This window comes from Pinus tabuliformis, chromosome 7 (genome assembly GCF_031772625.1).
Source record: "Pinus tabuliformis cultivar Carrire ecotype Pingquan chromosome 7, CPIR1, whole genome shotgun sequence".
NCBI classification, from domain to species: Eukaryota; Viridiplantae; Streptophyta; class Pinopsida; order Pinales; family Pinaceae; genus Pinus; species Pinus tabuliformis.
Window position 1 is genome coordinate 1,546,052,201 of NC_142293.1, and position 288,358 is coordinate 1,546,340,558.

Genomic DNA, 288,358 nt, shown 5'->3' on the forward strand with positions numbered 1-288,358 from the left:
TGGTATTTCTTAGTGGCTTTGTTCAGCTCTCTATAATCCACAAAGATCCACCACTTTCCATTCTTTTTTTGGACCAAAACTAGAGGGGATACCCACTCACTATCTGAGATGGGGTATATGAACCTTGCATCCAACAACTTTTGCAACTCTTCCTTTACTATGTATTTGAGGGTTGGGTTCATTCTCCTCTGAGGTTGGTGCATAGGTTTTCATCCCTCCTTGATGTATATGTGATGAGTACACACCGAAGGATGCACCCCTTTCATTTCTTTATAGCTCCAAGAAAAGGCATCTAAGTGCTCTCTTAGCATTTTGCACAACTTCTCTTCTTGGTTGGCTGAGAGAGGGGTTAAGTTTCAAGGTTATATATGGACGAAATTCTACTATTTTGACATCTGTGGGACTTGGTTCCACTAGGAAAAAATCACTCCAAGGATTACCCTCAGATTCCTTCATAAGCTCATCAAGAGGGATGACATTGGGGGATTGGTTCTATAGGATTTGTTCAATGAGGTCATCTTCATCGGGTTTCCCCCCTCCTATAACAATATCTAGGGTACATATTGGATGGGATGTTGTATGATACACTTCATCTTCCTCCTCTTCTTCTAACCATATGGGTAAGTCATGCTCAATGGATGGCTGAGAAGGAGGGTATAATACCAACTGTTTGGACAAATGCCCATTCTTAATGGTCATGTTCCCAGCTGTGCCACTTATGTAAGCATCAGTAGTGGCTAGTCATGGTATTCCAAGGATGAGAGGATTACCATTGGATTTTGTCTTGGGTTGGAAAACTAGGAAGTCAGTAGGATACTCCCAGGAGTCAATAGATACCACTACATCCTCAATAACTCCCTCAGGAGCCAATGTGGACCTATTTGCAAGTTGCAGCACTGTGGTGGTCTTTCTCAAGGATCCTTGGAGGTTTAGCTTGAGCATGGCTTCTTTAGTCATCAAATTATTGGCAACCCCAAGATCAATCAAGGTGTGAGGAAAAATGATGCCATCAATGTGCACATCTACCACATGACTTCCAGGATCTAGATATTTTGGGAAAATCACTCTCCCCATATTTAGATTGGATAATTTACCAATAACATTGATGGTAGGGGCATCTCTCTTTCTCCTCCCATGATGTTTGAAGAATTTCTCTTTTATAAGCTTATTGTATATGAGAAGATCCTTGATAGCTTGGAGGAGTGGAATTTTAACACACAAGTTCTTCAATTCTCCCAAAATTCCAATCTCTTATGGGGTGTGCTAGTTAGGATGGATCAATCTCTCAGGAAAAGGAGGTGCATTTACTTGAGGGTTACTCTCTTCCTTTTCCTGTTCAAGCTCCTCGAGTGGAGATGGAGGTTGGTTATCTAGAATCACTCTTCCAAACATGAGGTTGATTTCTTGAATCTCCATAGCCTAGGCAGGGTAATATGTCTCTCCACTATAGACTTATTGTGCTTGATTTTTCTTTGGATTCGGATTGGGTTGAGCATGCATCTGAGGTTTCTTGGGTGGAGCAAGATGAATGAGTTGTGGTTGAGATGGACATGGAGGTAGTAAAGGAGGAGGTTGGTTGAGTTGAGGCCTCCACCCTTGTGATGGGTTATTCTACTAAGGATTTGTAGAAGCATATGGCTAAAATATTTGATTGACAAGTTGGGGAGAATACTGAGGTACATAAGGCCCAGGAGAAGGTGTGGACCATGATGGATGACTGGAAGAGTACCTAGGTGGTAGGGGTTCATTCTGGTTGGGATGATAATAAGAGTAGGATGTACCTTGCATGCCCTGTTGGTATGGCCGAGGGCCTTGAGGCATCCTTTGATTGATGAAACCGATTTGTTCAACCCTACCTTCTTCCCCTTGGTATACAACTTTCAATCCAGGAAAAGGACACTTATTTGTGGCATGGTTTTCCTCACATACTGAGGAAACCTCTATAACATTTAATGGGCATTAATGTTTGGGGTGCCTTCTAGTGAATTTAGGGGAAAATATAACTAAGGCCCTCTCTACTTCCTCTTGCCTCGTCTTGATCGACATGGTGTCCATTTGAAAAGCAAAGATATGCAGTATTTCACTTTTAAATTCCTCCAACATGTTCCCAATTTCATTCTTGATGGATGTTGTGGAGGGAGAGGAACTGACCAAAGCTTGATTATCCCTACCCTTCTTCCTAGCAGCCCTAGAATGGTTTTTGAATATTGTCTTGATGTCTTCATAGGGTAGCTGATAGATGTCTCCCCTAGACAACATGTTGAGGGTTTCCAGTATGTCCTCCCTGATTCCTTTGAGAAGGACTAACTTGAGTGATTCAGGATCAAGGGTTCATATGGCCCTCCTATAACTGAGATGGAATATTTTCTCATAGTCTTCTAGGGATTCATCAGGTCCAAGAGTTATTCTAAAGATTTCCTATTTGGTGTTTTTGGACCTACAATAGTCCATATACATGTTGTTAAAAGATTGTTGCATTTGAGCTGAGGTAGTGATGTTATCCCCATGTAGACCCATGAACCAGCGCAAGGTTGCATCCTTAAGGGTGGATGGGAACAACTTCAACTTTGGTCATCAGAAGTATAGTCATAAGTCCTACAGAAAACAAAAAACTCAAACATGAAAGTATCAAGTTCCTCTGAGGTTAATCCATGGAAGTGAGGAAGGGAAAAAGGACTTATATTCTTCATCCCAACATCTCGATTAGTTTCTTTGATGGGTAAAACCTCCTCATTCATGTTTTCAGCCATAGTGTGGCTATGTGGAATGGGTTACTCTTCTTCCCCAATAGGTTCTTCAAATGTCTCTAGTTTTTCAGCTAAGGGGTCTTCTAACTCCCCTATAGTTAGAAAGGGAAGTTGACAGTCAACGAAGAAGACTGAAGGTTGACTGTTTGATGGTGTGGGGGTATTTGGCAAGACTTTTCAAAGAGTGTCTCTACTTCTATGAGGCATGAATTTTTTTTTCTTTTTTATGTGATTTTTTAATAATTAAATGCAAAACAGAAAGAAAATCATAAATAAAATCTACCTAGACACCTCCTCGACAATGGAGAAAAAAAGTGGTGAGCCCTGGTATTGCACCAAGAGTGTTGCAACTTCTAGAGGCTCTTCAACTTTACTTATCAACTCGAGCTTCATACAAACTTCAAGGTGATAGTTCTATATACATAGAAGATGAATTCTACTCATGCCACCCTCAACTAGGTCACTTGATCATTAGGGCTCCAAGAACATTCCTCTACTGAAATTAAAGGAGATTAACTACTAAAAGAAGAATGTAAAATCTAGTCCTAGTGCAGAGAAAGTAAATGCTTTTCAACTTTAACTTGTAAATGTTAATGATTCCATTCATGAAAAACACAAGAATTATGTTAACTGCAGAAAGGAAACTACTCTAATTTGCAATAAATCATCTAGCTATCAAGTTTTCTTGAAAACAGAAGATCATCCTACCAATTCACAACTCAATAATGCATTCATTGTTTATCTAATTTACACTTGCAGATTAAGTAAGGTCGAAATTTCCAAATTTGGAATGAAAGAACTAATGTTATTCACTCTTGCCTAGGTGGTACTTCTAATAATGGAATCCAAGTTAAGGGGTCAACCTACTCCTAAAAAAAGTTATGCTATCATTACAGGTCAAAATAGGTTGTTATAGGATGTTGCTACAAGATTCTTGTAATGCTATAGGAAGACCTAGAATGCTACAGGAAGTTGTCTGAGAGGGTTTGGAGGGTAAGGATGATGGGATGAAATGATGGCAAGCCGAATGAAGGTTTTGGGGAATGTAGAGAAGGTGACCAACACCCCTAGCCAAGCCCAACACTTCAGGAAGGCCAGATTTTGGCTAAGAGGGCTGCTTACATTGATCAAAACATAGAGATAAAGAACATGGGTTGGAATTCATCAAAAGAAAATGGAAAATTCCTAGGTGGAGCTGGTGAAAATATTCCTTACCTAAAGATCCAATAGCCCTGAAACATCACATGCACCTATTCCTCTTTTCATTTTCAAAATACTACAGTTAATGGTGGAAACGATGATTTAAATTTGTAAATTATCTAACTAATGGTAAGAACTTGATCTATGCAAGAACTACTTCCTAAGCTACAATAATCATATGTGAAGCAAGATATCAAATGCAAACCTTTCCAAGAAATCATAAACAAATATCTAACAAATTATAAGAACTTGATCTATGCAATGAATTACCTTCTAAGCTACAACAATCACATGTGAAGTAAGATACAAAATGTAAACTTTTCCAAGAAATCACATAATGTTTTTGGGCTATGATGGTGGAGTCGTCTAATCATGCTCCCATGAGAGAGGTGAGATAAGGATCATAGTCACAGACTTTTTGATCAATTATACTCTACTGAACTGCATCAACTAATCAACATTCTAGGCTAAAATAAATATAAATAAACTCTACTGAACTACAACAACTAATCAACATTCTAGGCTAAAAGAAATATGAATAAACTCTAATGAACTGCAACAACTAATCAACATTCTAGGCAAAGAAAAATAGAAATACACAAGAGGGACCTAGGCTGCTAGGGTTGGGTCCAAACCAAAGAGCTTCAACCTTTTGAACTAAATAAGTGATGGATCAAGATAAAACTTCTCATTATCATTCCATAAATGTCAAATACATCATCAAAATAGCAGTCACAAGTGCTTCATCTCAATGGCCTCTTAGCTACAATAAAGTTTTGAATACTAATGAGTTCCTTATCATTTAAGACACATTAGGCCACATGACATAGCAACACATCTTTTACTCCTCCCACTAAGCATAATATAATAAAATTTGTAGATAAATGTGAGAAAAATATAATTTAATAAGTTGGAGGATGCCATTGTGACCCTTATGATATACCTATTTATGAGCCTCATCACTTGCATCATGGGTTTCATGAGAAAGATATTTTATTTTAGTATAGGCTCCCATTGAAATCCCTGAGAAATTTTGTCATCTAGTAATAAAAGTATAAAGAGTGATTGTTATGTAATGAAGACATGTTACACATTGTAAAGAGTCACACTTGTCTATGTAAATTCATCCTCCATGACCTTGTCACTAGCCCTCTTCAATTCGGCCTCCAATGAAGGAAGAAAATCAAGAGATGATGTCATCCCTCCTCCAAGAGATCATGTCAGCCTAACTGCCATAGAAAAATACCGATATATACTAGTTCTCGGCCTTATTTTAAGGCAAGAAAGTTCGATCAAGTAAGTCTACAAAGAAGTGTGAAAATCATACTAGAGAGAGCATCTATCTCAGTGAAGAAAAAGGGAAGGAGAGAAAAGTTAGTTTAAGGAAGCTGAGAAGAGGAAGAAGAAGAAGTAGTGTCAAAAAGGAGTCTAGTGAATTGGTCTTGGGAGGACTCTGGTGTCAAGGGTCATTTTCATTATCTTGATGTTCATCAATTGAAGATCTATAAGAAGAATTTCGTTTGGTTTTTCCTCTCAAAGAGTGAGAAGTTTTGGCCCTAGCTGACAAGCCTATATATTATGGCTCTTGTCTCTCTATTTGTTAATCATATGGAAATTTTCTTGATGAGAAGAACATAATAATAATTACAATAAATATAAGATAATAATCAAGAAGCAAAAGTCTATCACAAGAAATTATCATAAGTAGAGAAATCACCTAACCACTAATGCCTTAGATTTCTCAACATGGTATCAGAGTTAAGGTGCCAAAGTCAAGAAGGGGCATCTAATCAAGAAGACACACAAAGATAAATTTTTCAAGGAAGGATCAAAGCGAGACAAAAGAATACCAAGCAAGAGATCAAGATCTTCATCTTACCAAAACCTTAGATCAAATAAATCCACTTCAACAAAAATTCTTGGAATCATCATCAAGGAGGAAGCAGAAAGAAAGACTAAAACCCTAGTAGCATCTTTGAAATAATCATTCATCCATCATCTAAGGAGTGGAATCTTTCTAAAGACTAAAGAAGGATTAGATCGAAAGGTGTTGTCATAAAAAGGGCAATCTTCTCTTTATTAAAGCAAAGACTTCACATGGAAAAAGATCATCCAAAGGAAGGAAATTCTTATCTTAAAAGAATCATCTCGGAAGCATCAAGTTCCTCACCACAAAATAAATCTAGTTGAATATTCTATCTTCACAAGTAAGTACATTTTCTCTTATAATCTAGTCAAATGACTTCATGTTTCAAGGAAAGTCAAAAGCTAGTTGGGATATCAAACTTCCTTGCATGGAAAGGGAGGATAGACATACTCCTCAAAGTATATGAAGTCATCAATCATGTCCATGCAAATATCTCCAAGCCATCTGAATATCAAGATCTATTTGAATACATGGAAAAATATCTTAAGGCTCAAAATATTCTTAAGGAATCTATCAAATATTCCCTAATTCCTCATATAGCTGAGATCGAGACATCAAAATATATATATGATAAGATGATAGAATTATTCTCTAAAAGTACAATAAGAAAGATCATATCACTTAGATCTGATCTATATAAATTGAAGGTATCAAAGGATGAAGGGATATCTTCATGCCTTTCAAAAGAATCTCAAATAAAAACTCAATTGCAAGATCTAGGAGAGATGGTATCTGATAAGGAAATGATCTCCATCATTCTAAATGCACTAACTGATGAAAAAGGTAACCTCGTGTCCAGTAAAGAAGAGGAAGCTATCCCATTGAAAAGTTTATGGAATATATGCAAGATAGAAGAAAATGGGTTGAAGGGACAATATGATGAAGAACCTAGAAAAAGGAGTCAAACAATTACTAAAGGAAAAAGAAAGTTCGATAAATTTGGTCCTCAGAAGAAAAAGAAGAAAATGGCTAAGGCTTAGTGCTATAGATGTCAAGAATATGGGCACTATAAGAGATATTGTCCTCAAAGGGACAATAAAAAAGCAATCAATAAGAAGCCCATATTACCAAAGAAGTGTAAGAACCTAAAACAAATAAACTTAAGAAGGAGGAAGTGAGAGATATTTATTATTACTAAGATGATCTCCTTCAAATATTATTCTATTATGTAAAGTATAGGTAGGAATATTTGTAAATAATATAATATGCATCATGTTAGAGAATGAAATCATGGTAGAAGCATTAAGAACTCATGATATAGGTAACATGTAAAATGTTTGGGAAAAAAATCTATAGCTATATAGGGTATAGCTCTTGTAAACCTCATTGAAAGATACTTATGGAGAAGGAAGAAGACATCTAGGGCAAGGCTCATCATACATCTGAATAATAGGATATGTTGGATCCTCTAGATTCTATGCTGGAATCTTCATTATAAGGCTCACCAATCATGAGGAAAGACAAATGGAATTCATAGGATGATGACATGATGACATAACAAGGAAGTAAGTTAATATAATAAGGCTCCTTCATTTAGAGGAAGTTGGTTTATAAAGTCTGAGGAAAGATGAGGTATGTATGCTGATAGGTGATATGGTTACAGACATCATGAATCAATTTTATATCTTAAGAAGCATGATCAGAGAAAGGATCTTCTGCTAGGATGCAGGAATGCATAGATCACATATTTACTAGATTAAATCAACATAATATGTCCTCATATGAAAAATGAAATAATTGGCTACAATTAAGGAACTCTTATTGGAATATCGTGGGAATGAAATATGTGAAGAAAGAAACAAAGGGATCATGGAATGAGAAACAATGGTAAAGGTAGACAACATCCAAGAGACCAAGCAGATTCAAATATGATATCTCCCAGAAAGATAAGAAGACTCTGATAGAAGTCTAGAAAAGATAGATACCCTTGACAACACATATTTTTAGGAGATGTGTGAACATGTACGCTAAATGTTGATGCCTATAAGAAGATGTCATGGTGAAAAACCTTCACAAAGGTAATTATCATTTCATTGTTCATTACTTATTTATAGTATATGTATGGGCCTATGTAGGATTACCAAAGGGAAGAACTATGGATATCTTCCAAGATGTATGGAAGACCCTTCCAAAGAAGAAAGCATGATGAAGGTAGCATAACATTAAGCAATGCCAGATGTAGACTAATGCTCACTTTATGATGAGAGGGATGAAGAAATGACTAACCCACAGATGAAATTGATGGATGGTTTGTGCCCTATGAAGAAGTCCCCAAAATAAGAAGACTCCTTGACAAAGAAGTTACATGATATCGAAGGAAGGTGTTCCTTTAGCAACTAGTTATCCCATCATCTCCACTTGTGGAGCTTCTGTAGGTCCCTAATTAAGAGGGAGCCTGGAAATAAGTTTCTTACTTGAAATAAACTTGGAAATTACTAAGCCAAGAGGGATCATATGTACATTCCTTTTGTAGGAATAAGTAAATTTGTCCTCCCTAATTGAGAGGGAGAGATAGACACATTATTCTTGTCTTCACTTAGGAAGACAAAATAGAGGGTTGGGTAATCATTTGGAATCTAATACTCTTTTGAGGATGAGATAGGGCATCCAATATAAGAGGGAGGAGTCATAGAGGACTAATATTCTTTAAGGGTTGGGGGGACCAAGGTAAGAATAGTCCTTAGGGAGCACACCTTGAGAACCTGAGTGGGGTATGTTCCGAGAGAGACAATGAGCTCAGATCTTGTGGAGAGATAGAGTTTTTAGTCAAGGAATAGCTATATAAAAATGTTGGATAATATGATACTAAACAAATGGGTTACCAATCTGATTCTTCTTATGAGAAATTCTACAGATTGAGAATGACCAAGTACCATTATGAATACCTCCATAGTTAAGAGGGAGTGTTGTAAAGTGTAACTAGGTTTGGTCTTCATAATGACATGTAATTATGATTTTATGTAACATATTTAAAGAAGAAAAATAAAATTATTGTAATTCTTGCATCATGGGTTTCATGAGCAAGAGATTTATTTTAGTATAGGCTCCCATTGACAGCCCTTGGGAATTTTGTCATCTAGTCATAAAAGTATAAAGAGGCATTGTCATGTAATGAAGACATGTTACACATTGTAAAAAGTCACACATGTCTATTTCATGTCATCCTCCAAGACCTTGTCACTATTCCTCTTCAATTCAGCCTACAATGAAGGAAGAAAATAAAGAGATGATGTCAGCCCTCCTCCAAGAGATCATGTTGGCGTAACTTCCATAAACAAAACACCTATATATACTATTGCTCAACCTTATTTGAAGGCAAGAAAGTTCAATAAATCAAGTCTATAAAGAAGTGCGAAAAACATACTATAGAGAGCATTTATCTTAGCGAAGCAAAAGGGAAGGAGAGTAAAGTTAGTTTGTGAACTATTTTGGGTAATATATCCTCCCACATGCAAAGGCAAAAGATACGAAGCTTCCAGAAGAAGGTGGAATTCTTGCAGTTACATAAAAGGTGATCTTATTTGGGTAGAAGATCTCTCTAGAAGGAGATGAGTAGAAGTGAAATACATCTCTCTCTTGATACTGAGATTCACAAGGAGACCTAGATTCTCATGGAAGCCGAGAAGAGGAAGATTGAGATTCTGAAGGAAGCTCAAAAGAGGAAGAAGAATAAGCAATGTCAAAAAGGAGGTTGGTGAATTGGTCTTGGGAGGACTCTAGTATCAAGGGTCATTGTGATGGTATTGGTGTTCGTCATTTGAAGATCTATAAGAAGAATTTAGTTTTGCTTTTCCTCCCAAAGAGTAAGAGGTTTTGACCCTGGCTGACAAGCCTATATATTGTGTCTCTTGTCTCTCTATTTGTTCATGATATGGTAATTGTCTTGATGAGAAGAACATAATAATAATTACAAGAAAGAGAAGATCATAATCAAGAATCAAAAGTCTATCAAAATTAATTATCATAAGTAGAGAAATCACCTAACCATTGATGCCCTAGATTTCTCAATGCTTGGTTGCATCGAGGGAAAAATATAGCTAGTGCCCTTTTTTCTTCCTCTTGCTTCCTCTTAATTTTCATAGTATCTATATGTAAGGCAAAAGTGTGCAACATCTCACTCTTAAAGTCTTCCATCATACTCCTTCTCTCTTGTTTGATGGTCTAGGTGGAGGCAGAAGAGTTGACCAGGCCTTGAATCAACCTAGCTCTCTTCCTTGCATCCCTAGAGTGATTCTTGAATATTGTCTTGATGTCATCATAGATAAGCTAAATATATCTCCACTAGAAAACATATTGAGGGTCTCCATTACATCCTCCCTAGTCCCTAAGAGGAGTACAAGCTTTAGTGATGAAGGTCAAGGATATAGTTAGCCCTTCTATAGTTAAGTTGAAACCTTTCCTCATAATATTGTAAGGACTCATCTAGTCCTAAGGTCATCCTAAAGATCTCCTCTTTGATCTCATTAGTCCTACAATAATCCCTATACTTCTCATTAAATTCGTGTTGCATTTGAGCCCATGTATTGATGCTTCCTCTAGGTAGGCTAATAAACTAGCGCAAGGCTACATCCTTTAGGGTGGAGGTAAACAACTTAAACTTTTGTTCATCAAAGGTATATTCATAGGTCCTAAAAAATAAAAAATAAATCTAACATGAATGTGTCAGAGTCCTCAGAGGCTAGGCCATGGAAATGTGGAAGAGCAGCGGGGTTTATATTCTTAATCTTGGTCTCCTTGTTGGCCTCTTGGATATGAAAGAACTCATTCTACCTATTTTCAACCATGTTGTGGATAGGTTATATAGGTTCTTCCTACCCAATGGGCTCTTAAAAAATTTCAAGTTGCTCACTTAGAGGATTTTGTCTCCCTCTTGGTTAAAGTGGAAAGTTCATAGTCACCAAAGAAGAGTGATGGTTGACTGCGTAAAGGGGTGGGGTTTTTTGGTAGAAATTTCCCTTGATTATCCCTACTCCTATGAGGCATCAAAGACTATGTGCTTTTTTTCTCTTTCTTTTATTTTTTTTTATTTTTTTTTTCAAATCAAACAATGTTGATGCAAAACAATGTAAATATGGAAAATAAAGGCAACTTCTAGGTAGAAACAAATCCTACTTGAATGGACACCTTCTCAACAATGGTGCAAGAAAGTGATGAGCCCCAATATTGCAATAAGAGTGCTACAACTCCCAAGGCTACCATCTTTAATTATCAATCCAGGGTTCATACAAACTTAAGAGGTGAGAGCAATATATGCATAGTAGGTTAAGTTATACTCATGCCACCTTCAAGCAATGGACTAGATCAAGGCATATAGAGACCACTTTACAAGCTGACTCAAGAAAGGAAATTGCATAAGCAGAGAGTTCTATCCTAATTGCAGAAATGGAAATATTATTCTACTTGCAAAAAGGAATGAGAATGCTACTTGTTTAATTACAAATGCTAACCCTAGTTGCAAGAATGTAAAAAAACTATATTACTTGCAGGAATGGAGACACTAATCTATTTGTAGAATGTAAGCTCTATGCTACTTGCAAGAATGTAAACACTAGTCTAATTGCAAAATATGAAAAGTTGCATTGAAAAGGAAATTAGCTTATGCAATAACAATGCTTGTAATTGAAACCCTAAAAGAAGCATAAATTCAAGAAAACATGCCTAATCTACTTTTCATTGATAAATCACCCCTTAATCATTGTGTTCAAAGAAACTTAGCTTTATTAACAGAGTTCATTGAATATTTCATAAGAAAATCATCATTATTATTCAAATTTCGAAATTTTTCCTCTAACCCTAATTGCATAAGCGTGTTGCAGTAAATAAAGGGAGGTCTAAATTGGTCTTTGGTCCAAATCAGTCAAGGTTTCAAAGCCTAATGGTCATTATTCAAGCCTAAGAGACAAAAATAAAGCTTTCAGAGAAAATTTGGCTGAGTTTATGTGATTTTATAGGATGCTACAATATTGCTACAAGATTGCCCTGTTTTGCTACATGATTGTCCCGTTTTGCTACAGGATTGGATCCGAGAGCATTATGAGGGTGTAAAAGGTTATATAATGGTGGGAAAGGGGATATGGAGGTATATGAAGGTTGTATGAATATTTTTCCAAGCCTAGCACCTCTCAAAGGCCCATCTTGCACAAAAAAAAATGCACACAGTGTCCTTCAATGACCTAGAAAATTCGGTGGAAGAGTTTTCAGGGCATTGTAAGATGAGGGAGAGGCTAATGATGATACAAGGAATGTAGGATGAATTTACCAACCCTGCAAGCCAGTAGTAGTACCTGCAAACCAAACAAACAATCCTCTTTGCAACTTGAAAAGAGTGCCAAACTAATGATCAAATTGCAGCAAAATGTACTAAATCAGAAAGGATGAGTTGAATTTTATGAAACTAAGTGGAAAGAAGGATGAGTTGAATTTTATTGCATCAAAATAAATATCACTTGTAGCATGCATCTAACCTACATCCATGAAATATTAAAGAGAAATGTGATTTAACTCCTAAGTATGCAAGATTTTGGCTTGCTAATGCATATTCTTCAACCACACTTCCCACAAGAGAGGTGGTAACTAGACCTACACCAACAACTTTTGCAAGTAAATTTCTATCAAGTAAGACAAGAGATGTTGCTAATCAAAGGAAATGCATGAATAAAATACACAAAGAGATATTAGAGCCTCTAGGTTGGGCCCCAACCTGGTAAGGGGACTCAACCCTCTTAAATGAACTCAAATGAAAGATAAAAGTAAGCTTTTCATTGACATAAAACATAGTTCAAATACATCATGGAATTAAAATGACAATCTCAAGCTTCCTAGCTCTCAATAGCTCATTTTTTCTTTAAAAGTGTGAATCCTATTGAGCCTTTGGGCTTGTTTATTTATACAAAAATGTATGAGGGGCAGTCTCCTTGGAAAGAGGATTTCTTCCCTCAAAAATTTTGAAAAAAATGGATCTAGCTCCCTTAGATCCTCAAAATTCCCTGAGTGCATCGGTTGCTAGTAGATCCTTGAGCTGTAGGTGAGTGATGTTCGGGATCATGTCACATTGCAGGTGAGTAAATGCAGGGGACAAGATTCCTACATCTCCTCTAATCATCTATTGTATCTCTTCTACATTCAGTAGTCAATAAAGGGAACCCTTTTCCATTACTTTGTTGATGCGTTTTCTTCATCGAGCATTATTCATGTCTTTCTTTCTTATTTTTTAGTTTAGGTTTGTGTATGCATTTTTTTCACTACTTACAGTGCCTTGTTTACCAATGTTTTTCCACTCACAACAATCAATTTCTTGTATTTTCCTTGTAATCAGCAACCAAATCCAAGGATGGTGTATTTGGTACTCCATAGCAATAAACACACCATTAAAATATGGTCACTCCACTAGTTTCATTTCTTTGATCTAATAGTTGTTTTTTCAGGACCTTCTCTCTACATCTTCACTCCATTGTGCTTCTATCACCTCATTGGAAAATTTTCAAGACCTCTTGGACCTGTTTTTAGCTGAGAAGCTTGACTTTTCAATTTTTTCCATTGGTCACATGACTTTTGTCACAAACAAATGTGCGGTCTGTGCTCCTATGCATAGGAAACTCGCACATTTTATAGAGAGCAAAAAAACCATTGAAATTTTTCTTTCCTAGGTGATTGGCAAACTTTAGTGAATTTCCTTCATCTCTGCATATTTTTTCCAGTTAGTTCAGATTACTTAGCTTCTTTATTAATCATCATTAGTAGATTAATTACATAATCTTTACTTTTGATTTTCATTACTCACATAGCTTAATTAAGAGGAAAATTGAGTGGCCACAATCCACATCTTTTTCAATTTGTTTTTCTATTTTTCACAATACACATAGCTTAATTAGTAAAGAAGTGGCCCATAATACACACATCTTGTTTACTACCCAAAGCATTTTTTTTACTTCATTAGTTTTGGAACCAGGACTCGGGTGTTACTAAAAAAAGTAAGTAGCCCCTTCTTCCCTTACTTCTTTTAGACAATCATGGGCCTACATATGAAATATTTCTTAAAACACTTGGTTTTTTCCATCTCCCTTTAGGCACACATAGTGTAATAGGAAGGAAGTAAGTGGCCCACTATCCACATATTATTTATTTTCATGCAAGGAACAATCAAAACTTAGTGTAAGTAGAGGATATTGTAAAGGATCATTGCATATCCACATCTTCTCACACTTTGTATGTTCACTCTACCACTTGCACACACATTACACTTCACACACTAAGCTTCTCTAAACTTTGTATAAATGGCATCCAGTTTCAAGAGTTTTTGTACTTAGTTTATTTTAGCTTACATTTTCACACCATAAGTGAAGAAATAATCCTAAAAAGCAACCCTAACTTGAACCAACTAAATTTCCCCATAGGGGCCATAAAAGGATTTATAGTTCATGTTAGGACCATTGGGGTAGGCATCCCATAAGCCTCCATGGTCATGTTACATTCTTGAAACGTAGAAGTTGACTTCTTAGGGTGCCTAAAATCCTTCATCATCTCAAAGAAAAGACTACTTGAGCACATCAGGGACCCTATTCAGAGGGGGTTCAACTTAGGTCTAGTGTGTGTGGTATTATACGAGGCTACCCAACCTATATAATGCTTGATACTAGTAACCAATTACTAAGAAGCTAAAGACTCGATTTCTCACATAGGATGAAGGTATCTTAGTGGCCAATATTAGGGCATCCTTTCACTATATGTGTAGATGTAGGAAGCACTAGAGCCTCATTTCGTTACCTTGGTTGATTCTTTTGGTTGATGGAAGTGTCACTAGTTCTTCCAAGATGTAGCCTTAGTACCTATCATAAAATATATCTCTGCAAGGCCCAGTTACTTTGAGAGTGGTAAGGACAAATATGTCTTCATAGGATCTTTTATCATACACAGAAATGAACAAAAACCATTTTTTCTTGTTTGATTGATCACATAACATAGCTTAAAAGGAATGTGCCCACTTATTTTTCGCTTTTCTTTATGCATGTGAATTTTCATTGATACATATCCCTTCCATAAATCGCCAAAAGTGACACACACTTGATAGCAAACCCCCCCCCATTACTGGAAGGTGTGGCTGGTCTCTCACCGTTTAGATGCAGAAGACATCATGCACCCCTGTTATAGCATCATCCTTTAGTGGTGCAACTTTGATTTGGACCCCTCACCATCAAATTACTCCTTTTACCACTCCTCAGGGGACTCCACAAGCTACCTCTTTTGGGAGCCCAGACACCATGGCTCTAGAAAGTACACGCGGTTCCCACCAGGGTAACCCCTCTCACACTTCCCCACAGGGAACTCCTCTACACGTTGTTCTTCAAAATCATTTTGCGATGGAAAACAATAACCAAGTCTTGTTTCTAGCTTCCTTAAATATTCCATATTGATGTGAGTTAACCAATGACCCCATTACACATGGTCAGAATGGCCCACCCATTCCTACAAAGTTGCCTTTGGATATCCCAAAATTCAAAGGTAAATAAGGGGAAGACCCAGGAAACCATTTTATGAATCTTCACCTTTGGTGTTCATCCAAAAAAATCACTGATGACTTGATTTTACTACGACCATTTCAATGCACCCTCACAGGGCTAGTAGAGAAATGGTACATAAGAGAGACCTCAGGTTCCCACGCAAACTTTGACTCTCTTGCCATGGCTTTTCTCACATTTTTCCAACTCCCAATCTACCAAGACTCAAGATTGAAGCTTTTGACCTATTTCAAGCAAACATCAACCAGACATATTTCAGACCATATCCATGAATGGTGGAAACTTCATAGCTTGTGAAAGGATCATATAGACAAAAGAATCCTCCTTGACTTATTTTTGAGATCCCTCACCTCAAAAATATAAAAGGATGTTGCTTCCACATATCCAAAAAAAGAGGAACATGATATCTGCAAATCTCAATAATTTGAACTCATATACACACAATTTGGGTACCTCTACATGTCCTCCCAGATGCCCCTCATATCTCGTATTTTAGACTAGAGTTACCATGAGCATCAAGTGTTGCAGATCGTTTTATCATAATCCTAGTCCATAATCAACCTAGAAAAACTTATCATCAATCTAGAAATGCATATGGTGGCCAAACTACTTACCAACCATTTGGTCCTTCACCTATAGCATGACCACCATCCAACGTGGGATATTTTCCTAAACAACCTGCACCTATGTAGAATGTTTCTATGCACGTCAACCAATACCCTCCCACGTAGGGTGGCCAATACCCTCCCATGTAGGGTGGTCAATTCCCTCCCCCACAAGGAATTCAGTACCCTCCTAGAGCCGTTGAAGAGGTTTCCACTTCCCAGAGAACATACACCAACCTAGGATAGGGGAATCCTTATTTCCCCTTTCCAACACCCCAAAATAATAACCCATCATTTAAAACTAATACTAGGATTAGTTTCATGAAACCTTATTTCCCCCAACAACATCAGTCATTTGAATAGCTGAATGCAAAAAATCCACCTAATGCCACTAAGAAGAAAGGAAAGAATAAGCAGAAAGGGAAACTTGGATAGGGGGGAAATAACCAGCAACAACCTCTATAGGCACTAGCTAGGGGAAACCCCAACTGGAATCAAAACTAAAGTCAAACCAATAATAACCCACAAAATAAAAACAAGAACACTAGTCTACAGACTAACCATGCTTGTGCTATTTTCGAAGAATATGGCCATTATACCCATCATTTCCCTCAACTCCCTGAGTTGAAGAGGATAAAAGATACTAGGAGGCAAGGGGGGGAACCAAAAACCTGCAATAATGTAGAATCCCTTCCCCCACCAAGGAGTGGTAAATACCCAACATGAACCCTCCCAGCAATAGTATCAAAATCCTCCTAGAGGAAGTTCCCAAAATACCTCAAATCACGACATTTACATGGCAGGGGAAGAAGTTCTCTTACAAATGCGAAACCTAGATTACGAAATTCCACTAGAAACCAACTCATCCACGATGACCACTACAACACCTGCAACACCTTTGATGATTCCCTAAACCCTCATAGAAACCATCCAAGGAATGGTCAAGTGGCCTCTGCGTTGAGAAAGACATAACTCAAAGGCTACTCACAACTACAACATAGTTGAGGACATAGAATATCCATCATCTATGTCAACATTAGAAGTTTTACAAACGTGCTAAACCTAATGGAAAGGCCTACTTTCCGTGTTAGGCAGAATCGACCCTGTCGATTCTTGTTTGATGGCTTTCAATTTGGATATTGTTGCCCCATATATTCTATCGATAGTCATCTTCCAAATTCTAGTCATGATCCAAAAAATTAGCATTCATCATTGAATAGTTGATGAAGGAACACCCACATGTATCATGTCCGAAATAGTTTGACAGAAACTGGGATCTCCTTAGCTCAAAGCATCATACATCACCCTCATATCATACAATGGACGCCCCTATGCTCTCATAGGCCTATTCCAATATGTTCCGGTGACTCTCACCAGTAAAACTATGCTCATTGAATTGATCACGACCTTTTCTAAACATAGACCAAGGATATTCAAGTCATCAACACTCCTCAGTACATATCCTAGAGATCCACCTTTGTTTTAGGCCACTCCTATAGCCCAAGAATCCCTGTTGTGTAATATGAGTTCATCAAGCATCCCTCAAAATGAGGAACCAATTCTAGAAACCCTCGATGTTGCAACTACTGATTCTACATTCCTACCCTATCTATCACCCAAACATGCTTCTTATACCCACCACCTGGTTTTATCTCACACGAAGTCATGGAAACACTTATGTTGTCAAATATGGCTCTCACGATACCTATCTAGTATCTATCCCCCTAGGCCATTTTAGAAAACTCAAGTCTTACCTCGATGGACATCATTCTTGTAACCACTTCTCAGGAAACCACCTCAAAATTAGCTATGTCTACGTCAACACTAGTAGCCGGAAACAAGAGGGATAAGAAAAAATAAAGAAGGTGGAAGCCTCAAAATATTCCTCATCCAGGGTACCTCCACCCTGTGCTTTGTGTGAAGTAGTTGGGCACCCTACCAACTTGTGTCTCGAGTTAGAGGAGTTGAAAGATCTTTTGCATGCCCCAAAAATTCCAGTATCTACAGCTCGGCCTATAGGAGAGAATGCCATGCCAACACATAATAAGGCATTGCACACTAACCATGCATGTTCCATATGCGTGGAGTATGAAAATTATACCCATCACTATCCCAAAATCCATCAGTACCAATATTCATTAGGTGCACTTGCTCAAGCCAATACAGTGGCTCCATCACTTCCTACCACGTTAGTGGTGGATGATGGATCAAAAACCATCTTTTGTGTGTTCAAGGAAGAAGAACCACACACAGTTCATCCATTCCCCAATAGCCATTCTATCTCCTAGCCGAGGTTAGCCTCTAGAAGAATGGTGAAATAGCCTTAGGAAGTATTTCCAAAACCTCCCCTCACATTTTCCTTAAGCGATAGACCCAACCCCCTAATAAATTAATGTCAAGAATTGAGAAAGATTAGAGATTTATTTCTCTTGTTGGTCCATATTCCTAGACAAGATAGCTCAAATCAAGATAGATGCTCGCACAATCATTTTCACATTTGTTCCCAAGAACATCATACATGGAATTTCCAATACCTTCCAGGTTTTCGAGCAGAAAGAGAAGCATTTTGGAAAACTAGCATCGAGAGCACACATCCTTCTACTAGTGTCGATACTAATATCTAGAGGTGGCCTGCACCCTAGAGTGATCCATCTCATGACATCCAGCAAGCATCACATCTCACAATGTAAGAGCTACTGATACCCATACCATTTACTACATCAGCACAAATCTTGTGTGCAATATATGTACCAGCGACTCATAGTTCTAAGACATGTCCAATGTTACAAAAATTTGGATAGCCTAGGATACAACATCCTCCAACTCACCAAATCCTGAACATAATCCTCCCATGGATGAAGATGCATTGGCTCCTAGGACACCAAAATTATCATGGGAACCTTCTCCAACTCACCATCAACTCGCCATTATGGAGATTCTCCCTCCACCTAGTGATGACGACACACAACATCATATACAATTCATTTCCTCTACCATAGTAAACCTGATTCGTGATGTCTGCTCAACATTTCTTGCAATCGAGATAGCTAAACCCACCACAATGGTGATACGACTACCAATTGTACACACTCATCCAATATACACATTTCCAAATTCACTAGGTTCTACGATATCTACTGTTAGTGTCAGTCTTTCCAGCCTTCCTCCAGTGATCAAATATGCTCTTACAAAGTGGTCTCAGAGTGTCAAGGTCAAATTTTGTCATTTCAAAGAGTCTTCAAGCAAAATTTGGTCACTAGACATTAGGTCTAGGGTTTGCTTTCACTCTTTTCAAAATTGCCCAAATTCCAATCCATGTCATCATTCTGCTGAGTCTATCATCTTTCATAGGGTTCTCATTATCATGTCAGTGTCTAAAGAGTCATTTTACACCTTGTTCATGCTTCAGTTGCGCCTAGGTAAGGTCATTTCCCTCTCCTAGGGTTTTGAAGGCAATTTCTCTTGGATGGTCAAATCATCGGCAAAAATTGTATCCTGATGTTCATACACCTTCCCCTATGCTTAAAGTACCTTATTAAATGCTTCCCATCCCTTAGATCCGCCAAATTCCTCATTTTTGCACAAACCCTAGTTTCTTGCTACAACCTGGCAATTTTCTAGGCTAGGCCTGTGTTTTGCCCTTTTGCACCCCTTCCCCTAACTTGATCTCCATGATTCCACTTTCCCCTGCTTCCTAACATCCCTCCCTACTTTCAAAAATTTCCCCAAGAATTTAGAAGCCCCTTATCCCCTTCATTTCGCTTCATTTCGACAAAATCTCTTGTTCCACACATCGGGGTAGGTTTTACTCAAATGATGTTTCTGAGCAATAAAATTTGAATTTTGGAAAACTGAGAGAGGTTTTTGTCCACAACATGCCAAAGAAGAAAAACCTCCTTCACTTTTTTCATAGGTGTCATGGTTTTAGAGAAATGTCAAAATTACAATCACCAGATCCAAGGAGGTTGGCCAAGGCACTAAAAACGACGGAAAAGGCCCAATCCACTCCAAATTTTGGCCAAAGCCTCTTTGAATAAGCATGGTACTTGATTGGGGACTCCTAGCCCAAATTTCAAGAAATTTGGAGAAAATTTTGTCAATTGTGAATTTTTTGTGCCAAACACAGGTTTTTGCCCTCAACGTGTAGCGCGTCGCGCGCTACCCTGAAGATGGGCAAGTCCATTTCTCAAAAACTCAGCATTTTTGGATTTTTCATGACAAATTACACTTGCTCAGCAATGGACAAGACATTTCATCAGGTTTTGAGCCCTCAGAAGGTCAAAAAACATGCAAAAAATGACTTTCTGCCACTTTTTGGACACACAGGAAGCAGTCTTGGGAGATTGCAATTTTGGAGGGGCAAATGACCACCAAATTGAGAAATTCCACTTGGGTTGGAAAGTATACATCCATACCTTTCCAACAAGCCTACTTGTCCCTCATTTGGATGCCAGTAAGTGGCTAAAAAGTTGGCTCAAAGGCGCGGTACGCGTTCAGGATTGGGGCGCTACGCATCAGCACATTTTCTCAATTTTTCATCTACAGCTCAGGAATTCGCCCAGCTTTGACCAGTTTTGACTTGTGATGGGATTTTTCACCCTTATTGATGTAATTTCATGTTGACATGACACTTATTTACCTATTCCTAAAGATTCATTCATAAAATAGCAAACATTTAATGAATGAATTGGTTTCCTAGCTTATAGAGGCAAGTTCTTTTGACCGCCTAGATTATAGTGCTTTGTTTAGAATTGGTTGAAACGGCTCCTAGGATGATGAGCTCGACCCCTAGAGGCAAGGGAAGAGGTTGGCTTGCCTATATTATGTATTTTCTCAATCATTTTCAGGGGTTGAAGAGGTTGGACTCTTGAGGGATAAGCTTCTATTGTATTACACTTTGTATCTCTGCAATTTTGGCAAAGGAAAGACCAGGGTTTTGCAGCACTATTTGGGATTCCTGTGGTTATTTGTGTTGGTGCTGTGCTTCTCTCATGTACTTGTAAGATTTTTTATGTGTATCAATTTCCTATATCTCTTTTCTGCACATTAAGTAAATGAAGTGTTAAGGTAGAATTCATAATTTATATGCTCTGCCTTTAAGTTTGCTTAATATCTATGTTTTCTTCTGTCTAAAGAGAACTCTCGATGGTTTCTTGCTCTCTTTAGCTCCTCACCGGTCATTCCTATCCATTCACTTAAATCAAAGGCATCAAGACAATCTCCTACCTTGCCCCAAAAATACCTCTGCAAAAGCTATGTCTCATCCCCGCACCCAAAATCGCTCTCCCCCTGTTTTCCACCAAAACCCTAAAAATTTGAAATCAAACCTTCTCAATCAGTTTACTAGCCTAAAATCAGTGTTCTTTATTGGTCATCTCTGCCCTTTGAAGACCTTTTGCCGAGATAGACCCAGAGAGAGCCCTCTCCTGCCCCGTAGGGCTAGCTACGAGGCTAAGTGGTTTGATGTTGCCTTGGATTTTGTCCTTTTCAGCTTGAGGCCAGATTCAAGCACTAACATATTGGTGACCATACTGGGGAAGAACAAATGGTTTACTTGTTGATGTCATTTGTTTTATAAGCTACAGACGGAGCCTGAAGTTATGCCAGGTAGCCTTCGAAACGCTTTTTCTTTGCATTAGCGGAAGTAGATAAACGCTGCTTCAGTCAATCTCCGGTCTAGCTTGTAAACGTGACATCTAACTTGTTAATTACCCCAGTACATGTATTAAGGGTAGATCTGATTGTTGATGGTGAACAACGATCATGCACTTGAAAGGCTGAAATCATTCACCTGGCGACTCTAAATCATTTTTGAGATCAGATCCAAAGACTCCACTGGAGGATGATCCCGACCAGCAAAAACATGAAAGGACAACATGGACAGATCAGGTATTCAAGTTGGAATTTCATCCAAGACATTTTGTTCTTTGTCATAAATTATTTCTTCTCCTTTCCCAAGAATGTCAAGAAGACTTTGCAAAGTATACTGTATTTGAGAAGAGATCCTCGGCCTGCAGTTGATTCTTTCCCTTTGCAGATTGTGAATACCAAAGATTTGCATAACTTTGAGCTTGATCAAGACCTTTCTTCTAAATTTTGTGATGACCATCTTCAAATTGATGAAACTCAAGAGACCAAGACTGATTCTATACCTGCTGTACATACCCATACACCTTGTAAAATTCCAGATCGGTATAAACCTCTTGTTTTACCTTTTGTTCTTCATGCTTTCCCCAAAAACTATGATCTATACTTGCCGAGGTTCGATGGTGAAAGTAAGAATGTCAACGCTGAGCAACATGTGCAGAATTTTGGGAATTTTCTAGATCTTTTTGAAGTTGATGATGAAGATGTTAGTATTTGGCTTTTTGCTCTTTCTTTGCAAGCCAAAGTGAAGAGTTGGTTCAAAGCCCTGCCTGATGCGAGCATCTCAGATTTCCAGCAGTTTATCAAAGTTTTTCTCGACAGGTGGATGATCGGACATAACCTTTTCTTGATTGTAGAAGAGTATAACCAGCTGAAAAGACTACTAGGGGAGACAGTACAACAGTTTTCAGCCAGATTTAATCAAGTTTATTATTCAATGCCAGTTGAGATAAGGCCTACTCCTAGATCTGCTCTCTTTCACTATTCGGGTGCCTTTGATCTGGAAATGGAGTTTCAGCTGAGAGAAAGGAATATTGCAACCCTTCACGAGATGCAAAACAGTGCAGTAAATGTAGAGGCTCATCTGCTGATCCGAAGGGAAAGGTTGAAAGAAGAAGAGATTAAAAACATAGATTCGGAAGAATCAACATCTCTAGAGGTGAAGCTTGACATTTTGGTAAGTGCAGTGGAAACGATGATGGACAGGATCACCACAAGGAATGATTATGATGTTCAAGCTCATGGCTCGTTGATTGAAAAGGAAAAAGTTGTTGATCCAAAACATCTTCTTTCTTATCCTAGTTGTCATAGATCTGATAATGATTGTTTTGTAGATCACCTTGGAGAAGAGAGATCTGTTGATATGACATGTATGCTTGATGATGTCTTTTATACTGATGATTTGCCTCAGTTTGATTAGTATGATGATGATTATGTTCTCCAAACAGAAGCTAATCTTGCAGACAAATCAGTAGCTAGTTTGTGGGAGGAAGAGGTTCACTTACAGTAGCTCGAGTACAATGATCAAATGATGCATATCAGCTATGACATTGACGAGGAAAGTGCAGCACAGTTTGAAGTAAGTGAAGGATCTTTTCCCTTTTGTTTTGAATCGTTTCAGTTCATCAGAGATAACTACCATGCAATCAGAAATCAAATGTCAACAAGTCTTGATTTGAATCATCTTGAGAGCAATGAAAATTTTGTTCAAGATTTCTCATATTCAGATTTGCAACCCCCGAAAGCCATTGATTGTCAAGTTGCAGCTGAAGACTTGGAAGTGGACACACATGATTTAATGATTCAAGGTGACTCCATACCATTTTGTTTTGAATCATGTCAGTTTTTGAAGGGTAGATTGCATAATAAATCCTCAAATGAACAGCCTATAACAAATCAGCAATCTCTTAGTGTTAATGTTGAGGATGAGACAGATAACAAAATTCTTGAGCAGCCTGTACCATCAGATTTGTAGCCACCAAATGAAATTGAAGGGCATATTACAAATGAAGCTGTGGAAGACGAAATACATGATTTGATGATGCAGGAAGATTCTATACCCTTTTGTTTTGAAGCATTTCAGTTTATAAGGCATAATCTTCGTAAAATCTCTCAAGAAAAAGATGAACAGCTAGAAGGATGTCATACATTTTCAATGGATACATTACAACAATCTTTTCAAGTTTTTCATGATCCAATAGCTGATGTTTTGGATGAGGTTTGCAATCAAAGTCTTTCTCCATTGACTACAGGTGAGCTTGAAACATGTGCTGATATGAATTTGATCTGACAGCCGGTTTCTTTCTCATTTTCAGCAGGGGTCTCATCACAAGGCTCAGATCAAAGTTTGCATTTATGGTATGAGGAAAAGAGAAGTAATCCATTGGATGAGCTAAGTTCCAGTGTGCATGAACTTCAAGATCCTTATGCAGTGTTTTTGGAGGCGGATAGAGCATCCATATCATTCAACGGATCTGTTTCTAAGTTGTCATGGGAGTTTCCTTTCAGTAGTTCTCTCTTGTTGTTCACAAGTGAGCACTTGCGGAGAATTCGAACAGCAGATGGAATACTTACTTGGTTGCATTGGTTGTTTCATTTCACTTGATCAGGTGATGAATGAAACTATTAGAGTAGGTTGTGATGAATAAGCTCCCCTTTGAGAATCGTTTCCAGTTTGTCGGTTGTGTTTAAGTATTGAGTCAGTTTTTAGTTGAGTGAGAGTCAATTTGTGTTGTCAAGTCATCAGTTTTCAGTCATGTATTTCAGCTTGAGTTTTTGACTCCATTGCCCAATGGATAAGGCACTGGTCTGCTCTCCCAAAGATCTGCCGTTCTTGGAACCTTCAAGGAGATACCATCCCCATTGGAGCCAATGTTAGTGTCAGTATTTCCAGCCTTCCTCCAGTGATCAAATATGCTCTTACAAAGTGGTCTCAGAGTGTCAAGGTCAAATTTTGTCATTTCAAAGAGTCTTCAAGCAAAATTTGGTCACTAGACATTAGGTCTAGGGTTTGCTTTCACTCTTTTCAAAATTGCCCAAATGCCAATCCATGTCATCATTCTGCTGAGTCTATCATCTTTCATAGGGTTCTCATTATCATGTCAGTGTCTAAAGAGTCATTTTACACCTTTTTCATGCTTCAGTTGCGCCTAGGTAAGGTCATTTCCCTCTCCTAGGGTTTTGAAGGAAATTTCTCTTGGACGGTCAAATCATCGGCAAAACTTGTATCCTGATGTTCATACACCTTCCCCTATCCTTAAAGTACCTTATTAAATGCTTCCCATCCCTTAGATCCGCCAAATTCCTCATTTTTGCACAAACCCTAGTTTCTTGCTACAACCTGGCAATTTTCTAGGCTAGGCCTGTGTTTTGCCCTTTTGGACCCCTTCCCCTAACTTGATCTCCACAATTCCACTTTCCCCTACTTCCTAACATCCCTCCCTACTTTCAAAAATTTCCCCAAGAATTTAGAAGCCCCTTATCCCCTTCATTTCGCTTCATTTCGACAAAATCTCTTGTTCCACACATCGGGGTAGGTTTTACTAAAATGATTTTTCTGAGCAATCAAAGATGAATTTTGGAAAACTGAGAGAGTTTTTGGTCCACAACATGCCAAATAAGAAAAACCTCCTTCACTTTTTGCACAGGTGTCATGGTTTTAGAGAAATGTCAAAATTACAATCGCCAGATCCAAGGAGGTTGGCCAAGGCACTAAAAACGACGGAAAAGGCCCAACCCACTCCAAATTTTGGCCAAAGCCTCTTTGGCTGAGCATGGTACTTGATTGGGGACTCGCAGCCCAAATTTCAAGAAATTTCGAGAAAATTTTGTCAATTGTGAATTTTTTGTGCCAAACACAGGTTTTTGCCCTCAACGCGTAGCGCGCCGCGCGCTACCCTAAAGATGGGCAAGTCCATTTCTCAAAAACTCAGCATTTTTGGATTTTTCATGAAAAATTACACTTTCTCAGCAATGGAAAAGACATTTCATCAGGTTTTGAGCCCTCAGAAGGTAAAAAAACATGCAAAAAATGACTTTCTGCCACTTTTTGGACACACAGGAAGCAGTCTTGGGATATTGCAATTTTGGAGGGGCAAATGACCACCAAATTGAGAAATGCCACTTGGGTTGGAAAGTAGACATCCAGAAATTTCCAACAAGCCTACTTTCGCCTCATTTGGATGCCAGGAAGTGCCTCCAAAGTTGGCTCACAGGCGCGCTACGCGTTCAGGATTGGGGCGCTACGCATCAGCACATTTTCTCAATTTTTCATCTACAGCTCAGGAATTCGCCCAGCTTTGACCAATTTTGACTTTTGATGGGATTTTTCACCCTCATTGATGTAATTGATGTAATTTCATGTTGACATGACACTTATTTACCTATTCTAGAAGATTCATTCATAAAATAGCAAACATTTAATGAATGAATTGGTTTCCTAGCTTATAGAGGCAAGTTGTTTTGACTGCCTAGATTATAGTGCTTTGTTTAGAATTGGTTGAAACAGCTCCTAGGATGATGAGCTCGACCCCTAGAGGCAAGGGAAGAGGTTGGCTTGCCTATATTATGTATTTTCTCAATCATTTTCAGGGGTTGGAGAGGTTGGACTCTTGAGGGATAAGCTTCTATTGTATTACACTTTGTATCTCTGCAATTTTGGCAAAGGAAAGACCAGGGTTTTGCAGCACTATTTGGGATTCCTGTGGTTATTTGTGTTGGTGCTGTGCTTCTCTCATGTACTTGTAAGATTTTTTATGTGTATCAATTTCTTATTTCTCTTTTCTGCACATTAAGTAAATGAAGTGTTAAGGTAGAATTCATAATTTATATGCTTTGCCTTTAAGTTTGCTTAATATCTATGTTTTCTTCTGTCTAAAGAGAACTCTCGATGGTTTCTTGCTCTCTTTAGCTCCTCACTGGTCATTCCTATCCATTCACTTAAATCAAAGGCATCAAGACAATCTCCTACCTTGCCCCAAAAAGACCTCTGCAAAAGCTGTGTCTCATCCCCGCACCCAAAATTGCTCTCCCCCTGTTTTCCACCAAAACCCTAAAAATCTGAAATCAAACCTTCTCAATCACTTTACTAGCCTAAAATCAGTGTTCTTTATTGGTCATCTCTGCCCTTTGAAGACCTTTTGCCGAGATAGACCTGGAGAGAGCCCTCTCCTGCCCCATAGGGCTAGCTACGAGGCTAAGTGGTTTGATGTTGCCTTGGATTTTGTCCTTTTCAGCCTGAGGCCAGATTCAAGCACTAACATCTACCACCTAATCATTTTCTTGTTTGTCTACCAGCACAATTAGGTCTCAATCCCATCCTCACGACCTTGCACAACCCATTTCACCATTAGATAATATTTTTCACTTAGATGAAGATATTCTAGAGGCCATGATGGAACCAGAATGTCCATGGGATGCCATGCATCATTGTTCTTTATTTCTACCTGAAAAAAGTGTTTTCACCTATTGATGCACCAAGTCATGATATTTGCACAATATAATCAAAAGACTTCCTGCCACCAAGATAGGTAGATTGGTTTAAAAATACCATCCCAACACTAGATGAATTTGAGGAAGGGAATATGTCTAATATCTCACCTACGGTCAAGGTAGATATTTCCACCAAGCCTGGCATAGTTGAAGAAATCTCACTGGGGGTAGCATGCTCCCCAGATGAGGTGGCCTCATACAAAGCCCTTTTTCAAGAATATAGGGACATCTTTGCATGGTCCTACTCAGAGATGCTAGCCATTAGTCCTATTATCATGGAGAACCATATTGACACATGTCCTCATGCATACCCTGTTAGGCAAAAGTAGTGTCAGCTCCATCCTTCTAAGGCAGAAGTGATCAAAAACTAAATTGATAAGATCCATAAAGTTAGTTTCATTTAACCTCCCACTTACACATCTTGGATTTATAACCCTGTACCCGTCCTAAAACAATAGGGCACCATACAAGTTTTTACTTATTTCAGATATATGAACAAAGCATGTCCCAAATAAAATTACCCTACACACTTCATTGACCAAGTCGTCGATGCATGTTACAGTCATGAGGCTCTATCCTTCATGGATGGATTCTGAGGGTATAACCAGATTCAGATATGCCATACTAATCATTTTAAAACAATTTTCACAACCCCATGGGGCACATTCACATATCAATTCATGCCCTTCGGCCTTAAAAATGCTGGTGCCACTTTTCAGCGAGCCCTGAACTATATCTTACACAATTTGGTTCATCTTATACTAGCCCATATGGGTGACCTCACGATACAACCCAAAAGTGCTCAAACCATTTGGAAGATCTTTGCATAGTATTCTAGAGACATTGACAATACAACCTACACTTGAACCCTGTCAAGTGTGTCTTTTGCATTAACATAGGAAGATTACTGGGATTCATTTTTTCCCAACAAGGTATTGGAGTCAACCCTCTGAAGGTCCAAGACATCTAGGAAATACCACGTCAAAAAACTTTAAAGCAATTGCAAATATTGCAGGGTAAGGTCAATTTCTTACGCCGCTTTGTCACTGACTATGTCACTTGTGCACGCGGCTTCTTGCACCTTGTTCATTAGGACATCCCCTTCCATTGGGATGAACAAGCACAAAAATAATTCAAAGCCCTCAAAGATACATTATCTCAAGCTCCATTGATTAGCCCTCCTGACCACACCAAGGATTATACCCTTTACTTATTAGCATTTGAAGTAGCTATAGTGGGGGTATTATTCCAAAAATGACAAAATGATAGATAACACATTATTTATTACATTAGAAAGAACCTCTCTGTGCCTGCCTTAAAGTATGAGCCAAAAAAACTTATAACCCTATCCCTTGTACACTCAATACAAAATCTTGGTCATTATATCATCTTATGGACCACTACCATAATCACAAATATTAATCCCATGAGATATTTTCTCACTCGTCGTATGATGAACAACAAATACACCCATTGGATTGTTTTTTTGCAAGAGTTAGACCTGCAGTTTGCTTCCCCTAAAAGAAAGAAGGCTCTTATCCTTGCAGAGTTCATCACAAATCTCATTTTAGAGTCCCAAGGGTCCCCCATCAATGATTCTTTCCTTGATGTACATTTGTTCCTCATATATACAGATGACTTATACTATGATGACATCCTACTCTTTCTTCGAACGTAGAAGTTCAACCCTCATTTTAGTCAGGACGATCGAAGGCACATTCATCATCAATCCCCACGTTACCTCCTTATAGGGGACATCCTCTATCATTAATGCATCAACACCATTCATCGCCAATGTCTTACTCTAGAGCAAGATAAGTAGGTCTTAAATGACTATCATAGCAGAGCCTGCAGTGGCCACCTATCCAGGATGGCCACTACCCAAAAGATCCCTCGTGTCGGTTACTTTTGGCCCACCTTGTTTCATGACTATATTCAAGCAGTCAAGCAATGAGAGTGTTGCTAGTGATACGATCGTAACGCACGAGCTCCACCAACTCCCCTACACTCATTCATTGTCATAGGAACTTTTTCCAAATCGGGCATAGATTTCATGACCTACAACCCTTAGTCTTAAACTAGCCATAAGTACATTGTGCTCACCATCGACTACTTTACAAAATGGGTAGAAGCCATGCCCACTTATAATAACTCTACAGAAACCACTTCTCGAATTTTCTTTAACCATGTCATAACATGGTTCAATGTTCCCTAGGCATTGGTCTCAGATCATGGAAAACACTTTGAGAATGAGATATTCTAGGAACTATCCCAGCACCTTGGCTTTTCTCACAATTTTTCTTCCACATACTACCCTCAATCCAACATCCAGGTTAAAGTTGTCAACAAAGTTCTCAAAATAATGTTACACCGTATAGTGAACAACCACAAAACCAATTGGAATCAAATGGTTTTTTTAGCCTTATGGGCGTATCGCAAAATCATTTAAGTGTCCATTGGTTTCACACCCTTTCAATTAGTATACAGGGTGGAAGTAGTTATCTCCATTGAGTGTGAGATCTATGCCTTACACTCATCCGTCAAACTCCTCTCTAATACCTCACCTTTAGAACAAAGTCTAGTACAACTAGAACACATTGATGAAAATCAACAGGAATATCTCCAGCATAATGAAGCCCACAAAAAGAGGACCAAAGCCTCCTTTGATCACATTTTCACCCCTCGTTCATTCACATAAGGGGGATTTAGTCCTTCGCTACGATGGATGGTACCATACATTGTTAAACATTTTCTCTTGAAAGGGGCATACATTTTAGCAGAGCCTAATGGGACTTTCCTAAAAATCCCGTCAATAGGCTCTACCTTAAAAATTTCTATCCATAACATTCAAAATAACCCTAGAATGGAAATGTATGCACCATGAATTATTTTTATGATGATGTTGGGAACAGGATCCCCCAAGGACAGTTTTGGGGCTAAAACCCCATGTTTTGGGTTGCATTTTGTAATAAAGTTGTAAAGACTCCGCATTTTGTGCTCACAGAGTGTGGAGGTGTCATGAGTCATAAAGGGTTTTCCACCCTTATTTTGTAAAGTAAAGTCGATTGTAAAAGATCTACCCATGGTCTGCATACCATGGGATTGTATAAAAAGATCTAAGCAAGTAAGCTCTAAGTAGTTTGGAAAAAGTCATAGATAGTTTGGTAGAAGTAAGAATTCTTGAGCGATAAGGAGAGAAGTCTAACTTTCAGGTCTTAGTGTAGGTAGAGGCTTTACAACTGAGTGTGCAAAGGCCTAGGGTGGAAGTTCGCAGCTGAGTGCACAGACCCTTGCAACTGTGTGCGAAGGGAAGATAGAGTCTGTAATCATCTGAAGATATCAATAAAGAGAAGTATTCTACAAATTCTATGTCTTTGTTTCTTGTTAATGCATCTTGTCATATTTTGTATGAATTTTATTTATAATGCTCATGTGATGCATGAATGTATGTAATTACGTTGGATAATTGAATGAAAATAAGGATATATGTTTATGGGGCGCTAACTGTGATTGTTTAATAAGATAAGTAAGACACTTAAGCTAGATTGAGAATCTACACAATACGCTACCCTAACAGTGTGAAAATACCTAAACCATAGGTTAGGGCTACACGAAGGCCAATCATACCCCTTCACGGAGGTACTAAAGGCCGAAATAAAGGGCTAGACAGACAGAGCCTTAGAACTTAATGACCTGCGTGAAAGCAGGAATAGAAGGAATAAACTGACAGCACGACCATCTCAGGGTGCAGAAACTTGGTTCCATCATCCCCCATACTACTTTGGGTGAGGCTTCGGTCCATGCTCCGCGGGCTGATGCCGAAAGGGCCAGTAGTGTAGGGATTTGTTTGGCTAACTAATGTTGAACCTAGGTTAGGCCCAACCAAGCCAACAAATGGTTTCATTGCTACGACTAGAATCTGCATAAGAGATGTGTGATGTCATATCATTGGAATCCAAATAAGAAAGAGATCAGAGACTGGTTGGATAGGAAGATCCATGAATTCACGATGCAGGAGAACATAAATCCATGACTAACAAAGGAATAGTGGCTGGATAGGTACATATACATAGAGATCCATGAGATCTTTTTTTGTTCCTTTTCGGTTGAGTTATACGAGTGGATCATGAAGCTAGTGGATAGCCAAGGAAGGTGGAGACTTGACGGTCCTATTGTTTAGACCCCAGAGTTAGTACAGAGATTGGAAGCATCTGAGGATAAGATCGCCCGTGCTATCGAAGGAGGATTTGTGACTGAATTCGCAATCAATACCTCAGTCAACTACAACGAGGTGGAGAGGAGCTTTTTCAAGGGTCCGTGAGGTAAGTACTTGAAGTATTTGAATACCTGGATTTAAATGTTATTGTGTAAAAAACAGGTTATGTAGCTACCTTGACGTTTGGAGCTACGCGAAGTGGAAAAACTTATAGGAGTGAAGGAAGAAAGGGTCCTGAATATAGTCCATTGATTTCACCTCCATTTGGTGATGAAGAGGGAGTAGCATAGGCCTCTTCGCAAAGTGATATACAGTTAATAAGACAAGGATTCCCGCGACTGCCACCTCCACCCACACCACCTTCAACTTCACCACCATCACCTGCAACTTCACACGTACCACCTCCACCTCCACCACAATTCAGCATGGCAAATTCAGTGAAGCTGCCTTTGTTTAAAGGCTTGGGAAAGTAGGACCCAGACCAGTTTTGGTTCGTTGTGAAAGCTGTCTGGGAAGCTCAAGGCATTACAGATGATCACATGAAGAAGGAAACACTGGTTAGTGCTTTGCAAGATCACGCACTAACCTGGTACATTAAATAATCTAATGATAACCCAAACGCCAGAGTGGTAGACATCTAGACCGTGTTGAATAAAGAGTTCGGTAGGCCTAAATCCGAGGCACAATTGATTGTGGGGTTTAAAGAAATTGTGATGAAACCAGGCGAGAGACCTTGGGAATTAGATCAAAGGTTGAAGTGTAAAATCCGTGAAGCTAATATGAACTTAATAAATGGACAACACCGCGAATGGTTCGTGGCATCACTCCTGCCACACCTAAGGGTTGCGTTGTCATAACAAAAGATAACAACTCAGGCAGAGGCCTTGGAGATTGCAATGAGACTGCATGAAACACCAACGTAGGATTTGAATGTGGGGATTTAATAGATCCATGCGCAGTTGCAAAATCTTTGTATTGAACTGCAAAGCTTGAAGCAGGACAAGACAGTTCGACTAGAGGTGCACGAAGAGGTGTGGTGCCTAAAATGCAAGGGTTAGGGGCATGAAAAAGACCATTGTCTGGCCTTTGTGAACTATATTATAGGAGGAGAACTGATGCCTTTGAGGTCGGAGGCCCAAGCAGGACCAAGCACGGGGCCTACATTGTGGTGCGCTATATGTCAGGTAGCAGGAAAACATATGACAGATAACTGCCATTTTCTACAGAAGTTTGTACAAACACCATAGCAACTATTCTGCAACTTCTGTAGGTTGGTAGGGCATGATGAGCACAACTGCAGAAGTTATGAATTGATGATGGATAGAACACCCGCCTATAGGGTTCAGGCAAAAACGCGGCCCCCTGACCAGAGCGCAGGGATGGTGCGAACAGGGTTTTAAGGGCGTGGACGAGGCCGAGGTGGAGGATGAGCTAATAGAGGTCGAGGACAACTAATCTACTACAATTATGGAGGACTAGGACACTATGCCCGTGATTACACTAACTCAATGTGTCTATCGTGCAAATATTTCACTCTATTTTATCATGAGACGGAGGACTATGCTATGTTGATAGTAAGGATATGTGACAAAGGGGCACTACCACCTCAGCCGACTTAGAACTTGCAAATGATGAGGTTTGAGCCTTGGGAAGAGCATCCAAATGTGAATATAGTGCTCTGAAGTGGAATTGCAATAGGAGATGATAAGGGGAAATAGCCCGAAGATAGCACATGGGTTCGCAAAGCTCCAGTGAAGGACGTTGGCTTTGATTTGGAGCGCGCACGTGAAACATTCATGGAAGTGAAGAAGAGCTTCGCTAAGGCCTCCACCTCAGGGAGCAAGGATAAACCTGATCAAGAAATGGACCCTTCTATCCTTAAAACCTTCCTAGAAACCTGCATGAAGTTGCTGCGCGATAGCAAGGCTGTGAAGGGATTACAGGAGCTTATAAATAGATGCGTTAGAAACACTTCAGGTGAACCGCATGTGGTATGAAATAAGCATAAAACAAGAACATGAAAAGAGATGAGGCTAACTGCATAGATAGGAGAGTACAAAATGGATCAAGTTATTTTGGATCTGGGGTCAGACGCAAACGTCCTACCAAATCAGACTTGGGAATGGATGGGAAGACCTAAACTACAGTGGTTTTTCGATTCAGTTAAGGATGGAAAATCATCATAAGATCATCCCCATGGGGTGGCTGCAAGGGGTGACTGTAGATATTGAAGGTGCAAATGCGTTGGCTGACTTTGAGGTAATAGAAATTGTGGATGACAGCAACCCCTCTCCTGTGCTCCTTGGAATTGATTGGGCTATTGATATGAATAGGGTAATCAACTTAAAGAAGCAAAAGATGATATTTGAAAAGAAATCACTCTGCGTAATAGTACCCTTAGATCCTGCTGAAGGATCGCACTATACTGAACTAGTCTGTGATTATGAGAGCTATGACAATTTGGATTGTATCTATAAGACAACACCGTGAGACCAATATTGGGTGAATCCAACAATGGATGGACGAATTAAATGGGACTGCGACAGTTCCTGCACCTCAGACTCTGATGAAGGATTAGAGCGCTGGTAGAATCAGTTACATGAAGTAACCACGCTAAGTTGTAACATGATGACCCAGTCGCTACGTTGTGTGTCGTCAAAGATAAGAGATCTGCCCACTTATGATGGCTTGAATGATGCAGATATCTTTTTGGATGCATTTGAGATGGAGGTACCTGAAAAGCAGCACTTCTAGGCTTTGGACTGGGTACTGTGTGTTATGCCCGCAAGGTGGGGGGGTACACACAAGGGTAGCTTTGAGGATTGGCGTGAATGTAGGAGGATGATGAGAACATGGTTTGGGAGGCCGAAGGTATGAAGGATAGAAAAGTATGATTGGAAGGATGATCCACGCGTGCACTTGGCCAAATGGGATGAGGCTTATGGAGCAAAGCCCCAACCTGAATGGGTGCACTTGTTCTATCACACCCTAGATGTCATCCCGATGAATTGGTACTTAGAAACAGAGCTCCGCCATGGTATAGGTGAATGGGATATTTTGCACGAAGGATTCATAATGACATTCAACTTTGAAGATGGGTTTGAATGTATTGATGAAGTGCTACAAGAAGTGAAAGCAATGATCTTTAGGATACCACAGGATCCTTTGGACCTGATTCAACCCAATTAGACCACTCAGCTGAGTCACACACTAGAATGCTATAACATAACCACTGAAGAAGAAGATGAGGATCCGTGAAAGATTAATGTCCCTGCAATAGAAGGTCACCGTGAGGTTGAAGGACCACAAATTGAGAATCCTGATATAACTGCGCCACTAAAAACGAAACAGGTGGATATTGGTACGTAGGCGAAGCCCAAATTCACGAAGATTGGATATTACTGAGATGAGGTGATGGTGGATAAAGTCGTTGAATTGCTCCGCGAATACCAGGATTTGTTCCCTACAAAGTTTACATATCTAAAAGGGATAATCTGGGACCTGGGTTTTATGAAGATCATGTCGAAGCCCGACGTGAAGCCAGTTAAGCAAAGACCTTACCATCTCAATTTGAAGTATAAGGAGAAGCTCCTCTTAGAGCTAGACGAGATGCTCGCAGCAGGCATCATTGAGCCCGTAGAAGAATCTAATTGGGTAAGCCCAATGGTGGTACAAGAAAAGAAGCAGAAGGATGAAATAACGATATGCGTAGATCTCAGGAAGTTGAATGACACTTGTGTACATGATCCTTTCCCGACTCTGTTCAGTGATGAGGTGTTGGACAATGTAGGTGGACAGGAAGCATATTCCTTCACTAATGGGTTCTCTGGGTACCATTAGATCAAAATCACGTTGGAGGATAAGAGCAAGACCACCTTCGCAACTGAGTGGGGATGTTTTCAATACACTGTAATGCATTTTGGATTGAAGAATGTGCCTAAAATTTTCTCATGTGTAGTCATTGTCACGTTTAAGGAATTTATTCACAAGTTCTTGGAAGTATACTTTGATGATTGGACTGTGTTTGGGCTAGTGAAGCATCATGTGGCAAGCTTGCACCTAATGCTGGATACCTATCGAAGATACCAAATCGCACTCAATCTGAAGAAGTGCCTATTTTGTGTCCCTTTTGGGACCCTGTTGGGTCATGTGGTTTGTAGACAGGGACTAATGGTAGATCCCACGAAGATCGCAGTGATACTTAACCGAGAAGCACCGAGGAGTGTGAAATAGTTGCCCGCTACCCTAGGGCATACTAGATATTATAGAAAGTTCATCAAAGGTTATGCCCAGATCACCGTGCCTATGGAGAAGTTGTTGAAAAAGGATGTCACATTCTGCTGGAACGAGAACCATAAGAAAATCTTGGATGTATTGAAGCAAAATATGGTCACCATGCCAATTTTAGTCTTCCCAGAATGGAAGAAGGAGTTTCATGTACATGTTGACGTGTCATGCATAGCGCTAGGAGAAGTATTAACACATGATGGTGGAGGAGACTTGGACCATCCTATAGTGTTCACAAGTAGAAGGTTATCCAAGGTGGAGAAGAACTATTCTAGCATCAAGCGCAAAGGGTTAGCCATGGCATACGCCCTCCAGAAGTTTAGACACTACTTGCTGGGTGGCCATTTTAAGATGTATACAGATCATTCGACACTGAAATACCTGGTCGATAAGCCTGTGTTGGGGGGGAGAATCTGCATGTGGTTGTTATTATTCCAGGAGTATGATTTTGAAGTTATTGTGAAACCTCAACGACTGAACACGACACCAGACCATTTTTCACGCATCCAAATAGGGGAAGATCCCACTAATTTGGAAGAAGGATTTCTTGACGTACATATATTTGTAGTGCGCATCACAGATATTCATTTTGAGGACATTATGCAAGGAGAGCAACTGCGCAAAATATTCTATGTGCAGGGTTGTGATGGCCAACCCTACATTAGGATTCAAAAGCATACTGCAAAGCATGTGATGTGTATCAAAGGACTGGCAAGCCATCATGGAGGGATGAGCTGCCTCTGAATCCACAAATGATGTTACAACCCTTTGAGAAATGGGCGATAGATTTTGTGGGACCCATTCATCCCCAAGGGAAGAAGACGAGAGCGAGGTACATTATCATCAAGATGAAGTATTTGACTCGATGGGCGGAGGCACAACCTTTGAAGGATTTCACAGGCGTGACTGTTGTGAAGTTCCTCTTTGAGTATGTATTGACACAATTTGGGTGTCCAAAGATTTTGATGAGTGATCATGGTACGCACTTCCTAAATGAGACGATCAGCGTGCTGATGGAGAAATTTTAGGTATATCACCAAAAGAGCACGCCTTATGACCTGCAGGCTAATGGGTTGGTGGAAGCAATCAATAAAGTGCTACAGAATGCACTGACCAAGGTTTGCAATGCTCAGCGAAGTGATTGGGACCTGCGCATACCCACAGTACTATGGGCCTATCGGACGGCATGGAAGAAGTTGACTAGACAAACACCCTTTATGCTTGTATATGGTGTTGAAGTAGTTGACTAGACAAACACCCTCTAGGATTGTATATGGTGTTGAAGTAGTGATGCCCATGGAATACATTGTGCCTAGTCTATGCATAGCGACACTCACAGGTATGATAGATAGCAGAGCCCTAGAAAAGAGGCTTTCACAGCTGGCTAAGCTTAAGGAAGAAAGATTTCTAGTTGGATTTCACCAACAGGTCCAAAAGAAGTGAAAAAAATCATGACATGATCAGCACATTAAGCTATGCACATTTAAGGTAAATGACCTGGTTTTGTTATATGAAAGCAAGTTTAATAAATTTCCAGGGAAATTCAGAATGCACTAGTTAGGGCCCTATGTCATTAAAGAGATTACCGATGGAGGAGCGGTACAGTTGGTCAAATTGAATGGAGATCCCTTCCCAAGAAAGGTGAATGGCAGTCGCTTGAAGCCATACACCGGTGGTCCGACCATGTGACTATATGAAGGTAGCACAGTCTTAGTGCTCCAGGCAGCTAAAAGGAGGCATGGGACTATAAACTACACTACCTGAGTTGGGGAGCTATGCTACCCAGGGAGAAATCGCGCAAGTCGGCTGGAAAGTGACCCTTAAAGTCCTTGTTCATGATTTGACTGTAGAAATGTGGCCAAATGGAGCGGGCGGCTGACATTTAAGATGAAATTTATGGGTCAGGTCCTTGAAAATATGCTGCCAATATAGCATTAATGAACCGAATTTGGGAGGAACAATTGGATTTGATTCAAAATTCCCTATAAATTACCAGTGGCTACCCAGCGAAAAACACTTGGCATTTTGAGAATTGAGTTGTTGAGCTCTTAGGCACACATGAATCGAGAATTCTTCGAGGCCCTGATAGCGAGTCTAGCATTTGACAACTTATCAGAGATATCACGAGAATCGCTGATGAGTGCTATATCGACACCTGCCATAACCATGGACCCAAAGCAGTAACGACTGAGGAGGATATGCCAGAAGTGGTTAGCAACGCAGAAGTAGTTGCTCCAAAGTTTGCCGAAGTATTAGCGGAAGTCCCCAAATCACCAAGGACACTAAGACCAAAGCCCACCCCAACCAAGGAGAGCACAAAGGAAAATAAGGGCAAGCAGCCTGCAATACCGATGCGTGCGTCACCAAGAAGAAACCCACCGAAGGACAAGCCCACCACACAAGAGAAGGGAAAAGCCATCAATCTAGAGCTGGAGGAGGAAGAAATCGAAGAAATCCCAATGGATGATGAGGATGTGGGAATAGACATGGAGGAATTTGAAGCCCAGGGTTCTGACCCTATCACTCGGTTGCTTGAGTAAGTCCCTTCGTGCAAGGGCGACGCCAAGGTACCAAAAGATATTGACGAGAGCAAGGTCCCCTTTCAAACCCCTCTGTTGCCGAATGAAATTGTTTGTGAAGGACCGCACTTGGGGTGGGTTCCTCTGTTAAAGCTCAAATACTGGGACTTGGTCGACCATGAGAAGTTCCCACACCTGGCGACCGAGCAGCTAATGTGCCGCGTCATCGATACAACCACCGAAATGACCGCATTGGAGTTGTGGAGGTGGCTTAGAGGAGTAGACAAGGCTAGCCTACTCAACATGCTATGGGTGCCGCACTACAACTGCACCCTGATTACAGTCTTGGTCATCAAGCAGCTACTATTCTTGGTGCATGATGGGTGTCTATGGTTTGTGGAGCCAATACCCATTAATGAAATTGTTTGTGAAGGACCGCACTTGGGGTGGGTTCCTCTGTTAAAGCTCAAATACTAGGACTTGGTCGACCATGAGAAGTTCCCACACCTGGCGACCGAGCAGTTGATGTGCCGCATCATCGATACAACCACCAAAATGACCGCATTGGAGTCGTGGAGGTGGCTTAGAGGAGTAGACAAGGCTAGCCTACTCAACATGCTATGGGTGCCGCACTACAACTGCACCCTGATTACAGTCTTGGTCATCAAGCAGCTACTATTCTTGGTGCATGATGGGTGTCTATGGTTGGTGGAGCCAATACCCATTAATGAAAAATTGATCCACAGGATCATGCAGTTTCCCTACACAGGAGAAAACTCGGCCATGATATTTGGCGGAAAAGGTGGTGAGTAGGCCCTCACAGGGGCCATGAAAGAGAAGTTTAAGCTGGTAAAGAAGCCATGTGGATATGCCATATCCAACATCTATGACCCTGCTATAAAGGTGGCTATGCAGATTTTAGTAGGGAAAGTGATGAGGAAGTGTCTTGCTGATGAGGTGTCGGTGCCTGTCATCGCGCTAGCAGCCCAATGCGCCAAAGGAGTCCAGTTCAATTGGTCGGACTATCTTCACAGAGAGTTCCTAACAAACTGTCATGAAGCACAGGACCTCACCAAGGCATTCCACTACACGTGGCTCTTGCTATTTATTGTGCTAGTAGCACGGGAGCTACTAGAGGACAGCCAATTCCCTTCTATCGTGCGAGATCTACCAGAGGCAACGAAGTACACTTCGTTGTGGGCAACCAAGGATGTGCAACGAATCAAGGACATCAAGATCTTTTGGATCTTGATGGAGATGAACATCCGTATGGACATCAATCAAAAGCCATGGTTGTCGCCTACGGTGTTTTCCAACCTACAAGGCTACGCAGAATTTAAAGAAGATTTTCACCATGTGTCCATCAGGGTGCAGAAGGACCCTGTGTAGAAATGGTATGACTTGCCATACCTAGAAATAGATAATGCCATTGATGCAGTACTTGATCGATGGCTAACCGAATGGCACACCATAGCAGACTTGGCAGTGGGAGGGAGCAAGTCCACCATGCAGAGAAAGAAGGAGGCCGCTGACAAGGCCTAGGTGGAGCGTGATGCCACTCAGCAGACATAGAAGCACGCAGGAGGAACCGAGCGGGACTCTGACAAAGGCACGAGGTCTCCTTCACCTCACATAGAGGAAGAGACAGATGAGCAGACTGAGCAGCATGATGCGGAACCACAGGTGACGTCCACCTACACCAAGCGTCCAAGGGAGCAAGAGAAAGGAGGGTCAAGGAAGAAATCTAAGGCTACTAAGACATCGCTAGACCCAATCACCCTCACAGAGGGAAATTTGCATGACATTGGTGACACAGTGTGGGATCTCACCGCAGAGGCCCTACAACAGTTTGAGCAGAAGAAACAACTAGTATTGGGGGCTATCCAGACATGTCTATAGGAGTTGTAGACCCGCACGTCACAGGCTGGCACGATGTCTACCAACCTTGCTATCGACACTTCATAAGCTGCCGAGATGCTGTGCACGAAGGCCTCTAGCATGATAGTGCTGACTAATGGATCACTGACCACGGAGAATGAAACTGACAGGCCCATTGTCAGCTCCCTAAAGGGAGTAGGGTTGAATCTGGAAGCACTCCCTGGTGAAGCAATCCACCTCTTGCAGGATAGAGTGATTGTAGAGTTGAGGGCCCGTGAGCACTGTTCCCTACAGGTGATCAGTGAGCAATGCATTAACAATGAGTAGATGGCACTACAGCGAGACTCTGTCATTGCTATCATGACCGAGGTGACCAACCAAAATAAGCATATAATGCAGGTCATTGAGAAGGCATGCCGCATGGTCCCAAAGTTGGCCATTCCTGAGGAAGCACCAGTTGAGGTGCATGTTTGCAAGCTGGCTATAGGGGTGCGTGACACTCAGAAAGAAATGGAAAGTGTTCAGTTGGATTTGAACCTACCAATCACCGAATTTTAGTTGAAGACCCAACCATCAACCCCGCCAGAAGTAAGGAGCAACGTGCAACCGCTGTCACAGAGGCAATAGCGGCGGTTGACAGTGCAGTAGCAAACTGCACACATCTTTTTGAGTAGTCGTTCGAGGTCCTGACAAGCTTGTAGGAGGACCCTAATGTACAACAAATAGAGATAGAATCACATGAACTATAGCACCACTATGATTAGGTCAAACATACAATGCGAACTGTCACGCTCACATAGAGATTGGTGAAGCTGCAAGAGGTCAAGGAGATGAAAGAACAGGTGGATGCAATGTAGAGAAAGCAAGCAGTGCTGAAGGCACGACTGAAGCCCTGGTTGGATGAGGCTTACACCATGACAACCTCTATTGAAGGAAAGCTTGCGACTCTACAAGAAACTTAGCAAAAGCTTCAGGCTGACAGTTCAGGAGCAGTGACCAAGCAAATGGTGGAAGACGCGAAGCAGGCGGCCGCACAATGCACTGCCAAGGTTGCGGTCATAAGGGTCGAGCTGGGAGGTCTTTGCACTAAGATCTCTATGCCTGCTGAGTGACTCGAGGGTGAGTCATGATGTTTGTGTTGGGGGCATGTTGGGAACGGGATCCCCCAAGGACAGTTTTAGGGCTAAAAGCCCATGTTTTGGGTCAAATTTTGTAATAAAGTTGTGAAGACTCCACATTTTGTGGTCGCGGAGGTGTCATGAGTCATAAAGGTTTGTTCGTCCTTATTTTTTAAAGTAAAATTGGATTGTATAAAAAGAGCTAAGCAAGTAAGCTCTAAGTAGTTCATAAAAAGTCATAAATAGTTTGTTAGAAGTAAGAAGTCTTGAGAGATAAGGAGAGAAGTCTAAGATTCATGTCTTAGTGCAGGTAGAGGCTCTACAGCTGAGTGCACAGAGGCCTAGGGTGGAAGTCCGCAGCTGAGTGAGCGAACCCCTACATCTGTGTGTGTAGGGTGGATAGAGTCTATAATCATCTGACGATATCAATAAAGGGATGTATTCTACAAATTCTATGTCTTTGTTTCGTGTTAATGCATCTTGTCATATTGTGTATGAATTTCATTTATAATGCTTATGTGATGTGTGAATGTATGTAATTACGTTGGATAATTGAACATAAATAAGGATATTTGTTTAAGTGGCGTTAACTATGATTGTTTAATAAGATAAGTAATACACTTAAGTTAGATTGGGAATCTACATGATACACTGCCCTAGCAGTGCAAAAGTACCTGAATCGCAGGTTAGGGTTGTGCAAAGGCTGGAATAAAGGGCTAGACAGACATAGCCCTAAAACTTAACAACCTGCGCGAAAGCAGGAATAGATGGAATAAACCGACAACACGACCATCTCAAGGTGTGGAAACTTGGTTCTAGCATCCCCCCATACTACTTTGGGTGAGACTTCGGTCTGCACTCCATAGGCTAATTCTGGAAGGGCCAGTAGTGTAGGGATTTGTTTGGCTAACTAACGTTGAACATGGGTCAGGCCCCACCAAACCAACAGATGATCACCTCATCACAGATGTATACAAAAATCAATCTCTCATCATGTGTCGTGGATGGATCATTTGCTAGCCTAACATATCGGGTTCTCTAATGGTGTGTCTTGATGGTTGCGAAAACGCAGTACAGTGGGTTGGGCCATATATTCTCCTAACCTGACACCCTTCCACCAGATTGGGCTTTGCATCGGGTTAACCACCAATAATCAAGCTAAATACAACGTTGTCATAGGCCTCTTGACCAATACCTCCCACCTAGCTATCAGTCACCTGCATGTGTTCCTTGATTCCTATCTTGTTGTATCGTAGTTGAATAGAACCTTCAGGGTGCATAACCCTTGACTTTCTCGAAAATACGTGCATGCACAAAGGTTATCTCATGGTTTTGATCATATCACATTTTCACATATACTAAGAAATCATAATCATGTAGTAGACTGCATAGATAATCAAATCGTAGCCTAGAATGTATCACATATACATCATCATTGAGATACATAAATCATGAACATCATATCCATCAAGTAAATGAAAAATTACATCACATTTATAAAAGAATATCATATAAGATGCATCATGAGAGATGTTAGAGTCGATCTTTACGTCCCTCCGTCAGAGATCATTTCTCTTTATTGCATTTCATTTTTAGGTGTCTCGCTCGTTTCACTCAGTTGCATTCCGCTAAGGGCATGCCATAATCTGAAGGAAGGGTTTGGTCATTCATCACCCCTCATGCTTTGCACTGCTGGCTTAGGTCTGTTCATCAAAATCAAGTTTTCGTGTCTTTTGATCAGTAAGAGTTATTTTCAGTCACTAAGTCTAGGGTTTCACAAATTGTGTCTTCACAATGTCCAATAAAGCCAGCAAGCCAAAGGGAGGTTCTTAAAAATTTGTCATTCAAATATTTTCATCATCATATGGATGGATTATGACTCTTCTTCAAAACTCTGTTTTGAAGAAAAATCGACATTTCGTTTTTGTAAATTTTTAAAAAAGTTTTTCCAGTTGTTTAATTCTTTAGACGCAGCCCTGGTCGCCTTTGCCAAATTCTATGTTAGTTATCCCTGCAAAAAATAACCGAAAGATTCATCATTCAAGCTAAAATTAAAGAGGAAACAAAAAGATAGAGTTTGTATTACTTGTGAAAAAGTGCCAAAGTGTAAACATTACAAAAATGGGTTTGAGAAAAGAAAAATCAAAATCCATGGCTATATGAGAGATTTTCCATTTTGAGAAATTCATTTGCATGCCAAGAAGCAAAGAGTAAACTATTCAAAGCAAGTTTGGTGCATAAGAGTGAAATTGGGTGAAGTCGGGTCAGCGCGGCACATAGAGCAGGTGGCGCAGTGCACTGGAGAGGCGCGGCGCACTGGGAGGAGAAACCCAGTGTAAATTTCCTCAGGCACAGTGCACTGGGATGGCGTGGCGCGTTGGGTATGTGGCGCGACACAAACAATCCAAAGCCCGAAAATGTTTGAAATTTCTCCAAATTGCCATTTATTTGCGTGAATTTTCCAGGTACATTCGACATCTTGATGTTTCATCCATTTTTGTGCTGAGTGATGGTGGTTTATGGATGCTAATGATTGAAACAAAAATCCAAACCCTACTTCAACGTGCCACAAAAGAAATTGCTGTGGTTTCCACAATTCACTGTTTTTCTACCAAAGCCACTCCTCCTTCCCATTCCTCCCTTGTTTTTATCATTCCCTAATTTCCTACCCCCCTAAGCTCATTAATTCCTTCTCCTAAATGCTCTGTCCCAAATTCTCCATTCTCACACCTCAAACCCTACACAACAATTCCTAACCCTATACATCAAATCCAACATCAAATCCCTCAAAACCCTCCTACATTTCTCTAATCCCTTACTACTTTCCATCCTCCTAACAGTCCTTTGTTTCATTTGTTTCCCCTTGGTGGCAGAATTTGAGCACATCACTAAAAGAGCAGTTCAACATAGTTTTCCTACACCTGCATCTTTTTCTCCAAGGCAGTTTGAAAAACAGCAGTCATGACATCTGAGCATTCATTGGATTATGAAATGGAAACGCAAAGTGACTCCACCATGGAGGAACATGCACCCTGGAGGCCTCATAGAGGAGGTAGACATATCAGAGAAGAACCAGTCACCCTCACTGAATTACAGGCCTGCCCTCTTGCCATGTTTTGTTTCCAGCATCAGTCATGCTATGAGTTTTGTCAAAAGGTGGCTAATGTTCAATTTCATCATGAGTTGGCTCGTCTATTTGTGCTGCATTTACATGGAGATCAAGCTACCTTAGCTGGTGTCACCTTCACACTTACACCAGAATCTGTCTCACTAGAAACCAGCATACCAAACATTGGGGAACCATGGACCAAGAGGAAGAAGATTGACCGGCAGCATTATGAGCCATACATTAAAACCGGTTTCTTGAGGCAGCTCAAGAGAGTGTTTCCATTCCGATATCTGAAAGATGAATATGCTCCACTAATGAAATTGATCATGAAGTATTTCAGCTGTGAGGGATGGTTCTCTCGTTTATATGCTTATCACATCAGGTTGCTCATGCATTTCACCAGGGTACAGATGATGAACATTCTGTATTTCGTTTGCTGAAACATAGAGAGGATGACCACCCTTGTGCATCAAAAAACCCCTCAGTAGCAACTTATCAGTGTTTATCATTTTTCTCTTATTAAGATTTTGGTGGTTCATCAGCTTGGATTACAGGGCATCACTTGGGATGATTTCATCTCTCATGACTTCTTCAGAGCTTCACAGGGATTATCAGAGGTTAAGCATGAGACAGGTGGACCTTCTCATCAGTATGAGCGCCATGAGACCGCTAGTGTGCCGGTATTCATCACATATCAGAGGGGCACTAGACATTTGTTTGCAGCAGCGAAGCGAGTGTTATCTCCACCCGGGGTGGAAGGGGCCTCGCTTCCTCCATCAGCATCACAGGTACAGGACAAAGGCAAGAGGCCAATGCAGGATGAGGGGCCTTCAGGTGAACAAGAGACCGACTTCATTCTCATTCATGATGATGATACAGATATGGGCCCACAAAGTGCCAAACTTAGGGAGATCATCCAGGAGCAGCAAACAGAGATCCAAGCCTTATCCCTTGACTTGGAGAGAGCTAAGTGGACTATGAAATACTTGGAGCAGAGGAACAAACAGCTTGAAGATCAGCAAGCAATCATGGAGTTACAAAACATCCGCGAGAATCGCCAAGCTGCACAAAGGAGAAGAATTGAGCTCACGTCATTGGAGCAAGAGATTAATGAGGATCGAGAGTCTAATCTTGAGAGAATCAACATCCACTTGGAGAGACTACTGGACAAGGCTGATAAGGACCATGCATTTTTGAGACACATGGCTTTCCACTACATGGCACGAAACAAGGTCTGCAAGGCACGAATCAGGAATTTAAAGGCAAAACTAAAGAAGGCAATAAGGAAGCAAAAGAGGCAAAGGGAGCTTGATTGTCTTCAGATATTGGCCGAAGCCTCTTTAGCCCAGCATGACACTTAATGAAGAAGCTCTAGCCCAAATTTCAAGAAATTTGGGGCATTTTTGGCATTTTGACAAATTTTGGCACAAAAAACAGGGTTTTTCTCCCTATGCGTCGCGCCACGTGGCGCGCGCTTTTGCTAGGGAGCTCCAAATTGAAAAAATTTTACATCATTGGATTTTTCATGAAAAATCATGATTTTTGGTGCATGGCCAAAATTTTAGGAAAGTTTTGAGTCCTCGGGAGGTCAAAAACACTCACAAAATGACCTCTCTGCCCCTATTTTGACACACAGGAAGTAGTCCTCGGAGATTGCAGCTTTGGAGGGGAAAATGACATCCAAATTGAGAAATTTCACTTGGGATGGAAATTAGACAAGCAGGGATTTCCAATGAGCTATCTTGGGCTCAATTTGGACTTCAGGAAGTGCCTCAAACTTAGCCTCAAATTGGAGAAACGCATAGAGGATTTGGCACGACGCATAGAGGATTTTTGCTCAATTTTTCGCCTTCCAGCTCAAAAATTCGGCCAGTTTGACTAGTTTTGCTTTTTGATGTAATTGGATAAACATGATGTAATTTTGGCACTTATTTACTTGTTCTAGAGGATTCATTCACTAAAAAGTGAAAATTTAATGAATGAATCAGTTTCCTACCTTATAGAGGCAAGTTGTTTTGATTGCCTAGATTTTAGTGCTTTGTTTAGAATTGGTTGAAACAGCTCCTAGAATGATGAGCTTGACCCCTAGAGGCAAGGGAATGGGTTGGGCTAGTCTACATCATGTAATTCCTATGTCATTTTCAGGGTTGGACACTAGGGATTGCTTTGGCATATCATTGTACATTCTATCTCTGCATTTTTGGCTAAGGAAAGACCAGGGTTTTGCAACACTGTTTGGGATCCATGTGGCTTTATGGTTTGATGGTGTTCTTCTCTAATTAATTGTAATTTCATTGGTGTTATGTGTATCATTTTCCTGTCTCTTCTTCTGAATTTGAACAAATGAGTGATTAAGGTAGAATCCATTAACTGATATGCTCTGCCTTTGAATTTGTTTAAATTTCCATGTTTTCATCTGTTTAAGGAGAATTCTTGAGACTCTCTTGCTCTCCTTAGCTACTCACCAATCTGATCTATCCATTCACTCACTTTAAATCATCAAAACAATTTCCTTCCTTGCCCAAATCAGAACTCTGCAAAAAATGTGCCTCATCCCCGAGCCCAATTTGCCTTTCCCTGCTTCCAGCACAAAACCCCCAAAAACTCAAATCAAACCATTGTACTTCATACCTAGCCTAAAATTAGCTTTTATTTCAATCATCCCGAGCCCCATCGCTTGTATTTTACTGAGATCGACCCGGAGAGAGCCCTCTCCTGTCCTCGTAGGGCTAGCTACGAGGCTGAGCGTGGTTTGATGTGGACCTAGACCCTTGCCTTTCCAGCCTGCGGAAAATCTAGGCTCTAACATAGTGGCGACTCCACTGGGGAAGAAAATGGTTTGCTTGTTAATATAATTTGTTTTATAGCTACAGATGGAGCCTGAAGTTATGCCAAGTAGCCTTCGAAACGCTTTTTCTTTGCATTAGCGGAAGTAGATAAACGCTGCTTCAGTCAATCTCTGGTCTAGCTTGTAAACGTGACATCTAACTTGTTAATTGCCCCAGTATGTGTATCAAGTTCAGATCTGATTGTTGATGGTGGACAACGATCAGACATAAGAAGGCTAAAATCATTCACCTGGCGACTCCATTCACTGAAAAATCCAGAAACCAATGCTTCATGGTAACTCCACTGCAGGAAGATCAGTAGCTTTAAGATTTTCAAGATGGAACGGGTTGCAAGTAGATACACTCCCATGAGACGAGATCACATTCCAGGTTTTCCAAATAAAATTCCCAAGTTAGATTGGCAAAATAATTTGCCTATGTTTGAAGATGATGATAGGAAGGATGTTGCCTTACATTTGGTTAGATTTCACATACATATTCACAAGTTGAAGGTTGATTTTCCTGAAGATTGCTTGATGAAGATATTCACGGCCACTCTTGAAGGTGAAGCCCAATCTTGGTATGAAAGTTTGCCGCCTGCTTGTATTTACTGTTTGAAGGATTTTCATGCCATGTTCTTTGAAAGGTATAAACAATATTATCCATCATTAAATTTAGTTCAGAACTGTTGCAAACATGCTTACAGTTTTATTGAAAGCCTTGAGAAATATTATGAAGATGATGACTTCATGGATGATGAGATCATGGAAGCCTTGTACGAGAATCCATTTCAGCAGCATAAAGAGGATACTTATCAAGATGCACAGGAAAATTTGCAGCAGGATCAAGATCTAAGTACAGTGGAACATTATAAAAGATAAGGTTTTATTTCAGATCTATCCATAGATGAAGAAAACAGTATGCAAGAAAGTCAAGTTTCAATTTCAGAATGTGATCAATTCAAGTCGGCCATTTCAAATCTAGATTCAGATCGTGATGATGTAGACTACCTTGTGTTGAATCCCATGAAGGAGAGCTCTGTTTTTGAGATCATCTGGAATGAAGAAGACAGAGTTGTTGAACAAAGCCTTCATGAGGAGGTAATCCAGTCATTTGATGAAAAACAAGATGAAACCTTTGTTCAAGTAAGTGAAAAATATTCTTTTGATAACTCAGTGATAAATGATAATTTGATTGCCATCTCATATGAAGATGATCAACAATGTTTCCAAATTTTAGAAGATTAGGACTGTCATTCATATTTTTCATGTTTTGAAATGTTATTTCAAGAATACAAAAATCACTTGAGCAAAATAAAACAGAAAGTCTTATCTCCTATATCTGAAGATGAGATAGATCAACTCTTGAAAGGTCAGGTTATAGCCAAAGCTAATGCAGGTCTGTAGTGTGCACATGGTCAAGAAAGTGTTGGTGAAATTTCTTCCACTTTTGAAAATAATGATAGTCTTGAAATTAGCTTTATTGATCAGCAAACAGATAATATTTTCTTTCATGAAGATGATAAGGCTGTCATGTTTGATGATCTTGAAGATTGTTTTCTGTTTAAGAATGACCTAGACCATGAAGTTGAGGAATATGAGCTTGAGTGAGACAATATGCCAGGATTTCTCATGGTCAAGGAACCTACAGCTAACACTCAGATGGCAGAAGCTTATACCTCTCTATGCCTTCCTATCACTCGGCAACCAGTTGTTCTTTCAGATCAGAATGAAGGGAGTACTTGTATTTTTGTTGTTGGATCTCAAGACAAGCTAGTGCTTCAGGATTTTCAAGATCCTTTCGGCATTCTTTTGCAAGCACCTGAGAATATGAATGTTGGCTGGTTCATTATCATAAGCTTTGGTTTCAGTGGTTATTTTGAGTTTCCTACAGGTTCATTGTTCCGCTTGCTCGAGAAAAGTGAGAGCAGAAATTTGGTATGTATCCATTTGATGGATTGGTTACATTGGAAGGCCCACTACACATGATTGTACATATTTCATTAGTTTGTAGGTGGTTGTCATCATGATTTGAAATCTTGATGGACTGCTGCCCTTCAATAAGCTTTGTAAGTTCTTGTTTTAGTTAACTCACTCATGAGTCATTTGTGAGTCAGTTTTCAGTCTTGTTGTTAAGTTAGTTTGTGTCGGTTTTCAGTCATGCATTTTAGCTTGAGTTTTGACTCCATTGCCCAATGGATGAAGGAACTGTCTACTCTCCCAAAGATCTATCGTTATTGGCACCTCCAAGAAGCTACCATCCCCATTGGAGCCAACGTTAGAGTCGGTCTTTACATCCCTCCGTCAGAGACATTTCTCTTTATTGAATTTCATTTTTAGGTGTCTCGCCCATTTCACTCAGTTGCATTCCGCTAGGGGCATGCCATAATCTGACGGAAGGGTTTGGTCATTCATCACCCCTCATGCCTTGCACTGCTGGCTCAGGTCTATTCATCAAAATCAAGTGTTCATGTCTTTTTATCAGCAAGAGTTATTTTCAGTCACTAGGTCTAGGGTTTCACAAATTGTGTCTTCACAATGTCCAATAAAGCTAGCAGGCAAGAGGGAGGTTCTTAAAAATTTGTCATTCAAAGATTTTCATCATCGTATGGATGGATTATGACTCTTCTTCAAAACTCTGTTTTGAAGAAAAGTCGACATTTCATTTTTGTAAATTTTTAAAAAAGTTTTTTCAGTTGTTGAATTCTTCAGACGCAGCCTTGGTCGCCTTTGCCAAATTCTATGTCAGCTATCCCTGCAAAAAATAACTGAAAGATTCATCATTCAAGCTAAAATTAAATAGGAAACAAAAAGACAGAGTTTGTATTACTTGTGAAAAAGAGCCAAAGTGTAAACATTAAAAAAATGGGCTTGAGAAAAGAAAAATCAAAATCCATGGCTATATGAGAGATTTTCCATTTTGAGAAATTCATTTGCATGCCAAGAAGCAAAGAGTAAACTATTAAAAGAAAGTTTGGTGCGTTAGAGTGAAATTGGGTGAAGCCAGGTCGGCGCGCATATAGCAGGTGGTGCGACGCACTGGAGAGGGGTGGCGCACTGGGAGGAGAAACCCAGTGTAAATTTCCTCAGGCGCGACGCACTGGGACGGTGTGGTGCGTTGGGTATGCAACGCGGCGCATACAGTCCAAAGCCCGAAAACATTTGAAATTTCTCCAAATTTCCATTTATTTGCGTGAATTTTCCAGGTAGGGTCGACATCTTGATGTTTTTTAGTGATGGTGGTTTATGGATGCTAATGATTGAAACAAAAATCCAAACCCTACTTCAACGTGCCTCAAAAGAAATTGCTGTGGTTTCCACAATTCACTGTTTTGCTACCAAAGTCACTCCTCCTTCCCATTCCTCCCTTGTTTTTATCATTCCCTAATTTCCTACCCCCCTAAGCTCATTAATTCCTTCTCCTAAATGCTCTGTCCCAAATTCTCCAATCTCACACCTCAAACCCTACACAACAATTCCTAACCCTATACATCAAATCCCTCAAAACCCTCCTACATTTCCCTAATCCCTATAGTCCCAATAGTCCCTAATCCCTTACTACTTTCCCTCCTCCTAACAGTCCTTTGTTTCATTTGTTTCCCCTTGGTGGCAGAATTTGAAAACATCACTAAAAGAGCAGTACAGCACAATTTTCCTACACCTGCATCTTTTTCTCCAAGGCAGTTTGAAAAACAGCAGTCATGACATCTGAGCATTCATCGGATTATGAAATGGAAACCCAAAGTGACTCCCCCATGGAGGAACATGCACCCCTAAGGCCTCATAGAGGAGGTAGACATATCAGAGAAGAACCAGTCACCCTCACTGAATTACAGGCCTGCCCTCTTGCCATGTTTGTTTCCAGCATCAGTCATGCTATGAGTTGGCTCGTCTATTTGTGCTACATTTACATGGATATCAAGCTACCCTAGCTGGTGTCACCTTCACACTTACCCCAGAAACTGTCTCACTAGCAACCGGCATACCAAACATTGGGGAACCATGGACCAAGAGGAAGAAGATTGACTGGTAGCATTATGAGCCATACATTAAAACCGGTTTCTTGAGGCATCTCAAGAGAGTTTTTCCATTCCGATATCTGAAAGATGAATATGCTCCACTAATGAAATCGATCATGAAGTATTTCAGCTATGAGGGATGGTTCTCTCGTTTATATACTTATCACATCAGGTTGCTCATGCATTTCACCAGGGTACAGATGATGAACATTCCATATTTTGTTTGCCGGAACATAAAGAGGATGACCACCCTTGTGCAGCACAAAACCCCTCAGCAACAACTTAATAGTGTTTATCATTTTTCTCTTATTAAGATTTTGGTGGTTCATCAGCTTGGATTACAGGGCATCACTTAGGATGATTTCATCTCTCGTGACTTCTTCAGAGCTTCACAGGGATTATCAGAGGTTAAGCATGAGACAGGTGGACCTTCTCATCAGTATGAGTGCCATGAGACCGCTAGTGTGCCGGTATTCATCACATATTAGAGGGGCACTAGACATTTGTTTGCAGCAGCGAAGCGAGTGTTATCTCCACCCGGGGTGGAAGGGACCTCGCTTCCTCCATCAGCATCACAGGTACAGGACAAAGGCAAGAGGCCAATGCAGGATGAGGGGCCTTCAGGTGAACAAGAGATTGACTTCATTCTCATTCATGATGATGATACAGATACGAGCCCACAAAGTGCCAAACTTAGGGAGATCATCCAAGAGCAGCAAAAAGAGATCCAAACCTTATCCCTTGACTTGGAAAGAGCTAAGTGGACTGTGAAATACTTGGAGCAGAGGAACAAACATCTTGAAGATCAGCAAGCAATCATGGAGTTACAAAACATCTGCGAGAATCGCCAAGCTGCACAAAGGAGAAGAATTGAGCTCACGTCATTGGAGCAAGAGATTAATGAGGATCGGGAGTCTAATCTCGAGAGAATCAACATCCACTTGGAGAGACTGTTGGAAAAGGCTGATAAGGACCATGCATTGCTGAGACACATGGCTTTCCACTACACGGCACGGAACAAGGTCTGCAAGGCACAAATCAGGAATTTAAAGGCAAAACTAAAGAAGGAAATAAGGAAGCAAAAGAGGCAAAGGGAGCTTGATCGTCTTCAGATATTGGCTGAAGCCTCTTTAGCCCAGCATGACACTTAATGAAGAAGCTCCAGCCCAAATTTCAAGAAATTTGGGGCATTTTTGGCATTTTGACAAATTTTGGCACAAAAAACAGGGTTTTCCTCCCTATGCGTCGCGCCACGTGGCGCGCGCTTTTGCTAGGGAGCTCCAAATGGAAAAAATTTACATCATTAGATTTGGCATGAAAAATCATGACTGTTGGTGCATGGCCAAGAAGTTTGGGCAAGTTTTGAGTCCTCAAGAAGTCAAAAACACTCACAAAATGACCTCTCTGCCCCTATTTTGACACACAAGAAGCAGTGCTGGGAGATTGCAGTTTTGGAGGGGAAAATGACATCCAAATTAAAAAAATTCACTTGCGTTGGAAAGTAGACAGGTAGGGATTTCCAATGAGCTATCTTGGGCGCAATTTGGACTCCATGAAGTGCCTCAAAATCAGCCTCAAAGTTGCGCGATGCATAGAGGATTTGGTGCGGCGCATAAAGGATTTTTGCTCAATTTTTCGCCTTCCAGCTCAGAAATTCGGCCAGTTTGACTAGTTTTGCTTTTTGATGTAATTTTTGATCTATATTGATGTAATTGGATAAACATGATGTAATTTTGGCACTTATTTACTTTTTCTAGAGGATTCATTCACTAAAAAGTGAAAATTTAATGAATGAATCAGTTTCCTACCTTACAGAGGCAAGTTGTTTTGATTGCCTAGATTTTAGTGATTTGTTTAGAGTTGGTTGAAACAGCTCCTAGAATGATGAGCTCGACCCCTATAGGCAAGGGAATGGGTTGGGTTAGTCTACATCATGTAATTCCTAAGTCATTTTCAGGGTTGGACACTAGGGATTGCTTTCGCATATCATTGTACATTCTATCTCTGCATTTTTGGCTAAGGAAAGACCAGGGTTTTGCAGCACTGTTTGGGATCCATGTGGCTTTATGTTTTGATGGTGTTCTTCTCTAAGTAATCATAAGTTCATCAGTGTTATGTGTATCATTTTCCTGTCTCTTCTTCTGAATTTGAACAAATGAGTGATTAAGGTAGAATCCATTAACTACTATGCTCTGCCTTTGAATTTGTTTAAATTTCCATGTTTTCATCTATTTAAGGAGAATTCTTGAGACTCTCTTGCTCTCCTTAGCTCCTCACTAGTCTGATCTATCCATTCACTCATTTTAAATCATCAAAATGATTGCCTTCCTTGCCCCAATCAGAACTCTGCACAAATTGTGCCTCATCCCCGAGCGTAATTTGCCTTTCCCTGCTTCCAGCACAAAACCCCCAAAAGTTCAAATCAAACCCTTGTACTTCATACCTAGCCTAAAATTAGCTTTTATTTCAATCATCTCAAGCCCCATCGCTTGTCTTTTGCCAAAATCGACCCAGAGAGAGCCCTCTCCCCTCCTCATAGGGCTAGCTACGAGGCTGACCGTGGTTTGATGTGGACCTAGACCCTTGCCTTTCCAGCCTGCTTCAAATCTAGGCTCTAACAATACATCTATATATATATATATATATATATATATATCAAAAAATGTGTGTCCACAAATACATCGGCTGGCCATCACAAGAAAAATCAAGTCATCAAAAAGGGTAGCATCCTCATAGTGGGTGCTTCCCCTGGTACATGCATAGATCAAAATACATCTAGGGTTGGGGTCCAATGCCCCCATCAACCCCTACAACCCCTGCTCGAGGCCCTCCAACCTCACCCAGTGCTAGAGAAAAAATCGGATGACAAGTCAACACTACCACTAAAATCTGACGAAGAACAGGACACCTCAATCTATCTCGAACCATAGTCCTCTCCATTGTAATCTCATCCAAAATAACCCAAATTTCCTCTAGAATCCCCCAAAGTAGAGTGGTTGCGCAATCCTATGCATCCACAAAAACCCTTACTCATGCCTCCACAACCTTTGTGTGAGCTTCTGTAGCCTCAGCATGCTCCAGGAGTCTCTCCATATCAGTGCGATGAGACAAAACATGTCGCTCTCCCTAGGGGACCCCTATCTCTAAACATCAATGCCTATCCAGACCCTATCTTCTCTCCATCACAGTAGTTGATCCAGGTGGATGTTGGTGGCCACCCACCTATCCCATTTGGACCCCAACAACTGTCTCTTTCATTTTTTCAGTTTCCTTAATTATAGTGCAGTTTACTATTTTTAGCAGTTTTTTGGGTCCTAAACTTCCGGAGCCGTTTTGAGGCCCTAAACGATGCTTTTTTGGGAAATATACCTCCGCGATTTTCTAGGTAAAAAATTGTATTTTTTTTCGTATTCCTCGGAGATATCTTTCCAAAGGGCTATCATGCGAGTCAAACGGAGATCGTATGCCAAAGTTACGACCCCGGGAAGTTGATGTACCAATTTACCCAAACGGGGCCCATAGTTTGGCGTTTCATCTTCTAGGGTTAGGTTTTGGAATGTTAAGGGTTTTCCATTATTTCTCAATAATAAATAGGCCTTCGAGCCTCATTGTAAAGACAGTTCGAAACAGTTCAGAGGCATGTAGCCGACACATCTCTTCTCAGAGATAAGCTACCATCACCCTAGCTGGGTTATTTCTATTTGTAAGCATATTTCAGTATTCTCCATTAATGAAATGAAGTATTATTTCCGCTGCGTCTCTGTTTTTATGGTTATCACATCTCTGTATTTATGGTTATCTCTGTAATCTATTGCGTTCCTGCTTAAATCCGGATCAGTGGCACACTTGCAACACTATCTCCACCCATATAGTGAGGATCATTTCCCATTAGACGAGCTAACAAACACTCGGTAGGTCCCACATCTACAAGAAAACATACATGGTATCAATACGGATGTAAATATGCATCATAAATACTTGTAAATAAACATAATGTGGAACACACAAACACATACCTACCAGGCCACAAGAATCACCTGTGGGTAATCCCATCTCTATATCTCCACAAAAATCCACACCAACATATGGGAACTCCAGTATCACCTGTGGGTTGGACAAAAACCAACCATCCACCGTAGGTGTCCAATAGTGCCCCACCTCACCTCCACCTGCTTGGGGTATCACCGGTGCCCATCGCCTTACCCGAGGATCCCTCATGGGCCTTAACAGTACCGCAAGGACCGGGCGCAACATCACAACCCTCTCATAAAGAATGCTACAATTATCATTGCCATAGCGAAAGCTCTACGTTGCCCCCCTACATACCTATGTGAGCTTTGTAGCCATCCGCCTGTGAAGAAATTTGGCCGAGTCATAGAATATGCCTCCTTGAAGACTCTATAGGAATGCAATATATGGCCCAAAAACTCAGTGTGGTGATTCTGATCCAACCAATCACACTATCATAGCCAATTACGCTAGCTCAACTATGTCCAAAACTGCCTCAATGTGAATACAACCCTCCTTAAACAGGTTGGGTCCATAGTTGTCCCTTTACCATGTAAGCAGGTATGTGTGACTAGGAAGCAGTGGCGTTAGTAGTACCTCACATTGAGGAACTAGTCCTGTCACAAAATAAACATCCACCTTGGTAGTGAATGTCACATCTTGGCCCCGGATATCAAAGGCCTCTTGATCTGGATCCCATCTCGCAATGGAAAACTGCAAGAAGACCTCCTACGATCTAAGCAAGGGGTTTTGAACAAATTCCAGCAACCTCTATTATGTCAGCATTGATCGCATTGGAGCATCACCTACCACCATTATGCAGATATGGTCCCAATCCTTCTTCAACCATGTCATCCCCGTCCTCCCCAAAGTAAGAAGAAATAAAAAATTAGCCTCTTAGGCTTAAAAAATTTCTTTCAGTCAGCTCATGTACTTGTTTCAATAATATGTGTGTGGCTATGCACTTGTTCCTTAAATAGGCATGCATTTCCACACTAATGTTCCCCATACAGTCTCGCAACCACGTGATTGTTAGACCCTTTCTCGTGAGGGCCTTGGCCCCTTTATTGTGTGCTTGTTTCTCGCACAAACGCATGGGCCGTACAATTTTTCCTCAGACAGTTGTGCACTTCGCATGCCTATTTCCACCAAAGCCACAAGGTCCTCAGCACGAAGACCTCGTGGCTTTTCCACCCTCAATCGCGTAATTACAAAACTATTTTACCTTTACCTGTGTGCCCCCACACGATTGTTTCAAAGTTGCACATGCAGCTCTTGGAGTTTTCCCTAAAAAAGGTTCGTATAAGCCATTCTATATGACCTATCTACCCTAAGCTACCAAAATCATGAAGTGTGGGTAGTGACATCTTATCTGGCTATCCTCGCGTGCTACCTGAGTGTACTGGCTGACCACAATGGAAGAAAATAACTTGTGGACCTAGCTTTGTATTCCACGTCAACACATAAAAATTGAGTGGCATATGGTGCATATTTCCATATAAATCATCCTCTTTGTCACCTTCTAGTGTTCCGTTCAGGAGCTTGTGACCTCCTGTCAAAAAACTATCAGTGACGTCAGGAGAGAGACGACGTCATCTTCATCATGGTACCCTCCATTCTATATCAACAACATACTCATGTTTGGGCTCATCTCACATTTCATAGTACCTGTCAGGTGTGCCTTTCCATGTTTATTTATTCATATTGATTAATACATTTAAGTTTACATATGATTTCATCAAGATTATTTCACTTGGAAAATTGGTTGTCAATGTTGAAGGTCTCCCAATAGCTTCTCAGCAAAATCAGTTCCCTAGTGACCATCGTCAGTTAAGGTGTCATTCTCCACTCAGCATGATAGGCTTCCTACAAATATTTGCATATCCTAACATCATTTCTCTGAATTTCATCATAAGTTCCATCATCTCTACCACATTTACCAACGCCTACCAATTACACCTGGTAAACATCCATGCCAGTCAATAGTTCCTCCTATACATGGATCTCCTCATTTTATATATCACCTCACACAATCGAGATCCATGGCCATTCACTCAAACCCGAGAACCATCTCATTTGCATGTCTCTAAGATCAACTTGATTCTCCTCTTCTTTGCTTATTTCTTACCAACCCCACTCTTGGGTCACCTCATTTAGTTTTTGTCATAATAAGTTGAATGTGCCTCTGTATTCTACAATTGGCCCACCATCCCTCCATATGGCATAGCCCATCTACATCACTTCATTCGCCTTATCAACCTTGCACTGACACCAACAAATGGGGCCCCCGCCCTCAGTAAAATACCCTACCTACATCATTACGTAGGTCGTTGTCTTCTTGGGACACTATTGAAGCCCTGAAAATCGGGTCTACAACAAGGGGAATACCCACCCGGTCCAGGCCTTGGTAAGTAGCTCCTTTTCCATTTGGGATGGTGGGTCCGACTGGGGATATGGGACCAGTTTCCCAATTTATGTGTGTGTGTGTTGAGAATTGATATTTCCTTTCTAGTAATTTCTAAGTAAAATGCTTTTATTCTAAATCTAATCTAACAATATGCAAATTGTATTCTAATGAACAGAAATATCTAATTCTAAACTAACCCAGGATTTAATCTTTCAATTATGCGAACTAAAATAATTTCTGCAGCAATTGGTAATAAAGATCATTCAATTGCTATAAGAAAAGAATTCGATAAAGATGAACTGTTTCGTATAAAAAGTTAGCCAAACAGTTGTGAAAAACATATCGCATAATAAGTCATTCAAATATTAAGCACAAATAGAATAGCCATCACCGTACAAAAGTGCCAAATGATAACTCAAGCATTCAGGCGTTCACATATAAGTAACTAAACATGAATATCACTTAAACACAAGCAAAAATCGTTAAGAGATAAAAGTACCATTGATAACAAGTTCTACTCATGAGCTTCAGCAATAATGATCTATCTCTTCTTAGTTCAACATCTACTAAGAGTACAAAAGTGCAATTTTAGTAGTAGATATTAAACACAGACATCAATAAACATTGTTCCATTCATTCATCAAAACCTCCTCTAAGGGTGTAGAAGTGCATGTTCTGAGGAAATGTTTTTGACAAATTTCAGGACCCTTCTCTAAATGCATGAGAAGGGTTGAAATACTATTAGCTAAATCCTAAAAATATTCTATTAAAAAAATATAGGAGGCCATTTAAATGATTGTTTTCATCTAAGGAAAAACTAAAACTAAAACTAAAACTAAAACTAACTCTGAAAATTACTATCTATGTATCTGTTCTCTATGGTCGCAAGCATTTAGCATCGGCTTGAGGAGAGTTGGTTGGCCAACCTCTGACTTTAGTTGTCCTATAAAAACAGAATCGGCAAGCATTGGCGCTATCTTCTCAACAGAGTTAGTGAAGCATTTGAGAGTCATGCATTGAATGTGTGGTTTAACCAAGTACTACCAGTAAGAATCCCAATTCAACTTAGTTAACCTATTGATGGATTCTTCTCTTTCTTCAGCCTTTTGCCTCCAGCTGTTCTGTAAATGTTGTGCATTTGGGAGAAATTTACATACCATTTAAATATATCCCTGATAAATACCACTTTTTTAGAACTCGAGTTTTGTTTTTACCCTTTAGCACTTTTTCCTACAATTTTTCTGACTTTCTAGCGATTGAGCATTCAAAGGCTTTCCTTCTCAAGGGGTTTTGCCTGGTGAGTGCGAATCCTGCATCGAAAACTACCTCCATTTCTTGATCTGGACTTCCCTAGTGCCAGTTTTCACCTCTTGCGTGTTTTGTTAGATGCCTTCAGAATTTGGATTTTCTCCTTCTTTTCCCATTACACTGCTATGTATACCTTTATGTTTTCTACTCCTGCAATTTGCGAAATCAGGAAAGAGTAATGATATGAATAAGGTGACGGGAAAGCTTTAAATGTTTGAAATCATATCAAATATATCACCCTACGTGAACTGACTTCTTGATTAGATTGAAACCTTATGTCATTAATGGTCATCAACTAACTTATTAAATTAACATTAATGTGCATGACTTGACATCGGGTTACAAAAAACCTTTTTAGAACGACGTGCCCTACAAATCTGCAATAATGTGATTTTGCGATTTGTTTCGCAATATCGCTAATACGTTATGTTTCGACATTCATTCATTACCATGCTTTTCTGAGAAATGCGATTTGCAAGACTTGTTATCGCATATCACCAGCTTTGGAACATTTCACCTTAAGTGACATTTGAAGCATATGAAAACTGCGATGCGATGAGTTCCTTCGGTGTGCGATCTCACATCGTGATTTCGCATTTGTAGGAGTTTTCTTATATGATGTCGTTATTTCCTTTTTGCAATGCGAAGCGATGCTTTTTATTAAGAGAAAGATTTTAGTTGAACTCATCATAAACTTAAGTCTTTTTTTTTATTTTTTCATATATTCTCCTAAGTTTATGATAGTAATATCTATTCAAAAAGGAAATATAAGTCCTAATTTATTGTTATTTTCTAGATGAAGGGTCCCCACTTATTTAGTATTGATGTCAAAACTAAAATGAGAAGGGGGGTTGTTGCTGGCCATAACAATTGGTGATTCACTTGGAAGAACCAGTTATCTCTGATTTTCTTTTGAATTTTCTAAACTTCCAAAACAGAAAGGATTTTTTGGAAAATCAAACTTTATTATAGAAAGATAAAGTATATCATGCTTTCAGCTGTTAATGCTAGTTTGTTTCTTCTATGTTAACCTTGATTTTTTACTTCCTAAAGCTAGTCATTGTATCTACATCAGCCACTACTTAGTTTGTAAAGATAAAAACAATGTCTCCTCAGTAAATCAGTTTTAAGTATGCTCATTTGTCATAGGTAGAGCCTCTGCTTCCAGCAGGCATTCATAGCCTCGACAGGGTTACCCGTTACCCAGCAATGATCCTGTATCCTACTTGGAGAAATATACAATTTTCAAAGAGAAATCCATATCCACACTTATTTCTTTTATTTTCTTTTAATTCTTAAAGAACAATGCCTTGGTTTGGTAGCCAAATTATGACAATGCCACTCACTTGATTTATAGCTTTGCTGAACAAGCTAGCTCGTGATGAGACCTCTTATTCTTTAAGTTTAAAGTGTATCATTGGATTATTCCTTGAAGATCGTAATTATCTAGGTAGGGAGGGAGTCATTGGTTCCTTAAGAATAGATCTGGACGACAATTATAGAGTTTTTGGAAAGAGCTTTTCTACAGAGAATCCTTGTTTTTTGTTATAGATGCTTTTCATTGACTGATATAAAACAAATTCCCATTAAAGGTTGTTTTTTTATCAAAATTCACGAAGTTGAAACTAGTGTCATTTCCAAGCTTATAGCCTTTGACTGTAGCTTTCAATAATAATGACCAATTTTCCAAATCAATTCTATTTATACAAGTGAAAAAACAAAATCTAAAAGAAATGCTAGTCCTTTTGATGAATTCCAAATGTAACCATTTACAACTGGTTTTATTATATAAATCAAAGGAAAAACTAATCTACAAAAATAAGAAAATTATCTTCTATGGAAAATATTTTTTTAGGATTTGCCCGTTAACAGGTAAGGATTCTCTTTTCCCTGCTGAATCCTGCAACATAAAGGTGGGTGGACCTATGATTTCCGTAATTTGGAATGGGTCAAGCCACATTTGTTGGAACTTCGTATGTTTGCCTTTTTCTTCGTGAGCCTTATCCCATTTTAAAACTAAATCTCCAATTTGAAAGTCCTTTCTGGATACCATGTTTGAATCAAAAGAAGCTTTTACTAATGCTTGATGATGAGCATGAGTTATTTTAGCCTTTTCTCATTGTTCTTCTAGCTTAAGAATTTGCAGTTGTCTTAGCTGTAAGGATGAAGTTGGTGTTTCGTCAATAAATTGAACTAAGGCCAAAGAGGGAATTGCTAGATGAGTTGGAAGAACCACTTCTTTCCCATAAACCAAATTAAAGGGAGAAGTTCCAATGGAGGCTTTCTATGTTACTTGATCTGCCCATAAAGCATACGTCAAAGCTTTGTGCCAATTCTTATGATTTTAGTAAATGGTTTGCTTAATAATTCTGATTAAATTTTTATTTGTTGATTCAACTAACCCATTCCCCTGTGGGTAATAATTTGCAGAGTATTTGAGTTTAAAACCTCTTTTGAGTGCAAATTCAGTCATAGCATTGCCAGAAAAGTACGATGGATTATCAAACATTAAAGCAGAGGGTAAACCAAACCTAGTGATTATGAACTGATCTATGAAATCGATGATTTGTTCAGCATTAGTTGTCTTAAGAGGAATGGATTCTACCCATTTAGTAAAACAATCTGTAGCTGTAAGGATATACCTATGTTGTTTAGAAGAGTGAGGAATGATCTCACCAATTATATCCAGTCCCCATTGATCAAAGGGTTTATCGATATTGACTGGTTGTAAAGGCAAAGACAGTTTATTTTGTCTTCTAGCATCAATTTGACACACTTGACATTTCCTTACATAGCTGTGAGCATCTTTAAATAGTTTAGGCCAATAGTACCTTGCACGCAAGATCTTATGTGCTGTAGCATCTCCAACATAATTTCCACCTGTTGGTCCATCATGGAGTTCCTGCAACACTTTTTCAGCTTCAGATTTCTCAAGACATTGAAGGAGAACAAAATCATAATTCATGCTAAAGAGTACATCGTTTACATGTTGATATTGCTTAGCCTTCAATCTTAGAGCTCTTTTCTTTGTGTAATCCAGGTTTGAAGGAGCATATCCATTCTTAAGATAAAATATGATATCAGCATATAATGACTCAACATCATTTAGGCTTACCTCATACATTTGTAATTTTAAAGATGGTATTTCAGAAATAAGTGATGCTCCGACCAGCATTTTGCAAAATCCTTGACCTTTTACAATATTTGTTGGTTTAATCTCAGTGTCGTATTCTTGTAAGGCGGTAACCCAATTTTCTCTTTTGTCACCCACATTTCTCTGTACTAAGAGATTTCTTACTACTGGAAACGGTACTATGATCTTTGTATGGGTTTTAAGCAGAAAGGGTCTAAAATGCTTGATCGCTTTCAAAACAGCATATGCTTGTTTTTCTACGTCAGAATAATTTAATTCAGCCCCTTGTAGATTTGAACTGAAAAAGGCAATTGGGGCTTCTGCCTTATCTTGATTTGTTTGACTGAGTATCATGGAGTATGATCTATCAGAGGCAAATGTATATAAAATGAAAGGATTGGAGAAATTTGGAATTGCTAAAGATGGGGCGTTTACAATTGCTTGCTTAATCAGATTGAATGCTTCATATTCCTCTTGGTCCCATTTGAAGATTGAATTCTTTTTAATCATTGCTTGTAAGGGAGATACAATCCTTGAAAAGTCTGGAACAAATATCTTAAAAGAGTTAATTTGGCTAAGGAAGGATTGCATGGCTTTCTTGTTGTGAGGCAAGGGTATTTCAGAAATCTCTTTAATTCTATCGGGACCAATATGGATTCCAGATGTTTACACTATAAATCCAAGAAGTTTTCCTTCACTTAATGCAAAAAAGGACTTTTTTGGATTAAGTGAAATCCCATACCTTTGGCAATGCTGGAAGATTTTCTTTAAGTCTTTGAGATGATTACCACGTTTCTTAGAGTATACAGTTATATCATCCAAGTAGATTACTACTGATTTATTTACTAGTCCCTTAAATGCGATGTCCATGGCCCTTTGAAATGTGGTGCCAACATTGATCAGACTGAAAGGCATCTTTTGATATGCGTAAGTGCCCCATTTGGTTCTGAACGCAGTTTTTAATTGATCGTGGGGATGGACTAAAACATGGTTGTAGCCAAAGAAACAATCCCAAAAGGACATTAATTATGCTCCTGTGACTGCTTGCAAAATTTTCTCCATGGGAGGCAGGGGAAATTATCCTTTTGGCAGGCTTTGTTCAGATTTCGAAAGTCAATGCAAATTCTAATATCTCTGTTTTTCTTTCTGACAGGAACTAAATTAGAAACCCATCTAGAATGTTGAACGGGAAAAATAATTTTGGCTTTCAATAATTTGTTGAGCTCAAACTTAATCTGGCTTTCCAGATTAGGATGGATCTTCCTCAGCTTTTGTTGGATGGGTTTTTCATTGGTTATCATTGGGATAATATGATGGATGATAGAAGTGTCGTAAGTCTTTAAATCATTGTATTTCTAGGCAAAGACACTTTTTTATTGTTTCAAGAGACGAATATAAGCTAATCTTTCTTCTTTGGTTAGGCCAAGACCTAATTTGATATTCTGCGGCTTGGTATCAGTTCCTATATTTACTAATTCATAGTTTAGAGTTGAACTCTGAAGTTTTGAATTGGTAGATCTCTTGAATTGGCCTTTCAAATCATATAGGTCTTCCAACTTGACTACTGATTTTGGCATAGCATTATTAGTGCTTTCTTGTTGTAATTATTCATCATGTTGGTCCTCGTCAATTATCTGATTAGTGTAAGATCCTTTTGATGCGAGGAAGCTTACAATATCAGGATCATCGTTGAAAATTCTCCAATTTGTAACATTGTCAGGAATTGAGGTTCTAAAGATTAATTCGATTGAAAATCTGTCTGGGCTATAGTATTCTGAGGGAATGAGCTTGGAAGCTATGTTTGCCAAAAGGTCAGCACTAGCATTTTGGATTCTAGGAATTGATGAAATATTTAATGCTATAAAATGTGCAGTCAGATCTTGCACTAAAGATTGGTAATGCTTTAAATGACCTCATAGGCAATGTATAGTATTTCGTACCTATCTAATCACAATTTCAGAATCACTGAAGACTTGTAGATACTTGACGTTAATCTGATTGTCTTGTATAATCCTTGGACTAAGGCCTTGTATTATGCAGTGTTATTGGTGCAATCGAATTCGAGTCTAGAAGTTAGCATAGTTTTGTTTCCCTCTGGACTAACTAACATGCATCCTGCTCCTGCTCCATCATTAGACTTTGAACCGTCAAAAAATAACTTCCAAAATAAATATTTATTTATAGTACTATCTATAAAATTAACACATTTATAACTATCTGTTTGGGGAAAGTTTTCTACTTGAGATAAAGTAGAATGTTCTAAGTAAGGTGAAGTATGAACATTAAAGTTTCCTAAGAAAGAATCAACAAAATAGTTGCCAATTATATTGTTTCTGTATGCTACAGGTTCATTCTCTCCTTCCAATTCTCTTACTATGTATTTTTGATGTCTTTCTCACTCAACCTTTATCTGATTTGGTTTACCATTATAAGGGAGCCACATATGTGACCAATCGGTAGCAAAGTATCCATGAAGCTTTTCAGACCAATCCCTACTAAGAATTAAACCATAAAATTTTGGAATGTCTGCAACTAGAATATCAATAACTTGACATACCTTTGGATTCGATGACATCCTTATGGTAACTTATTTTAGTTCACCGATCACTTCAACCTGCGACCGGTCCAGTTGAACTATACGTAATGCAAACTTTTGTGGCTAAACGTTCAACTTTGCACATATTGATTTAGACAGGATATTAGATGAAGCTCCTGAATCTACTAAACAAATATGCAAGTTTTTATTGAAAACTTCGTAAGTAAGAAGAAATGGGGGAGTATGAGACCTGGAACTTCCTCCAATTAAATCTATATCATTTGGATCAACTTTATTAGTCACATTAGTTGGAGGTCTTCCAATTTCGTGGGAATCTTGTGAGATTACAGCTATGGGCTGAGGCGCAACCGATATCGCATGTAATTCTTTCGAAAGGAGCTTTTGTTGATTTTTTAACTTGCTCAATTCACGAAAGGTAATATTAGCCCTAGTCTTCTTCATGTCTTCTATGATATTATACTCCATTTCATCATAAACTATCAATGTTTTGGATGGAGTTGGTGAATCGGATTGGACTGGGCTTGTTTGAGTCGCTTTGGGTGACATTTTTTTACCTGCGACTTTATCCTTAGATATCGAGCTTGCGCTCTTATGTTTAGGAGTTGGTTGTGGAGGATCTAGTTAATTTCTGCTTCTGGTACTAACTGATGATGCCTCTTGATCCTCTTCATCAAGGAGAATGAAGTCCCACATTCCCTGTACTTCTACAACTTCTTCTTCAGTGGGCTCTTCATTGGAAACTTCCTCTTCTTCTTTTTTTGATTCTACATTTGTAATAGCATTGGGAGGTTTTGAATTAGTTGAAAGATTTCTTCTATAAGGTCTGTAAGGATTTTTAGAAGAAGTCTTTGCTACTTGTTTCTTGATATCAACCATCTCGTTAGACATGGTTTTCAAAACTTTCTGTAGTCCTTCTAAATAGAATGGGTCCTTTGGTTGTTTTTTCTTGGGATCTTCTTTGAACGTGACCTTCTTTGACTTATGTTCATCAACAACATTTTTATTTTCTAGGGCTATGATAAGTTTTTCTATTGCTATTGCTTCTTTCATATTCTCAGCCAAAGTTGTTTTGGTAGCCCTACCGACAAAGATTGTTATGTTTCATGGTAATGCTAATATGTACCATCCACCTCTAACTTATTCGCTAGGCTTGGAAGTGGCAGGAATTTTATTCAAAAGTTTGTTGAAACGTGAGTTAAAATATTTGATAGGTTCTCTTATTTCGGTCTTAGGATTCGACAGGTCATTGATCAATGTCATAGTGGACCTATTAGCACCGAACTTAGTCAAGAATTGTTCTTGGAAAATATCCCAACTAGTGATAGATCCGGATGGTAATGAAAAATACCAGGATCCGGCTGCTCCTTGTAAAGTATAAGGAAAGAGTCGGACAACAACATCTTCATTAGTGACTCCATTGAGATTTATAGATAACATGAAGTTGTTGATGTGTTCTTCTGCTAGCATGCCTGCTTCAGGATTAAACTTAGGCAGCCATTTTTCAGGATGGGCCGGTAATTGACTCAAGGGTGCAGGCATTAAAATTCCCCTGGGTTATTCCATGGATTTTGGGCCATCGTTGAACTACTAATAGAAAGAAGTGTAGAAGATGTTCCTTGCGATTGAGAAGATGATGATATTACAATTCCAGGATATTGTGAAGGAGATGTTCAAGTTCTAGTAGTTTGTTGGACAATAATTTGAAGTGGAGGAGTGGATGGTTGACTTCGCAGTGGAGAGTTTGAGATGGATGATGATGATGAAAGAATCTCGCTATTAGAACCTTTAGGTGATTTCCTTGCTCTCTTCCTTTTAGGCAGAGGTAATTCAGTTGGTTCGATACCAAAATTTTCACTTTGTAATCGGGTAAGAGGATGAGAAGGGTTATAATGCGAAGTCACACTACCTTGAGATATTTCAGATTTTTGGGGTGATATAGAAAATCACTGAAGTTTATGGATCAAAGATTCAACTTCAGGAGGTTCAATAGTCGACTTCTCTGGAATGTTTGGGTTTGTGGCAATGGTTGTTGTTTTCTTGACTTCTCACTCAAGATTTAAAGGTTCTAAGTGCGACGGAGAAGTTGGGGGAGATGTTGAGGGCAATTTACTCTTAGAATGGTATTTGGATTTAGATTTACTATCCATTCATAGTTCGGGCCCTCCTTCTAGCACCAAATATGTTGAGGCCCCGAAAATTGGGTCTACAATAAGGGGGATACCCATCCGGTCTAGACCTTGGTAAGCAGCTCCTTTTCTATTTAGGATGGTGGGTTCGACTGGGGATATGGAACCAGTTTCCCAATTTATGTGTGTGTGTTGAGAATTGATATTTCCTTTCTAATAATTTCTAAGTAAAATTATTTTATTCTAAATCTAATCTAACAATATGCAAATTGTATTCTAATGAACAGAAATATCTAATTCTAAACTAACCTGGGATTTAATCTTTCAATTATGCGATCTCAAATAGTTTCTACAACAATTGGTAATAAAGGTCATTCAATTGCTATAAGAAAAGAATTCAATAAAGATGAACTGTTTTGTATAAAAAGTTAGCCGAACAGTTGTGAAAAACATATCGCATAATAAGTCATTCATATATTAAGCACAAATAGAATAGCCATCACTGTACAAAAGTGCTAAATGATAACTCAAGCATTTAGGCGTTCACATATAAATAACTAAACATGAATATCACCTAAACACATAAGCAGAAATCATTAAGCGATAAAAGTACCATTTATAACAAGTTCTACTCATGAGCTTTAGCAATAATGATCTATCTCTTCTTAGTTCAACATCTACTAAGAGTACAAAAGTGCAATTTCAGTAGCAGATATTAAACACAGATATCAATAAACCTTGTTGCATTCATTCATCAGAACCTCCTCTGAGGGTGCAGAAGTGCATGTTCTAAGGAAACGTTTTTGACAAATTTCAGGACCCTTCTCTAAATGCATGAGAAGGGTTGAAATACTATTAGCTAAATCCTAAAAATAGTCTATTACAAAAATATAGGAGGCCGTTTTAATGACCATCCTCATCTAAGGTAAAACTAAAACTAAAACTGAATCTGAAAATTACTATCTATGTATCTATTCTCTGTGGTCGCAAGCATTCAGCATCGGCTTGAGGAGAGTTGGTTGGCCGACCTCCGACTTTAGTTGTCCCGTAAAAATAGAATTGGCAAGCACTAGCGCTATCTTCTCAGTAGAGTTAGTGGGGCATTTGAGAGTCATCCATTGACTGTGTGGTTTAAGCAAGTACTACCAGTAAGAATCCCATTTCAACTTGGTTAACCTATTGATGGATTCTGCTCTTTCTTCAGCCTGTTGCCTCCAGCTATTCTCTAAATGTTGTGCATTTGGGAGAAATTTACATACCATTTAAATATATCCCTGATAAATACCACTGTTTTTAGAACTTGAGTTTTGTTTTTAGCCTTTAGCACTTTTTCCTGCAATTTTTCGGACTTTCTGGTGATTGAGCATTTAGAGGCTTTCCTTCTCAAGGGTTTTTTCTCGGTGAGCATGAATCACGCATCGAAAACTGCCTCTGTTTCTTGATCCAGACTTCCTTGGTGCCATTTTTCACCTCTTGCACGTTTCGTTAGATGCCTTCGGAATTTGGATTTTCTCCTTCTTTTCCCATTACACTGCTACATATACCTTTCTATTTTCCACTCCTGCAATTTACGAAATTAGGAAAGATTAATGATATGAATAAGGTGACGAGAAAGCTTTAAATGTTTGAAATCATATAAAATATGTCACCCTACGTGAACTGACTTCTTGATCAAATCGAAACCTTATGTCATTAATGATCATCAACTAATTTATTAAATTAACATTAATGTGCATGACTTGACATCGGATTACGAAAAACCTTTTTAGAATGACGTGCCCTACAGATCTGCAATAATGCGATTTGCGATTTTCTTCGCAATATCGCAGATCACAATATTTCTAATCCGTTATGTTTCGACATTCATTCATTACCATGCATTTCTACAAAATGCGATTTGTGAGAGTGGTTATCGCATATCGCTAGCTTTGGAACATTTCACCTTAAGTGACATTTGAAGCATATGAAAACTACGATGCAATGAGTTCCTTCGATGTGCGATCTCGCATCGCGATTTCACATTTGTAGGAGTTTTCTTATATGATGTCGTTATTTCCTTTTTGCGATGCGATTTGATGCTTTTTATTAGGAGAAAGATTTTATTCGAACTCATCATAAACTTAAGTCTTTTTTGGATTTTTGTGTATATTCTCCTAAGTTTATGATAGTAAGATTTATTCAAAAAGGAAATATAAGTTCTAATTTATCATTATTTTCTAGATGAAGGGTCCCCACTTATTTAGTATTGATGTCAAAACTAAAATAAGAAGGGGGGTTGTTGCTGGCCACAACAGGCACCCATCTCTGTTTCTGTACATCCCAAACCAATTTAAATTCTTTTGGAAAGTGTACAATTTTTTTTTGGAAAAGGATTCCCATCCATATTTTTGTGTCTTCTACCCGAAGGTAGTCCCTAAGTCGCCCTTGGTTGGATCTCTCTTATATCACCAAAAAATGATCCATATTCATTCATAAGTCAACACGCTAGTTAGAACATGCTCACACCTACCCTAGATGTCCTACCAACTCCAGGGGCATTTTCTCTAGAAGAATTGTTTTGACTACCGCCACTAGCATTACAACTCCAAACTCAGGTAGTTTTCATTAAAGGGAAGTGATTGGTAGCTCTCACCTCATTTATTAGGTGAACCACCACATTAATGAACCAAGGGGATGAAGAGTTACCAAGAAAATCTAAAAATACAAGTTCTAGGAGAGCCAAAAACGAGAAGAAGAAAATCATTGTTATGTTGCCAAAATGCTTCCTAGCAATCAAGAATTCAATTAAGAGATGATTTCATCTTTGATATATCCTTCATACTTCTTTGAGAGAGAGAGGAAGCTTGCAAGGATATCGAGGGAGGGAAATTCCTTGTTGAGGATTTTTAGCACCATTGCTCAAACAATTCTCTCCAAGTGTCTTTTATTCATCTATTGTATCTCTTTTACATTCAGCAGTCAATAAAGGGAATCCTTTTCCATTACTTTGTTGATGTGTTTACTTCATCAAGCATTATTCATGTGTTTATTTCTTAGTTTTTAGTTTATATTTATTTATGCATTTTTTTCACTACTTACAGTGCTATGTTTACCCATGTTTTTCCACTCACAACAACCAATTGCTTATATTTTCCTTGTAGTAAATAACCAACACCAAGGAAGGTGTATTTGGTACTCCATAGCAACAAGCACACCATGACACACTTGGAAAATGCACATTATTTAACTGATTTTGTGTCAGTGGGTCTTTCCCTATATTTAAGGTTGTCAACTAATGTTGCTTCCAATGGGCATAACTTCTCATCTAGGAGGATTTTTTTAGAGTGTGATATACCATTGGAAAGGTATCAATGAGGACTATCCAATCATGTTTTCCATAGGTTCATTAGGGCATCATAACTTCATCCAAAACTCAATAAAATTCAAACTTATTTGACTTTTCTTAACTATCATACTATCGCTTCCTTAGACATTACCTTTGACATCATTGACACTTGTTGCCATCAACGACAACACATTGTGTAACATATCCCATTCTTGACATCACTTGGCAGTCCATGTGACCTAATCATAAAATAATTATTTTCCTACATATGAGTAGCTCAATAAAGTATATGGATATTTGAAACTACAAATCCAAATATTTGAAAATTTAGATATAAAAAATATAGAAAAATAAAAAATCACGATAAATATAAATCTTGGATTGGAATGCCATATAGGATAGAGCATGAGTCACTCAAAGCACACATCAATTGATGAGGTAATTGGCATGTAGATTCCACATAATATATATATATATATGATCTAATATTTTTATTTATTATGATTTTTGGATTTTTCCATATCTTTGATTATACAACTCTAGATTTTTTAAGTATTTAGATACATTGTCAAGTATCTAAATATCTAAAAAAATCTAGAGTTGGATAATCAAAGATATGGAAAAATCCAAAAATCATAATAAATAAATAAATTAGATCTTGATGCCATGCATGATAGTTAAATGGGAATTTACATCAAATAGAGGTAAGCACTACTATATTAAAGTGTCATAGTGGCATAACAAGAGAAATTTGAGATGGCATGATGTGCTCGTAGGTAATAAATTTTAGATATCCAAATATTTGAAGAGGAACTAGATCTAAATATTTTAATAATCATTGGATAAAAAAGCCAAAAAATATGGATAGGAATATCCAAGAATCTAGAAAAATGTAAAAATCACCATAAAAGAAAAACCTAGATTTGGGTAACATTAAGAAAATCTAGGTCAAATGCCACTTGGGATGGAGTGAGTGGATAGGTTTTGTAGAGTGGAAAGAGGAAATCCCTAGATCCAAATACTGAGTGGCTAGTAAAAATTCCAAATACTAGATAAAAGGATATGATTGGGCCATGTAGAAACTAAGAGGCCATGAAGTGGAAGATGATGTCAACAAGGTCATGTTTCAATCAAATGTAGATATGGATGTTGAGTCAACTTGTACATGTCAATCGAAGATAGAGACGACATGAATCAAGATAAGACACATGTATCATAAAGATTACACCTAACGAGGCCATAATTATACATCTATATTCTAAGTTTTTTGAAAAATCATAATTCATTTCTTTTTTATAAATTAAAGAATTAGGAAAAAGACCAGAAAAGAAAACCAAAAATTTGTACATTGAAATTAAAAAATATAACCATATAAGTTATGTCTATTGATGGAACAATTCTTAAGGAAACATATCCATTATGTGTTAGATATGGATATTTGAAGATCCCAATATTTACATTTTATTTATTGATAGAACTATTGTCGGTCAATATGTCCATTACATGAAGTCAAATCATACCAATTTTTATTTAATGAAATAAATATTTTAGCATATTTGAATGAAATTTGGGGTTTCCATTATGTTAGAATGCATACATTATGTAAAATCCCAATTTGTCTCCATGGAAAATTTAAAATTTAATTTGTTTTAGGACTATGCATGAATATTTTTATTTTCTTCTATAGTGATCACTATGATGTAGATATGCCTTGGTATTGTAATCATTGCAATTTTTTTATTTTGTAGTTAATAAAATGATGATACCACGAGTTTGGAAAGGTAAGGGGTTCTAAGTGATTTCTTTATTATTCACAATGCAACATTTCCTTTCCTTTTCTTTTCAATGCAAAATAAAGACAACTTTTGCAAAATTTCAAAATAAACAAGCTTACAATATGATTCAATATGCTACATAATGCAAGTTTCCCTAAATTCAACCAAGAAAAAGAAAAATGCAAGAAACACGCCAAGATGTAATAATCACAAAATTTCCAACAAGATGCAACAAATCCAATTAAGATGAAATGAGTGTTACAGATATGCAATAAGTGCAATACTTTGGAAAATGATATGGAGATTAAGCAAAAGCTACATCACCAATTCAATACAAATGCCAAAAATGCACATATTCAAACCAACGTAGCCCTAATGCACATAAACAAGCACAAGAGGTACTTATGCACTTTCTAATGCAATGGAATGTGAAATGCTTACTAATTTTATTTTTTATTTTCTTTTCAATTCAAATTCAATGAAGTAAATGAAAAAAATAAACTATAACAACAAGCAAGATTTTTTTTTTAAGTTGTGAAACAAACAACTAAAGAAAAATTCAAAAACACAAGTCAAACCAACAACTAGGTAAAAAAAGGATAAAATATAATACCTCACCAATAGATCATTCAAAAATAACTAGAGGCAAAAATGACTAATAGAAGAGCTAGAGCCACTAGAAGTCAAGAAAGAAACCCAACGAAGGAATCAAAACCCTAAGAGCTACCAAAGACCAAAAACCTACATTGCTATAGATGCAACTAGTATAAATAAAGGCAAAAGACAAAAAATGTTCCATTTATAGAATATTTAGCTAAAATATCACATAGAAAAATACCAAATCAAACATAATACTTTCTAAAAAGACCCTAAAAAACTAAAAAAGTGAATATTTTTTTCACCTACATGAAGAATACATGACTATTGCAAAAGGAAAGTGTGTGCATGTGCTACTGTACTTGAACTGACCCACATATTCACATGATAAACTACAAAGAAGGTTGTGTATACCTACTATGAAAAAATAAATAAATAAAATATCCCAAATATGAAATATCAGGCTACACTAGAGACTAACGAAAGCTATAAATGACCGAGAAAAAAGGAAAAAAGACAACATAAATACCCTAGGACTACCAAACATCCCTAGGAGAGAAACTATATGGAATCTCTTCCTAGTGGAGTCACTAGTCTTTTTGATGGAATACTTCCCCTAATGTTAGGGTCGGAAAGCTTAATAGAGTGAATGAAAGAAGCCCAAGAAACATGCCTAAAAATACATGAAATCAAGACAATTAAAGATATACTAGGTAGATGATAAACTTGGTAGTTTGTCAATTGAAGTATATATCAAATCATTTTCCTCTTCCAATGATCTTGATCTACAAACACGTAATTAAAACATATGTAAAACAATATCTGGAAGAAAAATCAAAGCATACATGGATATATAATGTTAGTATAATCGAATTTCAATGCATAAAATGGAAGCAATTCACATGTAACACTAAAATAGGAACATGAATATGAATCTCTTTATTTATTTAGAAGTAGAAATGTTATAGATATCAGTACCTAATTCTTACCACAAACACTACACAAATTTGTCCTCTGAATTCCTCCTACTCAATCCACTGAAAGTATCCTCAGCTAATTTTCAACTCTAAAAGTGATTAAGAAGTGACACAATATAAGAGATATATGAGGAAGACAGGGAAATTATGGTTTTATAATGGGGGTGAAAAGTTTGAAAGAATATGGAGACAAAATTGTATCTAAAGGAATTTTGCTAGAGATTGGCTTCTATATCAGGCAATGGATTTTCTCATCATTAAAGGCATCATTTTCACTGATGTCACATTGCATTGGGTTATATGAAATTTGGAGGAAAAGGAGAGATCTCAAGGTAATCATGGTAGAAATTTCAAATCCTATTTAACTACAACTTTGGAGATATGATTTGAGGAAGTTAGTCTTCCTGAATTCTCATAAGGCATGCTTCAAATAGGTTAGCTTGTCACTTTTTCTATGACTTTCTTTCTAATATGTTTAGAATTGTGAAATTCGGATGAGCCAGAGAAGATATATCTAGGTACCTATGGTAGAATTTTTAGACCCATATTTGAAAAATTGGATATGTGGAATGATGTGAAAATTTGTTCTTGGAAAGAAACCAAAAGCAAAAAATTTTGGGAGAAGTACACTTGGTGAAGGAAGAAGAAGCAGGTAGACCTGGTGAAGGTAGAAGCAACTAAAAAAGCTAGTGAAGATAAAATCAATAAGCATACTTGGTGAAAGAAAAAGAAAAAACTAAAAAAAATTGGGAAGAAGCAAGCAAGTAAGTTGGTTGCTATGAATATCTGTAGCAGTGGGGATTGGTGTCTCATGTAGGTTGGTGTCTATGAATCTTACTGCAAAGGGGATTATTGTCTCATGTAGGTTGGTTCCTATAAAAAAAAAAAGGGGATTGGTGCATCTTGTAGGCTGGTGCCCAGAAAGAAATAGAAGGGATTACTGTCCCATATAGTTTCACGCCTACACAATCATAGACAATATTAATGTCTTTTATAGGTTTTTTGTTGGGATGGGGTCCCTCGGGTCTAATTTTTGTCTAATTTTTGAATAAATTTTGATGTAATATTGTAAAGTCTCCGCATTTTGAAGAGAAGATCACGAATAACACAGAATGTTAAAAGTAAAAGGGGATTTTAGGTAGGTCAAAGCCCTTATTTTTGAAAGGGATGGGTTGTTTTGATTAAGTAATGAGATCCGCCCATGGTTCACGGACCATGGTAATGTAATGTAAATGCTATAAAAGGAAGTCATCTAGGAGTCATTAGGCAGTTCAATTCATGAATGGAATTTTAAGTCTATTTTGTTTGTAATTCTGTATTCTCGCAAAGCGGAAGGCTCCTACATCTGAGTGCATGAAGATCTTGGTAAGTCCGTAGCTGAGTGCACAGGCCCCTGCAGTTATGTGCGAAGGGTCAGAAGAATTGTATTCATTGAATATCGGAAGTAATAAAACCTATTTGAAGTGATGTCGTGTGTTCTTTGTATATTTATATGTTTCTTTTTTTTTTCTCAGTTACAATTTGATTCTCTATAATATTGTTTTAATTGCATCACAAAGGTCCAGATCTACTTTTGTATGATAACTTATGCATGTTAGAACAATTAGGCGAAGCTAATAGATCTAATTAAGTAGAAATCAATTTAAGTCTGTGATTCTGAAGATAAGGGTTCGCGAAGGTCAAATTGGGCCCTAGATTAAAGAAACACCTTGTTGCTACATCACATAGCCTTCTGGATGCAGAAACCTAGTTCTAGCATCCCCCAATACTGCCTCGGGTGAGATTGCGGTCTGCGCTAAGCGGACTGTTGCCGAAAGGGCCGGTAGTGTAGGGTTTTGTTGGTTAGCATAGCTAACTATAAACTTGAGTCCAAGCCCCCTCAAAACAACAAATGGTTCTATTTCCAGGAGTAGGATCTATTTGAGGGATGTGTGATGTGGTGCTCGTGGAGACCAACTAAGAAATAACTCCAAAATTGGGTAGATCAGAATTTGCACGAGCTTGCAACTTAAGAAAATAGGATTCCCCGTTGGTAAAAATATAGGTGGTTATAGATATATATCTACACAGAAGAGCACGAAGTTTTCTTTGCATCATGTAATTTGCAAGATAATAATGCAATTAAAACTTTGTGGTCTTCTGTGTAGTTATATCTCTATAACCATCACTGAATCAGTGATTCAGTGATGAATAAGATATAGATAGTATTTTGGGCAGTTTCATCACTAAATTCACAATTGACACATCTGTATCTTATAGTGAAGTTGAACACCGATTATTTAAGGGTACGAGAGGTAAGTACCTAAAATCACTAAAAACTTGGATTAAAATGTTGTTGTGTGAAAAGGGTGTTATGCCTTTGAATTAATGTTCAAAAGAGGCTAGACGAGATCTACACGAAGTGGAAAAAGGTTCTGAATGATCGTGAGAGATACGTTGAAGGTGAATATAGTACGTTGTTAGGGGATTCTGAAATTGATGAAGAGGGAAAACCTAACATACCTGAAGGTGCATTGCAAACAAAAGGTCAGGGAACTTCTGGGATTCCACATCCACCCACTCCACCTACACCTCCACCACCACCTCATACACCTACTCCTATGCCTTCATCATTCAGTATGGAAAATACAGTGAAAATGCTTGTACTCAAGGGTCAGGGATTTGAGGATCCTGATCATTTTTGGTTCGTAGAAAAATCTATGTGGAATGTGCAACAGATCACTGATGATGACATGAAGAAAGTTCAACTGGTTACAACGCTACAAGATAGAGAACTTACATGGTATAACAAATATAGTACAACTAATCTAAATGCTACATTGGCTTAGAAAAAGACTGCGGCGAACGCAAAAATCACAAGCTCAGTGTGTTACTGAAATAAAAGAGATCAAGGAGATAGTTAATGAGTCTACGTGGATATAGATCAGAGGTTGAAATTCTTACTGAGACAATCTAATCTTCAGATTTCAGAAGAACAACATAGGTGATGGTACATAGCTATGTTATTGCCACACTAAATATTGCCTTTGTCTCAACAGAAGATCGAATCTCAAGCTGAAGCATTAGAGATCGTGATGAAGTTGGAAGCTTTGTCAAACCAGGACACGAATATAGGAGTCCAACAGATCCAGTCAGATTTAGCAATCATGCATATGGAGTTGCATGATCTAATGAAGGGAAAGGAGGTTCAGTCAGGAATATGCCCTTAAGTTTGGTGCACAAAGTGCAAGGTTGTAGACCACTATAAGGATCAGTTCCCTGTGTATCGGGACTATATAGCTACGGGAGGTCCCAACCCATTGAAACCAAAGTCTCCTACTAGATCAAGCACTAGTTCAATTGTCTGGTGTAGTATCTACCAAGTGCCAAGACTAGATCCAACAGACAATTGTTATCTATTGCAAAAGTTTGTACCATCACCAAAGAATCTGTTTTTCAAATTTTGTGAATCAGTTGGCCATGATGAAAGAGATTTCCGAAGCTATGACTTAATGCTAGACAAAACACCAATGTATAGGATGCAAGTTGAAACCAGTGTGTAGAATGATCAAGGCTCACCTACGGCTTGTGGAGGATTCCAAGTATGAGAAAGAGGATGAGGAGGAGGCACTAGAAGAGGTTAGGGCTAGATCATCTGCTACAACTGTGGAGAACTAGGAAATTTTGTGTGTGACTGTCAGAATCCAACCCATCCTTCTTGTCAATATTGTAAGAAATTTGATCATTTTATAGAAGATTGTATTGTATTAATAGCAAAGATGCAGGAAAAGAAGAACCAATAGACAACACAGAAGACAATCCTAGTGTTAATATAGTCACACGAAGTGATATAGCCACTAGTGAAGACAAGGTAGAAGGCAAGCAGCTGGTATCAGATACATGGATTCGCAGGGCTGGTGAGAAGAATGTTGGATTTGACTTACAAAGATAAAAGGAGGCATTTATGGAGGAAAGAAAACATTTTATGGATCCATGTGTTTCTACATATAAAACTCAAATACAAATAGTCCCATGAAAAGAGAAATATGAGGAAATTACTGCGACAGAGGACTCTGATCCCACGATGTTGAAGTCATCTGCAGACATGCATGAAGTTTTTGAGGGATCAGAAGGCAGTTGAAGGACTACAAGAACTGATAGATAATTGCACTAGCAAAGACAAGCTGTTACCAGAACAACGCGTAGTGAATAAGGTGAATCCAAGCAAGAAGAGGAATGGTAGGGAGATGTGGTTGATGATGCAAATTGGTGATTTTGATATGGACCAGGTAATTCTAGACTTAGGATCTTACGCTAATGTACTACCTGTTATCACAAAATCATGCCCCTGATAGGCTGCTGATCAGGAAGACTTTGAGTAACTATTTCAAACCAAACTTTTGGCTGAGGCTTAGCCTCCTCAGCCTGAGAGGGCTCTCTCAAAGGGTTAAAGATTTTGATTAAAGAATAAGATAGATGGCTAACTCTATGGTTTGTGATTGTATATGTTTATAGGTTGAAAGATGAAGGTTGGCTACCATTGGGCTATGGAGTCAAAGTATGTTCAGTATCACAGCAAGATCAGCTTAACATGAAGTCAGGGCATAGAGAGTTTTTATACATCAACAAAACAAAGATACAATGCAAGGAAACACAGTTTATAAATACATGAAGGAAGTTAGAGCATCATTGATGAATTCTAAGTAACATGTATTCATACCACTGCAAGTAAGTGAAAGAGGAAAGCCATGAGACAATAGGACATTAAAAACCCTCTTTGAATCCTGAGTAGTGAAGCCAAAACATTCTACCTAGCATGGAAGTCAAGGCATTATAGAGTTCAAGTGCGGAAATGCAAATATAAAACAGTGAAATACAGTTAGTTTATCTATGAAGGAAGTCAGAGCATCATTGATGAATTCTGAGTATCATAAGTAAACCTCACTGCAATATAAGTATTGGAAGATGCCATCAAAACAAGAACATACAAGAACTCTTCATGAATCTTGAGTTGTTTAAGTAGAAATTCTGCATTAGGTTAAAAATATACACAATCTGCACATAGAGCAGCAATTGAGCCAAAAAGTCTCCAACCCTTTGCTAATTCCACCTCTTGCTCTATATAAAGCATTTACAATTAGGATTCCATCATCCCTCCTCAAGAGAATTCGAATTTGCCATCAGTGACACCTATTCTAACCATAAAACAAACCATTAAATGTATTTGACACCTAACTAGTAGTCCTAGAGACCTAATACAACTAGGAGTGTAACTCCTTATTATGATTACAACAAACTTATCTAAACATTTAAAGCATTCTTTGACACCTAACACTCCATGAGGTCGAATTTGATGAAGCCTCCCACGTGGTCACCCAACTGCTGATGAGAAACCCTAGAAATTAGGGAACATGTTTCCCTGTTTTTAGGGTTAGTTCCTTGAAAATTACAGAGCCTTTATCTCTTCATCCATGACACATTTTACGAAAATGAAGGAGGTTTTTGTAACCCATGTTGTCCAGAACAAAAACCTCTCCTGGTTTTTGAAAATATTTCTCCAGCTGTCCAGAAACTGTCCTTGAAAAACACGTGGCAAACAGGGAAAAATCCGTTTTCTGAAATTAGGGTCTCAATGAAAGCTTCTTATCTCCCAACTGAAAACACATAAGAATAAAGTGAGATAGGTTATTGTAGCTGGACATGTTATGAAGAGAAACCTCCTTCATAATTCCAAGATAGCCTTTCATGTGACCAGAAACTGATTTTGAAAAACACTACTAAAACCAGTAGACAAAGCTTGACTTTCTGCAGTTTCGTAGCGCAAGTTTAACCATAAATTCCTCCCACCTCAGAACGAATTTGAAGAAACTGAAAGAGGTTTTTGTAGTGCAGCATGTTAGGAAGAAAAGCCTCTTTCAGTTTGCAAAATTAAGTTCTCAGCTGCTCAGGAAAGCTTTTAGAAATTGACTAGTAAAAGCAGAAAACAGAGTTTCTTCAGCTGAAACAGACTGCTACAGGGGTTTCGCAGCGCGCTGCGAAAACACTGATTTCGTAGCGCAAAACAGGATTTTTACACTGTCTGCGCTACGAAAACGTGGATTCGTAGCTGGTTTCAAAATTTCTCCTTATCCTCCTCAAAGCTCTGTCTTTCTTCTTGACTGCTGGCTGCCTTGTTTCTGTCATTCTTGTACATTGGTGATGGTTGTACTGATGATGATATTTTCCTTTCTTTTGACATTTTCTCCTTTGAAATTTCTTTAGACAAAACAACTTGGAAGAAAATACCTTGCTTAATTGAGGAGCTGCCTTGCTTGAATTTGATGAAGATTTCTGATCTCCTTTTCCTTTGAAATATTTTCAGTGATAACACTACCAAAGAAGACTTGGGAATGTATGGGAAACATAAATTGCAATGGTCACCAATCCAACTGTGTATGGAAAACCAACAAAAGATAATTTTGATGTGTCGCCTGCATGGAGTGGTTGTAGATACATGTGGTACAAGTACAGGTGCACATGATGTGGACTATTTTCTTACATCAGATGGATTGGTCAGGTTTAGATATGGGATATATGTTTCAATCAAAGTGAGCTTAGGAAGGTGACCTTAAGGGAGTTTCATGTGAAACCATATTCATATCACCAGGTTATCAGAAGACATTGACTACAGTTAAGAAGTTTTATTATTAGTTGAATTTGAAGAGAGATGTAGCAGAGTTTGTGGCTAGGTGCTTGGATTGTCAGCAAGTGAAATTAGAGTGTAAACATCCTAGTGGACTGCTACAACTAATTTTGATTCTAGATTGGAAATAGGAGGTCTTTTACATGGACTTTATCACAAGTTTTCCGAAGAAAATAAGGCAACATGATTCCATCATGGTTGTTGTGGGCATGTTGACAAAGGTTGCGCACTTCATTCCAGTGAAGTCTACATTCTTAGCTGGCGATGTAGCACATGTGTTCATCAAATATGTGGTCATATTTCTCATGTATATTAATTATATTAGTACTACTACTCTTCTCTTAAAGTCTCACTTCTATTTCCCCTTTGGTAGGAGAACCTTGATACAATTTGCCACTGAAAATTGCATAAGGTATAATCACTTGTTCATATGAAAGTACATTTACATTACTCTCTTATGTTGACCATCAAAGGCAAAGAAAATCCCTAAGAAAATGGTAGTTGGGCCTTATTTCTGGAAGGGCTCCTACACCAAATGGTGAGAAGTCTAATTGGGATTTTTCATTGAGGAGGCCCCCTTGCATTTTGGCAGTATCCATCACCGTCAACAATTTCTTACATGCGGGATATTTATATTTTTTTTATCGTCGCACTTCCAATGAATGTTAACTAGTCAAAGTCAAAGATGACAAATAAAAAGAACGTTCACATTGTTTACATCAGAAAACAGATGATATATCAATTTTTCTATAAAAAAATCCATACTAGCAACGTCATGTGCCATCGAAATAAGCATCAAAATAGTGACATTTATTCCAATTTAAAAAAATGAATCCCAATTTCCACTTAAGGGTTCTGAGGATACTCATCCAACAATGTGTCATCACATGACCAATCTAATCGTGGGGCCTTGAATCCCCTCCCCTTATGTCACAATCGGATGTCCATAGCGAGATGTCCACCATTGTTTTTCCCTATTTCATCCAATGATATATATAAAACAAAATCTATGTTCCCTGTGCCATTAATATATAAAACAAAATTGGTTTTTTTCTTTTGAAAAAGACCTTGTAACATTTCAGAATTATTGTATGGAAAAGATATTGCAACATATTTTACATGTGGGATATTTATATTATTATTATCTCAAGACTACCGACAAGTGTTAACTAGTCAAAGTCAGACATGGTTAGTCAAACAAACATTCACATTGTTTGCATCGAAAAGCATATGCCATACTGATTTTTTTGAAAAAATTGTTGTACTGGAAACATCATGTGCCTTTGGAACAGATGTAAAAATATCAACGTCGATGCCAATTTAAAAAAAAATGAATCCCACATTCTACTTCAAGGTTTCGGGTATACTAATTCAACAGCTCATCCTCACTTGACTGATCCAAAAACATGCAGGGCCTTGACTCCCCTCTATTGATGTCATAGGGGGATGTCCCTGTCAAGACATCCATTGTTTCTTTCCCCCATTTCAACTGATGATCTAGATTGTGGAAGGACCTCCCCCCACCCCTATAGACGTCATTGGGGGAGAGGTATGGAAACATTTATAGCGTTCAATTCCTTTCGTAAATCTATGTCATTCATTGATCAATCATCCACCCATGGTCATAGGGTGATACATGGGGTTGATGTTAACCTCATACTAGGTGTAAACATGGGAATGTGTCCAACCTATGACTCAATGTACATGGTCAAATAATTGTTCAGATCATTTGGGTTGGAAGATAGATTCCATATAGATATATCATTGGAATAGCAATTTTGTGTCCATTCAAAGTCAAAATATCGATGAACATGGGAACTTTACCAAAAAAAATGACATTTTTCTTGTAATTTGTGATAGTATGAGCCATATCATCAGACTATGTCATAAAAAATGTGTCCTATATGTAGTAGTGAACATATTGGAACCATGTCAACAATAATTGTCAAACTACTTATTCATCATTTCCTTAGAATTTCATCATTATCTAGAGAAATTATCCTAGAGACCAAAATGGGAAAGATCCATAAGGAATGGGATTTTGGTCAAAGAAAACAAAACTTAAAAGGATTCATGTTAGTGTCAAACCACTGAAATATAAACCATTGTAACCAACCCTTGGAAATGGCCCATAAGAAGGTAACATGCAAGATGGAGTTAAGGTTAGTTGGTTAGAAGAGGAGATCATGTGTTTGTATCAATTCCATCTTTGTTGTGATAGGTGTTACATAGAGAGGCTAGGGCACAACAACATAATGGTTTACCATACTAGACACAGAAATGAGATAAAGATATAATCTGCGTAGTTGAAAAGACACATATATTAGTTACTCTATCAAGAAGACAAAGGCATACCTTATTGTGTTAAGGAAAATTTCATATGTTTCCACTAATGTCACTATTCTAAAAAACCTTTGTTTGTTATTGGCTAGATTTTTTTTGTATACAAACTGAATATATTTACAACTTCTTACCATCCATTATTTATCAATCATGGGACAAAGAGTTTTTCCTAGACTTTGTTGGTGAATGAAATAATATGTTCTAAAGGGATGAAATTAATTATTTTTATTACTAAAAAATGATACCACCTTTCTTTCCCCCAATCCTATTTTCAATTGGAAGAATGCTTCAAAAGGAAAAAAAATAGAAAATGTACTCCAAAATAAGTAAAATAGAGGCCATAATATAAAAACCAAACAATAGAGGAGAAAAACATTCTTCTTACCGATCACCTTTGTTTTTCCTTCTTGAGAATAACTTTGATTTATAATTTGAAACTGGAAGGGAAGAAATCAAATCTAGACAAAGGCCTCTACTATGAGTTCTAACTGCCTCTCTTAACTTGACCAATTTCTGGAATACAAAATAGTTTCATTAAATTTCAAAATCCCTAAATTTTCAAAGTTCAAGCCTTGATTGAAAAAAAAAACAAAAACAAAAAAACAAAACAAAACAAAGAAACAAAATACTGCATTCAAAGCCTAGTTGCTCTCATTTAACAATATTCAGAACTTATGTCTAGTTGCCCTTGTTTCACAATATTCATAAGCTCAAGTTATGAGAGACATTTAAAACAAACATACAAGAATTCCCAACAAATATGTTCCAAGCTATAGTTCTTGGGTAAAAAATGCATAAATGAATTCCCTCTTTATTAAAAGAAAAATATCAATGAAATAATCTTACATACCATGTTGAAATTTAGAAAATGTGCACTTCAAAACACTTAAGAAATTTCACCTAATTTATTTGAGATTTCCTAAATCTATTTCATAGAACTTAAGTTACAACAAATTTGTTTCGGCAATAAATTTGATTCCTAGTTTCTTCTTAGCATGCTAAATCACATAGTGTTGGCTTATTGGGGCCTGACCCAGGTTCGGAAGTGTTTTAGCCAAACAAATCCCACACTACCGACCCTTTCGGCAATAGCCTACAGAGCGTAGACTGAAGCCTCACCCGAGGTAGTGGGGGGGGGGGGGGGGGGATGTGTTGGAACCAGGTTTCTGCACCCTTGGGATGTCTATATGTGGTATGGGGGGTCACGAACCAATATGTGCCCTCACACTACTCTGTACTGCTGTCAGGATTCTACATAGATCCGCACCAATGAAACATATAAATCATAACAGATACATAAACCATAATAAAGCTGGATCTGCAATCTTTCAAAACCAACTTATCTTTATTATAGTCTTTTCTTCAGTACAATCCACTTCTTACCCTGTGCACTCAGCTGCAGGGGTCTGCGCACACAATTGCGAACTCTACTAGGCCTCTGTACACATAGCTACAGAACCTCTATCTTCCTACTAACACCCTCGACTCTGACTTACTGACGCACAGAGAATATTACCTTCACAAACCCATAACACATTAGATCTTCCAAAAAGCTACCCTCTACCCTTAGAGCCTCACTCTATTTATACATTCCCATGGTTCGTGGACCATGGGCAAACTCACTTTCTATTATTTTACATTAGTTTCGGGCGGACAACCCTTTGACTCAACCCATTACATTTCGCGCTCCACGCACTTTGTGGAACTTTTACAATATCATTACCCTAGATTACAGGCTTGAAGCCTAAAAACCCTTACATAGGGCCTCCACTACCCAACAGTCCCCCAACACAATCATCGTAACTCATCCCGAGTCACTCATTGGTGCGGCGATACGCGCTGCCAAGGCTTCGTGGTCCACCATCCCTGTGAGTGACACACTACATTCTACTGCTCCCTCTTTGTCTCCTACAACTCTTCTTCAAGCGTCTACTCCATTGCCTCTACTAATTCGCACAACCGATGATGCTCATTCTACTCTGCTCAATTAACACAGAGCACCCCCTCATAGGATTTTAGCTCAAGTTGGGGTGCTGCATACAAGAACTCTTCGTGCCATAGTAGCAAATCTTCAATTTTTGGTCTACTATACACACTGTCTGCTATAGCTTGTGTTGCATTTTTGCAAGAAAGATGTTGTTGTCTACGAGATCCTAATCTTCAAGGTGCATCAAAGATGAACTGTTAACTGCAATTCCATCATTTGTCTCCATATTCATAGTCTTTCCCTTATCTTTTATGGGTCGCCTGTCAGCCCATGGATTAGGCAGCGACATCCAGACCAGTTCTACTTCGTGTCTAAGAATTTCCGGTACATCTCGTACTGTCGGTGATAAACTCTACGCGGCGCCCATGGCCATCGACACCACACTATCCAGAAGGTTGTGCATCTCCATTAAACATATTACAACCCCCGGGCTTCCTCCTTTAGCATCAATGATCAACAGTTCCATACCGGTGGAAAGGCACAATAGCTTACTTTTCTCGAAACGACAGATCATTTGATGGCTGCCCCCTGTGATTTATAAGCATTTTGAAATTCAAATTCAACTTTTCCCTCCTTTTTTGGTGTTGTAACATTAATCTTGCGGTAGATTGTTCCGGATCTGGCTCGTACTTCATCTCTTAATTACCCGTCGCCCACTCCTTTTCACCATAACTTGGACATCTTGTCATGAATAGTGACAACAACGATCACCTCTTTGCTTTTCCACGCAACAGTGCAACCCCTTGTTCGCAACCGAGACCCTTGTGACATACCAATTCTACATGCACCCTTGTTGTTGCACAGCTCCCACACAGATTTCTTTATTGTCCCGTGCTCTCTTTCAACTGTCTGGAGCGGTGAGACTGTACTCTGATCGGTTAGCCAGGCCGTCGGCCCACCCGTGTAGAGCTTTAGGCAACTGCCATTTACTCGTCTTGGGAAGGGCTCTCCATTAAGCTTGCCAAGCTATACCGCACCTCCATCTGTAACTTCCTTGACTACGTATGGTCCTAACCAATGCATCTAGATTTTTCCAGGGAATTTCTCGAACTTACTGTCATACAGCAATACTAAATTGTTTTCTTTGAATGTGTGCAACTTGATATGGTGGTCATGCCAAGCCTTTTCACGCTGCTTCTATACTTGTTGATGGAATCCCGCTAGAAACTATTCCTCCTCTAGTTCTTCTAGTTGCGCGAGCCTCTCTTCCAATGCTCCATGGTCTGCCATGCCTGTCATCACTGCTATCCGCAAAATGGGTACAATGTATTCCATTGGCATGATAGCTTCGGTGCCGTAGACTAATCGAAAGGGTGTCTGACCCATCAATTTCTTGCAAGTAGTTCAGTATGCCCATAACATAGCAGGTATGCACAAATCCTAGTCATTTCGCTGCGCGTTACAGACCTTAGTCAATGAAGTCTCTAAAATCTTATTGAACGCTTCGACGGTCCCATTTTCTTGTGGATGATACGACATACTTTGCTGATGATATACCTGGAATTCCTTAGTGAGTGTGCTGATAGTTTCATTTAGGAAGTGCATTCCGCAGTCACTCATTATAATTTTTGGGCACCCAAAGCGTGTTAACATATTTTTGAACAAAAATTTCACAACTGTAGCAGTCGTGTAGTGCCTAACTGGCTATGCTTCTGCCCATCGAGTCAAGTATTCTATCGCTATGATGATATAGCGTGCACCCATCTTTCCTTGAGGAGAGATAGGTCCTACAAGGTTGATCACCCATTTTTCAAATGGTTGCAGTGTCGTATGTGGATTGAGTGGCATTTCATCCCTTTGTGATGGTTTCCCGGTCCATTGACACACGTTGCAGGCCCGACAGTACGCTTTTGAGTCTTGATGTAAGGTTGGCCACCATAATCCAGTGCGAAGGATCTTTTGTGTTGTCGCCCTTCCTACATAATGTCCTCCTGCAACCTCACCATGTGCTTCAGCTAGGATCTGTCTCCATTCGAATTCAGGTACATATATTCATCATATTTTTTCATTTCCCATTTTGTAGAGGTGACCCGCAATAACAATAAAGTCCACTGCGTGTATCACCAATTCCTTCTTCTGCTGAACAGAATACCCCTGCGGCGCGGTCCCTGTGGTTAAGAAGTAGATGATATCCTCAAAGTGGCCATCCACAACGTGCACTGCATAAAGATATGCATCAGGTAGTCCTTCTTCTAAGTTTGTGGGCTCTTCACCATTCTCAATTCGGGATAGGTGATCTAGGCATGCGTTTAAGTGCCGCGGCTTCACAATGACTTCGAAATCATATTATTGGAACAGTAAAAACCATCTACAAATGAGCCCCCCCAACAAAGGCTTATTCACTAAGTATTTTAACACGAAATGATCAGTATACATCTTAAAGTGTCCCCCGAGAAGATAGTGGTGGTCTTTCTAGAGTGTGTATACCATTGCCAACCCCCTACGCTTAGTAGTGGAGTAGTTCTTTTTAGCTTTGGACAATCGTCGACTTGCAAATGTGATTGGGTGATCAATTCCTTCCACTTTTTCATGCGTGAGTACAGTACCTAGTGTTAACACCCAGGTTGTTCCCTATGACTCCCAAGGGAATACGGCCGGGGTAACCACTAACCAATCTTTGGATCACAGTTTCTAGCCAAACTGTAATCAGAGAGGGCTCTCTCTTTATGATTTGTCTCTGTTATGATGGTATTTTAGGCTAGCTATTATGCTCAGGTTTTGGTTTATGTTTTGGTTGAAGGATTTCTTTCAGGTCTTATGATATAGTGTTTAGATAGTGAAATACCATTGGGCAATGGAGTCTGGAGTGTGAAATGATTTGATATGCAGGATTGGTGGTGTTCAAACTGCAGGGCCTATTGTGTATCTTTGACAAACAAAATTAGCTTAAATGGTGATGTATGTCAACCAATAGAAAGCAATTAAGAATTTTCTATTAAGTTGGTGAGGTGAAGGTGAACACAATGCACAGGAGCATAACTTGAATTCCTGTGACAAAGGCCACTGTGAAAGGTGTATTCTGAAAGTGCAGCAATTAAGAATTACACTTACCTAGATTACAGCTGAAGAAAACATTCATAAACAACACAGATTGAACTCAAGGTACTCAGTGAATAAATCCTGAAAAGTTATTCTTTTTCCTTGTTGCTTAGTATTGAAAATCAGATAACATATATGGATTTTAACAAAACAACTAATTAACAGAGAGAGTTACAGAGACTTATTGTATGGTGAAATACACAGGAATCCAGCAGTTATCAACAGACACCAGAACGCATTCAACACTTCAGAAATCCGAGAAATTCCATCGCTTTCTTTATTAAACTTCTGAAAGGATTACAGCATAAGAATTTCTTTAGGAGAAATCAACAACAACCCTTGCAAGCTCATGCGAAGGGGACTTTATAGGAATGTTTATACAAAATATCTCAGGCATTGAGTCATCTGAGAGAGAAAATATCTTCATAACTTCGTACAGAAAGTAGAAAAGAAGTTATTACAACTTTGAATGCAGCATAAATGCTCTTTATGTCTGTCAGAGGATAATTTGACCTTTGGAGGTCAGTGAGTCGGTTGAGCCACTTTGCTTTAATGCTGGAGAACACGTCTTTATGCTTGCTGCGCTGTATTTTCTCGGGTTTGCCACCTGTGATTGTGATTGCTGCTGTGGTGACCGAATAGCCCTGCTGAGTTGGCTCAGCCTTTATCTTTCCTTTGTATGCTTATCTACCAAAATTCTGCCTGTGTATGACTACTTATAAACTGGACAAAAATTAACATTTACAGGTTCTGGCTTGATAATATTATCTGTGTCAAATTTTTCCAGACTTCCTGTGTGGGCAATTGGTGCTTCACAATTGCCTCTATGGTTTCATCTGCTTCTGTATACTTAAAGAAATTTGGAGGCACATCAAACAGATGATTGATCTCATTCATAATAAAAAATAGGTTGTCCACCCTATTGTATAAAGTTTCCCCTGATGCTGGCCCTGATTCTGCTGAAGTGCTGGGCTGTCTTGCAATTTGTCCTGCAGCATGGGCATCAACCCTTTTGATGTAGTTTTCAAGGGTAAGCAGTCTTCCTACACTGCTTAATATGCTGGGGAGGCCTCTGTTCTGTAATGCCTGAAATCTGTCCATGAACTTGTTGATTTCAGTCTGCATATCCTGGGTTCTTCTTTCCAGTGTTCCAACCAGGTTTCGTAGTGTCAGGACCCTTTTAACCATTGAGATTGTCTCAGTCCTGTGAGCAATTCCCATGGTGGCCAGTTGAGAGCTTGTCCTGTTATTTAAAATATTTATCATTCTGGTGGCAGCATCAGGCATGTTGCCAAGGCTTGCTCTAGCTCTGTGTATTTCCCTGTTGGCCTTTGTAATGAGTACTGTTTGTTCATCTATAGTCTCAATGTACTGCCACTGATTGGTGATAGACCAACCAATATTGCCCCAAAGGACTGCTTTTAGCTCTGCTGTTACCTTTTCTAGTGTGAGCTCCTTCTCAAGCTCAGTTATCCTCTTCTTTAGAGCTTTTATTTCTCGATCTTTTTCAGCTGCATTCTGTTTGCTCTTATCATATCTCTCATTTATTTTAGCCAAAGATTCTTTGGCTGAATTGAGCTCCAACATTTGAGCTTCCAGGACTTGAATTTCATTTTGGAGCTTCTGCATATCCAGACTATGAGTCTGTTCTGTTGCTGGTGCAGTTGTTGATGTAGTTGGTGCTGTAGGCCCTGTTTGCTGAGGAGGAGGGGCAGTTGTTGGAGCAGCTTCTTCAAGATTGATTATTTCAGGAGGAGGCTGGGAGGTTTGACCCTCTTCTTTTTGTTTTAATGCTGCCTGTAGTGCTGCCTTCGCAGCCTCTGATTCTCCTAGTTTGTCTTGAGTCCGGATTAGCTCCTTGTATAGAGATATCAACAGGGTTGTGGCCTCTTGATCATGCCTTTGCTGGGCCACATCATCTGTTTGAGGGTGGATTGTGGCAGGGAGTTTCATCTTTCTCCTCAATGCTGCCATGTCAGCATCCCTCAACTTCAATATCTCTTGGATCCCTTTGATATCTTTGGGATCATGTCCAATCTCAATGATTATTTCTTCCAAGGACCTTATTCTGTTGTCCTTGGCTTGGGATGATGCCCTCTCTAACTCCAGTTGAGAGGCTGTATTGTTAAGGCTATTTTGTAGCCTATAGTTATCCAAGGTCTGGTCTGCTAGAGAAGCATAGACCATCTCACCCGTTTGCTTGTGCAGTTCTATTTTGTCCATTGGGTGGATATCCTTGGCAAGGACTTCCAAGTTAGTCCTCAAATAATCAGAGGCAGTTTGGGGCTGTACTGCTGTTGGCATGAAATGACTCATGATCATTTTGCCTCCCTGCACATCATATGCAGACATGAGTCTTTGCTGATTGGTGGGAGCCAAGTTTAGCAGATGGTTGTACAGCTGTCTTTTGATGGGCTCATTTCTCATCTTAATATCGATGAACTGTTGTTTAATACTAGGCCCACCTTCCCTTTGCTGCCTGGAGGAACTTACTTCTCCTCCCATTGCCCTATCCTGTTCCTGTTGAAAGGAACTTGCTGATGTTTCCCTGATGGGTGGGACCATACCCAGCGGCTGCCCTATTGGCATCTCTTCCTTTGAAAGAGGATTGATTCTCTGCCTCTTCTCCCCATGAGTTGCTGACGTTGTAAGGGGAGTTTCTCTGTCCCTTTTCCTGCTTGTGTCCTCCTTTTGTGGAGTCTGGAGTGTAGATGCCTCAGCTGAAGTCTCTTGCCTTGGAAGCTCAGTTTGTTCAGTGGATTTAGGGACTTCCACTGTTTGCTTTTGCTGGGCAGGCTGTTCCTGCCTTTGTTCTTTTTGTTGTTGCTGCTCCTCTTGCTGCTGCCCTTCACCCTGTTGCTCCATCTCTTCTTGTTGCTGCACTAGGGTTTCCATTTCCTCTTCGGTCATAGGAGGTGGCTGTTCCACCTGCTTTTCTTTGCCCTTGTTGACTGTCTGTGGAGGATTCATGGCAGCTTGATGATGCTTTGTTGAGGACGAGGCAGCTGCTCCAACTTGTTTTTTGTATGAGAGGGGAACCTGTCCACAAGTTTCTAAGTCAGCTTCCTTTTGAATATTTCTAGCCTCTCTCTCTAGCAGCTCCTCACTAGTAATTTCCTCTTCTAGGGTACCTTCTTCCCAGCTTAATGTATTGGCATACTGCTCAATCTCAGGCTGCCTCACGTGTGAATAGCTGCCCAATTTGTATTTTATCCTCCTGAGGGAGACAAAGTGATTGGGGTCATAGGGTATCCATTCAAAGCTAGTTTGCAGTTTGAGGGCCTCTAGGATATTGTTTGCCTCTTTCCACCCCTCCTCTTTTCTGTTGTATAGGAAAGGGCCCAGCTGGCTCCTTACCTTTAACTGTGACTTCTTGTTCTTGCTTTGAAAGTGGAGGTAGTCGGCATTCCCAAACTGCCTGAAATATTCTAAGGCAAAAAGCCTCATGGGGACATACCTTGGCAACCTAAAAGGCTTCAACTCACAGCCATATATTCTGATGACTGTGTGGTCTTGGTAGAGGTACCAATTACCAATGCTGTAGGTTTTGTTCAGGTGGAGAATTCTCCTCATGTCATCAGTTAACCTTGGAGGAGGAACACCATACAATACTGTCATGGCTGGATGAATGAATAAGTCAATGAACTCAGAGTATGTGTATGGTGATACAGAGGCACAATGAAAGACAGAGGTCCAAAACACAACTGACCTTGGATTTCCCTGGGCATTGACTTGCTTCAAGGGAATAGAGAAGCTGGCTGGCTGATAAAACAAGAATAGGTGGTATATGTATGAAGTATACCTGAACAGTCTTTCCCTCTTCAAATTCATAAGCTGGTCATGGATCTTATCTGCAATGTATGTAGCATAATCATAATGTACAGCTGGGGGCTTACCAGGAGAGAATATAGACAGCATTGCCATTATGATTTGATCCACATCCTCCAGTCCCTTGAACCCTAGGACATAGCTGATCAAATCCACTAACATCCTGCCCAATTCGTTTAAGTACTGATATCCAATAGGAGGAGTTCTGATGGCTTCAGAGCCTGGTTGTACAAACAGCTGGTTGATTTTGATGAGTTGGTCATTTGACAACTTGTTCCCCTTCTTTATCAAGTTCTGCATGTGGAGGGGGGTCAATGGCTTTGCAGTATGGAAGTGCAGCATCTCATTTATACTCTCTGGGGTGATATGGAACAGGACTGAGCTTGTAGGGCTGTGGACAGCTCTTTGGCCTGGGTCATAGCACTCCTGGCATCTGTAGATCAACTCTGGCATAGGATTTACCTGGGGGAGGTTGTAGATGGGCAAGTTTGAGTCCCAAATCCCTAAGATGTCTGCTCCACTAAGGTGCTGGGCTTTCAACTCATTCAGCATCTGAATATTATATTTGGAGCCCAATGGAAACCAGTCTAGCATTTGATAATCCATATCTCCCAGGGCTTTCCATTCTAATTCCTGGTGAGGGGCATTGAGAGGCTTGATGTTCAGTGCAATTGGAGTCTCCATGGTCTATTCAGTTTCTGTCTTGCAGGTGAATTAGTTTCAAGTGAGCAGTACAGCACAAAGGTGAGTTTTTGCAATGCAACTGTGAATTATGGGGAGCAGAGGGTGGAGTGGACACGCAGCAATTGAAATACTGCTCGAATTATAAATAAGACCAATGCCTGGTCTCCCTCTGTCTTCTATGGCAGGTTTTAAGTAACTTGACCAACTGTCTCACGTTTGCGTGAGCAGTTTACAATTTTTGACCAAAACTCGGGAAATGAAGGCTCTGCTGGTGGTTTCAAGGTTGCAATTGTAATTAAAAGTGCTTGCAGAGGAAAGCTATCGGTGAAATAGTGAGTTTCAGTGTACCTTAAGCGTTCTGAGCAATTTACAGTGAATTTCAGGCGTATGGAGGATGAACTATGAGAAATACCTGGCTAACCGCGAACAGAGGTTGTAGCTGTGGGTGGAATTGGTGCTCTGGAGGTCTTCCGGACGTTTCCCGCAGGTGGCGCAGTTCAGGACGTAAAAATAGCATGCAGAGGAAACAGTAGCAAATGAGTGAAAAGTACAAAAAAAACGCGTTTTTTGGCTAAATATGGACTTTTTGCAATTTGGCGCTTTTTCTGTGATGACGTCAGCATGACGTCATAGGGTGGGGTCAGCCTTGGATGACGTCAGCATGACGTCATCGGATGAGGTGGCGGGTTGCCATTGGTCCACGGGGTAATGAGGTGGCGGGCACGTTGGCACAGATGCGGACAAAAGTGTGATGCGGTGGCAGGCAGGGTGATGACGTGGAGATTACGCTGGACCATCAAACCGGGCGGTGAGTGACCTAACGGTTACGGTTTAGCCCTAGCCGCCACGGTTTCTCGGGGCGGTTATGATACGGCCCCTCAATTGTCAGAGATTGCTCCGAGAGCCCTCGATGGGCGACGCGTGGCCGCGCCCTGACGTAACGCAACGTCACTTTCTCGGGCGCTAAACCTCTGTCGCGGGGGCCGCTCCGATATTAATACGGACCGTCGGATCTCTTGGATCTGATCCGACGGTGGACGGGGGAATGATATGATCGGGGGATATGAATGCGGGCGGATACCTTTTTTATTATTTATTTTTGGGAACAGCGCCCGGCGGAGACCTTAGGATATGGGTTTTCATAATGTTCTCAATGTATTTCAAAAAATAAACCAAATGCATGCGCCAACTTTGGTTTAGGCGGTCAAAAGTGGGTTTTTTGGGTCTTTTCGTGATTTGAAAGGGGTTATGGGTAAAAGGGGCTTGTATAGGGTTTTACTTATGCATAATAAGACAGCCCCAATACTTTGGATAAGAGAATGAAATAGGTATTTAGGAATTATTTTGTAAATGAAGTGGGTATAGGCAAAACCAGGTCATTTGTGAGACTTTTTAGCAAATGAAGTTTTTCAAGGGGCCAACTAAATTCAGAGGAGGGGGTTAGGGTTAGGTTCATCAAAGTGACCAGATGCCATTTGATCCCTGACAGAGAACTTATTGGCTATAATGCCAAAAGGAGGGATATTTATACAAATCTTGGGGTTTATACACCATGGTGTTAATACTAGTAGGGGAAAGGTGATATAGGGATTTACATAGTAAAGTTAGAGTTAATATGGATGGGGTAAATGAAGGGGGAAAATACTGAATTTGTTTGTAAAACACTTGGTTTAAAGAGTAGATCAAAATGAAAAGATTTTTACACAAGAAATGTGGCTTTTGAATGAACAAGAACCACCATGAGACCATGATCTTCTTCCATGAATCTCAGCTGATAAGGGGATGTTAGTAATGAAAAGAAAGGGGGAGGGAGGGAGGTTAGTCATGCTCCTTGCTGTAACTTGATGAAGATAAACACTTTGTCAATTGATAGACTTTGCCTTGGTAAGCACAGTTAACATATCTGCAATGGTAAAGATAACCTTTCTGCAACCCCAACTACTTACCCAACTACTTGCCTAGCATTTTTTATTTCTTCTTAGAGGGTGCACTTGGAATTGCAGACCCTTACTTGCCTTTTCTTTTCTTTGGCTTTTCCTTTGTTTTTTCTATCTACTTCTACCCTTATCTCTTCCAAGGTCCCAGATTAAGCTGTTGGGAGCCTTTTCTTCTCTACCTGAACTACTTGTCTACCAAGATTAAACAGTTTGGACAGACTCCTTTCTCTATTCTACAACTGCAAATTTAAACCATGGAATGATCCAGATTAGACTTTTGGACCATCCATCAAAACTTTGAGTCCATACCAAGCTATAAGCACAGATCAGATTCTCTAGGAAATATGTGATTTTTGAGTCATCAAAGCAAAGTATATTTGGACCTTCCATAGCCAATCATGAAATATGAAACCTATTGGTATAGGTATATAACACCTAGCGCGATACATGACGCATCAACATGGACATGAAATTCAATGTCCCATTTTGGGAAAACCAAAATGGGGGTGGAGGCCATTTTTTCCTTGAGAATCTCCAAACTTTTCTTACACTCATCATTCCAACAATATGTAGCATCTTTCTTCAATAATTGTTCCATCGGTGCTGTGATTTGTGCGTAGCCCTTAATAAACTTACGATAGTAGCCAGTGTGTCCCAATGTGGTGCGAAGCTGTTTGACACTACGCGGCGCTTGAAAATTGAGTATGACAGCAACCTTCGCAGGGTCCACCATCAGGCCTTGTCTATAGACCACATGGTTGAGAAAGTTTCTGAAGGGGACAAGGAAAGTGCACTTCTGGAGATTTAGCGCAATCTGGTGCTATCGGAAAGTATCCAGCATCAATTGTAAGCTTGCGACATGTTTCTTGACTAGCCCAAAGACAGTCTAATCATCAAAATAAACTTCCAGAAACTTATGGATGAATTCTTTGAACGCACTACTATGCGTGAAAATATCTCCGGGGCATTCTTTAACCCAAAGGGCATAACCATGTACTGAAAGCATCCCCATTCAGTTGCGAAGGTGGTATTGCTTCTATCCTCAGGTGCAATCTTGATCTGATGGTACCCTGAAAACCCATCTGTAAATGAATACGCTTCCTGTCCACCGACATTCTCCAGAACTTCATTTGTAAATGGCATTGGGAACGGGTCATGAACACAAGCGTCATTCAGTTTCCAGAGATCCACGTAGATTTGAATTTCACCCTTCTGTTTCTTCTCTTGTACTATCATAGGACTCACCCAATCAAATTCTTCCACAGGTTCAATAATTCCTGCTGCCAGCATTTTGTCCAATTCTTCATGGACCTTCTCCTTGTACTTTGGATTTAGACGGTAAGGTCATTGCTTAACTGGCTTCGCATCTGGTTTCAGAGTTATTTTCATCATCCCTAGATCGTCGAGGATCCCTTTTAACTCAGTTATTTTGGTCGGGAATAAGTCTTGATATTCGTGAAGTAACTCAATGACCTTATTCACTGTGGCGTCATCCCAATAATCCCCAAGGGTTGCGTACTTCGGCTCCTCCTTTGTACCAATGTTCACTTGTTTTGTTTTCAGTGGCATGGTGATGTCAGGGTCCTTGATCGCAGGTCCGCGAACCTCACAACTTCCTTTGTCTCTGGAATATTGATGTTTCTGGGATCATCCTTGTCATTTTCCACCTGTACATTATAACATTCTAGGGCCTAGCTCAACTGATGCGCCCACTTTGGCTGCACTATTTCTTCTGGTTCCAGTGGTATTTTGAAAATGGCGGCCTTCACAACTTGTAATGAATCATCAATAGTATCCATCCACTAGTCCTCAAATAAAAACGTTAATAAAAATCCTTCATGCAAGATATCTCGTTCACCTGTACATGTCAGAGTTTTTTTTTCAGTATACCAATTCCTTGGGATGAGATCTAGGGTATCAAAAAATAAGTGTACCCATTCCGGCTGGGGTTCTTCTCCATAGGCCTTGGTCCATCTAGTGAGGTGCATGCGCGGGTCATCACGTCCATCGTATTTCTCAATTATTCATAGTTCCAGCTTCCCAAACCTTATCTGCATCATCCTTCTGCAGCCGCGCCAGTCTTCAAAGGTTCCTTCATGTGTTCCCCACCAACGCGCAAGTGTCGCGTGTAGCACCCATTTTAATGCATCGAACCTCTAGTGCTCCGGTATAGCATTCTCAAACTTGTTCAAGAATTCATCCACCACCGTCAACCCATCATATGTTGGTAGGTCTCGATCCTGAGTCGTTATGCAACACAACGACCTAGTCATCATGTTGCAGTTTAACATTGTTACTCCATTCAACCAATTATGCCATCGCTCGTCTTCCTCATCTAAATCTACAGTGCAGGACTCTGCACACTCCCACGATATTCTTCCTTCTGCACTTGGATTGACCCAATCTTGATCTTGTGTAGTGACCTTGTAGATACAATCCAGTTCATCATCACTTCCTTCGTCACGCACAGGTTCAGTGTAGCGCACTCCTTCAGCCAAGTCTAGCGGAATGACTACGCGGAGTGACTTCTTCTCAAATATCATCTTCTGCTTCTTTAAATTAATGACCGCATTCATATCTATGGCCCAATCTATCCCTAACAACACTGGGTAAGGGCTACTGTCATCCATGATTTCTATTACCTCAAATTCTTTTTGTGTGCTTGCACCTTCTATATCTACTGTGATTCCTTGCAGTCTCCCCATGGGAAAGATCTTTTGTTGGTTCACCATCCACAATTGAATAGGAGACCATTGCAATGTGGACCTATCCATGCATTCCCAAGTCTATTTAGGTAGCATGTTTGCATCCAAGCCTAAGTCCAAAATTATCTGATCCATCTCATAGTCGCTAATATGCGCCGTTAATCGCATTTCCCTTCTGGTGCGCGAAGCATGCTTCCCCAGTTTTCGAACCATGCGACGTTCTCCTGACCCTGTGCACCTAGTTATTAGCTCTTGTAATCCTTTAACCACCTTATCGTCATGAAGCAATTTCATGCATGTCTCTAAAAAGGTAGTTAGCATCGAGGGATCCATTTTCGGCTCGGGTTGATCCTTACTACCTAGGGTAGAGACCTTCGCGAAGCTCTTCCTAGCTTCCATACATGTCTCCTTGCGAGCCCCTACATCTTCCTTGGTTAGTTTCCCCTTATCCTCGCCTATGGCCGCGCCACTTCTGAGAATCATGTTCACGTTGGGGTATTCGTCACATGGCTCAGACATCATCATTTGGATGTTCTACGTCGAGGTAGGTTGAGCGGCCCTTTTCTCATGTATCTGTGCTATCAACGTGGAGAAATCTATCATTTCATAATCTAACTGTTCACAGTAGGGGCACGATATTCTAGTCAGGTTGGTACAATCACATGCATAGTGCCCTGGTCGTCCACAATTATAATAGATTAGATGCTTGTGGCCCCTTCCTGGCCTCATTCCTCCCTGTCCTTGTCCTCATCCCTGGAATCCACCGCGCGCTATTCCTGCAGTTGGATCCTGATCCTGCGCCTCAATCTGCATCCTGTAAGCAGGTGTCCGATCCATCAGCAACTCATAACTTCGGCAATTTCATTTGTCATGGCCCATCGATCTACAAAAATTGTAAAATAGCTACTGGGGGGGTTGTATAAATTTCTGTAACAGATGACAGTTGTCCGTGGTGTGCTTTCCTCCCACCTGACAGATCGCGCACCAGAGCGCGGGCGCTTCACTTGGCCCCACCTGCACCTCTGGTCACAAGGCATTGGTCCCCCCTGACAAATAGTTCGTGAATATCGAGCAATGATCCTTATCGTGGCCCTGGCCTTTACATTTTATGCACCACAGCTCTTCGTGCGCCTCTGACCAGGGCGCCTTATCTTGTTTCAAGCTTTGCATCTCTAAGCATAAGTTTTGTAGTTTCACGTGGATTTGCTAAACTCCCAACCCAGGATCCTGTATTGGAGTCTCATGCAACGTCATCGCTATTTCTAATGCTTCAGCCTGGGTTGAGATCTTCTTCTGTGACAGCGTTGTCCTTAGATGTGGCGTTAAAGACGCCACAAACCACGCGTGGTGCTACACCTCCATTAATGTCATGTTAGCCTCTCGAATCGTACTCTTCAGTCTCTGATCTAGGTCCCAAGGCGTTTCACTAGGTAGCATCACGATCTCCTTGAACCCTATGATCGACTGCATCTCTGATTTCGGCCGGCTAAACTCCTTGTTCAATGCATCCTGGATCTCTGCTATTCTGGCATTGGGGTGATCACTAGAGTGCTTAATATACCAAGTCAGCATGCAATCCTGCAGTGCACTTACCAAGGTAGCCCTTTTAATGTTATCATCTGTAACTCCGTGCGCTTCCCACACTACCCTTACTACGAACCAAAATTGTTTTGGATCTTCGCTTCCTACTCCTTTGAATACAGGCAACTTGATCGCGCTTGCCATGTTAAACTTCTGGTTTGGCGGAGGGTGTGCTAAGGCCAACCACGAACTCATACAACTTTTGATCCAACCAATCTTCAATCCCTTTCTTCGTAGGGTTCCCCTATTCCAACATTAGACACCCCTTAGGTAGATCCCGGTCCTGGCAACAGAACCATTTGTTGGCTTATTGGGGCCTGACCCAGGTTCGAAAGTGTTATAGCCAAACAAATCCCGCACTACCAACCCTTTCGGCAATACCCCACAGAGCGCAGACTGAAGTCTCACCCAAGTAGTATGGGAGGGTGATGGACCCAGGTTTCCACACCCTTGGGATGTCTAGATGTGGTCTAGATGGGTCGCGAACCAATCTGTGCCCTCACGCTACTCTGTATTGTTGTTAGGCTTCCGCATAGATCCACACTGATGAACTTTATTATTAATGAGTTTATTATAGATCAAATCTGATTCTGAATGTCTTTAAGAAAACATTTAACAGTAATAACCAGTGTGCGCAATCATACATAAGCATAAATTCCGAATAGAAACATATAAATCATAATAGATACATAAACCAAAATATAGTTAGATCCGCAATCTTTCAGAACCAACTTATCTTTATTATTGTCTTTGCTTTAGTACAATCCACTTCTTACCCTACGCACTCAGCTACAGGGGTCCGTGCACATAGTTGCAAACTCTACTAGGCCTCTACGCACATAGCTACATAGCCTTTATCCACCTACTAACACCCTCGACTCTGACTTACTGACGCAGAGAGAATATTACCTTCACAAACCCATAACACATCAGATCTTCCAAAAAGCTACCTTCTACCCTTAGAGCCTCGCTCTATTTATACATTCCCATGGTCCGCGAACCATGGGCAGGCCGACTCACTTTCTATTATTTTACATTATTTTCGGGCGGACAACCCTTTGACTCGACCCATTACATTTCACGCTCCACACACTTCGCGGAACTTTTATGATATTATTACCCTAAATTATGGGATTGAAGCCTCAAAACCCTTACGCGGGGCCTCTGCTGCCCAACACATAGCATAGTAGCCAAGTTATCCCAATAAATCAACATATAGAAACAACCCATAAACCACTCGTAAATAATGAGAATGTAAGTCTAATTTTCATATCTGCAACATATATATTTGGACAACAATGGTACACTTCAAATTACAACATAATAAAGATACAATACAAGGTCATAACTCATCCAAGTTATTGCCACTTGTCCTTTCAATACATCCAAGCAAGGACATTCCAATTGCTAAGAAAACCTAGCTAGGGCATCCACATCAACAACAAACCCTAACTAGCACTACCATGGCCTAGAAAGGCATCTCACTAAGCTCTTGTAGCCACACCAAAGGCACTACAACACGCTAGAAGCACATCGCCATGTCCACATTGGTTCTCCCATGTCCATTAGATAAGTCTTCAACTAGATTCCCAAGATTTCCTAGCATTAAGTGCTTCAAGACTTCTCTGTGATTTCATGCCACAAAACCTAGGTCTTGCTCACAATAGGATTGCAGGTCTTGGACTTTAGTAAAATTATCTTATATTATCTTATCAAGAAGTTCAAGATACATGGAAAATTTTTATAAGACATCCTATCAAACCGAGGTTCTCTATTTGAAAATCTAATTATATAGTCTAAGGATGCTAGAAAGTGACTCAATCACAGATAACCTCATTGTACACAAAAATACAAGAGACCAAGTTATTGTTGTGGGCAAAAACCTAGATAACAAGAATCTCGTCTTTATAACCTTTAACAATCTTCTTTGATCTTCTCAAGTATTTATGGGAGTAAAACATCTCAGCTTATGAAATGGATTTATGCCCTTAATATTTGACAAGATAGGAGGATTGGTGTTGTAGGAGGAGTAAATGAATTGACTTACTAATGAAAGTAGCTTCAAACATTGCTTTATAGAAAATCATAAGGGAAAAAGAAGGCAATGTTTTAGCTAGAGAAGAGGTATGAGAACTAAATATAAATCAATTCCAAGCAAGAAATTAAACAATAGGTCATTTCAAATCAGGTAACAACAATGTGTGTTATTATTGTGGAAAACTTGGACACTATGAGGATTGTAAGAAACAAAAAAGTGTGCATTGTCTTATTTAAATCCTAAAGGCATTCAAGAAATTATGCCAAAAAGGAGCATGATAACAATAGTGGTAGCTAAGAATAAAAGATATTACTTTCTTTTTATTATTTCATTAGTTTCTAAAATAAATCTAAGTGGCTTAGTATATAAATTTCAAGGCAAAAAAACATGATATGCAAAAGGGCGTGGTTTGCCTCATCAGATAATAATGAAATCCAATGAAAGAAAAATGCTTTAGGATGATCATGTACACGTAGTAAAAGGCCAAGAAACAACCCTAATAAGGATGTCTAATGAAGGTGTCAAAGGTGTGCATGATGTGTTATAGTTAGTAGACATAAAGAACCTACTATTATTGAGTCAAAATGAAAAGAATGAATTTAATGAATAAAAATCTCTTATATAAAGGACAAGAAACCACTACAACATGGTATCCAAAGGTGTTAAATAATTTTTTCTCTATATATTTATTGTTAAAGAAAAAAGGCAGCTATAGCACCAAAAGTGTGGACTATAAGGGCTCAATCAAGCTCTTAAAGCTTGAGATAAAACAACTGACCACTATAGAGCCAATGGCATTGGAAGACACCCACCATATCCAAAATTATTGGTCAAAATCAGAAGTATGTGTGATAGTGAGCATACTCATATATGTTGATCTGAGCTCTTAGGAGTGGCACAACTGAGAGCAAAGAACCCTTAAAAGAATTCATATTTATTATGTGTGAAATTATACAAGAAGATTGCAAACATGCTCACAACACATATAAAACACAAGATGTTCCTACCTAATTTATATAGTTGTTTTTATTAATACATTACACATGGCATATTCACTACAAAATAAAGAGCATAGACTATAAGAATGGAGATAGTGGAAACTCTGTGCACCACAATCCTATAACAGTTGTGTAGCTAAATCTCATTACAATGAGCACTAATGTTGTCAAACATGCAAATTATCATGAGCATAATCTACCTAGAAGAGCCACTAGTCTTACATTGCTCATAGCTATAGATAAAAAAATTGTTACAATGGTTTTGGAAGTTATGAAAGGGGATGTCATAATGCATGATGGTTCAAATCCTTATCAGAAAATTTAGTTTCTTAACAATGTTGAGTCTAGGGATGAGTCACAATGAAAAAGCTTGATGAAGGTTATACGATTTGAAATGTTGAATTTTCTTGGTCATGTTGCTACACAATCCTACTTGCTGAAGATGAGCCTATTATTGTGGGATCAATTGTAGGTTTTAACCCCGTATAGAAATTTCCTGCATACAAATTCTAAAAACAGAAAATAAACAATGGCGAGAGTATAACACATAAAACAAATAGACACAAAGATTTTCCCCTGGATCCCAAAACAAGGACTACTAGATTGATTTTTCATTATGTTCCTTTCAATTTTACTATACATATATATACATGCCGAAGCATCCATAAACCCCAATCCATTAACCCTAGATTAGAACATAATCATAGTTCACTTGGCTGGATATAAAAAATGCCATCAACAGAAAACCATCGCACCCAAAACCATGTGTGAAATCCATGCACAAAACCATAGGTAGGTTAACCCACCTACTATAGGCTCCAAAAAACATTCCTGGGGTGCTACCTTAGACCCCGTGTAGGGGAGATACCACCCCCTGCATGCCCCCCCTGTGACCCCTCGGCAATTCCCGACACAACGTATAGGGGACGCTTACGTTGCCCTTGTAACCCCCCAGCACATGGGCTAGTCGTGGAAAGAACATGACACAACCCCACATCAATCATGGTCATTTCAGATGCTTGACATCAAGTTCTCTTATCAGTAATGTTTTGACTCACTGACAATATTTCATGGTTGGGTCCTATGGTCTATGTCAATATTTTCTTCAACTCAACCAAACATTACATTCTTGTGTCCTAATCATCCAACCCCCTTAGATAAAATGGGGCCCATTATGGGTTATATAGTCATAAAAGCTACCTCTTCATCTAGTTGAGATTAAACCATTATTTGATCAAGATATTTCCTATCCTTAATATTTTCAAACATGGAATTCTCATTTTATTAAATATCCTTGATCTGTCAAATGTGTCAACTAGAGTTGGGGATAAATGTTTTGAATCCAAATCCATCAACTATGAAATAATCACAAGTTGAAATTACGCTGGACATAATGTTTGAGGAGTTAAAATTGAACAATAGAATCATACCTAAATAAGGTGATACGTCGAGGAAAAATTCATCCTCACATGTTTCTTGAATAATAATATATAGCCCCTAGTGTAGAGTTTTAAGTTTTTGATGTGATCCTTTGAAACACTCATTCTAAAATTAAAGCCAAACTCTACCTATAGTCCTGAAGTAATACATGATGTAGTCTAGATCATTTGGGTTCTTACACTGCTAATATCAAGAAAACATGATAAACTCAATCATTACATGATCCAGGTGGATATTAGTGGCTACCCGCCTATTCCACATGGACCCTCCAGTCAGTTTCATCTTTTTCCTTGTTCATTTCAGCATTCACTATTTTTAGTAGTCTTTCAGGTCCTGAACTTCCAAAGCAGTTTTGACCCCCTAAACGGCGTTTTTTTGGGGTCTACGGTAGGCCTATGGCCATTAGAACTTGGGCCTATGATGAAGCATGTAGTAATTAGAGAGACCTTTCCAACAAGGTATCGTGCGCGCCAAACAGAGATAATATGACCAAGTTACAACCCTCAGAAGTTGGCTACCAAACTAACCCTAATGGTGCCCACAAACTCTTGGTGTTACATCTCCTGTGGTTATGGTTTTGGTTGTTTATGGTTTTCTTATGTTTTCCAATAATAAATAGGCCCTTGAGCCTCATTGTAACATAGTTCAGAGGGATGTAGACACCACATCTCTTCTTAGAGATAAGCTACCATCACCCTAGCTATCTTATTTCCATTCTGTTTGTAAGCATAGTTTAGTATTTTTCTATTAATTAAATGAAGTGTTTTTCTATTGCATCTCTATGTTTATGATTATATCTATAAGTTTTTTTGTTCCTATTTAAGTTCGAATCAATGGTATCAGAGTGGTCTTCTCTTTCTCTATTTTTCTTTGCACGTCCCCAACGACATCAGGGTATAAGGAGTTAGGGCTTGATTTGGTTGAACAATTTTAATACTAGCCTCACAAAACCCGACGACCTCCCATGGTGGAAGAAAAGAAAGACGAGGGGGCAGGAGATCCTTTCAAAATGTTTCTCGAGGAAGCCCTCGAGTGACAGAGGGACGCGATTATGGATAACTTTCCACAGATCCTTCAACAGCTACCCATAGGTGATGCATCTTCATCCAGCAACCACTCTGGAGGCACCACTCCTTTTAAGGTACAAGTTAACTTCGATATTCTCATATTTGAAGGCTTGATAGATGTAAAGATCGTAGATAAATGGTTAAATCTATTCGAAGGATATTTTTCATTTCATGACTTTTCCAATGGGGAAAAGATTAATTTTGCACTTCTTAAAGCCGCCCCACACGTCAAGTATTGGTGGAAAACCTACTGTGAATAAAAGGACAAGAGTGAACCCTCACTGTTTTTGTAGAAATTCCCATGTAGATCACTTGATAATGCAATATACTAAAACAAAATACTTGATATACTTCTACAAAAAATTATGTGGAAGCTTAATCGAATTGAGCAAGATCAATTGAACACATATAACTGATAAGAAGAAATCAATCACACATAACACAGAAGAAATAACCAAGGGAAAGCCTCAGCCTAAAACCCCAACTCTGTATTATCATACAAGTGGAAATATAGTCTGGATTACAAAAAGAATCAGCTCACAAGCTATCCTGCTCTCTCTGCAATCCCTCTGCTACTCATAGACAGTCAAAGGCCTCTCTCAAACCTTCTCCTCTACCCTCCAAGCCTCCTATTTCTTTGCGCAATTTTCCTTGGGGTCTTGTTGTAGCATTTTTTGGTTTTGATAAGATAGAATAAAATAGTCAAAAGAAATAAAAAATATTTTGAAAAAATGTTAAGTTCGGATATGGACATAACAATATTGAATAAAATGTTTTTGAAAATATCTTGATGATGATGCCCATATCAAAGAAAATGTTAAGTTAGATGTCCTAAGAAAATCAAGGCAAAAAGAAAATGTTAGGCTAGAAAGAAAAGAAAACAAATAAACTCTGAAAGTGAGAAAGTCCAAATGTCACTACTATTTTTTTCACAAAATAATGGTTGTGTACAACTTGTCATAAATGCCACAACCAATGACAGTCAAATAGTTTAATCTTGACTGCTTCATGCTTTAAATTTGATGTTATAATTAGAGAATAAAGATCTGGCCAAACTGTTTAATCTTGGCAGATCAGTAGTTAGGTAGAGAATAATAAGGTGCTCATCAGTTTAATCTGAGCCCTTGGATGTTATAAGGTTAGAATTAGATAGTTTGCTTTTTAAAAAATAAAAAGAAAGGAAAATGGTTTGCTAGCTTAAATGCACCCATTAAGTGAAGAAAAAATGATAGGATAAGCAAAGGGTAAGTAGAAGAAAGGTTGCAGAAGTATGATGATTGATTGGACAAAATGTACATTTATCATGTTTTACCATATGTTTCTATGTCCATGAGGCAATTACACAAAGCAAATGAAGGTCTACAAGATCAATTAATTAACTTCCCTCATCCCCATTCATCCCTATATTTACTAATTTCCCCTTCCCACCTTCATATTGTTCATATTCATTCATTTTCCATTAAAATCCCTCTTCCTAAGGTTAAAATCCTTTTTGCCTAGGAAAAGTGAAAACCCCATGTTAAATCCCCTTTTACCCAAAAAAACCACAAAAGAATGTTTAGCCTAAGTATTGATGTATATATGTGAAAAGAAAATAACACACGAAAAGGCATTATACTTAGTATATTTCCCCTTTCCACTCATGTTTCATATTAACGCTAACTTAGAGTATTAAACCCCTAAAACTCCCTTTTCTCATATATTATTAACTCCCTTTACTAAATATCCAGAAACCATAAGTTTTATTATAAAACTATGTATTCCATAACATATCGCAATATTGGCGGACCACAAACTTTTCAACGTGCATGCATTTTCTTCCGATTGCGATATGCGATGCATGATGGACCCATACCTAACGCAATATATTTCATAATTCATTGCCATTTCGCATCTGCCCCTCATCAGAAGTCTCGGCTAAATCATACACCCTCTGCCATTGCGATCTCCGATATGCAATGGGAACCCAGACCCGACACAGTATTATCCATGGTTTATTTTCCAAATAGCATCCGGCTCCTATCGCATTCCTTTGCGATGGCCCTTCCTTTGCTAAAATGCGATTGCAATATGTGATGAACCTGGACCCGACATCATCTATCCGCCCGAATTCATAATTTTTCAAGTCCGCCATACCTTGTTTTTCAAAGGATTTCTTTGTTAAATTGTTTTTATGATTTAAATGAAGAACCAACCTAAACCTCTATTTTAACCATAAAACCCTACTAATCTCAATTTTAACCCATAATAAACCCATACTACCATTATTAATCGTTGGGCCCCTCTATTGCTTTTCCTCTTACCTTCGCGCTGCTCTTTTGCTCCACCACCATCCCATCCAATACATTCAAATCCAATGACCCTCAGCGATTTCGGGTTGGCTATCTATCCAAGCATTACCCACCCGAAAAAGCGGTATTCCACTGACCTCCCCTTGCTACGTGTCAGCCTATAGACTATATCAGGTGACCCCTCCCAAAACCGCCCGCACCTCATAAGTGGTGCGATGAAAACCAAAACCACCTCCCGCTTAATGACAAAATGGCCACTATTCACTTTGCCCCATAATTCAAAAAGTAAATTGTTTTTCCGTTTAAATGTAAAAATCACCATTTTACTTTGTTTCACCCATTTACACAGTGAAACCTCCATAAGCCTCTTTGACCAATAAAACCATTGTTTTAACTTTCGATACACTCTGGACCCCTTCCAATATCCTTTTGAGCTCAATAAAGCCATTGACGACCTCCTCTGCCACCTATGTTTTTCTTAACAATTTTTGTGTTTTGCAGGTAAAAACTCTTGTTCCGGGCTTACAAAGAAAAATCCTTCATACAATTTGAAGACAAATACGAAGATCATATCAAATCACTTTAACCTGTAACATAAAATCTAAAATGATTTACTATTGAAAAACACAGTAAAAACCTGAAATGCACAATAAAGGTAAAAAAGAACACAATAAAGGTTACTCAACAAGGTCAAAGGATATTCATAGAGTTTAAAGAGTATCAGATGAAAGATCAAATAAAGGAATCAACCAGCGTAAACAATACAAACAATCAAATAGCTTAAAGGGAAAAATATCAAACAACAAAGCCATCACAACTTGAATAAAAGGGACAGCAAGAAGCAGTTCGATAGCTGCCCCTATCTTCTTGCATGAAGATCTTTCCTTTCCAAGAATAAATCTTAATCAGTTTCAAGATATTTTCTTAGTTTCATTATTGTATATAACTCTCTTCTCGAGTTGTTAATGGTTCAAGGTTCAAGGTTCATTATTCATTTCTTGTTGAGTCGTAACTGTTCATTCTAATTTGAACTTGGTTGCACCTTTGAAGGAAGATTTTCTAAACACTTGATGTACTCAGTGTTTCTGGAACCTTAATACAAAGCAGAGGACTCTGAATTTGGTTTTACACAGTTTGTGTTATCCTGTGAGTTTTTCCAGTTATCAATCATTTTGTTTTTCTTCATATGCTTATGACTTATAGAGATATCTAGGTAGGAATAATTGTGTCTCAATTTATTCCTATAAACACCTGAAGTGATCATCTATTAAGAGAATGGATTAATGAACTGTCTGTTTAGCTAATCCCCTGTAATTAAAAAATCATCAATATGTTTTGTAAGCTTAAGTATACTGCCTTGAATCTTTGGAACATAGTTTAGAAGGTTTTCATACTTATGATTGTTCTGTTTTACAGTCTGGAAACTGTGATAATCATATTATTTTATGTCTTCTTATCACCATTATTTTGATCTATATTACTGGGTAAAGATTTATAGCAGCCTTTTGCTGAGATATTAATATTATCCAAAAGATTAAGTATTTCAATTCTACATCGGTCTTCATTCATTGGTCTTCCAAAACTAAAACCAAAAACCCCAAAATAATTATTTTAGATGCTCTGGCATTGGTAGCTGACCTACTACTATCTCAGAGGTACAACATCAGACTAGTGTCATTGCCAGGGATTCGAATTTCTTTTAAGTTTCCCTTGGAACAACAATATTCATTAATTATTTTCCTTTAAGGTGATTAAAGGGTTTAGAAAGGTTAAAATCATTCACCTAGGCGACTCCACACTCCCAAGCTGGCACCTTTTAAACATACTAGATCTTGTTTAGAAGCTAACATAATTAGTCCTTTGTCAGATCCTAAAAGGATTCTAAGAAAAGCCAGTTCTAAAAGGGGACACCATCCATCTTCTTCTTCCTCTTCAGTCCTACAATCTGAAGAATTAGAATCATTTGACCCCTATAGTAATATCCCATCTGATCATGATTACTCCATTTATCACCTAGGGTTGTTGAACTTCTAAATAGAGGAGTTGATTTTAAGTCAGCCTACCTTGTTCATTCATTCGAATCTCATCCAATACGCACACCACCACCAAGATCACCTAAAACTGAATCTGATTTGGGTGTTGATCTACCAGAATATAAACCCACAGATTTCATATCACCTACCACCTATCCATTTCCTTCCATTTTTAACCGACTTGAAGCTTCTTCTTCTAAACAACCTAAGGAGACCTTCTCTATATATACCAATCCTCTCTTTGAAACAAAAGAAGGTATTCCTTTACAGGTCCCAAAGTTAGTTATTAAGACTCCTTTGAAGTCTTTCAGGAGATCTCCTCCTCCTTCAACTCCAACTAGTTCATCAAACCCTGAATCACCATCTTCTTCCTCTACTTCTTCTTCATCCACACAAACACCTCATACTCCACCCGGAAAACCTCATACACCTCAAGAACCTCATACACAACCTACTGTCATGGCTTTCTGAACTATTGTACAGGCTAGATATGTTTCCTTAGTCTTACCTAATAACCTTGATGCATTCCCAGCTGGATAATATGGGGGATAATATGGGGTACCAAGGGAGGTACCCAAGGTAATAATGTAATAATGGGATGGGCCATAGTAATAAATAAGGTGGTTAACCCATGTCATGTAAGGGACCACAAGTAGTTAATAATAATGTAAAGGGCCCATGGTATTAGTTGATGGTATGAGGAAACCATGGTAATGATGCATGGTATTGTATGTATGAGGCCTATATAGAGGCTAGAGACTCCACATGGAGAGATATGAAGAGTGAAGTATTATTGTATGAACAGGCATATGGCTTGTGGAGTGTTCTCCTTCCTTAAGGAGTGAATGTATGGTGTTGCCCTACCATAAGGGTTTTGATAATAAAGAAGAATTTCTATCTATTTTGAGATTGTTCTTTCTTGGGTTTGTTTCTGTTATCATATATCTCTTGGATTAGATCTACAGCAATTGGTATCAGAGCACTTTCTTGGGCAAATAGTGGAGAATTTTTTTTTATTTTTGCAGGGTTTCGGGGGCGGCGACTTTGCAGGTCAGATCTGTACGTTTTGGTGCAAGATCTGCAAAATATAATTATAGATCTGTATTCTTTGCGAAAAAATAGCCGATTTCAAAAAAAAAATCGGTTGAATAAGAGTCCGGATGAAGGAAATATCGTTGATTTAAAAATCAGTGGGGTTGCAGACAATTTTCAAGGCAGCGAGTTTGCGGCGCAGATCTAGACGCCTTGGTACAAGATCTGCAAAATATAATTGCAGATCTGGATTCTTTGGGAAAAAATACCCAATTTCAAAAAAAAAATCAGTCGAATCGGAGTCCGGATGAGGGAGATATCGCTGATTTAAAATCAGCTCTTTTTTGCAGAATTTTTGGGTGACGGCGGGAAAGTAGCAGCGCAGATCTGTAATTCCAGTGTCTGAATCAGGATTTCTATCACATGGGCAGATGCAGAATGGTTGCTCCATTTCCAAAAATAGGTTATAATAGAGATTCTGAGCAATATTGACGAAACTGTGACAATTACAAATTTTCTCCAAGTAAGTGAATTTTTTCTTTATGGCGGCCCTAGGTCAGAATTTCAGGGACTTGTATAAATTTGATGGCTCTCATCCAGCCAAATGGCTAGCACAAATGGAGAAATATTTTAGATTGAATTACATCATGGATGATGAGACTCAGTTGGGTGTGGGAATAATGTACTTGGACAATGAAAGACAGCAATGGTGGCAATAGCATCAACGTTGCTATCAAAGGCCCTTGACTTGGGACACATTCACAAAAGATCTTATGGACCACTTTGACCGTAAAGCTAATCTTGTGGATAAGGTCACACAGATAGACACACAGCCTAGCAAAGATTTTATAGAAAAGAAGGAAACCAAGGAACCTAAAGGGTTATTTTCTTCTGGTATCTCCTTATTGCAGGTTCATGGATTGATTCAGAAGGAGAAAGTCATTGTGTCTATAAATCCGAGTTGCAAACAAAATCTCATAAATGTCAACTTGGCAAAAAAATTGCAAATTCCAGCAAAACACGTGGAAAACACACAAGTGGATGGTGAGGATGTTCAAGTGTACAAGGATTTGAAGATTTCTATGGATAAGTATGTGTTGCATGGTGATTTTTATACTTCCGAGATGGATAATAGGGATGTTGTTTTAGGATATCCTTGGATGGAATCCGTGGGTACTATCAATATTAATGTGCAGAAGAAATTCCTGAAGCTATGGTATAAAAAGAAGAAAATTACATTACAGGATATTTCCATCCATAAACAGGTAGAGCACATGGAGGTTGAAGCAGAAGATGTTCAAGGGACTGACATATCAGATGATGAGCCTTTGATGATCGAAAATCAAACACAAACAGAGGCTGCAGAAGAAAAGGTTACAGGTGATGATACATCAGAGGAGGGCTCAGTGGTTGAAGTCATATTGAAAAAGAAGACACCACAACAGGCACCACAACAGGGTGAAGTCAAGCAAAAGCCATCGTGGGTTAAAACTTCAACATATCATCACCCACATCACCCCGCAAGACAACCATCAAGATGGAAACCAAGTAGTCACATGACGGATAGAAAGGAGAGACGATCCACCTACTACACATCAACACAGAAGAGCTGCCACGGTCAACTTCCATCTCAAGCGAGCGAGGCACCAGCGAGATCGAGGGTTCACCTTTCTCTTGGATGGCTAGATGCACGTGCATGGTATCAGTGGACTACTCTTTTGAGTAGATCTTATTATTTGTGTTCTTCCCATGTTTCGGGGACGAAACATGCTTAGGGGGGTGGAATTTTATATACCTAGGGGGATAATATGGGGTACCAAGGGAGGTACCCAAGGTAATAATGTAATAATGGGATGGGCCATAGTAATAAATAAGGTGGTTAACCCATGTCATGTAAGGGACCACAAGTAGTTAATAATAATGTAAAGGGCCCATGGTATTAGTTGATGGTATGAGGAAACCATGGTAATGATGCATGGTATTGTATGTATGAGGCCTATATAGAGGCTAGAGACTCCACATGGAGAGATATGAAGAGTGAAGTATTATTGTATGAACAGGCATATGGCTTGTGGAGTGTTCTCCTTCCTTAAGGAGTGAATGTATGGTGTTGCTCTACCATAAGGGTTTTGATAATAAAGAAGAATTTCTATCTATTTTGATCTTGTTCTTTCTTGGGTTTGTTTCTGTTATCATATATCTCTTGGATTAGATCTACAACACTCTACTTCTTCTTCATCCACACAAACACCTCATACTCCACCCGGAAAACCTCATACACCTCAAGAACCTCATACACCACCTACTGTCATGGCTTTCTGAACTATTGTACAGGCTAGATATGTTGCCTTAGTCTTACCTAATAACCTTGATGCATTCCCAGCTGGATACTTTAAAACCTTCCCAAGTACAATGGAGAAACTGGTCCCTCAGCTGAGGACCATCTTCAAGCTTTCCTAGACTTTGCAGACAACATGAATATTGAACAAGAAAATGTTTATATGAGATTGTTTGTACATTCACTTGAAGGAAATGTGAGTATTTGGTTTAGGAAGTTACCAGCAGCTTCAATTAGAAATTGGGAAGAGCTTACAACCATATTTAAAAATCAATGGGGTGTGAAAAAGGATCCTCTTTACTTCCTCACTAGATTTGAAGAGCTTAAAAGGAACTTCGGTGAACTAGTATCATATTTTATCAAAAGATTCAATAAACTCTATCACAAAATGCTTGTTGATTGTAAGCCCCCTATAGCAGCAGCTAAGTCTAGATTTTATAAAGCTTTTGATGATGACTTTGTTGTTATTCTACGAGAGAGAACTTCAAGAACTCTTGAAGATATGCAAACAAATGCTATAGAAGTAGAAGCAAATAGGGTAGCCTCAACTTCTTTAAAACTTAAGGAAGAAAAGGCCCAAAGAAAACTCAAATCTGTTCAAGAAGCCTCTAGTTCCTCTATGACTAAATCAAAAGATTCAAAAATAGATGAAATAACATCTCTTCCTAGAAACCTATCAAATGGGATTTCAAAGATTAAGACCCAACCTAGAACAATATAACAAACAGTTACTAGACCCCAAAACCAAATTCAAGGTCAGTATAAAAGAAATCCACCACTACAAATTCTTCAGAGACCTAGCAATGATCAACAGGTTCCTACTCCTCTATTGATAGATGACCAACAACCCGATGATAATACTATGACAATTACTGAAGATATTAATAGTATGGATTCTTCTTCCAATCAAATAGCCATCATTCCTCTCTCACAAAAAAATGAGGTTCAAGAAGATCAGGAAGCTTCACAGGTCTCTAAATATCACACTTTCTCTAAATTTTTAATTGCAGAGTTAAACAAGAGGTATGATCTTAGGCCTAGGCCTGGTCCTGGGAGACCTCCAAAGGAAACTCCAATAATTGAATCATGTAGCAAAATTGTTGGAGCTCAAACAACTCTTATTCAGCCCTTATATTAGTCAATTGATACTACCCAAACTAGTAAAAACATTTTGACTACATTTAATGTTGAAAAAGAATTAGAGAGGGTTAAGATCCCAATTCCACTGTTAGAACTTTCTTAAAACCCTGGTTACAAAATCCAAGTCACAAAATGGATACAAAATACCTCGGTTGATGCTAAAGGTGATGTCATCAGTCCGCAAGATGAAAAACCAGCAGTAGTTTTTGGCCCTAGTTCAGACATGATAGATGAGATAGTGCCTCCTTTCTATGTAACTCTTAAAATAAATGACTCCATGTTGTATAACTGTATGCTTGATTCAAGAGCATCACACAAGCTTATGCCAAAATCTATCATGGATCATTTGAAATCGACATAACTAGATCCTACCATGACTTGTACACCTTTGATTCTAAAAAGGTGCCCTGTTTGGGATTGATCAAGGATCTTGTGTTTACTCTTGCCCAAATTCCAGTGAAAATTATAGTAATTGATATTGTTGTCATAGATATCCCTCCCAAGTTTGGAATGCTCCTTTCTAGGTCTTGATGTGCCAAATTAGGGGGAACTCTCTAGATGGATATTTCATATGCTACTATTCCTGTTTATGGAGGAGAGAAATTAAGATTATATAGAGAGGTAAGATTTATACATACTATTTGTAAGATTGACCAGCCAAGGAACCATCCAATTTATGCAATATATCAAGACTTTGGTTGTTTTCAACTCACTTCAAACCAACATAAAACTCAAGTCAAAATTGAAGAGGTAGTTGAAAGTCCTGAACCAAACCAAACTGATATTTGGAAACTGTTTTTTGATGGCTCTTGCACGAAAGATGGAGAAGGACCTGGAGTAGTTTTAATATCACCTGAAAAAGAAAATATAACCCAATCATGTAAATTAGACTTCAAAGTTACAAATAATGTGGCTGAATATGAAGCTTTCCTTTTAGGATTGCAATTAGCCAAAAGCTTAAAAGTTCAAAACTTAAGTGTTTTTACTGATTCAGAACTTATTATTAAGAAAGTAAGAAATGTTTACCAGACCAAGAACCCTAGACTTAGATCTTACCGAAATGAAGTATGGGATTCAGTTGAAAACTTATTTGATGCTTTTAATTTGACTCATATTCCCAGAGATCAGAATATTCATGCAGATGACTTAGCTGTATCTGCTAGCTCTTTTAAAATTCCTGATCACACTGATGTACTCTATCAGATACAAGTCAAATATAGGCCATTTGTCCCAGATAATCTAAAACATTGGCAAATATTCGAAGATGATGAACATTTGAAATCATTTCTGTAGGTAATAGATGATTTTTCATTTCTACAAATTGATGAAGATAGAACTGAAATAAATGAAAATGCAGATGGAAATGATACTTCATATTTTAAAACCCAAATTGCTAATCACAACATTATTCAATTATCTAATAATTTTATTCCAAAAGGAATCGTTCCTTTAGAAAAATTGTTTGATCAAAATGATGTCTTTCGAAACCCTCAGTCCATTTCTTCAGAAGATGACATAGAAGAGATTAACATTGGAACTGATGAAGATATCAAAAACATCAAAATATGTGCATCTCTAGACCCTGAGATCAAAGCTCAATATCTTAAGTTACTGCAAAATTATAAGGATGTTTTTTGTTTGGACTTATGTTGACCTAAGGACCTATGATACATCATTAATACAACATAATATTCCTTTGAAGCCAGAAGAAAAACCTTATCAACAAAAACTTAGAAGGATAAATCCAACCCTTCTACCAACTGTAGAAAGGGAGATTAAGAAAATTCTAGATGCTCAGATCATCCTCCCTCTTAGATATTCTAATTGGGTTGCAAATCTAGTTCCTACTAGAAAGAAAAATGGAGAAATAAGACTCTGTGTGGATTGTAGAAATTTGAACAAGGCATAATTAAAAGATAATTATCCTTTGTCCAAAATGGATCAGTTACTTCAAATGGTTTCAGGAGCACCAAGGCTTTCTATGCTTGATGGTTTTTCAGGTTACAATCAGGTGAATGTTGATACAACAGACAGAGAGAAGACAGCCTTTACTACACCCTGGGGTACATTCATGTACACTAGGATGCCATTTGGCTTAACCAATGCTGGAGAAACACTTCAGAGAGCTATGGACATTGATTTTATGGGTTAGGTAAATAAATTTGTGGTTATTTATCTTAAGGCATAACTATTTTTGCTAAATCTAATTAGAAACATCTAAAGCACTTGATGAAGGTTTTTGATAGGTGTAGAAAATTTGGAATATCATTGAACCCTAAGAAGTCCTTGTTTGTTGTCAAAGAAGGAAAACTATTGGGCCTTATAATTTCAAAGGAGGGAGTAGTAATTCACCCCAAATGAGTATCTGCCATTGAAACATTGGCCTTACCTAGAACAAGAAGGAGATTCAAGCTTTTCTAGGCAAGATTAATTTTCTAAGGAGATTTATTCCAAATTATGCAGAGATTGTAAAAGATATAACTGACATGCTCCGAAAGGACCATGAAGTCAAATGGACTGCCTCTTCTAGGAATGAATTTGAACAAATAAAAAGGGCTATATCTGAAGCTCCCACCTTAGCCAGCCCTGATTATACTAAGCCATTTAGTATTTTCTCTTTTTCCTCTGAAACAACCCTTGCTTTTGTTCTATTACAGAAAAATGAAGATTCCCATGACCAACTGATAGCCTTTTTCAGCAAGGTTATGAGGGATGTTGAGCTTAAGTATGACATCATTGAGAAGCAAGCCTATGCCCTTATTCAAGCCCTAAAATCATTCAGAATGTATGTCTTACATTCAACTATTACTGCTTATGTCCCTAATAGTGCTGTGAAAATTGTCCTAACCCAACCAAACACTGATGGGAAAAGAGGTAGATGGATCACTCAAATTCTGGAGTTTGATCTAACAATCAAGACTACCAAGCTAGTAAAAGGTCAAGGACTAGACAAGCTTCTAGTTGAATCCAACTACAAAGTACTTGGAATCAATTTTATTTAGAAATACAAGGGAAGAATACAAAAGAACCTTTTGTCCTTGCAAAAGGGGAGAATCTACAAGAACCTTCCCTTCATCCTAAAGAAAATAACCCACAAGAACCTTTTCCTTCAGAGCAGATCAATCCTATACACATTGATGAAAAATTCTTGTTGTCAAACTGGTATCAAGATATTGTAAATTTCTTGATCCATTTTGAGTGTCCAGCATAATTCTCTAAAACCCAGTGTAAAACCCTTAAGTTAAAATCAATCAAGTTTTGCATTGTAAATGCAAATTTATACTGAAAGATCCACTGAATATTTTGTTAAAATGTTTAATAGAATCAGAAACTGAAGGAATCATTGATCAGTTTCATATAGGATTTTGTGGGGGACATTATGCTTGGAGAGCAACAACATACAAGATTCTGAGGGGAGGATTTTATTGGCCCACATTGTTCTTACAAGTAGGGGCAAAGGTCAGAGGTTGTGTTCCTTGTCAAATGTTTGCTGGTAAACAAAAATTAGCGGCTCTTCCACTCGTTCCATCAATAGTTTCAACACATTTTTCTCAATGGGGATTAGATTTTGTTGGAGAGATTCGCCCCACTTCAAGTAATCAGCATAGATGGATCCTCACTGCAACAGACTACTTTAGTAAATGGGTGGAAGCAATTCCAGTTAGAAATGCCATCGATTCAGTAGTAATTAAGTTTATTGAGGAGAATATCTTATCTAGATTTGGTTGCCCAACTCAAATTGTCACCGATAATGCAACAACTTTTTCTAGTGTTAAAATGATTGACTTTTGCTAGAAATATCAGATTTTGTTACATCATTCAACTCCATACTACCCTCAAGGTAATGGCCTTGCAAAGTCATCAAACAAAAGTCTGGTAAAGGTAATAAAAAAGACTCTAGCTGATCATAAGAAGAGATAGGGTTCACATTTGATTTATGTAGTTTGGGCAAACAGAATTACTCCAAAGAGATCAACTAGAAAATCTCCATTTCAATTAGTCTATGGGAAAGATGCAATCTTCCCTACCAATTTGGCCTTCCCTGTTTTAAAATTCCTACAGGATTCAACAGATGAACCTGATGATTTTTCAAGAATAATAAATCATATTATTGAACTTAATGAAAATAGAGATGAAGTTTAACACAAATTGAAGAAATATTAGAATAATATGAAGGCCCTATTTGACAGAAGAGACAGGGAAAGGTACTTTAAGGAAGGTGATCTAGTTCTAAGATTGGATGCTGGGAGAGGAGAAAGGAACGCATGGAAAATTTGACAATCTATGGTTTGGACCTTTAGCAATTGTTGAATTGAAGGGTAACAACAATTTTGTGTTGTAAAATCTTGAGGGGATATATTCCACTTATCCTGTAAATGGAAGGTTTCTCAAACATTACATTCAGTACTAAGAATTTGAAATAGTTTTCATTGTAAATACTCAAGTTTTCTTTTACTTTTCAAGATATCAGTGTGATTTTTTACAGCAAAGACTCCATAGCCCGAGGAGAAGGCACATGGATCTACAGGTTCTCTGCATTCTATAGGAGAAATAAATCACCAGATGGATCCAATGTTGTAGCATTTTTTGGTTTTGATAAGATAGAATAAAATAGTCAAAAAATAAAAAATATTTTGAAAAAATGTTAAGTTAGGATATGGACATAACAATATTGAATAAAATGTTTTTGAAAATATCTTGATGATGATGTCCATATCAAAGAAAATGTTAGGTTAGATGTCCTAAAAAAATTAAGACAAAAAGAAAATGTTAGGTTAGAAAGAAAAGAAAACAAATAAACTCTGAAAGTGAGAAAGTCCAAATGCCACTACTATTTTTTCCACAAAATAATGGTTGTGTGCATCTTGTCGTAAATGCCACAACCCATGACAGTCAAATAGTTTAATCTTGACTGCTTCATGCTTCAAATTTGATGTTATAATTAGAGAATAAAGATCTAGCAAAACTATTTAATCTTGGCAGATCAGTAGTTAGGGTAGAGAATAATAAGTTGCTCATCAGTTTAATATGAGCCATTAGATGTTATAAGGTTAGAATTAGATAGTTTAATTTTTAAAAAATAAAAAGAAAGGAAAAGGGTTCGCTAGCTTAAATGCACTCATTAAGTGAGGAAAAAATGATAGGATAAGAAAAGGGTAAGTAGAAGAAAGGTTGCAGAAGCATGATGATTGATTGGAAAAAATGTACATTTATCATGTTTTACCATATGTTTCTATGTCCATGAGGCAATTACAGAAAGCAAATGAAGGTCTACAAGATCAATTAATTAACTTCCCTCATCCCCATTCATCCCTATATTTACTAATTTCCCCTTCCCACCTTCATACAGTTCATATTCATTCATTTTCCATCAAAACACCTTTTCCTAAGGTCAAAATCCTTTTTGCCTAAGAAAAGTGAAAAACCCATGTTAAATCCCCTTTTACCCAAAAAACCCACAAAAGAATGTTTAGCCTAAGTATTAATGTATATATGTGAAAAGCAAATAACACACGAAAAGGCATTATACTTAGTATATTTCCCCTTTCCGCTCATGTTTCATATTAACGCTAACTTAGAGTATTAAACCCCTAAAAGTCCCTTTTCCTGTATATTATTAACTCCCTTTACTAAATATCCCGAAACCATAAGTTTTATTATAAAACTATGTATTCCATAAAGTATTGCAATATTGGTGGACCGCAAACTTTTCAACGTGCATGCACTCTCTTCCGATTGCGATATGTGATGCGCGATGGACCTGGACCCAACCCAATATATTTCATAATTCATTGCTATTTCGCATCCGCCCCTCATTGCAAGTCCTGGCTGAAGAATACACCCTACGCCATTGCAATCTCCAATATTCGATGGGAACCCAGACCCAACGCAGTATTATCCATGGTTTACTTTCCACATCGCATCCAGTCCCTATCGCATTCCTTTGTGATGGGCCTTCCTTCGTTAAACTGCGATGCAATATGCAATGAACCCAGACTTGATGTCATCTATCTGCCTGAATTCCTTTTCAAATCCGCCATACCTTGTTTTGCAAAGGATTTCTTTGTTAAATTGTTTTTATGATTTAAACAACGAACCAACCTGAGATTTTAACCATAAAATCCCACTAGTCTCATTTTTAACCCATAATAAAGCCATACCACCATTATTAATTGTTGGGTCCCTCCATCGCTCTTCCTCTTACCTCCACGCTGCTTTTTCACTCCATGACCGTCCGATCCAATACATTCAAATCCAATGACCCTCAATGATTTCAGGTTGGCTCTCTATCTAACCATTTCCCACCTGAAAAAGCGGTATTCCACCGACCTCCCTGTTAGCCTCCTATTGCAACAGGTGTTCATATTTCATGATTGACATTTTTCACATGCCAAATATGTCATCTTTCATGCTGCAAGGTTCCATATTTCCTTAAAGAAAACCAAGGAAGAAGTCATAAAAGTGTGCTAGTCCAAGTGCCTCTACTGTACTTCAATTTTTGATCAGTTGTTCCATTTTTGAAGAATTTTTCAGTTAAGGGAAGGCCAAATAGCTTAACCTTGGTCTCCCTGGGTTCCAATTTCCTGTTTTAGAATATAGAGAATGATATATGTCCAAACAGCTTAATCTTGGCAGATTTGTAGATAGGTAGAGAATCAAAGGAGCCCAACTGCTTAATCTGGGCCCTTGGCAGAAATAAGTGTAGACTTAGATAGGAGGACAGAAAAAAGAAAAATTGTAAAGCTGGGTCTGCAAGTCTAAGTGCACCCAAACCAAAAAGAAGGAAAAAATGCTAGGAAAGTAGGCTGGGTAGGTAGTGTTGAGGTTGCAGAATGATGATTTATGATCATTTTTTTGTTTCAAAGTGTTATATATTTTCAGATCACAATCAGGATGCAGTTTTTCATCTGGAGGAGCTCAAGCTGGACATAACTAACTCCCCTTTCTTCTTATTCCCCAAATCACTCACTAATTTCCTTAAAGAGATCAAGATCTGCTTGAGCCTCTTAATTTCATCATGTTCCATAACATTGGCCTTGGTGAAGATCTGCTTCACTCAAGGATTTCCATCCTTCCTCTATAAGTCACTTTTCCCCAAAATAGCCTAAGGTGCCTTACCTTAGCGCTTTCTTATCAATTGTCATATTAACTACTAACTGTACTATATAGCCCCCTATCTATTTCCCCTCCCCTACTAAATCTATGTTAATAACTCCCCTATGTAAATATCCCACCTTATAGCACTATAGCTATGTATTTTTCAGTCTTGGGACATAGTAGTCCACCTGGGGCTATTGTGAACCCATCCGTGTCAAGAAAATGGGATTGTTCTAAACATCTGGATAGACCATGAACCATTACCCACCTCTCTGTCCTCAAAACCCTGTAACTTTACCCCCCCCCCCCCCCCCGCAATCATTTGCACAAAGATAATGTTTAAAAATTTTAAGAAACATTAAGTTTTATTCTCCCCCTCTTGTACAAACCCATAAAACCCACAAAACCAAAGTTTAACCCTCCCTGCGGCATTTTATTAAGATCTGAATATTCGTGCAGATCCCCCGTATAAACCTGTCGCCAGCTCCATCTCCAGTCAGCCCTCCGATCCACCCCTCCCAGATCCGACGGCTCTCGGCGATTTCGGAGTCGTCCTATTGCCCGACCATTAGCGCCCGATAGCCCGGCGATTTTTCCGTCGTACACGAGGACGCGCGTCCGTCCGTGATTGCATCGAAGCCGCTCTGACAGTTACCGCCCTCGTACAGAAGGCGGTCTGATGAAAACCACAAACTGCCTTCTGTACCTCCCCCTAACGAGTGCACCAGGATGCTACCACGTCATCTGCACACATCCGCCTCCTGCCAAGTCACCCTTGCCACGTCACTTCCACCGTGTCCCTGCCAAGTCACCCTTGCCACGTCACTTCCACCGTGTCCCTGCCAAGTCACCCTTGCCACGTCACTTCCACCGTGTCCCTGCCACGTCACCCGCCGTACATGCTGACGTCACCATGCTAACGTCATCTTGCTGACATAATCCATCGTACTGGGTCCCACCTGCCGACGTCATTCTGACGTCATCATCAATGTTGGCGCGAGGGGCGAAAATCGTGCTTAGGAAGCCCAGATTCAAATTCTGAGGCAGTTTTTCATGCGCGATGCGCTAATCGCGCATGGTTACGGGAAAAGGGCCAAAGTGGAAAGCCCCTCATTGCGCAGCCCCCAGCAAGCCCGAAAGGCACCAAATGACCCGTTTTTCTTCGTGAAGCTTTCAGAAAGGAGCAAAAGACAGTTCTAAGGGAAACAGAGGGCCGAACAGTGGCCATCAAGTTTTTATTTGACCCACAGCAAAGGAGAAAACTGGCCCGATTCATTTGTCAAAGAGTATCAGTTCATTTTTTAATAAAAATCTTCAGTTCCCAAAGCAGGTCAACATTGAATGGCCTCCAGCAAAGTCAAATCAGGTGGTGCAAGCCCATCCCAGCTCTCAAATCACAGTTAAAGCACTTAAAGCCACCGAGCTACAATGGAGCAGAATCCCATGCACGGTTATTACAGAAGCACTGCATCAAGCCACCGAGGACAACACATTAATTCAGTTTTGATACGGCTGCCCTCAGCGCAGCCCATAGATATTTTCTTGCATTTATTTCTGATAGGTTTAGGTTAAAGTAATTATTTACTTTCAGACCTGTTTAGGTCACAGCTGTAATACACAATATTGGAGAATTTTTCCTATATATAAGACCCTCTGTATTGTTTCAAGGGTTGGTCGATTGGTAATTTTCACTAGAGACTCGCACTGTATACCTGATACGTTTACTTAATCAAAGATTACTGAAAATATTGGAGGAATGACTGTCTTCTCTATGTCTGATGGTCCGAGGAAGTAAATGTGGAATTCTTGTGCTGCAACATGACTCAATAAGTGCCTCTTACCTCTGTTTTCATTTTTGCACCATCTAAATAGCAGAAAGAAAGATTAGCTTAGAACTTGTTTAACTGCACTCTAGGCTCAATTTCTGTTGTTTCTTTATGTTTTCATCTGAAATGAATTGGACATAAATATGAATTCCCTAAGGCTCATATTTACCTTAATTCACTTGTGTATGACTGTTGTCTAGGGATTCTTTACTGCTCCTAGATAGAGCTCATTCGCCTCTCTGTTAAGTTGATTGAGAGATTCTTAATTGCCTCTCATTCCTCAGCATTCTTTCCATCCTTTTAACCTGAAACATTGTTCCATGTGCAGCTACCTTGCTCCATATCTCTCTCTTTTGACCAAGAAAACGCACCAGCAGTCCTACTCCTTGACTCCATGCCCAATGGTTCGAAACTTTCACACTATACCTGCCTCTTTACTTGAAAATATCAATTTTCCCACCAAAATCAAAACAAAACCCCTAGAACTCAATATCTAGCCTAAAATCATCTTCAACAGAGCTAAATCAGAAAGAGAGAGCCCTCTCTAACTGCAGGTGGGCTAGAATCTGCAGTCTAAAGATTGGTCTGTGGTTACCTCGGCCGTAGCCCTTTACTCCAACCTGAGGGACAACCTGAGTGATAACATAATGGTGACTCCACTGGGGACTCATCCTCAGTTAAATTTATAAAAAAGCTTGGAAAAATCGATTTTGTAATTGCTGTATATTCCTTAAAACTACAGATGAAGCCTGAATATCAGCCAGGAAGCCTTTGAAACTGTTTTTTGCTTTGCATTAACAGAAGTAAATAAAAGCTGCTTCAGTCAATCTTCATGCTAGTTCTAGGCTATACACAGCTATTCCAAAATTTGATCGGTCCCTTGCCGATTCTAAAAGCATTTCCAGAAAAATACCAAAAGCAATTCGGAAGCTGGCTCCCAAGAAGAATCCACGATACACAAGGTCAAATCCAGACCCAAATCCCCCAGCTGCTTTTGAAAATCCGAACTTAATCCCAAAGATCCTTAGGAAGCAAGAAAGACAAGAAGATTTTGCTGAGTTGAGTCCTGAAACAGCTCACCCAAGCTGTGTTCCAACTCCTATCAAAGTTTTATTTCGTTCAACCCCTACTTCCCCTTGTTCATCATCCACATCTCAAAGCACTCCTTCCACACCTCCATTCACTGCACTTACTACAACTAACACTACTGTTGTTCCAGTTACTCCACTTATCCCTGTCATCCCCGTTGTTCCATTTATCCCTGCGAATATGGCTAATAGATATGCACCCCTGCAATTGCCTGCTAATCTTGGGGCCTTGGCTCAAGATTACCAATCCAAAATTACATATTTTGATAGTACTATTCCTTTCACTACACTACAGCATACCAAGAAGATGTAGGACTATTTTGAAAACTACGAAATAGATGATGATAGCGTGAGAATGAAAATTTTTGTTCAAAGTCTAACAGGTGATGTAAGAACTTGGTTCAGATCACTTGCCGCAAATTCTATAACTACTCCAGATGAACTGTACCAAGCTTTTACCAATAGATGGGAGAAGAAGAAAGACCCCTTACACATACTAGCCGAATATGATACAATTAAAAGAGGTCCTCAAGAGACTGTTTTGGAGTACTGTGCAAGATTCAATAATGTCTATAATGCAATACCACAGAACTTAAGACCCCCACCTGACCTTGCCTTGTATAAATTCCCTGATGGATTCGACCCAGATATGGCATATCAGTTAAAAGAAAGAGCTCCTCAAACCCTTGCAGACATGCAAAATGTTGCTGTTAGTGTAGAGGCTAACCTAATTGCCAAAAGAAACAGAGCTAGAATGGAAAGAAGAACCACCTTTAAGGAAGAACCCTCCGCCTTAGAACAAAAGCTTGATGCTATTATTAGTGGCATGCAAAGGCTGGGAGACAGAGTAGAAAGTGTTGAGAGGAAGTCATCATGGGAAAGACAACAACCCAATACCATAAGGAACCCAAATTTTAGGAAAACGCAGAACACAAATGTTGGTAGATCAAGCCCAGATCATGACATAAGACCCCCTTTCCAAGAAAACTATGCTGAGGCATCCACTTCCAGTGAACCCATAGAAGACACTCACATGAATCTGATGGGTCTAAAGGGTGAGCATCAAACTTTCCTGAGCCAAGAAGACCAAGATGAGCATGACTTTAGTCAATTTCAGACTAAGTCCGATGAGTCTTTTGATTTTAAACAAGGTTATGATACTGCTGTGTATGAGGTCCACAAACAATATAAGCTGAGAACTAGGACCATTGATATTTTTGAACCTAGCAAACCAAAGGATGGAAAACAGCCCAACAAGACTAAAAGCAAGGTTGTTGTAACAGAACCAACTGATATACCTATCCCAAACCCGCATCATGTGACTGTAGAAGACATAACAGAAATGCAGCCTTCTATCGATCAGCCTCTGCCACCTCTTTCCTCTGTGCAAAATTCGACCAGCGTTCCAAAAAGCTCTCCTAAAACTGAAAAACCGCAAGCAATCAATTCCCATAACGCTAATAAACAAGAGCAAATCACTGATAATTCAAATGAAACAGAAAAAACTGCCATTATCAATACCAAGACTCCATTGGAGAAGCCTTTTAATTTAGAGGCAGAGATTGGAAAACTTAAGATATCCATCCCCCTCTCAGAACTAGCCAAACACGATGTATATAGGCAACAAATTCAAAGATCACTTCAAATCCCAGAGAATAAGGACGATGTAAATGTTTTGGATGATACCCCTGAATTGTTGTTTGGTCCAGAGGTTAATGGAAAGTCAACATTTGGATCTGTCTTTCCCTTTTATGTCAGTTTACATGTACATGACAAAATCTTGCACAATGCCATGTTTAATTCAGGGGCATCACACAATCTGATGCCCAAAGCAGTTATGGAAAAGCTGAACCTTGATGTTACAAGACCCTACAAAAATTTGTACTCATTTGACTCAAGTCAAGTCGAGTGTTTAGGCTTCATCAAAGACTTGTGTGTCTCCTTAGTCCAATATCCCAACAAGACCATCCTCATGGATGTAGTAGTGGCTGATATCCCACCAAAATACGGTATGCTCCTATCAAGGTCATGGGGAGAAAAGCTCCAAGGATCCCTTCAGTTAGACCTCTCCTATGCCACCATTTCAGTCTTTGGGCAACCAAAGAGATTATACAGAGAAACACTTATGAAATATGTGGTAAGTAGTGAGAGCAAGCCTGAAAATTTTCCCATCTACTCAATCCATTCTGATATGGATTCTTTTATTTTGTTTAATGATAATACAAATTCTCCAACTGATGATGAGCCTTTGGCTCTATAACAACAAGCACAAATCAATGAAGAATCGGTTGCACATACTTGTGAGACTGTCACAACAGTTAATGCAACCAGCAGGCTAGAAAAACCTCCCCAAACAGAAATTTCAAATCTGCCCGCTACAAGAATGACTGAAACTCTTAGTACCAACCACAAGCAAGAAATCACATGGTATTTAGAGTTTGATGGCTCTGTCAACAAGTTAGGAGCAGGGGCAGGTGTCTGGATTCACAATACATATAATAATCATGCAGAAGGGCATGCCTATAGACTGAATTTCAAATGCACAAATAACATGGCAGAGTATGAGGCTCTGCTTTTAGGCCTTAAACTGCTCAAAGCTTTAGGAGCTGCAAAAGTGTCCATTCTAGGTGACTCTGATTTAATCATACAACAGATGAAAGGTAATTTTGTTACCAATGACAATAGAATGAGAGCCTATAGGACTGCTGCCACTAATATACTCAATGCATTCACTGAATTCGAGCTTACCAAGATTGCAAGAAATCATAACATTCATGCACACAGCCTAGCCACCTTTGCTAGTACATGCAAGCTTCCCTTTGAGCCAAACCATCACTTTACAGCTGAAATAAAACATAGGCCCGCTGTCCCAAATAACGTTAGAGATTGGCAAGTGTTCGAAAATGATGCCCAGATTAATAATTTCCTCACCCTTGAGCATGAGTTTTCAAATATTAACATCGACATGGATGCTATGAACGATGCCCAACAGCAAACAAATGAAAAACAGTAGGCTGTAATAGCTGCAACAGCCAAACAAATCCTAAACCTGACTGTTTTTGACAAAACAAACATAGAACAGCTGAAACAAATGCATTTGGAAGAAATTGCCAAAACAGAGGCAGAGATCATTGACTTAAAGGATAATTTTCTGCCTGCTAGCTTGACCCCATTAGAAGTCATGTTTGACGCCAATGATGTTCCCAGAAAGCCAAAATTACAACCATTAAATGCTGCTATAGAAGAACACAACATTGGGACTGCAGAGAAGCCCAAAATGATCAAACTATCCAAAAACTTGCCACCTGATCAAAAGCCCAAGTACATTGATTTGTTTAAAGAGTTCCAAGATGTATTTGCTTGGAGCTATGAGGATTTGAAATCCTATGACACCTCGGTGATCCAACACACAATTCCCTTAAAACCAAACCAAAAACCCTTCAAACAAAAACTTAGAAGAAATAACCCTATGCTTCTTCCCATGATTGAGAATGAAGTAAAGAGGATGTTTTAAGCAGGCATAATAGCACCCATCAGATTCTCTGAATGGGTTTCCAATCTTGTTCCCACAAGAAAGAAGACAGGTGATATTAGACTTTGTGTAGATCTGAGAAACTTAAACCAAGTCTCCCTAAAAGACCACTATCCTTTGCCCAAGATGGAAAACATCCTACAGAGAGTAGTGGGGTCATCTAGAATCTCTTTGCTAGATGGCTTTTCTGGTTTCAATCAAATACTTGTTCACCCGGACGACCAGGACAAAACTACCTTTACCACACCATGGGGAACATTTAAGTATGTTAAGATGGCATTCGGACTTAAAAACGCTGGTGCTACCTTTCAAAGAGCAATGGATATTGCATTTTCCAAGGAAATACATGATTTCCTAGTTGTTTACCTTGACGACTTGACCCCATTTTCCAAATCTGATCAAGAGCACCTCAAACACTTAAGACAAATATTCATGACATGCAGGAAATATGGCATCTCTCTGAATCCCAAGAAGTCTCTCTTTGGCCTTGAAGAAGGAAAATTACTTGGCCACATCATATCAAAATATGGGATTAGAATTGATCCTGAAAGAATCCAAGCCATCCTCCAAATCCCATATCCAAGAAACATAAAAGAGCTGTAAGCATTCCTTCGAAAGATCAATATCCTAAGGAGATTTATTCCAAATCTAGCTAAACTGATAAGGTTGTTGAGCGACATGCTAAAGAAAGATGCCAAGGTAAAGTGGTCTCTTGAAACCAAACAAGCCTTTGAGAGTATAAAATCTGCCTTAACACAAACCCCTGTCCTCACCATCCCACAATTTGACAAAGATTTTATCATTTTTTCTTTTGCATTTGATCATACTATAGTTGTTGTCCTTCTGCAAAAGGATGAACAGGGAGCTGAAAAGCCGATTGCATTTTTCAGCCGAGCCTTAAGAGATGCCCCTTTGAAGTACCCAATAATGGAGAAGCAGGCTTACGCGCTTGTTAAGGCCATCAAGGATTTCAGGGTGTACATTTTATATTCGCATGTGATTGCCTATGTCCCAAATGTTGTTGTAAAAGACATACTAACCCAAGAGGAATTAGAAGGCAAAAGAGGCAAGTGGATTGCAAATATCCTTGAGTATGACATAGAAATAAAACCAACCAAACTAATAAAGGGACAAGGTTTAGCCAAACTGATGTCCGAAACAAACTTTCAAGACTTAGACATCAACCAAATGGACAATGAACAGGAGCTGGCGACTCCACAAATCAGTGAAACCTTTTTGCAATCTCCATGGTATGCTGATATATATTTTGTACTGTTAAACCTGTTTTCTCCCCCAGAATTGTCCAAAACCAAGAAAAGATTTTTGAAAATGAAGGCTTTAAAGTTTTGTGTCATAGATGGTGCATTATTTTGGAGAAATCATGAAGGCATATTGCTTAATTGTTTAACCATGAATGGAACTAACAATGTCATGAAAGAATTCCATGCAGGTGACTGTGGAGGACATCTATATTGGAAGTCCACTGCTGATAAAATTTTAAGAGCTGGTTTCTACTGGCCCTCTCTTTTTGCAGATGTAAAGAAGTTTGCCATGACGTGTCACAAATGCCAAATCTTTGAGGGCAAGAGAAAGCTATTACCTTTGCCCCTTAAACCCATCTCAACAGAAAAACCTTTTCAACAATGGGGTCTTGACTTCATTGGAGAAATCCATCCCTCTTCCTCAGGCCAGCACAAATGGATCCTAACAGCCACCGACTATTTCACTAAGTGGGTTGAAGCCATCCCCTGCAGGCAAGCCAATGACACCATCATTATCCAATTCCTTGAGTGCAATATCCTTTCTAGATTTGGCTGCCCTGAGAAAATCATCACTGACAACGCTGTTGCCTTCAAATCCAAAAAAATGGTTAGTTTTTGCCACAAATTCCATATCACCCTGGGCCACTCTACAGCCTATTACCCTCAAGGTAATTGCTTGGCCGAATCATCCAACAAAAGCCTCATCAATATCATAAAGAAAGTGCTAGAAGAAAATAAGAAGAACTGGCATAAAAAGTTGGTAAATGCCCTATGGGCAGACAGACTTTCAAGCAAGAAATCCATTGGAATGAGCCCTTATGAGCTGGTATATGGCATGGAGGCCAGATTTCCATCATCCCTGGGCATTCTGACCATCAGACTGTTACAGGAAATTCAGGCTGAACCAAATGACATTCAAAGAAGCAATAATCAGACCATTCACCTTCAGCAAACCAGAGAGCAAGTTTATGACAGAGCTCAAATTTTGCAAGAAAAACTCAAAAAGATGTTTGATAAGAAAGTTAAGGCTGAGGATTTCTACATTGGTGACAAAGTTCTAAGGTGGGACTCACGAAGAGAAGACAAGGGCAAACATGCCAAGTTTGATTTTTTATGGAAAGGGCCATTCGTTATTTCTGCTGTTCAGGGAAATAACACATATTTTCTCAAATTTGTAGAAGGCAGCACTGCTGAAGAAGGCCCTGTGAATGGCCATATGCTGAAACATTACCATGATCCCTTTTAAGGGATACAGTGCAGCTTTGTATATATCTTTTGTACAGTAATATTTGTATATATCAACATTTTGTTTTATTTTCCGAATGTTAAAGGAGCGGCAGTAAATCTGTCTCTGCACTAACCTCAACAAAACAGCAAAGGGTAGCATAGTCACATCACAACAATTCATGGTAAAGGGAATTTGTTCGCAGTCTTTAGTCAAAAATATCAAAATAGAGGAGTGTTTTAGTTTCATATCAGCACCCTTGGTCAAAGCAAAAGTAAAGCAAACACATCAGTTTTGATCCATGCTTTGAGAATGTTTCAAAGGTACAATGCTCAAGCAACATTCTACATAATAGCAAGCACGCAGAAGAAAGCAGGCAGTGCTATGCATTCCATAATATTTCAGTTGAGGAGAAGGTTGTTCATATTACAAAGTTTCAATTATCTAACAGCCAGCACAAAGAAGTTTCTTCAATCCACAACAACAACAGAAGATCAGGCATTCTGACCTGCTGTTCTTGGCTTTTCACAAGGAAAAGCCATCCCCAAGTGGATCCACTGTTAGCCTCCTGTTGCAACAGATGTTCATATTTCATGATTGACATTTTTTACATGCCAAATATTTCATCTTTCATGCTGCAAGGTTCCATATTTCCTTAAAGAAAACCAAGGAAGAAGTCATAAAAGTGTGCTAGTCCAAGTGCCTCTACTGTACTTCAATTTTTGATGAGTTGTTCCATTTTTGAAGAATTTTTCAGTTAAGGGAAGGCCAAATAGATTAACCTTGGTCTCCCTGGGTTTGAATTTCCTGTTTTAGAATATAGAGAATGATATCTGTCCAAACAGCTTAATCTTGGCAGATTTGTAGATAGGTAGAGAATCAAAGGAGCCCAACTTCTTAATCTGGGCCCTTGGCAGAAATAAGTGTAGACTTAGATAGGAGGACAGAAAAAAGAAAAATTGTAAAGCTAGGTTTGCAAGTCTAAGTGCACCCAAACCAAAAAGAAGGAAAAAATGCTAGGAAAATAGGTTGGGTAGGTAGTTTTGAGGTTGCATAATGATGATTTATGATCAATTTTGTGTTTCAAAGTGTTATATATTTTCAGATCACAATCATGATGCAGTTTTTCATCTGGGGGAGCTTAAGCTGGACATAACTAACTCCCCTTTCTTCTTATTCCCCAAATCACTCACTGATTTCCCCAAAGAGGTCAAGATCTGCTTGACACCTCTTAGTTTCATCATGTTCCATAACATTGACCTTGGTGAAGATCTGCTTCACTCAAGGATTTCCATCCTTCCTCTATAAGTCACTTTTCCCCAAAATAGCCTAAGGTGCCTTACCTTAGCGCTTTCTTATCACTTGTCATATTAACTACTGACTGTACTATATAGCCCCCTATCTATTTCCCCTCCCCTACTAAATCTATGTTAATAACTCCCCTATGTAAATATCCCACCTTATAGCACTATAGCTATGTATTTTTCAGTCCTGGGACATAGTAGTCCACCTGGGGCTATTTTGAACCCATCCGTGTCAAGAAACTAGGATTGGTCTAAATCTATGGATAGACCAAGAACCATTACCCACCTCTCTATCCTCAAAACCCTGTAACTTTACCCCCCCGCAATCATTTGCACAAAGATAATGTTTAAAAGTTTTAAGAAACGTTAAGTTTTATTCTCCCCCGCTTGTACAAACCTATAAAACCCATAAAACCAAAGTTTAACCCTCCCCGCGGCATTTTATTAAGATCCGAATATTCGCGCAGATCCCCCGTATAAACTTGCTGCCAGCTCCGTCTCCCGTCAGCCCTCCGATCCACCCCTCCCAAATCCGACGGCTCTCGGCGATTTCGGAGCCGTCCTATTGCCCGACCGTTAGTGCCCATTAGCCCGGCGGTTTTTCCGTCGTACAGGAGGACGTGCGTCTGCCCGTGATTACATCGGATCTGCTCTGACAGTTACCGCCCTCGTACAGAAGGTGGTCCGATGAAAACCACAAACCGCCTTCTGTCCCTTCCCCTGATGAGTGCACCAAGACGTTGCCACATCATCTGCACACATCGGCCTCCTGCCAAGTCACCCTTGCCACGTCACTTCCACCGTGTCCCTGCCAAGTCACCCTTGCCACGTCACTTCCACCGTGTCGCTACCACGTCACCCACCGTACATGCTGATGTCACCATGCTGACGTCATCTTGCTGACATAATCCACCGTATTGGGTCCCACCCGCTGAAGTCATGCTGATGTCATCATCAATGCTGGTGCGAGAGGCGAAAATCATGCTTAGGAAGCTCGGATTCAAATTCTGAGGCAGTTTTTCATGCATGATTAGCACCTAGCGCTAATCGCGCATGGCTATGGGAAAAGGGCCAAAGTGGAAAGCCCCTCATCACGCAGCCCCCAGCAAGCCCGAAAGGCACCGAATGACATGTTTTTCTTCGCGAAGCTTTCAGAAAGGAGAAAAAGACAGTTCTAAGGGAAACAGAGGGCTGAACAGCGGCCATCAAGTTTTGATTTGACCCACAGAAAAGGAGAAAACTGGCCCGATTCATTTGTCAAAGAGTATCAGTTCATTTTTTAATGAAAATCTTCAGTTCCCAAAGTAGGTCAACATTGAATGGCCTCCAGCAAAGTCAAATCAGGTGGTGCAAGCCCATCCCAGCTCTCAAATCACAGTTAAAGCACTTAAAGCCACCGAGCTACAATGGAGCAGAATCGCATGCACAGTTATTACAGAAGCACTTCATCAAGCCACCGAGGACAATGCATTAATTCAGTTTTGATACGGCTGCCCTCAGCACAGCCCATAGATATTTTCTTGCATTTATTTCTGATAGGTTTAGGTTAAAGTAATTATTTACTTTCAGACCTGTTTAGGTCACAGCTGTAATACACAATATTGGAGAATTTTTCCTATATATACGACCCTCTGTATTGTTTCAAGGGTTGGTTGATTGGTAATTTTCACTAGAGACTCGCACTGTATACCTGATACGTTTACTTAATCAAAGATTACTGAAAAGATTGGAGGAATGACTGTCTGCTCTGTGTCTGATGGTCTGAGGAAGTAAATGTGGAATTCTTGTGCTGCAACATGACTCAATAAGTGCCTCTTACCTCTGTTTTCATTTTTTCACCATCTAAATAGCAGAAAGAAAGATTAGCTTAGAACTTGTTTAACTGCACTCTAGGCTCAATTTCTGTTGTTTCTTTATGTTTTCATCTGAAATGAATTGGACATGAAAATGAATTCCCTAAGGCTCATATTTACCTTAATTCACTTGTGTATGACTGTTGTCTAGGGATTCTTTACTGCTCCTAGATAGAGCTCATTCGCCTCTCTGTTAAGCTGATTGAGAGATTCTTAATTGCCTCTCATTCCTCAGCATTCTTTCCATCCTTTTAACCTGAAACATTGTTCCATGTGCAGCTACCTTGCTCCATATCTCTCTCTTTTGACCAAGAAAACGCACCAGCAGTCCCACTCCTTGACTCCATGCCCAATGGTTCGAAAATTTCACACTATACCTGCCTCTTTACTTGAAAATATCAATTTTCCCACCAAAATCAAAACAAAACCCCTAGAACTCAATATCTAGCCTAAAATCATCTTCAACAGAGCTAAATCAGAAAGAGAGAGCCCTCTCTGACTGCAGGTGGGCTAGAATCTATAGTCTAAAGATTGGTCTGTGGTTACCTCGGTCGTATCCCTTTACTCCAACCTGAGGGACAACCTGAGTGATAACACTCCCCTTGCTACGTGTCAGCCTCTAGACTATATCGGGTGACCCCTCCCAAAACCGCTCGTGCCTTATAAGCGGTGTCATGAAAACCAAAACCACCTCCCACATAACGACAAAATGGCCGTTGTTCACTTTGCCCCCTAATTCAAAAAGTAAACTATTTTTCCGTTTAAACGTAAAAATCACCATTTTTGTTTGTTTCGCCCGTTTATAGTGTGAAACCTCCATAAGCCTATGTGACCAATAAAACCATTGTTTTACCTTACGATACACTCTGGACTCCTTCCAATATCCTTTCGAGCTCAATAAAGACATTGACGACCTCCTCTGCCACCTATGTTTTTCTTAACAATTTCTGTGTTTTGCAGGTAAAAACTCATGTTCCAGGCTTACAATTAAAAAGCTTGCATACAATTTGAAGACAAATACGAAGATCATATCAAATCACTTTACCTTGTAACATAAAATATAAAACGATTTGCTATTCAAAAATAGAGTAAAAACGTGAAATGCACAGTAAAGGTAAAAAAGAACACAGTAAAGGTTACTCAGTGGGGTCAAAGGATATTCACAGAGTTTAAAGAGTATCAGATGAAAGATCAAATAAAGGAATCAACCAGCGTAAACAATACAAACAATCAAATAGCTTAAAGGGAAAAATATCAATCAACAAAGCCAGCACAACCTGAATAAAAGGGATAGCAAGAAGTAGTTCAATAGCTGCCCCTATCTTCTTGCATGAAGATCTTTCCTTTCCAAGAATAAATCTTAATCAATTTTAGGATATTTTCTTAGTTTCATTATTGTATAAATAACTCTCTTCTCGAGTTGTTAATGGTTCAAGGTTCATTATTCATTGCTTGTTGAGTCGTGACTGTTCATTCTACTTTGAACCTGGTTTCACCTTTGAAGGAAGCTTTTCTAGACACTTGATGTACTCAGTCTTTCTGGAACCTTAATAAAAAGTAGAGGATTCTAAATTTGGTTTTACACAGTTTGTGTTATCCTATAAGTTTTTCCAGTTATCAATCATTATGTTTTTCTTCATATGGTTATGACTTATAGAGATATCTAGGTAGGAATACTTGTGTCTCAATTTATTCCTATAAACTCCTGAAGTGATCATCTATTAAGAGAATGGATTAATGAACTGTATGTTTAGCTAATCCCCTCTAATCAATAAATCAGCATTATCTTTTGTAAGCTTAAGTATACTGCCTTGAATCTTTGGAACATAGTTTAGAAGGTTTTCATACTTATGATTGTTCTGTTTTATAGTCTAGAAACTATGATAATAATATTTTTTTTGTCTTCTTCTCACCACTATTTTGATCTATATTACTGTGTAAAGCTTTATAGCAGCCCTTTGCTAAGATATTAATAGTATCCAAAAGATTAATTATTTAAATTCTACATTTGTCTTCATTCATTGGTCTTCCAAAACTTAAACCAAAACCCCCAAAACAATTATTTTAGGTGCTCTGGCATTGGTAGCTAACCTACTACTATCTTAGAGGTACAACAGGTCCAGTGCAGCCACTTGTGTGAATTGGCCTCTTCACACACTCACTAACCTCTGATCCAACTGTGCAATCCTAAAGGAGATAAATCCTTCTCCATGGATGAGCTTCCTTTATAGGAAAAAATTCGTCCAACTGATAATACATTGTCCCTCCTTTGATCTCAACTGGCTCTCTATCTGAACTGACATGCATGAGTTATTTATGAGAGAATATTCAGTTACGTGAAGTGCAGCAGTTATATAAAAGCATGCATTAACTAACTTAACTCGCATTAATTTAAACAAATTGTTTAAATCAATCTAACTAGACTTGACTCAGTTAACTGAGCCAACTAATTACAACTCAAATTAGAACACATCCTTATCTCTTTAATTGATGGATAAATTCCTCAATTAATGGAGAAACTGTTGCATGTCCTCACATAGACTTCATGTTTGATTTTTCACAACTAATTAACTCATGGTGAATTAACTAATTTATTTTCAAACAACAGTTAAGTTCAAATTCGAATTTTACTTCCTATTTTAGTCCAGGGACTGGCTAAAATTGGAATCCATCTGGAACTGCTAAAAATAGCCATGTAATTTTTAGCACTTCCATTTTTCATTCTCTGTTGCTCAATCCAGCAATGGTACCCAAATTGCTATTTATAGCAGTGTTATTTTTAGCACTTCTATTTTTAGTATTTCTTGTTGCCATTTTCAACAGTTTTCAGCCGCACCCACTTGGAATTCTTTCCGAGACACCATCAAGGAAACTTTTTATCCTATTTGGGAGCTATAAAGACAAATACATAAAGTGGACCACGCTATGGCAGAGAATGGACCAAGATGTGCTAGAGTTCACAAATACTTTCCACACCCTTCGCAAGAAGCTGGGTATCAAGGATACTGAGTGGAATTTGGTGCTCAAGTACTGTAGTTGTCTACACAAGTACATCCAAGATGAGATGGAGTTCCTAGACATTTCCTCTCTTGGCAAAATGTATTGGTACATTGTCAAGAATGAGAAGAAGTTTAAATAGAAGAAGCGGGACTTTGGATCTGTGAATCCAAAGTAAGGAAAAGGCACCCCCAAACCACAGAACAAAGGACCAAGCAAAGGTGGCATTACCCTACACAGCCCGTCGAAGCCGCAAGAAAAGAACAACACCCCGAAGACAAAGAAGGACATGGGAAAATGGTGTGAGTTCCATAAGAGCTCCACTCTCAATAGAATAAAGTGTTGAGCCAAGTAGTCACTGGTGGTTCCAACTCTGAATCAGAACCTAATAAGGGAACTGAAAAACGAAAGCAGGTCATTGATGCAGAGTCCAGTGCCACGATGGCAACCACCAAGATCCAGAAGATTGAGCCTGAAGATCCAGATGAGGGGGAACACCTCTTCCACTCACAAATGTGGGTGAAGCGTTCTTCATTGTAGTTCATTGTCGACGACAGGAGCCAAAAGAACCTCATTTCAGCAGAGTTCATGAAGAAGTTGGGCCTAAAGACTATAACACATCCACAGTCATACACCATTGGGTGGCTTCACCAAGGACGAGATCTTCATGTCAGCTAGTAGTGCCTCCTTCCCTATAGCATCAAGCCTTTTATGGATGAGGTACTGTGTGACGTTGCTTCTCTTGAATTTTGTGATGTATTGTTAAGAAAATTGTACTTGTAGAAGCGAAATTTTGTATATGAGTCTAGACCTTGCTCTGTGATTATTACTTTGCCTAATAAGTTGTAAAGGATATTGGAGGTAGCCCCTCCTATCACCGTCTCTTTGATCACTACAAAGCAATGCATTAAGATCATTTCCCAGACTAGGAAATTTGTTTTCCTTATGATTTGCCCCTAGGAAAAGAAGAAGGTTATGGCCACATCTTCAAGGCAAGGCTCTTCCACATAGCAGGAGCATATGGAAAAGGTCATGGAGGAGTATAGGGATATTTTCGCCTCACCCACAAAGGTACCTTTGCACTGTCAAGTCAAGCACTCCATCGATCTAACCCTGGGTGCACCGCTGCCCAATGGACTGATCTATCGATGCTGTGTTCTGGAAAACGATGAGATCAAGTGGTAGATTCAGGAACTATTGTAGAAAGGGCACATCAGGCCAATCTCATCACCTTGTGGGAGCCCGGTTTTATTGGTACAAAATAAGGATGGGACCTGGAGGCTCTGTACTAGCTATCAGACGCTAAACAAGATCATTATCTAGAATAGGTACCCAATCCCATGGATTGATGACCTTCTAGACCAATTCAAGGGGGCCAAATATTTTAGCAAGATTGACTTGAAGTCAGGTTATCACCGAGTTCCTATTGAACCCTCCGATGTGTGGAAGATTGCCTTCAAATCCAAGGAGGGCCTTTTCGAATGGTTGATCATGATGTTCATATTTAAGAACACCTCTGCAACCTTCATGAGACTAATGGACGACATCTTGAGACCCTTCAGCAATGAATTCGTGGTGGTGTATTTAGATGACATTGTGATCTTCAGACAGAGTTGGGAAGAGAACCTCCACCATATTCAACAGGTCCTTCAAACCCTATGCCAACACAAGCTATGTGCTAACTTAGAGAAATGCACCTTTGGCGTGACCCAAGTTCAATATCTAGAGTACATCATTGATGAGAAGGGTGTACATGTGGACCCATCCAAGATATAAGTCATTCAGGATTAGTCAGCCCCAACCACTCTAACATAGCTCTGCAACTTTTTGGGTCTTTCCAATTTCTACCGTAGGTTCATGTTGGGGTTCTCTCATATCACTTGGCCTTTAAGTCAAGTCACCAAGGGAAGAGTGAAAGAAAAAAAAATTTGGTCGAAAACCCAACAACAAGAATTCTCCGAGTTGAAGAATGGCCTATGTTCTACACCAATGCTCACATTACGAGACCTGCAAAAAACATTTGAGATTGAGATAGATGCTTCCAACTATGCTAATGGTGTGGTTCTTACTTAGCATGGGAATCTATTGGCTTACCAAAGTGAGACACTTTTAGACACAGTCCGAAAGTACCCCACTTATGATGAAGAAATGTATTCCATTATGCATGCATGCTGTCAATGGAAGCATTACATTTTGGGGAAGGAAACGACCATCCACATAGACCACCGACCTCTACAGTTCATACATACACAAGGGAAGTTGTAAAACGATCACCATTAGAAATAGTCCAGCTATTTGCAACAGTTCCATATGAAAATTAAGTATAAGAAGGGAAACACCAATAATGTTGTTGATTTCCTCAGCCGACCACCGATCATGGTGCTAATCACTGTGCTCGACTCCTATGGACATGAGATATCGGGGTGGCCGCATCTTTACAAGAGTGATCTAGAATTCAGTAGCATATACCAGACACTCCTGGAAGGGAAGCAAGTTCCAAATTTTCACCTTCAAGATGCATTGTTATGCCACCTGGGATACATCTGTGTTGTTTCAAGTGAGATTTCCAAGATGATTTGGGAGGCACTACAGTCAGGTCGCTAGACATTTTGGAGTAGAGAAAATAGTGGCGGTATTGCAGAAGTATTTTTATTGGCCAAAACTTTGTCAGGTTGTTGGAAAGTATACTAGATCTTGCATCACATGCGTCCTTCCCAAACCAACCATCAAGAAGCAAGGCTTGTATACTCCTCTACCTACTCCTAGACGACCTTGGGAATCTTTCACCATGGATTACACATTGGGCCTTCCTTCTACTAATCATGGAAATGATTGCATTTTCATGGTCAATGATAGATTCTCTAAGATGCCCATCATGGCAGCATGCAAGAAGAGTTTCACAGCAGAGGCCACTGCTAAGCTCTTATTTGAGCAAGTATGGGTACACATTGGGATCCCACAGTCCATTGTATTAGATCGGGACAACAAATTATTGAGTGAATTTTGGTCAAGTCTCTAGTCGATGCCGGATACAAAACTTACTAAATCCACAACTTTCCATCCCCAAACTGATGGCAAAACAGAGGTTGTCAACAAGATGATCATACACATTCTATGCATGTAAAACTCAAAGCATCCACGCATGTGGGATGAAAGTCTCCCCTATGTCCAACACAGCTACAACAGAGCTCTCCATAGCTCAATAGGCCACAACCCCTTTTAGGTAGGGCTGGGATTTCATCCATTATGCCCCATTGATGTGGCCATACCATTTGCAGCCACTCAGGTAGATTCGGCCCACGTTCAGCCCGAAGTTGAAAGGGTTAACAACTTCATTGAGCACATTCAATAAATCTGTCAGCAGGTCCATGATATATTGGACAGAGCTAATGATAAGTACAAGCAGTGCTATGATCAACATCGAGTGTCACACAAGTTCCAAGTGGGCGACAAAGTTTGGCTACATTTGTAGAAGGAGCGCCTTGCTAGACCCCACCGCAAGATTTTCCTACTCTGATATGGGCCATACACCATCACCAAGGTTGTTAGTGACAATTCTTTCAAGCTCAGCATCCCACCATTCCTTGGTTTGCACCCAATGTTCGATGTAGATCACCTTTGGTCATAATTTCCACCATTGTTGGTCACATCTGACATTGCAGAATAGCTCACACCAACAGAGCTCAACCAGGACTGCATGGAACATGCCACAACTAATCAGAACATGGACACATAGATCAAGAACACTTTCCAACAGAGGATATAGCTATATAGAGTTGTGATAGTATGCCAACTCCTTCACCAGGGCAAGTGGTTCACCAGGGACCAGGTTCAATAGAAATTTTCTCACCTCATGGAGGCCCTACATGCAATGGGGCCATTGCTTCCTTAAGAGGGGAGGAATGATCCAAGTGGATATTGGTGGCCACCCTCCTACTCCACCTAGACCCCCGAGTCAGTTTCATATGTTTCTTTGTTCATTTCATCATTTACTATTTTCAGCAGTTTTTCGGGTCCTCAACTTCCGGAGCAGTTTTAACCCCCCAAATGGTGTTTTTTAGGGGTCCACGGCAGGCCCACGACCGTTGGCACAATGCTACAATGAAACTCGTAATACTCAAAGGGACCTTTCTAACAAGGTATCTTATGTTCCAAACAGAGATAATATGACCAAGTTACGACCCTAGGAAGTTGGCTACTCAACTAACCCCAACGGGTCCCACAAACTGTTGGGGTTACATCTCCTAGGGTTAAGGTTTTGGTTGTTTAGGGTTTTCTCATGTTTTCCATTAATAAATAGGCCCTTGAGCCTCATTTTAACATAGTTTAGAGGCATGTAGCTGCCACATATTTTCTCAAAGATAAGCTACCATCGCCTGAGCTATATTTTTTCCATTCTCTTTGTAAGCGTAGTTCAGTATTTTTCTATTAATGAAATGAGGTGTTTTTCTGTTGCATCTCTATGTTTATGATTATATCTGTAAGTTTTTGCATTCCTATTTAAGTTCATATTAGTGGTATCAAAGCGATCTAATCTTTCTCTATTTTTCTTTCCTTGTTCCCAACGAGGTCAGTGTATAAGGAGTTAGGGCTTGATTTGGTTGAACCATTGCAAGATCAACCTCGCAAAACCCGATGGCCTCCCATGGAAAAAGACAAGAAAGACGAGGGGCCAGGAGGTCCTTTCAAAATTTTGCTCGAGGAAGCCCTCAAGTAATAGAGGGACGCAATGATTAATAACTTTGCCCAAATCCTTCGACGGCTACCCACAAGTGATGTATCTTCATCCAAAATTCACTATGGAGGCGCCACTCATTTTCAGGTACAAGTTTACTTCGATATTTCCATATTTGAAGGCCTGATAGATGTAGACATTGTAGATAAATGGTTAAATCTATCAGAAGGATATTTTTCAGTTCATGACTTTTCCAATAGGGAAGATATTACTTTTTCACTTCTTAAAGCCGCCCCACACGTCAATGACTGGTGGGAAACCTACTGTGAACAAAAGGACGAGAGTGAACCCTCGTTTCTTTCAGCCACACCCTCTTGGAATTCTTTCTGAGATGACATCAAGGAACAATATTACCCTGTAAGGAGCAATGAAGACAAATACATAAAGTGGACCATGCTACGACAAGGAAGGGACAAAGATGTGCCAGAGTTCACAAATAATTTCCATACCCTTCTCACGAAGCTGGGTATCAAGGATACTGAGAAGAATTTTGTGCTCAAGTACTGTGACTATCTACACAAGTAAATCTAGGACGAGATGGAGTTCCTGAACATTTCCTCACTTGGCATGCCATATCAGTATGTTGTCAAGATTGAGTAGAAGTTTAAACATAAGAAGCAGGACTTTGGATCTATGAATCCAAAGTAAGGAAAAGGCACCCCAAAACCACAAAACAAAGGACCAAGCCAATGCGGCACTACACATAACAGCCCACCGAAGCCACAAGAAAATAAAAACACCCTGAAGACGAAGAAGGGCATGGGAAAATGGTGTGAGTTCCATAAGAGCTCCACTGACAATACAAGTGAGTGTCGGGCCAAGAAGTCACTAGTGGCCGAGCTGAAGGATCTTGAATCAGACGCAATTTTTGGCTCTAAATTAGAACCTAATAAGGAACTAAAAAAGGAAAGCATATCATTGATTAGGAGCCCAATGCCACTGTGGCCACCGCCAAGATCCAAAAGATTGAGCCCGAAGATCTAGAGGAGGGGGAATGCCTCTTCCACTCACAGATGTGGGTGAAGGGTTCTTTGTTGCAATTCATTATCCATAGCGAGAGCCAAAATAACCTCATTTTAGTAGAGGTTGTGAAGTATCTAGGCCTAAATACTATAGCACATCCATAATCATACACCATCGAGTGGCTTCACCAAGGACAAGATCTTCGTGTTAGCCAGCAGTGTCGCCTTCCCTAAAACATCAACCCTTTCATGGATTAGATATTGTGTGATGTTAGTCCTCTTGAAGTTTGTAATCTATTTTTATGAATACCATACTTGTGGAAGCGACATGTTTTATATGAGTCTAGACCTCGCTCTATGATTATTACTCTGGCCAATAAGTTTTACATGATACCAGAGGTAACCCCTCCTACCGCCATCTCTTTGATCACTACAAAGCAATGCAGTAAGATCATTTCCCAGACCAGGAAAAATTTTTTCCTTATGATTCACCCCTAGGCCAAGAAGAAGGTTATGGAAATGGCTTCGAAGCATGTCTCCTCTGCACAGCAAGAGTAGATGGACAAGGTCATGGAGGAGTATATGGATATTTTCACCTCACCCACAGGGGTACCTATGCACTGTTAAGTCAAGCACTCCATTGGTATGACCCCGCGCATGTCACTACCCAATGGACCGATATATCAATGCTCTGTTCTAGAGAATGATGAGATCAAGAGGAAGATTCAGGAGCTATTGCAAAAAGGGAGCATCAGGCCAAGCTCATCACCTTGTGGGAGCCCGAATGTTTTGTTATAGAAGAAGGATGGGACCTGGAGGCTCTATATTGAATATCAGGGGTTGAACAAGATCACTGTCTAGAATAGGTACCCAATATCATGGATTGATGACCTTCTGGACCAACTCAAGGGGGACAAATATTTCAGCAAGATTGACTTGAAGTCAGGTTATCACTAGGTGCCTATCGAATCATCTGATTTGTGGAAGATTGCCTTCAAATCCAAGGAGGGCCTTTTCAAATGGTTGGAAATGTCGTTCGGATTGACAAACACCCCTGCAACCTTCATGAGATTGATGACGACATCTTGCAACCCTTCATCAATGCATTCATGGTGGTGTATTTAGATGAAATCTTGATCTTCATCTAGAGTTTGGAATAACACCTCCACCATATTTAATAGGTCCTTCAAACCCTGCCCCTACACAAGTTGTGTGCTAACTTGGAGAAATGAACCTTTGGCCTCACCCAGGATCAATATCTGGGGTACATCATGTATGAGAAGGGTGTACATGTGGACCCATCCAAGGTACAATTCATTCAGGATTGGCCAACCCCAACCACTCTAATAGAGCTCCGTAGCTTTTTGGGTATTGCCAATTTCTACCGTAGGTTCATGTTGGGGTTCTCTCATATCACTTGGGCTTTAAGTCAAGTCACCAAGGGTAGAGTGAAAGAAAAAAAAATTGGTCAGAAACCCAACAACAAGCATTCTCTGAGTTGAAGAATCACCTTTTTTTGCACCAGTGCTCACATTACCAAATCTACAACAACCATTTGCGATTGAGGCAAATGCCTCCAACTATGCTATTGGTGCAGTTCTTACTTAGCATGGGAATCCAATGGCTTACCAGAGTGAGACACTTCTAGACACAGTCTGAAAGTACTCCACTTACAACAAAGAAATGTATTCCATTGTGCAGGCATGTCGTCAATAGAAGCATTACATTATGGGAAAGAAAATATTCATCCACACATACCACCAACCTCTACAATTCATACAGACATGAGGGAAGCTGCAAAACGATCGCCATCAGAAATGGTCCTCCTATTTGCAACGGTTCCATTTGAACATTAAGTATAAAAGGGGAAACACCAATAATGTTTTTGTTGGCTTGTTGGGTCTAACCCAGGTTCGAAGTTAATTATCCAAAAAAATCCCTGTACTACTAGCCCTTTCGGCAACAGTGTGCGAAGCGTGGACTGAGGTCTCACCCGAAGCAGTATGGGGGGATGCTAGAACCAGGTTTTCGCACCCTTGAGATGTCTTAGGGGTTTATTTAGTACAACTATGAATAGTTTCACGCAGGTTACTTCACGCACTTTCTTGGCTTGCAAGGCCTTCATGCCCTAGTTATATTCATCTTCACGCAGCCTTAACTAGGGGCTATGGGGCTTTTGCACTGCTAGAGCAGCGATCTGCGCTATTTCCCCAAGTCACACCACAGATCTTACTTATCTTCTTATAACAGTTAGTTATCTTCACGTAAACAGATACCTTATATTATATTCACTTATTCAGCACATTCATATAAGTTCGCGCAACAAATAAATAGTAAACTTGCAATTCATACCCAATATACTTCAATGCATAAAACAAGAAAAGATACACAGAAATATTGTAAAACTTCTCTTTATTAATGCTTCAATTGGTTACAGACTCAACCTACCTTGCGCACTCAGCTGCAGGGGTCCGTGCACTCAGTTGTAGACTACTAGGCCTTTGCACACTCAGCTGCAGAGCCTTCTCCTACTCTACGACCCAAAGACATGACTCTACACTTAGACTCAATGCTTCCTTATTAGATCTTCCATTGATTGATTCCTCTCTTCTTTTCTTTACACTTAGAGCCTCACTCTATTTATACAATCCCATGGTCCACGGACCATGGGTAGATCTCTCAAACCAACATTACATTACAAAAATGAGGGCGGACAACCCTCTGACTCATTTACCATATTCGTGCTCCACGCCCACAAATTGCAGAGTCTTTACATCAGACTTAGTCAAAACTTCGGCTTTAAGCCCCAAAACTTGCCTTGGGGGGATCCACGCCCAACAGGCCCCTAACAAAAACATCGTGACTCGCCCTCGAGTCACTTTATTGGTGCAAAGATCTTTGCACGGAGACCTCCCAACTCTGCTCAGATGGCTACAAGGTCGGCAATGCACTAAGTGGCTTCCTGCTGTATCTCTTGTATGCATTGTTCTAAGACCGCAGTGTCAGAACTGCTCCCCTATATATGTTACTACGTCCACTGCATCTACGCAATCTTGCCTCCAATTGTTGTGGTGATTGCGAAGGCCTCATCGATCCAAGGCTAAACATGCACCTTCAAAACCACTTCTCTATGTTGCGCTGCATCTACTTGCTCCTTAAGTGCTTTGGCATGTTGCATTCACGCGAGCCTCTGTGTGAGGGCCACCATCTACGCGGTCCCTTTGACGTTGTCATACTATTGCTGTAGCTCACGCACCTTTATTTCTAAGCACTGTATGTTTGGGTCCTCCTGTAGATTGGTGAGGACCTCGAATGATTCTTCCAACATTTTGGTGCAGTCCCTCACTGCACTGCTGATCTCCTCCATCCCCGATGTAATGGCATTGGTGCGTTGTTCCCTTACCTCTGGAGGAGTTGAAGGTTGTGCCTTCAACCGCAGCTCTGCTATCTGAAGGTTCAGCTCCAGCTAAACCTTGGCCATTTCTTCTCATGCCTCACGCACCCCTACTGCTAATCTCTGGATGCGCGCCTCTGTTGGTGCTTCTACTGGGATGGCCAGCTCAGGGACCATCTGATAGGCTTCTTCAATTACCTGTACCATCTACCTGTTTTGAGACATGACCTAATCGTGTTGCAAGCTTAACTACTCCATGTTGATCCTCTGTTCACTCAATGCCTGTAGCGTGTGCCTCTCCCTAGCCCGCAGTTTTTCAGTAATCCTATCCCGCAGAACATAAAGCATCTCGTGAGGGAGCACAGCCATGTTGATCCCTATTCCTTTCAATGTAATAACCATAGTCTTGTTGGCCTCATTTGTTGTAACCAGTGCCCCTTCTAGCAGCACTATTGTGTTGGTCGTACGAGCGTGCAGCATTTCCTCAGCTGCGGCTGTTCTTACTATGAGGCTGGTCGAGAGAGTACCAGCCTGAGGAGTGCGCACCTAAAACTCCTGAATCTATGCTTGGAGGGCCCCCAACACAATCTGATTCTCCTCCACAAAGTTCTAGAGGGCCTCTGTGGTGACATCATGCACCGTCTCTCCTATATCGTCTCGATCCCCCTCGGTAAGGGTGATCAATTTGATAGATATATTAGACGCTTTTACCTTCTTGCACGACCCCATATTCTCTCTCAAGCACTGGCGCTTCAATTTTGTTGACGCTGTCTGTGGGTCCGTGCTGCCCTCCTCTATCTCTATTTCCATTTCTTCCACCTACTCGGGAGAAGGTGACTTCTAGCCCTTGCACTATATTGCTGCTACCTTCTATGCTTCTGCTATGGCCTTCTACTGTTCTGTTGTTGTCTTCGCAGCGTCTCGCACCTCCTGTGATTTTACTAGTGCTGCTTCTTTTCTTCTCTTTTCCACCAACTGTGCCATGCGCAGTTTTGCCTCTTCCTTCTTTTTCTGCGTAGCAGACTTTTCCACCGCAAAGATGTCTAGAGCACACCATTCCGGAAGCCACGTCTGTTATAGAAATTTTTGGGCACTACAACCCCAAGCATAAATGTCCATAAACTAAGGGCTCCTAAGTCCCTAAAAGTGTTGTTCCAACCCCTAAAAGAACAAGGTCAACTGATTACAGCTTCTCCCAGAAGTTCTCCATGAAAAACTGCTCAGAACTGCTCAAAACTGGACTATTTCACCTGCTCCATAGGCAAAGTGCATTGCATCTCAGCTAAATACACACAGTAGGTGCGTTGCATTTCAAAAAACCCTTCTATGGGGTGCGATGGGCAAGAAGGGACAAATGGCAGTGTCAATCTGCGAGGTGGAGAAGCATGGAATCTTCCAGAAACTTCTCCTGTGACACTTGCCTCTCTGAATTCGACCAGGGATGAGTAAGAGATCATCAATCTCTAAGTGGAAGCAATAACTATCAGAGGGAAGACACTACTCAAATCTCAAAAGCTGACTCACCTCCCTTGCAGACATCTATATATGGATCCCTCATCCCAGAGATCCAGGAGGCTGGAATTTTGCATCTTGTAAGGAATTGTTGTTGGTTTCTTGAGGAAACATCATAGTGTTGGGTGATCTAAGCTTTTCATGAGGTGAAGAAGGGCTCACTTGGTGAGAGGATGATGCTGGGTCAGAATGATTGGTTGTAACTCTCTTTGCTCTTTCTTGATTATCAATAAAGCTATTAAAGTTTTCCTCCATACTCTTGTGTGATTTATGTTTTATGCATTTATATGGTCAATTTACATCTGATCCTAGATTGTTTATGATAATAGATCCATGTTCTCGTATAGTGTTGTGCTGCTTTGATTCTATAGGTACTCTGTGAAGCTGGGTATATAAGAAAGAAAGTAGCAAAGGACTATCAGAAGAGAGAGGAATCGAGCAAGGAACCATGCGCAAGACAGAGGTTGGTCTCCTTTATTCTTCTCTCATCTATCTTTCATAAAGGAAAACGAAAGTAGTTTTACTTTGTTTGTTTCTAAGGTAGCTACCAGCCTTAGTGGGATTAGCAGTTTTGCATAGACACTTTTCCCTGTAACAAAATGGTGACTCCACAAGGGAGCGAATAGATTGATTGTTTATCTACATTTGTTTACTTTACAAACTTACAGACGGAGCCTGAAGTCAAGCCAGCTAGCCTTCGAACTGCACTTTCTATGCAAGTGCAAAGTAGATCAACGTTGCTTCAGTCAATCTCCGGGTTTTGTTTATGAATTAAACAATTGATTTACAAGCTTTCTAATTGCCCTCGTGGTGGCTCTAGTAACCTCCTTAGATCTACCCCTGTGATTGATTTACTGATTACCACTTGCTCGGCCAAAATCCCTGAACTGAACTGCAAACTGTGACCCGGAACCCAATCAAAGTCTCATCCCTGGTCCAGCGCACTTTCTGTTCTGTGAATCTCAAATTCAGCGCACTTCCTGAGTGTAGTAGGTGCGTTGCATTTTAGTTTCACTATGTTACAGGTGTGCTGATCAGACTAGGCATTGTTCCTAAATTTTGGTTTCTGTGTTCACTCTTTTCAGATCTATTCAAGAGTTTTGCTGCATGTAGTTAGTACACCTCTGTTTGAAACCCCTTTCCTTGTTGTTATTCCGCCTCCATTGTGCAAAGAACTGTAAATGTTTTTATGTATTTTTTGAGTCATTTTCAGTTCTCCTTTACAAAAAAGTAACATAATTGTACTGTCGTTTCTTGATTTGAAAGTGTCGCAAGTGTCGTTTTCAGTCATAGAAGAGAACCTAATTGTTCTTAATAGTCGATTACCCTGTTACTATTGTATTCTATCTGAATTAGTAGTTTTTCTAGTGTCGAAAGCAAGTTTTCATTTCCAAATCACAAAGTATTGTCATTGTCTTCATTTTGATTTTGAAAAGAAACTTGTTAGTAATTGTCGTTTTGAAAAATAATTCAGATTTGCACATTAGCTTTCTTTTTATCATTCACATATTAAGAAGGCTGAAAACAAATACATTCATGTGCATTTTCATTTAGACTGTTTGATTGGTTTGATTTAGGAAAGTGCATATAGTGTGTGCTCTATGCTCTTTGCTGAAAGAACGCCATTTCTCTTTCCTTAGTAGCTAGGATTTTCATTGCACAAAGAAGATAAAACGATTGTTTATCATCTTAGATTGCATTTTAGGAATTGTACATCTACATCACGCGGTGAACCTGAAAGGCAAATTTATTAAGCAAGATCAACTATAAAATAAATTTAATGAATCTAACAATGCTTTGGAACCTAACGCACAACATCTAGAAGTCTAGGCTAGAGACGTATTCCGGCGTCGTAAAGCCTGGTAACTGTTGTTTTCACTGTTGGTTGGGTGATTCCTCCACTTTGAGATGATAAGTGCCAGTACGGACTTGTGCTCCCACATACCGTTGAGTATATTTTGGGAGACCACAATAGACTTAATACTTTATCCATAGGAAGTTGTGTCTGCCGCCCTATCGATCGAAATACACTGAACACAGCATTCGGGAAGATTGACTGCCATACCGTAAAAAGTATTCTACAGTTTTGCGATTGGTTTGGTAATTCCTCTGCCTAGATCTCCAGAGCAGTCCCTTTCGTTCCTTTTCAGACTCCTTAATGGAAAAGGTCCATCTGAGCACTTGTCACTTCAGGCTCATTAAAAATGGAAGGCGACTAGAGTCATCTTTTGTTTTTTCTCAACTCTTTAAAATTGAAAAAACAAGTTGTGTCAAAGCGTCTAAAATTTATTTTAAATGGAATAATCATCACCTTTCCTACATTGGTCTTAGGTTGAGGAAAATGGAGTCCACCAATCAAGGAGTTCCCCTTAGAGGAAATCCTAGTCCCTTCTCCTCTTGGGGAGATGTTGGTGCACCCCATATGGCCACATTGTTGCTTCCAGGATTGACAATCGGTTTGCCCGTATGGCTTTTCTCAACCTCCGTCGTTCAGAACACCGTGATTCCTGAACAATCAAGTCAGCAACTAGACAATTTCAGAGTTACCCCCCAACTCTCTACTTCGTCCAATTCTTCCTCTCCTCCTTCCTCTTTGCTTGATGGGGCTGGTAAAGCCAAAAATCAAGTACCTGAGAAGAAGAAGGAAAAGAAGAAGAAAGAGAAGAATAAGAAGGAGCCAAAGGCGAAAAGGGGTAACCAAGCGTCGTCTAGCGAAAATCCACACTGCACCGACCAGGCCTAAATCGCCATGTGTCATTTACAAGGGAGACCACTTTCATAGACATTGTCCTTGCATCCCTCGGATCTTAAGGGACTGGTCTCCTCGTTTGCACAACCCGGTGTCATCAACCTCTGATGATCATGTTGAAAATACACCGTCGACTAGTGAAAGTGAAGCCCCTGGACAAAAAGGAAAAAGCAAATTTCCTTGTAAACTATGTGAAGGCGATCACGTCGTACACCGTTGTCCCTTCTTAGACGAGGCTAAAAGAGTTTTGGACGATCGTCCAGTTTCACCGTTACGACTTCCTCCTGGATATAAGAAACTCTTGCTGAGTCCGTCACTAGTTGAAAATCCGGCTGACACGCCCAGGTGGTCAGCCGAAGTATCTATCACTGAAGAAAAACCATCTGAATCCATACCAGACGAAATTCAAAAGGTCGAGGCGGCAGTTGACCCAGTCTTGCCTTCAGAGGTTCCATCTTTAGATGATACAGTCACCGAAGAGAAAAAGGATGACACCGTCCAAATTCTTTTCGTAAGCACAGACTCCGATGAACATGGGGGAAATTTACCCATTCCTTTACCGCAGGAAGGAAGTTCGTCAAAGTCATACCTAGCCGTCTATTCAGTCCCACCTCCAAGCAACTTAGTTGTTTCCTTTGACTGGAATCTACTAGGGAGACCCCATTTACCGGCTAGTATACCATTCTGAATCATTGCTCAAATATATAGAATGGTTATGGCCGGTACCATCATAGATGAAGGGGCTTCTGTGAGTATCCTTTCCTTGACTACTTGGAAAGCGCTTGGTTCGCCATCGCTTTTGCCTGAGATGAGAAATCTAACAAGCTTTGACAAAGGAACCAGTCAACCGTTAGGGATCCTTCCCAATGTGCCCATAACATTGAGAGGGAAAACCATTCACATGAACGTAATGGTAGTCCAAGGACCCCTGGATTATAATCTACTCCTTGGGCGAGACTATATTTATTGCATGGGAGCCATTGTCTCATCACTCTTTAGAGTAATGTGTTTTCCACACGAAGGAAGAGTGTTCAAGCTCATAGACCAGCTTTCATTCCCCAGTTCACGCATAGCAAATAGTCATATACCATCCCTGAATGGTCTTTTCACGTAAGGAATGTCTCATCAATCCCTAGTCCGCCCACCTGATGAGCGCGAGTAATTCGGGGGACATGACCGAAACCCAGGGGGCATGCACCCTGGTCTGCTTCGGCAAGAAAACTCCAGGTATAGGTTAGGTTTCCGCGAGAGATATATGACTAGTCTGACACTCCCGTCCGAAATTGGAAAAGGGGGTTGGACTGGAACAAGATTCCCTCGTCAAAGTTATGTGAGTGGAGGCATCTACGCCATTTACCTTTGTCTATTTCGGTAGACATTGCCGAAGAAGTGTTTTGTTTGTGGTACAAATAGAATAATCTTTGGTAACCTGAAAGAGGTAGGCCTTTTTTGGCAAAACAAATGTTTTGTCAGCGAAATTGCGGGGTAACCTTGAAACTCTATGTCTCTATACCTGGGGGCATGCAAACCTTTTGGCATGCAAGCGAAGAGTGACCATTTATTTTTTAAATTTGTAGGTCCTCTAACCCTTTAAACTCATAGGATTGGTCGTTTCCTAACTTGCATAAAGAAAGGATGTGGGGCAAAGCTTTGAAATAATGTTGTTTTTATATATGAGACATTCTTATTATACGACTGGATTAATCGAGAAATTTTAACACGGACTTCATGCTCGTTAAAAAAATAAACATAAGAAATGATCAAATGTTTCCCCCAACGTTTAAGATCATTAAAAAATGAACCAATTTCTGGTAAATAACCATCATGAATGTAGTACTTCAGCCTTTGAAGCCTTGGTCATGTTCTCATCATCACCTCCACTTTGTATTGGCCGATCATTCACCTCCACTTGATTGTTTACCCCTTTTGAGGAACAGCTGCGAAGAGTGATTCTATTAGCCATCCTTGTAACACTGCCGTGATTGGGAAATTCCAAACCTTACCTGGAATCAACTGCTACCCAAATTTATCACTCGTTCCTCAAAAAATGAGTCTCCTTTAAGATATTTTCAGCTGACTTGTAAAATATGAAAAGATTGCCGAGCCATTGGCCTCTCCAGCTCATTAAAGTGACCGGAAGTGCTATCCCTCCTTTAGATTTTAATCTTTTTGGACCTGAGGGATTATTACACAAAAAGATCAAGCGCTTGTTTTGTTCGACTCGTTAAAAGTATTGAAAATTCATCCCTTCTGTATTGTTTTATACTTTTTCGGACCTAAGGGATTAGATGACGAAAAAGGATTTTTGGAGTTTCCTTTATGTCCCTTTTCAGACTCTCTAAAATTGAAAAGGACTGAGTTATCTTTGTCGTTAAACTCGTTAAAACCTAATAGCGACAAACTTGTCCATAACATACAAGAACGAGTTTCACTATCACTAGGCTTGTTAAAACATAGCGATGGTTTTTCCCGAAGGGAAAATTATAGAACAAGCATATGTTATCCTCCTCAAGCTTGAAAAAAATAAAGAGGTACTGGTCAGCAATGACTGGGGAAAAATTGGGAAGAAAACATGAAGAAACTTTGTTGGTAGCAAGTCGCTCTTGAACATGACAATTTCACTCCGCATCCAAGTCGGGTTGGGTTGTTTCATTCACCGGTCACATCACCATGGTCACATCACACCATCCACATTTGGGGTTAATGCTACCAATCCATCATGTCAGTGTCGCCGATATGTTCAGGAGAAGTCACTCAGAGAATTCACCTGTGTCTCACTCGCTGCAATACATTTACGCTCCATCCTTTCATGACCGCAACCTTGAACCTTATATCACCAGATCGTTTTCACCTCCATTAAAATCATTTGCTCCATTCCGTGTCATTGATGAGGGATTCATTAAGGCCCTCCTATGATGGATCACTTCTTGTCGACATGAGCTCATTATCCAAGAAGTCGATCTAGGAACACCCATTTCAGTGCTTTGAAGCTTGCATGCCTCAATGGCAAGTTTCTCACTTCCGGCAACAGGTTTACATCAATGGCCTTCGACCGAAAGATTTTGCGTGGTGTTCGATGCCAAGTCCCTTATTCACACCACGTGAATTGTACTATAGTACCTTGAGGATCATTATCATTATCGATGATTCCTCTCGTGCCTGTTAACAGCTTACATCATTGTCTGGTAATCAGGCGATGTCTTTCCATGTTCGACTCCAGAACATCTCTCACATGGATCGACTTGTACTTTGAGTAAAGATCGAACAAGATTGAAGAACCCAGATCTAGTTTCATCCATCCGGACTGTGATATATATTCAGGAAAATAAAGACATCAAATGTACATCATTGTTGCACAGATAATCATCCAATCTAAGGGATGATGGCTCTACCAGAATCATCAGTCTACACTCAGACGATTATCTGTCCTATGTACATGAAAATGAATTTATAAAGCTAAGCATGGGAATGCCCGCCTCAGCTAGATCATGAAAATATTATGAAGATAATTTATTGTATTGTATCTTATTACAGGTCTCCTTCCAGCTTGAAAGAACTTTGGATCCTCATGATAAAGCATTTCACCCGACATCAAAAAAGATTAATGACCTCATGCTTTAGGGGGCAACTGTTATAGACATTTTTGGGCACTGCAACCCCAAGCATAAATGTCCATAAAATAAGGGTTCCTAAGTCCCTAAAAGTGTTGTTCCAACCCCTAAAAGAACAAGGTCAACTGATTACAGCTTCTCCCAGAAGTTCTCCATGAAAAACTGCTCAGAACTGGTCAAAACTGGACCATTTCACCTGCTCCATAGGCAAAGTGTGTTACATCTCACCTAAATACACATAGTAGGTGTGTTGCATTTCAAAAAACCCTTCTATGGGGTGCGATTGGCGAGAAGGGACAAATGGCAGTGTCAATCTGCGAGGCGGAGAAGCATGGAATCTTCCAGAAACTTCTCCTGTGACACTTGCCTCTCTGAAATCGACCAGGGATGAGTAAGAGATCATCAATCTCTAAGTGGAAGCAAGAACTATCAGAGGGAAGACACTAATCAAATCTCAAAAGCTGACTCACCTCCCTTGCAGACATCTATATATGGATCCCTCATCCCAGAGATCCAAGAGGCTAGAATTTTGCATCTTGTAAGGAATTGCTATTGGTTTCTTGAGGCAACATCATAGTGTTGGGTGATCTAAGCTTTTCATGAGGTGAAGAAGGGCTCACTTGCTGAGCGGATGATGCTGGGTCAGAACGATTGGTTGTAACTCTCTTGGCTCTTTCTTGATTATCAATAAAGATATTCAAGTTTGCCTCCATACTCTTGTGTGATTTATGTTTTATGCATTTGTATGGTCAATTTACATCTAATCCTAGATTGTTTATGATAATAGATCCATGTTCTCATATAGTGTTGTGCTGCTTTGATTCTACAGGTACTCTGTGAAGCTGGGTATACAAGAAAGCAAGTAGCAAAGGACTATCAGAAGAGAGAGGAATCGAGCAAGGAACCAAGCGCAAGACAGAGGTTGGTCTCCTTTATTCTTCTCTCATCTATCTTTCATAAAGGAAACGAAAGTAGTTTTACTTTGTTTGTTTCTAAGGTAGCTACCAACCTTAGTGGGATCAGCAATTCTGCATAGACACTTTTCCCTATAACAACGTCTCAAGTACATCGAAGATCACATCATTTTTGGCTATATAGGGTAGTTCGTTCCACTTCTTTGCAAGGTCCTTGCACGCCCTAAGGTAGATGTGATGAAAGTCCGCTTTAAACTCTGTGAAACTTTGTAGGCTGTTGTAGATAGTGGGTGATAATTGTGGCTTGCGGTTAATCCCCATTCTGATGTTCATCTCCATGAACACCTAGAATATTTTTACTATCTCGGATCCGGTGTGTCTTTAGTGTCCCACAGTGAAGCGTACTTTGTGGCCTCCAAGAGATCCCTTTCAATTGTGGGGGATTGGCTGTCCTCAGGCAATTCCCCAGCCACCAGCACTATGGAAAGCAAAAGCCATGCATAGTGGAAGGTTTTCCCTTGTTCCTGTGCCTCGCGAAAATTCTCCAGGAACTCCTTGCATAAGAATTCAGACCAGTTAAATTGGACCCCTTCTGCACATTGTTCAGCAAGTGTAACCACTAGTGTGGGCACCTCATCTTCGTGGCACTTCTGCATGACCTTACCTGCCAATATCTGAGTCGCAACTCTGACTGCCTTGTTGTTGATACTGGAGATTGCGTAGCCCCTCTTTTTCTTCTCCAGCTTGTATTTCTTTTTCATGGCCTCTGTGATGGCAAAATCACTGCTCTTACCCTCCGAAATGTCTGTTGGGTCTTCTCCTTTACACGAAAGTCGAGTAATTCAATGGATTAGGTGGTCCATGATGGGGATGGGCTCCTTGGTGGGCTCCAGTATTGTAGCAATAATGCTACAACTCCTGGAGCTTCCTATCTCTAATTTTATCAACCCGGTAGTTCATAACAAACTTGGAAGCGACGGTGCTGTATGCACAAGTACTAGCTCTTGTCGCAGTTGTCACTTGGTCAACTGGCACAAGTCCGCTAGGGCTCAAGCCAACTTCTATATGCTCTCAGAAGAAGCTTTCTAAATGATGGACGAAGACTACCTCAAAGGAGATTAACCTACTTTGCAATAATGAACTGAAAGCCAACAAAACAGGGAAACCCTAGTAAACCCTAATCTGACTAGTCTAATCTCTATGATGCAATGGTGGGTGTGCAAACTTCTAGAAATGATGCCATTAATTCTAGTGATATGAGATGCATGAAACTAAGCTACTTCTACTGAAAAGAACATTGTTTTTGTATTTTTGCTTAAGTGGTTTGGAGTTATTATGATTTTGTTTCTTATTAGGGTTTGACTTTGTAGGGGTAGTTCGAAGGAAAGAAATCTTGGGAAAGGTCAGGAGGGCTAGGAGAGGTTCCAGAGGATCCAAAACACCATTCCATAGAAGTCCACAACGTTCAGGTGCTCGGAAACCGAGGTTACAGGTTTCTACAGGATGTCTTCAGGGGATCCTACAGGAAGCTTGGGATTTCTACACGAAGGCTGCTAACTTCTACAGGATGTTCTGTGGTTGGAGTGTTGGGTGATGGAGGAGTGGAGGAGTTGCATGGGTGGATAGGTAGGATGGAAAGGGAGCCTATGATGGTTCAGGGACAGAGATATGAGATGAGGAAAGAGTGGGTGCAGCTGGTTGGAGAATGGAAGGGTGGAGGCAATGAAAAGTCCAAAAAGATGGAACTACGTGAACAGTGGAAGTGTTGGAAGGCAAACGATCTGAACAGAGGTTGGGTAGGTGGCTTTAGACGCGGTTGAGAAGAAGGAGAAGATAATAGAGTGATGCAACGCAGTGTAAAGGAAACAAATCTGCACGAAACCAAGAATTCATCAACTTATCCTAACTGTGTTATTAAATTAACGAACGACAATGTAAACTTCAGAGAAAAACCGTGCATGGAGTTGGAATGACGAAGTACTGCTCAAGATCAGAATGCATGGATGGGTCTACAAATGAAATGACTGTGTTGCAGCTTGAATGAAAGTGTATGACTGCGTTTTTGGTGGCTGGTATGGTCTACACCCCCAAATCTCTAACCAGAGATGGCAGTGAGTGCACTATCAGCGTTTTGTTGAAGCTCGAATGAATGATGATCCTCTTACTCTAATCTAAGCAACTAAAAGCACTTGAACCATAAACTAATCCTACTCAATCACATAAAAGAAATCAAATCAGCAGACTGTAAATTCTAAATGCATGTCAAAACAGAGGAATAAAGTGTTGAAAAGAAAGACAAGTAACAATAAAAAGAAGAGGAGGTCTATTGCTCTCAGGTTGGGCCCTAACCTGAGAGCTATAGCTCGCTTAAAAACTCAGAATTGGATCAAAAGCTGCCTGTCTTTATTGAATAAACATGAGTCTAAAGACATGCCAAAACTGGCTTACAAAGAGCAAAAACCGAGCTGTAGCTCGTGCTTAGAAATTGCAACAGTAGTTCAAAAGTTCAAAAAGCTCCTATCAAAGGCTACGGCCTTAATATTTATACAAGATGAGGATCAAGCTGGCTTCCTCAATTAATGGAGCTCGGCTGTCCAACTAAAAGTTAAACTGCTGTGAACTGTTGTTCCTGTAGAACCTGTTGGCTGCCTTTAAGCTCGGTGGGGAGAGCTGTTGTAGCTCGGAGTTAGGGTGGAGATCACGAGGGAGGTTATTTAAGGTTGTAGACAACCTCCCTATAAACCTGCAATGCCACCTTTGTTGTCTCCTTGTCTCCTTCTGCGTGGTCTTTGCTCCCTTTAATGCCAAAAAACCTGAAATCATCGTGTATTAGCCACATAGATATAATGCCTGCCCTTCTTCCTACAAATAACACGAATATACCAAGAAATGAATGCATAAGTGATAAAAGATGAAGGGTTGAGCAAGGTAAGTAGGCCAAATGAGCCCAATTTGTTACCAAAAATTGGGGCTCATCATCACCCCCTAGCTAAAATATTTGCTCATCCTTGAGCAATTTTGCCCCAGCTCCTTGTCCTTGGCCGAGAACTAGGCTCCGGAATACGCTCTTTCTTCCCTACTCTTGGTGGCTCTGCCTGTTCTGCCCTTGGTGGCGATGAGGGTGTCGCTCCTTCCCTCTTCTCTGTTTCCTTGACCTTGAGTCGGGCTTTTGAAGGTGATTGGTCTATCCTTCTTTTCCAAGTAGTTGCTTCTGGGCTCCCTTTCTCGTAGGTGACTGATATCTTCGAGGGGGACCTCTCGCTGGGTGAAGTAGGGGCATCCCCTGTAGTGACTTGGCTGCTGGATGGGGGTTGTGGCTTGCCCGTCTTTATTCTCGAACTTCTTCGAACTTCGGAGTATAGAGGGGTCTCCCTCTTTCTCTTTTCTTTTGGCATAGGTGGCGTGCTGAGGCCAGCTAGTACAGCTGCTGCCTCCCTTGCTAGAATGTCCGCCTTCTTCTCCTTGGGTTTCACCTTTTCAGGGCTTCCTGTAGAAGACCCTGTTTTAGCCAATTTCGGGCTTCCTGTAGAAGCATGTTTCTACTTTCCTATAGACACAGGTGTCGCCACCTTGGCTTGCTTTGCTGCATGGGTTTTGCTTTTTGGTTTGGTTGCGGGTGCTGATGAGGTACTTGGGCTGATGTGGACCTTCTCAGCTTTGTTCGTTCTGCTCTGCAACCTTTTCTCTCTTGCTGACAAAATGGGTGTGTCACCTTTTTCCTCAGCATCCTTTTTCTCGTGCTTCCTCCTTTGTTCTTTCTTCTGCACTGTGGTCGGGGTCTTCTGGCCTGTTTCTTTCTTTTCCGCGGCCACTGCTTCTTTTTCCTCACTGCTGGAGGAACCCGTTTCTTCAGTCAACATCCTTATGTCTCCATCTCTTGTCAAATTTTTGAATGATTCCCATGAGAGGGGAACCTTATATGAATGAAGCGCATCCTCCACAAGAAGTTTGATTAACCCATGGTGGGCTACCTGATCTGGTATGCCTTCTTTTAACTTTGTGGCACACTCAATTAAAGATTGTAGCAGGAAATAAGGAATGCTCAGTTTATTTTCTACGGGAAGATCAATCTGGTGTCTCAATTCAGTGAGCAACCTGAAGTGATACGCGTACACGATGCTAAAACGGCCTTCACAGGTTATATACTTCATGATTTGCAGGCTAACTTCATTCCATGGTGGCAGCAAGCTGGTTCTTCGCACCCCATTTTTGTCCTCCGTGAATTCCTCCTCAGGTGGAAAGAATTCTTTCTTTGCCTGCTGGCTCAACTTCCTTTCTTCCTTATCCCATGGCAAACCCATTGGAAGTTCAGTAATTCGACTGATATACTATGGGGTGAGCTGGAGGCTTAGGCCCCTGAAGTTCACGGTGGCCAGTGTTTTGGATTTCGGCCTCAAGGCTTGTAAAAATTCTTCTGCCACTTCGTCGTCATGACCCTGCAACTTGTCACAAAAGGATATCCATTGTGCCCGTGTGAAGAGCTCTACCACCTCCGGGTTTTCTCTTAATTTTGATGAATTAGTGGGTTCCCGTCTAATAAATCCACCCGGCATGATAAAAACTGTTGCTAGAGGTGGCGAATGCGGAAGAAGTTTAGCTTACGGAGACAGAGCGTGGAATTACGCTTCTGTTGTGCAAATAATTCACAACTTATCCCTGAGGACCTTAACACAGTTTAATTCACTGACATCCTGTAGAACGACAGTCTATGCACAGTAGACAACAACTTCGACCATTTCCTACAACCAGACTGTAGACGACGATCCTGCCACCTTTAAAAACCAATTGCATGGAGAGTTCAGGGTTACCTTTTTATCTGCCACCTTTTTACGTGAGGAACCCGCCTTCCTGTAGAAACAGTTTTCCTGTAGGAGCAGCGTGTGATTCCTGGGGAAGACTGCAGTTGGTCTGCGCTCTCGGTGGTGCTTCACAGCTGTTTTGATAGCCAAAGGCTTGGAGTTTCGAACTGCAGAGAGATATGAATGTGCACTCGAGGTTCGAACGGCGAATGATAAATGCATGTGGCCAATCTAGCCGATTAGATTTGAATCGGCGGAATCCGTGGCGCGGGGGTGAGCTGTCCCCGTCGGACCGTTGGATGACGTCGTTCCATCATTTGACTGCGCGTTCACTTACTACCGCATCATCCCTCCAGCAGATCCGCCGCCGTTTCTTCTGCTAAATCTGTTTTTTCCGACGGGGATTGTTCCCATGTGTGTCCTGATCATTCCTTTTGTCACGGCCGCCACCCAAACATCTGACTAGACCATTAACCGGTCGACATGGCCAGTCAACTGGCCATACAGCCGCTCAACCCATTCACTTTACACTTTGCAAACAATTCAAAGTAAAATTCATGCGATCTGACGGAAGAAAGGGTCGAGACACTTACCTGTGCGGCTGCAACACGATTTCTCGGGTTTTGGATGATGATGAATGGATCTACCTACTGCTGGTGAATTTGCACAGGCCCAGAGGTTCACGTTTACAGGCTGCTGATGATGGAGTTGATGCTTGGCTGCATGCGTCCGCGTTCATTGTATATGGCCAGTGCTGTGAATAGTATACACTCTAGCGGGTTTAACTGTTACAGGACTCCCGCGGGATGTCTTGTAACAGTTCTTCCTCCTTGGGTGCATGTTGCACGATGAAGGATCTGGCCTCCCGATCACGCTCCCAGGGCTTCTGGATGACTAGGACGGATATGGTATGAGATCTCAGAGTTTTTTTCATTTAAAACTTGCTTTTTCTGAGAACTCATCGATCTGCTTTGCTGGTGCAGGTAACTTCGTTGCATGTCGACAAGGATGGCAGGACGAGGTGACAACAATGTGCAAGGGAGATAACGATAGCTTGCATGCGTCCAAACCGATCCTTAGTCATTAGATCTTCTCATAACATGGATTCTGGACCGTCCTGGGCTTCTACAGGAAGTTTCCTGTAGAAATACAGAGCTTCCTGTAGAAAGGTTGCATTTCATGTAGAGAGTCTGCACCTTCCTGTAGAAAATCTGCATCTTCCTGTAGAAAATCTGCGTCTTCCTGTAGAAGACTCAAGCTGTAATAAAATTGCACATACCTTGGAGAAAATGAGTATTCTTGGAGGAGGTGCTGGTGAGGTCTCCTGACAGCATGATAAGGATCCTGAGCTCTGAGTTGAGAGGCTTCCTCTCCTCCATAGAACACCTGCAACCTGCATGCAATTTTACATTATGAATCTGCTGACCTTGTTTTTTTCTTTTGTTTTTTTCTTCTTCTTTTTTCTTCTTTTTTTCTTTTTTTTTTTTGAAAGATAACAGGGGCGCCTCATTGAGGTTTTCACCCTTGCCATCTGCCTTAAGCGCCTCAAAGAGGTTTTCACTCAAGGATCTTTTTCCAATCTCTTTTTTTTTTTTTTTTGAAAGACAATAGGGGCGCCTCAATGAGGTTTTCACCCCTACCACCTGCCTTGGGCGCCTCAGAGAGGTTTTCACCCAAGGATCTTTATTATTATTATTTATTTTTTTTTTTTTTTTTTTTTTTTTTTTTTAGATCTTTCAGGGTATGCCCAAAGGAGAGGCAGAACCCTTCTCTATGACTAATACTGATTTCTCCATAGTTTTGATGAACTCTTGTCTTGAGAGAGGCTTCCTGTAGATCTTCAATATATGCCCATTGACAAGCATGGGGATGGCTTCCTCATCAATGGTCCGAATAAACACAGATCCATTGTCATGACATTTTTCCACTGTATATGGTCCTAGCCATCTGGTTCTCAGTTTTCCCTTGAAATCTTTGTACCTGGAGTCATACAACAAAGCCCAATCTCCAGGCTGGAATTGCTTGTCATGGAGATGTTGGTCATGCCACACCTTTCTCTGAAGTTGAACCACTTCTGAGTGAACGAGGGCCTGCATTCGGTGCTCATCTAGTCCATTCAGCTGCAATAACCTTTCTCGTTGTGCATGGCTGAGATCTAGATCTAGCTGAGCTGCCATCCTCAAAGTGTTGTATTCAAACTCAATGGACAGCAAAGCTTTCTTCCCATAGACCAGCTCATAAGATGTGAAGCCGGTGGTGGTCTTCCAGGTTGTGTTGTAAGCCCATGTGGCCTCAACCAGGCGATCTGCCCAGTCCTTTCTGCTGCTGCTCACCACCTTAGTCAAGATCCCTTCTAATGCTCTATTGGTGACTTCCACCTGCCCATTTGCTTGAGGGTGATAGGGGGTGGAAGTCCTATGATTGATCTTGTGATGAGCTAGTAGATCTTCAACTAAGTTGGATGTGAACTGGCTCCCTTGATCGGTGACCAGCTCTCTTGGGTAGCCAAACTTGTAGAAGATGTTTTCTCTTAAGAACTCGGCCACCTTTTCTTCTGTTGCTGCTTTGATTGCTTTAGTCTCTGCCCACTTTGTCAGGTAGTCAGTACACACAATGATGTAAGACCTTTGCCTCGAAGGAGGGTTGATTGGACCCACAAAGTCCATGCCCCACTTCTCAAATGGTTCAAGAGTCACTTGAGGTTGGAGAGGCATCTCATCCATTTGAGTCGGTTTCCCCATTCTTTGGCATTGGTCACACTGGCTGATATATCTTCTGACATCTTGATGAAGTGTGGGCCAATAGTAGCCTGCCTGCAGGATCTTGAAGGCAGTCCTTTTTGCTGCAAAATGTCCTCCACAAGGCCCATCATGACAGGTGAGGAGGATATCAAAGATTTCCTCCTCCCTTACACAACGCCTTAAGATCTGATCGGGGCCAAGCTTGAACAGATTGCCCCCAATCCAAGTAAATGAGGCACTTTTTCTGATGATTCTGCTCTTCTCTCTTGAAGATAGGTGCGGAGGGAACTGGGCTGAAACAAGGTAGTTTTCTATATTAGCAAACCATGGAGAGAGTGCTGAGATCGCAAACAGATGTTCATCAGGCATCTGGTCATCCACTGTTCCATCCTCATCTGCAGACAAATCCAATCTAGATAAAAAGTCAGCAACAACATTTTCTTTACCTGGTTTGTCAACAATGGTCAAATCAAACTGCTGCAACAAAAGTAACCATCTAATAATACGAGCATTCACATCTGGTTTATTCATTAAATATCTAATGGCAGCATGGTCTGTATGTACAAATGTTTGATAGCCAGTGATATAGTGTCGGAACTTGTTCAGTGCATGGACCACAGCCAAAAACTCTTTCTCAGTTACAGTGTAATTCAGCTCAGCTTTGGACAAGTTTTTACTAACAAAGTAAATGGCATATGGAAGTTTTTGTTCGATTTGTCCTAAAGCTGCACCTATGGCTTTGTTCGAGGCATCAGTGTGGATGTGGAAAGGTAGGGCCCAGTTTGGACCTCTCAGGATTGGGGCTGACACCAACTTGTCCTTTAATTCATTCAAAGCCCTCTGACAATCATCAGTCCACTTAAATTCCACATCTTTTGCCAACAGGCCAAACAATGGCGAGGCTAGCTTGCTGAAGTCCTTAATGAATCTCCTGTAATACCCTGCTAATCCTAAGAAACTCCGAACATCCCTTACCTTTTGAGGAGGTGGAACCTTCTTGATGAGAGCAATTTTGTTAGGATCCACCTGTAACCCTTGGCAAGAAATGGTATGGCCTAACACGGTCCCTTCAGTCATCAGGAATTCACATTTTTCAGGACTAAGGGACAGGTTCATCTCAATGCATTTGGTTAGGACTTTTCCCAGATTGGACAATGCTTCTTGGAAATTGGCCCCATAAGGAGTGAAGTCATCCATATAGATTTCCACTGCATCATGGACCAGCTCCGAGAAGATGCTCAAGACAGCTCTCTGGAAGGTAGCAGGAGCATTGCATAGCCCAAAGGGAAGAACTCGGTAGGCAAAGGTACCCCAAGGGCAAGTGAAGGTGGTCTTATCTTGGTCTTCCGGGCTGATTTGAATCTGGTTGTACCCGCTAAACCCATCCAGGAAAGAGAAGAACTTCTTTCCTGCCAGTCCATCCAACACTTGATCTATGAAAGGTAGAGGGAAATGGTCTTTCTTGGTAGCTTTGTTCAGTTCTCGGTAGTCCACACAGATTCTCCACTTCCCATTCTTCTTGGGAACCAACACCAGAGGGGACACCCATTCACTATCTGAGATGGGGTAAATGAATCCGGCATCCAACAGTTTTTGCAGTTCTTCCTTGACAATGTCCTTAAGGGCTGGATTCATTCTCCTCTGAGGTTGCCTAACCGGTTTACAACCCTCTTTGATGTATATGTGATGGGTACAGACCGATGGATGGACTCCTTTCATCTCCTTATAGCTCCAAGCAAAAGCATCTAGGTGACTGGCCAACAGGTTACACAGCTCCTTTTCCTTGGAAGGAGATAGGGAGGAGCTGATCTTTAACGTTCTCTCAGGGCCGAACTCCACATTCTTGACTATGGGAGTGACAGGGTTGGTCGTACAAAGATCCACTAGGGTACTGGCTCGGGCATCCTCCACCAATTTCTCTAAGGATAGTGCACTGGAAGGTGGATTCTGGATCAAGGTCTCAATCAAGTCATCCTCGGTTAGGGGGTCTCTTCTAGTGGTATCTAGGGTGCACAAAGGTGCTGAGTACACTTCATCCTCATCTCCTTCCTCCAACCAAAGTGGTAAGTCATGCTCTAAAGAAGGTTGGGCAGGAGGATATAAGACTAGCTGCTTGGACATAGGACCATTTTTGATGGTCATATTTCCTGCACGACAACTTATGTAAGCATCTGCAGTGCCTAACCAAGGCCTTCCCAAAATAAGAGGATATCCAGTAAGCTTTGCCTTGGGTTGCAGAACCAAGAAATCTGCAGGGTATTCCCAAGAGTCGACAGAGACCAAGACATCCTCCACAATCCCTTCGGGAGTCACAGTGGAGTGATCCGCAAGTTGCAGAACTGTCGAGGTCTTCCTCAAGGAACCCTGAAGATTGAGCTTGAGCATGGTGTCCCTGGTCATCACATTAATGGCAGCCCCCAAATTAATCAAAGTGTGAGGTATGATGATGCCATTGATGTGGACATCTACTACAAGACTCTCAGGATCTAGATACTTTAGGCAGACGACTTGTCCTAACATAAGGTCAGACAGTTGTCCTAAGACATTGATGGTTGAAGCATCTCTCTTTCGCCTGCCTGGGTGTTTGAAACACTTTTCCTTAACCAGTTTGTTGTATATTGGCACATCCTTGATGGCTTGGAGAAGTGGTATTTTTACACACAACTGCTTGAGCTCACCCAGAAGCTCATCCTCCTCTGGGTTGGGTTGTGTGGTGGCTGTTAGTATCTCAGGAAAGGGTGGAATAGCCTTTGGTTCACTTTCCTGTTTATCTTCCTCATCCTCTGGGGGAGGAGGTTGGCGATCTGGAAGAGTCTTGCCAGATCGAAGATTGATCTCCTGGATCTCCACAGCATAAGTAGGGCATGATGTTTCCCCAGTGTATACCTGTTGGGCCTGTCTATTGTTGGGTTTCGGGTTCGGTTGAGCAGGTATTTGAGGTTGCCTTGGAGGAGCAGGAGGTAATGGTTGAGGTTGAACTGGTGGTGGAGGCAAAATGGCAGGAGGAGTATTGTATTGGGGCCTCCACCCCGACTGAGGTGCATTCCACTGAGGCTGTGGCTGGGCCTGTGAGTGATAGGAATGAGTAGTGGGTTGAGTAGGGTACTGAGGTGGATAAGACCATGGAGGAGGCATAGACCAGGAAGGATGAGCAGGGGGACCCCAGGAAGGCATAGGAGTCGATTGGTTGGGCTATAATAAGCTTGAGGTGCCCATTGCATCCCCTGCTGGTAAGTTCTAGGTCCTTGTGGCCTCCTTTGGTTGAGGTAATAGAGAGGTTCAGTGGGAGCTTCTATCCCTTGGTACATGGCTTTAAATCCAGGTAAGGTTGGACATTGGTTTGTGGGATGGTCCTCCTCACAAACGAAACACACTTCAACCGAATGCAATGGACATTCGTTCTTAGGGTGTCTCCTGGTACATCTAGGGCAGAAGATAGCCAAGGCTCTCTCAGCTTCTTCCTTCTTCTGCTGGATCCTGAATGTGTCCAGTTGCATGGCGATGGTCTGTCTCACCTCACTCTTAAGATCTTCCAATTGATTTGCAAACTCATGTTTAGAGAAAGGGACACCAGTCGAGAGGAGGTTTCCTCGACCTCGTTTCTGAGCTGCCCTGGAGTGGTTTCTAAACACAGTCTTGATGTCCTCATAAGGCAGTTGGTAAATGTCCCCCCCAGCTAACATGTGAAGGGTATCTAAGAGGTCTTCAGGGAATCCTCAGAGCAGGACCAACTTGAGGGATTCAGGGTCAAGTGTGCACCTGGCCCGCTTATAGCTAAGTTGGAACCTCTCCTCATAATCCTCTAAGGACTCATCATTTCCCATGGTCATCCGAAAGATTTCTCCCTTGGTTTCCTTGGACCTACAGTAATCCCTGTACTTGGTATTGAAAGCTTGCTGCATCTGAGCCCAAGTGGTGATACTATTCCCAGGTAAGCCCATGAACTAGCGTAATGTTGCATCCTTAAGAGTGGAAGGGAAGAGTTTCAGCTTCTGCTCATCTTCAGTATAGTCATAGGTTCTACAAAGGACAGCAAACTCAAACAGGAAGGTATCAAGATCTTCAGTAGTCAGTCCATGGAAGTGAGGTAAGGCGGAGGGGCTAATGTTCTTCATTTTCATCTCTCCATTGGTCTCTCGGATGGGGAAGGCACCTTCTATTCTCTCATCTTCTCTTCTATTGTCAGCCATAGCTTCAGATGGGATGGTCTCTAATTCTTCTTCTGCTATAGGATCTTCGTATATCTCAGGAGGTTCACCTATAGGTTCTTCTGGATCACTGTCACCGAAGAAGAGAGAAGGGTGACTCAGTGATGTGCTGGGGGTGTTGGGTAGGAATTTGCCTGTTTTATCTCGATTCCTACGAGGCATGAAATGGAAAGAATTTTTTGATTGCTTTTGTTTTTCTGTGGTACCTGCAAAACTGAAACAGATTGATCTACAACTAACTATAAAGATGCAGAATTAAACTGAAGGCAGGAAAGAACTAATCTACTTTGCTCAAATGAAATTGCAGGAATGGAAATGCTAGTCTACGCTTGCAGAATTGAAACACTAATCTACGCTTGCAGAAATGAAATGCTAATCTATGAAAGCAGGAAATGCTAATCTATGAAAGCAGGAAATGCTAATCTATGAAAGCAGGAAATGCTAATCTATGAAAGCAGGAAATGTCTATGCTACTTTTGCAGAATGGAAATGAAATAAACTACTTAGCAGAAGGCAAGAGTAAGAAAATAGAAGAAAAGCAACAATTACTAATACTCTGACGCTTCCCCGGCAACGGCGCCAAAAAGATGGTGGGCTCCAGTATTGTAGCAATAATGCTACAACTCTTGGAGCTTCCTATCTCTAATTTTATCAACCCGGTAGTTCGTAACAAACTTGGAAGCGACGGTGCTGTATGCACAAGTACTAGCTCTTGTCGCAGCTGTCACTTGGTCAGCTGGCACAAGTCCGCTAGGGCTCAAGCCAAATTCTATATGCTCTCAGAAGAAGCTTTCTAAATGATGGACGAAGACTACCTCAAAGGAGATTAACCTACTTTGCAATAATGAATTGAAAGCCAACAAAACAGGGAAACCCTAGTAAACCCTAATCTGACTAGTCTAATCTCTATGATGCAATGGTGGGTGTGCAAACTTCTAGAAATGATGCCATTACTTCTAGTGATATGAGATGCATGAAACTAAGCTACTTCTACTGAAAAGAACATTGTTTTTGTATTTTTGCTTAAGTGGTTTGGAGTTATTATGATTTTGTTTCTTATTAGGGTTTGACTGTGCAGGGGTAGTTCGAAGGAAAGAAAGCTTGGGAAAGGTCAGGAGGGCTAGGAGAGGTTCCAGAGGATCCAAAACACCATTCCATAGAAGTCCACAACGTTCAGGTGCTCGGCAACCGAGGTTACAGGTTTCTACAGGATGTCTGCAGGGGATCCTACAGGAAGCTTGGGATTTCTACAGGAAGGCTGCTAACTTCTACAGGATGTTCTGTGGTTGGAGTGTTGGGTGGTGGAGGAGTGGAGGAGTTGCATGGGTGGATAGGTAGGATGGAAAGGGAGCCTATGATGGTTCAGAGATAGAGATATGAGATGAGGAAAGAGTGGGTGCAGCTGGTTGGAGAATGGAAGGGTGGAGGCAATGAAAAGTCCAAAAAGATGGAACTACGTGAACAGTGGAAGTGTTGGAAGGCAAACGATCTGAACAGAGGTTGGGTAGGTGGCTTTAGACGCAGTTGAGAATAAGGAGAAGATAACAGAGTGATGCAACGCAGTGTAAAGGAAACAAATCTGCACAAAACCAAGAATTCATCAACTTATCCTAACTGTGTTATTAAATTAACAAACAGCAATGTAAACTTCAGAGAAAAACCATGCATGGAGTTGGAATGACGAAGTACTGCTCAAGATCAGAATGCATGGATGGGTCTACAACTGAAATGACTGTGTTGCAGCTTGAATGAAAGTGTATGACTGCGTTTTTGGTGGCTGGTACGGTCTACACCCCCAAATCTCTAACCAGAGATGGCAGTGAGTGCACTATCAGCCTTTTCTTGAAGCTCGAATGAATGATGATCCTCTTACTCTAATCTAAGCAACTAAAAGCACTTGAACCATAAACTAATCCTACTCAATCACATAAAAGAAATCAAATCAGCAGACTGTAAATTCTAAATGCATGTCAAAACAGAGGAATAAAGTGCTGAAAAGAAAGACAAGTAACAATACAAAGAAGAGGAGGTCTATTGCTCTCAGGTTGGGCCCTAACCTGAGAGCTATTGCTCGCTTAAAAACTCAGAATTGGATCAAAAGCTGCCTGTCTTTATTGAATAATCATGAGTCTAATGACATGCCAAAACTGGCTTACAAAGAGCAAAAACCGAGCTGCAGCTCGTGCTTAGAAATTGCAACAGTAGTTCAAAAGTTCAAAAAGCTCCTACCAAAGGCTACAGCCTTAATATTTATACAAGTTGAGGATCAAGCTGGCTTCCTCAATTAATGGAGCTCGGCTGTCCAACTAAAAGTTAAACTGCTGTGAACTGTTTTTCCTGTAGAACCTGTTGGTTGCCTTTAAGCTCGGTGGGGAGAGCTGTTGGAGCTCGGAGTTAGGGTGGAGATCACGAGGGAGGTTATTTAAGGCTATAGACAACCTCCCTATAAACCTGCAATGCCACCTTTATTGTCTCCTTGTCTCCTTCTACGTGGTCTTTGCTCCCTTTAATGCCAAAAAACCTGAAATCATCGTGTATTAGCCACATAGATATAATGCCTGCCCTTCTTCCTACAAATAACACGAATATACCAAGAAATGAATGCATAAGTGATAAAAGATGAAGGGTTGAGCAAGGTAAGTAGGCCAAATGAGCCCAATTTGTTACCAAAAATTGGGGCTCATCACTCCTCTAGCCATGAAAACCCACCATGCACCAGGCAGAGTAGCTTCCTGATGATGAATATAGTCACTGGGGCGTGATGGTAATGTGGCACCCAGAGCAAGTTCAACAAACCTGCCTTTTCGACTTCGCGTAACCACTTACGCGGCTCCAACTCTATGACTCCCACCGCGGTGTGTTTTTTTGGCTTCATGAGGTGCATGGTTGCCAAGTGAGGGAATTTCTCGTGGTCATCAATATCCCAGTCTTTGAACTTTAAGCTCAACACCCTTCCCAAGTGCATTCCTTCAAAAATGATATCGTCTAGGAGGAGCAGAGTCTGCATAGAGCTCTTGCTCTCATCGGGGTCCTTGGGTGCCTTTTCCCTCCCCTTCTGTGGAGGTACATATGTGGGGAGCTTGGTTAGAGGGACCACACCCTCGGTTTCTTCATCCATGCCCTCATCCTCGTCCTCTTCTATTATGATATCCTCAAGGTATTCTTCCTCCTCATTAGTTTCTAGGTTAACTGCTTTCCCTTTTTCCTCCATTTTTAATCTGGTTCATAGCAGGTTTTGAGGGGACACATGCAGGAGAATCATGGGTTGTTTATCTTTATTTGGACTTGGTGTACACAGTGATTTAGGGATTTTAGTAAGAATCCCGGTGCTCTCAGGGGCATCTTCTATGGTCATGGCCTGCGCGGCTTCTTCGATGGTCATTTCTGCAATTTCCCTGGCTTCTTCAAATGCTACCATATTGTTTGTCCATAATTCTCTTGACCATTCAATCAGGTGTTCAACAACGCTCTCCACAGGACAAACAGGTCTCAGTTCGGAATACTCGGGGCACACGACAGCTCAATTTGTAAATGACCAAGTGTTTTTTATTGGGTTGCCCTTTTCAATTTATAGCGCCTTTTGAATTTGAATTCGACCATCCCCCCCAAATCCGGTCCATTAATGCTCCCTTGGCGGAGAATTTTCCCAAATCTTACCCATAAAGCTCATCTTAAATTCCTGCCACCCGCTACATTTTGTCTCAAGTCAAGCATCACATCGTGAATAGTGACTACAACAGTCACTTTGTGGCCAAATCGTACGGCAGCGTAGCCACCCTTGCGTGGTCGCGGACCTTATGACACTTTGCTCCTACGCGTAGCCCCGACATCGCACAACTCTTGGGCAGAGTAGTTTATAGTCCCACTTCTCCTTTCAACTACCTGGAGTGCTAAGACTATACTTCCCACGGCTAGTCAAGTGGCTATTCCATCCGTATAGGGTTTCAACCGGTCATTCATCACTTTTCCTGCAAAAAAATCTGCCTTTTATTTTTACTCTCTGCATCGCGCACTTTACCATCTGCATTGCACCACCAGGGGTGATCCCTCTAGTAATATACGGTCCAATCCAAGGCATTAAGCTAATCAACTATCGGCGTTAGTCCCCAAATTTGTTAACGTAATCATGCGCACCCTGTTTTAGCACCCCGGTTTCCTTATCAAGAAAATCCTTCTTTATTTCTTCCTCAAGCTTCTTGACTTCTGCTTCCACCAGAGCACTTTTCTCCCTTAACCACACTCTTTCTTTCATGAGTTCTTGGAGCCTAAGATCACCCTGTCAGATTTCTTCCTTAGGTCCCAAGCATTCTTCTTCGTTTAGCTATGCTATCCATTTTTCCAAGGCTCCACGAACCATTATATCTACTGGTGCTGCTATGCATGGACTAGGCATATTATACTCTATTGGGATTATAGTGTTTGCTCCATAGGCCAGCCTAGAAGGCGTTTGTCCCATCAGTTTCTTGCACGTTGTCCTATAAGCCCACAGAACTACTAGTACGCGCAGGTCCCAATCACTCTGTTGCACTTTATATACCCTTCCCAGTGCTTCGCACACTTCGTTAAAGGCTTTTTCATGGGTAACCTTCTGCACACTCATTCTTTCCACCCTTCATCGTCCCAACTAGAGGGACCGTTCGTGCAATTGCCTTGCCAACACCTACTTATTGACCGTGTTCCCAAATGCGAATTCCATGTGCATCCGCGTAGGTTTTTTACCATATGCCTGTACCCACCTGGAGAGATGCACGCGCGGATCATCCCATACGTCATCCTTGTCTGTTAGTCACATCCGAGGCTTCCAAAAATTCATGCACATAATTCTCTTGCATTCGCGCCAATCCTCAAAGCTTCCTTGGTGCGTACCCCACCACCTCACGGGTGTAGCGCATAGTACCCATTCTAGAGCCTCGAAAAGTTTCTATTATGGCACCTCCCCTTCAAATCTGTTCAAGAAAGCATCTACCACACTTAACCCATCATAAGTAGACAGATCCTCACTTCTATCAATACGCAGTGCAATGATCTTGTCATCATATTACAATTCAGTGTTGTCACCTCGTGCAACCGGTTCTTCCATCGCTCTATTCCTCATCAGAATCCGATGTACAGGATCTTTTGTGCTCCCATGAGATTCATCCATCCGCAGTGGGATTTACCCAGTCTTGCTCTTACGCGTTTATCTTGTAGATGTAGTCCAAGTCATCGTTGCTTTCACAGTCACACACTAGCTTAGTGTAGCACAATCCCTCAGCAGGATCCAAAGGTACGACTACGGGCAAAGAATTTTTCTCAAAAATCATTTTGTGCTTCTTCATATTTATCATCCCATTCATGTTAGTGGCCCAATCGATTCCTAACAGCATGGCGTAGGGATTGTTGTCATCAACAATCTCTATCACTTCAAAGTCTACTAGTGCACTTGCCCCTTCAATATCCACGGTGATTCCGTGCAATCTCCCCATGGGTATTATGTTTTTTTGGTTCACCATTCATAGCTAGATATGAGACCATTGCAGCGTAAGCCTTCCTATGCGCTCCCATGTCTGCTTCGGCGGAACATTTGCGTCTGACCCTAGGTCTAGAATTACTTGGTCAATCTAATATTCTTCAATCTACGTGGTCAACCTCATTTCCCTTCTCGTCCTCGTCGCATGCTTTCCAATCTTCCGAACTACATGCCATTCTCCTAGCATGGTTCCAATGCATCTGTTAATGACTTCTTGCAATCCCTTTACAACCTTACTATCATGTAGTATCTTTATGCATGTTTCTAGGAACGTCATGAGCATCGATGGGTCCATTTCTGGCTCCAGTCTGTCTTTGCTTCATGAAGTGAAGGCATCAGCGAAGCTCTTCCTATCTTCCATGAAGGTTTCCTTAGCGCACTCCAAATCAAAATCTGCTTCTTTCGTCAGAGCCTTGCGAACCCAGGTACTATCTTCAGGTTGTTTTCCTTTATCATCTCCTATCGTAGTTCCACTTTGAAGCACAATGTTCACATTAGCATCTTCCTCGCATGGCTCAGACCTCATCATCTACAAGTTCTGAGTCAGGGGAGGTTGGAGTGCTCCCTTGTCGCGCAACCTAGCTATCAATGTGGGACAATCCTCCGTCTCATGATCAAACAAGGTACAATACAGACATGATGGATGCGTTGGATTCATACAATCATGGGCATAATGTCCTAGCCCCCCGCAATTGTAACATATCAGTTGTCCGCGACCTCTTCCAGGTACTCCTCCACCTCAACCTCGTCCACGCCCTTGAAATATGGTTCGCGACTCCTGCGTTCTGGTCAAGGGGCCACATTTCGTCCTGAACCCTATAGGTGGGAGTTCTATCCATCATCAGCTCATAGCTTCTACAGGTACAGTCATCATGTCCCGCTGATCTACATAAATTATAGAACATTTTTGTGAATTCTGTGTGTACTTTTGCAAAAAATGGCAGTTTTCCGTAGCATGCTTTCCTCCTATTTGAAAAATCGTGCACCACAAAGCAGGCGTCACACTAGGTCCTGCTTATGCCTCTAGTCTTAACGGAATTGGTCCTCCTCACGCGAGGTAATTCACAAACACTTGGAATTGGTCCTTGTCATGACCCTGACCCTTACATTTAACACACCATACCTCTTCGTGCACTTCTGGGCGAGCTGTGTTGTCCTATTCAGACTCTGCATCTCAAGGCATAAGTTTTTCAACTACAAGTGTATCTGCTGAACTCCTAGGTTAGGATCCTATATCGGGGTCTCATGCAGCCTCATTGCGATCTCCAAGGCCTCTGCCTGAGTTGTTAATCTCTGTTATGACACCGCGTTCCTCAAATGCAGCATTAGCGATGCTACAAACAATTCGCGGTTTAGCTTTGCGAATTGTGCACTTTAGTCTTTGATCCAACTCCCAAGGTGTCTCGCCTAGTAGAATTGTGATCTCCTTGAACCCTATGATCGACTGCGCCTCTGACTTCGGCCTGCTAAATTCTCTTTTCAACGCAATTTGGATATCCCCTATCCCTGCATTTGGATTTTCATTAGAATACTTAATATACCAAGTCAACGCACGATCCTGCAGAACGCTGACCAACATTGCTTTATTTATGTCATCATCTATAACTCCCTACACTTCCCATACGGCCCTTATCATGAACCAAAACTGGTCCGGATCTTCATTTCCTACTCCCTTGAATAGTGGAAACTTTATCCCGCTTTCCATATTAACTGGCAGTGGTGGTGAAGGTGGTACGGGCTAAGATGGGGGTGAAGGCAGTGAAGCTGGTGGTGGTGTGGGTGGGTTTGGTATGCACAGAATCCTCTGCCTTATCAAATTGATCACACTTCTTGGTGAGACCTTTGCTAGCTATTCCTCATCCCCTTGCGGAGGTGAACCCAAGCAGCTAGTTTCTAGTTCTACACTACCTTCATTTCTGTAAATTCTCCCACTTCGCGTAGCCCTGAACATCAATGTATTCACATAATTTGCTTTTCACATAGTAGCATTTTAATCTAAGTGTTCAGATACTTAACGTATTTACCTCATGGTCCTTTGAGAAAGCGTCACTCAGTCTCACTGTAGCTTACCGTAGTGTCTACTACGAATTTAGTAATGAATCCTCCTATAATCCAATTGAGCCAGTGATCAACAGCGCGCGCGATATTATCCTCCAATGCTTCCAATTTGTGCACCAACTCTAGGGTCCACACAATACGACTGTCAAGCTTGCACCTTCGTTGGCTATCTGCTAGTTTTGCAATCCACTCATACAGCTTAGTAGGGAAATATGCGAAGAAAAATTGTGGATCTCTATGTATAGATAGCAGTCTAACCACTCCTCTTTTGATAGTCATGGATTCCTGTTCTCCTGTGCCGCGAACCCATGAATTCTTTTGTCCAACCAACCTTCAATTTCTTTCTTAGTTGGATTCGAATGATACGATAGCAAACATCTCTATGTAGATTGTTGTCCCAGCAACAGAACCATTTGTTCGCTTGTTGGGGCCTGACCCAGGTTTAGAGTTAATAAGCCAAACAAATCCTTGTACTTCTGGCCCTTTCGGCAACAGTCCGCAGAGCGTGGATTGAGGTCTCACCCGAAGCAGTATGGGGGGATATTGGAACCATGTTTCTGCACCCTTGAGATGTCTGAGGGGTTGATTTAGTCCAACTTTGAATACTTTCGCGCAGGTTACTTCACACACTTTCCTAGCCTGCGAGGCCTTCGCGCCCTGGTTATATTCGTCTTCGTGTAGCCCTAACCAGGGGTTGTGGGGCTTTTGCACTGCTAGAGAAAAAATCTACACTATTTCCCCAAGTCACACCGCAGATCTTACTTATCTTCTTATAACAGTTAGTTATCTTTGCATAAACATATACCTTATATTATATTCACTTTTTCAGTACATTCATATAAGTTCGTGTAACAAATAAATAGTAAACTTGAAATTCATACCCAATATATTTCAATGCATAAATTAGGAAAAGATGCACATAAATATTGTAAAACTTCTCTTTATTAATGCTTCAATAGGTTACAGACTCAACCTGCCCTGTGCACTCCGTTGTAGGGGTCCGCACACTTAGCTGTGGATTACTCGGCCTCTGCATACTCAGCTGCAGAGCCTTCTCCTATTCTACAACCCAAAGACACAAATCTACGCTTAGACTCAATGCTTCCTTATTAGATCTTCCATTGATTGATTCCTCTCTTCTTTTCTTTTCATTTAGAGCCTCGCTCTATTTATATAATCACATGGTCCGTGGACCATGGGTACATCTCTCAAACTGACATTACATTTCAAAAATGAGGGCAGACAACCCTCTGAATCATTTATCATCTTTGCGCTCTATGCCCATAAATCATAGAGTCTTTACATCGGAATTAGTCAAAACTTGGGCTTTAAGCCCCAAAACTTGCCTTGGGGGGATCCCACGCCCAACAGTTTCTTATTGCCTCAGCCGACCAACAGTCATGGTGCTGATCACTATGCTCGACTCGTGTGGGCATGTATTTCGGGTGGAAGCACCCTAGGGCTTTGGGTTAGAACCCCAATAGAGCAGAGGTGAGTCAGATGATCTCCATTGCATCTTCGGGCAAAGGTGAGTTGGATGATCTCCATTGCATAAATTGCATGGAAATTTTACCTTTTTCTTGGACTCTTTCCTACCCTCTCCAGCATCATTTCCAAGTTTGTTTGCATTGCCTTTCCGTTCCTGGTTCTTATTCTTACCTCGTCCCTTCCTCTTCTCATTGGATTTTTTATTTCCTTTGGGGTTAGAGGTCTAGGTGATGTTTATAGAGGTAGGTTGGGAGGGTGTAGGTACAAACGATACTGCCTGGTTAGAAGGAGAAGTTTGTAAAGACAACCGTTGTAATTGTTTCAATAGGTTCACCACATTAATATCAATTGATCCGACTATACCCTAGGCGTGAGGACCCAGTTTTGGTTTGGCTAAATCGACCTTAGATGTAGGAGCATCCGATAGAATTTTCTAAAGAATCCTAGACTGAGAATATATCAGTTTCAATTGTTGGGCTCGGAAAATGGCCTACTCTTCTGAATAAACACCAGAAAGAGACACATCCTTTGAGATATCAAGTTGTAATGATTTGAGAAACCAAGAAGGAACTCTGATGGGATTTCAACTTTGATAAGCCTTTTCCTCCTCCTCCAGCTTTGATAAGCCTTTTCGTCCTCCTCCATTCCTGGATATGATCCGAAATGTGAGTTGCGGTGTCTTGTTGAAAGTTAGCTAGAAGTTTAGTTTCGGCTTCATATCAGACAGGCAACTGAAAATGGTTCAAAAATACATTAACCAAATCACATAAAGAAGTATAGGTACCCCCAGGCAACTCTATATACCATTTGGTCGTATTTCTGGTTAGGATGCGCTGAAATAACCTCAACTTGATTGAATCATCTATCAGGGATTTGGATGAGCACCATAAATGAAATGTGGTTACGTGGTCTCCCGGATCTTCACCACTCTTCCCTTCAAATTTTGGGATATCCGAGGGAAGTTTAGTTGGGACCGGAGGCCAGGCCGAATTGTACCGAATCGGATCATTTGTCAATTTAGTCAAGTCTAGCAAGTTTAGCGTGGCCAGAAAAGGGAGTCGTGGCAGACCTTTGGAATTCCATCTAGTGCAGGCGGGGTTCCCAAAGATCTAAAAAGAATGACCTGGATTTTGAAAAACACCAGGTTGCTCAAAGTAACTTGTAGAGCCTACTAAACCAAAAGGTGCTCCTTGTGGTCCAGTAAAATTTGGAGTTTGACCAACTCCTGTCGAAAATCCTCCGTAACCAGTGAAGTTATCCCCTAACGAAGTGTTGAAAGGAGCTGATAGCCCCTGATAAGGATTCCATGCATTAGAAAAGGGTCGAAAATTTTGAAATGAATTAATTGAATAATACGACACATTCCCTTGTTCGCCGAAAAACTGATTCCTAGCTCCTATCCCACTAACTATAGGGTTTGTCTAACTCTGGAATGGGTTATTACCTTGACTTGTAAAAGAAAAAGGCATTGACCCTACTATTGGATTGGAATGTGGTATATGACCTCTTCCAAATGGGAAACCCTGAAAATAAGTTGATCCACTCATCATGGATGTAGAGGCAGTTGATGGTATGCTCAAAGGAACTGAAGGAATCCCGTGAGATGGCATTCCATAATGGATAAATCCAAAACCAGATGTAGTAGCATGAGAACTTCCACTCATTGACAGAATGGAAGTAGACCCAAATATAACTGTGCTAGGAGTAATAGAAGGGATGGAAATAGTTCCTTCTCCTTGTACAAATATGGGAGTCTACATGCTCACAACACTCGTTGTAGATGTCATGCTTCCAGCAATGGTCATCGAAGGAATAGATGGGTGTAAACCTGGGCTCTAAGGCCTATGAGTCGGGGTTCCGACGTACAAGAGAACGTCTAGATGGTCAGGAGTAAGAGGATAATTCAGAGCCACAACCGACTCTAAAATCTCTTCAACTTCAATATTATCTTCCGACTGAAAAAGTACTCGAGAAAGAACTGGTGTGTTGCTCTTTAAGTATCTACTGGTGCTAGGTCTATCTTGTGAACTATTGACCCCAAGAAAAGGATCAATCTCTGATGTGCCTACTGCCACTCATTGAAAACCACTGGCAAAATCACTCCTACGCCTTCTAGGGGAAGGCTCAGGACTCGTAGGTGATAGCCCATGAAGTCTCCTAGACCGTCAAGATGGTCGATCAGCCACTTTGAATTATTTAAAAGATCTACTTAAAGACTCAAAAAATTATAAAGCTAGGCTGACTAGGAGCAAATAACACTCACTAAAAATTCCCTAAAGATATCAGCAATCAAACAACTCTCAAGTATTTCTGCTCCGGGTGATTGGGACCAAACACCAAAATACAAGAAAGTTAATAACAAGGGCCTTCCAAAAATAGACTAGGGTAATTACACCCTAGGCCTACTAGTGAAGGTATGAATGGTAGTTACGCTGACCTCTAGACAATAGCCTTTGTCGGTGCAAGCATCCAAGCTTCACAAGGGTACCCTATAGAAGTACTACCGAACGTGATACAATGTCAACCTCAAGTGCCACGGGATTCCCCTATGCAACCACTGTGTGATCCCTAGGATAGGCAGCTATGGCCACCAACTCGTATCAGAAGTCGGGCGGAACAATCGTGAGGCAAGATCTGACAAGTAAGAGAGGGGGTATCTCTCGTCCTTATCTTCACTCTCCCTCGTGTTTTACTCCCAGTTACAGAGCTTTCGCAGTCTCCCTAACGCTATTGGATTTCGCTCATTAATCAAACTTATATGTTTTGTAATTTTGAGCAGTCTTGGAGAGTTAACTCTCCTCTCGTCTAATCCAAGGCCCTAATAAACCTAAACTTGTTGGTGTATTATGATGAAAACATAAAAGCTCTAGTTTATTTTAATTAATCGCTTGATTTTAATGGTTGTTCTTTAAGTCAAAGGTAAAGATGGGAGTGAAACAAATGATGTTTGTATGACGAAATAGAAATCAATGAAAAACTAACTACATGAATGCAATCATTTTTTCTTCGATGAAAAGAGATCTCTATATGGGTTCTACGAAAATTATACAGAGCAAAGTAATTTTTCCTTTTCTTTGCTTGAAACGCACTTCACACACCCAAAAACTAAAAGACTATGAATGCTTTAACAATGCAAACTACCCTAATGCAAGATATAATGGAGATACAAGATCCTAAATAACACTCAAAAAGCAAAAGCAATTGTTTATGACTAACAATGAGCCAACTTAAGTACTGAAAAGGATACAAATTTTGAACAAAAACTTCTCTCCAAACAAGAAGGACAAATTGTAAAAGATCGCAATTCGCTTTCAACAACAAAAAGAAACCATAAACTAAACTGGGCAAAAGAAAAACAAAAACAAAGTTTTTTGAGATCTTTTCTTTTTTTAAAGAAGCAACCAAAACAACTTTTTGAAATCACCAAAATGATACTAAAACTCAAAAGATCAAAAAAAGAGCACAAGGAGCCTTTTCAAGTTACAAACTCAAAAATTAATGAAAACTTGAGCAAAAAGACTTCAACTTGTACAAAACGACCCAAATAGAAGCAAAGAGTTTGACCAACTGACCAAGAAGCCAGGAAAGAAATACTTCCAAATTCGTCAAAAAGACTTTCAAAAAGCAAGAAAAGCTATGAGGCCACAGAACAAAGGAAAGCAAAGCAAGTAGATGCGAAATATAGACTTGGCATTGAAACTGAAAACAGTCTCATGTTCTAGAGGACCAGAACAATCAAGAACTTTAGAACGAAGTCTTGTGTGCCAAAACACAAACTACAAACTTGCTAAAGAAGCAAACCTAGGCCAAATATTTTCAATGAGGATGAGACTTCGAAAAAGTAAGCTTGCAAAATAATTAAATTATTTAGAAAGCAATTGACCACACAGAGATTGAAAAAACTAGGTAACAAATCTATCTGGGTTGAAAGATTTGAAAAACAATGCAAAAATTTGCATACGCGACTGTGTTCAAACACAGAAGCATGCACACACGCTTCTGACACAGGAAACTCGTGTATATGCGAGTTCACTTTATAGAAACAAGCGTGTATATGCTACTGTAAACAAAGTAAAGAGCATATACAAAGCTTTGCAAGAAAAAATAAAAAACAAAGTCTGATCCAAAAGATCTAACTTAAGGTCTGGGACTTTAGTAGACCAAATAAGATTGTAACCACGAGAAAATCAAAGACTGAGCCCTAATTGAGAATGAACAACCCAAACTAGGAATAGAAAGAATTTTATCCCCAATGAAGTCACCAATTTTGTTTCGGGTGGAAGCACACTAGGGCTTTGGGTTAGAACCCCAACAGAGAAGAAGAAAACTACAACAAGAAATACTCATACAGCTCAGGCAAGATGCTTATATTATCAAACTATGTAAGAGTGATCGTACCTGTATTTCCTTCATTTGAGTAGGTCTCGCAGGGTTTAGACCCTCTACAACTCTTGATGTTCTTCAAACCTGAGTCTTTCTCTTGGCTCCAAGAGGAATCATCCTCCGGATTTGTCCTATCCTAGCCTTCAACAATCTTCTTCCATCACCAACACCATGATATATCAAGAAAAAGGAAGGATATCTATCATCAAGGAAACAAGGGTTTCCTAAAGCTTGGGGAAGTGCATGAGGCATAGGGATTCATCAAACACAGTTAGGGATAACCTCAGTATAATAACTCTATCTCTTCTCCCTCTTAAGGCCTTCCCCTAGAGATCTATTTATACCTCTCACAATTAGTTTTTTAGTTGGGAAACAGTTGGGTCACTGGAAATAGGAGGTAATCAACAAGTAAAACCAATTAACTCCACCCATAATTAAGGAAATTTAATTTTTTTAAGTGTTTTAATACATATACGTGGGTTGGGTATTGACTGACCAACATGTACACGCTTTTATCTCAGGGAAAAGTAGCGTACATGAAATAAAACACTATTTTTTACATATTTGGACCAATTCTGGAAGGAGGGGTTTCCCTAGACCATAAAAAAAGCATCACATATACCAAGAGTGGTAAATGGTGCTATAATAGCATGAGACATCGGGGGTGGTTGCATCTTTTCAAGAGCGATCCAAAATTCAACAAGATATATTAGACACTCCTGGAAGGGAAGCAATTTCTAAATTTTCACCTTCAGGATGCACTATTATGCGACCTAGGACACATCTATGTTCCTTCAAGTGAGCATGCCAAGATGATTTTGGAGGAGCACTATAGTCGGGTCATTGGATATTTTGCAGTAGAGAAAACAATGGTGGTATTACATAAGTATTTTTATTGGCCGAAACTTCATCATGATGTTGGGAAGTACATTAGATCTTGCACTGCCTGTGCCATTGCCAAAACAACCATGAAGAAGAAAGGCTTGTATCCTCCTCTACCTGCCCCTCGCCGGCCCTGGAAATCTGTCTCCATGGATCAAATGTCAGACATTCATTCTACTAAGCATGACAATGATTGCATTTTCATGGTCGTCGACGGATTCTCTAAAATGGCCATCATGTCGACCTGCAAGAAGAGTATGACAACAGAGGCCACTACTAAGCTCTTCCTTGAGCAAGTATCAGTACACTTTGGGATCACATAATCCATTGTCTCAAATACGGATAGAAGATTCCTGTGTTCATTTTTGTCAAGTCTCTAGTCAATGTTGGATACAAAACTTACTAAGTCCATGGCTTTCATCCCAAAAATGATGGCCAATCAGAGGTTGTCAACAGGATGATGCTACACATTCTATCCATGTACAACTCAAAGCAACCATGCACATGGGATGAAAGTCTCCCCTGTGTCCAACACAGCTACAACAAAGCTCTCCACAGCTCAACGAGCCACAACTCCTTCCCCGTAGGACTAGGATTTCAGCCATTAAGCCCCATTGATGTGGCCATAACATTTGCAGCCACTCAGGTAGATTCGGCTCACATTCATTCCGAAGCTAAAAGGGCTAAAAACTTTATTGAGTGCATTCAACACAGCCTCTAGTAGGTCCATGATATATTGGATAGGGCCAATTCTAAGTACAAGCAATGCCATGATCAGTATTGAGTGTCGCACAAGTTCCAGGTGGGCGACAAAGTTTGGCTACATTTGCAGAAGGAACACCTTGTTCGACCCCACTGCAAGCTTGAACCCCTCCGATATGGCCATACACCATCACCAATGTCATCGGTGACAATTCCTTTGAGTTCATCATCCTACCATTCCTTGGTTTGTACCTAGTGTTCAATGTAGATCGTCTTCGGCCATACTTTCCACCATTATTGGACACATCTCACATTGCAGAATAGCTCACACCAACACAGCTCAACCCGAACTGCATGGAACATGCCACAAATAAATAGATCATGGACACATAGATCAATAACACTCACCAATAGAGGATACATCTATATCGAGTTGTCAAAGCGGGCCAACTCCTTCACCAGGGCAAGTGGTTCACCAGGGACCAGGTTCAACAAAAATTTCCTCACCTCATGGAGCCTCTGCACGCAATGGGGATCATTGCTTCCTAAGGGAGAAGGAATGATCCAGGTGGATATTGGTGGCCACCCTCCTATTCCACCTAGACCCCCTAGTTAGTTTCATCCATTTCCTTGTTCATTTTAGCATTTACTATTTTTAGCAGTTTTTCAATTCCTGAACTTCCGAAGTAGTTTTGACCCCTAAAAGGCATTGTTTTGGGGTTTGCAGTAGGCTCATGCCTATTGGCTCTAGCCTACAATCAAACCTCTAATACTCATATAGACCTTTACAACAAGGTATCATACGCGCCAAACGAAGATAATATGACCAACTTACGACCCCAAGAAGTTAGCTGCCCAACTAACCCCAATGCATCCCACAAACTCTTGGTGTTACATCTCTTGTGGTTAGGGTTTTGGTTTTTTAAGGGTTTTCTCATGTTTTCCAATAATGAATAGGCCCTTGAGCCTCATTTTAATGTAGTGCACAGGCATGTAGCCACCACATCTCTTCTCAGAGAAAATCTACCATCACCCGAGCTATCTTATTTCCATTCTATTTGTAATCATAATTCAGTATTTTTCTATGAATGGAATGAAGTGTATTTCTGCTGCATCTTTGTGTTTACGATTATATCTGTAAGTTTTTGTGTTCCTGTTTAAGTTCATATCAACTTTCAAGATTGAGCAGAAGTTTAAACAAAAGAAGCGGGACTTTCGATCTATGAATCCAAAGCAAGGAAAAGGCACCCCCAAACCATAGAACAAAGGACTAAGCCAAGGCGGTGCTACCCAGGACATCCTGCTGAATCCGTAAGCAAAGAACAACACCCCGAAGATGAAGAAGGACACGGGAAAATGGTGTGAGTTCCATAAGATCTCCACTCACAATACAAGTGAGTGTCAAGCCAAGTAGTCACTAGTGGTCGAGCTGAAGGCTTCTAAATCAAACGCAGGTTCCGACTTTGAATCAGAACCCAATGAGGGAACCGACAAAGGTAACCATATCATTGATGCAAAGCCTAGTGCCACTCTTTTAACCACCAAGATCGAGAAGAATGAGCCTGAAGATCCAAAGGAGGGGGAACGCCTCTTCCACTCACATATTTTTGTGAAGGGTTATCTGCTGCAATTCATTGTCAACAACGGGAGCCAAAAGAGCTTAATTTCAATAGAGGTCATAAAGTGATTGGGCCTAAAGACTATAGCACATCCACAGGCATACACCATCGGGTGGATTCACGAAGGACGAGATCTTCGCATCAGCCAATAGTGTTTCCTTCCCTACTACATTAAGCCTTTCACAGTTGAGGTATTGTGTGACGTTGCTCCTCTTGAATTTTGTGATGTATTGTTAGGACAACCATACTTGTCGAAGCGACATGTTGTATATGAGTCGAGACCTTGCTCTGTGATTATTACTTTGGCTAATAAGTTGTACAAGATACTGCCATCTCTTTGATCACTGGAAAGCAATGAAGTAAGATGATTTCCCAGAACAGGAAATTTGTTTCCCTTATGATTCGCCCCCAAGGCAAGAAGAAGGTTGTGGCCACAACTTCCAGGAATGGCTCCTCTGCATAGTAGCAATAAATGGGCAAGGCCGTGGAGGAGTACATGGATATTTTCACCTCACCCACAGGGGTGTCTCTGCATTGTCAGGTTAAGCACTCCATCAATTTGACCCTGGGCGTGTCACTACCCAATGGACCGATATATCGACACTCTGTTCTATAGAATGATGAGATCAAGAGGTAGATTCAAGGACTATTGCAAAAAAGGGCACATCAGGCCAAGCTCATCACCTTGTGGGAGCCTGATTGTATTGGTATAGAAGAAGGATGGGACCTGGAGGCTCTGTATTGACTAACGGGCGCTGAACAAGATCACTGTCTGGAATAGATACCCAATCCTATAGATTGATGACCTTTTGCACCAGCTCAAGGGGGGCAATTATTTTGGCAAGATTGACTTAAAGTTAGGTTATCACTAGGTGCCTATCGAACCCTCCGATGTGTGGAATACTGCCTTCAAATCCAAGGAGGGCCTTTTCGAATGGTTGTTCATGTTGTTCAGACTGACGAATTCCCATGAAACCTTCATGAGACTGATGGATGACATCTTGCAACCCTTCACAAATGAATTCATGGTGGTATGTTTAGATGACATATTGATCTTCATCCAGAGTTGGTAAGAGCACCTCCACCATATTTGATTGGTCCTTCAAACCCTGTGCCAACACAAGTTATGTGCTAACTTGGAGAAATGCACCTTTGGCATAATTGAGGTTCAATATCTGGGGTGCATCATTGATGAGAATGGTGTACATGTGGACCCATCCAAGATACAAGTCGTTCGTCATTGTCCAATCCCAACCATTCTAATAGAGCTCCACATCTTTTTGGGTCTTGCCAATTTCTACTATAGGTTCATGTTGGGGTTTTCTCATATCACTTGGCCTTTAAGTGAAGTCACCAAGGGCGAAGTGAAAGAAGCATTTTTTTGGTCGGAAACCCAACAACAAGCATTCTCTGAGTTGATGAATCACCACTGTTATGCACTAGTGCTCACATTAACAGACCTACAACAACCATTTGAGACTGAGACATATGCCTCCGACTATGATATTGGTGTGGTTAATACTCATCATGGGCGTCAAGTGGCTTAGCACAGTGAAACACTTTCAGACACAGTCTGAAAGCACCCCACCTACGAAAAACAAATGTATTCCGTTGTGCATGTCATCCATCAATGGAAGCATTACATTCTAGGGAAGGAAATGGTCATCCACAGAGACAATAGACCTCTACAGTTCATACAGACACAAGGAAATTTCCAAAATGATCGCCATCAGAAATGGTCCACCTATTTACAATATTTCCATTTGAATATTAAGTATAAGAAGGGAAACACCAATATTGTTGTTGATTCCTCAGCCGACCACTGGTCATGGAGCTTATCATTGTGCTCGACTCCTATCGGCACAAGACAACATTTTTACAAGAGTGATCTAGAATTCGGCAGTATATACCAGACACTCCTGGAAGGGAACCAAGTTCCAAATTTTCACCTTCAGAATGCACTATTATGCCATGTGGGACGCATTTGTTTTCCTTCAAGTGAGCGTGTAAAGATGATTTGGGAGGCGCACAATAGTCGGGTCATTGGACATTTCAAAGTAGAGAAAACAATGTTGATATTGCAAAAGTATTTTTATTGGTCGACACTTCGTCAGGATGTTGGGAAGTACATTAGATCTTGCACCGCCTATATCATTCTCAAAACAATGATCAAGAAGCAAGGCTTGTATACTCCTCTACCTACTCATAGCTGGCTTTGGTAATATATCTCCATGGATTACATGTCGGGCCTTCCTTCTACTAAGCACAACAATATTGCATTTTCGTCGTCATCGACAAATTCTCTAAGATGGCCATCATGGCCACCTACAAGAAAATTATCATAGTAGAGGCCACTACTAGGCTCTTCTTTAAGTCATTATGGGTACACTTTTGGATCCCATAACCCATTTTCTTATATTGCGACAACAGATTCCTGAGTGCATTGGTCAAGTCTCTATTCAATGCTGGATACAAAATTATGAAGTCCGTGAATTTCCATCCCAGACTAATCGCCATAGAGAGGTTGTCAACAAGATGATTGTACACATTCTTCGGATGTACAACTCAAAGCATCCATGCGTGTGGGATGAAAGTGTCCCTTATGTTCAACACAGCTACAACAGAGCTCTCAAGAGTTCAACAGGCCACAACCCCTTTTATGTAGGGCTGGGATTTCAGCCGTTATGCCCCATTTATGTGGCCATACCATTTGCAGCCACTCAAGTAGATTCGACTCATGTTGAGTTCGAAGCTGAAAGGGCTAACAAATTCATTAAGAGCATTCTACACATTCACCAACAGGTCCATGATATATTTGACAGAGCCAATGCTAAGTACGAGCAGCGCCATGAACAACATCGAGTGTCACATAAGTTCCAAGTGGGTGACAAAGTTTGGCTACATTTGTAGAAGCAACACCTTGCTGGACCCCACTGCAAGCTTGACCTGCTCCAATATGGGCCATACACCATCACCAAGGCCATCGATGACAATTCCTTCGAGCTCAGCATCACACCATTCATCAAATCATGGAAACACAGATCAATAACAATCACCAATAGAGGATATAGCTATATCGAGTTGTCAAATATGGCCAACTCCTTCACCAGAGAAAGTGGTTCACCAGGGACCAGGTTCAACAGAAATTTCCTCACCTTGTGGAGGCTCTGCCTACAATGGGGGCCATTTATTCCTAAGGGGTGAGGAATGATCCATGTGGATATTGGTGGTGACTCACCTATTCCACCTAGACCCCCCAGTCAATTTCATATGTTTCCTTGTTCATTGCAGCATTTACTATTTTTAGCAGTTTTTCGGGTCCTAAACTTCCGGAGCAGTTTTGACCCCCTAAATGATGTTTTTTTGGGGTCCGCAGCAAGCATGTAGCCCTAGGCTCAAGCCTACAATGAAACCTGTAGTAATTAGAGAGACCTTTCCAACAAGGTATCATACGCTCCAAACAGAGATAATATGACCAGGTTATGACCCCAGGAAGTTGGCTGCCCATCTAACCCCAACGGGGCCCACAAACTCTTGGTGTTACATCTCCTGGGTTAGGGTTTTGGTTGTTTATGGTTTTCTCATGTTTTCTCATGTTTTCCAATAATAAATAGGCCCTTGAGCCGCATTATAACATAGTTCAAAGTCATTTACCCACCACATCTCTTCGCAGAGATAAGCTACCATCGCCTGAGCTATCTTATTTCCATTCTATTTGTAAGCATTGTTCAGTATTTTTCTATTAATGAAATGAAGTATTTTTCTATCGTATCTCTATGTTTATGATTATATATGTAAGTTGTTGCATTCTTGTTTAAGTTTGGACCAATGGTATCAGAGCGATCTACCCTTTCTCTATTTTTATTTTCATGTCCCCAATGAGGTCAGGGTATAAGGAGTTAGGGCTTGATCTGGTTGAACCATTGCAAGATTAGCCTCACAAAACCCGATGAACTCCCATGGCGTAAGAAAAGAAAGACGAGGGGGTAGGAGATCCTTTCAAAAAATTTCTTGAGGAAGCCCTCGAACGACAGAGGGACACAATGATGGATAAATTTGCCCAGATCCTTCAACGGCTACCCACAGGTGATGCATATTCATCTAGCAGCCACTCTCGAGGTGCCACTCCTTTTAAGGTGAAAGTTAACTTCGATATTCCCATATTCAAAGGCTTGATAGATGCAAATGTTGTATACAAATGGTTAAATCTATTGGAAGGATATTTTTCAATTCATGACTTTTCCAATAGGGAAAAGATTACTTTTTCACTTCTTAAAGCCACCCCACATGTCAAGGATTGGTGGGAAACCTACTATGAACTAAAGGATGAGAGTGAACCCTCACTGTTTTCAATCAAACCTACTTGGAATTATTTCTAAGATGCCATCAAGGAACAATATTAACCTGTCAGGAGATTTAAAGACAAATACATAATGTGAAGCACGCTACAGAAGGAAGGGACCAAGATGTGCCAAAGTTCACAAATACTTTCCATACCCTTCGCAAGAAAGCTAGGTATCAGGGATATTGAGTGGAATTTGGTGCTCAAGTACCGTGGCTCTCTACACAAGTACATCCAGGACAAGATGGAGTTCCTAGACATGTCATCGCTCGACACGATGTATCAGTATGCTGTCAAGATTGATCAAAAGTTTAAACAGAAGAAGTGGGACATTGGATCTATAAATCCAAAGCAAGGAAATGGTGCACCCAAAAAATAGAACAAAGGACCAAGCCAAGGTGGTGCTACCCAAGACAGCCTGCCGAAGACGCAAGAAAAGAACAACCCCTCAAGATAAAGAAGGACACGGGAAAATGGTGTGAGTTCCATAAGCACTCCACTCACAATACAAGTGAGTGTTGGGCCAAGAAGTCACTGGTGGTCAAGCTGAAGGCTTCCAAATCAGACAGAGGTTTTGAATCTAAATTAGAGCACGATAAGGGAACTAATAAAGAGAAGCAGTTAATTGATGTGGATCCTAGTGCTACTGTGGCCAACACCAAGATCTGGAAGATTGAGCCTGAAGTTCCAGATAAGGGTGAATGCCTCTTCCACTCATAGATGTGGGTGAAGGGTTCTCCACTAGGTTTATTGTTGAAAGTGGGAGCCAAAAGAACCTCATTTAAGCAGAGGTCGTGAAGTGGTTGGGCCTAAATACTATAACACATCCACAGTTGTACACCATCGGGTGGCTTCACCAAGGACAAGATCTTTGTCTCAACCAGCAGCGCCGCCTTCCCTACAACATCAAGCCTTTCATGGATAGGATATTGTGTGACATTTCTCCTCTTGAATTTTGTGATGAATGGTTAGCAAAACCATAATTTTGGAAGCGACATGTTATATATGAGTCTAGACCTCACTTTGTGATTATTACTTTTCCTAATAAGTTGTACAGGATAATAAAGGCAGCCCCGCCTACCACCATCTCTTTGATCACTGCAAAGCAATGCAGTAAGATCATTTCCCAGACCAGGGAAATTTGTTTTCCTTATGATTTTCCCCCAGGGAAAGAAGAAGGTTGTGGCCATGACTTCCAGGCAGGGCTCCTCTGCACATCAGTAGAATATGGACAAGGTTGTGGAGGAGTATAGGGATATTTTCACCTCACCCATAGGGGTACCTTTGCACTATCAGGTAAAGCAATCCATCAATTTTACCTTTGACGCACCGCTGCCTAATGGACCGATATATCAATGCTCTGTTCTGGAGAACGATGAGGTCAAAAGGTATATTCAGAAACTATTGCAGAAAGGCCACATCAGGACAAGCTCATCACCTTGAGGGAGCCTGATTGTATTCGTATAGAAGAAGGATGGGACCTCGAGGCTCTATATTGACTATCGAGCATTGAACAAGATCATTGTTTGGAATAGGTACCCAATCCCATGGATTTATAACCTTCTGGACAAGCTCAAGGGGTTCAAATATTTCAGCAAGATTGACTTGAAGTTAGGTTATCACTAGGTGCTTATCGAACCCTCCGATGTGTGGAAGACTGCCTTCAAATCCAAGGAGGGCCTTTTTGAAAGGTTGGTCATGCCATTCGGATTGACGAATTCCCTACAACCTTCATGAGACTGATGGAAGGCATCTTATGACACTTCACCAATGCATTTATGGTGGTGTATTTAGATGACATCTTGATCTTCAGCCAGATTTGGGAAGAGAACCTCCACCATATTTGAAAGGTCCTTCAAACCCTGTGCCAACACAAGTTGTGTGCTAACTTGGAGAAATGAAATTTTGGCCTAACCCAGGTTCAATATCTGGGGTACATCATCGATGAGCAAGGTGTGCATGTGGATCCATCCTAGATACGATTCATTCAAGGTTGGCCAGCCCCAACCACTCTAACAAATCTTTGCGGCTTTTTGGGTCATGCCAATTTCTACCATAGCTTCATGTTGGGGTTCTCTCATATCACTTGGCCTTTAAGTCAAGTCACCAAGGGTGGAGCAAATTAAAAGTGGTTTTGGTGGGAAACCCTACAACAAGTGTTCTCTGAGTTGAAGAATTGCTTCTGTTATGCACTAGTGCTTACATTACCAGACATGAAACAACCATTTGAGATTGAGACAGATGCCTCTAACTATGTTATTGGTGTGACCTTACTAAGCATGGTCATCCAGTGGCTTACCACAATGAGACACTTTCAGACACGGTCCGAAAGTACCCCACTTACGGAAAAGAAATTTATTCCATTTTGCATGCCTGTCGTCAATGGAAGCAATACATTTTGGGGAAGGAAACTGTCATCCACACAGACCACCAACCCCTATAGTTCATACAGACACAAAGTAAGTTGTAAAATGATCGCCATTAGAGATGGTCGACCTATTTACAACAACTCCAATTGAACATTAAGTATAAGAAGGGAAGCACCAATAATGTTTCTGATTTCCTCACCCAACCACCAGTCATGACATTGTTCAATATGCTCGACTCCTATGGGCACGAAACATTGAGGTGGCCACATCTTTACAAGAGTGATCTGGAATTCGGAAGCACATACCAGACACTCCTGGAAGGGAAGCAAGTTCCAAATTTGCACCTTCATGATGCACTATTATGCCACCTGGGACACATTTTTGTTCCTTCAAGTGAGTGTGCCAAGATTATTTGTGTGGCGCACTATAGTCAGGTCATTGGACATTTTGAAGTAGAGAAAACAATGGCATTATTGTAGAATTATTTTTATTAGTCGAAACTTCATTGGGATGTTTGGAAGTACATTAGATCCTGCACTACATGTGCCATTTCCAAACCAACCATCAAGAAGAAGGGCTTGTATACTCCTCTACCTACTCCTAGTTGGCCTTGGGAATCTGTCTCCATGGATTACTTGTCACGCCTTCCTTCTACTAAGCACGACAACAATTGAATTTTCATGGTCATCGACAGATTCTCCAAGATGGCCATCATGGCGGCCTGCAAGAAGAGTATCATAGCAGAGGCCACTATTAATATCTTCTTTGAGAAAGTATGGGTACACTTTGGGATCCCACAGTCCACTGTCTCAGATCAAGACAACAAATTCCTAAGTGCATTTTTGTGAAGTCTCTAGTTGATGCTAGATACAAAACTTACTACGTCCATGACTTTCCATCCCCAAACTGGTGGCCAAATAGAGGCTATCAATAGGATGATCGTACACATTTTTCACATGTACACATCGAACCATCCACACACGTTGGATGAAAGTCTCACCTATGTCCAACACAACCACAACAGAGTTATCCCTTGCTCAATAGGCCACAACCCCTTTTAGGTAGGGTTGGGATTTCAACCATTATGCCCCATTGATGTGGCCATACCATTTGTAGCCACTCAGGTAGATTCGACTCATGTTCAACTTAAAGCTGAAAGGGCTAACAACTTCATTAAGTGCATTCAATACATCCCCCAACAGGTCCATGATATATTGGATAGAGTCAATTATAAGTACAAGCAGTGCCATGATCAACATCAAGTGCCACAAAGGTTCCAGATGGGGGACAAAGTTTGGCTACATTTGGAGGAGCGCCTTGTTGGGCCCCACTGCAACCTTCGCCCTCTCCGATATGGGCCATACACCATTACCAAGGCCATTAGTGACAATTCCTTCAAGCTCAGCATCCCACCGTTCCTTGGTTTTCATCCAGTGTTCAATGTAGATCGCCTTCAGCCATACTTTCCACCATTGTTTGACACATATGACATTGCAGAACAACTCACACCAACACAACTCAACCTAGACTGCATAGAACAGTTCAAAACTGATCAGATCATGGACACAAATTTCAATAACACTCACCAACTGAGGATATATCTATATCGAGTTGTGAAAGCAGGCCAACTCCTTCACCAGGGCAAGTGGTTCACTAGGGACCAAGTTCAACATAAATTTCCTCACCTCATGGAGGCTCTACACGCAATCGAGAACATTGATTCCTGGGGGAGAGGAATGATCCAAGTGGATATTGGTGGCCACCCACCTATTCCACCTAGACCCCCTAGTCAATTTCATCTATTTCCTTATTCATTTCAACAATTACTATTTTTAGCGGTTTTTCGGGTCTTGAACTTCCAGAGCAAGTTTTACCCCCTTAACAACATTTTTTAGGGGTCCATAGCAAGACCATAGCCATAGGCATAGGCCTATAGGAAAAAATATAGTACTTGGAGGGACCTTTTCAACAAGGTATCGTACGCACCAAATGGAGATAAAAGACCAAGTTACAACCCCAGGAAGTTGGCTGCCCAACTAAACCTAACCAGGCCTCCTCGGTTAGTGTTTTGGTATTTTAGGGTTTTCTCATGTTTTCCAATAATAAATAAGCCCTTGAGCCTCATTGTAACACATTTCATAGGCATGTATCCTTAACATCCCTTCTCAAAGATAAGCTACCATCGCTCGAGCAATCTTATTTCCATTCTGTTTTTAAGCATAGTTCAATATTTTTCTATTAATGAAATGAAGTGTTTTTCTGCTGCATCTCCGTGTTTATGCTTATATATATATAAGTTCTTATGTTCCTTTTTAAGATTGGATCAGTGGTATCAGAGTGGTTTACTCTTTCTATATTTTTCTTTGCATGTCCCCAACAAGGTCAGGGTACAAGGAGTTAGGACTTGATCTATTTGAACCAATGCAAGGTTAGCCTCATAAAACCTAACGACCTCCCATGGCAGAAGAAAAGAAAGATGAGGGGGCAGGAGATCCTTTCAAAATGTTGCTTGAGGAATCCCTCAAGAGACATAGGAATGCAATGATGGATAAATTTGCCTAGATCCTTTGACGTCTTCTTGCAGGTGATGCATCTTCATCCAAAAACCACTCTAGAGGCACCACTCCTCTTAAGGTACAAGTTAAATTTGATATTCCCATATTTGAAAGCCTGATAGATGCAGATGCCATAGATAAATGGTTAAATCTATTGGAAGGATATTTTTTAGTTCATGGCTTTTCCAATAGGGAAAATATTACTTTTTTACTTCTTAAAGCCACCCCACACATCAAGGATTGGTGGGAAACCTACTGTGAACAGAAGGACAAGATTGAACCCCCCTATTTTCAGCTGCACCGACTTGGAATTCTTTCCGAGACACCATCAAGGAACAATATTACCATGTCAGGAGCTATGAAGATAAATATATAAAGTGGAGCACACCATAGCAGGGAAGGGACCAAGATGTTCTAGAGTTCCAAAATACTTTCCATACCCTTCGCACAAAGATGGGTATCAAGTATACTGAGCAGAATTTGGTGCTCAAGTATCGTGGATGTCTACACAAGTACGTTCAGGACGAGATGGAGTTCCTAGAAATTTCCTCGCTTGGCACAGCATATCGATACACTGTCAAGATTGATCAGAATTTTAAATAGAAGAAGCAGGACTTTGGATGTGCAAATTTAAAGCAAGGAAAAGGCACCCCCAAACCACAAAACAAAGGACCAAGCTAAGGTGGTGCTACCAAGGACAGCCCACCAAAGTCACAAGCAAAGAACAACACCTAAAAGATTAAGAAGGACACAGGAAAATTGTGTGAGTGTTAGGCCAAGAAGTCGCTAGTGGTCGAGCTAAAGGCTTCTGAATCAGATGCAGGTTCCAAATCTAAATCAGAACCTGATAAGGGAACTAAAAAAGGGAATCAAATCACTAATGTGAAGCCCAATGCCACCATGGCCACCACAAAGATCTAGAAGAATGAGCCTGAAGATCTAGAAGAGGGGGAACACCTCTTCCACTCACAGATGTGGGTGAAGGTGTTGGGTCCCTATAATACTAGTGATTACCCCATTACTATTATAGTTATACCCCTTATTTATATTGTTGTGCCCCTATTACCCCCTTATTGTTATTTCTATGCCCCATAGAATCCCTCTTTTGTTATTTTTGTGGCTTTATATTATTATTGTTAGGTTGGCTGGATTATATTGTGACTCCTTAGACTCCTATATATAGAAAGGAGGTTTTGTCATTTGAATCATCAAATAATTGTTCATTTATGTAATGTAAAGGAGGTTGCCCCCTCGAAGAGGCTGAATTCTAAGGCGTTGGTCTATATTTTCTTGAGCTGGTTTCATAACATTTGGTATCAGAGCTTTGGATTCTAGGGTTTCCCTGCTCCAAACAGGTCATTGTGGAATTTTCGCTATAACTTTTTTTCTGTGACGTTTCAAAAGTCGCACAAAAAACCCATTTGAGAATAAATCACGCTGAACCTTGGGTCCGAATTTCAGAGCTTTTCGCGCGATATTTTCAGAGATATGATCTAAGGAAGTTGGTCCTTTTGCAGACTCCTGAATTACATTCAAAACAGGTGACCTTGGGAAAATTGTCATAACTTTCTCTCTGGGGATCGGATTAAAATTTCGTAAGAAGTTACAGAAAGAGGACGGACTGTAGTTTCTTTTGTATGTGTTTTAGATTCAAAGGTTGAAATAGTGACTCGTGGAATGTCGTACAAGTTCGCTCTACTGAACCAGTCTAAAAGCAAGTCACTGTGGGAGATTTCACATAACTCTTCCTTGGAGAATCCAATTTGGCTCAGACTTGTGGCATTGGAAAGAGGACATAGAAGGCTACTACAGGTAGCAATTTCAGAACTGGATGATCCGAAATTACAGAGATACATCAGATTCAATATCAGGCTTCTATAAAGTGAAAAAAGGTGTGTAGTTTTTTTAAAATTTTTGTGTAAGCTTGGTTTAACAGAATTCAAAGGGCATAGTAAAGCATTATTATCGGTAACTGATGCCCCGAGGAAAGAAAATGCAAACACCTAGTAAGGAACCTGAAAGCTCTAGCATGACTCATGAAGAAGAGGAAGAAATGCTACATGATATATCAAAATTACAAGAACAAGTGCAACAAATGTCACGCTCACAAAAGCTAACAGAAGCTAAGATAAGTGGCGTGGAATCTAAGGTAAATGGCGTGGAATCTAAGATAAAGGGCATGGAAGCTAAGATGGATGATTTGAAAATAGATTTGAAGACAGACATGGAAGAATTGAAGAAGTTGCTACAAGAAAGGGTCACTAATGGTGAAAAGGTAGTAAAGGAAACTCATGATGAGAACAAAAGAAATGTTAATCATGATTCCATAGACGCTAATGTTGGATCGAAGAATCACCATATTCCAAAAATCGATATGAGGAAGTTTGATGGCAAGGATCCCGCCACATGGATATTACAGATGGAGCAATTCTTCGATCTCAATAATGTGCAAAACGCACAAAAGGTACGTATGGCAACTGTATATTTGGAACCAAATCAGTTTGTATGGTATCAATGGCTTTGTTCTCGTAAAAAATTTATCACTTGGGCAATTTTTACGGAAGAATTGATAGCACATTATGAAGATACAAAAAGCAACACTTTTTTTAGCCAATTGATAAGTCTCAAACAAAAGGGTTCAGTAATGGAGCACATTGAGGAGTTCCAAAAATTGAACATAAGGGTAAAAGATATTCCAGAGGAGCATAGGATTGATGTGTTCATAGGGTCTTTAAAGGATAATATCCAACATGATGTTCGCCTTTGGGAACCTGATTCATTAGAGAAGGCATTCAGGTTAGCAAGAAAAATGGAAAGCAAAATTATGGCAACTAGGAAGCATACCACTCACAACTATAAAGACGGAAGTGTTGTTGCCCCTAGTCTTCCACAACCTACAAGGTTGACACCACAACAATTGGAAGAAAAAAGAGCAAAAGGGCTTTGTTACAATTGTGATAGCAAATACACAAAAGGTCATAAGTGTGCTGAGAAGAAATTATTCTACATAGATTGTGAAGAGGAAGAAGAAAAGGAGCAAGAAAGGTCAAAAGAAGAGGATATATTCCAGGAACAAAGCCTAGATGAAGAACAAATAAATCCGACCATATCTTGTAATGCATTGGCGGGAATTACCACTCCTCAAACCATCAAGATAGAAGGACAAATCAAGAAGAAAAAGGTAATAGTGTTGATTGATTCAGGAAGCACCCACAATTTTATTCATTGTAGGGTAGCAAAAGAATTGAATTGCTTCCTATATCCAGCACCAGAGTGTCAAGTGATGATTGCAAATGGAGGAACAATAAATTGCTCTGGAAAGTGCCATAATATCAAGCTATCCATGGGAGAATATGTATTGACTAGCCCAATGCTTTCCATTCCAATGGGAGGTGCTGATGTTGTACTAGGAGTCCAATGGCTACAATCCTTGGGTACAATAGCTTTTAATTTTCAAGAACTTTTCATGAAATTTTCTGTGGAAGGAAAGGAAGTTGAATTAAGGGGTATTGCAGGGAAACCAGGAAAGATAATCAGCTCTAATGGCATGACAAAGCTTCTAAAAAAGGAGCAAAGAGGTGTAATTGCACAATTATGTTCGCTAGATGTTTCCACATTGGAATCATCTATTTCTCCAGATCTCCAAAAAGTCCTGGACAATCATTCCAAGGTATTTGAGACTCCCAAAGGTCTCCCACCTATGCGTGATCATGATCATGCTATTCATCTGATTCCAGGAAGTGTTCCTCCAAACATCAGGCCGTACAGATATCCCTATGTCCAAAAAAGTGAAATTGAACGTATGGTTGCAGAAATGCTAGAGGCTGGTATAATTCAACCGAGTCAAAGTTCTTTCTCAGCTCCAGTAGTATTGGTGCACAAGAAGGATGGATCATGGCGCATGTGTCCGGATTATAGGGAGCTCAACAAGCTCACTATTAAAGATAAGTTCCCCATTCCTGTCATTGATGAATTACTGGATGAATTGCATGGATCAATTTACTTCACCAAGTTGGATCTTCGTTCGGGATATCATCAAATCAGAATGAAGATTGAAGACATTCCGAAAACGGCATTTAGAACTCATGAGGGTCATTATGAATTTTTGGTCATGCCTTTTGGCCTTACCAATGCACCTTCAACATTTCAAGGTTTGATGAATTCAATTTTCAAACCATTCCTTAGAAAATTTGTGTTAGTATTTTTTGATGATATACTAATCTACAGCAAGTCTTGGAAGGATCATGTTGAACATGTTGACAGGGTGCTACAACTATTGGAGGAGAAACAATTATATGCAAAAAGATCCAAATGTTTCTTTGGAGTCCAGGAGGTGGAATATTTGGGTCATATTGTATCTCATGAAGGAGTTAAGGTAGACCCTAGCAAAATTAAAGCCATTAAGGAATGGAAAATCCCCACATCCATAAAGCATCTGCGAGGATTTCTTGGGTTGACAGGGTATTATCGCAAGTTTGTTAAGAATTATGGGAGAATAGCAGCACCTCTAACAACATTATTGAAGAAAGATTCATTTTCATGGACTCCGGAAGCAACAAAGGCCTTTGAACATCTTAAAGAGGCAATGTGCCAAGCACCGGTCTTAGCTACACCGGACTTCACAAAAACCTTTATTGTGGAATGTGATGCTTCAGGAAATGGAATTGGTGTTGTTCTAATGCAAGATGAAAGACCCATTGCTTTTGAAAGTCGTCCAATCAAGGGAAAGTTTTTAAGCAAAGCTATTTATGAGAAGGAAATGTTGGCAATACTCCATGCACTTAAGAAATGGCGACCCTACCTAATGGGAAGACACTTCAAGGTAAAAACAGATCATGATAGCCTTAAATACTTTTTAGAACAAAGATTATCCTCTGAAGAGCAACAAAAGTGGGTCACAAAGATGTTGGGTTATGACTTTGAAATCATCTACAAAAAAGGGAAGCAAAATGTGGTGGCAGATGCACTCTCAAGAAAGGATGAGGATGTGGAAGCATTGTTGTGTGCCATTTCTATTATCCAACCAGATTGGATAAACGAAGCAAGGGAGGAATGGAAGAATGACGAAGAAGTGTGGGCACTTATTCGAAAGCTACAACAAGATTCCAGTACTTCTGATACATTTAGCTGGAAAAATGATTCGTTATGGTACAAAGATTGCTTATAAGAATTCCCAGCTAAAACAAAAGATTCTTATGGAATTGCACACTTCTCCCTTAGGAGGGCACTCAGGATTTTTAAAAACTTACCACAGGGTTAAGAAGGAATTTTTTTGGGATGGCCTTAAATCAGATATTCAAAAGTTTGTGGCGGAATGTTTGGTTTGCCAAAAAAATAAAGTTGAAACAATTAAGACACCGGGTCTATTACAACCTTTATCCATTCCAAGCCAACGTTGGGAGGAGGTTTCAATGGATTTTATCACAGGTTTACCCAAGTCTGAGGGAAAGAGTGTCATCATGGTGGTAGTTGACAGACTTACCAAGTATGCACACTTTTGTGCATTATCACATCCATTTAAAGCCAGTACAGTTTCTACTGCATTTATGGAAACAGTTCAAAAGCTACATGGAAACCCAAAGATTATTGTAAGTGACAGAGATCCCATTTTCACTGGAAATTTTTGGACAGAATTATTTTCTTGTCTTGGTACTCAGTTAGCTCATAGCTCATCTTATCATCCTCAATCTGATGGGCAAACTGAGATAGTAAACAAATGTTTGGAAGGATATCTTCGTTGCTTTGTATCTGATAAACAGACACAATGGGTCAAATGGTTGCCTCTGGCTGAATGGTGGTATAACACTTCCTTCCATACAGCAACAAAAATGACCCCATTTATGGCACTTTATGGGTATCAACCACCATCCATCACATCATATTTAAGAGAAAATTCTAAGGTTCAGGCAGTGGAACATCACATCGAACATCAACAACAAGTCCTCCAACTCTTAAAGGATAACCTCGTGTTGGCACAAAATAGAATGAAACAACAGGCAGATCAACATCGCAGTGAAAGAAGTTTTGATGTAGGTGATTGGGTATTCCTACGGCTACAACCATATAAGCAAATGTCCCTAAAGCAAGCTAAGAAGGATAATAAATTATCACCAAAGTATTATGGTCCGTACAAGGTGTTGCAAAAGATTGGTACTATGGCATACAAATTGGAGCTTCCTGCAGCTTCTCGATTGCACCCAGTTTTCCATGTTTCATGTTTAAAGAAGGTTATAGGCGACAAGCTCCCAATTCAAACAATATTGCCAGAACTTGACGAGGAAGGAAAAATTATATTGGAACCGGAAGCAGTCACAGAAACAAGAACTCGACAGCTACGAAATCGATCAATTTCAGAGTATCTTATCAAGTGGAAGAACTTATCCGCTGAAGATTCCACATGGGAGGATGAGAATTTTATGCAGAAGTATCCAGAACTACTCAAGCGTTGAGGAAAACACTTTTTTGAAGGAGAGGGGCATGTTGGGTCCCTATAATACTAGTGATTACCCCATTACTATTGTAGTTATACCCCTTATTTATATTGTTGTGCCCCTATTACCCCCTATTGTTATTTTGTGCCCCATAGAATCCCTCTATTGTTATTTTTGTGGCTTTATATTATTATTGTTAGGTCGGCTGGATTATATTGTGACTCCTTAGACTCCTATATATAGAAAGGAGGTTTTGTCATTTGAATCATCAAAGAATTGTTCATTTATGTAATGTAAAGGAGGTTGCCCCCTCAAAGAGGCTGAATTCTAAGGCGTTGGTCTATCTTTTCTTGAGCTGGTTTCATAACAGAAGGTTTCTCCATTGTAGTTCCTTGTTGGCAGTGGGATCCAAAAGAACCTTATTTCAGAAGCCACTGGGCCTAAAGACTATAGCACATCCACATAAGTACACCATCAGGTGGATTCACCAAGGATGAGATCTTTGTGTTAACCAGCAGTGCCGCCTTCCCTACAACACAAACGCTTTCAAAGATGAGGTACTATGTGACATTGCTCCTTTTGAAGTTTGTGATGTATTGTTAGGACAACAAGCTACTTGTGGAAATGGCATGATGTATATGAGTCTAGACCTTGCTCTGTGATTATTATTTTGGCTAATAAGTTGTACAGGATACCAGAGGCAGCCCTGCCTACTGCCATCTCTTTGATCACTGCAAAGCAATGTATTAAGATCATTTCCCAGACCAGGAAATTTTTTTCCTTATGATTTTTCCCCAAGGCATGAAGAAGGTTGTGGCCATGACTTCTAGGCAAGGCTCCTCTACACAACAGCAGAAGTTGTGTGCTCACTTTGAGACATGCACCTTCTCCCTGACCCAGGTTGAATATCTGGGGTACATCATTGATGAAAAAGGTGTACATGTGGACCCATCTAAGATACAAGTCATTTCAGATTGGTCATCCCCATCCACTCTAACAGAGCACTGTGGCTTTTTGGGTCTTGCCAATTTATACCATAGGTTCATGTTGGGGTTCTCTCATATCACTTTCCATTTAAGTCAAGTCACCAAGAATGGAGCGAAAGCAAAGTTTTTTTGGTCGGAAAACCAACAACAAGCGTTCTCCGAGTTGAAGAATCGCCTCTTTTCTGCACTAGTGCTCACATTACCAGACCTACAACAGCCATATAAGATTGAGATAGATGCCTTTGATTATGCTATTGGTGGGGTTCTTACTCAGCATGGGAATCTAGTGGCTTACCACAATCAGAAACTTTCAGACAGAGTTTGAAAGTACCCCACTTACGATAAAGAAATGTATTCCATTGTACAAGCCTGTCATTAATGGAAGCATTACATTCTAGGGAATGAAACGGTCATCCAAACAGACCACCGACCTCTATAGTTCATACAGACATAAGGGACGTTGCAGAACGATCACCATTAGAAATGGTCCACCTATTTGCAATAGTTCCATTTGAACATTAATTATAAGAATGGAAGCACCAATAATGTTTTTGATTACTTTAGTCAACCACCAATCATGGGTTTGATCGTTGTTCTCGACTCCTATGGGCATGAGACATTAGGGTGGCTGCATCTTTACAAGAGCGATCCAAAATTTGGCATCATATACCAAACACTCCTGGAAGGGAAGAAAGTTCCAAATTTTCATCTTCAGGATGCACTGTTATGCCAACTAGGACACATATATGTTCCTTCAAGTGAGTGTTCCAGGATGATTTGGGAGGCGTACTACAGTCGGGTCGCTAAACTTTTCAGAGTAGATAAAATAGTGGTGGTAATGCAGAAGTATTTTATTGGCTGAAACTTCGTCAGGATGTTGGGAAGTACATTAGATCCTGAACCACCTGTGCCATTGCCAAACCAACCATCAAAAATCAAGGCCTGTATACTCCTCTACCTACTCCTAAACATCCCTGGGATTTGTCTCCATGGATTACATGTCGGGCCTTCCTTCTACTAAGCACAGCAACAATTGGATTTTCGTGGTCAATGACATATTCTATAATATGGCCATCATGGTGGCCTGCAAGAAGAGTATCACAGCAAATGCCACTGCCAAGCTCTTCTTTGAGCGAGTATGGGTACACTTTGGGTTCCCACAGTCCATTGTCTTAGATTAGGACATCAGATTCTTGAGTGCATTTTGGTATAATATCTATTCGATGTTGGATACAACACTTACTAAGTCCATGACTTTCCATCCCCAAATTGATGGCCAAACAGAAGTTGTCAACAAGATGATCATACACATTATGTACATGTACAACTCGAAGCATCCATGCATGTGGGATGAAAATATCCCCTATGTCCAACACAGCTACAACAGAGCTCTCCATAGCTCAACAGGCCACAACCCCTTTCATTTAGGGATGGGATTTCAGCCATTATGCCACATTGATGTGACCATATCATTTGTAGCCACTCAGGTAGATTCAGCTCACATTCAATCCGAAGCTAAAAGCGCTAACAGCTTCATTGAGCATATTCAACACACACACCGGCAGGTCCATGATATATTGGACAGATCTAATTCTAAGTACAAGCAGCACCAATATCAATATCGAGTTTCGCACAAGTTCCAGGTGGGCAACAGATTTTGGCTACATTTGTAGAAGGATTGCCTTGCTGGAACCCACGACAAGCTTCACCCGCTCTGATATGGGCCATAAACCATCACCAAGGTCATCGGTGACAATGCCTTCAATCCCATCATCCCATTTTTCCTTGGTCTGCACCCAGTGTTTAATGTAGATCGCCTTCGCCCATACTTTCCACCATTGTTGGACACATCTGACATTAGAGAACAACTCACACCAATAGAGCTCAACCTGAACTGCATGGAATAGGCCACAACTAATCAGATCGTGGACACACAAATCAAGAACATTCACCAATAGAGGATAAAACTATATCTAGTTGTAAAAGCAGGCCAATTCCTTCACCAGGGCAAGTGGTTCACCAGGGACCAGGTTCAACAGAAATTTCCTCACCTCATGGAGGCTCTACACGCAATGTGGACCATTGCTTCCTAAGGGGAGAGAAATGATCCAAGTGGATACTTGTGGCCACCCGCCTATTTTACCTAGAACCCCCAGTCAATTCTTTAGTTTCCTTGTTCATTTCATAATTTACTATTTTTAGTAGTTTCTTGAGTCCTGAACTTCTAGTGTAGTTTTGACCCCCTAAATGAATTTTTTGGGGGTCAGCACCTATGGGCCTATAGAAAAACCTATATTAATCAGAGAGACCTTTCTAACAAGGTATCATATGCACCAAATGGAGATAATATGACCAAGTTACAACCCCGGGAAGTTGGCTGCCCAACTAACCCCAATGAGGCACACAAAATCTTGGTGTTACGTCTCTTGGGGTTAGGGTTTTGGTTGTTTAGGGCTTTCTCATGTTTTCCAATAATAAATAGGCTATTTTTCCTCATTGTAACATAGTTAAAAGGCATGTAGCTGCCACATATCTTCTCAGAGATAAGCTACCATCGCTCGAGCTATCTTATTTCCATTATGTTTGTAAGAATAGTTCAATATTTTTCTATTAATTAAATGAAGTGTTTTTCTGTTGAATATCTATCTTTATAATTATATCTGTAATTTCTTGCGTTACTATTTAAGTTCAGATCATTACACCTATATGAATATCCCATAAATTGGCACACATAAAAATAAATAATTGTTAGAGGATTATGTTGAGTTATAATGACAAGGAAACTGAAGGAGTAAATGAGAGAAAAAATGGTAAGGAATCTCTATTGATATGAATTTAAACATGAATGCAACAAATTACCGATATAACCATAAATACAAATATGAATTAGAAATAACACTTCATTTCATTAATATCAAATACTAAAATATGCTTACAAACATAATGGAAATGAGACTAACTCGGGCGATGGTAGCTTATCTCTGAGAAGAGATGTGGTAGCTACATGCCTCTGAACTATGTTAGAATGATGCTTAAGGGCCTATTTATTATTGAAAAACATGGGAAAACTCTAAACAATAAAAACCATAACCCCAGGAGATGTAACGTCAAGAGTTTGTGGGCCCCACTGGGGTTAGTTCGGTAGCCAACTTCCTGGGGTCATAAATTGGTGATATTATCTTTGTTTTACGCATACGATACCTTGTTGGAAAGGTCTCTCTAAGTACTACATGTTTTGCAACATGCCCTTGCCAATTGCCATGGGCTTGTAGAGGACCTAAAAAAAATTCGTTTAGGGGGTCAAAACTGTTGCAGAAGTTTAGGACCCGGAAGACTGCTAAAAATAGTAAATGTTGAAATAAATAAGGAAACAAAAGAAACTAAATCGAGATCTAGGTGGGTTAGGTGGGTGTACACCAAAATCCACCTGATCATTCCTCCCCCCTTAAGAAGAAATGGTCACCATTGCGTGCAGAGCCTCCATGAGGTGAGGAAACTTTTGTTGAACTTGGTCCCTAGTGAGTCACTTGCCTTGGTGCAGAAGTTGGCCAATTTTGACAACCCGATATAGTTGAACCTTTTACTAGTGAGTGTTCTTGACCTGTGTGTCCATAATCTAATTAGTTATGGCTTGTTGCATGCAGTCTGGGTTTAACCCTATTGGTATGAGCTATTTTGCAATGTCTAATGTGTCCAACAATGGTGGGAAGTATGGTCGAAGACAGTCCACATTAAACATTGGGTGCAAGGAAAGGAATGGGGGAATGTGGAGCTAAAAGGAATTATCTCCCACAACCTCGGTAATGGTGTAAGAACCATATCAGAGTGGTCTTAGATTCTGATGGGATCTGGTAAGGCATTCTTTCTGCAAATGAAACCAACCTTTGTCACCCACCTGAAACTTGTGTGGCACCCAATGTTGATCAGGTCGCTGCTTGTACTTGGAATTTGAATTCTCTAGGATTTTGTGAACCTTTTGGCAGATCTATTGGATGCGTTCAATAAATATGGTCACTTTATGAGCCTTGAATAGTACATGTGTGGATTTTTTGTGTGTATTCGCATGGGGCATGGAAACATCAATCAGACACAATGGTTGAAATCTTAGACTCACCTGAAAGGGACTACGACTAGTCGAGCTAAGGAGAGCTCTATTATAACTATGTTTCACATATGGAAGACTCTCATCCCAGGTTCGAGGATGCTTGGAGTTGTACGGGGATTATGTGCACTATCATCCTATTGAAAACCTTCATCTGGCCATCAGTATGGAGATGGAAGGCAGTTGATTTGGTGAGCTTGGTGTCCAATAGTGTCTAGAGGTTTGACCAAAATGTGCTCAGGAACCTGCTATCCCGATATGATATAATGGTCCGTGGGATCCCAAAATGTACCCATACTCATTAAAAGAAGACATTGGCAGTGTCCTCTACTGTGATACTCTTCTTGCAGGCCACCAATATATCCATCCTAGAAAATTTTTCCACCACCACAAATACACAGTCATTATCATGCTTATTAGAAGGAAGGCCAAACATATAGTCCATGGAGATGGATTCCCACGGATGGCTGGGAGTAGACAAAGAAGTGTACATGCCTTGCTTCTTGATGGTTTGCTTGGAGATGGCACAAGCAGTGCAAGATTTGATATATTTCCCAACATCCAATCAGAGTTTGGGCCAATAAAAGTACTTTTGTAGTACAACCATAGTTTTCTCCACACCAAAGTGTCCTACTACCCCACTGTAGTGTGCCTCCCAAATAAGCTTGTCACGCTCACTTGAAGGAACACAAAGGTGGCCTAGGTAGTATAATAATGTGTCCTAGAGGTGAAAATCAGGAAATTTATTTCTAGCTACTAGCATCTGGTATGTTGAGGTGAAATCTAGATCATTTTTGTATAGTTGTGGCCATCCAAAGGTCTCGTGAACACAAGAGTTGAGAATAGTAGTTAGTGTTTCAACTGGGGACCGACTGAGGTAGTTTGCAATATGATTGGTGCTACCGTTTTTGTATTTAATGTTTAGGTGGAATTGTTGCAGATATGTAGACCACTTATAATGGTGATTGTTCTACAACTTTCCCTATGTCTGTATAAACTGAGGAGGTCAGTGATGGGTGTGGATGACTATCTCCTTCCCCAAAATGTATTACTTCTATTGTCAGCAAGCGTGCATGATGGAATACATTTCTTTATCATAGGTGGGGTACTTCCGAATTGTATCGGAAAGTGTCTCACTATGATAGGCCATTGGATGCCCATGTTGGGTGACGATTGCACCAATAGCATAGTCTGAGGTGCCTATCTCGATTTCAAATGGATGTTGCAGGTCTGGAAATGTGAGTACTAGTGCAGAGAAGAGGTGGTGCTTCAACCCAACGAATGCCTTATGTTGGGACTCGGACCAGGAAAAATTTGCTTTCGCCCTACCCTTAGTAATCTGACTCAAAGGCCAAGTGATATGGGAGAATCCCAACATGAAGCTCCAATAGAAATTTACGAGGCACAAAAAACTACGAAGCTCCGTTAGAGTCGTTGAGGATGGCTAGTCCCGAATGACTTGGATCTTCTGGCAGATAAACAGTAAAATTGCAATTCATACCAAATATACTTCAATGCATAAAACAAGAAAAAGACACACAGAATGATAAGAAACTTCTCTTTATTATTTTCTCCAACGGTTACAAATTCGACTCACCCTGTGCGCTCAGCGACAGGGGTCCATGCACTCAGTGGCGGACTACTAGGCTTCTGTACACTCAGTTGCAGAGCCTTCTCCTACTCTACGACCCAAAGTCATGACTCAACGCTTCCACATAGGCTCAATTCTTCATCATTAGATCTTCAATTAATTTCTACTTAACTCGTTTACAACTTAGAGCCTCACTCTATTTATACAATCCCATGGTTCATGAACCATGGGTAGAACTTTCAAGCCAAAATTGCATTACAAAAGTAAGGGCGGAAAACCCTATGACTCAATTATAACTTCGCGCTCTGTGCCCACAAATCGCGGAGTCTTTACATCAAACTTAGTCAAAAATTGGGCTTTAAACCCCAAAACTTGCCTTAGGGGATCCCACGCCCAACAGGCCCCCAACACAAACATCGTGACTCGCCCTCGAGTCACTCTCTTGGTGCGGAGATGTTCGCGTGGAGACCTCCCAACTCTGCTCGAACAACTACAAGGTCGGCAATGCACTAAACGGCTACCTGTTGTATCTCCTGGACGCATTGTTCAGAGACTACTGTATCAGAACTACTTCCCTGTATCTACTCCTACATCTGCTTCATCTGTGCGAGCTTGCCTTCAATCATTGCTGTGATGATGAAGGCCTCATTGATCCAAGGCTAGACACGCACCTTCAAAACCACTTCTCTATGTCGCGCTGTGTCTACCTGCTCCTTAAGCGCTTTTCCCTGTTGCATCCGTGCGAGCCTTTGTGTAAGGGCTCTCCGCGGTCCCTTTGATGTCGTCATAATATTGTTGTAGCTCACATGCCTCTATTTCTAGGCATTGTATGTCCGAGTCCTCTTGCAGAGTGCTGAGGACCTCAAACGACTCTTCCAACATTCTGGTGCAGTGCTTCACTGCACTATTGATATCTTGCATCCCCAATGTAATGGAATTGGTGCATTGTTCCCTTACCTCTGGAGGAGTTGAAATCTGCACCTTCAACTGTAGTGCTTCTATCTGAAGGTTTAGCTCCAACTAAACCTTAGCCATATCTTCTCACACCTCACGCACTCCTATTGATAACCTCTGGATGCACACCTCTACTGGTGCCTCTATTGGGATGGTCAACTCAGGGACCATCTGGCAGGGCTCCTCAACCACCTGCACCATATGTCGGTTCTATGTGACTACCTTGTCACACTGTAGGCTCAGTTGCTCTATGTTGATTCTTTTTTCACTTAACACCTGTAGCACGCGGCCCTCCCTGGCCCGCAGTTCTGTAGTCACTCTGTCCTACAGGACATAGAGTGTCTCCCAAGGGAGTGCAACCATGTTGATTCCTACTCCTTTCAACGCACTAACCGTAGGCCTGTCGACCTCATTTTCTGTAACCAATGCCCCCTCTGGTAGCACTATTGTGTTGGTCATGCGAGCGCGTAGCATTTCCTCAGCTACAGTCATTCCTACTGCGAGGTTGGTCGAGAGAGTACCAGCCTGGGGAGTGTGCACCTACAACTCCTAAATCTATGCCTGGAGGGCCCCCAACATAATCTGATTCTCCTCCGCCAACTACTGGAGGGCCTCCGCGGTGACATCACGCACCGTCTCCCCTATATTGTGCAGATCTCCCTCAGTGAGGGTGATCGGGTCGAAAGAAGTCTTAGATGCTTTCGACTTCTTTCGCGGCCCCACCTGCTCTCTCGGGCATTGGAACTTTAACTTCGTCATCACTGTTTGTAGGTCTGCACCATCCTCCTCTGTCTCTGTCTCCATTTCTTATTCCTGCTCAGGTTAAGGTGACTTCCAACCCTCGTGCTCCTTCTCTACTGCCTTCTGTGCTTTTTTTGTGACTGCCTCTTTTCTTCTCTTCTCTACCAACTGTGCCATCCGCAATTTTGTCTCTTCCTTCTTCTGTTGTGCAGCAAAATTTTCCATTTCCGTCGGGGGTATGGATAGAGCGCACCACTCTAGCGGCCATGCCTCAAGTACATCAAAGATAACATCATCTGTGGCCAGGTATGGTAGTTCATTCCACCTCTTCACGAGGTCCTTGTGCGCCCTGATGTAGACGTGATGGAAGTCCGCCTTAAACTCTGCAAAGCTTTGTAAGCTGTTATAGATAATGTGCGATAACCGCAGCTTATGGTTAATCCCCATTCTGATGTTCATCTCCATGAACACCCAGAATATTTTATTGTCTCGAATCCTGCGCACATCTTTAGTCGCCCATATCGAAGCGTACTTTGCGGCCTCCAAGAGAGCGATCTCAATTGGGGGGAACTGGCTGTCCTTGGGAAACTCCCGAGCCACTAGCACTATGGATAGTAGAAGCCATGCATAGTGGAAGGTCTTCCCCTATTCCTGTGCCTCGCGGTAATTCTCCAGGAGTTCCTTGCACAAGTACTCTGACTAGTTGAACTAGACACCCTCCGCACACTCTATGGCAAGTGCTATCCCCGGCACTAGTACCTCATCTACATGACACTTCCTCATAACCTTGCGAGCCAGTATTTGGGTCACAAATTTGACTGCCTTATTGTTGATACTTGAGATTGCGTACCCTCTTCTTCTTTTCTAGCTTGAATTTTTCCTTCATGGCCTCCGCGATGGCCAAGTTGATGCTCTTTCCCTCTGAAATATTTGCTAGGTCCTCCCCCTTGCAAGGGAGTTAGGTAATTCTATGAATTAGGTTGTCCGTGATGGGGATGGGCTCCTCTAGACACAAACACCCATCATGCACTATGTAAAGAAACTAATTAATGACAAAGATAGTTACAGGGGCACAATGGTAATGCGGCAACCAGAGCAGGTTCAACAACCCTGCTTTCTCTATCCCTCACAACCACTTGTGCGGCTCCAACTCTACAACTCCCACCGCAGTGTGTTTCTCAGGTTTCATGAGCTGCGTGGTTTCCAACTATGGGAACTTTTCGTGGTCCACAAGATCCAGTCTTCAAACTTTAGACTCATCACCCGTCCCAGTGTGCTACTTCAAAAATGATATCGTCATGTAGCAGTAGAGTCTGCAGAGAGCTCTTGCTCTCATCTAGGTCATTGGGCACCTTTACCTTTCCCTTCCGTGGAGGAACATACATGGGCAATTTGGTCGGAGGGTCCGCACCCTCAGTTTCTTCCTCCATTTCTTTGTACTCCTCTTCTTTCACCAGGATTCCTCAAGGTCTTCCTCCTCCTCGTCGGTTTCCACATTAACCACTTTCCCCTTTTCTTCCATGGTTAGTTTAGTTCTTAGTGGGTTTCAAGGGGACATGCACACCAGAATCATAGGCTTCTTATCCTTCTTAGACCTTAGCATGCGTGGTGATTTAGGGATTTCTGCAACTATCCCGGAAATATCAGGGGAATTTTCTACTGTCATGGCCTACGCGGCCTCTTTAGCGATCATTTCTTTGATTTCCCTGGCTTCTTCAGACGCTGCCATTTTTTTGTCCAGAAATCTCTCAACTACTCAACCAGGTGCTCAAACAACGCTCTCAATAGGTTAAATAGGTCTCAGTTCAGGATACTCTAGGCATACGACAGCTCAATTCTCAAATGGATAAGTGTTGTTTGCTAGGCAGCACTTTGCAATTTATAGCAGCTTTTGAATTTGAATTCAATTGTTCCCCACAAATCTGGTTCATTAATGATCCCTTGGCAGCAGATTTTCCCAAATCTAGCCCATAAAGCCTGCCTTAAATGCTTGTCACCCACTCCATTTGATCTCAAACCAAGCATCACATCATGAATAGTGACTATAATGGTCACTTTCCAGCCAACCCGCATGGCAGCGCAACCACCCTTGCGTTGTCGCGGACCTTGTGACACTTCGCTCCTGCGCGCATTCCCATCATCGCGTAGCTCTCGAGCAGCGTAGTTTATAGTCCCGCACCTCCTTTCAACTTCCTGGAGAACTAAGACTGTGCTTCCCATGACTAGTCGGATGGTCGGGCCACTTGTATACGGCTTTAATCGACCATCAATCACTTTTCCTGGGAAAAATCTAGCTTTTAGCTTTACTATCTGCATCACGCACTTCACCATCTGCATTGCACCACCATCGGTGATCCCTTTAGTAATATACGGTCCAATCCAAGGCATCAATATGATCAACTCTTAGCGGTAGTTCCAGAATTTGTCAACATAATCGTGCGCATCCTGTTTTATCACCACAGCTTTCTTATCAAGAAAGTCCTTCTTTATTCCTTCCTCAAGTTTCTTGAATTCTTCTTCCGTCATGGCACTTTTCACCCTTAACCGAACTCTTTCCTTCATGAGTTCCTGGAGCCTAATATCACCCTGTTGGATCTCTTCATCAGGTCCCAGGCATTCTTTTTCGTCCAGCTACGCGATCCCTTCTTCCAAGACTCCATGAACTGCCATATCCACGAGTGCTGCTATGTGTGGATTAGGCATAATATACTCCATCGGTATTACAGTGTTTGCTCCATAGGTCAGCCTAGAAGGAACCTGTCCCATCAGTTTCTTGCACGTTGTCCTATAAGCCCACAAAACTGCTGGTACATGCAGGTCCCAATCACTTCACTGCGCATTATATACCCTGTTCAGTGCTTCACACACTTCGTTAAATGCTTTTTCATGGGTAACCTTCTGCACACTCATTCTTTCCACACTCTTTCGTTCCAACTTGAAGGACCATTCACGCAATTGCCCCCTGTTATAGAAATTTTTGTGCCCTACAACTCCAAGCATGAAATGTCCATAAACTAAGGGCTCCTAAGTCCCTAAAAGTGTTGTTCTAACCCCTAAAGGAACAAGGTCAACATATTACAGCTTCTCCCATAAGTTCTCCACCAGAAACTGCTCAGAATTGGTCAAAACAGGATCATTTCAGCTGCTCCACTGGCTAAGTGCATTGCATTGCACCTAAATACACTGTGAGGGTGCGTTGCATTTCAAAACTCCCTTCTGTAGGGTGCGATGGGTGAGAAATGACAAATGGCAGTGTCATTCCGCGAGGTGGAGAGGCAAAGGAAGCTTCCAGAATCTTCTCCTGTGACACTTGCCTCACTGAATTCGACCAAGGATGAGTAAGAGGCCCTCGGTCTCCAAGTGGAAGCAAGAACTGACAGAGAGAAGACACTAATCAAATCACAAGCTGACTCATCATCCTTATAGATATCTATATATGGATCCCTCATCCCAGAGATCCAGAGGGGCTGGAATTTTTCATATTGTAAGGAATTGTTGTTGGTTTCTAGAGTCAAATATCAGATTGTTGGGTGATTTATGCTTTGTTTGAGGTGAAGAGGGGCTTCTTTGCTGGGAGGTTGATGTGGGGTCGGAACCACTGGTTGTAACTCCTCCTGGATCTTTTCTTGTTTATCAATAAAAACTATTTGAGTTCTCCTCCATGCTTTTGTATCATTGATGCTTGTTACATTTGTATGGTTAACTTAAATCTGATCCTAAGTTGTTTATGAATATAGATCCATGTCTTTGTATAGTGTTCTCCTTCTATGATCTTACAGATACTTTGTGAAGCTGGGCATGCAAGGGAGTAGGTAGCTGGAGACTATCAAAGAAGAGAGGTATTGGATCAAAGGATTAGCGCAAGATACAGGTTGGTTCTTTCTATTCCTCTCTATCTATAATTCATAAAGGGAATACAAAAGTAGTTTTTCTCTGTTTGTTTCTAAGGCAGCTGTCACACCTTAGTGGGATAGAGTAGTTCTAAATAGACACTTTTCCCTGTAACAAAATGGCGACTTCGCTGGGGAATGTCTAATTAGTTTGTTTGTGTATCATTCTTTGTTGTTTGTTTCATAGACTTATAAGTAGCTTTCGAACTGCATTTGCCATAACAAATGCAAAGTAGATAACTGTTGCTTCAATCCATTCACTGGATCTGTTTATGATTTAAACAACTGATTCACAAACTATCTGATTGCCCTTGTGATAGCTCTTAGATCCTCCTTAGATCTACCCCTGATTGTTGCGTTACTGATTGCTTTTTACTGGGCCAAAAACCAAGGACTGAACTGCAAACTGTGACCCAGAACCCGAACAGAGTCTCGTTTCTGGCCCAGCGCAGGTACTATTCAGAGATCCTGAATTTCAGCGCACTTCCCGAAGGGGCAACCTGCGCTGCATTTCAGATTCTCTGTGTTACAAGTGTGCTGATCAGACTAGCTCTGTGCAGCTGTGGTTCTTGTGCTTCATTCTTTCCAGTTCTATCCCTGAATTTTGCTTCCTGTGATCAGTATATGTCTGTTTGAAACCTCTTTTCCTTGCTGTTATTCCACCTCCTTTGTACAAAAGAACTGTAGATGTTTTTATGTGTTTGTTGAGTCGTTTACAGTTTTCCATTGCAAAAGTAGAATAGTCGTACTGTCATCCTTTGATTTGAATCTGTCGCAAGTGTCGATTTCGATCATAGGAGAAAGTTTGATTGCTGTTCATGGTCGATTATACTATTACTATTGCCTTTGGTCTGAATTTGTAATTTTATAGTGTCAAGAACGAGTGTTCATTTCAAAATCATAAGGTGTCGTAATCATCTCTGTTTTTGATTTCGAAAAAGAGCTTGTTTATATTTGACGCTTGAAAATAAATTCAGATTTGTACATCAACTTTCTTTTTAGCATCAATACTAAGAAAGTTGAAAACAAATACATGCATGTGCATTTGCATATAGACAGTCTGTTTGGCTTGATTTAGGAAAGTGCATTTACAATGTGCTCTTTGATTTTTGTGAAAAGATTATGTCTTTCTTTTCCCCTAGTAGCTAGGATTTTCATTGCACAAAAGAGATAAAAGTTTGTTTATCATCTTTAGATTGCATTTTAGGAATTACATCTACATCTCGTGGTGAACCCAAAAGGAAAACTTCATAAACAAGATCAACTTAAAATAAATTCAATGAATCTAACAACGCTTTGGAACTTAACGCACAACATTTAGAGGTCTAGGCTAGAGACGTATTCCGGTGTCATAAAGCCTCGTAATTGTTGTCCTCACTGATGGTTGGGTGATTCCTCCGCTTTGAGACGATAAGTGCCAGTACGGACTTGTGCTCCCACGCACCGTCGAGTATATTTTGGGAGACCCCTATAGGCTTAAATCCTTTATCCTTAGGAAGCCGTGTCTGCCGCCCTATCGATCGCAATGCACTGAACACAGCATTCGGGAAGATTGACTGCCGTACCATAAAAAGTATTCTACAGTTTTGCGATTGGTTTGGTACTCCCTCTACCTAGACCTCCAGAGCAGTCCCTTTCATTCCTTTTCAGACTCCTTAATGGAAAAGGTCCATCTGAGCACTTGTCACTTCAGGCTCATTAAAAATCGAAGGCGACTAGAGTCATCTTTTGTTTTTTCTCGACTCTTAAAAACTGAAAAAACAAGTTGTGTCAAAGCGTCTAAAAATTTCTTTTAAACGGAATATTCATTACCCCTTTCCTACGTTGATCTTGGGTTGAGAAAAATGGAGTCCACCAACCAAGGAATTCCCCTTGGAGGAAATCCTAGTCCCTTCTCCTCTTGGGGAGATGTTGGTGCACCCCATATGGCCACATTGTCGCTTCCAGGACTGACAATTGGTTTGCCTGTATGGCTCTTCTCAACCTCTGTCGTTCAGAACACCACTATTCCTGAACAATCGAATCAAAAATTAGACGAGACCAGAGTTACCCACCAACCTTCTACTTCCTCTAATTTTTCCTCTCCTCCTTCCTCTTCGCTTGATGGGGCTAGTAAAGCCAAAAGTCAAGTTCCTAAGGAGAAAAGGAAAAGAAGAAGAAAGAGAAGAAGAAGGAGCCGAAAGCGAATGGGGGCAAACGAGTGTCGTCTAACGAAAATCCACTCACTGCACCGACCAGGCCTAGATCGCCATGTGTCATTTGCAAAGGAGACCACTTTCACAGAGATTGTCCTTGCATCCCTCGGATCTTAAGGGACTGGTCTCCTTGTTTGCACAACCCGGTGTCGTCAACCTCTAATGATCATGTTGAAAACACACCGTCAACTAGTGAAAGTGAAGCCCCAGGACAAAAAGGAAAATATAGATTTCCTTGTAAACTGTGTGAAGGCGATCATGCCATCCACCGTTGTCCCTTCTTAGACGAAGCTAAAAGAGTTTTGGATGATCGTCCGGTTTCACCGTTACGACTTCCTCCTGGATATAAAAAACTCTTACCGAGTCCATCACTAGTTGAAAATCCGGCTGACCCTCTCAGGTGGTCGGCCGATGCATCTATCATTGAAGATGAACCATCTTAATCCATACCAGACGAAAGTCAAAAGGTCGAGGCAGCAGTTGACCCGGTCTTGCCTTCAGAGGTTCCATCTTCAGATGATACAATCACTGAAAAGAACAAGGATGACACCGTCCAAATTCTTTTCATAAGCATAGACTCCAACAGACATGGGGACAATTTACCCATTCCTTTACCGTAGGAAGGAAGTTTGTCAGAGACGTACCCAGCCGTCTATTCGGTCCCACCTCCAAGCAACCTAGTTGTCTCCTTCGACTGGAATCAACTAGGCAGACCCCGTTTACTAGCTAGTGTACCATTCCGAATTATTGTTCAAATATATAGAATGGTTATCACTGGTACCATCATAGATGAGGGGGCTTCTGTGAGTATCCTTTCCTCAACTGCTTGGAAAGCGCTTGGTTCGCCATCGCTTTTGCCTGAGATGAGAAATCTAACAGGCTTTGATAAAGGAACTAGTTGACCGTTAGGGATCCTTCCCGATGTGCCCATAAAATTGAGAGGGAAAACCGTTCACATGAATGTAATGGTAGTTCAAGGACCTCTAGATTACAATCTACTCCTTGGACGAGACTATATTTATTGCATGAGAGCCATTGTCTCATCACTCTTTAGAGTGATGTGTTTTTCGCACGAAGGAAGAGTGGTCAAGCTCGTGGAACAACTTTCATTTCCCGGATCACGCATAGCAAATAGTCATATACCATCCCTGGATGGTCTTTTCACGCAAGAAATGTCTCAATCTCTAGTCCGTCCTCGCGATGAGCGCGAGTGATTCGAAGGGACATGACTGAAACCCAGGGGGCATGCACCCTGGTCTGCTTCGGCAGGAAAACTTTGGGTATAGGGTAGGTTTCCACGGGAGAATATGGCTAGTCTATACCCCCGTCCGTGATTGGAAGAGGGGGTTATTCTAGAACAAGATTCTCTTGTCAAAGTTATGTGAGTTGGTGGGCATCGTCGCTCACCTTTGTTTATTTAGGTAGACATCGCCAGAGAAGTGTTTTGTTTACACCGTAAATAGAACTATATTTGGTAACCTGTAAGAGGTAGGCCTCTCTCGCTAAAACAAATGTTTTATCGGAAAGAAGTAGGGGTAACGTTGAAACTCTATTTTATACCTGGGGGCATGCAAACCTTTTGGAGTGCAAGCGAAGAGCGACTATTTATTTTTTTAATTTTTAGGACCTCTAACCCTTTAAACTCGTAGGATTGGTCGTTTCCTAACTTGCATAAAGAAAGGATGTGGGGAAAAACTCTAAAAGTTGTCGTTTTTATATGTGACATTCTTATCACAACACTGGATTAATCGAGCAGTTTTAGCACATAGTTCAAGCTCATTAAAAAATAAACTTAATACATGAGCAAATGTTTCCACCCGCGTTTAAGCTCATTAAAAATGAACTATTCCCCCGGTAAATAACCATCGTGAATGTAGTACTTCAGCTGTTAAAGCCTTGGTCGTGTTTGCATCGTCACCTCCACTTTTCATTGGCCGATCATTCACCTCCATTTGATTGTTTACCCATTTTGAGGAACAACTGCAAAGAGTGATTTCACTAGCCATCCTTGTGACACTATCGTGATTGGAAAATTCCAAACCTTACCTCGAATCAGCTGCTACCTGTTTTATCACTCGTTCCTCAAAAGACGAGTCTCCTTTAAGCTCTTTTCAACTGACTCGTAAAATATGAGAAGATTTTCGAGCCATTGGCCTCTCCAGCTCGTTAAAGGGACAGGAAGTGATATCCCTCCTCTAGATTTTAATCTTTTTGGACCTGAGGGATTATTACACAAAAAGATCGAGCGCTTTTTTTGTTCGGCTCGTTAAAACTATCGAAAATTCATCCCTTCTGTATTGTTTTATACTTTTTCGGACTTAAGGGAGTAGATGACGAAAAAGGAATTTTGGAGTTACCTTTACGTTCCTTTTCAGACTCTCTAAAATTGAAAAGGACCGAGTTATCTTTGTCGTTAAACTCGTTAAAAAGATTAATAGCGACAAACTTGTCTTTAGACGAGAACGAGTTTCACTATCGCTAGGCTCATTAAAACATAGCGATGGGTTTGCCCGAAGGGAAAATTATAGAACAAGCATATGTTATCCTCCTCAAGCTTGACAAAAATAAAGAGGTACTGGTTAGCAATGACTGGGAAAAAATTGGGAACAAAACTCAAAGAAACTTTGTTGGTAGCAATTCGCTCTTGAACATGACACTTCCACTCCGTGTCCGAGTCGGGTTGGGTTGTTTCATTCACCGGTCACATCACCATGGTCACACCATACCACCCACATTTGGGGTTAATGCTACCAATCCATCACATCAGTGTCGCCGATACGTTCAAGAGAAGTCATCCAGAGAAGTCACCTGTGTCTCACCCACTACCATACATTATACTCCATTCTTTCATGACCGCCACCCTGAACCTTATATCATCAGATCGTTTTCACCTCCATCAAAATCATTTGCTCCGTTCCGTGCCATTGATGTGGGATTCATTAAGGCCCTTCTGTGACGGATCACTTCTTGTCGACATCAGCTCATTATCCAATAAGTTTATCTAGGAACACCCCATTCAGTACTTTGAAGCTTGCATGCCTCAATGGCAAGTTTCTCACTTCCGGCGACAGGTTTACATCAATGGCCTTCGACCGAAAGATTTTGCGTGGTGTTCGACGCCAAGTCCTTTATTCACACCACGTGAATTGTACTGCAGTACCTTGAGGATCATTATCATTATCGGTGATTCCTCTCACGCTTGTTAACAGTTTACATCATTGACTGGTAGTCAAGCGATGTCTTTCCAAGTTTGACTTCAAAACATTTCTCACATGGATCGACTTGTACTTCGAGTGAAGATCGGACGAAATTGAAGACCCCAGATCTAGTTTCATCCATCTGGGCTGCGATATATATTCAGGGAAATAAAGACAATAAATGTACAGCATTGCAGCACAGATAATCATCCTACCAAAAGGATGATGGCTCTATCAGAATCATCAGTCTACACTCAGACGATTGTCTATCCTATGTACATGAAAATGAATTTATAAAGCTGAGCATAGGAATGCCCGCCTCAGCTAGATCATGAAAACAGTATGAAGATAATGTATTTTATTGTATCTTATTACAGGTCTCCTCCCAGCATTGAAAGAACTTCGGATCCTCATAATAAAGAATTTCACCCAACACCAAAAGGTTAACAGCCTCATACTTTAGGGGGTAACTGTTATAGACATTTTTGTGCCCTAAAACTCCAAGCATGAAATTTCCATAAACCAAGGGCTCCTAAGTCCCTAAAAGTGTTGTTCTAACCCCTAAAGGAACAAGGTCAACAGATTACAGCTTCTCCCAGAAGTTCTCCACCAGAAACTGCTCAGAATTGGTCAAAACAGGATCATTTCAGCTGCTCCACTGGCTAAGTGCGTTGCATTGCACCTAAATACACTGTGAGGGTGTGTTGCATTTCACAACTCCCTTCTGTAGGATGCGATGGGCGAGAAATGACAAATGGCAGTGTCATTCCGCGAGGTGGAGAGGCAAAGGAAGCTTCCAGAATCTTCTCCTGTGACACTTGCCTCACTGAATTCGACCAAGGATGAGTAAGAGGCCCTCAATATCCAAGTGGAAGAAAGAACTGACAGAGAGAAGACACTAATCAAATCACAAGCTGACTCATCCTCCTTACAGATATCTATATATGGATCCCTCATCCCAGAGATCCAGAGGGGCTGGAATTTTGCATATTGTAAGGAATTGTTGTTGGTTTCTAGAGACAAACATCAGATTGTTGGGTGATTTATGCTTTGTTTGAGGTGAAGAGGGGCTTCTTTGCTGGGAGGTTGATGCTGGGTCGGAACCACTGGTTGTAACTCCTCCTGGATCTTTTCTTGTTTATCAATAAAAACTATTTGAGTTCTCCTCCATGCTTTTGTATCATTGATGCTTGTTACATTTGTATGGTTAACTTAAATCTGATCCTAAGTTGTTTATGAATATAGATCCATGTCTTTGTATAGTGTTCTCCTTCTGTGATCTTACAGGTACTTTGTGAAGTTGGGCATGCAAGGGAGTAGGTTGCTGGAGACTATCAAAGAAGAGAGGGATTGGATCAAAGGATTAGAGCAAGATACAGGTTGGTTCTTTCTATTCCTCTCTATCTATAATTCATAAAGGAAATACAAAAGTAGTTTTTCTCTGTTTGTTTCTAAGGCAGTTGTCACACCTTAGTGGGATAGAGCAGTTCTAAATAGACACTTTTCCCTATAACACCCCCCCAACACATGCTTATTGACCATATTCCCCAATGCAAAGTTCATGTGCATCCGCGTAGGTTGTTTACCGTATGTCTATACCCACCTGGACAGATGCAATAACGGACCATCCCGTCCATTGTATTTATCTGTTAGTCACATCTTTGGCTTCCCAAAATGCATGAGCATCATTCTCCTGCATTTGTGCCAGTCCTCAAAGTTTCCTTTGTGTGTACCCCACCACCTCGCGGGCGTAGCACGCAGTACCCAATTCAAGGCCTAGAAACGTTGATTTTCTGACACCTCCCTTTGAAATCTGCCCAAGAAAGAATCTAACTCACCTAATCCATCATAAGTAGGGAGATCTCTCACTTTTGTTGATACGCAGTGTAGCGATCTTGTCATCATATTACAGTTCGGTGTGGTTACCTCGTGTAACTGGTTTTTCCATCACTCTATCTCCTCATCAAAATTTGATGTACAGGAGCTTTCGCGCTCCCATGAGATCTGTCCATCCGCGCTAGGATTTACCCAGTCTTGCTCTCACATGGTTATTTTGTAGATGCAATCCAAATTGTCAACACTTTCATAGTCATGCATCGGCTCGGTATAGCGCGATCCCTCAGTAGGGTCCAAAGGTATAACTATGTGCAGAGACTTCTTCTCAAAAATCATCTTGCGCTTCTTCAGATTAATCACCCCATTCATGTTAGTGGCCCAATCGATTCCTAAGAGTGCAGGGTAGGGATTGTTGTCATCAACAATTTCTATCACTTCAAAGTCTGCTAGCGCGCTTGCCCCTTCAATATCCACGGTGATTCCTTGCAATCTCCCCATAGGTATTATATTTTGTTGGTTCGCTATTTGCAGCTGGATAGGAGACCATTGCAGCGTAGGCCTTCCCATGTGCTCCCATGTTTGCTTCGACATAACATTCACGTCTAATCCTAGGTCTAGAATTACTTGGTCCATCTCATATTCTTCAATCTGCGCGGTCAACCTCATTTCTCTTCTAGTCTTCGTCGCACGCTTTCCAATTTTCCAAATTATGCGTGGTTCTCGTGGCGCGGTCCTAGCGCATCTGTTAATGAGTTCCTGCAATCCTTTTATAGCCTTACTGTCATGCAGTAGCTTCATGCATGTTTCTAGGAACGTCGTAAGCATAGATGGGTCCATTTCTGGCTATGATCTATCTTTGCTTCCTGAAGTGGAGGCATCAACGAAATTCTTCTTAGCTTCCATGAAGGTTTCCTTAGCGTGCTCCAAATCAAACTCTGCTTCTTTCATCAGAGCCTTGCAAACCCAAGTACTATCTTCAAGTTGTTTGCCTTTATCATCTCCTGTTGTAATTCCACTTTAGAGCACAATGTTCACATTTGGATCTTCATCGCGCGGCTCAGACCTCATCATCTGCAGGTTCTGGGTCGGTGGAGGTGGTATCGCTCCCTTGTTGTGCATCGTAGCTATCAGTGTAGTATAATCCTCCATCTCATGATCAAACAAGGTACAATACAGACATGATGGACACATTGGATTCGTACAATCATGGGCATAATGTCCTAGCCCTCCACAATTGTAACATATCAGTTGTCCATGATCTCTTCCAGATCCTCCTCCACCTCGTCCTCACCCGCGCCCATGAAATCCAATTCGTGCCACTCTTGCATTCTGGTCAAGGGGCCACGATTCAGCCTGAATTCTATAAGTGGGAGTTCTATCCATCATCAGCTCATAGCTTCTACAAGTGTGCTCATCGTGTCCAACCGATCTACAAAAATTACAGAACAAATTTGCGAATTCTGTGTGTACTTCTATAACAAATGGAAGTTGTCTGTAGCATGATTTCCTCCTATTTGACAAATCGCGTACCATAAAGTAGGCGCCACGCTAGGTCTTGCTTGTGCCTCTGGTATTAATGGCATCAGTCCTCCTCTTGCGAGGTAATTCATGAACACCAGGCAGTGGTCCTTGTCATGACCCTTTTACATTTAATGCACCATACCTCCTCGCACACTTCTGGTCGGGCTGTCCCGTCCTGTTTCAAACTCTGCATCTCAAGGCATAAGTTTTTCAACTATACATAGATCTACTCAAATCTCAGGTTAGGATCCTGTATCGAGGTTTCATGCAGCCTCATCGCGATCTCCAAGGCCTCTTCCTGAGTCATTAACCTCTATTGTGACAGCTCGTTCCTCAAATGCGCATTAGCGATGCTACAAGCCATTCGCAGTGCTATCCATCCGTCAAAGTCATATTAGCTTTGTGAATTGTACACTTCAGTCTCTAATCCAACTCCCAAGGAGTTTCGCCTAGTAGCATTGTGATATCTTTGAATCCAATGATCAATTGCGCCTTTGACTTTGGCCTGCTAAATTCCTTGTTCAACGCAATTTGGATATTCGTGATCCATGCATTTGGATTTTCATTAGAATACTTAATATACTAGGTTAGTGCATGATCCTGCAGAGTGCTTCCAGCATCGCTTTCTTTATATTATCATTTGTAACTCCCTGTGCTTCCCATACGGCTCTTATCATGAACCAAAACTGGTCTAGATCTTCATTTCCTACTCCCTTGAACATAGGCAACTTTATCGCGCTTGCCATATTGACTCGTGGTGGTGGCGGAGGTGGTATGGATGAAGATGGAGGTGAAGGCGATGAAGCTGGTGGTGGTGTGGGTGGAGGTGTTATGTGCGGAATCCTCTGCCTTATCAAATTGATCTCACTTCACGGCGAGGCCTTTGCGATCTCTTCCTTGTCCCCTTGCGGAGGTGAAATCAAAGGGTTGTTCTCTAGTCCCTTACTTCCTTCATTTCTGTAGGCTTTTCCACTTCATGTAGCTCTAGACATCAAGGTAATTGCATAACCCTCTTTTCACACAATAACATTTTAATCCAAGTATTCAGAGACTTTACGTACTTACCTCGCAGTCCTTTGAGAAAGCGTCGCTCTGCCTCACTATAGCTAACTGAAGTATCTACTGCGAACTCAGTAATGAATCCTCCTATAATTCGATCGAGCCAGTGATCAACAGTGCACATGATTTTATCCTCCGATGCTTCCAATCTGCACACCAACTCTGGGGTCCACACAATAGGATTGTCGAGTTTCCACCTTCCTTAGCTATCTACTAGCTTCGTGATCCACTCGTACAGCTCAGTAGGGAAAGATGCGAAGAAAATTTTGTGGATATCTATGTACAGGTAGCAGTCTAACCACTCTTCTTTTGTTAGTCGTGGATTCCTGTTCTCCTGCGTCACGAACTCGTGAATCCTCCTGTCCAACCAACCTTCAATTTCCTTCTTAGTTGGATTCCAATGATACGACATCAGACATATCTATGCAGATTCTGGTCCTGGCAATGGAACCATTTGTTGGCTTAAGGGGGCCTAACCCAGGTTTGGAGTTATTTAGCCAAACAAATCCCTATACTACTGGCCCTTTCGGCAACAGCCTGCAGAGTGTGGACTAAGGTCTCACCCGAAACAGTATGGGGGGTTGTTGGAACCAAGTTTCCGCACCCTTGAGATGTCTGAGGGGTTGATTTAGTCCAACTGTGAATACCTTTGCACAGGTCACTTCACGCACTATCCTAACCTACGAGGCCTTCACGCTATGTTATACTCGCCTTCGCGTAGCCCTAACCATGGGCTGAGGTGCTTTCGCACTGCTAAAGCAGCAATCTACATTATTTCCCCAAGTTACACCGTGGATCTTATTTATCTTCTTATAGCAGTTAGTTATCTTCGTGTAAATAGATACTTATCTTATATTCACTTATTCAACACATTCATATAAGTTCGTGCAACAAATAAACAGTAAACTTGCAATTTATACCCAATATACTTCAATGCATAAAACAGGGAAATGACACACAGAATGATAAGAAACTTCTCTTTTATTATTTTCTCCAATGGTTACAGACTCGACTCATCCTACGCACAAAGCTACAGGGGTCCACACACTTAGCTGCAGACTACTAGGCCTCTACGCACTCAGCTGCAGAGCCTTCTCCTACTCTACGACCCAAAGACATGACTTGACGCTTCCACTTAGACTCAATTCTTCATCATTAAATCTTCGGTTAACTTCTACTTAACTCCTTTACAACTTAAAGCCTTGCTCTATTTATACAATCCCATGGTCCGTGAACCATGGGTAGAAATTTCAAGCCGACATTACATTACAAAAGTAAGGGCGGACAACCCTATGACTCAATTACAACTTCGCGCTCCGCGCCCACAAATCGCGGAGTCTTTACATCTAACTTAGTGAAAACTTGGGCTTTAAGCCCCAAAACATGCCTTGGGGGATCCCGCACCCAACAAACCTAATGAATGCCTTATTTTGGGACTAGGACCATAAAAAATTTTCTTTTGCCCTGCCCTTAGTAATTTGACTCAAAGGCCAAGTGATATGGGAGAATCCCAACATGAAGCTCCGATAGAAATTTACAAGGCACAAAAAACTGCAAAGCGCCATTAGAGTGGTTGAGGCTGGCTAATCCCGAATGACTTGGATCTTGGGCGGGTCCATATGCACACCACGCTCATCTATGATGTAACCCAAGTAATTGACCTGGCTCATGCCAAAGGTGCATTTGTCCAAGTTGGCACATAGTTTGTGCTTCCGAACAGTTTGAAGGACCTGCTAAATGTGCTGCAAGTGTTCTTCCCAACTCTTATTGAAGATGAGGATGTTGTCCAGATAAACCACCACTAATGAGTTGGTGAAGGGTCACAAGACATCATCCATTAGCCTCATAAAAATAGCGGGGGCATTTATCAACCCAAAGGGCATAACCAACCATTCAAAAAGGCCTTCATTGGATTTAAAGGTGGTATTCCATACATCTGTGGGCTCTATTGGAACCTGGTGATAACCAGACTTCAGATCGATCTTGCTGAAATACTTGGCCCCCTTGAGTTGGTCCAGTAGGTCATCAATCCATGGGATTGGATACCTGTTCCTAACAGTGATTTTTTTTAGTGCCCGATAATCAATGCAAAGCCTCTAGGTCCTATCCTTCTTCTATACAAGTACAATCGGGCTCCCATAAGGCAAGGAACTTGGTCAGATGTGCCCTTTCTATAGAAACTCATGGATTTACCACTTGATCTCTTCATTTTCCATAATGGAGTGGTGATATATTTTCCTGTTGGGTAGAGGTGCTTCAGGAGTTAGATCGATCGAATCCTTGACCTGACAATGCAAGGGTACACCTGTGGGTGAGGAGAAGATGTCCCTGTATTCTTCCACGACTGTATCCACCTACTTCTGCTGCTTGGAGGAACCCTTCCTAGGGGCCATGGTTATGGCTACAACCTTCCCCTTACTTTGAGAGCGAATCAGAAAGATTTTTTTTACAGATATAACCATAAATACAAAGATGCAGTAGAAATAACACTTCATTTCATTAATATCATATACTGAAATATGCTTACAAACAGAATAGAAATAAGACTAGCTCGAGCAATGGTAGCTTATCTTTGAGAAGATATGTGGCAGCTACATGCCTCTGAACTATGTTACAATGAGGCTTAAGGGCCTATTTATTATTGAAAATATGATAGAACCATAAAAAACCAAAACCCTAACCCTAGGAGATGTAATGACAAGAGTTTGTGGGCCCCGCGGGGTTAGTTGGGTAGCCAACTTCCCGGGGTCATAACTTGGTCATATTATCTCCCTTTGGTGCGTAGTATACCTTTTTGGAAAGGTCTCTCTGAGTACTACAGGTTTTTCCATAGGCGTCTGCCTATGGCTATGGGCTTGTTGTGAACCTCAAGAAAACATCGTTTAGGGGGTCAAAACTGCACTAGAAGTTAAGGACCCAAAAAATTGCTAAAAATAGTAAATGTTGAAATAAACAAGGAAACAAAAGAAACTAATTGGAGATCTAGGTGGGATAGGGGGGTGGCCACCAATATCCACTTGGATAATTCCTCCTCCCCTAGGAATCAATGGTCCCCATTGCATGCAGAGGTCCCTGGTGAGCCACTTGCCTTGGTGTAGGAGTTGGCCATTTTTGACAACCTAATATAGTTGGATATTTTTTTGGCACGTGTTCTTGACCTGTGTTTCCATAATTCGATCAGTTGTGGCATGTTCCATGCATTCTAGGTTTAAATTTGTTGGTGTGAGTTGTTCTGCAATGCCTGATGTGTCCAGCAATGGTGGGAAGTATGGTCAAAGGCGATCCATATTGAATAGTCGGTGTAGGCCAAGGAATTGGGGAATGTTGAGCTCAAAGGCATTGTCTCCCACAACCTTGGTAATGGTGTAAGGACTATATCAGAGTGGTATAAGCTTCCGATGGGCTCTATTAAGGCATTATTTCTACAAATGCAGCTAGACTTTGTCGCCCACCTGAGACTTGTGTGGCACCCGATGTTGATTATGTTGTTGCTTGTACTTGGCATTTTACTTCTCCATAATGTCATGAACCTGATGGAAGATGTGTTGGATGCATTCAATAAATATGGTTGCTTTATGAGCCTCAAATAGTACATGTGTGGATTTTGTCTGCGTAGTCACATGGGGCATGTTAACATCAATCAGACACAATGGTTGAAATTATAGACCCACCTGAAAAGGACTACGACCAGTCGAGCTATGAAGAGCTCTATTATAACTATGTTGAACATATGGAAGAATCTCATCCTAGGTTCGAGGATTCTTGTAGTTTTACATGCAGAGTATGTGCACTATCATCCTATTGACGACCTTTGTCTGGCCATCAGTTTGAAGATGGAAGGCAGTTGATTTGGTGAGCTTGGTGTCCAATAGTGTCCAAAGGGTTAACCAGAATGCGCTCAGGAACCTGCTATCCCGATATGATATAATGGTCCGCGGGATCTAAAAATGTACCCATACTCATTCAAAGAATACTTTGGCAGTGTCCTCTGCTATGATACTCTTCTTGCAGGCTGCCAATATGGCCATCTTAGAAAAAATTTCCATGACCACAAATACACAATCATTACCATGCTTAGTAGAATGGAGGCCAGACATATAGTCCATGGAGATGGATTCCCACAGCTGGCTAGGAGTAGGCAGTGGAGTGTACATTCCTTTCTTCTAGACAGTTGGCTTGGAGATGGTGCAAGAAGTCCAAGATCTGATATATTTCCCAACATCCAGTTGAAGTTTGGGCCAATAAAATTACTTTTGTAGTACAGCCACAGTTTTCTTCACACCAAAGTGTCATGCTACTGACTATAGTGTGCCTCCTAAATAATCTTGGCATGCTCGCTTGAAGGAACACAAAGGTGGCCCAGGTAGCATAATAATGCCTCATGGAGGTAGAAATCAGGAACTTTCTTTCCAGCTACTAGCATCTAGTATGTCGAGGCACACTCTAAATCATTTTTATATAGTTGCAGCCATCCAGAGGTCTTGTGATCATAAGAGTTGAGAACGGTAGTTAGTGGTGCAAAAGGGGGTCGGCTGAGGCAGTTTGCAACATGATTGGTGCTACCCTTTTTATATTTAATGTTCAGGAGGAATTGTTGTAGTTATGTAGACCACTTCTGATGGCGATCATTCTGCAACTTCCCCTGCATCTGTATAAACTGAAGAGGTCAGTGATTGGTGTGGATGGCCATCTCCTTCCCCAAAATGTAGTGTTTCAATTGTCGGTAAGCCTGCACAATGGAATACATCTCTTTATCATAGGTGGGGTACTTATGAATTGTACTGAAAAGTGTCTCACTATGATAGGCCACTGGATGCCCATGATGGATGAGGATTGTGTCTTGATTTCAAATGGTTGTTGTAGGCCTGGTAGTGTGAGTATTGATGCAAAGCAGAGTCGATGCTTCAACTCAATGAATGCCTTATGTTGGGACTCGGACTAGGAAAACTTTGCTTTCACCTTGCCCTTAGTAATGTGACTGAAAGGGAAAGTGATATGGGTGAATCCCAACATGAAACTCTGATAGAAATTTGCAAGACCCAAAAAACTATGAAGCTCTGTTAGAGTGGTTAAGGCTGGCCAATCCCAAATGACTTGGACCTTGGCTAGGTCCACATGCACACCACGCTCATCTATGATGTAACCCAAGTATTGGACCTGGCTCATGCCAAAGGTGCATTTCTCCAAGTTGGCACACAGTTTGTGCTACCAAAGGGTTTGAAGGACATGTTGAATGTGTTGCAAGTTTTCTTCCCAACTCTTCTTGAAGATGAGGATGTCATCCAGATAAACCACCATGAACGATTTGGTGAAGGGCCACAAGATGTCATCCATTAGCCTCATAAAAGTAGCAGTGGAATTGATCAAGCTAAAGGGCATAACCAACCGTTCAAAAAGGCCTTCCTTGGATTTAAAGGCAGTCTTCCATACATTTGTGGGTTCTATTGGAACCTGGTATCAATCTTGCTAAAACACTTGGCCCCCTTGAGTTGGTCCAGCAGTTCATCAATCCATGGGATTGGATACCTGTTCATCACAGTGATTTTGTTTAGTGCCCGATAATCAATGGAGAGCCTCCAGGTCCCATCCTTCTTATGTACAAGTATAATCAGGCTCCCACAAGGCGAGGAACTTGGTCAAATGTGCCCTTTCTGTAGCAACTCCTAGATTTGCTACTTGATCTCTTCATTTTCCAGAATGGAGAAACGATATATCAACCTGTTGGGTAGAGGTGCTCCAGGAATCAGATCGATTGAATCCTTGACCTAATAATGCAAGGGTACCCCTGTGGGTGAGGAGAAGATTTCCTTGTATTCTTCCACAACCGTATCCACCTACTTCTATTGCTTGGAGGAACCCTTCCCGGGTGCCATGGTTGTGGCTACGACCTTCCCATTACTTCAAGAGTGAATCAGAAATAAAACAAATTACATATATAACCATAAATAAAAATATACAAAAAAATAACACTTCATTTCATTAATATCAAATACTAAAATATGCTTACAAACATAATGGAAATAAGACTAGCTCGAACGATGGTATCTTATCTCTAAGAAGAGATGTGGTGGTCACATGCCTTGGAACTATGTTACAATGAGGCTCAAGGGCCTATTTATTATTGAAAAACATGAGAAAACCTTAAACAACCAAAACCCTAACCCTAGCAGATGTAACACCAAGTGGTTGTGGGCCCAGTTGGGATTAGTTGGGCAGCCAACTTCTCAGGGTCATAACTTGGTCATATTATCTCTGTTTGGTGCGTATGATACCTTGTTGGAAAGATCTCTCCAAGTAATATAGGTTTTGTTGGAGGCCCCTACTAATGGTTATGGACCTGTAGCAGACCTCAAAAAAACATCGTTTAGGGGGTCAAAACTGCTCTGAAAGTTCAGGACTTGAAAAACTGCTAAAAATAGTAAATGCTAAAATAGACAAGGAAATTGATTGGAGATCTAGGTGGGATAGGTGGGTGGTCACTAACATCCACTTGGATCATCTATAAACCATACATACATGCAAAAAAGAATTCAACTCCTAGTATATCTCATAAATTTCTAAAACACAAAAGATAAACGATGAATTACATGTGTCTCTGCCAAACAAACAAGACTCATAATAGAAGCCATTGATGATGTTCCCTCAGGTGGCCTCTCTAGAGGAAGCCTAGGTTCTATATGTGGAATTGCATCTTAATATCTCCTCTTATAGTTTTTTTATTGATTTAACCAAGAGTTAAAGAATCAACAAAATAATAAAATAAATTAACAAATGTTTTTATGACTAAATAACAATTAAAAAGACTTGAGTACATGAATATTTGAATGAGCTCCTCTTGGTTTTGATAATAATTTATTGGAGTAGTCTAATATTTTAGCAAACCTCCCTTGATTTGGCCAGAGCAACAATGAAGTCAGCATTGACTTTGTTGTTGTTTTGTTGGATCGAGGGAGGTTTACTCCAAGACTATCTAAATCCTAGTTTATTCTCTACTGAACATTACCAACCACATGAAGGTGGAATCCCTTATGGTCCCTCTTCTCCCCTCACATCACTCTCAATTCCCAAATACGCAATCTGTCTACCAGAAAATAGTTGAAAGCAACACATTAATATTCATGTATAGACGGTAGAAAAATGAAAAATTCATAAACAAAAATATGTCATTTTGTACATAAAGAAACATATAGAAATCATCCATTAAAATGTAACATTCATTCATTCATTCATTAGTCATAAACACAATATACTTCATCTCAATAAATTTTATCATCAAAAATATGTTTTCATAATATGGTACATGACATTTCTAATTATATAACTAGTCCAATCATTCCATTTTCATTTTATTTATTTTTGAAATGTATTAAGAAATGAAATCATCAGTTCCTTTTCCCCCTTCAGTTCTTATGGCCTTTGCAAATCTTTTTGATGACCTGTTCATGTACTCATGATGTCAAGGCTTCTACAAGAGGGGTAGATCATCAACTACAACAAGAAAAAAAATGTTAAATTGATATTTTTTGTTCTTATTATTATAAGTATTTGATTAATAAAAAAATCATAACTTCATGTTATTTGTGATGTTGGCACATATCTAAATATGCATTTTAGGTTAGCTCTTTATTAAAAATTTTTGGTGAGAATAGCTTCATGGTAATTTTTTTATGGCACATGTATAAATATGCATTCCAGTCTAGCTCTTTATTATAATAACAAATGGCTATTTATTATACTAACAACTACTTAAACTTCTAAAAAGTGTCTCAATGCATGCATCTATGTTGGTAACTATGTTTGTATAGAAACTTTGTTACTCGTTACTATCATGTAAATAAATTTTGTTACTGGTGAGCGCCAGTATTGCAGCAAGAATGTTGCAACACCTAGGCTACCAACTTTACTTTTATCAACTCGGTAGTTTGTAACAAACTTGGAAGCGTCAGTGCTACATGCACAAGTACTAGTTCTCACTGCAGGTTGTCACTTGGTCAGCCGACGCGAGATCACTAGGAGCTCAAGCCAACTTCTACAGATTTTAGAAGAAGATATATGTGTGATGAAAGGAAAGAAAGATTACTCTACATATGCTATTCTAACTACAGAAAGGAGAGAGACTGGAATGTAAAGAAAAACCTAGTAAACCCTAAGTAACAAGCTAATTCTACTTTTGCCAAAAAAAAGTATGAAAACCATGAAATAAATTCCATTACATACTCAAGGAAGTAAACAACATCTAACCATGCTATTTCTGGAAGTAAATAAGCAGAAAAAATATTTTTGGATTTTTATGTGTTTTTATGTGAATTTAACATGCATCTAATTTATTGTGTGTGAGTGTGGCAGAGAACAGGTGGCGTTAGAGGGCGGTTTTGGAGCCTGGGAGGATGTAGGATGGTGTGGATGCATCCTAGGAGGTTTTAGGTGGCCTTCTGGAGGCTTTTCCCAGACTCGGCCTTCAAAATAAAGCCTACAAGAAAAACTACAGGAGGACACAAGAAAACTACAGGAGGAAAATAGGGAAACTACATGAGGCCTACAGGAGGAGGCCGAGAGCAAATTTTGTTATTTTGAGGGTGTGAGAGTGGGTGGAAAAGGTGGATGAAGGCTGGATTGAGGTGTTAGGGCACCTAAGGTATACCCTGAATCACCAGGAGAGAGAAAGATGATTGGGTTTGCTCAAGGAGAGAGGAAGAAGTTCTATGAAAAATCAAGGAAACTAGGGCAGAATTGAGGTGAGGTTTGGGAGACCTATAGGGCATGGATCAGATGGAGGGTGTGATTTCTGGTAAGCTGGCCTACTACTGGAAGAGATCTGCCACATAGAAACTTACAGTCAACCAAGAAAATCAAGGAACCAATGGAATAAGTGCATCCTAGGAAAAACAAAGTTTTGCATTAAAATGGCCTAAACTATGATGTATAGAAGGAAATGTTGGGAAATGCTATAAGAAATGAAAACATGCAAGAGGACTATTGCAAATCAGGAAGTGAACATGATAAAGAAGATCTAAACCAAAGAAAAACTGGACCATAAACCTACTAGAGAGCTACAAACACTAGAAGTCCTAGGAATGAGGAAAATTTGTGTTTTTGGGGCAGCAAGAGAGTCTTTGCCTCAAATCATGGTCGCAGAGGGAGGAAGAGAGGCTAAGGCACTATTGATAGCCTTTTGAATCTTCTCTGATTACTGCTTAACTTGCTACAGAAAGCACAAATGGAAGCAAGCTACTAAATCATTAAAAGAAACCTATTCTTAACCATAAGAGAAATACATCTAACAGCAAACTAATCTACAAACTGAAGTAAAGCATACAAATACAATTAAAGAGAAGCTTGGATGCTTGGATTGGGACCTAACCTAAGAGCTTCAACCCTCTGAGGTAACTCAGTGCTAGCTCAAAAAGGATTCCATCTTCATTATCAAAAAATAGCAAGATTACATAAAACTGTCATAAAATAGTAAGCTCGAAATTTGAGCAGAGTTTACACAAGCAAAAAAAAGTCGACCCTAGTGAGGCCCTAGGCCTCTCTACTTATACATCTGAAGCTACCAATAGCTTCCTTAAAATCAGGGAGGCTTGGCTCCCAAAACTCGAGATAACTATCAATCATCTTCCACTTGCTCGGCTGCCTTCTAGTGCATGATTCAACTGCTTGTACTCTGAGCTGAATGAAGGGGAATTCGAAGTGAGGAGCAATAAATGAGGGGGATTCCCTCCTATAAGTCCTCTCCTCTATCTACTTCGAGTTATTGTTGCAGTTTGACCACTAGATCCTTGAATTTGACCTCAAAATCCATCAATAATCTGCATTAAATACATGTTAGACCACATGGCATAATAACTAACTCAACTCACCCTATAAGCATAAATATAATCAGAAAATCATACAATAAGCTAAGAGAATGGTTGATTTGACTAGGTTAGGAGGTAAAATGAGCCCATATAATTACCCATTTATGAGGCTCATCATCAGCCCCCTACTGAAGGTGTTGCTCATCCTCTGAGAAACCTAGTTAATCTCTTGGTCTTTCATGGCCCTGGTGGCCTCCCTAGCATTCCAGGCTTCTGATGTGGTCTGCTCATGTTCTCCATAAAATCTTGTCTTTCTGTCTATGTCCTTCCACTGCTCCTTCTCTTCTTCTTCTCTTCTACCTTCCAGCATGCCTAATATGAGTGGAGGACTCAGTTTGAGGCCAATCCAGTTGACCTTCAGCCTTTACATGGAGCGCTTGTACATTGGCACTCTTTTCAATGCCTCCTTCAACCTCATGGGGGAATGGTATTCTCTGATCTGCAAGTTGTGGGGTAGGGTTTTCCATCTTCTCATGCATGCATGCACACAATCATCCCCAAGTAGCATAAGCATATCTTCAAAGTGTGCAATGGCTTGTTCCTAATTGGCTATATATTTAGGGGTAATCTAAGGGTCATTGGCAAGAAGGTTGTGTGCTGATGAGTGCCATAGGATCTGATGGCTCAGCTCTTATCATCAATGGTTCATTCTGCTCTTTTATTAACAATATTTTCATTTCTGCTACCCTCAATTATTCATGGTTCATCCATGATGCCATGGCCATTAATTGTAGATCACCTCACTTGGCATTGGGGTCCCACACATTCAGGTCTATGAGGGCCATGTTGTGTAGATAGAACTCTGCCATCTTTGCTTTGTCCTCGGAGGTGCTTTGGTCACAAAAATCCATGAACTGCCTGTAGTCTTCGAAAGGAATTATGCCTCTTTGTGCCAAATTTTTTATTTGGAATTGAAGCCATTGATCCTTCAGATAGAGGCCATAAGATTTGGTTGGTGTTCTGCATTGTAATGCTTCTATGGATAAGCTAGCCATGTATGCCAAATGAATCTCTTTCTCCTGCAGATGCCTCTTTAGTAATTCATTCTCATTCTCAAGGTGGCTTCTTGTAATGGCTTCTCTATCTCTGAGAGCACTCAATTCCCTACCCATTTCCCTAAGTTTGTCTTCCATGTGGCCAATATCCTCAACTCCTTTGGACTTGGCTATCTGCATCCACCTATGTGTTCTCACTCTCTCTTTTTCCAATTCGAAAAACAGTGGAATTGCAAATTTTTGTGGGATTATCTTGCATCCCTCAAGTAGTCTGTAATAGGATTCAAGATTAGGCTGGGGGTTAGGTTCTTGTAGCTCTTGTGCTTCCTCTTTCACCTCTGGCTGTCCTCCTATCTTTTCCTCAAGTTTTTGTGTCTCCTGTAGTTTGGAAAATGTCTCCTGTAGGACTGTTTTAACCTCCTGTAGGTCTGGTTTGGGGTCCTGTAGAATTTCCTTTCCCTTCCATGTAGACTATCTTGTAGTCCTCCTTTCATAGGTTATGGGTGTCTTGGAAGGATATTCTTTCACCTTGGCAGATGGTGAATCTTCAATGCTAATGGGAGTCTTTGATGAGGGCTGACGTTTGCCTGTTTTAATTCTGGTACTCTTCCTTGCCTTGAAATACATGGAGGTTTTTCTTTTCCTCTTCTACTTCTACTTGACTAGTGTAATGAGGGCAGTGAGGATAGTTGTTGCTTCTCTTTCCGAAGTTTCAGGAGACTCTTCTCTTTGCTCTGCCCTCTCTGCCTCCTTTTCTCCCTCTTCTGTCTATTTTTCCTCCTCCTACTCTGTCTCTTTCTCTACCTCCTATTCTATCTCTTCAACTCTCCCCTCCTCTATTTCTTTTCTTTCCTCCTTCCTCTCTTGCTATGCTATGTCACCACAGGCTTCATCTTCTCCTCCTTGCTGTTCTCCCTCCTCACTGACAACAGGACTGACATCATAGGTTAATGCCTTGATGTCATCCTCAACTGTCATATTTCTGAAAACTTCCCATGCTATAGGGATTGTAAGGGTATGGAGGGCTTCTTCTATTAGGATCTTGATTAGGCCATGGTGAGCTAGCTGCTGTGAATTTCCTTCTAGTACCTTAGTGCTGGAGTCAATGAGGGACTGAAGGAGAAAGTAAGGGATGCTGAGCTTTTTATGTGTTGGGGTATCCATGCCATATCTCAATTCTTGGAGGATTCTGAAATGATATCCATAAACAATGTTGTGCCTCCCCTCTCAAGAAATGTATTTGATCACTTGGTAGCTAACCTCATCCCATGGATATGGTACACTAGCCCTCCTAATTCCATTTTTGTCTTCAACAGGGGTATCATTATCTTGGAAAAATTTCCTCTTGGCAGCCTGGCCAATTATTTTCTCATCTTTACCCCAAGGCGGCCCAAGAGGAAGGGTAGTGACCCCACTGATGAATCCAGGGGTTATTTCAATGGAGAGGCCTCTAATGGTTACAGTAGCATGAGTTCTTGTGTGAGGGACCAGAGAGAGAGAAAAATCATGTGCAATTTCATCATCAAACCCTCTAAACTTCTCACAGAAATTCATCCAGTTTACCCTTGTAAATATTTCCACCACTTGAGGATGTGCATGGAGTCTAGTGGAGTTAGTGGGCTCTTTTCTCATAAACCCCCTTGTCATACTACCTGTACTTCTTTTGAAAAACTATATATGGAGGTGGAGACAAAGAACTTTTAGTGAAATAGAAAAACAGAGGGGACTATGTTTTTATTTTTTTTTTAAACAGATTTTTTTTTTGTGTTTCTACCCCCTTAAAGACTCATTTTATCTTCAATTTGAGACCAACTCTTTCACATTTTGATATTCAACAGAGGGAATTCATGAAACCTACCTCTTCAAACTAAAATTCGTGTCAAAAATCACGTTTCCTCCCTTCAAAATGACTCAGTGCCCCTCCTGTAGAAGCCCACTGTCCCTCCTGTAGATTTCTTGTAGGTGCTCCTGTAGAAAACTTGTAGGGCTCCTGTAGAATATGCCGAGAGCAAAAATATGGAGGAAATCAATGGAGGATGGTGGATACGAGGCTGTGGGGGCATAAGAATACTATTGTGTGGTTGAGTTATGAGGAGAAACTGAAGAAAAGGTGGTGAGAATGCACGAGAAGCTCATTACCTTTTATGGATGTTTTCGGTTATGAGTGCTGAGCTGGCAAGGTGTACGTTACCCAGATTAGGACTATTGGTCCCCACCTACTTGGTCATCATGACCCCCCTCGTAATCATCCCCTCATTACTACATCATAGTTAACTCTTCCTCCCACTACCTGTCCTTCGCATCTTTTGCTTGAGTTGACTGTGCGCACGTGTGGGTGATATCTCGGTTAAGTGGAGTCAACTAAATGAAGGTGGCCAAGTTAACTAGCCACCTTCTCTCTTTCGATTTCAACCATATCATTGCCTTTGTATGATTCCTAATTACACAAATGCAGATAGAGGAGTGACTTAGCTACTTACCTGTAATCCAAGTGTATTTGTTGCCATCGATTGTGAGGTGTTGTGGCTTTCTCTGCTGCATGCCTTCATTTTCCTTCATGCATGCTGTCTCTACTTGCTGATGTGTTGTTGTGTGTTTTTGTAGGTTCTTATTTTTCTGGAGCTGAGCTGCATGTGCCTTTTCAACCTTCAGATGTGTTGTCCCTTGCTGCTGGTGCTGGACTTCTATGGGATCAACTGCTACAGGAATTCCTACAGGAGCTCCTGTAGCTACTTCTCCCCTTGAAACTTCAGCTATTTCCCTATGCTTGGAGCTCAAGAATGATGCCAGAGGTGGAGATGAATGATGGAGGGATAGTAGGTAAGCTTCAGGTAAAGTTAATGGTGCCTTTTCCTCCTTTTATTTTTGTTTTTTTTCAAAACTGAAAAACTGTTTTTCTATGTTTTTTCTTGGAAAGGAAAAAAAATAATAATGATGCTTGGAGTGTGATGCAGGCTTGGAAATGATGGCAAGGAGGTTTGAAGATGGTAAGAGGGATTATAGGTTCCTCATGAAACTTTTCTTGTCCCTCAAACTACCTCCTGTAGACACTTTTGGCTCTCTGTAATTCCTATAGGAGCCTCCTGTAGAAAAAATAGAGCCTCCTGTAGAAAACATAGTTTTGGAAGAAGAGGTACAGTGGGGTGAAAGAGATGCCAAAAATGGAGGAAGGTGTGGAGAATATGAGATGGATGCTGGTATGAATGTCAGGGTCCCCTTGGCACCTTCTTCTGCTCCCTGTAGTCCTCCTACAAACCTGCAATGCAATAAAAATTCAATTTTTCTTTCTCTTTTTTTTTTTTTTGAAAACAACTAGGGTGCCTCAGAGAGGTTTTCACCTTAATTGCCTACCCTGGGCACCTCCAAGGGAGGTTTTCACCCAGGGATCTTATTCTTTTCCCTTTTTTTTTAATATCATTGGGTCGCCTCAAAAGCGGTTTTCAACCCAATGATGGGACTGAAGCACCTCATGGAGGTTTTCACTTGAGTCCTTATTTTTTCTCTTTTTTCTTCAGTGAGTGGATGAAGTGGAAGCTAAGACATGCTCCACTACCATCACTGTTTTATTCAAATATTCAATAAACTCTCGCTTGGAGAGGGGTTTCTTGTAGACTTTCAACCGATGTCCATTGACAAGCATGGGGATGGCTTCATCATCAATGATTCTAATTAGAACTGAACCATTGTCATTGCATTTCTCCACAGTGTAGCGTCCCAACCATCTTGTCCTCGTCTTGCCTTTGAAATCTTTGTATCTTGAATCATAGAGTAGTGCCCAATCTCCCTCTTGGAATTGTTTCTCCCTGATATTCCTGTCATGCCATATCTTTCTCTAAAGCTGAACTACCTCTGTATGGAGGAGGGCTTGCAATGTGTATTCATCCAATCAATTGAGCTGAAGTAATGTCTCCTTCTGTGCATGGCTGAGATCTAGGTCTAGATGAGCTGTCATCCTTAGGGTATTGAATTTAAACTCTATTAACAACAAATCCTTCTTCCCATAGACCAGTTCATAGGGTGTGAACCCAGTGGTGGTCTTCCATGTTGTGTTGTCGGCCCAAGTGGCCTCAACTAATCTGTTCACCCAGACTTTTCTGTTGCTGCTCACTAACTTGGTTAGGATCCCTTCCAATGCTCTATTAGTGACCTCCACTTTCCCATTGGCTTGTGGATGGTAAGGGGTGGAAGTATTGTGCTTGATCTTATGATGTGTGAGCAAGTCTTCAATCAGGTTGGAAGTGAACTAACTGCCTTGGTCTGTGACCAACTCTCTTGGATACCCGAACTTGTAGAATATGTTTTCCCTCAAAAACATAGCTACTTTTTCCTCTGTTGTTACTTTGATTGCTTTTGTCTCCGCCCACTTTGTCAGGTACTCGGTGCACACAATGATGTACTACTTCTACTTTGAAGGAGGGTTGATATGCCCCACAAAGTCCATGCCCCACTTCTCAAATGGCTCAAAGGTCACTTGAGGTTGCATGGGAATTTCATCCTTTGGAGTGGGTTTCCCCATCCTCTGACACCGATCACACTAGCTCATGTATCTCCTCACATCCTGATGAAGAGTGGGCCAGTAGTAGCCTGTGCAATATCTTGAAGGTGGTTCTTTTTGCTGTAAAATAACCTCCACAAGGCTCGTCATGACAGGTCAGGAGGATGTCAAAGACTTCCTCCTCCTTGACACATCTTCTCAAGATCTGATCTGGGCCAAGTTTGAAGAGATTGCCTCCAATCCAGGTGAAAGGGGCGCTTTTCCTTACTATCTTGCTCTTCTCTTTTGAGGATAGGTGTGGTGGGAACTGTGTTGAAACCAAGTAGTTTGCTATATCAGCAAACCATGGAGAGAGTACTGATATAGCAAATAGGTGTTCATCTGGCATTTGGTCATCCACCATTCCTTCTTCACCTGCAAGCAAATTTACTCTAGACAAAAAGTCAGCAACAACATTCTCTTTACCAGGCTTATCAATAATGGTCAGATCAAACTATTGCAGTAAAAGAAACCATCTAATAATGCAAGCATTTACATCTGGTTTGTTCATTAAATATCTAATTGCAACATGATTAGTGTGCACAAAGGTTTGATAGCTTGTGATATAATGTCTGAATTTGTTTAAGGAATGCACGACAGCTAGGAGTTCCTTCTCGGTCACTGTATAGTTTAACTCTACCTTTGACAAGTTTTTTCTTATAAAGTATATGGCATAAGGTAACTTTTCATCAATTTGTCCTAAGGCTGCTCCTATTTCTTTGTTCGAGGAATCTGTGTGAATGTGAAAGGGTAGGGCCCAGTTTGGGCCTTTGAGAATTGGGGCAGTCACTAGCTTGCTCTTCAAGGTATCTAGGGCTTCTTGACAGTTTTCCGACCATATGAACTCAACATCTTTGCCTAGGAGGCCAAACAAAGGAGAGGCTAACTTGTTGAAGTCTTTAATGAATCTCTTGTAATATCCAGCTAAGCCTAGGAAGCTTCTGACATCTCTCACCTTTTGAGGAGGTGGGACCCTTTGGATGATGGAAATTTTGTTGGGGTCCACCTGCAGTCCTTGTTGAGATATTGCATGACCTAGCACGGTCCCTTCAGTCATCAAAAATTCACATTTTTCCAGACTGAGGGACAGGTTCATCTCAATACACTTATCTAGAACTTTTCCTAGGTTAGATAAAGCTTCCTGAAAGTCAGAGCCATAAGGAGTAAAATCATCCATGTATATTTCTACTGCATCATGAACCAGTTCAGAAAATATACTCAATACCGCTCTTTGGAAAGTGGCTGGAGCATTGCACAAACCAAAAGGAAGGACCCGGTATGCAAAGGTACCCCAAGGAAAAGTGAAAGTGGTCTTATCTTGGTCTTCCGAGCTGATTTGAATCTGATTGTACCCGCTAAACCCATCTAGGAAGGAGAAAAACTTTTTCCCTGCTAGACCGTCTAACACTTGATCTATGAAAGGTAAAGGAAAATGGTCCCTTTTAGTGGCTTTGTTTAATTCCCGATAGTCGACACAGATTCTCCACTTACCATTTTTCTTTAGCACTAGCACCAAAGGAGATACCCATTCACTGTCAGAGATGGGATAGATGAATCCTGCATCAAGAAATTTCTGCAGTTCTTCCTTAACAATATCTTTAAGTGTTGGGTTCATCCTCCTTTGAGGCTGCCTGATGAGCTTGCAATCTTCCTTGATGTATATATGATGAGTACATACTGAAGGGTGCACTCCCTTCATCTCCTTATAACTCCAGGCGAAGGCATCTAGATGTTTTCTCAGTATGCTGCATAGCTCCTTCTCCTGGGAAGTAGATAGGGATGGATTGATTTTCAACATTCTTTATGGGCTAAACTCTGTATTTTTAACATGGAGAGAAGTAGGGTCGGCCACACAGAGATCAGTTGAGTGGTTGTTTTTGGTTTCTCTTACTATGTCTTCTAATGGTGATACACTGGGAGGTGGATTTTGAATCAAATTTTCAATCATATCATCCTCATCTTGCAGTTTTCTCCCCATGGAGATTTCTAATGTACAAAGTGGTGCAGAATAAACTTCATCCTCATCCTCCTCCTCCAACCAGAGAGGTAGATCATGTTCTAGCAAGGGTTGGGTAGGAGGATATAGGATTAACTACTTGGACATGTGCCCGTTCTTTATGGTCATGTTCCCAGCTCGGCAGCTAATGTAGGCATTGGTTGTAGCCAACCAGGGTCTTCCCAGAATGAGAGGATACCCAGTGAGCTTTGCCTTTGGCTAGAGAACTAAGAAATCAATAGGGTACTCCCAAGAATCAATGGAGACCATCACATCTTCCACAATCCCCTCAGGGGTCACTGTGGAGCGGTCTGCTAGCTGCAGCACTGTCGTGGTCTTCCTCAAGGAGACTTGGAGGTTAAGTTTGAGCATTGTGTCCTTTTTCATCACATTAATGGCAGCTCCCAGATCAATCAAGGTATGTGGGACCATTGTGCCATTGATGTGGACATCAACTACTGGGCTTCCAGGGTCCAGATATTTTGGACAGATTATCTGCCCCAACATCAGGTCGGACAGTTGTCCTATGACATTGATAGTTGGGGCATCTCTCTTACACCTTCCTAGATGCCTAAAGCACTTCTCTTTGATTGACCTATTGTAGATAGGCACATTTTTTATGGCTTGGAGAAGTGGTATCTTCACACATAAATGTTTCAATTCTCCCAGGAGTTCAGTCTCTTTTGGGGTAGGTTGGATTGTCATAGATAGTCTCTTAGGAAAGGGTGGATTTGCTTTAGGTTCGCTTTCCTCTTTATCTTTCTCAACCTCACTAGGTGGAGGTTGTCTATCTGGGAGAACTTTCCCGGATCGCAAGTTAATTTCTTGAATCTCCATAGCATAAGTTGGGAATGATGGTTCCCCACTATACACTTGCTGAGCATGTCTATTATTTGGGTTCAGATTTGGCTGGGCAGGCATTTGTGGTTGCCTTGGTGGAGCAAAAGGTAACAGTTGTGGTTGGGCAGGTGGTGGAGGCAGAAGAGTGGGAAGAGAGTTGTATTGGGTCCTCCACCCCTGATGAGATGCATTCCACTGAGTTTGCAGTTGAGCATAGGATTGAAATGAATAGGTGGCTGGTTGGGCATGATATTGAGATGTGAAGGACCAAGGAGGAGGTGTGGACCAGGAAGGATGAGCAGGGGGGGCCAATAGGTACTAGCTATGGGTTGACTCCCCCTACCTTTCTTTCTGGATACTCTAGAATGGTTTCTAAAAACAATCTTTATGTCATCATAGGATAGTTGGTAGATGTCTCCCCCAGCCAGTAGATGGAGGGTGTCTAAAAGGTCTTCCTAAATTCCCCTAAGCAGGAACAACTTTAGAGACTCAGGGTCAAGTGTACACCTGGCCCTTTTGTAACTGAGCTGGAACCTCTCTTCATAGTCTTCCAGGGACTCATCACTTCCTATGGTCATTCGGAAGATTTCTTATTTAGTATATTTTGACCTAAAATAGTCTCGATACTTGTTGTTAAAGGCTTGCTGCATCTGAGCCCAAGTTGTGATGATATTTCCAAGTAATCCCATGAACCAGCGCAGTGCTGCATCCTTGAGAGTAGAAGGGAATAGTTTCAAGTTTTGCTCATCTTCTTCATAGTCATAAGTTCAATAGATAACAACAAACTTGAACAAGAAGGTGTCAGGATCTTTTGTAGTTAGACCATGGAAGTGAGGTAGGGTTGAAGGACTAATATTCTTCATTTTGGTGTCCCCATTGATCTCCCGAATGGGGAAGGTACCCTCTATTCTCTCTCCATTTCCCCTAGAATTTCTATTTTCAACCATTGGCTCCAGAGGAATGTTTTCTTCTTCTTCTTCCCCTATAGGTTCTTCAAATATGTCTGGATGTTCACCTAAGGGAAAAAAATTTCCTAAGTTATCTCTACTCCTACGAGGCATGAAAGGAAATATTTTTGGTTGGTTTTTTGTTTCTTTTCCCCACACTGAAATTCCCTGTAGAAACTGAAATTGTAATTGAACAAAACAAATTGCAACTAGCTGAAATGAACTTATTGAATGGAAATTTGCAAAATTGAAAAGGAAAGAAAGGAAATGCAGAACTGAAAGAAAATAAATGACTAGTCTACTTTTGCCAAAATAAACTATTAGCAAAATGTTGCAATACTAGGAAATAGAAGAAAGCAGTAATCACAGAATACTCTGACGCTTCCCCGACAACGGTTCCAAAAAGTGGTGAGCACAAGTATTGCAACAAGAATGCTGCAACTCCTAGGCTACAAACTTTACTTTTATCAACCCGGTAGTTCGTAACAAACTTGGAAGCGTTGGTTCTATATGCACAAATACTAGTTCTCACTGCAAGTTGTCACTTGGTCAGCCAGCACAAGATCACTAGGAGCTCAAGCCAACTTCTACATATTTCAGAAGAAGCTCTATGTGTGATGAAAGGAAAGAAAGATTACTCTACAAACGTTATTCTAACTGTAGAAAGGAGAGAGACTGGAATGTAAAGCAAAACCTAGTAAACCCTAATTAACAAGCTAATTCTACTTTTGCCAAAAACACTATGAAAACCATGAAAGAAATGCCATTACCTACTCAAGGAAGTAAACAACATCTAACCATGCTATTTCTGGAAGTAAATAAGAAAAAAACATATTTTTGGATTTTTATGTGTTTTTATGTGAATTTAACATGCATCTAACTTATTGTGTGTGTGTGTGTGGCAGCAAACAGGTGGTGTTAGAGGGAGGTTTTCGAGCTTGGGAGGATGTAATATGGTGTGGATGGGTCCTAGGAGGTCTTATGTGGCCTTCTGGAGGCTTTTCCCACACTCAGCCTTCAAAACACAGGAAAACTACAGGAGGAAAACAGGGAAACTATAGGAGGCCTATAGGAGGAGGTCGAGAGCAATTTTCGTTGTTTTGAGGGTGTGAAAGTGGATGGAAAAGGTGGATGAAGGTTGGAGTGAGGTGTTAGGGTGCCTAAGGTCTACCCTGAATTACCAGGAGAGAAAAAGATGATTGGGTTTGCTCAAGGAGAGAGGAAGAAGTTCTATGAAAAATGAAGGAAACTAGGGCAGAATTGAGGTAAGGTTTGGGAGACCTGTAGGGAATGGATCAGATGGAGGGTGTGATTGATGGTAATTTTTCCTATTGCTGGAAGAGATTTGCTGCATAGAAACTGATAGTCAACTAAGAAAATCAAGCAACCAATGGAATGAGTGCATCCTAGGAAAAACAGAGTTTTGCATTAAAATGGCCTAAACTATGATGTATAGAAGGAAATGCTGGGAAATTCTATAAGAAAGGAAAGCATGCAAGAGGACTATTTCAAATCAGGAAGTGAACATGATAAAGAAGATCTAAAGCAAAGCAAAACTGGACCATCAACCTACTAGAGAGCTGCAAACACTAGAAGTCCTAAGAATGAGGAAAATCTGTGTTTTTGGGGCAACAAGAGAGTCTTTGCCTAAAATCATCGTCCCAGAGGGAGGAAGAGAGGCCAAGGCACTACCGATAGCCTTTTTAATCTTCTCTGATCACTGCTTAACCTACTACAGAAAGCAAAAATGGAAGCAAGCTACTAAATCATCAAAAGCAACCTATTCTTGACCATAAGAGAAATACATCTAACAACAAACTAATCTACAAACTGAAGTAAAGCATACAAGTACAAGTAAATAGAAGCTTGGCTGCTTGGATTGGGCCCTAACCCAAGAGCTTTAGCCCTCTGAGGTAACTCAGTGCTAGCTCAAAAATGATTCCATCTTCATTATCAAAAATTAGCAAGATTACATAAAACTGTTATAAAATAGTAAGCTCGAAATTTGAGCAGAGTTTACACAAGCAAAAAAAGTCGACCTTAGTGAGGCCCTAGACCTCTCTACTTATACATCTAAAGCTACCGGTAGCTTCCTTAAAATCAGGGAGGCTTGGCTCCCAAAACTCGAGATAACTATCAATCATCTTCCACTTGCTCAGTTGCCTTCTAGTGCATGATTCGGTTACTTGTACTCCGAGCTGAATGAAGGGGAATTCGAAGTGAGGAGAAATAAATGAGGGGGATTCCCTCCTATAAGTCCTCTCCTCTATCTACTTCGAGTTATTGCTATAGTTTGACCACTAGATCCTTGACTTTGACCTCGAAATCCATCAATAATCTGCATTAAATACATGTTAGACCACATGGCATAATAACTAACTCAACTCACCCTATAAGCATAAATATAATCATAAAATAATACAATAAACTAATAGAATGATTGATTTGACTAGGTTAGGAGGTAAAATGAGCCCATATAATTACCCATTTATGAGGCTCGTCAGTTACTTCTCAAAATCATGTCCTACTTTGTCTGCATCTTTGGTCTAGAGAACTAAGATAAAAATATTTCTTTGTTTGTGATAAAAATTGACATCTTTTATATGTTATTGTAGCTTGATGTCTATGATGGTAAGAGTCTCACAGAAGTTTCATTACATGGTATGATCGTGAACTATTATCAGTTACGTAACATCTCTTGAACACTATTTTTTGTTATGTATAGACATATTTATGCTATGATATTTGCTAAAAATGAAATTTGAAGGTCTTCTTTATATTTGTCACTTATCTTACATATAGGTTGTAAATTCAAGACTTGCTATGAAGACCAGGAATATTGTATCAAATAAAGAGCATATTTTTGTCAAGTCAGTAAAGATACATAAAATTGATTTCATTGATTCTACTATTGGAGCTTCTAACAAAGCCAAGGAAAATACCCACAAATAATTTCAAATAAACATTATTTATCAAACAAAATATCAATGGAAGTGGTATAGTTATGTGGCAAGTTAATAAATTATACTTAAGAAGGCATAAAAGAGTTAGAAAAGTGTTGTAATAAGATCCATGGCTATGGTCATTTATAACATGGAACTCTTGCTAGTGGTTGTGATGGATCCAATGTGAATAATGTGTGTTAGCACTTAATATTTCATGCTTAGAAAGGAAAGATCAATACGTGTGAAAAACAAAGGGAAACCTAGTAGGAGACCCACTATCACCTAGGGTCCCACTTCCCTCTCTTTTCAAATGGTTATCAGTCACCTTAAGGGGGGTTTCCCTAAATGACACTCTTGTACTACATCTTAGAGAATCAATGCAACATGAATGATAATATTGTGTTTTTTCATGTGCATAAAAGGAAATGCTCATATATACATATTGCAATAGAGACATTTCCAAATTTGTAGGCACAAAGGGTAGACCAAAATTCCTCTAAGTTTGCACACTAACTAAATTTTTAAAACACTTGGGAGCAAAATTGTACCATCAAAGAAACTCAAATAATTGGAGTACAAAACAAATATTCTAAGTGAATATAACACTGCTTATTTGATCCCTAAGATCAACTTCAAAATAAAGATATTTTGGAATGATATTTGGATCAGTAAACAAAGCTAGAGAATGTAACTGACTTCATTAATAGTCATGTTAATGCTAATCGGAAATGTTTTGTCATGCTTTATGTATTGTTACATTTAAACTTCTTATCATTTTTTGTTTCATAAATAATGTAAATTGTATTCTTTCCCTTTTCACAATAAACATAATCAGACAAAAACTCTCTAAAATAATGCGATGAAAGTTTCACTATCCTTTCTACAGTTGTTTAGGACATTGACCAATCAACAAGAAAAGAAAAAGCTAGTTTACAAAATTGTGATAAGGCATAGATGTATATCTTCAAATAGTTTGCATGCAACTTGAGTATCGAGGTGTCATTAGAGAAATTTTGAGGTCAAAAATGGGCCTCAAAACAAAAACTTACAACAAAAATCAGCTTTAAAAGAACCAATAGGATTCAATATGATGATGTCAACCATGTGGGATGGTTCACCATTTTTCGAGTAAAAAGGTAAAAAGAAAGAAAAAAACTACTTTTTCAACTTGTATTTTCAACTTATCTCCCTACAATTTTACTCAAATGTCGGGTAGGAGAACTCATTGGATGCATAATTTAATTTTGAATCCAAGGAGTACTCGTGTTGCATACTTTCAATAGACCCTACTACATGAAGAATGTGAAATAAAAGAAAAAATGTGATTGCAAACACATATTTTCATGTATTTCACATTTTTGTGTAATAGGGTTTATCGTAAGTATGCAACATGGGTACTCCTTGGATGAAAAATCAAATTATGCATCCAACGAGTGCTCCTAGTTGAAATTTGAGTAAAATCATAGGGAGATAAATTGAAAAAGTAGGTTTTTCTTCCCCCCCATCCCCCTCCCAAAACTTGATAAGGTAATCCAATCTCATTTTATTATTTCCATTATTGTTTTATAATATTCCTTAGGAAGCCCATTTTAGACCTCAAAATGTTTCTAATGATAGACACAAATTAGTGGACAAAGTTTGAAAAACTTATGAACTGACTTTAATTACAACATCTACAACTATTAAATTACCCCCTGCTAGACTAATTACACCATTTAGCATGCTCTAAAAAAATCCCAACCTGAGCTTCCACGCATAGATTAAAATATTCATTCAGAACTTGTTGCAACTCTGATTTTGTCCCAAGAATTGTATCAAATATTCCAACACTGTAACTCAATGGACCAATGTTTGAGCACATATATTTATGTTGGTAGCTAAGTATAAGAGATTTCTAGTAGAGTTATTTTTTTATTATAAGCAATAATTTGTTTGTTCCAAAACAAAACATTGTTATCAAAATGAAATGAACCCACAATAAATATAAATGCAGTAAAATGTTTAACACCAAAATAGACTAGAGGAGAAACTTGCACTCTGTCATAGAAACTATACTTACACCTCAAGAAAACTTATAATTTCATGTAGAAATAGGCTATATTCAATGGGTGTCTAATTGGAATATGTCTCCAATGACAATGTATAAAAGGTAAGGATCTTCCTTGAGAGGTGTTCCCTAAGAGTCTTCATGAAAGTACTCTTCACAGAGCAGGCTCAAGCTACAAAATGCAATCTCAATTTTTGTTATGTTTCTCTGTGTAGGTGCAGGGGTTATTTTTATCTACTACCATCAGACAATCAAGTTAAAACAAGTATATATAAATAAACCATGGTAGTCACCAAACATGATAGTGCGAATAGCAAGTAAAGCCTAAAAAATTGACTCATCAGGTATATTTCCTTTAGTAAACAAATTTGTTAATTTGGACCTCTGTTGCCTAACAGCCCCATTCCAACAACCCTCCCAATGATGTAAGGGATATTTTCACCATAGATGTGATATTTTCTAAGGAACACATGTCCCCTAATAGACTTCAAAACCATTGTAAATCTTTCATGCCACCAAAAAGAGTGAGCTTCTATTACATAGGTCCTTGATATTAGAATCTACTTTAGTTGATAATGAATACAACCCAATCAGCTAGGATTGTGCATAGATGCACAACATGTATGAACCCACTTCGGGCTCCTCTAGTAGGATCATTAACCTATTTCTTGACTTCCTTGTCACCTCTCCTTAAAAACTCATATTAGGCACTTCCAGGGCGTGTGTCAATGTATTCATAAGGAACTCCACTAGAAGCTCTAAGACTTGGTTGTACTCATCCTTCATTATCCATGATCTTGAAATGCAACTCACGGCCCTCTTATCTTAACTCTAAGTTCATCTGCATCCAATTCTTCACCTCTGTATCGAAATCAAAAGTCAAGTTACTAAAAAATATCCATTATGGCATCGTGTGAGCATGCCCCGTTACATAGTTTTGATTTCATTTCCTTAATCTTTTCAAGAGCCTCATTGTATTTCTTCACCAACTCATCCTAAGAGAAGAGAAGAGGAAGAGTAAATTCCATCCAAGGGCTAAAATCATTCAACTTCATTGTGTCATCTCTAGTAACATAGCAATCAAATGTATAATCATTTAATTCAAATTCCTTGCTTATATGCTCTTTAAATGATCCAAATGGGATCCATGAAGAATAATTAAAAGAACCATGGCTGTATCAAGTCAGGACAGACATCAAATAATTCAAAACAGCGATCAAAAACACCTCTAAACCAGTGGCAGTTGGCAACCAGCGTGGAACGACGAGGACCTCGGTCAAAGTGTGCTGACCGAGGCCCATGGAGACTGCGTGGGAGGCGAAATTAGCCCCTGGGAGGCCTAGATTGGGAAACAGAGGGATTTTTTGATGCGCGATTAGTGCTTAGCACTTACCGCTAATCACGCATCTCTGGGTGAAAACCATCAAAATGGAGAAGCCCCAAGTGCTTGGTCACATGGAGAGCCGGGAGAACCGTGGGGAAAAAGCTAAAGGACAAGGCAGGACCCGCGCTTCGAAAAACCGATGGTATTAATCAAGGACACCCTCGAGCAGTAAGTAGAATTGGTGAAAACAGAGTGATCCCACTCAATGGTCAACATGTGGCAAGTGGAGGAGAGAGAAAACCGCCACTGATCACACGCTAATGGTCGAGCAAGTCAACCGCATGAAACATGCGTATGGCGTCGGATCTAGAGGCCCCAGATCTAACGGTTAAGATCGCGCTCGATGGGAAAGCGGAATCGATGGGGGATTAAGCCGCAGTTTGTAAAGATTTGACGTCCGATTTGATTGCCAAGGTGGCAGAAGACTCATTCCACAACGTAACGGAAAAACCGAACCGATGAAGTGAGTTGGCGCAGCTGCAGGAGGACATGTGGCCACTCCCTGTGAGCTTGATGACAACGCTGAACAGGGAACTCCAAGCGAAGCTGTAGTAGGTGAATCGACGGAGGTGGAAGAGGAACCGAACAGCCATGAGCTCGAATGGCCTTAAAGCCATGAACAGAGAACAAAAGACACACAGAGAGGAAGACAAGACAGAGAAGCGAAGAAGAAAGTGAAGAAAAGAAAGCAGAAAGGAGACAGAGGGCCGAGCTAACCAAAGGCAGCATTGAGCACCATAGAGCTTGAGATATTCAAGCCATCCTTGAGAGGATCTGTCAGACCAGAAGGTCACAAAGCTGGTAAGGAAAAGAGTCTATGTACTCTAGTGGCTTGGGGCATCCAAGAACCACCCTACCAAGCAAATTTCATTTCAGGAGACCCACATTGAGCTCCTGCATTGTAATTCTCTACTTAAGACACAATAAAATAAGGCCACCACTGAGAGCTGGACCGGAGATGTAGCCCTGGAGGATAGGGTGAAATCCTTATTAATTTCTTGTGTTCTTGTATTTGCTTAATGTATTTCTATGTTATCTTTCCATTTCAAGTGTCTATGTATTTGCAATATGATCGATCCATTTCCTAAATAACATAGACACACACACCATCACATGAGTCTATAATACCTCTATTCAATAAATATTTAACTGAGGTCACTCATAGGGTGATTATCATATCAAGTGGTATCAGAGCTTTAGGTTGTAAGGTTAGACAAGCTTGTGTTGGTTTAGCCGTTGAATGCTCACTAGATCAAAGCTTAAATTAGGAGAAAAAGAGTTGGTTGAAACTAATCCTGAAATTGGGAGAGTCTATCCTCAGAAGAGAATGTCAGAGGAAGGTTCTGTGGGGCCAGACCCTCAATTCATAAAAAGTCTCCTATCTATAAAGTCTATGGTAGAAGAAATGTATAGGGACTTTAGAAAGCATAAGGATGAGGATTCATTAGGTTCTAAACAAGACAAAGAAGAAGATGAGTCCCATTTCCATAACCACTCCAAGGGAAAAGGGAAAGAAGAAAGCTTTCTCACACCTCATAATAGCCCTGTGCATAACAAGAAAGCATCTTTGATCAAGCTAGATGTTAAATTTGAATTGCCTATATATGATGGAGAGCTAAATGCTGAAAAATTGGACAATTGGATTAGACAAATTGATGTGTATTGCAGGGTACAGAACGTAGACTCAGACTTCAGTTGGAAAGCCTATGCCTAGGAGGCACTGCCTTGGTTTGGTGGGAAGGCAAAACCCAAGATGATATCAAAAGATATGGTAAGACTATCCCTGTCTGGAGTGACTTTATTTCTGCAATCAAAAAGCAGTTCTATCCATTTGCCTACATGCAACAAGCCATGATGAGTTGGCAAACTCTTCGGCAGTTGAAGGGGCAAAGTGTGCAAGGGTATACTCAGGAATTTAGAAATAGAGCATTGATTCTAGGGATCTCATTAGACTCACCAAAGACTCTTTTGAAGTACATTGGTGGTCTACACAACTACATGAGGCATACCATCCTCATGTTTAATCCCATTAGTATAGATGAGGTATCTGTACAAGCTACTCATCTAGAAGCTAGAGGAAAGAATGGAAATCCATAAGTTGGGTGACCATCCCAACCCACTGCAAGCAAGAGCAAGGAGAAAAGAAAGCAAAAGTGGAAAGCAAGGAAGGCTAACACTCCATATAAAAGCAAAGATTCATGCACTCACTGTAAAAAGGATGGGCATGATGATGAGCATTGTTGGATTATGCATCCAACGCTGAGACCTAAGAAGTCCGAGGGCAAGAAGAAGAAGACTGTTGTAGCTATTCAAAAAGATTTGAGATCAGGCTTGGGAGATGAAACAACTATTGCAACCACAGGTATCAAAGGTAAGAATTATGAAGCATCTACTAGTAATTATACTCAATCTGTTATTGATGAAGAAAATGAGAGAAAAAGACATGAGCTTTTCCATATTCGAGTTGTTTCCAAATATCAAAAGATTGATACTTTGTTTGATAGTGGCTCACAAATAAATCTAATTTCTGAAGCAGTTGTAAAGAAATTGGGATTATCAACTACACCTCATAAGAAACCATACCCATTAGGATGGTTGAATTATAAAGCACAACTACAAGTGACTAGACAGTGTAAACTCAAGTTTTCTTTTCGGTCGACATTTGTAGATGAGGTTGAATTAGACATAATTCCTTTGGATATATGTGGAAATGTTTTAGGAAGTCCTTACTTGTATGATAGGAAGGCTATCTTCTATAGAGCTGAGAACAAGTATATACTTGTTAAAGATGGAATTGAATGCTTTGTAAGAGCTCATAAGCTAAAGAATAATTACAGTCTCATAAACTCAGGGCAGATGAAAAGAATGATAAATTCATGCAAACAATTCTTACTGATGGTTGTAAAGGAAGAGAAACCTGATAAAACCAACCTATTTGAGGGTTGTAATGCTGAACAACAAGCTGATATAGAAAAGGTGGTTTCAAAGTATGAAGTCTTATTTCAAGAACTTAAAGGTCTGCCACCCAAAAAAGGAATAGTACATGATATTGTTTTGCAGCAAGATGTTCCATTGCCTAATATTGGAATGTACAGGTTGTCTGCTTTAGAGAATGCTGAAATCAAGAAGCAGGTGTAGGAGTTGCTCGAGAAGGGATTCATCAGGCCTAGCACATCACCATGTGGGTCACCAATCATTTTGGTGAGAAAGAAAGATGGTTCGTGGAGAATGTGCATTAACTACTGAGCACTGAATAAGATAACCATCAAAAATCGTTATCCTCTTCCTCACATAGATGATCTTTTAGATCAATTGAAGGAAGCTGTTTATTTCACCAAGCTAGATTTTCACAATGGATACCATTAGGTCAGAGTTGCAGAACAAGATGCATGGAAGACTACTTTCAAAACAAAGCAAGGATTGTATGAGTGGCTAGTTATGCCTCTTGGCTTAACTAATGCTCCTACTAATTTCATGAGATTAATGAATGATGTACTCAGACCTTTTCTTGATGATTTTGTTATTGTGTACCCGGATGACATTCTGATTTTTAGTAAAACATGGGAAGAACATTTAAAGCATCTTAAGCAGACACTAGATGTTTTGAAAAGAGAAAACTTTATGTTAAACTCTCAAAATGTGAATTTGGAAAGACATCTCTAAACTACTTGGGACATATAGTAGGGGGTGGTGAATTGAAAATAGATCCCTCTAAAGTGGCAGTCATTATGAACTGGCCTAAACCCAAGTTTGCTACAAAAGTAAGAAGCTTCTTAGGAGCAACACAATATTGGAGGAAGTTCATCTCTAAATTTTCCTCAATTGTAGCTCCCTTACATGCCTTAACAGGATTGAACAAGGTGTTTTAATGGGGAGGCAAACATCAAAACACCTTCAACACTTTGAAAGAAAATATTAGTACAACCCCTGTACTAGCACTACCTGATCTGCAAAGACCATTTGAGATCCAAACTGATGCCAGTGACTATGCCATGGGAGCAGTTTTGACACAGCGCAGTAAACCCATATGCTATCATTCTGAGACTTTTAATCCTGCAGTAGTTAACTATCCTACATATGATAAAGAATTGTATGCATTAGTTCAGAGTGTGAAAAAGTGGAAAGATTACTTAATGGGAAAAGAGACAGTAATACATACTGATCATCAACCAATTCAATATCTGCACTCCCAAACTAAGTTACAACAATCAAGACACTACAGATGGATGGGTTTTATACAACAGTTTCATTTAGTCATCAGATATAAAAATGGCATACATAACAAAGTTGCAGACATGTTATCTAGACCCATTATAAATGCATCTACTATACTTAAGCATAATTTTGTGCTACCTGAAAGCTACATTGAATAATATGCTCAAGATATAGACTTTAAAGATGTATATGCAACTTTGAGTCAAAGCAAAAGAGTAGAAGAATTGGATTATCATGTAGAAGACCAACTCTTATATCATTGTGGGAAACTCTGCATTCCACAAACTAAGAGAGTAAAGGTAATTAGGGAAGCACACACTTCTCTTATATAAGGTCACTTTGGGGTAAGTAAAACAGTTGCACAGCTACAAAGGTTTTGTTATTGGCCGAAAATGAATGAGACAGTTTCTAGATATGTAAGAGGGTATTATGTGTGCTAAAAGCAAGCCTGGTAATAGAAAACTAGGCTTGTACACTCCATTTCCAGTTCCTTTTGACACTTGGGAAAGTGTTTCCATGGATTTTGTTGGAGGACTGCCTAAATTTAGGAAAGGTCGTGATTATCTATATGTTGTTGTGGATAGGTTCAGAAAAATGTGTATTTTGATACCTTGTAATAAACAAATTACAGCTGAACAGACTGCAAAATTATTCTTTGAACATGTATGGGTTCATTTTGGATTACCCACTTCTATTGTATCTGATCGAGACACCCAATTTGTGGGGAGGTTTTGGTCAAGTCTGTGGGAACTGATGGACACCAAACTGAAGAAAAGCACAACTTTTCATCCACGAACTGATGGCCAAATAGAAGTAGTTAACAGGACAATGATCCAGTTACTGAGAGGATATTGCAACAAACATCCTAAGCTTTGGGATGAACATTTGTGTTATGTGCAGCATGCTTACAATAGAGCAAAGCATTCTTCTGCATAGAGATCTCCTTTTGAGACCTGTTTTGGTTTCACACCAAGGTCTCCTTTGGATTTTGTCTTTGGTAAAGATAACATGGTTGATGGACACAGTGATGTGGACAGGGAAACTAGGTTCATTGAACAGATCTAGGAGATCTACCAGGCAGTACAAGAACAGATGGAAAAGAGCCAAGCCAAGTACGAGGCTAAGCATGACAAGCATCGGATGGAGCATAGTTTTCAAGTTGGTGACCAGGTCTGGCTCTATATCAGCAAGGACAGGATGCAAGGGGAAGGTAAAAAGCTAAAGCCTATCAGGTATGGACCCTTTATGATACTTGAGAAGATTGGTGAAAATGTTGTTCACCTTGATCTACCAACTTACATGCACATCTACTCAATCATAAATGTAGATTGCTTGAGATTGTTTGAACCTTCAATGATTGAAGATCTTGAAGAACAAAGTCAATTGCCTTCCATTGATGACCTGCTACCTTAATATCCTAATGAATTACAGGAAGACATAGTACTGGACAGGAAGGTGAGGACGACGCGCAGGGGAATTGTTGAGTACCTCAGAGTTGGACTCAAAGGTTCAAAGCCAAGTAGTGCAAAGTGGATTGAGATTGGACAAGTGAGATAGGAGTACCCTCACTTAGTCAATGCTTGAAAACCAACTTTTGGTGGTCCAAAAGATTTTCAGTGGGAAGGCCGTGATCTGAATGGGATCCATGAAGAATAATCAAAAGAACCATGGTTGTATCAGGTCAAGGTAGACATCAAAGAATTCAAAACAGCGATAAAAAACACCTCTAAACCAGTGGCAGTTGGTAGCCAGCGTGGAACGACGAAGAACTTGGTCAAAGCGCGCTAACTGAGGCCCATGGAGACTGCGTGAGAGGCGAAATTAGCCCCTGGGAGGCCCAGATCAGGAAACGGAAGGAGTTTTTGATGCGCGCTAATCGCGCATCGCTAGGCGAAAACCCTAGAAATGGAGAAGCCCCTAGCGCTTGGTCGCATGGAGAGTAGAGAGAACCATGGGGAAAAGGCTAAAGGACAAGGCAGGACCCGCGCTCCTAAAAATTGGCGGTATTGATCGAGGGCACCCTCAAGCGGTAAGCGGAATTGGCGAAAACAGAGTGATCCCACTCAGCGGTTGATGCGTGGCAAGGGAAGGAGAGAGAAAACCATCATTGATTGTGTGTTAATAGTCAAGCAAGTCAATCGCGCGAAATGTACGTATGGTGTTGGATTTGGAGGCCCCAGATCGAACGGTTGAGATAGCGCCTGATGGGAAAGCGGAATCGACGGGGGATTAAGCCGCAGTTTGTAAATATTTGATGTCTGATTGACTGCCAAGGTGGCAGAAGACTCATTCCACGACGTAACGGAAAAACTAAATCAACGAAGTGAGTTGGCGCAGCTGCAGGAGGACATGTGGTCACTCCCTGTGAGCCTAATGACGACGCCGAATAGGGAACTCCAAGCAAAGCTGTAACAGGCGAACCAACGGAGGTGGAAGAGGAACCGAACAACCATGAGCTCGAATGGCCTTAAAGCCATGAACAGAGAACAGAAGACACATAGAGAGGAAGACAGAAGACATAGAAGTGAAGAAGACAGTGAAGCAAAGAAAGTAGAAAGGAGATAGAGGGCCAAGCTGACCAAAGGCAGCGTCGAGCACCAAAGAGCTTGAGAGATTCAAGTCATCCCCGAGAGGATCTGTCAGACCAAAAGGCCATAGAGCTGGTGAGGAAAAGAGTTTGTGTACTCTAGTGGCTTGGGGCATCCAAGAACCACCCTGACAACCAAATTCCATTTCAGGAGACCCACATTGAGCTCCTGCATTGTAATTCTTTGCTTAAGAAACAATAAAATAAGGCCACCACTGAGAGCTGGACCAGAGATGTAGCCCTGGAGGATAGGGTGAACTCCTTATTAATTTCTTGTGTTCTTGTATTTGCTTACTATATTTCTCTGTTGTATTTCCATTTCAAGTGTCTGTGTATTTGCAATCTGATCAATTTGTTGCCTAAAAAACATAGACACACACACCAACACATGAGTCTGTAATACCTCTATTCAACATATCTTTAACTGAGGTCACTCATAGGGTGATTATCAGATCATTAAAAAACCCAAAAATGGAGGATTCCAATTCTTCCCGCTTGACTAATAAGCTTGGATAAAACCTGGTTAATTTTCTCTGGGAAACATCCACTAGAAAATCCCCTCAAACAAGCCCATGAAATTCCATTTCTAACCTCAAGTCATACAACTTACACAATGCTAGATAAACCTAGGAGGTCTACGGATGACTTTAGCGTCACATGAATCAAAAGCATGGTATATATATTAACTAAGCTATTATATGACCTTAAAAGAAGAACAATTTTGCTAAAAGAAGAACATTTGAGCATACCATTGGTAGTAATCCAAGTGCTATCTTTGGGGGTGCTCCAATTGAACTTGGAAACCACGAATCCTCATAGGGTTTGAATGGATTGTTTCACCTCCTTCTCCAATTCTGGAAATTATGGTTGGGCCTGAGCCTCATCGTCTTCATCTTGTTCCTCCTAGTGATAGTAATATTCTACCTAGAGATCCACGCATGTGATTCAAACTTTGGTTTGCAAGGCACCTTTTTCATCATTGGAGGAGGCTTTGGGGAGGAATAAGCCACTTTCGTCCCACAGAAGATCCATGAATGACTCTAGCAAGGGATGATAATGGTTTTTATGGAAACCCTTTGGAAACGCAGGTACCATTCTTGTATCTGATATCGAATTATGTCTGCCTCCTTCATTGCTATTCCTTCTTAAACTTGACTTCACAGTGGTTACTTAAGAATCCTTCATGGCTACTAGTGAGTGTAGTTCTAAGTCCACAGTGAGGTTGATATATCACACACACTCTGAAAATTCATTTTAAATTAGCTTGGACAACTTCAATTTCAAGATCATGTAAGCAATAATAACCATTCCAAGTGAGAAGTATAAATAAATAGTTTGTAGTTTTATATAAATTTTATTAAACTTCCTTTATTTAAATTGTCATCGGATATCCAATTAACACAATTATCATCGAATATCCAAACAACGTATAAATTTGTATATCCAATGAACTTCGAGGTTATTTAAAAAAATACAAAAAATACAAGTAAAATATGACAATACAACTGAACTATCGGAGTAAGGCATTAAATTTTCTGCCCATATGTACTAGTGGGAACAAAATATTCCCTAAATGGGGAGGTATGCTTTAGAATGGATTAGTATATACTTTATCATCTATCTTGGTACTTTCTAGGTGGAAAAAATTGAAGATTTGGAATGTAGAGCCAATTTTAGGGGTAAGCTCCAATTTGGTGATCTAGGGCCTAAAACGTTAGAGAGCCACTTTGAGACATCAAATAATTCTTTTGGGTCACTACTTTAGCCTCTCAAAAATTTTCTACACACCAAATGATTTTCAATGATGCAAAAATCACCTCGATTGGAGTTTATGTGTAGACAATATGCCTTGTGCACGTTGAATTGTCTTGTTTACCCCCACAATATCAATTGGATGCCACATCAACCCCCATTACTCACAAATGTGAGGCTAGTTATGCATGTACTTTCAAAAATATTCTAGAGGATTCAAAACCCTAGTACTAATTAAAGTTTGAGGCATGGAAAATCTCTAACCCTAACCCTAAATAACTATGAAGTTATGCTAAATACTAGTTACTAGGAAGAGAATTGGCTCTCTTCTTTTAGTATTCTAATTAATTCATACTTGAAGAGAACATCTAGGAGTGGGATATTGAAGCATAATAAGGGAGGTAAAAGAATCTATAGTAACGTTTAGGCCATAGTTTTCTTAGCAACCCTATAGTGAGTTCCCCTTTCTTTGGGCTAAGAAAAAGAGAATAGACCAAAAGTCTCACCTTCTAGTTGTGTTTTCTCCCATAATGGGTTTCTGAAGTCATGTCATATATTTATTTGTGTGAATCTTATGTTCTTTTGTTTTTCTTTAATTTTAATTTCAATTATTTCTTTAAAGTTGAACACAAATAATAAAATTAAATATGAAATCTAAAATAAAAATGTGTATCATAAAATATTTTAGAATATTGTAAAATTTGTTGTGATGAACTTTCCATCATAACATCCATAATAATTTACAAATCAATAATTAAAAAACCATACTTTACTACTTTCCCATTCTCTTTTCCAACCCATCAAAATCTTTGCTACTTTCCCATTCTCTTTTTCACCCATCAAAATCTTTTTGAAATATTCAAAGGACTCAACCCACACGTAAGATTCTCAAAACGACTTTCAAGGCTTTCACAAAGAAAAATGGCTTTCATACTCTTAAAGAGCCTTTCAAAGTTTTGAATGAGTAAAGGAGATTTTTAAAATTGTTTCAAATCTAAGAATAAGGAAAACACGTTAATAAAACCTAGGTTTAATAGGTTAATTTATAATTAGCTAAAATTATGAGAATTGATAATTATCTTAAAGCCTAAAAAACTTTAAATTTTTTATTAATTTTTAAAATGTTAATTTTAATTTTAATACATTTTTTTACATGGTTTACGATTTTTGAAGATGGGTGATTGTTATATTTTTGGAATATTTGTACTAGACAAATTTATCTGAAAGGATCACTTCTTTTTGGATAATCACTTTTTGTTAGATCAACGCTAAAAACCTAATCCCAAGAGACCCCAAGAGTGTCTAGAGAATTGAACCTATGACCTCTCAATAACATAGGTGTTTTAACCATTAGCTTAGATTCATCTAACTCTGGATCTATCATGCACCGAGAGGGATCAAATCTCTCGAGATTTAAATCTTTCCTCAAATTATTAATCAAAATTTATTATATCTAATAATCATAATATTATAATATATTAGTATTAATGTTAGATTTAATAATATTATTAATATTAGTATCAATTTTTTAAATTAATATTAGATTTAATAATATTATTAATATGGCAAGATAACAAAATTTATAATAAAACTACATCAAATTAATATTTTCAAATATTACAATTTTAATGTGGAAATATTTGTTTTTAACAAAAAAAAATAGTTTTTTTCATTTATATGGTTATTTTCATGTTTGTTTTGAACTGGCATTAATTATTTTATTTTTGTTATTATTTTATTGGAGACATGATATACTTACACATCCCCTCATCCCCTCATATAGACTGTAAAATAATCTCTTGACACAATAAAAATCTGAACAAGTGAGCTAACCCTAAAAAATAAATTCTTAAAATACCAATTATAAATTATTATACAATATTTTTAAAAATATAAAAAATATAAAACAAATTATATAACTTTTAAAACAAATCATTTTTTTAATAAAATATTTTTATCCTCAAAAGTAAAAATAAAAATTAATATATCATTAAAAAAAAATATTCGACCTGTTGAATTTAGGCTTCTATGATCCATATCAATATTTTGAGAAGAGTTTTCAACGGAAATCACATTATAATTCATTTGTCGACACGTTTCGAACCAACAAGTGTGGTTCATCGTTAGGACAAGTTGAAGAACCAGATCATGCTTGCATGTTAAATATAGAGAGCAGATCGTCCAACGACTATATTTCTAGTCAAATATAGTTGTTGGATGATCTGCTTTCTCTATTTAACATGCAGCCATAATCTGGATCTTCAACTTATCCTGACAATAAACTACACTTATTGATTCGAAATGTGTCGACAAATAAATTATAATATAATTTCCGCTAAAAACTCTTCACAAAATATTCCAACCTATCAAATTTAATTTAATTTAATTCTATTTGCGGATGAGAATAGCTCATGTTGTATGATTATAGCGTTAATTATGCAAGGAAAAATATTTGAACAACGTCTTGGGCGCTTGTCACGAGAAAGCGACGTATTGTAAGTTACTAACACATCAAAGAGAAAAGTCATGCAATAAATTTCACATCAATGCAAAATTTCTTGCATACCATAATCTTGTGGCTAAAGTTATTTTTTATTTTTAAACTTTAAAAATCCAAATGAAAAATAAATTCATTAAATTTAAGTTTTTAAAATTATGAATTCAAAGTCACGTCCACTAATTAAAGTTGGATTTTTTTTTAATCATTTCGTAATGAAGAAGTCTTCGTTGAGTGGGAGTGATTTAAAAACTGTCCCACTTTATTGGAGATAATATTGACCAAAATTTGAGAGTATAAATCATAATGATAAGAAATATAATAAATTATTAAAAAATTTAATATTATCATAATTTTAATTTATATATATATATATATATATATTTTGATGGGGTGAGGATTTGGTGTTATGTGTGGTAGCAGGGTGGTATATAAAGTTGGTTTGGACTCTACATGCTCTTTAATGTGTTTGACATGGCTACCATAATAATTAAGGCTATGCATGTTGGTAAACTGCCTACTCGCGATAAGGTTATATGCATGTTATGGAGATTGAAGAGCTTCATTTTGGTGTGTTGGGCGATGAAGAGGGAGACTCTTGAGAATTGTGGGTCAGAGCAGAGGTCTGCCTGATAATGGTTATGGTTCTTGGGGAATGTAGGTTCTGTCTTAGTCTGCGACGTGGAGAGTGTCTTGCCCGAGAGTGACCATGGGATCCGGGTACCACAGTGGAGGCCTCGGTGTTGCAATCTGCATTGGGTTTTCTGATCTAGTACGTTGACCTTCCGCAGTCGATCTCAAAGGCCAAGGCTAGCTTCCTTTACTAGGCCCTATCATCCTGGGACGGTCTCCGCCAGTTGCATGGTTGTCCTCTTTGTTCGCGGTCAGATTTTGGAGTGGGAGAGCACAACAAATTGGCTCCATCAGGCACTTGAGGGGGTGGCAAGGCCAGTGTGGTGTCAGAATTTTCACCCTTCTTCAACTACTTTGCGATCTCTATTATCTACGACGACAATGGTAATACCGGAGCGGTAGTTCAGTAGGACAATGCTGGAGTCCTCCCACAGAAGTGTCGCCTCACATCTCACCTCATTTCTACTTGCTTCGCAACCTTGGTCACCCCCACTTGGTTTCATTTGGTCTTTATGTTGCGCCAGCAGGGTCGTCCGAGGAGAGAGGGAGTCGCTCCTCTCCACGAAGGGCAGCAACAACAGGGTGACGATAGTCATTAATCCTCTGACCATTCGGATAGTTGGGACACAGAAGAGGGAGCGACGCTATCTCCTGCTCGTTCATCGGGTCAAGTCGAAACTGTCACCACTTTGGACTCAATTGGTTAGCTGCAAAATATCCAGCTAAACATTGACACCCTGAGGGACCAATGCTATGAGGACCGTAACGAATTAGTCTCCCACATCAACGACATCCAGCACATACAAGATGAGATCTTGGACACAGCGGAAAGTCTCTAGTGATGAAACTGACACAAAATGACCACCTTCACACCTTAGAGGTAAGGGAGGAGCATATCAACTTCCACATGCATGAGCATGTTGGCCTCATCATTGCCCCTCCCGCCTTCCCGCTAATCTGCCCCCCTAATGATGATGTCTACTATTTGAATTTTTGTCTTTTTTAGCGATGTATGTTATGGATAATAGGCCACCCGAAAATAACTGTTGGCATGGGTTGTCACTATCTTTCTCCAGGCCTTATGTTCCCCAAGTCTACTTTGTACCCAGTCTTTTTTTGATAATATAATGCAAGTTAGTTGACCGAAAAAATAAATAAATAAATGTTTATTTTATAAATTTGATATAAAATTAAATTTAATAAACTCAAGCCATTTAAAATTTATAAATAAATAATTACAAATATTTATTTATTTATTTTTAATAGATTATACTTGAGACAATTTAGTCTAGATGGTTATTTTCTCATTGGAATCTGATAATTTTTTTCAAAATAATTGGGAGTGTTTGAATCGTTTTTTAATGGTGGAAATAGATTCAACACCCTCAATAATCCCAAAAGCACCTGAAATTCTAAAACTTGATAGTTGTAACCTAGATTTCCAAAAAAATCAGTTGAATTTGGTGAAGATAGAGGTGGAAAAACTATTATTTAGACAGCGCTAAATTTAAATAAATAATATTGAAATAAAATTCCATGTAAATATTAAATTTTTAATTTACTTCATATTTAATGCCATAATAGATTTAGCATTGATTTTTTTGAGTGATTTTATAGGTTTTTAAAATGTAAATATTATTTTTAAAATTTGAATTTATTATTTAAAAATAATAATGGGGTAGTTTAGCCCACGGGTAGGGTGATAAGGTGTTGTGCTAAGGCACTCTTTGGTGTAAAGGTAATTGGATCGAAACTAAGTGGGAAAAATCCAGCCATCCTAACAGATGATGTGGCACAAGATGGGTGCAATCCCTAGGGGATTTTGACGTTTTAGATGCCCTTGGGTCATAGTTACTCAAGCCATGGGTTAATTGTGAAGTAATCTTAGGACTCACCTAAACTAGAAAACAAAAAATTGATGGCACAATCTACCTTATAGACGAAATGGCCTATCTCAGGACTCACATAAACTAGCCAACAAAAACTAATGTCGTAATCTAACTTAGATAAAATGGGTTTTTTCACTAGAAACTCAAGATACAATTTCAAGCAATATTATTTTTTTCTGTTATTTAAAATACATTTGGAATGCATAAATGGATTCAAAACTTTGAAAAATCCTTGGGGCACTATAATTCTATAGATTAAATAACTTAAACTAAAGTTTCTAAAAATCTATGCTTGGGTTTGGTTAAAATTAACGAGGAAAAAGACGTTTTTGTCTATTAGTTAGACTACACAAATAATAATTGATAATATATATATATATATATATATATATATATATATATATATATATATATATATATATATATATATATATAGCAAAATGCAAGTATTCTCATCTCGAACAGGTTTGTTGACTAATGCTAGCACCATATGAAAAAGAAATAGACACAAAACTAAAGGAACAGTCCAAAGATTAATAGTCTAAAAGCACCAAAAGACAAGCAGAACTAAAAGAACACCTGTAACCATGATCAATAATCCGAAGTGATGGAATTAGGATTGCCTAGCCCAATCCTTGGAGGGGGAGGGGGATGATAGGTACATTGTACATGCTACTCGAAATGGGCCAACCACATTTCTAGCTTCTCCACCTTTTCAGATAACATATTTTGACCCCACCACAACACCACAATCCTTTCTCAGACATGGCATTGGAATTATTGCAATGGGATGAGCGTAGCAATGAAAACCTTGTGTTATTCCTTTCTGGCCCGATCATAAACTTCCAGGCAATCCAGAACAGGCTGAAGCAAATTGTGATAGACGTCAGAGAGATTATACCTGTTAATAGCTCCTCCACACCTCGACTGACGATTTTGACCCCGCACGCCTACTCTATCCTCATGTACCACCTAGTTTCATAACCACACTGCCCTGCTCTCACAACACCTCTACCACCATGGGCTCCTGGTGCTACAAGAACCACACACCCAGTAGCTTGGCCACCCCGCTTCGAACGCTCAATGATACGACCTTCCATCGCCACTACGCTACATCCTTCCTGGATGGACAAACCTCCCCTATACTTGGGCTGGGAGCGGAAGTGATGCGACACGAGTCTCATGATGCAGGCCCAAAGAAGCACCTCAACAACGAGTATCGGAACCACCCAACCAACCGAGAATTGTAGCAGCGCCAAAGATAGCCTCGACTTATCCACCAAAAGTCTACCCCATAGGGCTGGCAACCACCTATCACCAAACCAAAGAGCTAGAGGCCAAGCACAGGCGAAGCGACATATAACTAGGAGAACTTTGCTTCTCCTCTACCAAGGAGAGCATCGGGGAATAGAGCCACAAAAAGGAAAACATGACACCAGAGTGCGAGCCCACAAGAAACGAACCCGAGCTAATTACTAGCCACAATAATTTTCTCTAGACTGCCCTTCCACCACCGAACCCAATTTCTACTCGCCCAACAGTGAGGCTTAGGAATCCATGAAGAAAGCATAAAAGAGGAATACCTAAAAGAAACATGACGGGCAAGAAACTCAGACACCTTCCTAGACACAAGGAACACTCAGGAAGAAATTTAGCAAGCTGTGTAGGAGTAGGCACAAGAATTGACCCAATTACCATGCAAAATTCACTTAAGCCGCTAACAGAGGAGGGGCACTAGACTGTGGGAGATGAACTTAACACTATTGGGATTCGTTCACAATGGAGGAGACAATGATGATACCTCCACCTCTCCTAGGTTAACCTAGGGCCTAAGAAGCTAAATTGACGAACAAAGCTTGGACCACAAGCATCCAACCACCATACTACCACAACAATAAAATATGCATGAACCCCAACAAGCACCATAAACTGACTTACGTCTCCAACACTCAAACCCGAGGAGGATGGATGAGACCGAGACTTCACACACAACACCATTAAACCAACTGTAAATCATACGTAATGGGAAGATAGGGAGACTATCCTCCTTCCCATTCGTTGAATGTACCCTTTCATCGCACATGCGTCTCACAGACCTCATTGTTCCTCACCCCCATTGGGCAATTTTTATTTTTAATTTTTAATTATGTAGGATTTTTACATTTAATTATAACCAACCTAGATCCACCTTAACTCTGGATCGACAAAGTGCCTAGAGGGATTAAATGGGTTATATTCCACATGAATATCATGGGTCATTTTTATTTTATTTTTATAGGGTTATTTTTATTTTTAATTTTATTTTGATCAAGTTAAAATGTTTAGATTACATTACATTATTCTTTTTATTTAATTAAACTTTATTTCATTTTGTTTTTATTTACAGGACATTGCGTTACATTATGTTACAACACCTCTACCATAATGGACTGAAGAGCACCTCCTGGGGCAATAAATAAAATAAAATATTAAATGACAAACACAATTTAATAGAATTTACTTTGAAATTTATAGGATGTCTTGATGAACTGGCTTAATGCGTGGTTACACTCGGAGATAATATATTAATGGTATCATGACCCATGCACAAATATGTGGACCAAAGCCCACCGCCATATCATTTTTTTTAAATCAAATTTTGTTAGTGCCATTAGATTTCGAGGATTTATTATGTGAGTACACCTAGAGAGATTCCATTAACAAGTAGTCTGTAAGTTCTACTTTTTGGGAAGTTTTGCGGTTTATTTTCTAATCTAATTTATCTAGAATCGTGCAGGGATTCATTGAGATCACAAGTTTGACTGGTGAACTCTTCACAATCAAAGTGCCCCATGGGTTTTTGAGGGTGTTGAATCCATATATGCAATCAAAATCCCAGTTTAAACAACACAAATCAAGATTTGGCCACAAAAAATTTCATTGTATTGCAGCGAAAAATCCGCTAGAAACTCCAAAAAGTCGCATTTAAAGACTTCTCCTTATATTAATGGTATCATGACCCATGCATACACAAGTGGATCAAAGCTCAAGCCTATATCTTTTTTGAAAAGTCAAATCTTGATACTACCATTAGATTTTAGTGTTTTTTAAGGGTGGTTCATGGATACTGTGTCCACGATAAAATCCAGGAAAAACTTGAAGGGATCTACTAGTTAGCCAAACTAGCAAGGCCTAACCCTAAGGGTGTCTAGGAGATTTGACCTTGTGACCTCCCAATAAGCAAGGTACTTAGCAACAAGAACTCGACCAACTAAGCTATCCCTTGGGGCTTGATTTTAGTGTTATCTAACTATTATACATTTTGGAATTTTTGACAAAAATTGGATGAAACAAATTTTTTGTTAAATCATGATTTGTTATTGTTTAAAATATGTTTTTTTATTGCAAATATCAATTCAACACCCTGAAAGATCCCTTTCACACTAAAATATAGAAAAATCACAACTCAAAAATGTAATTCCAACGAATCCCTATAAAATTTTAAACTAATTCAATTAAAAAATCTAAAAAATAAATAAATTACAGAACTCATAAAAGATAAATACACTAATCATAATTAAAAAGAAAAAATTAATAATTAAAACTTATAATAAGTGAAAAGAGGCCAACAAAAATACATCCATATTAAAAATTACTTTGACCGAACATAAATATGATTTCCAAAAATCACAAACATACTAATAAAATTAAATTAACAAATATTAGATATAATCTAAATATTACTTTGACCCAACATAAATTCGATTCCCAAAAATCACAAACATACTAATAAAAATTAAATTAACAAATATTAAATATAATCTAAATATTTTAATATTTAGATAAAATTTATGTGAAGTATAATCTAAATATTTTAATATTTATATAAAATTTATGTTATAGACTTAACAACTAAATTATAATAGTTTTAATATTCATATAAAATTTATAGTTGTAACCATATAATAGTTTTAATATTCATATAAAATTTACAGTTCTAACAATATTGTCTTAACGACTCAAATGTGAGATTTTTAAAATTGTTTCAAATATAAGAATAAGGAAAACACGTTAATAAAACCTATGTTTAATAAGTTAATTTATAATTAGCTAAAATTATGAGAATTGATAATTATCTTAAAGCCTAAAAAAATTTAAATTTTTTTATTAATTTTTAAAATGTTAATTTTAATTTTAATAATTTTTTTATATGGTTTATGATTTTTGAAGATTGGTGATTGTTATATTTTTGGAATATTTGTACTAGATAAATTTATCTGAAAGGATCATTTTTTTTTGGATGATCACTTTTTGTTAGATCAACGTTGAAAACCTGACCCCAAGAGACCCCAAGAGTGTTTAGAGAATTGAACCTATGACCTCTCAATAACATAGGTGCTTTAACCATTAGCTTAGATTACTCTGGATCTATCATGCACCGAGAGAGATCAAATCTCTCGAGATACAAATCTTTCCTCAAATTATTAATCAAGATTTATTATATCTAATAATCATAATATTATAATATATTAGTATTAATGTTAGATTTAATAATATTATTAATATTAGTATTAATTTTTTAAATTAATATTAGATTTAATAATATTATTAGTATGGCAAGATAACAAAATTTATAATAAAACTAGATCAAATTAATATTTTCAAATATTACAATTTTAATGTGGCAATATTTGTTTTTAACAAAAAAAAATAGTTTTTTTTTTGTTATTTTCATGTTTGTTTTGAACCGGCATTAATTACTTTATTTTTTTATTATTTTATTGAAGACGTGATGTACTTACACATCCCCTCATATAGATTGTAAAATAATCTCTCGACACAATAAAAATCTAAACAAGTGAGCTAACCCTAAAAAAAATTCTTAAAATGCCAATTATAAATTATTATACAATATTTTTAAAAATATAAAAAATATAAAACAAATTATATAACTTTTAAAACAAATCATTTTTTTAATAAAATATTTTTATCCTCAAAAATAAAAATAAAAATTAACATATCATTAAAAAAAATATTTCAATCTTTTGAATTTAGGCTTCTGTGATTCATATCAATATTTTGAGAAGAATTTTCGAGGGAAATCACATTATAATTCATTTGTCGACACTTTTCGAACCAACAAGTGTGGTTCATTGTCAAGACATGTTGAAGACCCAGATCATGGTTGCATGCTAAATATAGAGAGCAGATCATCCAATGACTATATTTCTAGTCAAATATAGCCATTGGATGATCTACTTTCTCTATTTAACATACAGCCATCATCTGGTTCTTCAACTTGTCCTAACAATAAACTACACTTATTAATTCGAAACACGTCGACAAATAAATTATGATATAATTTCCACTGAAAAAACTTCACAAAATATTCCAACCTATCAAATTAAATTTAATTCTATTTGTGGATGAAAATAGCTCATGTTGTATGCTCATAGCGTTAATTATGCAAGGAAAAATATTTGAACAACGTCTTGGACGCTTGTCACGAGAAAGCGACGTATTGTAAGTTACTAACACATCAAAGAGAAAAGGCATGCAATAAATTGCACATCAATGCAAAATTTCTTGCATACCATAATCTTGTGGCTAAAGTTATTTTTTATTTTTAAACTTTAAAAATCCAAATAAAAAATAAATTCATTAAATTTAAGTTTTTAAAATTATTAATTCAAAGTCACGTCCACTAATTAAAGGTGGATTTTTTTTTTTAATCATTTCGTAATGAAGTCTTCGTTGAGTGGGAGTGATTTAAAAACTGTCCCACTTTATTGGAGATAATATTGACCAAAATTTGAGAGTATAAATCATAATGATAAGAAATATAATAAATTATTAAAAAATTTAATATTATCATAATTTTAATTTATATATATATATATATATATCTTGATGGGCTAAGGATTTGGTGCTATGTGTGGTAGCAGGGTGTATATAAAATTTGTTTGGACTCTACGTGCTCTTTAATGTGTTTGACATGGCTACTACCATAATTAAGGCTATGCAGGTTGGTAAACTTCCCACTCGCAACAAGGTTATATGCATGTTATGGCGAGTGAAGAGCTTCATTCTGGTGTGTTGGGCGATGAGGAGGGAGACTCTTGAGAATTGTGGGTCTGAGCAGAGGTCTGCCCGACAATGGCTATGGTTCTCGGGGAATGTAGGTTCTGTCTTAGTCTGCGACGTGGAGAGTGTCCTGCCTGAGAGTGCCCGTGGGATCTGGGTACAACGGTGGAGGCCTCGGTGTTGCAATCCGTGTTGGGTTTTCTGATCTAGTATGTTGACCTTCCATAGTCGATCTCAGAGTCCAAGGCTAGCTTCCTTTACAAGGCCCTATCGTCCTGGGACGGTCTCTGCTAGTTGCATGGTTGTCCTCTTTGTTCGCAGTCAGACTTTGGAGTGGAAGAGCACGACAAATTAGCTCCATCAGGCACTTGAAGGGGTGGCAAGGCCAGTGTGGTGTCGGCATTTTCACGCTCCTTCAACTACTTTGTGATCTCTATTATCTACGACGACAATGGTAATACCAGAGCGGGGCTTCAGTAGGACAGTGCTGGAGTCCTCCCGCAGAAGTATCGCCTCACATCTCACCTCAGTTCTACCTGCTTCGCAACCTTGGTTACCCGCACTTGGTTTCATCTGGTCTTTATGCTGCGCTAGCAGGGTCATCCGAGGAGAGGGGGAGTCGCTCCTCTCCACAAAGGGCAGCAACAACAGGGTGATGATAGTCATTAATCCTCTGACCATTCGGATAGTCGAGACACAGAAGAGGGAGTGACGCTATCTCTTACTCGTTCATCGGGCCAAGTCGAAACTTTCACCACTTTGGACTCAATTGGCTAGCTGCAAAATATCCAGCTAAACATTGACACCCTGAGGGACCAACGCTATGAGGATTGTAACAAATTAGTCTCCCACATCAATGAAATCCAGCACATCCAGGATGAGATCTTGGACACAGTGGAAAGTCTCCAGTGATAACACCAACACAAAATGACCACCTTCACACCTTAGAGGCAAGGGAGGAACATATCGACTTCTACATGCATGAGCATGTTGGCCTCATCATTGCCCCTTTCGCCTTCCCCCTAATCTGCCCCCCTAATGATGATGTCTACTATTTGGAATTTTTGTCTTTTTTAGCGATGTATGTTATGGATGATAGGCCACCCGAAAATAACTGTTGGCATGGGTTGTCACTATCTTTCTCCAGGCCTTATGTTCCCCAAGTCTACTTTGTACCCAGTCTTCTTTTTTATAATATAATGAAAGTTGGTTGACCGACAAAATAAATAAATAAATATTTATTTATTTATTTTATAAATTTGATATAAAATTAAATTTAATAAACTCAAGCCATTTAAAATTTATAAATAAATAATTACAAATATTTATTTATTTATTTCTAATAAATTATACTTGAGACAATTTAGTCTAGATGGTTATTTTCTCATTGGAATCTGATAATTTTTTTCAAAATAATTGGGAGTGTTTGAATCGTTTTCTAATGGTGGAAATAGATTCAACACCCTCAAGAATTCCTAAAGCACCTGAAATTCTAAAACTTGATAGTTGTAACCTAGATTTCCAAAAAAATCAGTTGAATTTGGTGAAGATAGAGGTGGAAAAACTATTATTTAGACAGTGCTAAATTTAAATAAATAATATTGAAATAAAATTCTATTTACATATTAACTTTTTAATTTACTTCATATTTAATGCCATAATAGATTTAGCATTGGTTTTTTTGAGTGATTTTATAGGTTTTTAAAATGTAAATATTATTTTTAAAATTTGAATTTATTATTTAAAAATAATAATGGGGTAGTTTAGCCCACGGGTAGGGTGATAAGGTGTTGTGCTAAGGCACTCTTTGGTGTAAAGGTAATTGGATCAAAACTATGTGGGAAAAATCCAGCCATCCTAACGGATGATGTGGCCCAAGACGGGTTCAATCCCTAGGGATTTTGACGTTTTAGATGCCCATAGGTCATAGTTACTCAAGCCATGGGTTAATTGTGAAGTAATCTTAGGACTCACATAAACTAGAAAACAAAAAATTGATGGCACAATCTACCTTATAGACGAAATGGCCTATCTCAAGACTCACATAAACTAGCTAACAAAAACTAATGTCGTAATCTAACTTAGATAAAATGAGTTTTTTCACTAAAAACTCAAGATACAATTTCAAGCAATATTTTGTTTTTTTGTTATTTAAAATACATTTGGAATGCATAAATGGATTCAACACTTTAAAAAATCCTTGGGGCACTATAATTCTATAGATTAAATAACTTAAACTCAAGTTTCTAAAAATCTATGCTTGGTTTTGGTTAAAATTAACGAGGCAAAAGACGTTTTTGTTTATTAGTTAGACTACACAAATAATAATTGATTATATATATATATATATATATATATATATATGTTCTATTCATTCATCAAAAGTACATAGATAGCAAAATGCAAGTAGTCTCATCTCGACTGGGTTTGTTGACTAATGCTATCACCATATGAAAAAGAAACAGACACAAAACTAAAGGAATAGTCCAAAGCTTAATAGTCTAAAAGCACCAAAAGACAAGCAGAACTAAAAGAACACCTGTAACCATGATCAATAGTCCGAAGTGATGGAATCGGGATTGCCTGGCCCAATCCTTGGAGGGGGAGGGGGATGATAGGTACATTGTACATGCTACTCGAAATGGGCCAACCACGTTTCCATCTTCTCCACCTTTTCATATAACATATTTTTACCCCGCCACAACACCACTATCCTTTCTCAGATTATTGCAATGGGTTGAGTGTAGCAATGACAACCTTGTGTTCTTCCTTTTTGGCCCTATCATAAACTTCCAGGCGATCCAGAACAAGCTGAAGCAAATCATGACAGACGTAAAAAAGATTCTACTTGCTAATAGCTTCTCCATGCCTCGACTGACGATTCTGACCCCACACGCCTACTCCAGCCTCATGTACCACTCTGCCTTTCTTACCACCACCAGCTGCACAACCACCCTGCCCTGCTCTCACAACACCTCTACCACCACAGGCTCCTGGTGCTACAAGAACCACACACCCAGTAGCTTGGCCACCCCGCTTGGAACGCTCAACGATACAACCTTCCATCGCCACTACGCTACATCCTTCATGGATGGATGAACCTCCCCTATACTTGGGCTGGGAGCGGGAGTGATGCGACACGAGTCTCATGATGCAAGCCCAAAGAAGCACCTCAACGACGAGTATCGGAACCACCCAACCAACCAAAACTTGTAGCAGCGCCAAAGATAGCCTCGACTTATCCACCAAAAGTCTACTCCATAGGGCTGGCAACCACCTATCACCAAACTAGAGAGTTAGAGGCCAAGCACAAGCCAAGCCACATATAACTAGGAGAACTTTGCTTCTCCTCTACCAAGGGGAGCACCGGGGAATAGAGCCACAAAAAGGAAAACATGACACCAGAGTGCGAGCCCACAAGAAACGAACTTGAGCCAATTACTAGCCATGACAATTTTCTCTAGACCGCCCTTCCACCACCGAACCCAATTTCTACTCGCCCAACAGTGAGGCTTAAGAATCCATGGAGAGAGCATAAAAGAGGAATACCTAAAAGAAACATGACGGGCAAGAAACTCAAACACCTTCCGAGACACAAGTGACACTCAGGAAGAAATTTAGCAAGCTGTGTAGGAGTAGGCACAAGAATCGACCCAATTACCATGCAAAATTCACTTAAGCCGCTAACAGAGTAGGGGCACCAGACTGTGGGAGATGAATTTAACACTTTTGGGATCCGTTCACAATGGAGGAGACAATGATGAGACCTCCACCTCTCCCAAATTAACCTAGGGCCTAAGAAGCCAAATTGACGAACAAAGCTTGGACCATAAGCATCCAACCACCATACTACCACAACAATAAAATATGCATGACCCCCAACAAGCACCATAAACTGACTTACCTCTCCAACGCTCAAAATTGGGGAGGATGGATGAGACCGAGACTTCACACGCAACACTGTTAAACCAATTGTAAATCATACGTAATGGGAAGATAGGGAGACTATCCTCCTTCCCATCCATTCAATGTACCCTTTCATTGCACATGCGTCTCACAGACCTCATTGTTCGTCACCCCCATTGGGGAATTTTTATTTTTATTTTTTAATTATGTAGGATTTTTACATTTAATTATAACCAGCCTAGATCCACCTTAACTCTGGATCAACAAAGTGCCTAGAGGGATTACATGGGTTATATTCCACATGAATATCATGGGTCATTTTTATTTTATTTTTATAGGGTTATTTTTATTTTGTTACTTTTATTTTTATTTTTTATTTTATTTCGATCAAGTTAAAATGTTTACATTACATTACATTATTCTTTTTATTTAATTAAACTTTATTTCATTTTGTTTTTATTTAGAGGACATTGTGTTACATTATGTTACAACACCTCTACCATAATGGACTTAAGAGCACCTCTTGGGGAAATAAATAAAATAAAATATTAAATGACAAACACAATTTAATAGAATTTACTTTGAAATTTATAAGATGTCTTGATGAACTGGCTTAATGCGTGGTTACACTCGGAGATAATATATTAACGGTATCATGACCCATGCACAAATATGTGGACCAAAGCCCACTGCCATATCCTTTTTTTAAAATCAAATTTTGTTAGTGCCATTAGATTTCGAGGATTTATTATGTGAGTACACCTAGAGAGATTCCATTAACAAGTAGTCTTTAAGTTCTACTTTTTGGAAAGTTTTGTGGTTTATTTTCTAATCTAATTTATCTAGAATCACGCAGGGATTCATTGAAATCACAAGTTTGACCGGTGAACTCTTCACAATCAAAGTGCCCCATGGGTTTTTGAGGGTATTGAATCCATATATGAAATCAAAATCCCAGTTTAAACAACACAAATCAAGATTTGGCCACAAAAAATTTCGTTGTACTCTAGCCAAAAATCTGCCAGAAACTCCAAAAAGTCGCATTTAAAGACTTCTCCTTATATTAATGGTATCATGACCCATGCATACACAAGTGGATCAGAGCTCAAGCCTATATCTTTTTTGAAAAGTCAAATCTTGATACTACCATTAGATTGTCAAATCTTGATACTACCATTAGATTTTAGTGTTTTTTTAAGGGTGGTTCATGGACACTGTGTCCACGGGAAAGTCAAATCTTGATACTACCATTAGATTTTAGTGTTTTTTTAAGGGTGATTCATGGACACTGTGTCCACGGGAAAATCCAAGAAAAACTTGAAGGGACCTACTAGTTAGCCAAACTAGCAAGACCTACCCTAAGGGTGTCTAGGAGATTTGACCTTGTGACCTCCCAATAAGCAAGGTACTTAGCAACAAGAACTCGACCAACTGAGCTATCCCTTGGGGCTTGATTTTAGTGTTATCTAACTATTATAGGTTTTGGAATTTTTGGCAAAAATTGGATGAAACAATTTTTTTGTTAAATTATGATTTTTTATTGTTTAAAATATGTTTTTTTTTATTGCAGATATCAATTCAACGCCCTGAAAGATCCCTTTCACACTAAAATATAGAAAAATCACAACTCAAAAATGTGATTCCAACAAATCCTTATAAAATTTTAAACTAATTCAATTAGAAAAATCTAAAAAAAATAAATAAATTACAAAACTCATAAAAATAAAGCCGTAGTCTAACTAGCCGGAGGAATTGCCCGGAAAGTTATGGAAATTCTAGTCATATTTAGAGAAAATCGTAAGGATTTTTGTAAATCTAAGTTATAATTGTTAAAATTCAAAATTTTAGGTGTCCTAGACGTTTTTGATGGTGTTGAATCCATTTCCACCATCAAAAACACAATTCAAAAATTGCCTCTAAAAGATTTTTTGAATTTTTTTACTGGGATTCCGACCACTTTTAGCCGTCTTAGCAATTGCTCTGCCTCAATAGACAACTCCAAAGATAAATACACTAATCATAATTAAAAATAATAATAATAATTAAAACTTATAATAAGTGAAAGGAAACCAACAAAAATACATCCATATTAAAAATTACTTTGACCCCACATAAATACGATTTCCAAAAATCACAAACATACTAATAAAAATTAAATTAACAAATATTAAATATAATCAAAATATTGCTTTGACCCAACATAAATTCGATTCCCAAAAATCACAAACATACTAATAAAAATTAAATTAACAAATATTAAATATAATCTAAATATTTTAATATTTAGATAAAATTTATGTGAAGTATAATCTAAATATTTTAATATTTATACAAAATTTATGTTATAGCCCTTCTTGACTTAACAACTAAATTATAATAGTTTTAATATTCATATAAAATATATAGTTGTAACCATATAATAGTTTTAATATTCATATAAAATTTACAGTTGTAACATTATTGGCTTAACGACTCAAATGTGATAGTTTTTTGAACGGTCTCTTAAAAAACTACCCTAGCTAAATTGTTCGATATTAAAATTATATTTACAATTATATTAATATAAAACAATTATTAAAAAATAATTACTTTACTCCAAAATACGATTTCATCACACATTTGAAATATTATTTAAGTACTATTAAGACGACCGACCTCGATTCAAATATCTTAATTAACATTGCTTGTGCTTACAGAAACCGTATAAAAAATGGATGTTAACATACCAAAGATTATTAAAAAATTAATTACATTGCTCCAAAATACCATTTAAGTATTACATAAAATATCATTCAAGTACCGTTAAGACGATCGACCTCGATTCAAATCTCTAATTAACCTTCCATGTGATAAGGGACACTGTAATGATTAGGGACACTGTATAATTAGTAATTGTCTTAAAAGGTGCAAAGAAAGATGGGTAAGATTGTCAAAGTGGAATGTGAGATTATTAAATGCGAGAGTCATTAGTAAACTAAAGAAGTATAAAAAATACTAAAAACACTGATTCAAAAAAATTGTATGGATAGAAAAATTAGATGTTAAAATAACATCCAAAAATTAAACATAAACGAAATCAAAATAAATAAATTTATACCACCATAATCTTTTATACAAAATAAATAAATTTATAGAGCGTGCGGAGCTGGATCGCGGGAGCGCTGAAGACTTGTGAGCAGCTGCAGCTTCGTCGCCTCGGCCTGGGCCGCGAGGCCTGCCTTTTGGGGCCTGGCCACCGCCATGGCCCATTCAGATCCATCTTCTGGGGATGCAGAGAAAGCTTTCTCTGATCTGGTAAAGTCTCTGCCCCCCGCCCGACCGAAACCAGCAACTTCAAAATTTGTCAAGAAACTGGATATTCTCCAAGAAGTTCAGCTACCTCCATCTCTCCCTCGAATGGCAGCTTTATCTTTAGCAGAAAAAGGGCTCATAGGGCAGTTTACAGGCTTATGGCCTTCACCAAAGACAGTCCAGAGATGGGTGGAAAGGAATTGGTCTGATAAAACACAAGGAAAGATTTCGATTCGATTCTGTGGTAAAGGCTATTATACCTTTCATTTTGAAACCAAGGCAGACAAGGATCTGATATTCAGGAACGGGCCCTATTTTATGGACTCCCGAGGGTTATATCTGAACAAGTGGACTCCTGACTTCGACCCTGAACTAGATATTCCTAATGCGGTTCCGGTTTGGGTCCGTCTTCCCCATCTCCCCCTGCATTGTTGGGGAGATGATTCGGTCAAAGCAATAGGGAATGCAGTAGGTAAATACATTGACAGAAGCGAGCCTAAAGATAACATGCAAGCCTGTGCAAGGATTTGCGTAGAAGTGGACCTCGGGAAAGGCCTGCCAGAAGCCATCAAGCTGAAGGTGGATGACTGGAGCTACATACAGCAGCTGGACTACGAGCAAATACCCTTTAAATGTAAGGTATGTCACGAATACGGCCACTTTGCTAATAGATGCACTAAAATAACTAATCTTGAATCTGAGGATCAAGGAGGACAATGGGAAACTGTGAAAAAAAAGAAAGCAGCACCTCAGTCAAAACAAGATCCACCTTCTGAACAACCGGGCTCTTCCTCCCCCTGCCCCACCTCTCCTCCTTTCAATCCTCCTGGACCTTCCCATGAATCCTCTTTCCCCTCATCCTCCAACCCTTTCCTTATTTTATCCTCTGATGATCCTCAGACTGATCAGCCCTCTCCGGATCTGACCGATCCTCCCTTGATTTCTTCGATTCCCTCTCAGCCCCTCATTGATCCTCCCCCCCTCAGAACCACCAGAAGCTCTTCAAAAGACATTGGCGCCTCCAGCGATATCCACAAGAAGCCGGGACCAGGAAGAAAGTCAGCCAAGCAGCATCGGGAAGAAAGCACGCAAAAGGACATAGCCCTAGGGATCCAAACCCCTATGGACTCCTTCATTACAGGATCTCAAGAAAAAGAAACAGCAGGTAAAGACCATGAGAGGCGAGCACCTCCTCGCTCGAACGCCTCATGATGAAGCTTTTATCTTGGAACAGTAGGGGTATGGGGCACCCCTCTAAATCAGCTGCCCTACGAGATCTTCTTCAAACAGAAAGACCTGAAATTGTTCTGATACAGGAAACCAAGCAAAGTCAGAGCGAAATGCAAATAATTATAGATGCCCAAAAAAACTTTTCAGGGGCCAGTAGCAACTCCAAAGGAGCCTCTGGAGGAATCACAACCATGTGGAACAAGCAGTACTGGGACTGCAAATCTTCTGTCCTCAATCAAAATTGGGTAAGGACCAACCTTAGTAACAAGGAAGAGAGCTGTGACTTCATCATTTATAATGTCTATATCCCCAATCATTACCGGGAAAAGGAACAGTGCTGGAAGGAACTGAAGGAAGACATAGACAACGAGCAGAACTCAAATGTTATTCTAGCTGGAGACTTCAATTTAATCCTCCATGCGAACGAGAAAAGAGGGGGCAACTTCACCTCCGATCCCTTCAGAAGACAGATGGAAGTGATAATGTCCGAACATGAACTGATGGATATCATCCCAAAAAATAGAAAATATACCTGGAATAATAGAAGGTTTGGGCCAGGCAATATTATGGAAAGACTGGACAGAATTTTGGTTAATGTCTCCCTCCTTTCTTCCTTTGCTGCAGGCCACACCAAAATTCTCAGTGTCACAGCTTCAGACCACTTTCCCATTCTCTTAACGCTGGACTCCCATTCTCAATTGGGACCAATCCCGTTCAGGTACAATCCTTTGTGGAGAGACAACGTTGAGGCCAAAGCTATCATAGAAGCAACCTGGAAGCACCATGTTGAAGGCTCTCCAAGCCATATCTGGGAAACAAAACTTAGAAACACAAGGAGAGCTCTCAAGGACTGGGCAAAAGTCAGCTATCAAGAGCCAGAAAAAATAAGAAAAAAAATACAGCAGGACTTGGAAGAAATCCATAAACAAATAGAGGACCATGGATTCACCCACCAGCTGAAAAGTAAAGAATGGGAAGCTCAAGGGCAGCTAATACAAATCAAGAGAGCGGAAGAAATCAAGTGGAGAATCAAATCGAGACAATTATGGCTGAAAGAAGGTGATAAAAATACGGCTTACTTCCATAAGCAAGCCACTGCCAGAAAAACAAGGAACAATGTAAACACTATAATTGATAGCCAAGGCAGTCAGCATAACGACCAAGAATCCATCAAAAGAGCTGCCTTCCTTCATTATAAAAACCTCCTCACGGAAAATCAAGGAGATGCCGACTATTCGGCGCTTCTATAGCATCTACCGGAAAGAATCTCTCCAGAGGAGAATGACAGTCTAAATCGTGAAATAACAGAGGAGGAAATCAGAAAAGCTATCTGGACTTTACAACCAGACAAGTCACCAGGTCCAGACGGGTTCCCAATAAATTTTTACAGGGATCATTGGCATTTGATAAAAAAAGACCTTGCAAAAATGATGAAGGGAATCCAAAGAAAAAGGAAAATGGGGGGCTTCACAAACTCAACGTTCCTCGCCCTCATTCCTAAAGAAAATTGCCCCACTTCCTTCTCCAGGTTTCGACCTATTTCATTGTGTAACACCTCTTATAAGATCTTTACAAAAATTATAGCTGCTAGACTCCAACCCCTTCTCCCTTCCCTTATATCCGAAAATCAAGGAGGCTTCATGTCAAATAAGCAAATTCATGACACCATCACCTTGGTCCAAGAAGCTATCCATTCCAGCACATCAAGGCAGGAGAAAGGTTTCGTTCTTAAGCTTGACTTAGCCAATGCTTTTGATCGAGTAAGACACTCCTTCTTGTTTGCTGTCTTGAGGAAAATGGGATTCAATTCTGCCTTCATCAGCACCATTGCTGCTTGCATCTCAGGTCCCTGGATTTCGCCTCTCATAAATGGGCGCCCTTGCGAAGCATTTCAATCCTCAAGAGGGTTAAGGCAAGGTTGCCCTCTTTCCCCTTATCTTTTCATCATTATGGCTGAATCATTTAGCAGCACTTTAGATCACAACAGAAGAGTTGGCCTCATCTCTGGTATCAAGTTTGGAAACGGAGTGAAGAATATCAATCACTCACAATTTGCTGACGACACTCTGCTCATTGGAGGGGCTTCCACTACTATTGCAAGGCGCTTCAAGATCCTTCTCGATCAATTCATGGAGTACTCAGGGGGAGAGGTCAACTTTCAAAAAAGCTGCATCTATGGATGGAATATCTCCAATCAAACAGCTCACAGCATAGCTAACATTTTTGGAGTTGCCTACAAAGCAAACTGGGACCACTTCACCTACCTTGGGATGCCGGTCACCATGGGCTCTCTAAAAGCCACTACCTGGAATGAAATAATAGACAAAGTCAAAAGGAAGGTCCAGCAATGGGGAACTCAATGGCTTAACCCAGCAGGCAGATTAATTTTGCTCAAATCAGGTATCTCCTCCTTACCTCTATATCGATTCACTCTTTACCAAGCTCCTGCCACTTTTTACTATAAGCTGGAAACTGCCCTCCGCAACTTCTTATGGCAAGGAGGGAAAAAAGAAAAAAATAGATTCAATTTGGTCAGTTGGAAAAGCGTAATCCAATCACAAGATAGAGGTGGACTGGGAATTAGAGCCCCTAAAATTCTAAATCTCGCTTTTGGGATCAAAATGGCTTGGAGGTTAATTAATGAACCAAAAGCCTGGTGGAAACAGGTCATTGAAAGCAAATACCTCTCCGACAAAAGGCAAAGACTTCTTGAAATTGATATTCCCAGTAGAGATTCTACTAAAATTTGGCACCTCTGTAAGAAAGCAATTCCCATCCTCAATCAAAACATCTCAAAGATCCCTGGGGGAGGGAATAGTATCAATTATGCCACTGATAAGATAATGGGTCTCCAACCTCTAAACACAGTCGAAGAAGCCATTCCCTTCATCCTCCATCTTAATAGCAAAGGCATTCAGAGGCTTGATCAAATATCAAAATGGGATGCTGATACAGGAGCCTGGATTAGTTGGGAATTTCCAGTTATCCCCTCAAATCTAGAATCAAGCTTCCAAGCCCTTCAAAAAAACCTCCAGAACAGAGCACCCATTAAAAAAGGAGCAGCAGATGGATTTCGATGGGATCCCACGGGCTCAAGCTACACCATCAAGTCCGGCTATCAATTTATCTGCAACAGCACCTATCAGACTCCTATCTGGAATCAATGGAGAACAATATGGAAATCTGAGGCCATTCCCAAGGTTAAATTTTTCATATGGCTGTTGTTAAAAGGCAAAGTCCTCACTTCTGAAAATTTAAGAAAGAGAGGGATACATGGACCTTCAATTTGCCCCAATTGCTGCTCAGCAGAGGAAACCATCCACCACCTATTCCTCGATTGTCCCTTCGCGAAGAGATGCTGGATCAACTTGTCCAACTTGGGCAATATAACATGGCAACCTCATCAGAACATTGCAGAGGCAATTCAAGAATGGAGAAGGAACTGCCCATGGAAAGATAAAAGGAGCAAGATTGTCAAAAGAACTTGGGATATCATACCTCATAATCTTCTATGGAAAATTTGGCTCACAAGAAATAAAAAAATCTTCCAAAGCAAAGAGAGTAATGTTCGGATGACATGCAACAAGGCCCACATCTTGGCGCAGGAGACAATTGCAGCAAAACACACAAGGAAAATCAAAGCAGCAGATTACTCAGTTGAGGAGAGGTCAATTATCAGGCATATTCTAGGCCATCCAGGACATCAACAGGATACTCAGAGAACTGATCGACAGCATCAGGATCAGACCAGGGAGTGGGAAATCAGACTTCCAACCCAGGACTATAAGAGGTGGATCCAGAGTAGCAATTGTCCAATTTTATACTTTGATGGTGCCTCAAAGTCCAACCCAGGACCAGCAGGCGCGGGAGGAGTTATTCTAAATGAATCAGGAGAAGAAATCTGCAGCTATGAATGGAGCCTGGGAAAAAAAACAAACAACAACGCAGAGGCCTTAGCTCTCTATCAAGGTTTGTTGCAATTAAAAAACCTGGGTATTAGAAAAACATTAGTATTTGGAGACTCTTCTATAATTATTGGCCTCATGAATCATAACCAGAGATCACCGAACAGCAGCCTTCAGCAACATATTCGACGCATTAAACTCCTCCTCAAATACTTTGAAAACATCAGACTCTACCATATCCTTCGCACGCTCAACGTGGAAGCTGATAAGCATGCGAATAACGCAGTTGGAAAACAGGAAGGTGCGTTGAGGCACAACAACAGAGATACCTTCCAACCTCTGCCATGACACAGGCAAATCCTGACATTGCCCAGATTCGCAGGTCCATCAAGCGTGCGAAGGGCATGGCTTCAACAGCATCAGGACATTTTGCAGAGAGCACGAAATGCACAAGCAGTCTTATCCAAGCATCGATTCAAAGAATAATCTACTACCCAAGGAAAGCCAATCAACTCAGTGCCGGCCGGAAGATCGAAAACACTGCATCAGTAGATCGCCAAAGAGATCTCGGAAAATATCTCATCACTACCGAGGGTCCGGCTCCTGCTAGGCACCCAGGCTATCGGTGGATTCACTCCATAAATATGGGCAGAGGCAAGCCAAGATTTGTCATTCACTGCTATGCGAAAGAGCAGCTACACTGGCTTGATGAAGGCGCTCTCGTTCAGAGTCGAAGAAAAAACCAGTCTCTGGTATTGTCTCTTCCTGCTCTGTTTAACTTTCCTCTAATTTCTGTCGTGGTGTTTTTCAGGAGTAGTCTCTGCGGGGCGGCTAGTCTAGCTGTTCCACCCTCTCTTCACTCTTTGCTTTCTTCTCATCGCCTCTGCCAGCCGCCTTCCATCTTCCCCTCTTGCCCCTTCAGCAAGTTTTCCTTTGTTCCATCCTCCCTCTTCTTCGTCGTTCTTCCTTCTGGCTTGCGCGCCTTCGCCCCGCCCCTTCTATCCTCCTCCCTTGTCGCTCAGAAAGCGGGATCTGCTATCTCCCCTGACAGCGTCTTCAATTTCCGTCTGCAAGATATCATCTCCAAAATCTCCCTAATCTCTCCCGCCTTCTGGACTCTTTTCCCATTTTGCATCCTCCTTTCCATGGCGCGCAGTGAGGATTGTCTGCACTGTGCTGACCTTCAATTTGAGCTGGAAGAAATAAGGACTCAGTAGTCACTGATAGAGGAAAAACAGGGTCTGCTTGCTGCAAGGTTAGAAGAGCATGACAGGCGTCTTGATGAGCACAGTAGGAGACTTTATGAACAGGACCACATCAACACGGAGAAGTATAAAGCAGAAATCCAGCTTTTCATGCACAGGGTGTCCTCTCTCCGAGAGCAATTTGAGCAGCTCTCAAATCGCTGTGGCCATGTCGAGGAATCGCTCGCCATTCTGAAATCCTGGCTGGAAAAGAACACCATCGTCACCAGCTCCTCCAGCGCAAATCATGGAGCCAAAGATGAGAATCCAGAAGAATCAACAGCAAGACACATTCAACACATAATGATTGACTGAATGAAAATCAAATGTATCTTTTTGTTATCCTCCTTTATTAGAATCTATACTAGTGCCATCTCTAGCAGTAGTAGGGAAAAAAGTAGTCTAAGGATCAAGGGGGCAGCCTCATTTTGTAAACCCCTTGCCTCCTCTCAATCTGCGAACTCTATGTACAAAGAGGAATTTAGACCCTCGTTTTTTTTTCAGAATATAATACATAGCAACCGACTTTTTCAAAAAAAATAAAAAAAATAAATAAATTTATAGTACCTAAATTAACTCATGGGATTTGTTTTGTTTTTTATACTTCAAATAAAAGTCTAGGAAATTTTGGAGTAATTCTCCAATTTTATTGGATAGTAAATTGAGTAAATCTTTGGTTTTAAAGTACTTCTCCACATTTTCTGGATGGTAAATTGGGTAAATCCTCAACTTTAATTACAAAATCTAGCGTTAATGAAATTAAAAAAAATTAAATTCATGATCAATAACAAACATAAACGGAATCTATAATCTTTTGTATAAAATAAATAAATTTATACCACCACAATCCTTTATATAAAATAAATAAAATTAAATTCATGATCAATAACAAACCTAAACGGAATCTATAATCTTTTGTATAAAATAAATAAATTTATGCCACCACAATCCTTTATATAAAATAAATAAATTTATACTACCTAAATTAACTCATGGGATTTTTTTTTGTTTGTTATACTTCAAATGAACGTTTAGGAAATTTTGGAGTAATTCTCCAATTTTTTTGGATAGTAAATTGGGTAAATCCCTGGTTTTAAAGTACTTCTCCACCTTTTCTCGATGGTAAATTAGGTAAATCCTGAACTTTAATTACAAAATCTAGCCTTAATGAAATCAAAAATATTGAAAATTTAGGAAATTTTGGAGTAATTCTTCTATTTTTTTGGATAGTAAATTGGGTAAATTCTTGGTTTTAAAGTACTTCTCCACCTTTTCTGGATGATAAATTGGATAGATCCTAAACTTTAATTACAAAATCTAGCCTTAATGAAATTAAAAAAAAAATTAAACTCATGATCAATAATGAACATAAACGAAATCAATAATCTTTTATATAAAATAAATAAATTTATACCACCATAATCCTTTATATAAAATAAATAAATTTATACTACCTAAATTAACTAGTGGGATTTTTTTGGTGTGTTATATTTCAAATGAAAGTTTAGGAAATTTTGGAGTAATTCTCCAATTTTTTGGATAGTAAATTGGGTAAACCCTTAGTTTTAAAGTACTTCTTCTTTTTTAGATGGTAAATTGGGTAAATCCTCAACTTTAATTACAAAATCTAATCTTAATGAAATTAAAAAAATTTAAAATGGTGATCAATAACAACTAACAACACTATAATTATTTAAAAAATTTAAAATGGTGATCAATAACAACTAACAACACTATAACTATTTTTTTGAAATGAAAGTTCAAGCCAATTTTTATGGATAGTAAATTGAATAAATCCTTTATTTTAAAGTATTACTCCTTTTTCTGAATGGTAAATTGGCCTAAATCCTCGACCTTTAATTATAAGATCTATCCTTAATAAAATTAAAATAGTGATAATAACAACTAATAACACGTAGGCGACCCCATAGAGTACGTCTCGGCTAGAAGAGTGTCTTGGTTAGAAGAGTAGGCGACCCCATAGAGGACGTCTCGGCTCTTATTAAGGCATAAGTTACCTACTATTGTGCGGCTTGCAGGTTGTTGCACGTAGACTAGGTTTATAGTGGTAGCCAGTCAGATTTGATCATGAGTCTGTTCAAGATAACTCTCACCAGTTACCGATTATCCTAGATTAAAAAAAAAAAACAACTAATAACACTATAAAAAATTATTATAAAATTTCACAGAAATAAAATTAAAAAACAAATAATGTGATGATCAATAACAACTACCAACACTATTAAACTAACAACATTATTAAAAAAAATCTTTACAGTCTCAATCTAAACCACTTGAGTTATCCCTGAAACTGGTCCGCCCATCAAATTTATTACGCTTCAATAGAAACAAAATTTCAATTTAATTTTCCGCACCTCGTTTTCTAATTAAAAACAAAAAGACGGGTGGCAGCAGGAGCAAAGGCATTATAGGTAAATTATTTAAGGGATTAGCTCAAGGAAAAAGAGAGGTACATGGCATTTGGACTGTTACTTGACAAGACCCATCGAAAAAGACAATGGTATAGTGATTATCTCTTTGCGCATAAAAAAATTATTTTTGCGTATAAATTTATTCGCGTTTGGCCTGAGTTTTCCATGAGATTTCGCAATCTCGTCCCCACCCTGCGAAGGAGGCATGGCCCTTGTTTTAGGGGTCTTTAAAGCGCTACACAGGCGTCCAGTTCTTCCCTCATTCCTAGGTTCCTTTCTTTCCGCTGTCTGGTCTATTTATGCTGCCTGCCTGTTTACTGGCTTCTCAGAATATATGATCACAAGACCTGAAACACCGTATTGTTGAGTTTAAGCTTCCTGACTGTATCTTTCTACGACTGTCATGTTGATATAAGTTTCTGGCTTTGTGCAAGCTTATCCGATTAAGCTAAGCTACATCCAGCTGCTGCAATAATCCGGGCTTCTGCAACAATCCGGGCTTCTGAGCAACGTTGGTACTTAATTCTGTTCCAGAATGGAAGGCGATACAGTCAGGCTTATTATCTGGGGGGTTTTCGGTTGCTTCGGGTTCGTGGTTTTCCTGCTGATACTGAGAGCGTTGTCGCGACTGGAAGAAGCCGACCAGAGCAACGCTACTGCGCCGAAGCCCGATATCGAAAAATTGCCTTCGTTGGCGAGGAAGAGAAACGCCCTCGGAGCTCTCATCAGTACAGAGCGTAGCGCGCCGGTTGTGCCCACGATTCTGCGGGATCTGTCTCTGGCGAAGCTCCAGGAGGCCACGGATCAGTTCAACGCCCTCAACCTCATCAAGATTGGGAACTCCGGCGACTTCTTTGCCGGTGTTCTTGATGTCAAGCGGATGGACGACAGCAAGTCCGAGAGGATGATGCAGACGGAGATGGAGATCCATGCAACCCAGCAGAGCCACCGCTATGTGGTGCCAGTGCTCCGAGGCCAGGCAGAAATTGTTCGTTTACAAGTTTATTTCCAAGGGAGATCTCGCTACGGCCCTGACCAGATGCCGCCCGGCAGCTTCGGCCCTCTCGGCTGATAGCGGACGCACTGAGAAGTCAATCATGGAGTCCTTGCCCTGGATTACAAGGCTCAAAATAGCTACTGAGACGGCCCAGGCACTGTGCTATCTGCATTTTGATTGCCAACCTCCCATTCTTCACAAGTAAATATCTGCTCAGCAGCATGCTGTTTTCTTTCCTGTTTTCTTGAAGTTTTGCTTAAATATCTTTACAGAAGAGAATCTTGACTGGTCCATATTTTAATCTAGGCTCTTTGAGTGAGGAGGCTGTATAAAATTAGAGTGTTCATCGAATCTTTGCTTTACTGTGATTATTTGTGTTTAAATTATTCTGCGTTTCTTGTTTGTTCTTGAATTATTTTGCGTTTCTTGGTTTTTCTTGAATTATTCTGCGTTTCTTGTTCTTGAATTATTCTGCGTTTCTTGTTCTTGAATTATTCTGCGTTTCTTGTTTTTGATGATGAGGGAAGTGTTTAATCGAAACTTGTGACATTTCAACTCCTTATCCCACAGTTTTCTCAGGAAATTCTTTCTACACAAACAATTTCTCTATATAAAATCGTTGTATTCATGGAATCCAACTCACCAACGTCTATTATCTGATTTACTCTCCAGGGACTGTATATATATTGTCCATTGAATCCAACTCACCTGACTTCTATTTTCTTGTTTCTCTCACAGCAGACTCTGCACCAGTGGATCTCTCTACCTAATCTCTTTGCATGACAATATCTACCAAGATTCTTGACTGAAGTAGAAGTTATTGTGCTTATATTATCCAACCTACCATATTGTTTTTTTTACAAAATTTCCCCACATTCACAAAAGACTCCACGCCCATTAATTCAAACTTCAGCGGGTTGCTAATTTTTTTGCATGAGAATGCATCTCAAACACTTGGCTACAGAACATATGTCATTCAAACCACTAACCTAGAAAGAATATGACTGAAACTTTTGCCAATTTTTGTAGAGATAATGTTCTCGACCCATCAGAAGATCTGATCACTGTGCCTGTGGAATCTAATGCAGTAACTCTTGCCTTCTCATTGTGGTTTCAGAGTTTTAAACTCCTGTGATCATTTGTCATCTACTAACTCAAAATAGGACTGAATTTATGCTTATGTTCATGATTTTTCTTTATTTCACTGGATTTTAGAGTTCCATTCTGTGATCTCCTAATTCCTCTTAGGGTCTACAATGAGTTTGAATATTCATATGAGATGGTATTCTCATTTTTTCTTTTATATTTATATTCCATACCAGGATTCATATGAGATAGTATTCATATATATATATATATATTCTGAAGGATATACATTGACAGAGGATCACTTTCACCCTACCATCTCAAAGTCATGTTATGTCTGTAGAATATTGTATTAATTGGAGTTTGAGCATTATTGAATATATTCTGTATCTGCTAATTGATTTTTTGGTTCAAGTTATTTATGTATGTAGAATATTGTATTATAAGTGAATGCAAATTTCACAGAATTTTCGTAAAAGTTGAATATAATTGAATGTTGTAGAGAATTTTTGGAAGAGTTTAATGTCATTGAATACAGTTGTTCATGTTATTGAGAATTTTCGTAAGAGTTGAATATCTTTGAATATATTCTACATCTGATGCAGTATTTTTTTCTTCCAGTTGTTAATGTTGTAAAGAATTTTCGAAACAGCTGAATATCATTGAATATATTCTGCATCTGTTTCTGCTGCATTGATTTTTGGTTCAGGTAAAACATTGTTTCATCGACCATGTATTGTCTGGCCATGATGTAGGGACATAAAAAGCAGCAGCATTCTGCTCACAGAAGAATACGAGGTTCGCCTCGGAAGCCTGAGCCATGCCCAGAAGGTTAATGACAATGGGGGTAATCTACTGAGCTACGATATCTTCTGTTTCGGAAAAGTTTTGCTGGACCTGATCTCAGGCCTGGATGTGAGCGGAGCCGAGGACCCATATGCCGAATCCTGGGTGGCAAAAGCCATGCCATACATAGAATCAGACAGCTACAGCGACGGGCTTCTTGCATTGATTGACCCTTCACTGGTGGTGGAAGAGGACTTCACGAGGGAAATCCTGGGCGTGGCAGCCTTAGCCAGAGCTTGTCTGAATCCCACCTCACTCAGGACATTGAACATGAAGGTTATTTGCCAGGCCCTTCACAATCCCAACCAAGTACTGCATGGTTAAAAGCCATTGAATTGCAAGACAAAGTTGGTCTAAATACGTTGGCCATAGAGAGCATGTTAATTACCATTGTATTCTTCTCAGAGCTCTGATTAAGACGTACACCAACCAAGAGCAGACACACTTTACAGAGCCACATAGCTCCAAAGCTGGTTTCTTGGACATTACGAAAATTACAACAGTGTACATTACAAAAGTAGAATTTAACGCCGAGTCCAGCACATCCTTGTATCATAAAGGTGTACTAGCAGTAACAGTAAAAATAAAATCTAGCCGCCCGCCTTTTTTCGTTCCTGAGAGTGCCGGTGACATATTGTAGTTGTTCATGCTCTGAATTCCTCCGGACGGCCGTGCAGAGAAGCAGCATCGGCCTGACTGCAAGAGCAAGTTTAGGGAAAGCCGATAAAATAATGTAACTAATAGGTAGAGAAAACCTGTCTTCTCTCTTTTTGCAACCTCTTGTCATCCGAACCAGGCAAGTCTTCTGGTCTGGATTTGAGATGTATAATTCAGTGCGTAACAATATTGTTACATATTTTAGAATTTTGGTGAGTTGAATTGTGATGAAGTTTTTCATATGAATCCATAACCTAATTTTTTTTTTTAATATGGCTGTTTAAACCTATCAAAATTCATTTTTTTGCATTTAGATAAACATCCTACAGTTCAATACTAAAACTGTGTGATTCTCGCTAGGGTTCAATACTAAAACTATGTGTGATTCTTTCTGGGTTCAATGTATTTTTTTAATTCATATTTTTTATTTCTAATGTGGAGTGGAGAGTTATTTATTTTAATTTATATTTTTGATATGTGGTTTATGGATTGGTAACTGATATGTGTATGGAATATGTGTATGGAATATTTGTATCACAGAATTTAATTTTAATCCAGAAAGTGTTCAGAGAATTGGAATCTTGACATCTCAGGGGGATTTCACCATTAATGAATTGGAAATTATTTTTAATTTATTAATAAAAAATAAGATTATTTTAATAAAAAAATTAATTAAAAACTAAAATTACTCAACTAAAAATAATAAGATAATTTCAAAATCCTAATAATTTATAATATTAAAATAAAAATATTTTAGTTAAAGAACAATAGATTTTAAAATAGCCTATGACCCCTAGAGTAAATAACTATAGGGTGTTTTGTTAACGCACTATATGGTGTAAAAGTCTTCTGTTAAAAATTTTGTGCGCAAAATTACAGTCATGCTAAGGGTTGGTGTTGCCCAAGCCTATTTCTAGTCACATGTAGTAGTCATCTCAAGACTCACATAAGCTACCAAACAAAAAAAACACATTAAAAAATACCTGGTCTAGAATAGATGGCGAGAAGGTGCTTTGTGTTAAGACACTCATTGGTGAAAAGGTCACTTGTTTCAAATTTTGTGGGCAAAAATCCAGTTATGCTAAGGGTTAGTGTGCCCTAGGCTAGGTGTAATCCTCAAGTGATTTTGATGGTTTAGATGTCCCTAAGTGGTGGCTACTCAAGCAGCATGAGACTTGCTAATCATCTTAGGACTCACGTTACCTAGCAAACAAGAAAAACAAATTTAAAAACTAGCAAACAAGAAAAACAAATTTAAAAACAATAATTTGATTAAGATTAATATTTTATATTATATTTACTCAAATTTATCTAATTCCTGATTTATCATAAAATATAAAATCTGATAAAATTTACCGTTCCAAAAATTTGATTTCTCAAAAGTCATAATAAATCTAAAACTAAATAAATCTAACAGTTACTACATATTTTCTAATATTTAACTATTTCACTGTTATTCCATGGGGTGGCACAGAAACAGACATTGCTGTCTGTAGAGAGACATTCTGTGATCAAACATTTAAACCATCTGATTAATTTAAGAGAGATGGAGAGTATCTCCTTTTACTTTCGTTCATGGATGCCATCCAGTGTTTCTAAAATATGATCCCTGTCGTAATTTATGTAATCCCACCAACATCTTTTTGAAATGTTTGCTTCACCTACCGATATATTTATTATATATATATATATATAACCAGAATCTGTTATATAAAATATGTTGCCTTTACTGATTTATGTGTCAATTCTAAACATTCCACCTCCCCACTTTCTAATGTTTTCTTTGACCATGTATTTCAATTGCACGCGCTGTTGAGTTTGCAGAGTTATCCATATCGTTGTTATAAAATGTTTTCGCAGAACTTCTTAAAGATCCGGACACTGACAGTTCAATTTTAAATTTTGGTTAGGTTAGGTCTTCTTAATATTGGTTTATAACTGTGTGACGTTGATATAATCATTTGTTAAAATTTGCATCTAGCTTAATCAAATGGTTCACGTCTTCTTATTAGGTAATATCTACTCGGTCTTATTTTGAGTTAATCAGATGGAAAATTTTGATTATAGAATACTAATTGATTGGACTATGAAAAATTGTATAGTGATTAAGTTTTTAATCAATTTGAATATATGAGATTTTTAAAAATTTTTAAATAAAATTATTATTTTTATAAAAGATTAATAAAAGAATTATTAATTAATTTAAAAGGTATATATGTTTTTTTATTGAGGGTGCAAGTCAAGTTATAGTATTGCGGGATTTGGGTTGTAGTAATGGTCATTATGTTTATAAAGGAAGCGGATGGTGTGGCTACCCCAACACATGTAAACTCTGCAAGGAACGTCAGGGAATTATTACGAGTGAGGGTGGAGGCATTTGGTGTCGATTGAGGTTGAAGGTGTTGAGGTTATAACAAGTGGAGGTAAGTCAAGAGGAAATTGCAAGATACTCCTTGTAGCTAAGTCGGGGCAGAGGAGGTGGATTGTGTTCCCAGTGGGAGGTGAGCTCAACGCCTTGGTCCAGGCTCACGTTCATGCGTCCTCTTCTCTCCGCATCTGCTCCAATTGGTATGTCCAAGTCGGCCCCTTCCTTCATATAATGTCCTCCATGATGTGCTCTTTTCTCAATTGGTTATGGATGGTGGGTATTGGTGTCCTTGTCTAATTACAAGATGAGTCTAGCCGCACAACGATTTGTTGGCATTTGAGTCCCTTCACAACTCCCCATTTTGGGGATTGGTCGAATTATGGTTGCCCTTCTATGCAAATCCTCAGGCCCCCCTCTTTCTTGGGGCAAGGGGGCTAGGATCGTATGTGTTTTGTGGGTCTTTGGTGCACTAGGGAGATCACCAACCACAGTCTCTTTGCTTTGGATAAAATCGATACAAATCTAATGAACCCGGGGTCTATGGGTAGCCAATTTTCCTGGGAGATGGATTGTAGATGGAAAGGGATAAGGATGCTTCCACAGTCATGCATGTTGTCTTTTGATTGTCACAGTACATGAGAGGCCATGGGTCAGGGTCATAATTTTCATGGTCGGGCTATTAGTGTCCTTCAGTCAAGTCAGTAGAGTATTTTAGGGACTTGGCTTATTGAATTTATGTATGGCCATTATTGTATGTTAGATCTCGTAGGTAAATTTCAGCCACAAGCCTACAAGTTGTATTTCTTTCGTCGTCCTCCAGAGCCATCCCACATCCTCCTCTCAACATGGGTCAGTGGTTCTCGGGCCCTCTTCACTAAAATATTCAAGCAAACCCTCAACAAAAAATTGAGTGCAGGTATAGTGAGACTGTCATCTCTGCATTGTAGTGGTTCGGGTTTAGGCCAAGGGCATGATCATTCTCAGTCTAGACCCACTAGTGGTTGTGGTCATGAGAGCTCTCAATGTCTGGGTGATTCGGTAGCCAATGCATATAGAACAAAGACCTATCCATGGGCTCGTCAAGCCATAAGTGAATGGGAGGTAGATATTCGTGTTGGGATGGATCCCAATGAGTAGGAGATTCAGGATGATTTCAGAGACATTATCCCAGGCCCGGATAACATACGAGGCAAACGCTTTATGTTCCTACAAACCCTTCACATATACTGGATGATGAAAACCTTTCTAGCCAAATCATTTATGTTGCCTCTTACAGGTAGCCTAGGATCCTCAGAGGAGATGAAGTATATCAACATAAAAATTCAACTGATTTAGTGTCAAATTTAGCAGTAGAATGCTCGCCTGGCTCGTATTAAGAGGCACATTCTGTGCATGCCATCAATAGAACAACCTAGATCTGGTGCTAAAGATCCAACACTCGTTCAATCTTCTGATGATTAAAATTTCTTAGATGCATAGTCTGTTTTTCTTTGTTATCTAGTGTAGTGTTGACGGTGCTGGACCCATCAACATCAAGGGATCTCCCCAGTATGAAGTCCCAACTAGACCTCACATCGTTTGCTGTAGGAGTCCCATCTGGTACAATGGCTCGGTTTCCATTATCTTAAATATATGCCTTATCTCTTGCTTGTCAGCACATGCGAGTGGTCTTATTTGTCTTCTAACAACGAGGTTCGCGTGTCTGGTGATTGATAGTGTTACTTGTGTCAAGGTTCTTTCACTACAGAGAGAGAGGGTGGGAGTGAGTCCCAAGTCGGATGGGAGGAAGCCCAACTCTGTTAGGAACACACAACACAACAGGACGTGTGCAACTTCCGGAGGAGAAATCCACATGGATGCGGCAGTCACAACACACAAGGGAAGATAGCACGTACAACACTCAATGAGAAATCCACGCGAGCGCGACGGTCACTATGGCGAGTTTACGGGAAAGGTTCAGTCTGATGTCTGGGAGGTAACCAACATGGGTAGGACAATGTTAACAACTTATACAACACATTTTCATTAATATACGTGTTAGAATAGCTAAATGAATTCAAGTGTTAAACACAGGTTAAAGCAACATGTATTACAAGTGTTCGAGGCGAATCGTACAAACAGTTACAACACATGTGAAAAAGTGTTGGCTTGTTAGCAGACTTCTGAATTAAGCAAAAGTTCCAAGACACATCAATACACCATACATCGCTAACCCTGTAGGTGGGGTGTTGGAGCCACTGCTCACTCCTCAAAGAAAAGATTACAGACTCTCAAGGCTATGTGGGAGGAGCCAAGGTGAAAAGTCCTTTGCATGTACAATTACCGAGGGTGAAATTGGCCCTTGTGACTGTTCGACTTCCCTCATGACTGTTTGACTTCCATGAATTTTTAGATTTTACGACTCTTCAGATTACAAGTGGGTCTCTTGGACTTCCACGTTACATTACATTGATCAACAATATGGCGTACAATATTGATGTGGACGACATGGCTCATGAAAAGACTCGACATGACAGTGTTGGGACATTCGTGTTGTT

General features: G+C 39.9%; 1 protein-coding gene across 1 annotated transcript; it reads left to right on the top strand.

Moving 5' to 3' along the window:
- Window positions 1-280,738: 280,738 nt before the first annotated feature.
- On the top strand, window positions 280,739-283,660 carry LOC149253784 (putative LRR receptor-like serine/threonine-protein kinase At2g16250). Its single transcript, XM_089460027.1, has 2 exons — window positions 280,739-281,065; window positions 282,706-283,660. The coding sequence occupies exons 1-2, from the start codon at window positions 280,797-280,799 to the stop codon at window positions 283,118-283,120; spliced, it is 684 nt and encodes a 227-aa protein (XP_089316153.1). The 5' UTR covers window positions 280,739-280,796; the 3' UTR covers window positions 283,121-283,660.
- The last annotated feature ends 4,698 nt before the right edge of the window (window positions 283,661-288,358 follow it).

Coding starts and splice junctions, on each gene's coding strand:
- LOC149253784 (XM_089460027.1), top strand. CDS start 280,797: ATGCAACCCAGCAGAGCCACCGCTATGTGGTGCCAGTGCTCCGAGGCC. Junction 281,066..282,705: donor CAACCTCCCATTCTTCACAA/GTAAATATCTGC, acceptor GCCATGATGTAG/GGACATAAAAAGCAGCAGCA.